This window comes from Mustelus asterias, chromosome 9, assembly GCF_964213995.1.
Source record: "Mustelus asterias chromosome 9, sMusAst1.hap1.1, whole genome shotgun sequence".
NCBI lineage: Eukaryota > Metazoa > Chordata > Chondrichthyes > Carcharhiniformes > Triakidae > Mustelus > Mustelus asterias.
Genome location: NC_135809.1, coordinates 23,444,176 through 23,732,533, shown reverse-complemented (window position 1 = coordinate 23,732,533; position 288,358 = coordinate 23,444,176). Strand labels below are relative to the sequence as shown.

At 43.9% G+C, this 288,358-nt stretch overlaps 3 protein-coding genes and 1 non-coding gene across 6 annotated transcripts in view; 3 read left to right on the top strand and 1 right to left on the bottom strand.

Annotated features, from left to right (window-relative positions):
• Positions 1 to 94,772: 94,772 nt before the first annotated feature.
• On the top strand, positions 94,773 to 238,945 carry grip1 (glutamate receptor interacting protein 1). 2 transcript variants are annotated; one of them, XM_078219824.1, is made up of 25 exons: positions 94,773 to 95,104; positions 108,162 to 108,242; positions 121,485 to 121,620; positions 124,845 to 124,990; positions 131,588 to 131,671; positions 135,593 to 135,668; positions 136,797 to 136,942; positions 137,703 to 137,850; positions 140,950 to 141,119; positions 150,240 to 150,395; positions 160,712 to 160,867; positions 162,425 to 162,611; positions 178,858 to 179,003; positions 180,132 to 180,212; positions 205,911 to 205,980; positions 208,978 to 209,123; positions 214,202 to 214,346; positions 216,551 to 216,690; positions 217,464 to 217,649; positions 232,539 to 232,692; positions 236,569 to 236,680; positions 236,804 to 236,872; positions 237,215 to 237,451; positions 238,303 to 238,449; positions 238,583 to 238,945. In XM_078219824.1, the coding sequence occupies exons 1-25, from the start codon at positions 95,059 to 95,061 to the stop codon at positions 238,820 to 238,822; spliced, it is 3,405 nt and encodes a 1,134-aa protein (XP_078075950.1). In that variant the 5' UTR covers positions 94,773 to 95,058; the 3' UTR covers positions 238,823 to 238,945. The 2 variants fall into 2 exon arrangements, with proteins under 2 accessions (XP_078075950.1, XP_078075951.1); XM_078219825.1 differs by lacking the exon at positions 236,804 to 236,872.
• On the top strand, positions 141,381 to 141,453 carry trnaf-gaa (transfer RNA phenylalanine (anticodon GAA)). The gene has a single exon. It is a non-coding gene; the product is annotated as a tRNA-Phe (tRNA).
• A 3,736-nt stretch (positions 238,946 to 242,681) lies between the features above and the next one.
• Positions 242,682 to 280,952, bottom strand: helb (helicase (DNA) B). 2 transcript variants are annotated; one of them, XM_078219826.1, is made up of 13 exons: positions 280,625 to 280,952; positions 273,009 to 273,368; positions 268,280 to 268,473; positions 266,193 to 266,963; positions 263,561 to 263,741; positions 260,604 to 260,745; positions 259,197 to 259,342; positions 257,805 to 257,889; positions 256,017 to 256,076; positions 253,973 to 254,150; positions 252,369 to 252,515; positions 249,709 to 250,383; positions 242,682 to 243,338 (listed from the first exon to the last, which is right to left on the bottom strand). In XM_078219826.1, the coding sequence occupies exons 1-13, from the start codon at positions 280,818 to 280,820 to the stop codon at positions 243,225 to 243,227; spliced, it is 3,249 nt and encodes a 1,082-aa protein (XP_078075952.1). In that variant the 5' UTR covers positions 280,821 to 280,952; the 3' UTR covers positions 242,682 to 243,224. The 2 variants fall into 2 exon arrangements, with proteins under 2 accessions (XP_078075952.1, XP_078075953.1); XM_078219827.1 differs by having other exon boundaries at positions 252,369 to 252,500; positions 280,625 to 280,881.
• Positions 280,953 to 286,693: 5,741 nt separating this feature from the next.
• Positions 286,694 to 288,358, top strand: part of tmbim4 (transmembrane BAX inhibitor motif containing 4) — a 12,193-nt gene continuing 10,528 nt past the window's right edge. The window contains exon 1 of the mRNA XM_078219823.1: positions 286,694 to 286,857. Coding sequence (XP_078075949.1) covers positions 286,773 to 286,857 — 85 coding nt within the window. The 5' untranslated portion in view covers positions 286,694 to 286,772. The remainder of the gene's footprint in view (positions 286,858 to 288,358) is intronic.

The following is a 288,358-nucleotide window of genomic DNA, read 5'->3' as shown; positions in this document are numbered from 1 at the left end:
GGTTGAGGCCGTCCTCATGTGTGCGGAACTTGGCTATCAGTCTCTGCTCAGCGACTCTGTGTTGTTGTGAGACTTCTTACTGCATTAATTTGAACACCGCAAGGTCCCACAAATTCCAGTGCAAGAGCTGACTATGGTAATTCCTTCAGTGACAAAAAACAAAATATCATGGATGCCGAAATTGTGAAATGAAAGCCAAAAATCCTGGAAATTCTCAGTAGATCTGTCAGCACCCGTGGAGGGAGAAACCATTCATGTTCCTAATCTGTGACTTTACGTTAAGACTTCAAAGTTCTGATACATTAATATTTTCCCAGGGTGCAGAGGTCAACTATGAGAGGGGATAAATTTATGTGGGGAAAGTTTTTCACACAGAGGGTGGTGGGTGCCTGGAACACACTCCCAGTGGAAGGGGTGGAAAGAGGCACGTTAGCAACATTCAAGGCATATCTTGATGGATGCACGAACAGAAGGCAGAAAGAGGGATAGAAACCACGTATCGGCACAGGCTTGGTGGGCCGAAGGGCTGCATTATTCTTTGTTCTTTACTAACTCTGTTTCTCTGTCAGATCTGCCTGAGCATTCCCACCACCAGTTATTAACTGTTTTAATGATGTTGGTTAGGGGGATAATTGTTGACCAGGATATTGGGGAAGAAGTCTGCTACGTTTTAAATAGTGGCGTGAGAAGGCAGACAGGGCCTCAGTTTTCATATCTCATCTGCAAAGCATCTCTGCCCTCTGTGCTCCTTCAGTACCCAATTAATATTGCAAGGCTGACAAGGCTCAAAGGTTTGCCCGGAGTCCTAAAGGGGTTTTGGATCAACGAACCAACCCAGAGCGCTGAGGAGCTTCCGGGTGCTTCTCCTAGGCGTTAGATTATAAGATTCACAGGCTTGGTGGGCCGAAGGGCCTGTTCCTGTATTGTTCTTTGTTCTTGTATGGAAGTTTCACATTTGGGGAGCTTCACAATGAGTCAGCAGCTGTAATTCCTCTACTGTCGCACATGGCTTAATTTAAAAAAAACACTTCCAGTAAAGCAATTATTTAAAGATGTGTGAAATTCTGCTTCATCATGACTGGTTACAATGTAATCCTTCCATTTTATTCAATTTAGTTTGGTCGCGGGGAAACGAGAAATAGAACAATGACTACTAATGCAGCTCTAGAGATTTAGATACATCAGGGGATGTTTAGTCATGACAGCAGTGATATCTCATTGCAGTATCTGTGCGCTTAACAAGTGATTCTTTTTTAATTTCAAGTTTCTTCAGCGGCAGATGTGTCAAGGTGAATTCTATACAAATAAACACTGCATTAGCACTGACAGGGAAACATTTTGGTGTTGCAGAGTAAATCCAGTGTGTATGTTAAGCAGCCCATATGCTGCTAAATGCATTGAGAGTGGGACCAACCATTGATGAATTTCAGGCAGCTCTTGACTTGGGGTTCGCTTGTTGGTTAAATGTCCAATTTGGCAAAGCCACACCCAAATTTCTAAATTCATTCTTGAGACGCAAGGCCAGCTTTTATTGCTCATCCCTAACTTTGAACTGAGTGACCTGTCAGGCCATTTCCAAAGGCAGTTAAGAATGGGCCTAAAGTTTAAAGTTTCTAAATTAGTGTCACATGTAGGCTTACCTGAACACTGCAATGAAGTTACTGTGAAAATCCCCTCGTCGCCACACCCCGGCACTTGTTCGGGTACACTGAGGGAGAATTTAACATGGCCGATCACCGAACCAGCACGTCTTTCCGACTGTGGGAGAATACAAACTCCACACAGACGGTGATCCAAGCCAGGAATTGAACCTGGGTCCCTGGCGCTTTGAGGCAGCAATGCTAATCACTGTGCCACCATGCCACCCATGGAGTCACACACAGGCCAGACCAGTATGGATATTAGCGAACAAAATGAGTTTTTATGATAGAATCATAGAAACCCTACAGTACAGAAAGAGGCCATTTGGCCCATCGAGTCTGCACCGACCACAATCCCACCCAGGCCCTACCCCCATATCCCTACATATTTACCCACTAATCCCTCTAACCTACACATCTAAGAGCAATTTTAGCACGGCCAATCAACCTAACCCGCACATCTTTGGACTGTGGGAGGAAACCGGAGCACCCGGAGGAAACCCACGCAGACACGAGGAGAACGTGCAAACTCCACACAGACAGTGACCCAAGCCGGGAATCGAACCCAGGTCCCTGGAGCTGTGAAGCAGCAGTGCTAACCACTGTGCTACCGTGCCGTTGTTTAAATTATCATTATTAATGACACCAGCAATTTATTCCAGATGTATAAATGAATTGAGTTTAAGTTCCTGCAGAAATGGTGGTGAGGTTTGAACTTGTGTCTCTGAGGCATTGTCTGGTACTAGTTACTCTGTCACTAGTCCACTGACAATACCACTATGCTCCCATCCCCATTCTGATGTCTTCACGGAGTACTCAGTGCAGCATTACATTAAAAAGCCAATGTATGAATTTCACTGTGCTTGGTTCAGTCTTTCAGCAACGTAGCAGAGTTTAGGATTAGCTTGGTCGTACTTAAGTATTGCTGAAAAAATACATTTACGTCAAAACCTTTCATTGTGTACTCATCAGGACAATCGCAAGAATACCAATGTCACGGGAAGCAACAGTTTTATACTGTATGAGAAGAGAGTGCTGATTGGCTGGCAAGTGGACTCTGACTGATAGAGGTATTGTTATGGGGAATGCACCAGTTAATGGTAACTGACAGTTAACTGCCAAGCATTGTTTGAAAATTTATACCAGACAGCTTAACTCTGGTCAAGGCATTACCCTGAGGAATGAACCAGTGAATGGCTGTCACTTATTTTGTTTAGCATAAATAGGCGCAATGTGTGTACATGTTCTTCCTGTCTACAAAGAACAGGGCCCTGTGTATTAATATCTGTACCTTCTAGTACACGCAAATACATCATACGATGAGCCTAAATGGCAATCTTAAATTAGTTGTAACGTAGTTATCAGCGTAATTTTTGGCAAATCAAGGCTTATTCAGCAAATATTGTCCAATCGTGAAATCGCATCTAATGTTGGGCATTGTGTTTTGGATTTTATAAGCATGGGCTGGTTGGGCCTGGTCTGTACTTTGCCTGTTGTGAACGGAGATTGGGACGTGTTGTTTGATACAACCTGCCAGTCTTTGGGACGTATGGCCAACATACCTGGCATCACACTGGCACTGAAATTCATGTACCACATTATACTCATTCGTGTGATGGGAAGATCGTATTTTTGGCTTGATGGCAGCATTCTGTTAGTGGTAAATATCACTCGTGTTGCTTCTGCAATATGTGAAGCTGGCTGTTTCACTCTGCTACTGTGCAGTAGCAACATAAGTGGTATTTGCCACTAACAAGATGTTGCCATCAAGCCAAAAAGATGATCTGGCTAGCACACAAATTAGTAATGTGATTGCTGAATTTCAGTGCCAGTGTGATGCTAGATATATAGGCTGTACATCCCAAAGATGAGCATGTCCCTTCTGCTATTCGCAATGGGCGAGGTAGAGACTACCCAACCAACTTGTGCTTGTAAAACTCAAAACATGGTGTTCAATATTAGATGTGATTCCGAGGTTAGATAACATTTGCTAAATAATCTTCAGTGTACTAAAATTATACTCACAAATCAATTTAAGATCGTCAGTTGGCTGTCAGAGTGGCACATTTGCATGTATTGGAAGTTACATATATTAAAACACAGAGCCCTGTTCTTTGCAGACAGAAAGAAAAGGTGCACACATTGCACCTGTTTCAGCTTAACAAAATAGGCGATAGCCATTTGCTGGTTCATTCTTCAGGGCAATACCTGGAGTCAAATTGCTTGGTTTGACTCTGTTGCAGTTAACAACTGCTGTCTGCCACCAATAACTAGTTGCATTCTCTATGGCAACACCTCCACCAGTCAGAGTCACCTTGTCAACCAATCAGCGCTCTCCTCATACAGTCTGAAGTTGTTACTTCGCCTAACATTCTTGTGACTGTGCTGATGAGTTCAAGACGAAAGGTTTTGACAAAATGTCTTTTTTCAGCGATACTTGTGCTGATGGATTGTAAAAGCCAATTAGAAACTGATGATGTCGCAACATTGGAGATTTTGGCTCTACTACCTTTCTGCCTTAACAAGGCTTTTTTTGAGGAAAGTGAGAATAGTCTTGTTGAATAAATATGTGACGATGTGATTTGACAGAAACAGGCAGCATTCTGAGGCACTGGTAGAGGTGTAGCGATGAAAATCAGTACAGAACAGACCATGCCCAAGCTTATTATGCTTCACTTCAGAAGGGATACAACATGCACAGAGAAAAATCATTTATTCTCAATGAATAGTTTACAGCAAGAACTATTAGGCAAACATTTATTTCTTTGAGCACAGGAATGGCATCTACATTGTACATTTTAAAATACTGGAAAATGTACGAAATAATGTCTAAACTATCCATTTATAGCTGGGATCATGTATTCAAATCATTTATACATGGGATCACATTCAATCTGTTTATACATGGGATCAGATATTCAATCTGTTTATACATGGGATCACATTTAATCTGTTTATACAGGGGATCACATTCAATCCATTTCTACATGGGATCACATATTCAATCCATTTATACATGGGATCACACATTCAATCCATTTGTACATGGGATCACATTCAATCCATTTATACATGGGATCAGATATTCGATCAGTTTATACATGGGATCAGATATTCAAGCCATTTATACATGGGACCACATGTTCAGTCCGTTTATACATGGGATCACATTCAATCATCAGCTTTAAAGGCTTTTTATCCTTCTTCAGGCTCTTTATGTACTTTCCAACTTGGCTTTTGTTTTAACTTGACTATCAAATGCAAGATTTTAATAGCTTTGTATATGCCATTTTAAACATTAAACTGCAAAATCAATATTATTTAAAAATACTGATACGTTTATTAGGAGCTTAATACAAGCTTACTTTCAAGTCCAGAACACACTAATTCTTGCCAACGTCTGAAAAACCAACAGATTTTAGACACACAGCTGGTTCTGTAATGATAGTTGTTCAGTGGAAATATAGGGGCAGGAATGTTCTTAGGAGGTATAATTATTACGCTAATACCATGGTGGTTTTACTTAGTCACAGATCTCTTCAAAGCCATTTTACGTGATACTTAACTGTAATTAAAATGAATTGACCTTTTAGCTGTAAGCCATTTTCATTCTCTACTCAGTAATTAATAGTCAAGGAATGGTGCAGTGTAACCTTTCCAGCACAGTGTTTCCACAATGTATGCTTGCAAACATTAAGATATGCAATGTACTCACTCCTACAGACAAATCTTGTCGGACTCGAGTTGTTTCAAGAAAGGTAAAGTTCTTAGATTTTAAATATTACAGAGTCCAGTACTAATGTTGGATGTATTGTCAAAACAACAACTGACCTAGATTTATGTTGGGATGTGTTACTGTGTTAAAGGTGCAAGGCAGTAGAACCATAGAAAATTACAGCTCAGAAACAGGCCTTTTGGCCCTTCTTGTCTGTGCCGAACCATTTTTTGCCTAGTCCCACTGACCTGCACTTGGACCATATCCCTCCACACCCCTCTCATCCATGAACCCGTCCAAGTTTTTCTTAAATGTTAAAAGTGACCCCGCATTTACCACTTTATCCGGCAGCTCATTCCACACTCCCACCACTCTCTGCGTGAAGAAGCCCCCCCTAATATTCCCTTTAGTGTGCAGTGGCCAAGTAGAAATGCTATTTAAAAGAAAAATGCTATTTAAAAGAAAAATAAGATTGAGCCAAGAGGACAGGTGACCAAAGCTTGGTCAAAGAGGTAGGGTTTAGTGACGGTCTTGAAGGAGGAGAGGTGATAGCCTAGTGGTATTATCGCTAGACTATTAATCCAGAAACTCAGCGACTGTTCTGAGGACCCGGGTTCGAATCCTGCCACGGCAGATGGTGCAATTTAAATTCAATAAAAAATATCTGGAATTAAGAATCTACTGATGACTATGAAACCATTGTCGATTGTTGGAAAAACCCATCCAATTCACTGATGCCCTTTTTTTAGGGAAGGAAATCTGCCGTCCTGACCTGGTCTGGCCTACATGTGGCTCCAAGTCACTGCATTGTGGTTGACTCTCAAATGCCCTCCAAGGGATGAACAATAAATGCTGGCCAGACAGCGATGCCTATGTTCCACCAATGAATTTTGAAAAAGCAGAGAAGTGAAGAGTCTTAGCAGCAGAAGGCATGGCCACCTTTGGAGGAACGATGAAAATCCTGGGTACTGAGGAATCCAGAGGTGGAGGACCACAGATATTTTCAGAGGCTTGGGGGGCTAGTAGAGATTAGAAAGATAAGGAGGAGTAATGTCAAGGAGGGATGTGAATTGTAAAATTAAGGCATGACTCTGAACCAAGGTAAGCAAACAAACACAGGGAGGTGATGGGTGAGCAGGACTTGGTGTACGTTAGGCCATGAGTAGCAGAGATTTGGGGTGATTTAAGATTGTGGAGGATGGAAGGGCATTGAAATATTTGAGTCTAATGTTAAGAAAGGCTTTCAGCAGCAGTTCAGTTGCTGCACGGACAGAAACAGGCATTGTTACCGAGGTGACAGTAAGCAGTCTTGATGGTTGGGTGCATCAGTACCGATTTACTCTCCAGATATCACCAAGGTAGAATGAGGTTTGCTATGTTTATATTGGTGTAGAGAGAATATACTCAAAATACACTGATAAAGGGAATGACATTTAATGGACAGCATTGTCCATATCAGCCATTTAAAACCATGTTTATGCTTTTGATAAAACTTTAATTTTAATCTGAGCACTTGAGCAATCTTCAGAAAAATGGGCTGAAAAGATTGTTACAGAATCTTACAGCACAGATGAAGGCCATTCCAGTGCTGATTCTTTGAAAAAGGTGACCAATTAAGTTTAGCAACACTCACTTCCTCTCACTCTTCTCCCAATTACTTAAAATCCGTTACCTCTGGTTACTGACCCTCTTACCGGAGGAAATGTTTAATTTTCTTTCTTGATTTATCATCAAACCTCCTTTCTGTCAAATCTCCTTTCCATCTCTGCTCTAAGGAGAACAATCCAATTTCTCCACACAACTCTCACCTTGGTAAACGACCCTTTCTGAAGTGTGTTGCCCAGAATAATCCAGTTGAAGTCCAACACTAGACTCGTGTGATTGAATCTGTGTTTGTAATGTTTGTATTTTCTAAGGTAGAGTCAAGTTGAAAAGGGAAACTGGGAAAGGAAACCAAAACTTCTAGGAAGACCAAAATTGCTCAAAACCGTGGCCAAAATCTTCCATCCTTATCCATGGCTGGGATTTTCCAATGCCACTGAAGGTTAATGGAGTTTTGGCCGGAACGTCAATTTTTCCGCTCTCGCTCACAGCCGGTCCCATCACAGACAAGACCGGAGAATCCTGCCCCATATTAAAAAGACACAGAGTCATCCGAGGTCACGTTACTGATTCCAGTGGTGCAGTGGAGAAGATGGAGGGATTTCGTAACATTAATTTAATTTTATCTCCGATTGTGGACTTGGTTTGCCTAACAACTGGCGGTAGAACGAATGCATTTGACAACCTCAAAACCTGCTAAACTGTAACCCACCACAGGCTTTGTTAATTGTGCCATCAGTGTATTCAAATATAAAAATCAGGAAAACTGATCAAACAGATGAAGTAGCGTCATAGAAGTTTACAGCAGAGAAACAAGTCTTTCGGCCAAACTTGTCCGTGCCGCCCTTTTTTAAAATCACTAAGCCACTCCCAATTGCCCGCGTTTGGCCCATATCCCTCTATACCAATCTTACCCATGTAACTGTCTAAATGCTTTTTAAAAGATAAAATTGTACCCGCCTCTACGACTACCTCTGGCAGCTTGTTCCAGACACTCATCACTCTCTGTGTGAAAAAATTGCCCCTCTTGACCCTTTTGTATCTCTCCCCTCTCACCTTAAACCTATGCCCTCTAGTTTTAGACTCCCCTACCTTTGGGAAAAGATGTTGACTATCTAGTTGAACCATGCCCCTCATTATTTTATAGACCTCTATAAGATCACCCCTCAGCTTCCAACACTCCCGGTCTATCCTTATAACTCAAACCATCAAGTCCCGGTAGCAGCCTAGTAAATCTTTTCTGCACTCTATCTAGTTTAATATTATCTTTTCTATAATAGGGTGACCAGAACTGTATACAGTTTACAATAGTAAATTAAGACTCGCTGCACAAAGACATGGTTGATCACACCATGCTCCTCCAATGTCTGTCCACAGTCATCCAGCAGACCCAGGGTGAGACTGCCGGTGCATGGTTCCATTAGGGTCCATTCTCAGCCCCTCATTTTTCCCTTCTACATTCTGCCATTCAGCAGCAGAATCTGGAAATGGCGTCTGTTTTCACGTGTACACAGATGACCCATCTCACCACCTCTCAACTCCTCCACTGCTTCTAAATGACCAGATTGCTTATCTGGCATCCAGTACTGGATGAACAGAAATTTCCACAACTTAAGTATTGGAAAGATTTGAGCCATTGTCTTTGGTCCACGCTCCAAACTCTGTTCCCAAGACCCTAACTCTATCCCTTTCCCTTGTAACTGTGCAAGGCTAAACCAGTCTGTTCACAACCATGGCATCATATTTGACACCAAGATGAGCTTTTCACTGTTGCTCAGCACTGTCCCTAAATCCACCTGTTTTCACCTCCATAATATCACCCAATACCACCCCTGCTTCAGATCATCTGCTGCTGAAACCCTTATCAATTCCTTTGTTACCTCAGGAGTTGATGATTCTAATACGCTGCTAGCGGGCCTCCCACATCTTAGCTCCATGAAGTTGAGGTCATCCTAAACTTTGTTGCCCAGATTGTTATTTGCAACAAGTCCTGATCACCCTTCATCCCTACTTCCGGCCTACACTGGCTCCAGGTTAAGCAAGGCCTCAACTTCAGAATTTGCATCCATGTTTTCCGATCCCTCATGGTCTCACCCCTCCCTGTCTGTGCAATTGCTTCCAGCTGCTCAACCCTCTGAGGTATTGGAGCTCCTCAAATTCTGGCCTCTGGAGCATTCCTGATTTTGATTGCTCCACTATTGGAAGCTATACTTTCAGCTATCAAGGTGCTGAGCTCAGGAATCCTGCCCCCGCCCCCACGGTCAAATCCTGAGCTCAGACATCTCTCTCTCTCTCTCTCTCCCCCCCCCCCCCCCCCCCAACTTATCCACCTCACAAACTCTTTTCAATGATGCTCCTTAAAATTGCATCTCACTTGCCCTCATGCTTCTTATCATATTTTGTTTTATAAGGGAAGAGTTGGACAAGCCTATATGGTCTTTAGGGTCTGCTTTGCCATTCAATATGATCATGGCTGGTCTGCCTCTGTTCCTTAGTGTCAGGGGCATTAGCAAGGTAAATACATGGGGTTATGGGGATAGGGTGGGATTGTTGTCGGTGCAGACTCGATGGGCCGAATGGCCTCCTTCTGCACTGTGGGATTCTATGCCTTGACTCTATTTCCTGCCTGTACCCCATGTCCCTTGATTCCCTGAGACCACAAAAAATCTGTCTATCTCAGCCTTAATTCTATTCAATGATGGTGCATCCACAACCTTCTGAGGCAGCGAGTTCCAAAGGTTCACAATGGAAGGGAATTTCTCTGCATCTCCATCTGAAATGATTGACCCATTCCCCTGAAACTTTGCCTTCTTGTTCTAGAATCTCCAGCCAGGGAAAATAACCCCTCGGCATCTACCTGTCAAGTCTCTTCATAATCTGGAATGTTTAATGAGATGACCCAGAGAATATACCCAATTTACTCTTCCGCGGAGCCTTTTGGGAGATTTGATTATGTTAGGTGCTTTGTAAATCTGAGTAGTAGTTGTTGTTGAAATAATTGGCAAAATTTTCCCTTCCGGCCTGCCATGGGAGGTATAGCGGCCGGGACACGGACCATGCAAAGATCCGTTGACCTTGGGTGGGATTTTCTGCTCTTGGGGTGAGCACGGCTGAAAAATCGCACCCAACGTCAAAACTCAGCTGCCAAAAACTGTCGCAAAGTTAAGATGGCGACCCACAATGCCATTTTTGGATTCATGATATCCACTGTAACGGTTGCCTCCAAGGAATTGGGTTTCTTATTTTGTGTCACAACAAATCTTTTGTAAGAGTGCTGCGTTGTCTTTTAACTGAGATACTAAACTGAGGCCTTGTTCTGTTGGATCAAAAGTATGATACTATTTGATGAGTGGTAGGACCATTTTCAGTGTCCTCTAACATCATTTATAAAACTAAATTACGTGGTCAGTGATTCAAATCTCAGTTTGTAGCACCTAGATGTGCAAAAATTGGTGTCTGCACGTTGCCATTTTAGCAGTGGCAGAACATCAAAGTTCAAGTGCCTTCGCAAGTCATAGAATCCCTACAGTGCAGAAGGAGGCCATTCCGCCCATCGAGTCTGCACCGACCACAACTCCACCCAGGCCCTATCCCCTTAACCCACCTATTTACCCTGCTGGTCCCCCTGACACTAAGGGGCAATTTAGCATGGCCAATCAACCTAACCCACACATCTTTGGAGTGTGGGAGGAGAAAGTGGAGCACCCGGAGGAAACCCACGCAGACACGGGGAGAATGTGCAAACTCCACACAGACAGTGACCCAAGCCGGGAATTGAACCTGGGCCCCTGGCACTGTGAGGCAGCAGTGTGAACCACTGTGCCATCGTACAGCCTCTATAAGTCCTTTATAAGTTAAACTCTCCTTTCTGGTGCAAAGGCCGTGATGTGAGCTCGAGATGTAATCAAAGTTGGAACATGAGTCATGACCCACTTCACATTAATACAGGTCAAATTGAACTCTTGAAAATGATAGACGAAAAGCAACAGCAACTTGCATTTGTATAGCTCTATTTTTAGTGCAGAGAACCATGCCATGGGAACATAATGAGGCAAAGCTTTACACCAATCCAAAGAGAGACATATTGGGACAGTGCGCAAAACAATGGTCAGAGTTAAAATTAAATAGGGTCTTAAAAGAGAAAATAAATTACAGACATTCAAACGTTTAAGGGGGAGGCGGGGTGGCACGGTGGCACGGCGGTTAGCACTGCAGCCTCACAGTGCCAGGAACCTGGGTTCGATTCCCAGCTTGGGTCATTGACTGTGCGGAGTTTGCACGTTCTCCCTGTGTCTGTGTGGGTTTCCTCCGAGTGCTCTGGTTTCCCCCCACACTCCAAAGGTGTGCGGGTTAGGTTGATTGGCAATGCTAAATTGCCCCTTAGTGTCAGGGATTAGCAGGATAAATAAGTATGTTTAAGGGGTAGGGTCTGGGTGGGATTGTGGTCAGTGCAAACACGATGGGCCGAATGGCCTCTTTCTGCACTGTAGGGATTTTATGAATAGATTTGAGGACTTGAGGCCTAAATGACTGAAGACATGGCTTCCAAGAGTGGGGGCGAACGAGTTGAGGAATGGACATGGTTCCAATTGTGAAGTAATGCTCTGTTCTTAATGATCTATCTGTTCCAAAGATACCTGCAAATTCACTGCAAGCTTGAATGGCCTTGAATTAGTCAGCGACGGAGAATAATTGTCTGTCTTATTTTTAAAGTATTTGACTTGCAAATGACTGATATTTTTATTCCGTCGGCAAATATGAATCCAGAGGCGCTGAACTGTATCATATTGTGTTAGTAAATTTGTGTGGGCTGCTGATTGGCAGAAGGAATTGTGAAGAACATCCAATGGTGACTGCACAGTGCTCGGCATAACGAAATCAGCCAGGGTCAGTGACTGCATTGTCACTTCGTCAGGACTCGATATAGATCTCGTCTCACTCAGAATGCTCATCATTCTCATTAGGTGTTTGTACGTAACCGATTTTCCGGTAAATTATAGGAAACAGTTGTCAGTTAGAAATTATTTTTTGTTGGAAGTAGAAAAATTAAAATATGTGCATCTTCATGCCACATTATCAATCAATTGAATTTGAGACTGCCATTTGTACAGAATGCAAATCCGGCCACTTTTTTCTAATGTCAGGGTTACTGAACTTTGTGTTAAAATACTCCTATGAAAATGTTGGTTTGCAATGCCCGTCCAAGTGATTTGTGGTGACAGTTAAGTCCTGATTGCCACTGCGGTCATGGTAGGCAATCCTTCATTGGCATTCACTTCCTGTGCTGCAAGGATTGTGTGCTGCTGGTCGTGGTTATGCACATAGGTTCGGGGAAGTTAACCCACTGAGATGGATGTGAACTGTTAGGAAGAATTACAGTATTTAGGCCGCATTTTGAACTTCACATCTGTGCTGTCAGGAGCTCTCCTGAAATGTTGTCATTATTTCAGCATTAATGTATGTCAAGAAGGGGAGTAATTGCCTCCCAGTGATTGCCAGCACTGCAAAATGATTCAGAGTGCATCTCTCTCTGCAATGTGCTTCAGTTTTAATGCTTGCACAATCTTCCACGCTTGCTGGCTACTGATAGCACATTTTGGAAATCTCACATCCATTTTTATTATTATTCATACTTTCAGTTACAGACTTGAAAATCATTCATTTTTATGTGAGCCATGAATTGTGCATACGTGAGGCACAAACAAATTATTTGGAAATGTACTTTCATTTTCAGACAAGTACCATGTTGCATGTGTATATAATTAATTTTTCTTGCGTGTTGACATGCAAGTGTTTATGAAGCAGCAGAGAGACATAGAGATTTACAGCATTGTAACAGGCCCTTTGGCCCAACTTGTCCATGCCACTTGTCCATGCCGTCCAGTTTTTACCACTAAGCTAGTCCCTATTCCCTATATCCTTCAAGACCCATTTTACCCATGTAACTGTCTAAATGCCTTTTAAAAGACAAAATTGTACCCACCTCTATTACTACCTCTGACAGCTTGTTCCAGACACTCACCACCCGTTGGAGTGAAATAATTGCCCCTCTGGACCCTTTTATATCTCTCCCCTCTCACCTTAAACCTATGCCCTCTAGTTTTAGGCTCCCCTATCTAGTTGATCTATGCCCATTGTTAATTTATAGACCTCCAGAAAATCACCCCAAGCCTCCTATGCTCCAGAGAAAAAAGCCCCAGTCTATCCAGCCTCTCCTTCTAACTCAAACCATCAAGTTCCGGTAGCATCCTAGTAAATCTTTTCTGCACTCTTTCTAGTTTAGTAGTATCCTTTCTATAATAGGGTGACCAGAACTGTACACAGTATTCCAAATGTGGCCCTACCAATGTCATGTACAACTTCAACAAGACGTCTCAACTCCTGTATTCAATGTTCTGACCAGTGAAACCAAGCATGCCAAATGCCTTCTTCACCACCCTGTCCACCTGTGACTCAACCTTCAAGAAACTATGAACCTGTACTCCTAGATCTCTTTGTTCCATAACTCTTCCCAACGCCCGACCATTAACTGAGTAGGTTCTGCCCCGATTCGATCTACCAAAATGCATCACCTCACGTTTATCTAAATTAAACTCCATCTGCCATTCATCAGCCCACTGGCCCAATTGATCAAGATCCCATTGCAATCCTAGATAACCTTCTTCACTGTCCACTATGCCACCAAATTACAATGGACACAATACTGATCCCTGAGGCACACTGCTGGTCACAGGCCTCCAGTTTGAAAACCAATCCTCTACAACCACCCTCTATCTCTGTCGTCAAGCCAGTTTTGTATCAAGTGATCCCGTGAGATTTAACCTTATGCAACAACTTGCCATGTGGTATCTTGTCAAAGACCTTGCTAAAGTCCATGTAGACAACGTCGACTGCATTGCCCTCATCTATCTTCTTGGTTACCCCTTCAAAAAACTCAAATTTGTGAGACATGATTTTCCACTCACAAAGCCATGCTGACTGTCCCTAATCAGTCCTTGCCTCTCTCAATGCCTGTAGATCCGGTCCCTCAGAATATCTTCTAACAACTTACCCACTACAGACGTTAGGTTCACCAGTCTGTAATTCCCAGACTTTTCCCTGCAGCCCTTTTTAAACAAAGGCACAACATGCCTTAAAGATAACGGTGCTTGGAAAATCAGCTTTGGAAAACCTCAACTTAAAGTAAAGTTTATTTATTAGTCACAAGTAAGGCTTACATTAACACTGCAATGAAGTTACTGTGAAATTCCCCCAGTCGCCACATTCTGGCACCTGTTCGGGTCAATGCACCTAACCAGCATGTCTTTCAGACTGTGGGAGGAAACTGGAGCACCCGGAGGAATCCCACGCAGACACGGGGAGAACGTACAAACGCCACACAGACAGCGACCCAAGCCGGGAATTGAACCGGGGTCCCTGGCGCTGAGGCAGCAGCAATAACCACTGTGATATCGTGCCGCTCCAATACTTAGGACAGTATTGACAAGTTCCTAACTTGCAGTCAAGGATGTGAGGTGCAGGCAGCAAAATTGACTGTATGAAAAGAGAAATCTAATGGTGTAGGTGAATTGAGGAGAATGGCAAAGAAATGGATGAGTCATTAAGCAAGATTTTAACACCTAATAGCTGAAACTGCTGTAGTCTCTTCGGGTGACTAGTTATTACTTCATAGAGAGAGATGGAGATTTTTTTGTTTGTCACACAGGCTTGAGTTTTATTGATTTTTTTTTTTCCCCTTCAGTCATGAACAAGGAATAATGTATAGAGTTTCCATTGTCTGTCATTTTGGAACAGTGGTTATGCCTGGCCGTGCTAGACTCTGATAAAGCTCCAGATTTTAGCAAGTACATTCCGCATAATAGCCTGCTGAATATTAGCTGCCTGCCAGACATTTTTTCCCAAGTTACCGGGCATTTAAAATGGCAGTAATCGTATTACTGATGGCGACGATCTATAATTTGACAGCTTAGTCAATAGATTTCCATCTGGCAAAGTTACAAAACTTGAGGGTTTTGGGAAGAATGACCTCCCGTGTACATTCATGAAATTGGCCAGATCAAAAAAAGAAAATGGAAGCCTTTCATCACCGCAAAGTAAAGGGATTTAATGATGTGCGATGCATTTTTACTATAAAAGCACAACGTAATATCCTGTAAATCAACCTCAAATTTTAAAATGCTCTTAAAATGTTTGCTTTGAAATGATGAAGAGATTTTTCTCTCTTTGTAACGTGTCATGTGCTGCGAGGCCTGGATAGAGTGGATGTGGAGAGGATGTTTCCACTAGTAGGAAAAACTAGAACCAGAGGGCACAACCTCAGGCTAAAGGGACGATCCTTTAAAACAGAGATGAGGAGGAATTTCTTCAGCCAGTGAACCTGTGGAACTCTTTGCCGCAGAAGGCTGTGGAGGCCAGGTCACTGAGTGTCTTTAAGACAGAGATAGATAGATTCTTGATTAATAAGGCGATCAGGGGTTATGGGAAAAGGCAGGAAAATGGGGATGAGAAAAAAAAATCAGCCATGATTGAATGGCGGAGCAGACTCGATGGGCCAAGCGGCTTAATTCTGCTCCTATGTCTTATGGTCTTATGTATTTATTTTTGATTCTGCTCTTAATAGCCATCAGAGATGCTTATCCTGAATTATGAATGCATTTCAGAAGCTTCTATTTATGCCAAGTAGGATGTATATGTTGGATAATGACTAGAAGATAGCAATGAATATAGTTTACTGTGGGAAGGCAGTGGCGCAGTGGTATTGTGACTGGACTAGTAATCCAGAGATACAGGCTAATGCGCTGGAGACCCAGGTTCGAATCCCACCACGGCAGATGGTGAAATTTAAATTCAATAATTAAAAAAATAATCTGGCATTAAAAGTCTAACGGTGGCCAGGAAACCATTGTCGATTGTCGTAAAAACCCATCTGGTTCACTAATGCTCTTTAGGGAAGGAAATCTGCCGTCCTTACCTGGTCTGGCCTACATGTGACTCCAGAGCCACAGCAATGTGGTTGACTCTTAAAAATGTCCTCTGAAATGGCCTAGCAAGCCACTCAGTTCAAGGGCAATTAGGGATGGGCAATAAATGCTGGCCCAGCCAGTGACACCCACATCTTGTGAACGAATAAAAAAATACATAGAATTTAACATAAAACATGACTTCTGTTGTGATTTTAAATTTTAATGAAGAACTGTTACTTTTCCACTTGACAGCCATGCAAAGATGTATATTTCTCACCTACAGTTACCTACAAGGGAATGTTGCAAATCTGATAGAAAACTTCAGCCAGGTGGAGGAGGGTATCCTACTTGAGGAAGAACAGGGCGGCACGGTAGCACAGTGGTTAGCACTGCTGCTTCACAGCTCCAGCGACCTGGGTTCGATTCCCGGCTTGGGTCACTGTCTGTGTGGAGTTTGCACATTCTCCTCGTGTCTGCGTGGGTTTCCTCCGGGTGTTCCGGTTTCCTCCCACAGTCCAAAGGTGTGCGGGTTAGGTTGATTGGCCATGCTAAAATTGCCCCTTAGTGTACTGAGATGTGTAGGTTCGAGGGATTAGCGGGTTAATATGTAGGGGTATGGGGGGTAGGGTCTGGGTGGGATTGTGTTCGGTGCAAACTCGATGGGCCAAATGGCCTCTTTCTGCACTGTAGGGTTTCTATTTTTTAAAAAAATTGGAGACAGTGCTGGTGGGTGTGTGGAGAGATTGGACGTCCTTGAAGAATAGAAGACTGCTAGGGCCAGGAAACTGGAAACATAAAGGGATGGAGGGTCACAGTATAGGTGAGAAGAGACAGGAATAGGGAGGGGCAAACACAGTAGAGGCAGGAAACTAATTCAATGGACAAGAAACAGACTGAAACAATGGGTCTGCAAGGGTTACCTTATGTGTATGCTGGCACGTCCATAGCTCCGTCCTCTCCAGACCTCCTCTCCATTATCTATATGTCCCAGTGAATCAACTTGAAAAGTCTTGTCTTCAGAGAGCACAACAATCTTGTCCAACCGCATGCATCCTGCTTTTCAGTGGATTATTCATAGAATCATAGAATCCCTACAGTGCAGAAGGAGGCCATTCGGCCTATCGAGTCTGCACTGACTACAATCCCTCCCAGCCCCTATCCCCGTTGCCCCACATGTTTACCCTGCTAGCCCCCCCTAACACTAAGTGGCAATTTAGCATAGCCAATCAACCTAACCTGCACATTTTTCCAACTCCACCATCCACCAACTAGTTGCAATGTATATCAATGATTTGATTGTGCGGGTCAAATGTAATATTTCCAGGTTTGTGCACGATACAAAACTAGGCGGGAACGTGTGCTGTGAGGAAGGTGTAAAGCAGCTGCAGGAGGACTTGGAGAGTAAGCAAGAACATGGCAGATAGAATATAATGCGAAAAAATGTGAAGTAATCCTCTTTGGTGCAAGGAACATGTGTGCAGAGTATTTCCTAAATGGTAAGAAGTGTAGATGTACAAAGGAACCTGGGTGTCCTTGTCCATAAGCCACTGAAAGCTAGCATGCAGGAGCAGCAAGCTATTAGGAAGGCTAATGGAATGTCAGCCTTTATCACAAGAGGATTTGAGTACAGGAGTAGTGTGGTCTTGCTTCAATTGTATAGAAACTTGGTTAGACAGCACCTGGATTACTGTGTGCAGTTTTGGTCCCCTTACCTCAGAAACTATATTACTGCCACAGAGGGAGTGCAATGAAGGTTCACCAGACTTGTTCTGGGGCTGGTGGATCTGTCTCATGAATACAGATTGGGCCCTGTATTCTCTAGAGTTTTAAAGTATGAGAGGTGATCCCATTGAAACCTACATAATATTTCAAGGGATGGACAGGGCAGATACAGGTAAACAGGGCAGATACAGGTAAGATGTTTCCCTTGGTTGGGGAGTGTAGAACCACGGGCACAATTTCAAAATAAGAGGGAAGCCACTTAGGATCTGGATGATCAGGAATTTCTTTACACGGAGGGTGGTGAATCTTTGAAATTCTCCACCCCAGAGGACTGTGGAAGTTCAATCATTGTGTATGTTCAAAGCAGTGATTGATAGATTTCTGATTAACAGTTATGTAAAGGGTTATGGGGATAGTGTAGATAAGAGCTATTACAGTGTCTGATCAGCCAAAATCGTATTGAATGGTGGAACAGGCTCGATGGGCTGAATGGCCCACTTATGTCCCTTTCAGAGACCAATCTTATGCTCAGCAACTGCTTAACTCCTGGAATTCTCTTCCAAAACCATTTCACCTTTGCTGCTGCTCTCCAGCTTCAAAGGCCACTTCAAAGAAACTAGCTATTCAATCCTGCTGCTGGTCATCTTCCATATTTCACAAATCCTTGTAGTCTCTTCCTCCTTCCCTCTAGCGCGCTCTTAGATGATGCTCTGTGAGGAGTGCTATGTATCCGCAGTGGGTGTTTAATGGTGGTATTATTTCTATTGGTGATTAATGTGTCTGGTAATTCTGCTGTGGTGTTTATGACTTTGGGATACAGTTGGTGCATCATTTTATATATACTGGCACTGGAGTGGGTACAGAGGAGATTCACTAGGTTGATTCCGGAGTTGAGAGAGTTGGCTTATGAGGAGAGACTGAGTAGACTGGGGCTATACTCATTGGAAGTCAAGAATGAGGAGAGTTCTTTAGAAACATATAAGATTATGAAGGGAATAGATAAGATAGAAGCAGGGAAGTTGTTTCCACTGGCGGGCGAAACTAGAACTAGGGGGCATGGCCTCAAAATAAGGGGGAGCAGATTTAGGACTGAGTTGAGGAGGAACTTCTTCACATAAAGGGTTGTGAATCTGTGGAATTCCCTGCCCAATGAAGCAGTTGAGGCTACCTCACTGAATGTTTTTAAGGCAAGGATAGATAAATTTTTGAACAGTAAAGGAATTATTATGGTCAGTGGGTGGGTAAATGGAGCTGAGTCCACGAAAAGATCAGCCATGATCTTATTGAATGGCGGAGCAGGCTCAAGGGGCCAGATGGCCTACTCCTGCTCCTAGTTCTTATGTTCTTGATTTCAAGTCATGCAGCTGTGTACCTGGGGTGAGCAAATGGAGCAGCTGAATGTCTATTATTGCATTGTCTCCCAAAGATATATTTTGAAGTAAAACTTTAAGTTTAATATTTTAGAGGATCCTTTGCCTCCAATTTTCTCCCCTCGTCTTTCTGATGTGCCAGAGACATCTGAGACTTGCTTGTCAATTAGCTGCCTTAGTCATTTTTCATATGCGAGATTTGATAGGAGTGTAGTGTGGAGCAACTGCAAAGATACTGTAGCAGCACCCACATTCTCTCCTCATCTAGTCTTCACGCACATGACACTTTGACAGCAAGAGTTACTTGGTAATAATCAGGGAGAAGAAAGCCTGGCTGACTTTCCCTCAGTTATAAGGTGCTGATAAAAGAGAAACCTTTGGGCATTACAGATATGGAATTGTACAAATGAGCTACTAATATGAATCATCTATAACTCTCTCACAGCAGTGCAATGATTTAAGCAGTTTTAAACAGTCTTGATGTTGTTTTTGTGAAGTATGTTTGTCTTTTGCGGGCATTTGAATGATTTTAATGCCATTTTTATGCTTCTTAACCCTGGGTTCGAACCACCCCAGATTTGGTCTAGCCATTCTTTCTCTGCCAGCTGATTGAATTCCATTGTTTTTCTTCTTCTTTCATGGAACATGGGCATCGCTGGCAGGACATATATTGTAAGAAGTTTAACAACACCAGGTTAAAGTCCAACAGGTTTATTTGGTAGCAAAAGCCACACAAGCTTTCGGAGCTCCTTCAGGTGAGTGGGAATTCTGTTCACAAACAGGGCATATAAAGACACAGACTCAATTTACATGAATAATGGTTGGAATGCGAATACTTACAGCTAATCAAGTCTTTAAGATATAAACAACGTGAGTGGAAAGCTTGTGTGGCTTTTGCTACCAAATAAACCTGTTGGACTTTAATGTGGTGTTGTTAAACTTCTTACTGTGTTTACCCCAGTCCAACGCCGGCATCTCCACATCAGGACATATATTGCTCAGAGGTCATTTAAGAGTCAACCGCATTGCTGTGGGTCTGGAGTCACATGTTTGTTACCTGGTCTGGGAAGGACAACAGATTTCTTTCCCTAAAGGACATCAGTGAGCCAAATGGGTTTTTACAAAAATCAACGATGGTTCCATGGTCACTTTCAATTCCAGATTTTTATTGAATTCAAAGTTCACCATTTGCTGTGGTGGGATTTGAACTCGGGTACCCTGTTTCAGGCTTCTTAGTCCATTGACAATACCACTGCGCCACTGCCTTCCCTGTGCAGTTTTAAATTCCTAACCCCATTAAGAACACAAGCCCAAAATGATCCCTAATTTGACAGTAAATTAGTAGTTTGTAGAAGGATGCATGAAGGAAGCATTTTTCCCGGTTGTATCACAACTTGGTATGGCTCCTGTTCTGCCCAAGACCACAAGGGACTACAAAAGGTAGTGAATGTAGCCAAATCCATCACGCAAACCAGCTTCCCATCCATTGACTCTGTCTACACTTCCCGCTGCCTCGGCAAAGCAGCCAGCATAATTAAGGACCCCACGCACCCCGGACATTCTCTCTTCCACCTTCTTCCTTCGGGAAAAAGATACAAAAGTCTGAGGTCACATACCAACCGACTCAAAAACAGCTTCTTCCCTGCTGCTGTCGGACTTTTGAATGGACTTGCCTTGCATTAAGTTGATCTTTCTCTACACCCTAGCTATGACTTAACACTACATTCTGCACTCTCTCCTTTTCTTCTCTATGAACAGTATGCTTTGTCTGTATAGCGTGCAAGAAACAATACTTTTCACTTTATGCTAATACATGTGACAATAATAAATCAAATCAAATCAAAAGACATCCTGAATGCCTTTTTTCGTGTGAGAAACAATTGCTTAACTGCGGAAAGTGGTCCACCGAGGGCAAGTTAAGACATTCTTATCGTCGAGAAAACACTACTCTGCCTCTGGCAGTGTACTTCCTGACCTGGGAAAGCTTGGTGCCAAGATAGTGTTCAGTAGTAGTTCCCCAGCAATCTCAACTGTTCACCTTTTAATGTGTGCACTTTATAGAGGAATGCAAATTTATTGTTGTCAATTCTTAATTTGATTTATTATTGTCACATGTATTGGGATACAGTGAAAAGTATTGTTTATTACGCTATAGAGATAAAGCATACCATATGTACATAGGGAGAAGGAAAGGAGAAAGTGCAGAATGGAGTGTTGCAGTTACAGGTAGGGTGAAGAGAAAGATCAGCTTAATATATGATAGGATCATTCAAAAAGTCTGTTGGCAGCAGGGAAGAAACTGTTCTTGAGTCGGTTGGTTCGTGTTTTCAGACTTTTGTCTCTTTTTCCAGACGGGAGAAGATGGAAGAGAAGAGAGTATGTCTGGGGTGTGTGAGATCCTTGATTATGCTGGCTGTTTTCCCGCGGCAGCGGGCAGTGTAGACGGAATTCTCAAACTCTTGTTGTATGATATGCGTTTAGATTTCTTGAGATATTGGGATAAGACGCTCTAATCTCAGGGCAGAAGTCACACAGTTAATATCTTTCCCCATTTCTGCAGGCTTGGAATTTGAAAATGTTTTGAACCAGCACTAATCTTGATTGTTATACTTTTGCTCAAGTAAGTGGTTTGAACTTGTCCAAATGTTGTATCCCTTAGATTCAATAGTTTTTATTTTCTGGAATCTTGTTATCCATCAAAAGCAGACTGCAGTGGCTAGTGATGTGGAACAGCAGGGAAAAGTCAACATTTGTCTGTGTTTAGTGCAGTAACAGGTGTTGGCTTCAGTGACCAGACACAGCAACACCATAGTGTCTTACTGCCCTGCTCCTGCAAGGATGTTACCTCCAGAAGGGTTTGGCTTGCCGAGCCCATATTCTGCCTCATACCAACTGAAGTGAAATTTTTGATGTTTGGTTCAGCTGAATGTAATCCTTCCATTTGCAACCTGTCTCTGTTCCAAAGACAGCATGTGTTGTAATCAGCTTTTTATTGCGTCCGTCATAATCCTGATTTGGGAATGAGGCGAAGCATGCCAGAACTTATTGCTAAAACCAAAGCGCAACACTGGGCGGCACGGTGACACAGTGGTTAGCTCTGCTGACTCACAGCGCCAGGGTGCCAGGTTCGAATCCCAGCTTGGGTCCCTGTCTGTGTGGTGATTGCACATTCTCCCCATGTCTGCGTGGGTTTCCTCTGGGTGCCCCGGTTTCCTCCCACAGTCCAAAGATATGCGGGTTAGGTGGATTGGCCATGCTAAATTGCCCCTTGGTGTCAGGGGGACTGGCTAAGATAAATAGCATGGGGTTATAGAGGTAGGGCCTGGGTGCAGACTTTGATGGGCCGAATGGCCTCCTTTCTGCATTGTAGGATTCCATGATTCTATGAACAAGGTATAGAGATCTTTGACAAATAGCCTCCTCATGGATAACAATGTGTTCTTAAACTCACTTTTTAAAAGAAAAACAACTCCCCTGAAAGCGAATGAGTGAAAATTCAAATGGCACTGTTGCGGGAATGGTGTTTATATCGGGAAAGACTTCCACTTGGTTACTCATGTTCTGTTGTTCACTTAACAGCAGTGAGCATTGAGAGAGATCAATAAAATTGAGAAAGGAGTTTTAAAGTATTTTTCTCTTGCAAAACCTCCATTGTGCTAAAATAAAAGCAAAATACTGCGGATGCTGGAATCTGAAATAAAAACAGAAAGTGCTGGAAAGTCTCAGCAGATCCGACAGCGTCTGTGGAGAGAGAATAGAGCCAGCATTGCAAGTCTGGATGACCCTTCGTCAGAGCTAAAGACAAAGAGAATAGGCCAAGATAGGATACTAGTGAGGGTGAGGAGGTTGGGGGGTGCAGTAATTGATAGGAATGTCATAGATAAAAGGACAAAGGGAATTTAAGTGGTGATGATGCAAGCTAGGAATGGTGTTAATAGCGTCCATTAAGAGATCGGAATGCGCAAATGGCAGAACAAAGGTGCAGAGTGCAGCAATGTGACAGATGGCCCGAGTGGGGTGGGTGAAACAAGATCATAGAATCCCGACAGTGCAGAAGGAGTTCATTCAGCCTATCGAGCCTGTTCTGACCACAATCCCACCCAGGCCCTATTCCCGCAACCCCATGCATTTACCCTGCTAATCCCCCTGACATTAGGGTCAATTTAGCATGGCCAATCAACCTAACCCACACATCTTTGCACCGCGGGAGGAAACCGGAGCACCCAGACGAAGCTCACACAGACACGGGTAGAATGTGCACACTCCACACAGACAGAGACCCGAGACTGGAATTGTACCCGGGTCCCTGGTGCTGGTGAGGTAGCAGTGCTAGCCACTGTGCCACCATGCCGATGGAAAGGGAGATATTAGAAGTGGGGGAAAAAAAATTGTTTATGCCCTTCCTACTGGATTCTGAAATAAAAAGAGCAGAAAAGATGAGAAGTACTCAACCAGTCCAAAGATGTGCGGGTTAGGTGGATTGGCCATGCTAAATTGCCCCTTAGTGTCGGGCAGCTCGCTAGGGTCAATGTGTGGGGTTGTGGGGCTAGGGCTGGGTGGGATTGTGGTTAGTGTAGATGGGCCAAATGGCCTCCTTCTGCATTGTAGGGATTCTATGCAGCATTAGTGAAGAGAAAAAAAGTTAACGGTTTGGATCTGCGACTTATCATCAGAACTGATAATTAATTAGGAAGTTAGGAACTCTTTTCCTTTTCTTCTCGCATGAACAGCACCGAATGTTTTGATGGAACATTGAAATCTTCAGACACACCTTTTTTTTAGAAAAACATTTCTAAATTCAGAGCTGGCTTGAGGTAATTCAACAGCAAGCTAATACCTCCTGATTCCTTATTTTTTGGGGGGGGGCGGTGGGTGTGGGGGAGGGGGGGGGGTGAATGCTGAGTATTGACAGCTTTGTACATTGACAGATCATCCTTACACTTGCGTACAGAGTCAGAGCCACAACCATGAAGCTGAGTGAACATTTATCAACCGAGAGAGGCCTCATGTTTAACCTGCTGATTTTTAAAATGCATCTTCGCGTCTAAATGTTTAATTAATATCTAGACGCGGAGACATTAATTACTGTCATCCTCAGGGTCATAATTCTCCCAACGTTCATGAATACCTGGGCTGCAATAAATATACCAAAGCCAAATGCTAAAGATCACGTGCATACTTTCCAATTAAAAGGAACTTGCATTTGTCTAGTGCCTTTCACGACCTCAGATTCCCCAAATGTTTTATAGCCAGTGGTATTACTGTTCAAACAATCCTTCAAAATGTTACCTGAATTGATCTCCATTCACAATATCCTTTAAAAGTGACAGTCAGGATAACTCCAGGGCCGCCTGGAAGAAATTCCCAACTTTTTGTGCTCCAGTTTTCTCCCCTCTTCTGCTCCAAAGGGGACTGATCCCATGCTGAGGTGTCCAGAGTCGTCTAGAATCCACTCCCTATGTTTATTCCACATAAACTCATTCTTCAACACAATAACAGCGGCCACACTTCAGAAATATTTTGTTGTCTGCAGAACATTTTGAAACTTGAGTGGCACAATGGTTAGCACTGCTGCCTCACAGCGTCAGGGACCTGGGTTCAATTCCAGCCTTGGGTGATTGTCTGTGTGGAGTTGTACGTTCTCCCCATGTCTGCTCCCCATGGGGCACCGGATATGCCAGGATATGAGATTACAGATTGTGGTTGCAGCCAGTGAGTAAGCATTTTTAAAATTCATTCATGCGACATGGGCGTCGCTGGCTGGCCAGCATTTATTGCCCATCCCTAGTTGCCCTTGAGAAGGTGGTGGTGAGCTGCCCTTTTTTTGTAAACCCTACAGTGCAGAAAGGAGGCCATTTGGCCCATCAAGTCTGCACCGACAACAATCCCACCCCGCTAATCCCTCTAACATACGCACCCCGGGACACTAAGGGTCAATTTAGCATGGCCAATCAACCTACCCGCACATCTTTGGCCTGTGGGAGGAAGCTGGAGCACCTGGAGGAAACCTACGCAGTCACAGGGAGAACATGTAAACTCCACACAGACAGTGACTCAAGCCGGGAATCGGGCCCAGGTACGTGGAGCTGTGAGGCAGCAGTGCTAACCACTGTGCACCGAGCCTGCTTGAATCACTGCAGTCCATGTACTGTGGGTTGACCCACAATGCCGTTAGGAAGGGAATGCCATGATTTTGATCCAGCGACTGCAAAGGAACAGCGATATATTTCCAAGTCAGGATGGTGAGTGGCTTTGAGGGGAACTTGCAGGTGGTGGTGTTCCCATCTATTTGTTGCCCTTGTCCTCCAGGTGGAAGTGGTCATGGGTTTGGAAGATGCTGTCTAAGGATCTTTGGTGAATTGCTTACAGTGCATCTTGACTGCGTGTCGGTGGTGGAGGAAGTGGATCATAGAATCATAGAAACCCTACAGTGCAGAAGGAGGCCATTCGGCCCATCGAGTCTGCACCGACCACAATCCCACCCAGGCCCTACCCGCTAATCCCTTTTTTTTACCCGCTAATTTACCCGCTAATCCCTCTAACCTACGCATCCCAGGACTCTAAGGGGCAATTTTTAACCTGGCCAATCAACCTAACCCGCACATCTTTGGACTGTGGGAGGAAACCGGAGCACCCGGAGGAAACCCACGCAGACACGAGGAGAATGCGCAAACTCCACACAGACAGTGACCCGAGCCAGGAATTGAACCCGGGACCCTGGAGCTGTGAAGCAGCAGTGCTAACCACTGTGCTACCGTGCCGCCCTATAAATGTTTGTAGATGTGGTGCCAATCAAGCGGGCTGCTTTGTCCTGGATGGGGTCAAGCTTCTTGAGTGTTGTTGGAGCTGCACCCATCCAGGCAAGTGGGGAGTATTCCATCACACTCCTGACTTGTGCCTTGTAGATGGTGGATAGGCTTTGGGAGTCAGGAGGTGAGTTTCTCGCCACAATATTCCGAGCCTCTGACCTGCTCTTGTAGCCATTGTGTTAATGTGGTGAGTCCAGTTGAGTTTCTGGTCAAGCATGCAAACTTTTTCAATACATTACTAAAGGTTTGCTGCTTAAACCTTCTATTCTTACATTGTGGGTGTGCTGATGCATGCATTGTTAACTCTCATCACTTTGAAGAATCTACCAATAGACACAGTGGACAATTATTTTTCTTATTTGAATTTAATGCTGGCAATTGAGTATGTTAATTACTTTTACATTATTGCTTTGAGAGAGGAAGAATATAGTTTTTAATCCAGCAAAAAAAAAATCAGATGTGTATCGGGTCTGCATTAATTTTCCTCCTCCTTGAGATTGTTACATCTGCTTTAGTATGACTCATGCTAAGATTAATTGGTAGAAAATTGCTAGGGTAACGCATCTATTGTGTGATTTAACTTTTTATAGTGATCTATTGGAAGCAGTTTTATATTTTGTGTTTCAGAAGCCACATTAGTGACTGGGGCAATTGACAAGTGTTGTCTGCTTTTGCTGAGGCAGGCTAGAGTTGCTTCAGCTGAGAAATGTTGCAATAATTGCCATATGCTCGGGAACCCATTGTGCTACACACCAGTCCCAGCTTCTACATGGCCAACAAGGCTATCTCTTCAGAAAATGGAACAATACAGAGTTGAAGTGCTGTATGGGCTTTCAGATGAGTTCAATGTGTTTGTACAAAAAAAATAATTGCTTAAATTATTGGGTAAAGATGTTATCTTGCCATTAGTGTCTCTTTCAGATAAGTTAGCCTTAATTGCCATTGTCAGTACTATGATCTGTACAGTTGGAATTTAATCACCAAAGTCTGCCAGACAAATGGAAGAGTGTTGCTGATTTAGGCGTGGGTAGTTAGATTGAAAAGAATACCCCAGGTGTTCTGAACCCTATATTCTAATTTTCAGGCTGTAAGTGGTGGAGCTATTCAACACCAGTCAATTGTATCTGTTATGATATGGGGTTCTTTAATATGGGGTCTCACTGCTGTGATGTCTCATTGAGGTCCCGAGATTTGTGTGTTTAAGCATGCACTCTTTATTGTATAGTCTTTAACTATTTACATTTCAGAGGTATGGTCACGCATGGAGCTGTTCCATGCTGATAGGCTGCTTGCAGATTTCTGTTCAAGACTGTTCACTAAAATCTATTACCACGTGATTCTGTGCATCATAACGCAAGCGGGGCTGTTCTCCAGTCCCACCTTAACCCTTGCTTTGCTGAGTACTTTTACATTACAATGCATGCAGGCACATAGCACAACAGTATCTATGTAGTATTTAATATAATAAAGCATCCCAATCTGCTTGGAGCATTCCAAGCGAATTGGATGGCATCGTGCCACAGTGCTTAGCACTGCTGTCTCACAGCACCAGGCACCCAGGTTCTATTCGGCCTTGGGTGACAGTCTCTGTGGAGTTGCACATTCGCCTTGTCTGCGTGGGTTTCCTCTGGGTGCTCTGGTTTCCTTCCACAGTCCAAAGATGCGCAGGTTAGGTGGATTGGCCATGCTAAATTGTCCTTAGTGTCCCGAGAAGTATAGGTTAGGTGGATTAGCCATGGGAAATGTGAGGGACTATGGGTTTAGGGCAGGGTACAGGGAATAGGCAAGAGTAGGTGCAGACCCGATGGGTCGAATGGCCTCTTCTACACTGTAGGTATTCTATGATTCAAAATTTGCCACTAGACCTCATAGGCCTAAGTTTGGTCAAAGTAGTAGGTTTTAAGGAGCATCTTAAAGGAAATGAGAGTTGGGGCGGCATTGAGGTCTATGGGGGATTTCTAGAGCCTAGGGCCCCGGAGGCTGAAGACATGCCAACCAATGATAGAGCAATTAAAATCAGGAATGTTGAAGAAGCCTGAAGTAGAGGCGTACAGTTATCTTTAAGCTCTAAGCTTGGAAAAGGTTACAGAAGTGGGCAAGGTCATGAAGGGATTTGAAAACAAGGATGACAATTTTAAAATCGAGGCATTGTTTAACAAAGAAACAATTTAGGTTAGTGAGTGCAGGGATGATGAGTGAAGATGGTTGGTGTGAATAGGAGCATGGGCGGCTGAACTTTTGATGACCTCTTACAGAGGGGAGAATGTGGGAGGCCTGCAACCAAGAATTAATTGGAATAGTCAAGTCTCGGGTGTTTCAACAGCAACTGAGCTGAGGCAGGATGTCACAGAGATGGAAATTGGCAGTATTACTGATGGCATCAATTTTTGGTCATGAATTCATCTCTGCCTGAAATAGGGCAACAGGTTTGAGAACCGTCTGGTTCAGATTCCGAGATTTGCCAGGGAGAGGGATGGCATGCGTAGCAAGGAAATGGAGTTGTAGTTTTAATTGGAGGAAATTTCCAACCCTCCAGCATCCATTGGACAAGCAATCTGACAACTAAGTAACAGTAGAGGAGTCGACTGAGGTTGGTGGAGAGATGGAGCAGGATGCCATCAGAATGTGTGTGTAAACCGACGCTATGTTTTTCATCAGGGGGCAGCACTGAAGTAGGAGGAGACCAAAGGTCAGTCCTTCGGAGCCACCAGGTGCTGGGCTGATTCCACCTGAAGGTTGGACCAAGTAGTATGCCATTAAAATAGTGTTGGATTTGTAGAACTGGAGGAGAAATTAGTTCCCGCTACTGTGCTTGCTCTTATTTTGTCAATGGGAATAAACTTTTAAATTAATAAGAGCATAAGAAACAGGAGCAAACCATATGGCCCCTTAAACCTGCTCCACTATTCAATACAATGATAGCCGATCTTCTGTCTCCAACTCCACTTTCTTGCTAGCTCTTCATATCCCTCAATTCCTGAGAGAACAAAAACCTCTTTCATCCTTGAATATACTCTGATAGAACATCCACAACTTCCTGGGCTTGAGTCTTCCAAAGATTCACAACGCTGAGTGAAGAAATTTCTCCTCATCTCAGTTCTAGGTGATCATCCTGAGACTGTGCCCAAGTGTTCTGGACGATGAGGAAACTGATTCATATTTTGTTCCTGGAAGCGTTGTCATGACAGCATTATTGATAGGGCTGAACTACATGACTAACATGTCTCCTATTATAATGGGAATGTTGAAGATCTAATGCATTTAGGGAGAAGTAATGTGAGGAAAATTGATCTGCTGTTGGAGATATTGGCAGGATTGGCTGGTCTCGCCCATCCCGCAACCAGAAATTCCTGCCCAAGGTCGATGAGCTCTTTGCTGCTCCGTCAGGTTATCCATCCCACCTGCAACGTTTGCCATGATGGGTGGGATGGAAGACCTAAGCCATTGTGTGGACACTATGATTGCCAGAACTTGTTTGACAAGTGAGTATAATTTTCCTATCTCTGTTTCTCCACATTATGATGCAGGTTAGATCCGAATTTTAGTGTGCATGAGTGGTCATAAATAGGGGTGGCACGGTGGCACAGTGGTTAGCACTGCTGCCTCACAGCGCCAGGCACCCGGGTTCGATTCCGGCCTCGGGTCACTGTCTGTGTGGAGTTTGCATTTTCTCCCCAAGTCTGCATGAGTTTCCTCCAGGTGCCCCAGTTTCCTCCCACACTCCAAAGATATGCGGGTTAGGTTGATTCGCCATGCTAAATTGCCTCTCAGTGTCAGGGGGTCTAGGAAGGTGAATATGTGGGGTTACGGGGATAGGGCTTGGGTGGGATTGTTGTCGGTGCAGGCTCGATGGGCACAATGGCCTCCTTCTGCGCTGTAGCTTCTATGATTCTATAGTGCGCACAAACTCTTTGTGATGGGATTCCATTATGCTACCACAAACCATCATTGACTTAGACGCTTAAACAATGGAGACATCTATATGGCTAAGAGTTTCCAGGGACGCAGTTAGTAATCTAGACACACATCGGTTTTCAGAAGGGTTTTTCTTGCTCAAATTGCTGCTCAAGTTCATCATAATGTCATCAAATGTAAAATCTTCCATGGGCCCAACGCAATCAGGGGCACTTCTTAAAAAATATATATTAATTATAGAACAACCCTCTATTTAGTTAAGAGGGGTGACCTGGTACAGGTTTACAGCTGAAAATGAATTTATAATATAAAAATACAAGCATTTTTAAATTTGTGTCTGGTCCACCCAGCTGTGCATGATCTGATATCAAACAACTAAAAGTGACTTCAATGAAAGCTTTACAGAAACATTTACTGGTTGTTTCCTGAAATTAAAATAAGTTTTTAATGGTATCTTTTGGAGGCCTTGCACCTTAAAACAACCCAAATAAAACTGGCTCAATTATAAAGGCAACAAGGAGGGAATATTAACACAAATTCATCATGTAATTAATTTTGATCTGGTAAGGAAAGGATCAGCTTTCCACACTTTTGTTGAACTTGGGCAAAAAAGATTACTTTCTCTCTGCTGGACTGGCTCAGATGTTTTGGGAGAAGTGCTTGGGAAATCCCAGTGTAACCTAATGGACATTCCAGGCCCTTGTCTTAGGATGCTCGATCAAAGTTTATAAAGTTTATTTATTAGTCACGAGTAAGGCTTACATTAACATTGCAATGAAGTTACTGTGAAATTCCCCTAGTCGCCACACTCTGGCGCTGTTTGAGTCAATGCACCTAACCAGCACGTCTTTCAGACTGAGTAAACCCACGCAGACATGGGGAGAACATACAGACTCTACACAGACAGTGACCCAAGCCGGGAATCGAACCCGGGTCCCTGGCACTGTGAGGCAACAGTGCTTGCCACTGTGCCACCCTTCAGTCGTTCAAATTGGGAGCACCTCTCAGTCACTTACTAACAATTTAAAATTATCACTTTACTTTTTTAAATAGATCTCAGTCTTGAAGACTTGCACGTGAAGTACAGCCACGTGGACAAGGTGCGAGGGGTCTGTGGCTTATGGTATTTCAAACAGAATGCAGGAAAGCAGTTGATAATCATCAGTGGTCATATTAAATATCAAACCAGATCCCTAAGGTGCACTATCCGTTTATTTGCACCGATGTGTCCAAGCGTACTAACAGTGTTTGACTTTTATTTAGAATTTCATTAATCATGCCATGATAAGATTTGCTTAACAAAATGTAGTGGGGGGAAAAAAATGTTGAATTTAAACCGTGACTGAAGGTAACCATGTACAGAGGATGTAATTTGGAAGATGGAACAGACGATTGAATTGACTGTGCCATAATCAGTCAGATATGGGTCAGGAGCATGTTTATAGCTGATTCAGACTTGTGATTAGGGTTCATTTTTATGCATTATGATGTTTTAATGGCTGTCATGTGCTTGAGTAACTTCAATCTGTGGTAGGTTTCCCCTTTACTGATATTGCAATCTATATCGCTGTACAAGTGCCATATTTTGACTGGAGTGTAAACCTGCATTTCTAGCATATTTCCATAATTGCGTTCGCATGGCGCTTTGTAAGTCATCCAAGACCATATATTATACACCAAGTTTTAACTGTCTATTTCCGATGAATGAACGTTGAGGAGGAGTGGCTGCATTCATATATACAAGACATGTTTTAATTAATGTTTCATCAATTCCGGCAGTCTGGTATTTTTGTTCTTGGAAGTGAAATGCGAACATCTGATCAAGTGCTAGGAAGAAGTTCAGAATGTCTCTTCAATTGGCTGACTTGTCTCATGTATGAACTCATTTTGATAACACCTTATGCGCAGATGTTTGTTTGAACTTTGCCAAGCATGATAATTATTTAAGTTGACAAAAGTGAGGATTCGCAATCATTGGAAAGCTTTGGATGATACATGGTGGGTGGCTCTTGCTATAATTTGCTATGTATGTGCTTATTTAATGGTCTAACACAGGGTAAATCCCAGGACGGTGGTTTCCAGATGCAAATTGTCCACATACTTAAGATAGCACCTTGTGCTAAATGCATAAACATGGTCTATTTCGTAAGCATAGTCTGTCTCTTTTTTAATTAGGTTCATTGCTCTCTGTGACTGTTTGGAGTTGCTGATTATTGTCATGCTCTGAGCTTTGGCACGATCCAAGCTGATCAAAAACCACCAGAAGAGCTAATCTCTCACTGGGTGAGACGGGGATTAAATCTAGACTGAAAGCATCTCGTGCAAAACATCCCAAATCAGATAGATGTCAAATTCTGATATCTTTGTTACTGAGGGACTTGATAAAACCACGCCTGGAGTACTGTGTACAATTTTGGTCTCCTAGCCTAAGGAAGAATGTGCAGGCCTTTGAAGGAGTGCAAGAGGTTCGCTAGACTGATTCCTTGGATACGGGGATAGAATGAGGAGGCAAGGTCTATAATCCCGAGAGTTCAAAAGAATGAGAGGCAATCTCATTGAAACATATACAATTTTTCAAAGGCTTGACGGACTAGATGTTGGGGAGGATGTTTCTCCTAACTGGATTGTCTGGGGTTAGGGGTCACTGGCTCAGAATAAGGGGTTGGCCATTTAGGACTGAGGTGAAGAGAAATCTCTTCATTCAGGTTTGCGAATCTTTATAATTCTCTACCCAGAGAGCTGTGGATACTCAGTCATGGAGCATATTCAGTGCAGTGATTGAGAGGTTTTTGGTTGCTAAGGGAATTAAAGGATATGTGGATAGTGTGAGATGATTGAGTTGAAGTTAAAGGTCTGCTATGAAATTACTGAAGGACCCAACAGTTGTATTTTCTTGGGTATTATCATTCTAATTTTAATGATTTGAAAGACCTTCCTTTCTGCTGTTAACTTGCCCTGTAGTGAAAGGTTAATGAGGACCACACTGCAAATATTTAAGGTTAAATTAAATATATTTTGAAAAGGAGAAAGAGGGGCAGATGTGGAAATGAGAAAATTGCAAATTTGAGGAAGGTGCAGGCAGAGATTATAGTCCTCTACGTGAGACAGTTGTCAAAATTTGGCACAGATGGTAGGCAAGTGTGTTGGCAGACAAAGGCATTATTTCAGCACTGATTTTCGCAATTTGTGAACTGTCTATTAGGCTTCCCTTGTAAGTTCTGTTTGCTTCTGCTGCCCTCTATCTGCCTGGATGTAGTAGTGAGGTTGTGGCAATGTGACCAGTGCATCGTCTCCCAGCTGAAAGAGTGAAAACTCAGGCTGCCCTAGTGGTTCAGTTGTGTAATTGAATCAAAGGATTCCAGGTTTCATCTTCAATCTGTTTAAAGTTTATTTATTGGTGTCACAAGTAGGCTTACCTTAACACTGCAATGAAGTTACTGTGAAAATCCCCTAGTTGCCATAACTTCGGCACCTGTTTGGGTACAACTGAGGGAGAATTTAGCACGGCCAATGCACCTAACCCGCACGTCTTTTGGACTGTGGGAGGAAACTGGAGCACCCGGAGGAAACCCACGCAGGCACAGTGAGAACGTGCAGACTCCGCACAGACAGTGACCCAAGCCGGGAATCAAACCTGGGTCCCTGGCATTGTGAGGCAGCAGTGCTAACCACTGGGCCACCCTTGCTGTTTGCTGACCTCATTAAGGCCAGTTTTTGAGGTGCTTAATTCGAAATGGAATGAGGGCAACAAAAATCATTCCTGATTCCCATTCCTGATTCCTGTCCTTTCCTCATTATTATCTTGAAGGAAAACCAATGTCTAATCCCAATGCATGGCTTAGTTTCCCTGCACTATAAACTTACTGCCCTCAATATTTTTAACTGCTGCACTCGTGAAAAGTAAGTAGACCTTTTTCTCTTTGGGCTTTGCCCACCATTCCCACCCCCCCCATCTTTGTTCCTCGAGGACGTTGACTCCTCGTTTGGGGTACAGTTCAGTCCAGTGTCTTGCTTATCCATGCTAGAGTGTTGAGGGTTAATGCCAGCAAGCTGTGTGGCATTGAGCCATCCTTGTTTTTCTCAGCTCTGGTTAGCACACTCCCTTCCAATTTGCTTCTCTAGTGACTGAGAGCAGGAAAGTTGGGCGATCTTCCCCATCCGTGTGTGTAATCCAGGGAGTAACAAAAGCAGATCTACAGTTTCTCTAGTTAAGGTGCATTAACTTAGCACAGATTGGAGATTGAATGTGTGGAAACCTTCAGTTCTGAAGGGCACAGCTAATCATTGGAGAATCTCACCAAAACATCAAAGTGGCACAAATTGAATACTTCGCCCCGCCTTGTAACTCTCATGGTCAGTGGTGGAGCAACGGCAGTGCCTGCTAAGCTTAAAGAAAGCTTGTGATTTCTGTGGCATGAATTTTCCCCTTTTCTGATGGCAGTTTAAATCAGATGCTAAGTCAACGGGCTGTGTTGGCATGCAGGAGTGATGATGTCAGGGAAGCAGTCAATCCTGTTGAAGTATTTATCCAAAGTAAAGCACCAAGTTACAAACACTGAACATCCTTCACTCTTAATTTAAATATTCAGAGCCAAGTTACAATAAAGATAAACTTTTAAAACTTTTTTAAAAATGTTGTATTTGTTTTTTTGTTAATTCCACAAATATTAAATGAACTTAAAGTAAAGTTAAAGTTTATTTATTAGTCACAAGTAGGCTTACATTAACACTGCAATGAAGTTACTGTGAAAGTCCCCTAGTTGCCACACTCTGGCGCCTGTTTGGATACACTGAGAGAGAATTGAGCATGGCCAATCCACTTAACCAGCACATCTTTCAGCCAGTGAGGATGTTAGCAGTAATAATGAAGTTAGCACACAGTCAACCCCTTGTTCAACGAAGTGGAACTTTAAGGCTTTTAACAGTGAGGCTAACAGTGAAAGTGTAGAGGTTCACATCAATTCAATTGATTGTATTCTGGAGATGCTTCAATCTGTGAAGACACCGACTCCTGATGTTGTTGTCCATTTCAGTGGAGTAAACCAGCAAACACTGATAGTTTTGCCATTGTTACCAACAGAAACAATGAGTGCTAATCTTTTGGTGCCGTTATTTTGCAAAATATAAAGTAGGAAAGTCACACTTCTCCAGATAAATTATTATGGGTCAGTACTGCACAGGTTATAAGTTGTGACTTTGGAGGAACGGTAGTCAGATTGAATGTAGAATTCTTACCTGCCTAAAGTACAGAAATTAGGCTCTACTACCTTTTTATATGGTGTTGGTGGGGTAACCGAGGTGACCAGTACTGCCTAAACTTCAGACAATATAAGACTCACGAAGCCAGTGTCTCTATATTAGAGACATTACATCATTTGACCAGCAGCTGCTAGGAGACCACCAAAGGGTCAGGGCAGCTCCGAGATAGAGCAGCCAGACCCCTCCAATGAAATCTGATGTTTACAATTCGAAACAGATCAATTATAGGTTTTCTTATCAATTATTCCCGCCTTTTGCTTAAAATTCCCTCATTTGCTTAAAATCAGTCATCTTTAATATACACAAATCAACAACAATACCTGTCATAATTCTCAGCCAACTGCATCTTACTCTCTGACATAATGGCATTTTATTAGTTGTAAAATCTGGAAGCTAACTCCTGTCTTGGCTGACCCCAATTCCCATGTTGCCTAGTAATCTCGGATGCTTGCCCAAAGTTCAAATGAATGTTCCCATGGGTTCCCTTAAAGGTCACTGCCAAACCAGATTAACACACAAGTCCACGCCTGGGCATCCATCTTGTCTGGACGGTGAATAAACCCTATTCATGAAATGTGATTGAGTGTCCTCGATGTTTTCTCCGTCCGAAATTTTACTGATAAATTTTGCATATTTCCAAGGAATATGACTTTGCCCTAATGCCTTTTACCATGATCCTTTGCAGCAAACTGCTGTTGGCTAAAATGAACCATGTATCTTAAAAATACATTAATACATTCAAAATATCAGCGTATGTGTTTTAAATTTATAATCACTTGTTTAAATCTCTTACTGCATTCACATGTGTGTGAACTATTCTCTTGTTAGTTTATAAGCTTGTTTTAAAAGTTATTTAACTTAATGCTGGTAGTTCTGTCAGTGCCTTAATGTCTTATGGTTTAAAAATCTTACTGACCTATTAGGGTTCTTCCTCTTACATATGGTGAACCACTTTAAGACATAAACACAATTGAGGAGACAGGTTACAGCTACTGTGTGTTATGTTGTTCTTTGATGTAAACGTACTAATCAAGGTTTGGTGAAACAATAGATTGGCTGTTTATTTGAAGATATGGCTATGTACAGACAATGTTCACAGGGAAGCTGTGAGGCGTATCTGGCCTCAGCAATTGCAGCTTATAAACTATATACAAACCATGAGGCTGATGCACCAGGCCCTGCTGAGGTGGGTAATGATTGACAATAGTTTCCAAAGGTATACGTACATCATATCACAACATCCCCCTTTCTTCCAAATTCAAGGTTTACCTTAAAATATTCAAACTATTTACATAAAACCAAAAGAATGTTGGGCGGGATTTTCCGACCTCGCTCGTCCCAAAACCATAAAATCTCGCCCGAGGTCAACGGACCTTTCCCATCATCAAAATAATCATAGAAACCCTACAGTGCAGAAGGAGGCCATTAGGCCCATTGAGTCTGTACCGACAACAATCCCACCTAGGCCCCATCCCTGCAACCCCACATATTTACCCCACCAATCCCTCTAACCCACACATCCCAGGACACTAAGGGGCAATTTAACATGGCCAATGCACCCAACCTGCACATCTGTGGGAGGAAACCGGAGCATTCGGAGGAAACACACGTAATAGGACTATATGGTGTTTCTGATTGTGGTATTGTTCTGATTTGGTATCTGTGTTGTTGCATTATCATGCCATCCTCTGTTGGTACTTATCCAGTCTTAGTTTTGGGCATGTATTGACGATTTCGGCTCGATGTTGGCCTTGAAATTTATGGGCAATGTTCAGGTTGTGTAACTCATTACCTGCCTATGGATCATGGGCATCTTTCCCCTTTCTAAAAGTAGTGCATCTTGTACTCCTGGGAGTATCGATAAATGATGAATGGTATATTCACTGTTTATTTGACTTGTGTGCTTTTGGGAACCAGTTTGAATGAATTGCCTATTCTCAAGGTGATGTTGGGTAATGCACCTAGTTTAAATCCCCCCCAAAAATCTATTCAGTCCATTAATTTTGAAACGGTTGTTGAATCTTCCCAGTTATATCAGTAAACCATTGCATAAATAACAAATAACTTGGCACAACTTGAAAGCTGCTTTTCAGCAACAAGAAATATACAAAGGTCCAGGTCGGATTATGTGATGTTTATGGAGCTATATGTAGTTTTGCATCTAAATCTTGGAGGAAAGGCAGAGTCAGTGGAAATAAAACATAGACAGGTTATTGTGTCAGTGGCTGTGAAAGTTAATAAAAAGGAATTTTCCAGTTGATAGTATCCCACATCATAGAATCCCTACGGTGCAGAAAGAAGCCATTCGGCCCATTGAGCCTGCACCGAGAACAAACACACCCAGATCCTATCACCGTAACCCCACCTAATCCCCCTGACATAAAGGGGCAATTTAGCATAGCCAATCAACCTAACCCACACATCTTTGGAGTTTGGGAGGAAACCAGGGCACCCGGAGGAAACGGAGAACATGCAGACTCCATACAGACAGTGACCCAAGCCGGGAATCGAACCAGTGTCCTGAGGCACCAGTGCTTGCCACCGTATCACACCACTGAGTACATAGACAAATGTATCTCTTCAAGCCTCATGGGTTATGTTAAAGGTTCAAAGAACGCAGTTTAGATTTTTAAAATGATAAAGTATTAATCTGAAATGTTCTGGCTGCTACTCATGTCCCTGGCTCAGTCAACCTCTCTCTTTTGATTTGATTTGATTTGATTTATTATTGTCACGTGTAATAGTATACAGTGAAAAGTATTGTTTCTTGCGTGCTATACAGACAAAGCATACTGTACATAGAGAAGGAAACGAGAGTGCAGAATGTAGTGTTACTGTCATAGCTAGGGTGTAGAGAAAGATCAACTTAATGTGAGGTAGGTCCATTTGAAAGTCTGACAGCAGCAGGGAAGAAGCTGTTCTTGAGTCAGTTGATATGTGTCCTCAGACTTTTGTATCTTCTTCCCGACGGAAGAAGGTGGAAGAGAGTATGTCCGGGGTGCGTGTGATCTTAATCATGCTGGCTGCTTTTCCAAGGCAGCAGGAAGAGCGGACAGTATCAGTGGGTAGGAGGCTGATTTGCGTGAAAAACTGGGCTTCGTTCACGATCCTTTGTAGTTCCTTGCGGTCTTGGGCAGAGCAGGAGCCATACCAAGCTGTGATACAACCGGAATGAATGCTTTCTATGGTGCATCTGTAAAAGTTGGTGAGAGTCGTAGTGGACATAACAAATTTCCTTACTCTTCTGAGAAAGTAGAGGCATTGGTGGGCTTTCTTAACTATAGTGTCGGCATGGAGGGGGGGGGCGGGGGTGGATGGAGAAGCCAGGACAGGTTGTTGGTGATCTGGACACCTAAAACATTGAAACTCCCAACCATTTCTACATTGTCCCTGTTGATGGAGACAGGGGCATGTCCTCCACTGCGCTTCCTGAAGACGATGACAATCTCCTTCGTTTTGTTGACATTGAGGGAGAGATTATTGTTGTTGCACCAGTTCACCAGATTCTCTATCTCTTTCATGTACTCCGTCTCATCAGTGTTTGAGATCCGACCCACTACGGCCCATTACAGACTGGCTGGAAGTCAGATCTTTGTTAATACACCATAACTGATGAGGTTGATCACAGCAACAATACATGGGGGTTGTCTGCCAAGATTTGGAATCCTTTGATACCATGAAAGGGGATTTATGTTGTGTTGATCAAGGTCATATTTGTCTGCCTTGCCGTAGACACTAACCTTTCACGTGCTGATTTAAAATGAAGACCTTTAGCAGCTTCTCTTCAGATGTGATTGATGATTTTCTCTGATCCGACAGTCCACACTGTAAACAGACAGGCAGGTTCAGACCTGCTCTTGCTTCTCTCTGCGTGTTCATGAACACTGACTACACACCCCAGCAATTTAATCACAATTTGTAAGATGGTTTCCAACTTTATAAATGACTTCCTTTCATCCAGCCTACAGCTCTCTCTAGATGGGGGACTGAGGTGGATGTCTGCATTTTTATACATGGACTGCCTTCAGTAACTCGAAATCAATAAAGTTTGTATTGTTAACATCACACAGTGTAGAAGAGGCCCTTCGGCCCATCGAGTTTGCACTGACATGCGAGAAACACCTGACCTCCCCATTCCACACCCCCCCAACCACCACCACCACCAACTTAATCCCATTTACCAGCACTTGGCCCATAGCCTTGAATGTTATAATGTGCCAAGTGCTCATCCAGGTGCTTTTCAAAGGATGTGAGGCAACCTGCCTCTACCACCCTCCCAAACAGCACATTCCAAACCCTCTGGGTAAAAAAGTTTTTCCTTACATTCCCCCCTGAACCTCCTGCCCCTCACCTTGAACCTATGTCCCCTTGTGACTGACCCTTCAACTAAGGGGAGCAGCTGCTCCTTATCCACTCTGTCCATGCCCCTCATAATCTTGTACACCTTGATCAGGTCGCCCCTCAGTCTTCTCTGCTCCAATGAAAACAACCCAAGCCTATCCAACCTCTCTTTACAACTTAAATGTCCCATCCCAGGCAGCACTGGAGGTGAATCTCCTCTGCACCCCCTCCAGTGTAATCACATCCTTCCTACAGTGACTAGAACTGCACACAATACACTAGCTGTGGCCTCACCAAAGTTCCATACAACTCCAACATGAATTCCCTGCTTTTGTAATCTATGCCTTGATTGATGAAGGCAAGTGTCCCATATGCCTTTTTCACCAGCCTACTAACATGCCTTCAGAGATCTATGGACAAACACGCCACGGTCCCTTTGATCCACAGAAGTTCCTAGTGTCCTGCCGTTCATTGTATACTTCCTTGTTGAATTACTCCTTCCAAAGTGTATCACCTCATACCTTTCAGGGTTAAATTCCATCTGCCGCTTATGTACCCATTTGACCATCCCATCTTGTCACCTCACTGTTAACCACCCGGCCAATCTTAGTGTCATCTGCAAACTTACTAATCCTAACCCCCTACAGAAAATAAATGATGAATAATAGGGGACCCAGCGTAGATCAGAGTACTGTGTTTTATAATTTAAATCATTGAAAATTTTTTTTTTAGTCATTCCTGGCAATTGTATTTTTCTCCCATGGCATTTAGTTTGAGTTTTCTACTTAATGTGCCTGTCCATCTTTCCCTGGTTGGTGAACGCTGCGTAGTTATTTGAAGTACTTGGGAACTATTCCCTAATTCAAGTTCTACTGCAGCTTATTGAAAAAGACGTGAATTGTCAAAAAATATTTCAAATACAACTACATTTATAACACGTCTTTACCTCGCGGCATTTATGCCTAACTGAGCCCTCATTTTAAAAAAATATGTACAAGTGATTGGTTTTATCAATAGTGATGTTCCCACATGCTCAACAGGCAGTATTATTTTACCATCAAACAAGGTCAGCCAGAACTTCTAGAAATGTCATTATCCATTATCTTTCTCTCTCAATTTTCCTGCCTTTATCTGCAGTGCTTGCTGGTGATTTGAATAATAGCTGTGCAAATGATGGAGCAATTAAGTTTCGGGGATTTTGACACCAAAGCATCCAATCTATAGTTCCACGTACTGGCAATACACCATTCCGAACCCAATCATTGGTTCAGTTTGCTCTAGTTTTTTAAAATTTTGATTTGATTTATTATTGTCACATGTATTGGTATACAGAAAGTATTGCTTCTTGTGCGCTACACAGACAAAGCATACTGTTCATCGAGAAGGAAAGGAGACAGTGCAGAATGTAGTGTTACAGTCATAGCTAGGGTGTAGAGAAAGATCAACTTAATGCGAGGTAGGTCCATTCAAAAGTCTGACAGCAACAGGGAAGAAGCTATTCTTGAGTTGGTTGGTACGTGACCTCAGACTTTTGTATCTTTTTCCCGACGGAAGAAGATGGGGTCCTTAATTATGCTGGCTGCTTTGCCGAGGCAGCTGGAAGTTAGACAGAGTCAATGGATGGGAGACTGGTTTGCGTGATGGATTGGGCTACATTCACGACCTTTTGTAGTTTCTTGCAGTCTTGGGCAGAGCAGGAGCCATACCAAGCTGTGATACAATCAGAAAGAATGCTTTCTATGGTGCATCTGTAAAAGTTGGTGAGAGTCACAGCAGACATGCCAAATTTCCTTAGTCTTCTGAGAAAGTAGAGGCATTGGTGGGCTTTCTTAACTATAGTATTGGCATGGGGGGACGGGGGGGGGGGGGGGCAGGACAGGTTGTTGGTGATCTGGACACCTAAAAACTTGAAGCTTTTGATTATTTCTACTATTTTCTACTATATAATATATTTTTTACGATTATAATATTCTATTATTTACTGGTTTGACATCTTTGGGTTTTATTGTACCAGGAGGTTTGACCAGGAATGCTGGTGTGTTTGCCTGCATTTGTGGATAAATCCTAAAGGGGTTCAGTGCAAACGATCTGCGTCAGCAACTTAGGAAATGTCTACAGTCATAATAACATGCATTAAGCCTCATACAGGGTCTCTTAAACTCCAGGCTAGCTGTCTGTGTGTTGCACAAAGAGTAAAAGGTTGCCCACCCTGTACTAATGGCATAAGTCAGAGAACAGGATGAAAATGAACAAAGAAAATTACAGCACAGGAACAGGCCTTTTGGCCCTCCAAGCCTGCACTGACCATGCTTCCCGAGTGAATTAAAACTCCCTACCCTTCCAGGGACCATATCCCTCTATTCCCATCCAATTCATGTATTTGTCAAAACGCCCCTTAAAACTCACTATCGTATCTGCTTCCACAACTCCCCCAGCAGTGAGTTCCAGGCACCCACCACCCTCTGGGTACAAAACTTGCCTCAAACATCTCCTTTAAACTTTGCCCCTCGCACCTTAAACCTATGCCCCCTAGTAATTGACTCTTCAACCCTGGGAAACAGTTTTTGACTATTCATTCTCTTCATGCCCCTCATGACCTTGTAGACTTCTGTCAGGTTGCCCCTCATCCTCTGTCGTTCCAGTGAGAACAAACCAAGTTTCTCCAATCTCTCCTCATAGCTAATGCCCTCCATACCAGGCAACATCCTGGTAAATATTTTCTGTACTCTCTCCAAAGCCTTCACAACCTTCTGGTAGTGTGGCAACCAGAATTGAACGCTATATTCCAAGTGCGGCCTAACTAAGGTTCTATAAAGCTGCAACATGACTTGCCAATTTTTGAACTCAATGCCGCGGCCAATGAAGGCAAGCATGCCGTATGCCTTCTTGACTACCTTCTCCACCTGCGTTGCCACTTTCAGTGACCTGTGTACCTCTACACCCAGATCCCTCTGCCTAAAAATACTCTTAAGGGTTCTGCCATTTGCTCTATATTTCCTATCTGTGTTAGGCCTTTCAAAATGCATTACCTCTCATTTGTCCGGATTAAACTCCATCTGCCATTTCTCCGCCCAAATCTCCAACCGATCTATATCCTGCTATATCCTCTGATGGTCCTCATCGCTATTCGCAAATCCACCAACCTTTGTGTTGTCCGCAAATTTACTAATCAAACTAGTTACATTTTCCTCCAAATCATTTATATATATATATATATTACAAACAGCAAAGGTCCCAGCACTGATCCCTGAGGAACGCCACTTGTGATGTGGAGATGCTGGCGTTGGACTGGGGTGAACACAGTAAGAATTTTAACAACACCAGGTTAAAGTCCAACAGGTTTATTTGGTAGCAAATACCATTAGCTTTCGGAGCGCTGCTCCTTCGTCAGATGGAGTGGAGTGGAACGCCACTTGTCACAGCCCTCCATTCAGAAACGTACCCTTCCATTGCTGCCCTCTGTCTTGTATGACCGAGCCAGTGGAGTTAAATGGAATTGGGTTGGCAAGAAAGTATTTGAGGTGGACGAACTGTCTTGAGAATATATAACCTTTTAGAATGAGTTAGTTATATTGTCACATTTCTTACAATAAGTTACAGCCTTATTGGCGGCACGGTAGCACAGTGGTTAGCACTGCTGCCTCAAGCACCAGGGACCCGGGTTCGATTCCCAGCTTGGGTCACTGTCTGTGTGGAGTTTGCACATTCTCCCCTGCGTTGGTTTCCTTCGGGTGCTCCGGTTTCCTCCCACGGTCCAAAGATATGCAGGTTAGGTGGATTGACCATAGTAAATTACCCCTTTGTGTCCCAAGACACATATCGGTCAGGGGGATAAGCGGGGTAAAATGTATGTAGTTATGGGGATAGAACCTGGGTAAGAGTCGGAGCAGACTCAATGGGCCAAAGACCAACTTCTGCACTATAGGGATTCTATGATCTTACTGGTCTGTGCCATCTTCATGTTGCTTATCTTTTGCTTTCTTGGCCGTAGTTATCTGTACCTAGAATCATAGAAACCCTACAGTGCAGAAAGAGGCCATTTGGCCCATCGAGTCTGCACCAACCACAATCCCACCCAGGCCCTACATATTTACCCACTAATCCCTCTCACCTACGCATCTCAGGACACCAAGGGGCAATTTTAGCATGGCCAATCAACCTAACCCGCACATCTTTGGACTGTGGGAGGAAACCGGAGCACCCGGAGGAAACCCACGCAGACACGAGGAGAATGTGCAAACTCCACACAGACAGTGACCCAAGCCGGGAATCGAACCCAGGTCCCTGGGGCTGTGAAGCAGCAGTGCTAACCACTGTGCTACTGTGTCGCCACCTACTGGCCTTTTCTGCTTTCCTCTTGGCCATCTTCTGTTTCTCTTTTTTATTCCCCCTGCCTCATTCAAGGTCCTGTTTGTTCCTTTTCCCCTGCTTTCCGTCTTTTATTTGGTTTCAATTTTTTTTTAATTTGCCATGCTCTTTCACTGGGAGGTATGGTCATTAGGAGAGGGATCTGCCCAGGCTTGTAGGCAGGTTGAAGAGGTGGCATCTGGGCAGGGGTGCTGCATTGGGGTAATGTGTGGCATGGACCATGGGGGCAGCAGTGAAAGCAGCATTTATAAGGTGGTGCTGCTGGCCCCTTTCCTGACATTTGCTCCACAGAACTACACTCCTCCTTATTATGTATGGTTATCGCAATGCAGCGTGTGAGAAGGACCACAAGGTAGGCCTTGAAATCTTATAAATGGGAGCTCCACAGTCGATCCTAGACTGACTCCCTGAGCTCCACCCTGGTGAAACTAACCCACGGAGTCATAGGGCTTGCACTCTTAAAGGGGCAGCACACTCCTCCTCTCTGAGGGGCGACCTGATTCAGGTGTTCAAGATAATCAGGGGCATGGATAGGGCGGATAGGGAGCAGCTGTTCCCCTTAGTTGAAGGATCAGTCACAAGGAGACACAAGTTAGAAGTGAGGGGTGGGAGGTTTAGGGGGGGATTTGAGGAAAAGCTTTTTTACCCAGAGGGAGGCACTGCCTGGGAGGGTGGTGGAGGCGGGATGCCCCACATCCTTTAAAAAGCACCTGGATGAGTACTTGGCACGCCATAACATTCAAGGCTATGGGCCAAGTGCTGGCAAGTGGGATCAGGTGGGCAGTCAGAGCCTTTCATGCATCGGTGCAGACTCGATGGACCAAAGGGTCTCTCCTGCACTGTAGTATTCTGTGATGTCCTTTTACTAGCACCACCTTTCTCTGATTGTGTCTTCATCCCCTGTACTCTCCACACCCACCCGCTTTGACCCAGTGCATCCTCCCCTGCCTCTTACTATCTTGTCACTTACTGTAGAACTGTAGAGAATGAAGAACCAAAGCGATGGCAGCAGATTAAATAACACAAATTAAAAATGGAATTTGACTGGAGGTTGAAAATAATGTGATAAATATGTCTGCAGGAAATGGAGTCCGCAGAAGTTAAAAATGCAAATAAAAATTAGCGAATGCGTCTCTGTGGCAGAATCTGAAGGAATTGAGGAGGACATAGAGTGTGGAGCAGCAGCGCCACCTGGTGCTGGAAGATGAGTCTCAAGTAAGACTCAACCATGAGGGAGAATTGTGGCAAATTATGACAAGTGTGATGTAGGTGCAAAATGTGAGGCTTTTAGTATATTACAATTGATGTGTATGGGTGAGCTGTCACATCTCTCACCAACTATATTGACAAATTGTCAAGGCACGGTGGTGTAGTCTTTATCAGGTACAATGCCAAAGTGATGAGCCCAGGGCTTGCATGTTACTCAACCATGCGTTACAACGGAATGTGACAAGATGAAGCTTTTTTGTCTACCATGGATTACTTGTCATAGGATTAAAAATGGTTGCTCCTGGCTGTTTTTAAAGGGCTGCTAAGAATATCCATTGTGCTCTCGTATAGAAGGCATTCGTTCATATGTTTGATTTTTATCATTTTGATTAATTATTGTTACATGTAATGGTACACAGTTTCTTGCTCGCTACACAGACAAAACATATGTGTTGGTATCTTGCTTCTATGGGCAAAAATAATTAGTTTAACATCACCAATCCTGCTTGCCCCTGCTGGTTTTCGACAAACCAAAACTAAGGAAGAGGTGAAGTGAGGGAACAGTAAGTATTGCAAATCTTGGTGTTGAAAATTGGACATTGCCTGTAGAACTTTCTCGTGATAACAACTCCCAGACATATCCAAAGCTTAACTTGCACAGAAAAAATACACCAGTTATGTCTTCCTTTAAAATATTTTTGTATGGTCTGTGGGATGATTGATGCAAAAACAACCCATCAGTTCGACCCTTTTTGTACCACTCTCAGCCAGAAGCTTGAAGGTTCAGACCCCATTCTAGACTGACATTTCACTGCAGTATTACTGCTTAACTATTGGTGGAGATGCTGACTCTGTTGGTTGAGGGGTTAACTGAGCCTTCCCCTCATTAATTAGATTTGTGTAAAAGATCCCATGGTGTTACTTGAAAGAGTCTGGTGACGTGACCGACATTCCTCCTGTAACACACAACCCCAAAAAAGAAATAATTGCATAAAAGCAAAATGCTGCAGATGCTGGAATCGGAAACAAAAACAGAAAATGCTGGAAAATCTCAGCAAGTCTGACAGCATCTGTGGAGAGAGAATAGAGCCAACGTTTCGAGTCTGGATGACTTGAAAGAGCTGAAGATAAAGGAAATTGGATGAGATTTATATTGGGGGTGATGTAATTGATGAAGATGTCACAGACAAAAAGACAAAGGGAATGTAAATGGTGGTGATAAAGGTTGAGAATGGTGCTAACAGCGTCCAAGAAATAATTACACTTATGTAACACTTGTCATGATCACCAGACATCCCAAAGCGCTTTACAGCCAATGAGGTACTTTAGAAATACGTCACTGTTCTAACTGAGGAAACAAAGCAGCGAATATGTACACACAAAGCTCCCACAAACGGCATTATAATAATGACCAGGTAATCTGTTTCTGTGTGATATTGATTAAGGAAAATCTTTGGCCAAGATATCCGGGATAACTCCCCTGCTCTTCTTCAAAGTGTAACAGAATCATTTATATCCACCCAAGAAGGCCAATAGTGCCTTGCACAAAGAATGGCTTCTCTGACAGTGCAGCACTCCCCCGGTGTAACTAGAGTTTCAGCCTTGCCTTTTGTGCTCAAACCCTGGACTGGGACTTGAACCCAGAATATTGCGAGTGCTACCAACCGAGCCAGCGCTGATAGTACAGATTAACAAAATGAGAGCAAAATGCTGGAGAACTGAAACGAAAACAGAAAATGCTGGGTAAACTCAGCAGGTCTGGCAGCAGCTGTGGAGGGAGAAACAGAGTTAACGTTTTGAGTCCATATGACTCCTTCAGAGCTGAAGAGATGTAGAAATGTGTTGGGTTTTGTACTGTTGAAGGTATGGGGTGGAGTAAAATAGATTGTGGATAGGTGGGAGCTTGTGAGATTTGACAAAAAGGTGTCATGGACACAAGACAGGGTGAGTGGTAATAACAGTGCTAAAGACTAAGGCAGGTGCATAATAAATGTCAGCAGAATACGTAAATCACAGAACAAGTGTCAGTGCTGTCTGAAATCAAAACATGAGAACACATCACAGACTGTCAGGGGAGGGATTTGGTAAAAAAAAATTAAAATGGAGGACAGGATTTATGGTCTGCTGTTGAACTCAATGTCAAGTCCAGAAGGCTGAAAAGTGCCCAATCGGAAGACAAGGTGCTGTTTCTTGCGTTGAGCTTCACTGAAATGTTGTAGAAAGCCAAGAACAGAAACGAGAGCACAGGCGCAAGATGGTGAATTGAAATAGCAAGCGGCAGGAAGATCAGGGTCTTGTTTGTGGATGGAATGAAGTAGTTCCATAAAACGGTCACCCAATCTGCGCTTCCTCTCTCCAACGTAGAGGGGGCCGCATCGTGAGCAGCGGGTGCAGTGGACTAAATTGAAAGAAGCACAAGCGAATCGCTGCTTCAGTCTGGACAGTGAGGAAGGAGGAGCGGGTGTTCCACTTCCCGTGATCGCATGGGAAGGGGACGAGGTGTTGCGGGTGATAAAGGTGTGGACCAGGCTGTCACTGAGGGAATGATCCCTTTGGAATGCGGCCGGAGGTGGGGGAGGGAGGGAGGCGGGGGGTTTGTGCGGGGAGGATGTGTTTGGTGGTGGCATTATGCTGGAGTTGTGGGAAATGGGAAGATGATCCTTTGAATGCAGAGGTTGGTGGGTGGAAAGTGAAGACAAAGGAAACCCTATCATGGTGCTGGGAGGGAGGGAAAGGGCTGAAGGGTGGGAGGTGGGTTAGACACAGTTGATGATCTTGTCAACCACAGTGGGCGGGGGAGAGAGGGGCAGGCAGCCTCAGCTCAGGAAAAAGGAAGACAGGTCAATACCGTTGTGGAAGGTAGCATCAATGGAACCGATGAGGCGGAGAAGCCAGGAGAATAGGGTGGAATCCTTACAGGAAGTGGGATTTGAGAAGCTGTAGTCAAGGTCTCTCTCCCCGTCTGTCTGCCTCTCTCTCTCTCTCTCTTTCTTCCTCTCTCTCTCTCTCTTTCTGCCTCTCTCTCTCTCCCTGATTATCTGCCTCTCTCTCTCTCTCTCGCTCCCTGTCTCTCTGCCCCCCCCCCCTTTCTCTCCCTGTCTCTCTGCACTCCCCCTCTCTCTCTCTCTCACTCTCCCTGTCTCTCTCTCTCTCTCCAACCACCTAAAATACGACAGAAGCAGACCATCATCCTGTTTTCCTTTGTTTTTTCTTCCCCTCTCCCCACCTACTACTCCTCTTTTGCCACATGGGGATACGCCCACCCCCCCACGCACCACCCCACACAAGAAAAGCTAACACGAATTATAATATATAATTTTTAAGAAGAAAAAGACCCAGGAGACAAGAAGGCAACAAGCCACAAGGTAAGGGCACGGCATCACAGGGAGCAGCAAGAGTTGGACATGAGCCGAAAGAAAAGTGGCAGAGCACGAAGAAAAGGGGACACGTCCTCTCTCTGTCCGACCCCAACAATCTCTCTCTCTCTCTCCCTGTCTGTCTGTTTGCTTCTCTCTCTCTGTCTCTCCCCCTGTCTCTCTGTCTCTCTCTCTCTCTCTCCTGGTCTATCTGCCTCTCTCTCTCTGCCCCTCTCCCTCCTCTCTCTCGCTCTCTGCCCCCCTTCTCTCTCTGTCTGACTCACTCTCTCTCTCTGTCTCTCTGTCTCACTCTCTCTTTCTCTCTCTCTCTGTCCCCTCTCTCTCTGCCCCTTTGTCTCACACTCTCTCTTTCTCTCTCCCTCTTTCTCTCTCCCTCTGTCCGATCCCAAAAATCTCTCTCTCTACCTCTCTCTCTACCTCTCTCTCTCTCTACCTCTCTGTCTCACTCTCTCTGTCTCTCACTCTCTCTGTCTCTCACTCTCTCTGTCTCTCACTCTCTCTGTCTCTCACTCTCTCTGTCTCTCACTCTCTCTGTCTCTCACTCTCTCTGTCTCTCACTCTCTCTGTCTCTCACTCTCTCTGTCTCTCACTCTCTCTGTCTCTTGTTTAGATTAATACATAACTCTGCCTCTGGCAGAGTGTTTTCTGTCAGATGGGACCCTCCACAGTAAATGGTGTTTAGCTTGGTGAAAGCTATGAACTGTAACCCTGAAAACAAACCTATTTCTACAGTTTATCAAATCCACATTATTGTTATTGTTTGCTGTTTAAAGATTCATGGCCCATTTGCAGCTATAATGTTAACGTCAACTGTACTTGGAAATGTACAGCCAGGTATTGAAGAAAGATTTGAAGGAGTATGAAACTAGTTATCATTCCTGCCAACAAATCCATAAAGTAAGATTCATAGTAGGTTAGAGCACAGAAATGTCTCTCCAGCCCTTTAAGTCTGCATTCCTTGTCTTTCTAACTGGTCTGAATCCACTCTGTTGCTCCTTCCAAAGCAATAGCCCACGGTCAAAGATTTATATTCCTGACGTGAACATGAAAAACATTGCAAATTTACAGCCAAGTAATGTAATAAATAGATTTGTATCATCGTAACTTTTCTACCAATGGGGGATTAACGTAAATATGCTGCTTAAATCAAGAGTTGATTCAGATTAATATGTCCGTAATAAATGGACAATTTACTCTGACCACACTGAAGAAGTTTCACAGTACATCATCCCCAGTCTCCTCATGGTTAGCTTGTACCAGTTGAATTTAAATAGATTCCCTGTACCTGACCGTACATACCACATTGAAAAAAAGAGACTAAAGGTCAAAGCGGGTGAAGAATTCTAAAATCTGAAGGTATTTGCAACCCAGTGAAGAATTGAACCATGCTCGCACTAGTTCTGGCGAATGAAGTGCAGTGGGAGAACATCTTTGGACTGAGAGAGGAACCGGAGCACCCAGAGGAAACCCACACAGGCACTGGAAGAACTCCACACTGCTGCCTCACAGCGCTATGTTCCCAGGTTCAATTCCAGCCTCGAGTCACTGTCTGTGTGGATTCTGCATGTTCTCCCTGTGTCTGCATGGGTTTCCTCCCACAGCCCAAAGAAGTGCGGGTTAGGTTGATTGGCTATACTAAATTGACCCTTAGTGTCAGGGGATTAAAAATATATGCGGTACGGGAATAGGGCCTGGGTGGGATTGGGGTCAGTGCGGACTTGATGGGCTGAATAGCCTCCTTCTGCACTGTAGGGATTCTATGATTCACACAGACAGTCACCCGAGACTAGAATTGAACCCAGGTCCCACATAGTGACAGAGTTGTTAATACCGCTATCAAGTGATACTCATTCGCCAATAATCTGTTTACCGGTGCTCATCTGGACCACTTGGCTCCAGTCCCCATTGCAGTTTTGGTCCAAACATAGACTGGGGGCTGAATTGCTGCAGTGAGAGTGACTACCCTTGACCGTACGACAACATCTGACCAGGTATGGCAGCAGCAAACTCGGGTAAACCTGAAGTCAATGCAGATCAGATGGAAAACGCTCCACTGGCACTAAGAAAGAAGGTTGTGGTTGGGAGAGGCCTATCATCAGGTCAGATGTGATTGCACATTATTTGGATGCACTCATAATTATTTAAATAATGAAGCAATTCATATCAACATGCAGCCAGACCTGGGTTGGCAAGTGGCAAATAACATTTACATTGCGTAAGTGTTGGGCAGTGACCACCTTCTCCTCCTCCTTTAAGTACCATGCTCCAAGTAGGCATTGGCAACCTTGGATCTCCATTGGATTGGTCCATGATTATGCTTGGCAAAGTACTGCAGTGATTTGGCATTGCCTTTTGCAGTATGGCTGATCAGGAAACTCTCCCAATCTTGCTGCCTGCCATCGAGCGTATTGGAAGGTTGCAGGCTGGCAATCAACCTGTTTGGCCATGTTATGGATGCATCTTCCATCAAGTCCTGAAGTGGGACTTGAACCCAAAGCTTCTGGCCCAGACAGACACTACCCCTGTGCAACAAGGCCTCCGAGCAATCACCACTATGAATAAAATGATGACATAACCATCCCGCCTGCCCCACCTCCTGTATTCAATGGTAACTCCACTGCTGAGACCTCACCATCAACATCTTGGTGTGTCACCATTGACTAGAACCTCAACTGGACCAGCCACTTAGTGGAAGTCAAAGGTTGGGTACTCTCCCTGTCCACCACTTACAGTTCAGAAGTGTGATGGAATGCTGTATGGGGGCAGCCACAACAACATTTAAGCTCTACAGCATCTAGATTGATTGCCACTTCATCCACCCACCTGAACAAAGAAAATTACAGCACAGGAACAGGCCCTTCGGCCCTCCAAGCCTGCACCGACCATGTTGCCCGACTGAACTAAAACCGTCGACCCTTCCGGGCACCATATCCTCTATTTTCATTCTATTCATGTATTTGTCCAGACGTCCCTTAAAAGTCACTATCGTATCCACTTCCACTATCTCCCCCGGCAGCGAGTTCCAGGCACCCACCACCTTCTGTGTAAAAAAAAACTAGTCTCGTACATCTCCTTTAAACCTTGCCCCTCACAACTTAAATTTATGCCCCCTAGTAATTGGCTCTTCCACCCTGGGAAAAAGCTTGAATCTATCCACTAAATACTTGTCCCTTCAGCGTCAGTGTGCCATGCCTGCAGCAACTTGCCAAAGCTTCTTTGGTATCAATTCACAAACCGACAACCTCCATCGAGAGGTTCCAGGACAGCAAATTATTGAGAATGACTTTGCTTCCATGTCTCCCAACAACCTGACCTGGACTCTCAGTTCCTCCGTCAGTGCCGGATCAAAATCCTGAAATGCCCTGGCTACCAGCATTATGGGAACATCTTCACCACACAGGAAAATCCACATGAGTTTTGAAATAAATCGATCACCATCTGGGGATCGGCAATCAATGATGTCCTTGCTGGCGATGCCCACGTCCCAAAAATGAATTCCAAATGGGTGTGTCTGAATCTCTCAGTCATAAATCCTTGTATTATAGAAGCAAAATATATCAAAACTTCAAGGGGATTTCCAAAAGTTAGCAGGCCCAAAATTCTTCATGCATTGCTTTTGGAAGAGGGCTCCCCAAAAATATGTAAAAGTTTAAATAACATTTTGTGCAGCCGTTTTCATTTTACGCACTTTCATTCTTTGCAATTAATAGATTTTTTAAAAATACAGAAGTGGCATTTATATTTTCAGCTTACTAGCCAGATCATCACCAATCTAAAGGTTACCTCAACGCACTCAACCTCGTACAAAGACACTTGATTCCTCTGGACATAGTTGATGGTGACTATGTTGTGGTTATAGTAGCATCGTGGACTATGCATTACGCTGTGTCCTGGAGCATTGTGTTGTTGGACTAGGAACCCAGAAGCCTAAACTAATGATCTTGAGTTCAAATCCCGCCATGGCAGTGGGGAATTTAAATTCAATTAATTAAATAAGTTTAGAGTGAAAAGCTAGTGTCACTAAGAAACTATCGCATTGTCATAAAAAAAACCCATCTTGTTCACTAATATCCCACAGGAAGGAAATCCAAATCCCATTTCCCTTTATGGAAAAATTTATGTGGTTCGTACCCAATCTGGCCCACGTGCGACTCCAGATTGCAATGTGGTTGGCTTGATCTGCCTTGAAATGGCTATTCAAGAGAGTGACTGGTCACCACATTCTCAAGAGCAGCTCTAAAGGCTATCCCACATCTCGTGATGCAGGAGACAGATAACGCAAGTACTTGTGTTAGTTTCCATAGGTCACCAGCCTGTCACCAGAGGCTAGAGCTTGAGGTATGTCACTCCACATCAAGCTTGGCTGGCCAGGAGATTCTCCCGTTCTTACTGCCTGCCATTGGCGGAATGGCAGGATTTGCAGACTGATAATCAACCTGTTTAGCTGTGTTAAGAACGTCCCTGCTGGGACCTTCAAGTCCTGGAGTGGGACTCGAATCTGGAGTTTCTGGCTCGGAGACAGGGATGCCACCCACTGCCCGACAAGACCTCCCCCTCAAAGGAGGCAGTTAGGAACGAGCAATAAATGCTGGTCTTACCAGCGATGCTCACACCCCAAATATGAATAAAGAAAATGCCATTCGTCCAACTTTCCTTTCCCTTTCACAGAGACATTCTCTGTGAAACTATCTCTTGACAACACTGTGAGTATAACTCCAGCACATGGACTGCTCACCGGCATCTTCTCAAGGGCAATTGGGGAGGACAATAGATAATGTCCACATCCCATGAATGAAAGCAGTGACCTTGATTCAGCTTGGCATTCTTTCCCCCCCAAACCACCACCCCCCAATCAGATAAGCTTGTATTTTGAATTCCCATATTTCTGCACAGTCCATAATACTCTGCCTGCCAATCAAAGCCTCAGATGGAGATTTCAAATATACTATTTTCTGTTGTGGGCCCCTTCATTCTCTCATTCATTGCTGTCCATGCTCACCTTTTCATTGCTATGTCTTTCCCATTTTGCCTCTTCTCAATACCATCCATTTCCTCTTCACCTACTCGTACCTTAGTGTGGTGGCTAAGGCACCGGAATTGGCCCTTTCTCCCCTCCTAGCATAACAGGGTTTGCATTCTCCAGATATGGCAGTTGAAAAGATCATCCTTCTCTAGCACCTACAGGACTCACTTTATGCAGAAAGTAGCATTGAGAGGGTGAAGAAACCTATTTCAGTTCATTGGCCATCAGTTGCGAGGGAACCGGAGGTGGGGGGAATGTGGTGGGGTCCCTGGCGATGGGTCTAATTAACAAATCCTCCTTCCCTGTCTGTCAGTGTGAAACACTGATGTGGAGGGAAGCTGCATCTTGAAGGTGGTCACACTCAAGAAGACCCACCATTACTTTAAGGGAACTTTAATGATGAGCAATAAATGTGGTCTTCCCAGGGGAAGTGATGGCCTCGTGATATTATCACTGGACTAATAATCCAGAAATTCAGCTAATGTTCTGGGGACCTGGGTTCGAATCCCACCACGGCAGATGGTGGAATTTGAATTCAGTAAAAAAAAATCTGCAATTAATAATTTACTGATGACCATGAAATTATTGTCGATTGTTGGAAAAACCCATCTGGTTCACTAATGTCCTTTAGGGAAGGAAATCTGCCATCCTTACCTGGTCTGGCTGACATGTGACTCCAGAGCCACAGCAATGTGGTTGACTATCAACTGTCCTAGGGCAATTAGAGATGGGCAATAAATGCTGGCCAGCCAGCGATGCCCATGTCCCATTAATGAATAAAAAAAAGGTCACAGACGAACAATCGAAAAAAAAACCCTCTTGGTCGTAGTGACTTGCGTGATGTCCTGATGGATATAGGACACAGCTCAAATGAGCTGTGGGTGCAGCCGCCGAATAAGATTACAAATCTTTGAGCTGAATTTTACAGGCCATCCACAGACCCGCAAATTAGGGTGCCATGCCATTGGAGGATGCCCGTCACTGGTCTCACCCCTGCCCCCTCCACGGGTCATGATGTGGAGATGCCAGCGTTGGACTGGGGTAAACACAGTAAGAAGTTTAACAACACCAGGTTAAAGTCCAAGCCCTCCACGGGTTTACAGATAGGAAGGTGTCAGGTGGGTCACCCACCTGTGGCCCAGTAGAGGCCCTTAAGGGGGCAGTTAAAACTCTAGGAAGGGCTCCAACCTGCTGCCATTCCTATGTAACGGAGCAGGAAAGGACTGGCCCCAACATGTAGCCCAGCAGATTTAATCCTGTGGGCGGCTGGTCAGTGCAGGCCCACCTCCCCCCCCCCACCTCCTGTCCAACATGGACCCCCCCATCCCCCGCCTGACTTCCCCTTGATGGGGCTTTTCAGTGGATCTCGGACCAGGTCCACCACTGAACATCTCTTTAGTACCATGCAGGTACCGGCAATGCCCAGCTCTCCTGCTGGCAGTCAATTCTATGAAGTGGGCATCCTCCTGGAGATGAACGGAAGTCCATAGAATCCCTTCAATGCAGAAGACGGCTATTCGGCCCATCATGTCTTCACCAACTCTCCGAAAGAGCATCTTTACCCAAGCCCGCCCTGCCCTCTTAACACTGTGCATTTACCGTGGCTGATCCACCCAACCTGGTTGGGGCAAGCCGGCAAGGAAAAGGTGGGTTTGCACCCAAATCTACAAGGAGTCCATCCACGGCGTAAAATCCAACCCATTGCGTTGGGCTGTAAGCTTTGTAGAATTTGTTTTTAGTAGAAATGACAGTACGGAAGGAATCTATTCAGTCCAGAATACCTTAGGTGAGAGTGCTTGATGCTGGTTTCCATGGAAACACATTCTACTTTGTACAAAAGTATGCTGAAAAACCAATAAAACAATAATCTATAGACTACAGATGATTTCCATGTTTGACTTTGAGGGCTTGAAGTTCCCTCAGTCACACCAGTCGTGGAAGACAATAAGCCCTTGTTTAATGAAATAAGAATAAGCCTGCAACAGAGGAAGAAAGAGAAGGCAATTGGATTATCGATCACTGGAAGTTTGCTGTGAAAGTAAAGCTGTGATCATTAAGGCTGATGAAATTCTCAGTTATATCTCCAGAGCGTTTAAGTTGTAGGAAGTTTTTCTACTCTTACAGGGAGCACTGCTGAGGCCATGTTTGGAGTGTTCCTTTCTGGTTAACTGATACTGTAAACTTTTCTCTCCCCTGTAGTTTTACTTTCCCCTCCTCTCAAATCTGCTGTTAACTAGGTAGCAACCGACCAACATCCAACCTTCCTTTCTTCTTGAAAGACCTTGAGCAGGTTGTTGCCTGAATCCATGTCCACCTTTTCCACAATCTCCATGTTTGAACTTCTCTAATTGGATTTCTACCCCTGCCTACAGCACTGATATGGTGCCAATTGAAATTGCACATTGGATCCATTAGCTGTGACCACGCTGCATCAACCCTCCTCATCTTCTGGACCCATTGAACTGTGATTCCCTCCACCCTCCTCCGGTACATTTCCTGCATTGTTCAGTCGAATAGGATTGGTCTCACTGGGGAAAAGCCATCTCCTATAACGGTTTCCCCTTCCATGTGTGTACTGGTGCCTCTGCTATCCCCCAGGAATCTATCCCTGGTCCCCTTCTGTACCGATATATATATTCTGCCCTCAGTGATATCATCTGAAACATAGTGTTAATGATGACATCCCACTCTACTTCCCTCCTCTTTCTCAGGTGACTAAGGAAATTTGGCATGTCTGCTACAACTCTCACCAACTTGTACAGATGCACCATAGAAAGCATTCCTTTCAATATCACAGTTCAGTATGGCTCCTGTTCTGTCCAAGACCGCAAGAAACTACAAAAGGGTCGTGAATGAAGCCCAGTAAATCACTCAAACCAGCCTCCCATCCATTGACTCTGTCTACACTTCCCGCTGCCTCAGAAAAGCAGCCAGCATAATCAAGAACCCTACACACCCTTGTCATACTCTCTTTCACCTTCTTCCATTGGTAAAAAGATACAGAAGTTTGAGATCACATACCAAATGACTCAAGTACATAGAAAAGAGAGAGTGGAGAATGTAGTGTTACAGTCACAGGGTGTAGAGAAAGATCAACTTAATGCGAGGTAGGTCCTTCAAAAGTCTGATGGCAGGCTTCTTCCCTGCTGCCATCAGACTTTTGAATGGACCTACCTCGCATTAAGTTGATCTTTCTCTACACCCTGTGACTGTAACACTACATTCTCCACTCTCTCTTCTCTATGTACGGTATGCTTTGCATAGCGTGCAGGAAACAATACTTTTCACTGTATCCCAATACATGTGACAACAATAAATCAAATCCAATCCATCACTCCTCTCAACCGCTCTAGAAACAATTTGCTTGCTGTGATAGTGAGATTTCACAGTTTGGTTGTTCCTATTTTGGGCCTCCAAGGTTCCAGGATGTGCTGGGACCATACATCACGTCATTAATTCATGCACTTAAGGGTAATGTTAATCAGCTAGAAATGGTGGTATTGAAGTAAGCGTGAGCAGTTTCATGATGTTTACAGTAAGATGGTTATCTTTTTGCTGGTTTTGGCAAGATTAAGGGCAATTTGTGGTGGATGGCATATCTATCCACATAAAATTGCAGTGGCATTTTGTGCACTATTTATTATAGTTATTTTATCTTTGATTTCTGGGCCTGTATATCTTTTGCCTTTGTGTCAATTTCTAGTTATCTCTATCTGTGAAATACCTTTGGGACATCTTACTACAGGTTTAAAATGAATAAACCTTCCATGAGATTGCTTATCGCTGAGTCCCTCAGGCCACTTATAAACAATTACAATACAAAACACTAAATCCAAGGAACATCCTTTACTTTGTCAGGTACAAGAATAAAAAGGTAAACTGCTGGCAGTGAAACAAACAATCCAGAAGGAATTTTGATCTCATCTTTCTGGTGGAAATGTGACTGTGTTGGATGGGTTACCTATCTTCATCCCAGTCAATATGGGTCAAATGGAAATTAAATCAGGTGGCCTGGGAAACAGGTGGCCAAACCGTTTCTGTCAGGCTTCCCCGCTAAGATTCAAATTCTACAAAAAGCAAAATGCTGCGGATGCTGGGAATCTGCAACAAAAACAGAAAATGCCAGAAATACTCAGCATATCAGGTAGCTCCTGTGGAGAGAAACAGAGTTAATGTTTTGGGGTCTCTAACAGCAACAGCTCCTCGCGAGCCCCTTGCCTTATTTCTTTATCGCCACCCTATGTTTTCTTCATAGTGTTGCAATTTAAATAGTTCCTTGTCTCCCTTCTCAGCCATCAAGAATTACTAGTGTAAAAGTAACAGGTGCATCTAGGGCTGCCCGGTGGCACAGTGCTTAGCACTGCTGCCTCACGGTGCCAGGGACCCGAGTTCAATTCTGGCTTTGGGTAACTGTATGGAGTTTGCACGTCCTCCCCATGTTTGTGTGGGTCTCCTCCGGGTGCTCCGGTTTCCTCCCACAGTCCAAAGATGTGTGGGTTAGGATGATTGGCCGTACTAAATTGCATCTTAGTGTCAGGGGGATTAGCAGGGTAAATACGTGCAGTTACAGGGATAGGGCCTGGGTGGGATTGTTGTGGGTGCAAACTCGATGGGCTGAATGGCCTCCTTCTGCACAGTAGGGATTCTGTGATTCCATCATCTCTTCTAGCTCCTAACCATGACTGCTAATTCAATTAATAAGGGATAAGCAGCACATGGAATTACTTGCATTTTGTAGAAAGGGCTATTTAAATTCTCCAAAATCTTACAATATCAGGGAGGCACTTCATGTCTATTGTGGCTTTTGGCAAGAGCTATAATTCTCTTCCCCCATAGCTATGCACACTTCTCCTTTATTTCCATACATCAGTGTAATGTAAACATGCTCACCGAAGTGCATTTGTGTTTGTTAATGTGTTCGGGTAGAGTGAACATGATACCTGATGTATGGTTTGTTATAATTTGAGTTTCCAACTGTTTTTGATGCAAACCTTTTTGCATAACTTCAGCCAGGAATCTCTGCATAAAGTCATCTGTCCTTTTGAAAAAAAAATAGGATTATTAAGAGTCTGAGAGTTTACACAGTGCTGTTTTTTTAAATACATCCTTTTATTCCCACATTTTCACAGAATAAGCTGTTAACATGTTCTGATATCCCCCCCCCCCCCCCCCCCCCCCCGTACGGCTGGGTTATTAGTGGCTAATTAATGAGTCAGGTAGCAGGACAAAGGAATGCAAAGTCACCTTACATCATAAGGGTTGCATTGCATCCAAAAGAGAAATCTGGCTCTTGAGCAAGATCGTTAGATGCAGGATATGGGCTGTGGAACCAAAAATGAGGGAAACAAGTCAGCAAGTGGATGGAACATTTCTTCTCGGACCTGCTCCCCCATTGATCCATCCTGAAATTGTTCTAAATGATAGTTGGCCCTCAGCCACATATCTGCCCCGGCTAAATTACTGCATTCCTTTGAAGCTGGGTTCATTCTCATTCAGCCGCCACGTAACATATCTGGCTTTATTTTGATATGTTTACCAGGTGTGAAATGAGCTAAGAATGCGTCTATCCCGTAGCTGGCCTGGAGTTGCAAATGCTGGAGATCCCCCTCCCCTGTTATGTTGCTGGATAACTCCTGGCTTGGCTACATGTGACAGATATGATAGCAGCTCAGGGTGTAATGAGCGGGCTGAGGAGCGGAAGCAGCTCAGTAAATATTGACTGGATTGTAGGCTGATGAGCTGTGCAGATTTTCCTTGCAGGCATTGAGGCTACCTTGGGAAAGAGGCTGTTCTCGGCAGTGGGAAGGAGTGAAGATAACTAGCAAAATGAGAGGGGAGATTCACAACTGATTTGTTTCTGATATATACATATATATATTTGTATATGATATATAAATAATTTATATGTATTATATATACATCATTTGTATATGATAAATGGTGCATATATAATTATGTGATATATACATAATTTGTGTATATATAATTATATATGATATATACATAATTGTGTATATAATTATATATATGATATAGATAATTTGTGTGTATATATATATTTAAAACCAAGGATCAGTTATTGATTTTTGGCCAATTAACTATTCTTTGGTCATTCGGACAGTTTATTTTTGGCAATTTTTAAGTCCTACATTTTCTTTCACATGTGGCATTAAATCAATGATGTTTTTGCACATGTGATGTTTATGAAGTGTAGCAATTTTGAAAGACATCACCCTCTTTCCTTTGCCCTACTATATATATATATTTGGGATGTACCAGCTCACCGTCGATTGCATCCGAAGTGAAGTGTTAACAGCTGAGTGATGGAGTGGGTGCACACTGACAGGGAGGAGAAACAGGCGACAGCTTGACATCAGAGAGCAAACTCCGTCCTGTAAAGGTACTCACTCACACGCACACACACACACACTGTTTCAGTTCGCCTCTCGGGAGGGCTCCTCTCCGCTGGTGTTGTTCAAGGACCACCCCCCTCCCTCCCTCCCTCACTTTGCCGGCATTGATCCGCTCTTTCATCAAGCAGGTAGCAGTGTGAATGAGAAGGAACTGCCAGATGACAGGGGGAGCTTGATCTGTGCATCAGCCAAGTAGAATTAAGCCGTCACTCCCCGTTGGGAGTGAGCTTCGCCCGTTGTGTGCAAGGAATAAAGAGGCTGCCGCTCGCTGCTTGCTGCTGCAATCTTCAGGAGCAGAGCTTTGAACAACAACTCGGCTGGTGTCAAAATAACAAAAAAAAAGCTAAGGAAGAATGATAGCTGTCTCGTTCAAATGTCGTTGTCAGATTCTGCGGAGAGCTGCAAAAGGTAATGTGCTTTGTCGTTCCTTCAAAGGTCTTGCAATTGTTTCCTCTCATGAAGAAGCCTATGATGGTTCAACACTTAGGTATTCATTTATGCTCGGGGTGTTTGCATTAAAATTTGATGCTGCACTAGCTGTGAAGCAGCAGCAGAGCGGCCTATATGTCTTAAGCAGCAGAAGCTTTCCTCCCAACACTTCAACTAATCTAGTTATAATAAGAGAATGATTTTCCCTCTCTGTGTGATGTGTAATATCTATGCCCTTGGAAGGAGTTGATTTGAAGTAATGCCTTAAATCTATGGTTGTCTTTTGATATGTGCTTGTAATATATGCTGGAGGGTATATATTGCCTTCTGCAGGTCGACCTGAGTTTTACTAACTAGTCTCTGGAACCCTGCTTCCTTACCGTTTACTAAATATGTATATTTTTTTACGGTGAGTTTGAAAGGTGTGATGTGATCACAGCTGTGCCCTGGGATCTGCTTCATTCAGAGTCTCAGGAAGCTGTATCTTTTTTTTTGGCTAACTTAAAAAGGCGTTACACAGCAGGGACCGTAGTGATTCACCGATTCGTTGCATACTTAGCATTGTCGTGCACGAAAAAGAAAAGTACTGCAGTTTAGTCGACATTGTGGGACATATTCATCCCTCCCAATGTAAGTGCAGCCAGTGGAATCTATAAATACTTTAATGGAAGCTATTTGTATCAACTCGGCTTTGTAGGTCAGGTTTCTCTGATTAACCACTAATACAACTGATAATGCAATGAATACCTCATTTTCTAAAATCCTAAGACCCTTTCCTCACCTGGTGTGATCGACGAGAGGACAATCTATTGAACACTCGGGGGAAATATTGAGACTGCTGTATTAAAGTCGTTGTGCAGGATTGTACTAATCAAATGCATTTTCAGTATTTAGGTGAAAATTATCACTGAAAACCTATCCGTGTGTTACATTTCTCAAGTGTCTGGATATTATTTTTAAATTGCTGTTAAATTAGTATCTGACTTTCTTGTTTTGCATAACAATTGTCATTAATAACTTGGGTCCTCCTCTCTCCTGAGTGCTCTCTCTTTTTGGCTGGAAATATCCAATACTTTCCCCCCAAGTGACGGTTATTCATGTGAGTCCAGAGAGGGAACCATTTGAACATCTTCAGCCCAATTCAATCTCTGCCAGCAGAAAGCAATCAGGAGTGGAAACCTTAGCTGATTTTCCTCCAGCCTCGACACAACCCAGAGACACTGTAAGCATAGTTGCTGAAGATCCTGAAAGAAAACCTTCTTCAAGCAGTTAAGTCATTGCTGCTGAAGAAAGCTATATAAGGATGTATGTGCAATTTTAGGAATAGTAAGGTAGGCCCCTTGCCATTCAGCCCCTTGCCTTCATTTTCCCACCTTTCCTCCAAAGGTCCAAACCTTTTACCTAACAAAACTCTACCTATCTCGGTTTTGAGAGCTGTAATTCCTAGAATCCCTACAGTGCAGAAGGAGGTCGTTCGGCCCATCGAGTCTGCACTGACCACAATCCCACACAGCCTCTATCCCTGTAGCCCCACGTATTTACCCTGTTAGCCTCTTTGACACTAGGTGGCAATTTAGCATGGCCAATCAACCTAACTCGCACATCTTTGGACTGTGGGAGGAAGCCGGAGCACCTGGAGGAAACCCATGCAGACATGGGGAGAATGTGCAAACTCCACACAGTGATCCAAGCCACGAATCGAACCCAGGTCACTGGCGCTGTGAGGCAGCAGTGCTAACCGCTGTGCCGCCCATTGCCCTAACATTCACAATTTTTTGGCAATGTTCCACAATTTTCAGTTTCTTTTGTGTTGGGAAAGTACTTTCTGCTTCCACTCCTGAAGGACTTGGCTCTAATTATGACTTGTATTGAATAACAATGTCAATTGTTATATCTGTTCTTACCAAATGGAAATAAAGAACATTCATAAAAACAACATTTTTGGCATGGGCTGAACAGAAAACAACTTGAAAGTTGGCTAAAGTAGATTCTGGGGATTCTCCCAGCGTGTGTTTGCATTAATATATTAGCTGAGGGCAGCTACGACACAGTCAATGGTAAAACCAATCACTAACAGAACCTGTTCTTCTATGGGATTTTACACGTATTCATGTTAATGCAGTTAACCTCTCAGCTAGTGACAGACTCATTTTGAAACCACTTTAAAAAACTGAACGTAATCCTAAAACTCAGTTTAGAAACAAATCATATTCATGTTTTTTCTAAGTCCTGGGTCTAGAGCAGTTTGTAAAACGGTGTTGCAATCACCCTTCAGTTCCTGCCTCATGTGAAGATCTGGTGCAACCTATTTTGCATGAATGTCTACTTTCTGGATTAATTGCTTCTATTTTTAGAAATGTTCATATCAGAGAACTTCTCGTGAGTTTGCCATAAATTGGAAATATACGTCAGATCAGTCAGCATCTTTGGAGAAAACAGATAAGTTAACATTTTAGAGAATTTTATAAAGGAAAAGTCATCATAGACCCAGATGACCATAGACTGACTGGTGGTGATTTAACCTGAGGGTCACCACACCTCAGGTGAGGGGCAAGGTTGAGAAGGCGGAGCCTTCATGAATAACCTCAGCCGGTACAGGAATTGAACCCATGTTGGGGGCATCGCTCTGCATCACAAACCAGCCGTCCAGCCAACTAGCTAACCGACCCTCCAATATAAGAGAATTTTATATCTATATGCTGATTGTTGCTGATCTGAATACTATACAATTCAAAGGTTTTCTATTTTTAGATTTGTATTTTTTAAATATGTTTTGTACGTGGGCGACACAGTGGTTAGCACTGCTGCTTCGCAGCGCCCAGGGACCCGGGTTCGATTCCAGCCTCAGGTCAATGGAATTTGCATGTCCTCCACGTGCTCTGCTTTCCTCCCACACTCCAAAAAAGATGTGCAGGTTAGGTTGATTAGCCATGCAAAATTGCCCCTTAGCATCAGGGGGACTAGCATACATGGGATAACGGGAATAGGATCTGGGTGTGACTGTTGATGGTGCAGGCTCAATGGGCCAAATGGCCTCCTTCTGCGCTATAGGGATTCCATGATTTTATAATACTTGTAGAACATTGGACTTCAAATAAGAAAGTTGCAAGTCACTTACCTGTGTTGGCAGAGTTTAATCATTTCTTGACTGAACTTCAATACCAAGCAAAATATGATAGCAAAATGTTTTTCCTTGGTAAGAACAGGATTGACATTGGGTTCATTGTGCTTAAGTTGCACTTCCTTTGGCCTGATCACAGAGCATCATTGCTGCTTGCAGGGCAGAGCAGGTTTGAAGCCATTCTGCTTGGATAATGCACAATCAGAAGTAGCCACAGGCAGATGGAAAATTGAGACTTTTATTTTTCTCTCATCAGCAGATACAAGCTTAATTAATACATATTAATATTGCTTTCCCTGATCCCCTATTACAATTCGACACAATGAAACTATTGTATATTAATGACAGATTCAGCCATTAATCCTTTCAATTTGTGCTAATTTCAGTGCCTGCTTCTTTCTCATATTGCAGTTTTGACTCTGGGGAATTTGGTTAGTTAAGCTGCTGATTCATTAATACATTGTGCCAGTTTTCCTTTTTTAAGAAGTACAGCTGTAAATCCTTTCCTGTTTCGCAACCAATTTTCACTTTCTCAGCTCCAGATGGCAATGCCACCCGCTGGGAACCTGAGGGCACCTGCCAAATTCTGATACCTTGTCTAATTCTTCAAAGTCTATGCTTAGTGTCTAATTCTTTGATTTGATTTATCATTGTCACATATATTAGTATACAGTGAAAAGTATTGTTTCTTGCACGCTATACAGACAAAGCACACTGTACATAGAGAAGGAAAGGGGAGAGTGCAGAATGTAGTGTTACAGTCATAGTTAGGGGTGTAGAGAAAGATCAACTTAATGCGTTGGCCCATTCAAAAGTCTGATGGCAGCAGGGAAGAAGCTGTTCTTGAGTCAGTTGGTACGTGACCTCAGGCTTTTGTATCTTTTTCCCAACAGAAGAAGGTGGAAGAGAGAATGTCCGGGGTGCATGGGGTCCTTGATTATGCTGGCTGCTTTTCTGAAGCAGTGGGAAGTGTAGACAGAGTCAATGAATGGGAGGCTGGTTTGCATGATAGATTGGGCTACATTCACAACCCTTTGTAGTTTCTTGTGGTCTTGGGCAGAGCAGGAGTCGTGATGCAACCAGAAAGAATGCTTTCTGTGGTGCATCAGTAACAGTTGGTGAGGGTTGTAGCTGACATGCCAAATTTCCTTAGTCTTCTGAGAAAGTAGAGGCATTGGTGACCGGGAAATAGTCTGCTTAGGTTACATTGAGTCTACAATTCAGAAACAGACTGTTTGGACAATCCAGTCATTTATATCCTACATGGGCTTCATCCCAGCCCCCTTCATCTAATTCTATCAGCGTATCCTTGTACTCTTTTCTCTCTCATGTGCTTATCTAGATTCCCTTTAAATGCATGCATGCTATTTGACTCAACTACTCCTTAAGGTATTGTGATCCACATTCTTACTATTTGGATGAAGACATTTTTCCTGGATTTCCTATTGGATTTATTAGCGACTTCTAATATTGACTCCCTGACAAGTGGGAACGCCTCTCTTGTCTTGACCCTGTCAAAGCCTCTTCCATGCTTTAAAGGCGCTCAGCAAGTTGTCACTCAGTATTCTCATCTCTGAGAGAAAGACCTGTTTAGTCTTTCCTGATGCTTTAATTTCTCAGTTCTAGTTGTGATTGTTGCTCACTTATTTAATGATGGCAAGCATTTCAACAGAGCTCTGTCTTGGCAGAGCAAATATGGTTACCAGTGAACTTCCAACAGGGGGAACAAAGTAGAACAAAGAACAGTGCAGCACAGGAACAGGCCCTTCAGCCCACCAAACCTGCGCCGACACATGATACCTTTCTAAATTAAAGACCTTTTGCCTCTCCGAAGTCCGTATCCCTCTATTTCCCACCTATTCATGTATCTGTCAAGAAGCCTCTTAAACGTTGCTATTGTATAAAATAGTAGCATAGAATTCTAGGTATTCCTTCATTAACCAAGAGGCACTGAAAGTAATAGAAGTACCTTTTCCTCTTCTCCAGCTGAGACTAGCTAACCCAGTGCAGACCAGAGGAACAAACCTTGGATTTTTTTTGATCTGTCTGACCGAATTCCAAATTCAGTGCAGAATTTCCATCAGGGGAAAGAGTTGAATGTGTCAAGTTGCAACATAAATTGTACTCTGTGTTCGGCAGACTCTCAAGCCAACATATTGTTTGTGACCTGCTGTTGGTCATTTATGCAAAATCCTGATGGCATGTAGGTTTTGATGATTTATGATGCACGTTTCAGGACCTCAGAATGCAGAAGAATTAATGTCATGTGGGCAACACTCATTACAGAAAAAAAAATTGAAACAACAATTACAAACCCAACCTACCCGCTTTATTATTCTGAAAGCATTCAATCCAAATGATAGTTAGACATCCCTTTAGTGTAGCACTACAAGACTGTTTGCAGTCGGGGCTTCTTGCATTTTGGGATACCCAAATTGACCAAAGCAAAATATACATATTTTGTTTATTCATTTATGGGATGTCGGCATCGCCCACTAGGCCAGCATTTATTGCCCACCCCTTGAGAGGTTGACGCTGAGCTGCCATCCTAAAGCGCTGCAGTCTCTGAGGTGTAGGTACACCCACAGTGCTGTTAGTGAGGAAATTCCAGGATTTTTACCCAATGACAGTAAAAGCCCGGCAATATATTTCCAAGTCAGGATGCTGAGTGACTTGGAGGGGGACGTCCAGGTGGTGCTGTTCCCAGGTATCTACTGCCTTGTCCTTCTAGATGTTGGTGGTCATGGGTTTGGAAGGTGGTGTCTAAGAAGCCTTGGTGAGTTCCTGCAGTGCCCCTTGTAGATGGTACGCATGGTCATGACTGTTCATCCATGGCAGAGGGAACGAATGTTTATGGAAGGGGTACCAATCAAGCAGTTGTTTTGTCCTGGATAGTGTCAAATTTCATCAATGTTGTTGGGTCTGCACTCATCCAGGCAAGTGGAAATTATTCCATCAAACTTCTAGCTTGGACCTTGCAGGTGGTGAACAGGATTTGGGGGAGTCAGGAGGTGAGTTACTTGCTGTAGAATTCCTAGCCTCTGACCCGCTCTTGTAGCCACAGAATTTATATGGCTAGTCCAGTTCAGCTTCTGGTCAGTGGTAACTCCCAGGATGTTGATACTAAATGATTCAGCAATGGTAATTCCATTGAATGTCAAGAGGTGATAGTTAGGTTCCCTCTTATTGGAGATGGTTAGTGCCTGGCACTTGTGTGACATGAATGTCATTTGCCACTTTTTAGCCATTTAGACATGGACTGCTTCAGTATCTGAGGAGTCACGAATGGTGCTGAACATTGTGCAATCAGCAGTGAATATTCCCATTTCTGACCTTATGATGGAAGAAAGGCCATTGATGAAGCAGCTGAAGATGGTTGGGACTAGGACACTACCCTGAGGAACTCCTACAGTGAAGTCCTGGAGCTGAGATGATTGACTTTCAACAACCACAACCATCTTCCTTTGTGCCAAGTATGGCTCCAACCAACAGAGGGTTTTACCTCTGATCCCTATTGATTCCGCTTTTGCCAGGGAACTTGGTGCCATACTCGGTTGAATGCTGATTTGGTATCAATGTTTTCACTCTTCCTTCCTTCCTTCCTTTCCCCCCCCCCCCCCCCCCCCCCGTACGTTTTAATAAGATTCCCCCCCTCATCCTTCTGAACTCCAACGAGTACAGACCCAGAATTCTCAACCGTTCCTCATACAACAAGCTCTTGGTTCCAGGGATCATTCTTGTGAACCTCCTCTGGACCCTTTCCAAGGCCAGCACAACCTTCCTCAGATATGGGGCCCAAAACCGCTCGCAATACTCCAAATGATGTCTGACCAGAGCCTTATACAGCCTCAGAAGTACATCCCTGCTGTTGTATTCTAGCCCTCTTGACATGAATGCTAACATTGCATTTGCCTTTCTAACTGCCAACTGAACCTGCACATTAACCTTAAGACAATCTTGAACAATGACTCCCAAGTCCCTTTGTGTTTTTGATTTCCTAAGCATGTTCTCATTTAGAAAATAGTCTATGCTTCCATTCCTCCTTCCAAAGTGCATAACCTCACGCTTTTCCACGATGTATTCCATCTGCCACTTCTTTGCCCACTCTCCTAACCTGTCCAAGTCCTTCTGCAGCCCCCCGCTTCCTCAATACTACTACCCCTCTACATATCTTTGTATCATCTGCAAACTTAGCAACAGTGCCTTCAGTTCCTTCCTCCAAATCTAGCAGAGATTGCCAAATAGGGGTGGGGGATAGAAACAAATCCTCATTTTTCTCTTCACCCATCCATTGACGCCGAGACCAATTTACTTGACCAACCCACTATTTGGAAACCCTTGCTCAAAAAAAACCACAAGAAGTGTCATAGGAAGATTATGAAACAGTATTTAGTCTGGAGCCACAAAAGGAGATATTGGGAAAGTGGCCAACAGTTTGGCCAAAGAGGTAGATTTTAAGCAGCATCTTAAGGATGAGGAAGAAATGGCAGAGCGCAGGAGACTCCGGTCCAGTACATTTTGGTATTTCTTGTGATAATCTGACACAGAAGAGGTTGGAGAATGCTGTTTCTTTAAGGTACAGATGATTGGTCAATAAAATGCTGAAGGAGTCAAGTTTTCCTGTTTCACCATCGGCTGCAAATAAGATGCAAAGCACTCTGATTGATAAACACCTCACTCACAATCATGTTGGGAAGCCCTTGATCCCTTTTGGCAATGAACATAAGGAGATGTAGGCAGTCAGTCCAATTAAAAAAAAACCCCAGAATACTGCAAAGTCGTCAGGTCAACCAAAACTACAATAAAGTTTGAGTGCAAAGGATTAGCTAGAAGACACTTTGTTCCAGTGAAGCAAAATGATCCATCGGTGTGGGGAAGCAGAGTGTGTTCAATACTTTCTAACTATTGCATAAAGTAAGTCAGACTGAATGAACAAAATATACCCAAACTTGACAGTTTATTTGTTGGTTCACCTGCTGTGAGAGGGTGACAGTTCATATCTGGCCTTATCTTGGTGCTTCCTTAGTCTCTGTATGGAGAGACCGAAGGAACACGCATGCACAAAATACATGCATCCAGTTCAGATCACAAGCGGATACTCTAATATTCTTGTATGACAAAAGAGCTGAAGTCCAGAGGTGAGGTGAGAGTGAGAGCCTTGACACCAAGGCAGCATTTGACCGAGTATGGTATCAAGGTCCCTCGCAAAACTGGAGTCAATGGGAATCAGAGATAAAACCCTCCATTGATTGAAATCTTGGCTGGTGCTTCTTGCACAAAGGAAGATGGTTGTGGTGGTTGGAGGTCAATCATCTCAACTCCAGGACATCACTGCAGGAGGTCCTCAGGGTTGTGTCCCTCTGGGTATTGTCCTCGAACCAAACATCGCCAGCTACTTCCTCAACAATCTTTCTTCCATCATAAGGTCAGAAGTGGCAATGTACGCTGATGATTGCGCAATGGTCAGCACTATTCACATCTCCTCGGATACTGAAGTTCATGTCCAGAAAAACAAGACCTGGAATATATCCAGGCCTGGGTTGATAAGTGACAAGTAACGTTTGCGCCACTTAAGTGCCGGGCAATGACTATCTCCAACAAGAGAGAATCTAACTAGCACCCCTTGACATTCAATGACATTACTGTCACTGAATTCCCCACTATCAACATCATGGGGTTGCGATTGGACTGAACTGGACTAGCCCCATAAATACTGTGGCTACAAGAGCAGGATGGAGGCTCGGAATCCTGCAGCAAATAACTCATCTTCTGACTCCCCCAAAGCCTGTCCATCATCTTCAAGGCGTAAGTCAGGAGTGTGATGGAAAACCCCCCTCTTGCCTGGATGAATGCAGTTCTACCAACATCCAAGAAGCTTGACACCATTGAGGTCCACTTGATTGACACCACATCCGCAAACATTCATCCCATCCACCACCAACGAACAGTGGTAGCCGTGTAGACCATTTACAAGGTGCACTGAAGGAACTCATCAAGGTTCCTTAGACAGCACCTTCCAAACCCAGAGCCTCAATCGTCTAGAAGGACAAGGGCAACAGATACTCGGGTATACCCCCACCTGGAGATTCTCATCCAAATCTCTCACCATCCTGACTTGGATCCTTAAGAGATTGAAAAGAGTTTACTATTGCATCTTTTATCTTTTTTGCATGGAGAAGATTTGTCTCCTTTGACATGAAAATGGTTAAAAAATAATGAAGAAAATGGGTTTGATCACTGAACAGAAAAAGTATGCAAATGGGCAACACTGCAAGCACCATATTGCAATTCTGGCATCAGCATCAAAGGTGCTGTATGTACAAAGACAGCATAAAGAAAATGCCTCTATGTCCAAGTGGTATTTTGTCCCAGAATTATGATACTAAAAGAATAAATTGAATGAAAACGAAATGAACTATAGGGAAGGTAAGGGAAAAAGGATAGTTTGCTGTCCTCTCATGCATTTTTCCAATGGTCCTCATGCAATATATCTGTCATATTTCTGCAGTGATCAGTATGAAACCTCTACGCTTCCCCACGCTGCCAAGCTGAGCCTATCATTCCTATTTAGTTTCTATTTGTTTTAGTCACATTAACTTTTGGGAAGACTTTTTTCGAGCAGTACAGAACAAAGTTGAGCTGAGGAAATGATTTATCAGTCAATTTCTATATAGAGGGGGAGGAGAGTTGACAGATAATGCAGTGAATTCTAACAAAGAAATTCTCCGAAGCTTGCTGGTAACTATCTGTCACACTCTGCTGCCTTTCAGTACAAATCAGATTCTCCCCCCCACCCCCCCGACTCATTCTGATGGCTGACACCGAGGAGCAATGTTAAGGGGAAGATTAACCAACATCCGTCATGTCAGACTGCAGCACTTTGACCACTATCCCAATACTATATACCATGAAGGACAATTCCATTGATGGAACATTGTTGGGAATAGGTAACAGGGAGATGATTCACTGAGCAGGTATGCAGAAGAGTTTGAGCGCCAGTTCACGAACAGTGACCGCTTGCAGTAGAACTATGCATTATGGTCATAGCATATTTAAAGTTAAAGTTTATTTATTAGTCACAAGTAGGCTTGCATTAACACTGCAATGAAGTTACTGTGAAATTCCCCTAGTCGCCACAGTGACCCCTGCCGGGAATCGAACCTGGGTTCCTAGCACTGTGAGGCAGCAGTGCTAACCACTGTGCCACCGTGCCGCCCTTTAATCTGTATGATCATATGTCTAAATTCAATTCCTGGACTGTGCTTAACTTACTCATCTCAGCTAGGTGAGGATAATAGGGCTAGAACTGACTGTTAAAATCTTATTAAAAATTCATTCACGGGCTGCAGGTGTCACTGGCAACGTCCGCATTTGTTTCCCATCCCTAATTGGCCTTGAAGCTGAGAGGCTTGCTAGGGCAGCTAAGAGTCAACTACAGCACTGTGAGTCTGAAGTCACGTGTCAGCCAGACCGGATAAGGACAGATTCCTTCCCGAAAGACCATTCGTGAATCTGGTAGGTTTTTACAACCATTTATGATATCTGTCACCTTTACTGAGATTAGCTTTCAATTCCCAGATTTATGAATTGAATTTAAATTCCACCATCTGCCATGGTGGGATTTGAACCCATGTCCCCAGAGCGTTATCCTGGGTCTCTGGATTACCAATCCAGTAGTGATATCACTACGACTATGCCACTACATTGCCATCTCACTGCTAGTCTGCGGGCTATGAGGGAGACAGAGAGTTGGTGGTGGGGAAGGGAATTTTTATAATGGGGACCAGTTAAATGAGCGGACATCCTGAGGCCTTCAGGAAACAGGCTCCAAAATGCCATTTTCCAGGTTTCCCTGCGGTGGGACAAAACGCGGGAAGCAAACTCTTCTCCAGAAGGTGGGTTAGCATTATAGAGCAAGTGCCTTCGCACCTCTGCTAGCCAGCCATCAGCAGCAGCAGTGCTCCCTCCAGCCTCGCATGCTTTCCCCAACATCAGACATCATCAGTTAAAGCTCCAAAGCATGTGTGGATACCCGAGACTCCCAAGTTTAATTCCCATTCCCAGGCCACTCCTTAGGCCTGCTCCCAGTTTGTAGGTAAAAATCCCCACTGAGCAAAGGCCACTGGTTTGAGGTACCAGGGCTCTTAAGGGTGAGCCATGGAACTTTCTGAAAAGGTGGGGCAAAAAACTGAGGAAACAGTGGGCGAAATTCTCTTGCCTCCCCTCAGTGTTTTTCTTGGTGGCAGGAGGCTGTTTGCTGCCAATGGAAATTCCCATTGAAGCCATTCCACACCATCGGGAAACCTGCGGCAGGGAGTGCACTGCTCGCGGGACTGGAGAATCCCGCCGGCATGAACGGCCAGAGAATTTTGCTCTTAGTTTAGAATAGGTTTTAACTAATTGGATGTACATGCATGTTTGTTAGATATGTAGCAAATATAAAACAGGCAAAAATGATCATCCCTTTCCATTGGAAGTTTGAAAATAAAGTTGGCCGAGTTTACTAAAAATTTGTAATGATGAAAATCAGCACCTGTCAGAGTGTTATTTCTGCTCCAATGTAATCGAACCACTCAGTCTTAATATTGCCTCGAGGTGATGAAAACCAGTACTTTGATTCAGAATGGTGAAAAATCATACTTTTGAAAGACTGTATTTGATTAGTTGAAAACTTGCCAATCAGAAGTCGGAAACAGGAACTCCATGTTTGTGATCAATTAGGTTTTCACTCCCCCCACCCCAATATTGTGAAAAATATTAACAGAATTTGAAGTATTAGTATTACATCAGTCAGAATTGTTAGGAACAGGAGTTTCTTATCTTCCTTCACCCTTTGTAAATATTGCTTTCCTCTCTGCTCCCTTAGCTTGTTTCTTTCTCCCCGCCTCCCTGCCACCTTGGCTCACAGCACTTGCTCATCCCCTAAGAGTTTCGGCCCTGTTTGGATGAAGCCCATCAGGCCTGTCTCGATCAGTTCTATCTGAGAACTGGATCCAAAGCTCCTGTGATCTGAATCCTATGTGCAACATGTCTACAGTCATATAATCACTTCGCTTATCTTGCTTTTTCTATACCAAATAGCACATGGCATCAGGAGTATTCTTGAAATTGCAACCCTCAAGGTCCTATTTTTTCAACTCTCTCCTGATCCCTGAAACTCCCTTTGACCCAGCAGGGCAGTCAGAGCCCCGATTTAGAGCATAAGCTTGGGTGATTCCCACAGTTTGCTTTGATTTCCCCCAAGAGGGGAGGTGATGGCACAGTGGTATTGTCCATGGCCTAGTAATCCAGAGATTTAGGGGAATGTTCTGGGATCCAGGTTTCAAATCCCACCATGGCAGATGGTGAAATTTGGAATGGTGACCTTGAAATTATCTGAAACATCTGGTTCATTAATGTCCTTACCTGGTCTGGCCTACATGCCTCCAGATCCAGAGCAATGTGGTTGACTCTTTAAAAAAAATGTCAGTCAGTTCAAGGGCAGTTGTGGGTCTGGGCATGCCAATGATGCTCACATCACATGAATGAATAAAATGGGTGTATGTCGACCACACTGATTGCAGTGAAGAGGAATGGAACCCAAACTGAGCATCAGTGAACCATTTTCTCCAGAGCAATTAGGGATGGCCAATAAATGCTCACTTTTCCAGTGATGCCCACATCCCATGTATCACTTCTTAAAACCAATGTCTTCTCACCAGCAATGATCCATAAGTTAGTGTCATATTTTATATATGCTCATGTAATCCAGCCTTTATATTCAGACTATAGGAGAATCATAGAATCATAGAAACCCTACAGCACAGAAAGAGGCCATTCGACCCATCGAGTCTGCACCGACCACAATCCCACCCAGGCCCTACCCCCATACCCCTACATATTTTACCCACTAATCCCTCTAACCTACGCATCTCAGGACACTAAGGGCAATTTTAGCATGGCCAATCAACCTAACCCACACATCTTTGGACTGTGGGAGGAAACCGGAGCACCTGGAGGAAACCCACGCAGGCACAAGGAGAATGTGCAAACTCCACACAGACAGTGACCCAAGCCGGGAATCGAACCCAGGTGCCTGGAGCTGTGAAGCAGCAGTGCTAACCACTGTGCCGCCTTGGAATCCTCCTTGGAACTTTGGAAGTTTCCAATTCCTTATTGCAAATATTACATGTAGAGAATCATTATGTGAAAGTTGCTAAAAGCTGTTCAGTACTCCGATGAGAACCGTACTGGTTGTTAACCAGTTGCAATGGACATGATGTGAACATTTGGGAGGGCAGCACGGTGGCACAGTGATTAGCACTGCTGCATCACAACACCAGGGAACCGGGTTCGATTCCCGGCTTGGGCCATTGCCTGTGCGGAGACTGCACATTCTTGCCGTGTCTGCGTGGGTTTCCTCCGGGTGCTCCGGTTTCCTCCCACAGTCCGAAAGACATGCTGGTTAGGTGCATTGGCCATGCTAAATTCTCCTCCCGCGTACCAAATAGGCGCTGGAGTATGGTGACTAGGGGATTTTCACAGTAACTTCTTAGCAGTGTTAATGTAGCCTATTTGTGATACTAATAGATAAAAAAAAGCATGCTGACCTTTGTAGATGTCAAAAGGGTCCACTGTGGCCTACAGTAAAACTACTAAAAGTTGTGCTTTTGGCGTCATAGCTTTAAATGCTGTTTGATCCCAGAGTTAATTCCACAAACCTAGTTTAAAGCTCAATTTATTGGATAATGAGAAAGTTGAATCTAATATTTTGACAGGAAAAGATTTTTGTAAATCTGATTAACTTTTTGTGAATTATGAATGTATGCCCATCACTATGAATAATTAAATTTGGCTGAATTGGATGAACATTGAGGTATTTTACTAGTGTTTTCATTATCTTCCACTGTACAGCTTCCAGCCACCTCCTGCCAGCTGCCTTATTGATGTACTGAATAACAGTTAACGGTTATGACTCACTGAAGCAGTGGTTTTGCAATGCCAATACGATCTGGGTGAAGTGGGATTTAGGGGCTTTATGTGCAACCTGACACAATCATGAAAACACATTGTCAAGCACAGTGCTAGCAACTTGACAGCAACTCTTGCAACCTTGCCTTAACTGACCTTCTGCTGTATAACTTATAGCAAGAATTTTAAGTATATTAACTGATTAGAATTGCTAAGCAGAATCATGATTTTTAAACAGCTGATTGATTATCAGAAAATAGAACAGAGCACTAACAATTCGTCAATTAAAATGCTTCAAGCGCCATACAGCTCACATCCCTTTCAGTGGTTGAAACGGAAAAGTATTGTCATGCCCAGTACAGGCAAGAAGATGGCCCAGATTTCATGTTTGTTAAAAGTGGATGCCAAAATCTGTTTAAGATGGCCGTCGCATATCATGTGACTTGGCGGCAGGCAGCTCCAATCCCGAAACTCAAGCAAATACTTCATCAAAATATGGACAATCACCTACATTTGTGAAATTCACACATCCCTTTTGTTAAAAATCATAGAATCCGTGCAGCGCAAAGGGAGACCATTTGGCCCATCAAGTCTACACCAACCACAAACCCACCCAGGCCCTATCCTCATAATCCCTATTTACCCTTGCTAGTCCCCCTGACACTCGGGGTCAATTTAGCATGGCCAATCAACCTAACCTGCACATCTTTGGACTGTGGGAGGAAACCGGAGCACCCGGAGGAAACCCACGCAGACGAGGAGAATGTACAAACTCCACACAGACAGTCACCCAAGGCCGGAATTGAACCCAGGAATTGCTAACCACTGTGCCATCCCAGATGGATTGTCAACAAAAAGGACCATAACATACCAACCAACCCATCTTTCTGCTACCCCATTGACAATGGAAGCATTGAAACTCAATGGGTTTCAGATGAATATGAAACAGATCGTGCCAAAGTTTCATTGTATTGTAATGGTTCCTCATCCCAAACACAGGTGTTGGCTGTCTGGAACTCTTGGGTCAGAATTTTCCAGCTATCCCCACCAGCAGGACCTTCCGGTCTCGCCAACCTCTGCTGTGGGTTTCCTGGCGTCAGTGGGTGCACATTAAAGGAAACCCTGTTGACAGTGGTGGGACCAGAGGATCACGCTGCTCACCTCTGCCTCGAAACACACCATGGGGGTGTGGAAAAGGCCACCCATGTTGTGTGAAAAGCCACAGCACAGGTTGTTCACTAATCAAACACACCAGCTTATTTGCAAAAGGATGTTGGACGTGTGAAAGGTCACATGAGCAAAGCAGCCATGTTAGTTCCCTGCTTTTTAAAAATAACAGCAGAAGCTGTTCTGGGACAGACACCGTCGAACCAGCTTGTAAGACAGCTATGCGGCCAAGGGAATGTACAGCTATAACTTTGAAAGTGGAAGAAGGACTCCTCTCCTGTTCCCCCATCGCAACCTGTTCAAGCATCAAGTTCACCTGAGAGCAAACCTCGTGGCAATTTAACTTTTTCAAAATTCATTCAAGGGATGCAGGCTTCGCTGTCTCGGCCAGTATTCATTGCCCATCCCTGAGTGCCCTTGTGAAGGTGGTGGACAGCTTCTTGAACCAGTGCAGTTCCTGAGGTGTAGCTACACCTGTTAGGAAAGGAGTTTCAGGACTTTGACCCAGCGACAGTGAAGGAACGGTGATATATTGCCAATCAGGATGGTATGTCGCTTTGAGGGGAACTTCCAGGTGATGCTGTGATCATGGATAGTCATGCGTTTGGCCTTTGTTCATCTAACAAACTATGGAAGAGACTGAATGAAATAATTCCATCTATATCTAATCTTGTGTGCGCGATAGTGTGTACAACATAGTGTTCAAAGCTTTGGTGCAAGTGTGTGCCAATAAATAATTATCTTTATTTTTTAAATTCACAAGTATCATGCTGCTGGAATTGGTTAAATTGGGACAAATCACTCTTGAGGGTAAAAAAAAACATACAAACTCACACATGGAACTACTTTGAGCATGGAGAACAATAAATGGGCGGCATGGTGGCACAGTGGGTGGCACTGCTGCCTCACAATGCCAGGGACCCGGGTTCAATTCCTGGCTTGGGTCACTGATTGTGCTGAGTCTGTGTGGGTTTCCTCCGAGTGCTCTGATTTCCTCCCACAGTCCGAAAGATGCGCTGGTTAGGTGCATTGGCCGTGCTAAATTCTCCCTCAGTGTACCCAAACAGGCGCTGGAGTATAGCAACTGGGTGATTTTCACTGTAACTTCATTGCAGTGTTAATGTAAGACTACTTGTGACAGATAAATAAACTTTAACTTTAAAACACACAAATCTATCCATGACAGTATCTTGTTTTTCCTCCATATATTTGACCTATTGTGTTCCAACGCCTCCTCTACATTTAATAAAAATGGAAACCCATATGGATTTCATTTGATTTATTATTGTCACATCTATTGGCATACAGTGAAAAGTATTGTTTCTTGCACGCTATACAGACGAAGCATACTGTTCATAGAGTTCATAAGGGAGAAGGAAATGAGAGAGTGCAGAATATAGTGTTATAGTTATAGCGAGGGTGTAGAGAAAGTTCAACTTAATATAAGGTAGATCCATTTAAAGGTCTGATGGCAGCAGGGAAGAAGTCGGCTTGACTTCTTGAGTCGGTTTGTATGTGATCTCAGACTTCTGTTATCTTTTTCCCAACAGAAGGAGGTGGAAGAGAGTATGTCCCAGCTGGCGTGGGGTTCTTGATTATGCTGGCTGCTTTTAGGAGGCAGCGGGAAGTGTAGACGGAGTGAATGGATGGGAGGCTAGTTTGTGCGATGGACTAGGCTACGTTCACAATCCTTTGTGGCGTTGTTAGAGAGTTTAGAAGTGTTAGAGTACAGTTTTAAAAGCATAGAATGAGAGTAAAAGATAGGATTAAAGGGCATGTTTGGGACAGCTCGCAAGAAGTCGCCTTGCTGGAGTCCACACTGCAAAATTCCTCCTTAATATTTACGTATGCCTGTTGTACATTATCCTTAATAGTGTTTGTGACATTTGTGAATATATAGAAGGTATGATGCACTATAGTTTCATTAAGGCTTAATTACTTAATCAACCTAATTTAATGAATGACTTGAATTAAATTCCTTGACGGATTATATAGCATTGGCCTGGAGCCTCTAATTGCCAGATTTAAATGCAGCAAGCAGATGGAATCATTTCTCATGGCTACCAAGGGCATTGAGGGAATGCCCTCACTTTGTTTTGCAGCTAAGGTGAGTCTGTTGCTACCTTCAGTGCATCACTAATCAGGTAATATCAGTTTTTTCCCCTAAAGGATAGATATTGTGGGGAATTATAGACTGTTGCAAATAGGGGAGGTTTCACTGAAGCTGACTTTGTCAGTACTGCCAAAGTGAAGCTCTGGGCAGTAGAAGGGTGAAAAATCTGCACGAGAGTTCACAAGCCTTAAATTAAAATGAATGCTGATCTATGATCAAAGAGAAAGCAGTAATTTTTTTTTAAGAATGAAAGATGGTTTGCCAGTTGGGATAATTGACCTTGAAAGACTGAGGCAGATATAGCAATTATTATATATTTCAGACCCTTTTTCAAAATAGTTGTTCAACAGAACTAAACCTGACTTTCTTGTAGCTGCTGATGAGTGTTTTATTCTGGTTTGATAAAGGATGACCTCAGTAGATTGCCCAAAATCGGAGAGTTTCATGTCAGTGGAATAAGGAATAGGTGCAGAGTGTTCTACAGCCAGACCACCCACCTTAGCCCAGCATTGGAAATTCCTCGGCTTGCCACTGCTGTCCCACAAGGTAAGGACTTCAACCACCTTCCCTTTGACTGCTGCAACACAAATAAATCACTTTGATGAAACCATGGCTGGGGAACTTCCAATATTTACTGCACGGTGGCACAATGGTTAGCACTGCTGCCTCACAGCGCCAGGCACCCGGGTTCGATTCCCAGCTTGGGAAGCTGTCCGTGTGGAGTTTGCACATTCTCCCCGTGTCTGCGTGAGTTTCCTCCGGCTGCTCCGGTTTCCTCCCACAATCCGAAAGATGTGCGGGTTAGGTTGATTGACCATGCTAAATTGCTCCTTAGTGTGTGAGGGTATTAGGAGGGTTCCAGCGATAGGACCTGGGTGGGACTGTTGTCGATGCAGGCTCGATGGGCCAAATGGCCTCCTTCTGCACTGTAGATTCTATGAATGTTAGATTCTTTGCATTCGGCACGCCATTCTTCTGGAAACTGAAAATTGTTTCCCTTGGTGGCAAATTGTAGAATCTGGGAACATCGATTCAAGATAAGTGGCAGTAGTTGTAGAGGGGACATGAGGAAGAACTTTTTTGCGCAAAGGATCATCATCCATAAATGAGTGACTTTGGGTGGATGTCTGGAATTCGATGCCGGAGTTGGTGGTGGAGGCAGAGACCCTAAGCTCTTTGTAAAAGGTATCTGGGTCTGCACCTTAAGTGCTGTAAGCTACAGGGCTATGGGCCAAGTGAATTAGAAAGGGTGCCCGGGTGTCCTTGGGCCAGCATGGATAAGATGGGCCGAAAGGCCTCCTTCTGTGCTGTAACGTTTCTATGATTCTGTGGATGTTCATTACTTACAGAAGACCATGCTGATCATTTCCATGTCTTCTCATTGACGAGGTGAATTTATATTTATGCATATTTGAATGCTGTAGGATTCAGTGCAAACTGCTCTGAAGACTTAGCTTGGATTTCCAAGGAAGTGCTGTATCGTCAGAGGTGCAAAAAGATCCTACGGCACAAATTATAGAAGACCAGAAAAGAAATGGGGCGGCATGGTGGCATAGTCATTAGCACTGCTGCCATACAGTGCCAGGGAACCAGGTTCGATTCCCGGCTTGGGTCACTGTGTGGAGTCTGCACGTTCTCCCCGTGTCTGCGTGGGTTTCCTCCGGGTGCTCCAGTTTCCTGCCACAACCCAAAGATGTGCAGGTTAGGTTGATTGGCCATGCTAAATTGACCCTAGTTTTGGGGGGATTAGCAGGGTAAATACGTGGGGTCACAGGGACAGGGTGGATTATTGTCAGTGCAGGCTCGATGGGCCGAATGGCCTTCTTCTGTACTGTAGGGATGTTTCTGCTTTTCCAAAATCAGCATTTCTTTGCTCAACATCACCAAAATACAAATTAATTGGTTGTTCATTTCTTTGTGATATCTTGACTTGCATGAATAGAACATAGAACAGTACAGCACAGAACAGGCCCTTCGGCCCACGATGTTGTGCCGAGCTTTATCTGAAACCAAGATCAAGCTATCCCACTCCCTATCATGTCTGCCCTGTTTCCCCTAGTTAAGATGTAGAAATTAAATTAGCTGTAGAGCACTCTGGGATATCCTGAGGGCTTGAGAAGGCACTATCTAAATGCAGCCTTTCTTTCTCTCTCCGCTTTTTGGTTTGTCTGCCTGAGCTTCTACAGAGGCAGAGGGCACTCGTGCTGAGTTCTGAGTGTGTGCCCTGGAGACTTGAGCTCAGAATCTTCGTCACCACAACATGCAGCGTGATGAGTCATACTACTGGCTCAGAAGATGCTACTAAAGTCATCCGAATGACTTCCCTGCATCCCAGCCCAATTCCCAGCTCACACTGGGCACAGTCGGATTTTCAAAGGATGAACAAGGATATTGTTATACTGCTGCGTGAACGAATGACTTGAATTAAATTCCTTGACGGATTATATAATCCTGAGTCTAATCTGCCTTTGAGGTTCTGTGCTCACTTCCTGCTGGCACTGCTGCCCACGTTTGGATGGAGGTGATGATTTTGTAATAGATGTTATTCCTCCTCATGCTGGGAGAAGGAAGACTTGAAGAAGGCTCGAGTTCCCAATCAAAATACGATTTATAGTGGTGTTGGTATTAGAGTCAGTCATTTCTGGATGACAACCTTTGAAATTTTCTGAAAAGGCAATTATTTGTTCAACAGCTAATACATGTTCTGAAACATTGTGCTTATGAAGGATTTGTGCATTGCATCTATCTGGATTTGTACCTATCCTGGGAGTATCTAATAGACACTTATCCTTACTTGGTTGAATACATTTCTCTATATCTTTTCTAAATGTTTGTATCAATTTAATTTGCCTTGTTTTCAAGCTCAAATTATACAAAGATGTAGCACAGGAGACTATTTGGCCCATTTGTGTTTGTGCCAACTCTTCAGTAGGGCTATCCAATTAAACCCGCTCATTTCTTTTCCCATTGCCCCATTAGTTTTTTTTTCTTTTCAGTGTTTATCTCATTCTTAATTATCAAGTTCTGCTTTATATCTGCTTCCACCAAACTTTCAGGCAGCGGATTCCAGATTGCAACAACTTGAAAGAAGGTTTTTTATCATGCCACCTTTGATTCTTTTGCCAATCACCTTAAATGGGGCCCTCTGGTTACCAAGCTACAGGAAACTCGATCAAAACTCTTCATACTTTTGAGCGTGTCTCATCAAATCCCCTCATAACTGTCTCTGCCTTAAGGAGAACAGTGACACAGTGGTTCGCATTGCTGCCTCAAAGCTCCAGGGACCTGGGTTCAGTTCCGGCCTCGGGTATGCAGTTTGCATCTTCTCTGTGTCTGTGTAGGTTTCCTCCGGGCGCTCCAGTTTCCTCCCACAGTCCAAAGATGTGCGGATTAGGTGCATTGGCCATGCTAAATTGCCCCTTAGTGTCAGGGTAAATGCGGGGGTGGGCTTTAACGGGGATAGGGCCTGGGTGGGAATGTGGTCAGTGCAGACTCAATGGGCCAAATGGCCTCCTTCTGCACTGTAGGGAATTCCATGACTCTATGACATCAACCCAGCTTCTTCAGTCTTTCCACTTAACTGAAGTCCCTCATCCCTGGTACATCCCTGTAAATCTCTTCCGAACCCTCGCTAATACCTTAAAAAATCTGGAATTCAGAATCTACTGATAACCATGAAGCCATTGTCAATTGTCAGGAAAAACCCATCTGGTTCACTAATGTCCTTTAGGGAAGTAAATCTGCTGTCCTTACCTGATATGGCTTACATGTGACTCCAGTGCCACAGCAATGTGGTTGACTCTTAACTGCCCTCTGAAATGGCCGTACAAACCGCTCAGTTCAAGGGCAACTAGTGATGGGCAAGCCAGCAACACCCATGTCCCATGAATGAATAAAGAAAAAATCCTTTCTAACGTATGGTAGCAAATTGAATATATACTGCAGTTAACGCATAATCAGCGTTTCACACATAACTCCCTTTTACTCTATGGCTGGAACTTAATGCCCTCTCCTGAGTTGGATTTGGAGGTGGAGGGCATTTAATCAGGGGTGAGGGTGCTGCCTTCTCAACTCAACCCTGAGTCCAGGGTGGAAATTCATGAATGGTCTTCCTGTCTTGCTTTCAGCTGAGGCCCAATAAGTATTTGTATTCAACTTAGTGCCTGATCAAGAGATTGGGCTTTGGGAAGGGAGCACCTGCTGAAAGCCAACTCCCGCACTAGCTATTGACTCCCCGCTTGGCTGAGTCTAGCTGGTGGGTGAGACCTCCATTGCCTGGGTTAAATACCTATCCCTTTTTCTCCAGTCTATGTCTTCCTGAGATGTTTTTCTATCCTTCCCGTTGTGTACCACCTTTCTGATTTTGGGTCCTCTGCAAGTGTTTAAATTCAAACCCTTGATAACCAAGACCAGGTCAATAATGTAGATGTTAACAAGCGAAAGAGTCGTCCTTATACTGACCCTTGTGGAATACATCTGTGTGCCTGAGAAACAATCATTTGGCACTACAGCAGCGTATTTTCTGGCCTTCGGCTAATTCTGTATTGATGTAGCCGCTACCTTTATAATCCCAAAGGTTTCAATTTTGCAAACTAAACCTTGATGAACTTTGCAACAGGCAGACAAAAAACCACGTTCAGACTAGCCTAATACCAACAGTAGCTATAACAAATATACTTTACATTTGTATAAAGACAAACCACATTTTTATTGTACAATTTTGTCTGCTTTTCTATACACTAAAGGACATTTATAGCTCGAAAGGGCCATTTAAAATACAACCATTTTGGTTTTGCTATTTCCTTAAGCTATTATGTCTGTTGATTATTCATTAATGAAGATTTCACTTGATCAGTCTGCTGAATCCCTCAGAGAGTAGTAATCTTCGCTGTGATGTTCCAGGCAAAAAGACATTTCTTACTTTCAAGTCAATGGGGTTTTAATCCATAAATGTAAAGAAAAAATTAAGTGCCAGAAATCCACCCTTCATAGCCCATCAAAAGCTCCATCCTGTCCCACACTATATCTGTTCACTCATTATCATGTCTTCGCTGACTTCTTGGGCTTGGAGTTCAGAAGAATGAGGGGGGACCTGATTGAGGTATATAAAATGCTAGAAGGGATTGATAAGGTGGACGTTGAACAGATGTCCCCCATTGTGGGACAGTCTAGAAGAGGTCATAGATATATAGAGTGAAAGGGAGTAGCTTCAACACGGAGAGAAGGAGAAACTACTTCTCTCAGAGGGTTGTGAATCTGTGGAACTCATAGCCCCAGTGTGCAGTGGAGGCAGATTCAATCAACAGATTCAAGAAAGAGTTCGATATGTTTCTGATGAAAAGCAGGATAAAGGGCGATGGGCAGCAGGCAGGAAAGTGGAGTTGAGACCAGGATAAGATCAGCCATGATCATGTTAAGTAGCGGAGCGGGTTTGAAGGGCTAAATTGCCCACTCCCGCTCCTCATTCCTGTTTTCCAATGTGCACTGAATTTCAAATTGTAGCCATTGTTTACAGTTTGATACATTGGCAGCGATTGTTAGAGTGTGTACAGCTTTTCCAGTCTTTATGTTCTTCGATTCTGGTCACTGGAGCGACTCCCCTCCTTGTGGCCTTTTGCCGCAATAGAATGTTTCCGAGTTCTATTTCCGAGTAGCTGAAATCTCTTTGTTCTGCTGGTTTCGCCACCAATCTCTTCACAATCTCCCGGTACAAAATGTCTTGGATGTTTATCACGTTAAAGACGTTGTAACACAATAAGTTACTGACGCCAGCAGCCCATGAGATGACTGAGCTGCCTGTGCAGATAGTCATGATGTGGAGATGCCGGCGTTGGACTGGGGTGAACACAGTAAGAAGTCTCACAACACCAGGTTAAAGTCCAACAGGTTTATTTGGTAGCAAATACCATAAGCTTTCGGAGCGAAAACAGCGAAAAACCGCACCGACCTCCTCAGAAGACGGGCATGGTGGACAGAGTACCCTTCGTCGTCCAGTACTTCCCCGGAGCGGAGAAGCTACGGCATCTCCTCCGGAGCCTTCAACATGTTATTGATGAAGACGAACATCTCGCCAAGGCCATCCCCACACCCCCACTTCTTGCCTTCAAACAACCACGCAACCTCAAACAGACCATTGTCCGCAGCAAACTACCCAGCCTTCAGGAGAACAGTGACCACGACACCACACAACCCTGCCACAGCAACCTCTGCAAGACGTGCCGGATCATCGACACGGATGCCATCATCTCACGTGAGAACACCATCTACCAGGTACACGGTACCTACTCTTGCAACTCGGCCAACATTGTCTACCTGATACGCTGCAGGAAAGGATGTCCCGAGGCATGGTACATTGGGGAAACCATGCAGACGCTACGACAACGGATGAATGAACACCGCTCGACAATCACCAGGCAAGACTGTTCTCTTCCTGTGGGGGAGCACTTCAGCAGTCACGGGCATTCAGCCTTGGATCTTCAGGTAAGCGTTCTCCAAGGCGGCCTTCACGACACACGACAGCGCAGAGTCGCTGAGCAGAAACTGATAGCCAAGTTCTGCACACATGAGGACGGCCTAAACCGGGATGTTGGATTTATGTCACATTATCAGTAACCCCCACAGCTTGCCTCCTGGGCTTGCAGAATCTCACTAGCTGTTCTGTCTGGAGACAATACACATCTCTTTAACCTGTGTTTAATGCTCCCTCCACCCACATTGTCTGTACCTTTAAGACCTGGCTAGCTGTAGGGATTCGCATTCTAATCAGTATTCTGCAACTTGATTTTGTGTCTGTTTGCACTGTTTGAGAGCACATTTCCACTCCATCTGACGAAGGAGCAGTGCTCCGAAAGCTTATGGTATTTGCTACCAAATAAACCTGTTGGACTTTAACCTGGTGTTGTGAGACTTCTTACTGTGTGCAGATAGTGGCAGACCCAATCACCAAGTGAAAGATTGATTTACATCCCATAGTTTTATAGTAATTTTGTAACACCTTTGTGGAATCAAATGCTCCACAGTTGCATTGATTACCACAAACTATACAAATTTAACACCTATTAAACCACAAAAATATTAGTAGACCAGAATATAAACTGACTGAAACAGCAGATGAAACAGTATTGAAATGATGAAAGATGCATTTAATTTAAGAGTGGATAAAAGTTTTAAAGTTTATTTATTAGTGTCACAAGTTGGCTGACATTAACACTGGAATGAAGTTGCTGTGAAAATCCCCTAGTCGCCACACTCTGGCGCCTGTTCGGGTACACTGAGGGAGAATTTAGCATGACCAATGCACCTAACAAGCAAGTCTTTCAGACTGTGGGAGGAATCCAGAGCACCCGGAGGAAACCGCCCCCCAATGTTTTTGTCTCATTTAATAAAACAGTTCATGCCATCAGTTGCTCAGAATAAATCTGGGCTCTGGTGGAAATTGCCAACTACTACTGGAAGCATCACTTAACATGCTAAGATTTTACCATACTTATAAATATTACTTATTATACACTCGCCCATTTCATAAATTAAAATGTAAATTTCCTATGCAACATATTGAATACATTCGGAAATAAATGTGCTAAATGAGACTACATTGAAGAGCAAATGACATATAATCCTGTTAGGGACCATTAAGGTTTAAAGAAGAAATCCAATCACATAGCAATTAACCGACAAATGTATGCACAAGATTTCACATGTACTAACAACAAACTTTACTGTATTTATGAGAAATTAAACAAAGTTCGCTTAACACTACAGCTCATGAAGACTTCCACTATAAACTCCATTCTACTTTTTGCTTCAACCACCGACCCCAAAGAGTTCCCTATTGTACGAAATCTTGAAGGTTCATTCTCTTGTCCTCTGGGACGAAACCAAAGGAATGTTGTAGCTCTCTGGAATTCACTCTGATTTCTCTTCAGTATTCCAGCTATTCGCCAAGATTTCATGGGCATCCTTCCATTAGCTTTTGGCTAAGTGACCCTCCAACTTTCCTTTAAAACCACATGACTCGGGGTTCCACAGCTCAAGCTGGTTTCCAATCGTCGGCTGCTAGGGTTTCAAGTTGTAACCAAACTGGATAATTCCAGAGCTCCAGCTGCAACAAGGTTAACTGCCTTTCACCAAGTGAATTACTATGGATTTCTTCATTTTAGGTTCCAACTAAACAGATCTTCCTGCCAGTTTTCTCCTTACCAACTTTGACTTATACTGAATAGCAGCTCCCAATTGCAGGCTGCATCATAGATGATAGAGATAGCATTTACTCTATATGATGACTGGATCATCGACACGGATGCCATCATCTCACATGAGAACACCATCCACCAGGTACATGGTACCTACTCTTGCAACTCGGCCAACGTTGTCTACCTGATACGCTGCAGGAAAGGATGTCCCGAGGCATGGTACATTGGGGAAACCATGCAGACGATACGACAACGGATGAATGAACACCGCTCGACAATCACCAGGCAAGACTGTTCTCTTCCTCTCGGGGAATACTTCAGCAGTCACGGGCATTCAGCCTTGGATCTTCAGGTAAGCGTTCTCCAAGGTGACCTTCACGACACACGACAGCGCAGAGTTGCTGGGCAGAAACTGATAGCCAAGTTCCGCACACATGAGGAAGGCCTAAACCGGGATGTTGGATTTATGTCACATTATCAGTAACCCCCACAGCTTGCCTCCTGGACTTGCAGGCTGTCCTGTCTGGAGACAATACACATCTCTTTAACCTGTGTTTAATGCTCCCTCCACCCACATTGTCTGTATCTTTAAGACCTGGCTGGTTGTAGGGATTCGCATTCTAATCAGTATTCTGTAACTTGATTTTGTGTCTCTGTGCACTGTTTGAGAGCACATTTCCACTCCATCTGACGAAGGAGCAGTGCTCCGAAAGCTTATGGTATTTGCTACCAAATAAACCTGTTGGACTTTAACCTGGTGTTGTTAAAACTCTTACTAGATGCATTGACCCAGAGTGTGGCGACTAGGGAAATTTCACAATAATTTGATTGCAATGTTAATGTAAGCCTTACTTGTGACTAATAAATCAACTTTAAAATTACTTTTAATGTACTAATATTGAAACCTTGCTAATAAAAGCTACTTCACAAAATTAATGATTCAAGTATATATGAAAAAAAAGTGCTTGCATGGTACCTCCATAATAAAAGCGCCAATTACAAAGAAGAAGATGTACTTGCTGTAGTATCCATGAGGCTCTTTTAAGTCAAACCTCGAGGTGTAACAGTGAATTAAACATGATGATTAAGGACAACCATGACCATTTCCAGCTGTCAATCAGTGTTTTAGTTTGCCTCAGGAATTCAGTAACAGAACGAGAAAGATAAAAAGGCATTATCCTAATTTTGGATTTTAATGCTTGATACAAATACTGAAGGCCTGAAAGACTAATTGAAAGCTTCCTTCAGTAATCTTGCTTCTGTAATGGTGGAGAAAAGAAAATGTAGAAATCTTTGTACTTTTAAAAGCCTTAAGCTATCATTCTCTGTATAGTGTACTTAGAAGCCTATTAAAATCAATTTTGACCAATTATCTTGCCAACTATTAATCATCATCTTTTTCTCCTTGGTGAATCAGTAAAAAGCAAATTTTTCCCTCCCAAAGTTTGAAGGAAAGGAAATAAAAATTTCTCTCTATTTTGTTATGATGTGGAGATGCCAACGTTGGACTGGGGTGGGCACAGTAAGACATCTCACAACACCAGGTTAAAGTCCAGCAGGTTTACATGGTATCACGAGCTTTCGGAGTGCTGCTCCTTCATCACGTGAATCACCTGATGAAGGAGCAGCACTCCGAAAGCTCGTGATACCAAATCAACTTGTCGGACTTTAACCTGGTGTTGTGAGACTTCTTACTGTCTCTATTTTGTTACCATTTGACTTAAAAGAGCCTCATGGATACTACAGCAATGTACAGTGCGTGGGGAGAATTTAAAGTGGGAATGAGTGCAATATTGTAGATATGGGACTTGAAAGCAAGATAACCTAAAGAATGGAAGTTTATCAACATCTGATCGGATTTACTGAGGTATCCTTAATCGTATCAGCAAGTTTAACTTTGACAAATTGCTTATCATGTTCCTGGAAACTACAAAGAAGGGGATATGGGATCAATCTCAGAAGATGGAAAGTGAACAGACAGAACAGCGATAAATACTTCAGCAAAAGCATGTTTGAAATGAACTTCCTTGTGAGCTGACCAAGACTGATAGCACCAATTATAAGTGGCAATCTGATCAGCATTTGAGAAAATCAATTAAGAGAAATGAACAGCCTGTTTTTAACTTTGGGACTAGTTGGGAGTTTCCAAAAAATCTTCTATCTGGTCCAGTGCATTCCAATGCCGCGTAACATACAGTATAATCATCATGTCTTTCAAATGATGTCCAACATTATCAGTCAAGCATATGAATGTGTGTATTTAGATGTTTTTATACCTTATGCCGAGTGTTGTAAAGAGAATTTGTTTTAGTTGCTCTTGGATGTGTTTAATATTGCAGCATTATTTCAACTATTGTAGAACTTGATGTCAGTTATTGGGCAGAATTTTCCAGCCGTTCACGCCAGCGGGATTCTCCAGTCCCGCTGCAGTGAACAGAGATTTGACTGAGCGCCAAATTCCCCGTCCTTGTTTGCTGCGGCAGTGGGGCGTGAACAGCCGGAAGATTCCCCAGCATTTATCTTTATGAGGGTCTATTTTCTAATTGAATTTAAAACAGAGTAATGTAGCCACCATGTGTGGCAGGTGGATCCTGTTGTAGGAGATAATAGACAGAAAAAATGGTGGTAAAATCTCAGCCTAAAATATGCATAAATGACAATATTAGGAATAACGCTAATCTAATATTGGCAATAAATCTCCATTCAATATCCCAGGAAAACATCTGTTTTAAAGTGCCTCACATCGAAGCAATTTAAAATATATCAAATAACTAAACATAGATAATAGGAACAGGAGGAGGCCATTCGAGCCTGCTCCGCCATTCATTATGATCATGTCTGATCATCCAACTTAATAGCTTGATCCCATCTTTCCCCCCTCCCCCCCCAATATTCTTTGATCGTCTTCGCCCCAAGAGCTATATCCAACTCCTTGAAAACATACAATGTTTTGACCTCAACTGCCTTCTGTGGCAGCAAAATCCACAGGCTTACCACTCTCAGGGTAAAGAAATGTATCCTCGTCTCAGTCCTAAAAGATTTACACTTTTCCTTAGACTATGACCCCTGTTCTGGACACCCCCACTATTGGGAACATTCTTCCTGCTTTCTACCCTGTCTACTACTGTTAGAATTTGATAGTTTTTTATGAGATCCCCCCCTCATTCTTCTAAACTCCAGCAAATATAATTCTAATCGACTCAATCTCTCCTCAGACGTCAGTCCCGCTATCTCAGGAATCAGTTTGGTAAACCTTCTCTGCTCTCCCCCTATAGCAAGAACATCCTTCTTGCTACAGGAGATTAGGAGACCAAAACTGCACACAATATTCCAGGTCTGGCCTTATCCAGGCCCTGTATAATTGCAGCAAAACTTCCCTGCTTCTGAGTTTTAGGTGCTCCATTATAGAAAGGACATCATAGGTCTTGAGGACATGCAGCCTGGATTCATCAAGCTAATGTCTGGCATGGCAAACCCTATTAAAACTCTTGGGCCTAGTTACCAAAGTTACTCAGATGCTTTACACTGTTGCTGGAGACTGAATTACAAATTTCACTCCCTATTACCTGCAGACAGTTCTCATGGCAGCTACCAGCTCTGGAATTCAAAACAACGAACTAAATTAAGATGTAAAATGGCGAGAGTTCAGAGTAGCCCAGTGCCAAATCTCATCCACACAATTAATAGCTGTTAACCTTTGAACGCACAATGTAAAGATCCTAATCTCATAGAATCCCTACAGTGCAGAAGGAGGCCATTTGGCCCATCGAATCTGCACCAACCACAATCCCACCCAGGCCCTATTCCCATAACCCCACATATTTACCTTGCTAATCCCCCGACACCAGAGCTAATTTAGTATGGCCAATCTACCTAAGTCGCACATCTTAGGGCCGGGGGAGGAAACCGGGGCACCCGGAGGAAACCCACGCAGACACTGGGAGAATGTGCAAACTCCACACAGTCATACTTGGCCGGAATTCGTGAGGCAGCAGTGCTAACCACTGTGCCACCGTGCTGCCCATTAATCTGATGATCAGTACATTATTCCATCATTTTTTTGCATTTTTATATTTTATTTCAAATGTTAAATTGTAAAACTGGCCTCACTTTAGCCTTTGGCCTTGACAGAAGTTGATTTTTGACATCTAAAACTTTGATATAATAAAAAAAATTGGTTGCAGGAATCGAATGACGATTTCTTGCAGCAAAAATGCTGAAAACCCCAAGGGCAATTGTGACAGCTCTGAAGGTCACCTCCATTGGGTGGATGTCTTCTCCACATTACGCTACGCACTCTTCTTCCATACCCTCCAAACCAGCCTTCTCCCCTTTTTATTGCTCAGTCTTCCTGCTTAGCCCCCTGCTTAGATGTTTTGTACTTTCATAGAAGATTCATAGAATCCCTACAGTGCAGAAGGAGGCTACAATCCCACCCAGGCCCTATCCCCATAACCCCACGCGTTCATCCTAGCTAGTCCCCCTCGGGGGCAATTTAGCATGGCCAATCCACCTAACCCGCACATCTTTGGACTGTGGGAGCACCCGGAGGAAACGCATGCAGGCGCAGGGAGAATATGCAAACTCCACACAGTCGTGCTTGGCCGGAATTGAACCCGGGTCCCTGGCGCTGTGAGGCAGCAGTGCTAACCACTGTGCCATTGTGCTGCCCTACTTGGTGCCCTAATGCTTATATTCTAGATTGGAAACCTAACTGTGAAGTAAAATCACTGAGGCTGCAAATGATTCTGCATATGGTAATTGAAGAAATTGGTAGAATGTGGCTCTAAAACCAATCACTTGCACTAATGATAATAAACAGGGACTACATATTCACAGAATGTTCATTTTATGAGAATGGAGGACCGAATAAAAATTAAGGTATTAGGTCCACAGATACCTTGCTTCTCCACCTAATTTTCTCCTTCCTGGAAAATCTCCGGAATTGAGGATGGCTTGCTTCCAATCTAATTGGCTGGTGCATCCAGTGTGCGATCTGCAGACTTTGTCGCAGGTGATGCTTAAGGGATTGGGTAGACGGGGCGTTTACAGGTTTGTGTTTGGTGCCATCAGGAACCTTGGTTGGGAATCTGTTGAGATTAAGTCAGGGTGCAAAACCCCCAAATGACCCATCAAGCACTGCTCAACAGGCATGTGGCAGGGTCTGCACATCATGCATTGAACTTGTGCACGAGATACCATTGACGTTTCAGTATAGGGAAACATAATTTTCTTTAAAATGTGGTATATAGAAATTGATTACTATTTAACCATAATAAGTGGACCATGTAAATTGTCTGCTATGTTTTGCAGTGAAGCTGTACTGAATGGAATGACTCTCATGAGGCTTTTGATTTCAATGCTGCCTACCCTATTTCCTGTTAGTCCATTGATTTAACTCGTAAGTCATGGAATTTCAGTCAACTGCAAAATGTTGGAAGATGCACCAGAAGAATTTGAGAGAGGGTTTTCTTTTGGCTAGTTGCGCATCTGACGTGAATGGAAACCAATCACCATGTTTAATGCTCTCCAAACGAACCACTAAGAAGTCTGCAACTATAGAATTTCACATTGCAAGATACACACAAAACCAGTCCATTGAGTCAATCCTATACACACCCACTGCAACAAAGCAGTCATGATCCCCAGTGACCCCAAACACAAGCAACCTGTAACCGACTGAGGCGCTAAAAGAACCTAGGCTAATTCAGGGGAAAGTAGCTCAGGGAAATTCCCTATCCACCATCAAAACCAACTCTAAGAGTTTGCCTTGAGGTGGACATGAGGTACATCACCCAACAGCCGATGTGCCTTTTTAATACAGCAATACCTGCCTGATGCAGGAACCCGTCAGCTCCCTTTTGAAAACTTGTGCTGTGCAATAGTTAATCCACATTTCCTGCAAAGGTTAATAAGCCTCTGAGGAAAGCATTCTGACATATAGCCTATATAATAAAAGCAAAATACAACAGATGCTGGAAACCTGGGCTGGGATACTCCAGCTGCAAGTACACCAAGACTGGAAATTCCCACCTGACCTCACTGGACCTTTAAACAGTCCACCAAATTCTCTGTCTTTCCTGCTATGATTCCTGCAGAAGATGGGAGCATTTTGGCCCTGAAAATACAGGAAAGACTCACAGGTCTGGCAGAATCTGTGGAGAGAGAGAAACAGAGTTAACGTTTCTAGTCTGTATGACTCTTTACAGCTGGCATATAGTGCTGTGCCACGCTAATGAAACTTGCGTGCATGTCCCCCTCTTTCCACCTGACTGGCCTCAGCCACTAGCCTATTCACATTAACGCTTGTCTAACTGTTTAAAATGATGAGGTCCCCTGGAAGAATATATATTCCTAGAGGAGTAAAAAGACCCAGTTCTCTGAACATATTGGGCCTTTAGACAAAGTGCCAAATAACGTGCATCTGAACCTTTCAACTGCTTGTGTATCAGCTGCCAGGTAATAGGGTCAAAACTGGAAAGCACCTTTTAGATTAGGGCAAACCGAGGTCTTGTACAAGGATACGATGGTGCTTTTTGTTTCAAGTGGATTGTCTCAGCAATGCATCCTAAATTTCTACCGAAAGATCTCACACCTGAAATGCTGTTTTGCTCTCCAAAGGCATTAACTAACATGCTGAGCATTTTGTTTCAAATTTCTAACATGGCGCACTATTTTGCCTTTTATCATCTCACTTTGTTTTATTTGCAGCAAGTATGTCTTAAAGACCCATATGCTATAATATCTAGGCCTCTTTCCCGTTTTACCGACTTCAGTTCAGAACCTTGCCTGGCATATTACATGGTTTGCATTAGCCTCACATTAAACGTCATCTGCCAATCTCAGCCTCATACTTTCCATTGTATCTGGTTAGGGTTGCCAACCTTCCAGGGTTGGACTGGAGTCTCCAGCAATTGAAGATCAATTGCCTGGACATTGCTGTGTGCAATCCTGGAGAAAAATCATTGGGACATTATAAACGATTATTTTCCTCTAACCTTTCTCTTTATCTGATATAAAAATGCAAAAGGCTAGTTTGCCTGATGGTCAAACATCATCCAATTGGGTAATGACTCACTTTGCTTTCCAATTGGTGTAGGGGGATAGATGTGTTGGCCAGTGAATGGCTGGAGCGTGGGAGCAAGTCATGTGATGGAGTACATTTAATCATAGTTGGCAACCCTAATTCTGATGGTTATCTTTTTTTCTCACCTAAGGTTCTAACAAGGGTGCAAATCTTTTGAGTCTGTGTCTCTATGAACGCTTCCTCCAAATAATGAATGTGGATAATGAATGCTGTCCTAATATCAATACCCATAAGACATCACAAGCAGTCCATCTTCATGGAGAACCACTGCTATGAGTAACAAGCCTCTGCAGTCAATTCTTCATTCAATCTATTCTCCAATCCCACTGGACTAGGAAAGTAGCCTCAGTAAACTTAGTAAATTTGAATTTTCAATAAGTTTTTTGACAATGTCTCCTGCACTCCCTTTATCCACTAACTCCCCTCAAAATGTTCAGCCCCCAGGAGAAACTTTTTTCCAGAAGCCATGGTGAGAAGCTCCAATAGCCCTTCTGGGTTCAGGTGGCCACACAGAATATCTATATCTTCTAGCACCTCGTCTATGACTAAAGCCAAGCCAGTGAGTCTGTCGGGAGAGTTTGGTGAAGAGTAAGACAGCCTATAAAATTTTCAGGGGAAGGTTGGTGGGTTGTGGAAAGGACAGATAGATGCTAGATACAATTTGATGGGAACAAGTCTGAAATTATGGCTGGAATCTTATCGCCGTTCGTGCTGGTTAGATCTTCCCATCCCGCTGCAGTGAAAGGAGATTTGGCTGGCCACCAGGTAAGATCACGCTCTCTGTTTTTGGAAGGGAAAACAGTGAATGGGTGTATACACCTGTATGGATGTATACATAGGGTGGCACGGTGGTTAGCACTGCTACCTCACAGCGCCAGGGGCCCGGGTTCAATTCCCGGCTTGCGTCATTGTGTGGAGTTTGCACATTCTTCCTGTATCTGGGTGGGTTTCCTCTGGGTGCTCCCGTTACCTCCCGCAGTCTGAAAGACGTGCTGGTTAGGCGCATTGACCCGAACAGGCATAGAAGTGTGGCGACTAGGAGAATTTCACAGTAACTTCATTGCAGTGTTAATGTAAGCCTTACTTGTGACTAATAAATAAACTTCACTTTACACTGAGTGGAAAGATTGTTTAATTGAACGAAGAAGCCTGTGTGGTCTTTGAAAGTGCAATTGAAGCTAGATAAAACTATAAAAAAAGGGAAGTAGCAGCTTGGGTTTTATAAATAGTGGAATAGAGTACAAGAACAAAGAGTTAATTATAAATATGTATGAGGCAATAATTAGACAACAGTTTAATTTTGTTTAACGGCAAAGAGAGGATGCAAGGTGGATTCATTAGAATAGCTCTATGGAGAGCAGATTTAATTGAGGCTTTTTAAAAATTTGATGGGGTGAATAGGTAAGAGATTATTTCCTTCTGGATGATGAGTCAGTGATTAGAGTATCAACAATTCAGAATGATCAGTAAGTAAATGAGAAGAGAGGTCAGGTATGATTCCTTTACACTTTTGGAGCACAATTTCCTTTGTCACAGACTAGTTGAAGCTGAAAACATTGAACCTTTTAGTGGAGACGTGTGCACATATGTAATGCACGGCTAAGGTGGGAGGGCAGGGCAAGTTGGATTGGTTTTGTATTACGCCAGTAGAGAGCTAGCAGACAGAATGGATCAAATGTATCACCCCCTATGCTGTAAATTTATTTTTCTGTATCATTGTGGAATAGACTTGTCTAGCTTCACTGTGCAGTTTCCTCCTAAGTAGACTGATTTAGTATCATATTCTGAATGCCTGCAATGCCATGTGTTGACTTGTGCGATTCAGTACTGTACTTGCTGGCAGTCTATAAATCTAGACGTGAGTAACCTTTGACATTGCAGACAGAGGAGATATGTGGATAAATTCAGCCTCTGAAATCTTGCCGTGCCAAATAACTGGCTGTTGAGTGTTGGAGCTAAATTAAACTACTCTACGCTTATCAAGTCTGAACGTAGGGCTAGCTCATTCAGCTCAGACTGTGGAATTGCCTCGCTTCTGGTTCCTGAGAGAGTTTCCCGTCTTTTGCTCGTGTCCTCTGACAATGGAATGATGATTATACGTGCTCACTGCTGAGTTTGAATTTGATTGCTTCCAACAAATGAATTGGCACAAGCAGTGCATTGCTGAGGATCTATGTATGTAACGAGGAGTAGTGTTTGCTGCGGTGACTGGCTTTAATGTTGGGACGCTGCTAGACTAGCCAGACATCTTATTCAAGTTTTTTTACAATGCCATGGATTTGTTATGTGGACTTAACCATGAAATTAGCGGCGACTTTGGTAAGTAAGGTGTGGGAAAATGTATGGTTCCAATTTTCCTCTTCCCATTTCCCCAGATTCTCTGCAGAGCTGTTGTCACTTTGTTAGGATGTATCTTTAGGGGCAGAAAGCTCAGTGAAAACGTGATCTGTCTTAAAGTAACTGCTGCCAAAAGCTGTCTTCAAAACCAGACAGGGAATATTGGTCATTTTATTCAAAGATTTGAGTTTTTTTAAAAACATGCCAAAGTTATTCTGTGACTCTTGATGATAAGTTTCAGGTAATTGAAGCAATCATCTCAATACAATCTTTATGGGGAAGAATGGTGGCACAGTGGTTGGCACTGCTGCCTCACAGCGCCAGGGACCCTGGTTCGATTCCGGGCTTGGGCCACTGTTTGTGCGGAGTTTGCACACTCACCCCATGTCTGCGTGGGCTTCCTCCCACAGTCCAAAGATGCGCAGGTTAGGTGGATTGGTCATGCTAAATTGCCCCTTGGTGTCGGGGGGAGGGTTAGCAGGGTTAAGGGGATAGGGCCTGGGTGGGATTGTTGTCAGTGCAGGCTCGATGGGCTGAATGGCCTCCTTCTGCGCTATCGGGGTTCTATGATTCTATGAACATAAAATTATTATAGACAGTAATCAGTCACTTTCTCCAAAAACTGTTGGTGAGTTGTTTTTGGGGTGGTGGGGGAGTAGCAGAGGTTGATGGTGGTTTCTGAATTCACATTGAGGTTTGTAGTTTATTTGACTGAATCTGTTCTGCAATATAAGGGCATGTTTCTCATTTGTATGGCTTAGCCTGCAGGGTTGTACTGTGTATTTCAGGTCAACTTAACCAATGGCCAAACCATTGCAAAAGATTGTGGAATATTAAATGCAAATTGCACTCTGCACAACTTGGCATTTCTACAATCTGTTGCCGTGGTTTTAAAGCACGTTATGCCCGAAGCAGGTCTTGTTCACCAAACTGGCAATGCCCCGGATCAAATTGTGAGATTCTATTAATTCCTCTTGTTTGGGTGTTTAAGAAGACTTTTAAAAATGGTGTTATATGTTTGACAAGCTATTGAATTTTTACAATCTTATTGAGAAACTGACTCCAGTACATCAATATAATGGTGCTGCAAAGCTTCTTAAAGTCACATTTAATTAATGACAATAGGCTAGTCAATTGGTAGAGTAGGCAGTCTGATTAAAAACTTATTCTTAGTGATAAACTCATTTTCAGCTCTTTAATAATTTACACCAAGTTAGCACTCAGAATATATTTTAAGCCAACCTTTTTTTTTAAGTATTCTAAGATTTTTCCCTATTGATGGAAGATTTTGACTGGAATTTGGGGTGGGCGAGGCTCACAGAACGGCATTCTCCGTTGGCCTTGGGTGGGATCTTACAAGCCTTAGGTGGGCGAGGCAGTAAACTTCCAGCGTTTGTGTTTGCTGACGTGGGTTTGAGTAGAAACTTGAGGGGGAGAAACTGCTTTAATGTTTAAAGTTTATTTATTAGTATCACAAGTAGGCTTACATTAACACTGCAATGAAGTTACTGTGAAAATCCCCCAATTGCCACACTCCGGCGCCTGTTCTGAGGGAGAATTTAGCATGGCCAATGCACCCAACCAGCACGTCTTTCAGACTGCGGGAAGAAACCGGAGCACCCGGAGGAAACCCATGCAGACACAGGGAGAATGTGCAGACTCCTCACAGACAGTGACCCAAGCCGGGAATCGAACCCGTGTCCCTAGCACTGTGAGGCAGCAGTGCTAAACACTGTGCCACCGTGCCGCCCTATGATTTGTGCCTGGATTGCTGATTATGCCCAAAGTGGAAGCCCGCTCCGCATGTCCTTTAGTATTGGATGGGTATTAATAAAGTGCAGTAGAAGAATCCTGCCTTTATTTTTAGTCAGATGAACATTGTGTGTTGTTTGTACTTGTCTGAGCAGGAATTTATTGGTGCAGTTAATTAATGCAATTCTTGTGCAATGCCAGCCGGTTTATACTTCGAAATGTAAATCATCTGAAAATTATTACATATGGTTGTGTGAAAATTGATCTAGCACGGGATCAAGTTAAATATAGAAGCTTGACCAAATCAATTTCTGCTGTGTCTTCGTGCCTTTCCAGATATCTGGGACAGTATGTGTACAGCAGTCTGACCAAATTAGAAGGGTCAGTCAACTTTGCCGAGGAATTCAAGCTGCCCAGTTTACAGTTGGCTTTTCATCAGGAACTGGTCCTCAAGAGATACTTGTTTTTTTAATTTCTTAATGGCATCCAAGGAGCAGTGCGTGTTTGTGTGCGTGTGAGTATGCGTGAGTGTGTGTGTACCCGCGCATCATGTGTGGGCAATGTTGAATATCTCAGCACAGATCTCCCAGTGTAACCTCCATTGTAAGATGCTGGACAATGTGCAATGTCTAAGCAAGAGGAGAAAAGGTGACCAGATCACCATTGGGGAACCTTGCATTGCTGGCAGTGGCCCCCGAGTTAGTTGAGGGTGGGGATTGGGAGTGGGGGCGAGGCTTGAAGTTGACTATGCTGGGGCTGTAGGTGTGGGGTAGCCATTGCAATTTCTCTGGAGTTAAAGAAGCATCCCCACTCATCCTGACTCCATAGGACCATTTGACCTTTTAGAACATGCTTTGTGGTTGATGGATTCTGGGGCTGCTGGAGAATCTTAATGCCTGCCCTGCTTGTTGGTGACCCATTTCAGCAAGAAGCCTTTTCAGTAGATTGTAGACCCTGAATTTACTGATCATAATGAAAGCTAATTTTAGGTGTCAGCCTCGGGCACCTTTTCAATAAAAAATGGGCATCTTAATTTGAGCATGGAGAGTTAGTGCTCGTGCATTTTGTTCACAGGCAGCTCCACTGATGCATTGGAATGTTTTGTGCCCATTTTTCAGGTGTCAGATGGGAAGAGTATAGAATATAGAATCCTTACATTGCAGAAGGAGACCATTTGGCCCATTAAGTCTGCACTGATCACAATCCCACCAGTCCCTATCCCTGTAGCCCCAAGTATTTACCCTGCTGGTCCCCCTGAAACTAAGGGGCAATTTACCATGGCCAATCAACCTAACTCGCACATCTTTTTGAAATGTGGGAGGAAACCAGAGCACCCGGAGTAAATCAACGCAGACACTGTGAGAATGTGCAGACTCCGCACAGACAGTGACTCAAGTCGGGGATCGAACCCGGGTCCCTGGCACTGTGAGGCAGCAGTGCTAACCACTGTGCTACCGTGCCGCACAATTCAATTTCTATCTCTGTCATTGTTAGCCCTGCTTCCACTGCTAAATTGGAATGATTGGTGCTTGTTATTTGATTCAAGTCAAATGTTTTAGAAAGCAGAATTGTTACCTTTCATTGCACTATTGTAACTTTGAACCAAGTTCACTTTTCTGAATGTCTCACAGCAATATGGGTGAGATATTCGAATCATTCAATTAGACGCAAGAATAGCTCTAATAGGAATCTCATAGCAGTGAGCTCCATATTAATATTAACAGTGAATCAGACTAATTTGTATTATTTTTGTTCTTTATATTTTAAAGAACATAAGAACTAGGAGCAGGAGTTAGTCATCTGGCCCCTCGAGCCTGCTCCGCCATTCAATAAGATCATGGCTGATCTTTTCGTGGACTCAGCTCCACTTACCTGCCCGCTCACCATAGCCCGTTTTGCTACAGACAATACAACATTTTCAAGCAGATTAGATAAATACTTTTTTTATGAGCTGTACTTAACAAACATTCGAAAGAATACCTGCTGCAGGGCCCCCCTGACCTTAACTGAGTTCTTGGCAAGACAAGTGATTTTAGTGCAACGAGTTGCCAGAATATATTAAGCAAATGATTGAAGCAGTAGTTGGAGCAGCCCAGCTGCTTTCACTCCTTGCTCCATAACGCTGTCTGGTCATCTCTTCAATGTCTTCGTTTCTCTGGCTTCTTCTCCTGTGATGATGTGTGCCGCAACTCACCTACTTGTATACCCATCCCCATCCCCAGAGGTTGCCTACATGCAGTTCTGCACATCACCCCTTGCCGACATGCGACTGGCTATCTGAACTCCCTTACCTACATGTGGCCTGGCCATCTAACCTCAAGAGTCGCTGGTGCCATTTTCACGCCATTTGCCAAACACATGACACTGAGATCCACTTTTGGCACCAAACTGGCAGTGGAGGCTCTGTGGAAAAGGCATACTTTTTCCACCGTTAACCCTTTAGCTCCCTTATAGCTGCAAAGAGTACAAACACCAATATAATTTGGAACTTTATACTTTATTAATCAGAACATCTTCACCAATGATTTAAATAAGGTACTTGCAATGTATTATACTCTACACGAAATGAATGCCTTCCTCTTATATATTTCTCTTGGTTGTACTCGCTCTTCAATGTACTGTTCAATGTTATCATTGATCCACTGGAGCAAGCTGAGAGGGGTGATTGAAAAGCAGCAGTGCTGGTAAGAGATTAATTGGATTAATTGAATTGTTTATTTATTTAATTAGTCAGCTAGTGTGTGTATTTTTTTGGCCTTTACTTTAACAGCAGTTTTTCAAGTTTAAAGTGAAAACTAGAAGTGGGCAGCAAAGGAGTCTGGGAAGGGTTTTTATTTTAACTTTAAAAGTCAGTTACCTGGGTGGTTCCCCCTCAGTAGTAGTTTTTTTTTCTCTCGGGCCCCTAGCCCTATAAATTGGTGCAGAGGAGATACCCGATCCTCTACACTGGTAGAGGATCCCACCCTTCCATCCTCCTCTAACCTAATTATAAGTGTGGGGAAGTTTTTTGTTTTCTTTTTTTCTTGCTGGTAATGGCTTCAGGGATGGCAGTTCAGGCAGTATGCTGCATCTCCTGTGGGATGTATGTGGTGAGGAAATCCAGTAGTGTTTCAGGAGATTTTAGTTGTAAGAAGTGCATTAGATTGCAGCTTCTGGAGGAGCGTGTAAAGGAGCTGGAGGGGGAGGTAGAGGAACTCCGCATAATTCGGGAGGCGGAGGTGGAAGTTGATAGGAGTTATAGAGAAATAGTAACTCCTAGAAATGAGGCTTGGGTCAATGCCAGGAGGAGGGGTAAGAAGCAATCAGGAAGACAATCCCCTGGGGCGGTTCCCCTCCATAATAGGTTTTCGGTGCTGGAGGCTACAGTTGAGGAGGAATCAACTGAGCATAGAGAGCAGATCTCTGGGGGTGAGCCGAGTGAGAAAGCTCAGGTGGTTAGGGGCTGTAAAAGACTGGGCCTTGTGATTGGGGACTCCACAATTAAGGGGACAGATAGGAGGGTCGGAACTAAAGGTAGGGACTCAGGGTTGGTGTGTTGCCTACCAGGGGCTGGGGTCCGGGATGTGTCTGACAGGGTATTCAGGACTCTTAGGGGGGAGGGAGATAAACCACAAGTTATTGTACATGTGGGGACACACGACATAGGGAGGATAGGGGAAGGGGATATTAGGCAGGGATTTATGGAGTTGGGGTGGAAACTAAAGGCCAAGACTGACAGAGTGGTTATCTCTGGACTCTTGCCTGTACCACGGGATAGTTTAGAGAGGAATAGGGAGAGGGAAGGTTTGAATTCATGGCTGAGGGGATGGTGCAGGAGGGAGGGGTTCAGGTACTTAAGCAATTGGGGCTCGTACTGGGGAAGGTGTGACCTCTATGAGAAGGATGGTCTACACCTTAATCAGAAGGGGACCAATATCCTGGGGGGTAAATTTGCTAAGGCCATGCAGGGAGGTTTAAACTGATTCGGGGGGGGGGAGGGATCCTGAGTAGTGGGGCTGAAAGTGAGGGATGCATGGATGGGGACTGCAATGCACGGCATTGCAGAGGTGGGGTGGAGCAGGGTTTGAAATGTGTATACTTCAATGCCAGGAGTATTCGCAATAAAGTGGGTGAACTTGCAGCGTGGATCAGTACCTGGGACTTCGATGTTGTGGCTATTTCAGAGACATGGATAGAGCAGGGGCAGGAATGGATGCTGCAGGTCCCGGGGTTCAAATGTTTTAGTCGAAGTAGGGAAGGAGGTAGAAGAGGGGGAGGGGTAGCATTATTGGTCAGAGATTGTATCACAGTGTCAGAGAGGAGGTTTGATGAGGACTTATCTGTTGAGGTAGTATGGGCGGAGATTAGAAATAGGAGAGGAGAGGTCACCCTGTTGGGAGTCTTTTATAGACCTCCTAAAAGTTCTAGAGAGGTTGAGGAAAGGATTGCGGAGTCAATCCTGCTTAGGAGTGAAAGTAATAGGGCAATTGTTATGGGGGATTTTAACTTGACTAATATTGACTGGAATTGTTATAGCTCTAGCTCGTTAGAGGGGTCAGTTTTTGTTCAAAGCGTGCAGGAAGGTTTTTTGACTCAGTATGTAGACAGGCCAACTAGAGGTGAGGCTATATTGGATCTGGTGCTGGGAAATGAGCCAGACCAGGTGCTAGACTTGGAAGTTGGTGTGCATTTTGGTGATAGTGACCACAATTCGGTTACGTTCACCTTAGTGATGGAAAGGGATAGGCATGAACCTCGGGCCAGTGGTTTTAGCTGGGGGAAGGGTAATTATGAGGCTATTAGGAGAGAATTAGGAAACATAGGTTGGACTAGGAGATTACAGGGACTGGGAACGTCCGACATGTGGAGTTTTTTCAAGGAGCAGCTACTGCGAGTCTGTGATAGGTATGTCCCTGTCAGGCAAGGAGGAATTGGTAGGGCTAGGGAACCGTGGTGCACCAAAAAAGTTTCTTTGTTGGTTAAAAAGAAAAAGGAGGCTTATGTTCGGATGAGACGTGAGCACTCGGGTAGTGCACTAGAAAGCTTTAGATTGGCTAAGAGGGAGTTGAAGAGCGAGCTTAGAAGGGCTAAAAGGGGACATGAGAAGACTTTGGCGGATAGGGTTAAAGAGAATCCTAAGGCGTTCTATAGGTATGTCAAGAACAGAAGGTTGGTTAGGGCAAGTTTAGGGCCAGTTATAGATGGCAGAGGGAAGTTATGTGTGGAACCGGAGGAGATTGGTGAAGCATTGAACCAATATTTCTCTTCGGTGTTCACGCAAGGGGACATGAATATAGCTGAGGAGGACACTGGGTTGCAAGGGAGTAGAATAGACAGTATTACAGTTGATAAGGAGGATGTGCAGGATATTCTGGAGGGTCTGAAAATAGATAAATCCCCTGGTCCGGATGGGATTTATCCAAGGATTCTCTGGGAGGCAAGAGAAGTGATTGCAGAGCCTCTGGCTCTGATCTTCAGGTCGTCGTTGGCCTCTGGTATAGTACCAGAAGATTGGAGGTTAGCGAATGTTGTCCCATTGTTTAAGAAGGGGAACAGAGACTTCCCCGGGAATTATAGACCGGTGAGTCTCACTTCTGTTGTCGGCAAGATGTTGGAAAAAATTATAAGGGATAGGATTTATAGTTATTTGGAGAGTAATGAATTGATAGGTGATAGTCAGCATGGTTTTGTGGCAGGTAGGTCGTGCCTTACTAACCTTATTGAGTTTTTTGAGAAAGTGACCAAGGAGGTGGATGGGGGCAAGGCAGTGGACGTGGTATATATGGATTTTAGTAAGGCGTTTGATAAGGTTCACCATGGTAGGCTTCTGCAGAAAATGCAGATGTATGGGATTGGGGGTGATCTAGGAAATTGGATCAGGAATTGGCTAGCGGATAGGAAACAGAGGGTGGTGGTTGATAGTAAATATTCATCATGGAGTGCGGTTACAAGTGGTGTACCTCAGGGATCTGTTTTGGGGCCACTGCTGTTTGTAATATTTATTAATGATCTGGATGAGGGTATAGTTGGGTGGATTAGCAAATTTGCTGATGACACCAAAGTCGGTGGTGTGGTAGACAGTGAGGAAGGGTGTCGTAGTTTGCAGGAAGACTTAGACAGGTTGCAAAGTTGGGCCGAGAGGTGGCGGATGGAGTTTAATGCGGAGAAGTGTGAGGTAATTCACTTTGGTAGGAATAACAGATGTGTTGAGTATAGGGCTAACGGGAGGACTTTGAATAGTGTGGAGGAGCAGAGGGATCTAGGTGTATGTGTGCATAGATCCCTGAAAGTTGGGAATCAAGTAGATAAGGTTGTTAAGAAGGCATATGGTGTCTTGGCGTTTATTGGTAGGGGGATTGAATTTAGGAGTCGTAGCGTTATGTTGCAACTGTACACAACTCTGGTGCGGCCGCACTTGGAGTACTGTGTGCAGTTCTGGTCCCCACATTACAGGAAGGATGTGGAGGCTTTGGAGAGGGTGCAGAGGAGGTTTACCAGGATGTTGCCTGGTATGGAGGGGAGATCCTATGAGGAGAGGCTGAGGGATTTGGGATTGTTTTCGCTGGAAAGGCGGCGGCTAAGAGGGGATCTTATTGAAACATATAAGATGATTAGAGGTTTAGATAGGGTGGATAGTGATAGCCTTTTTCCTCTGATGGAGAAATCCAGCACGAGGGGGCATGGCTTTAAATTGAGGGGGGGTAGTTATAGAACCGATGTCAGGGGTAGGTTCTTTACCCAGAGGGTGGTGAGGGATTGGAATGCCCTGCCAGCATCAGTTGTAAATGCGCCTAGTTTGGGGGCGTTTAAGAGATCCGTAGATAGGTTCATGGACGAAAAGAAATTGGTTTAGGTTGGAGGGTCACAGTTTTTTTTTTTAACTGGTCGGTGCAACATCGTGGGCCGAAGGGCCTGTTCTGCGCTGTAATGTTCTATGTTCTATGTTTTAATCCTCTGCCAAATAAGCTGATCCAAGGTGGGAAGGGGCACAGTGGTTAGCACTGCTGCCTCACAGCGCCAGGGTCCCGGGTTCAATTCCTGATTTGGGTCACTGACTGTGCGGAGTCTGCACGTTCTACCTGTGTCCGTGTGGGTTTCTCCGGGTGCTCCGGTTTCCTCCTACAGGTTAGGTGCATTGGCCAGGTTAAATTCTCCCTCAGTGTACCCAACCAGGCGCCAGAGTGTGGCGACTAGGGGATTTTCACAGTAACTTCATTGCAGTGTTAATGTAAGCCTACTTGTGACACTAATAAATAAAATTTAAACTTTAAAAAAATTACCAAAAGGATCATGCAATTATTGGCTTTAATATCTATCAATGAACAAGGGAGAAAACTGACCAAGTTTTAGTCCGCCCTTAATTACTCTCATAAATCCTTCATGGAAATGGCCTCTATTTAAATATTGGGCTCAAACAGGATGATATTTGTGTTATCCATCTGGTTTTATTGCAAGTTTGAACCCAAACGCTGTTTTGATCCTGGGTATAAAGATGGAAAAGTAAAAGAAAGGAAATGCTGTCGAATGATGGTCATTTAAATGGTCAGTTTTTCAGAGAGTCAATGCTGGCTTTCGTGGGCAGCAGAAATAATGAACCATTTTTCACATGGTGGAAACCTGAACTCGTAAGGTGGACATACTCCATTTAGGCAACCTCTCCTCGTCAGAAACGTGAAGTACCTAATTATCCCAAATTAGAAGGAACATGAAGGATTGAAATTCCCTCTTGCTTTCTACCAGGAGGTTTCCATTTGGCTAAAGGGTTGAAGTGTTCACCTGTATCTGTAAGACTGGATCTGCTTTATGGCAATAAAAGCAGTTGATGCAAAATTGACACAACCAATTCTCCAAACTAAATCTGTTTTCGGAGAATCCAATCTTCAATGTTGACTCTACCATAAAAGGAAAATACTGCAGATGCTGCAATCGGAAACAAAAACAGAAAATTCTAGAAAATCTCAGCAGGTCTGTCAGCATTTGTGGGGAGAGAATAGAGCCAACGTTTTGCGTCTGGATGACGCTGAAATGGCCATTCGTCAGATGGCTCTGACAAAGGGTCATCCAGACTCGGAACTCTGTTGACCATATCGTACTTGGTTAGCTGATGCACATGCAGACGTGAGCTTGAGACATCTAACCATTTCTGGCCATAACCACCACGTGTCACGCAAAAGCAGGAGCATGTATTCTGCCCACCTTCTACTGAAATTTTATCTGTGCTTTGGTTACTTCCAGGCTCGACCAATTCCAATTCTCAGTTTGTCTCCCACCTCCCCCCCCCTCCCCCCTGCCCTTCTAAATTTTAAACTTATCTAAAACCCCACTGCCCATATCCTACCTTGCACTCAATCCCATTTACCCCTGTGCCCCGCTGTCTCATATTAATTCACTCTCCTCCAATTTAAAACTCCCATCCTTGTGTTTAAATCACTTCGTGTCTTCAACAGACACCTTTTTTTTCACAAAAACAGAAAATGCTGGAAAATCTCGGCAGGTCTGACAGCATCTGTGGAGAGAAAATAGAGCTAATGTTTGGTATCTGGATGTCCAGACTCAAAACATCAGCTCTATTCTCTCTCCACAGTTGCTGTCAGACCTGCTGAGATTTTCCAGCATTTTCTGTTTTTGTTTCAGATTCCAGCATCTGCAGTATCTCTCTCTCCCTTCCCTGGAATACTCGGAATGCTGTCCCCTTATACATTCTCATTCCCTCTCTTCTTCATTGAAGCCATCCTTAATAATTACTCCTCTACCAAGCTTTTAGTAATCTGTCTTAAGGTCTTGTTCTTTGGTTCGATATCAGTATGAGTCCAGTTGCACCTCTGTAAGGTGCTGAGTGATGTGTAGCTATGTTAAAGGGGCCATATAAATGCAAGTTACATACTGTATTTCATGTCTTCTCAGTGTTACAAAGCACTTCCAATCAGATGTTGCCAGACCTACTGAGATTTTCCAGCATTTTCTGTTTTTAACAAGGCGTTACTTAGGAATCCTATTCTGAAGAATCTAATTATTTGCTGAGGTAAATACAGCTTCAAATTTCAAACAGAAAAATCCCACAGCAAGCACTGAGATGAATGAGCAATGAATTTGTTTCTGTCATGTTAATTGTTGGATGAATGTTGGCTCAGATACCAGGGAACTCATTGATTTTCTTTGAGAAAGTGGCATAGTATCTGTCCGTTCAGTTGAAAAGGTGCATTGGGTCTCGCAGTTAGCTTCTCATTCAAAAGGTCAACCTTCTCATCCAAACTTCCTGTTGGCAATGTCTTTAACAATGTAGCACTTCCTCAGTATTTCACTGAAGTGTCAGCTCTAGGTTATGTCCTATTCATCGCGCAAACCAGCCTCCCGCCCATTGACTCTGTCTACACTTCCCGCTGCCTCGGAAAAGCAACCAGCATAATCAAGGACCCCACGCAGCCCGGACATACTTTCTTTCACCACCTTCCGTCAGGAAAAAGATACAAAAATCTGAGATCACGTACCAACCAACTCAAGAACAGGTTCTTCCCTGCTGCCATCTGACTTTTGAAGGGTCCAATCACATATTAAGCTGATCTTTCTCTACACCCTATCGGTAACTACAACACTATATTCTGCACCCTCTCCTTTCCATCTCCCCTATCTACTCCACGAACGGGATGTTCGTAGAGAACAGTTTTGTCTGCATAGTTCGTAAGAAACAATACTTTTCACTGTATCCCGATACATGTGTCAATAACAAAGCAAATCAAATCAATGTGCAGAAATCCCTAGAATGGTGTTTCAGCCCACAACCCTTCAACTCAGAGATGAGGATGACCACTGAGCCAAGCTGACCATAAAAATGTTGTGTGTGTACATGGGCAGGAGGTAAATTGAATCACCAATCTCTGTTTCAAAGAACAGTACAGCACAGGAACAGGCCCTTTGATCCACCAAGCCTGCGCCGATCACCTTGTCCTATTTAAACCAACCGCTTGTATCCCTCTATTCCCCGTCTGTTCATGTGCCTATCCAGACAAGTCTTAAATGTCGCTAACGTGTTTGCCTCAACCACCTCACTTGGCAGTGCATTCCAGGCCCCCCACTCTCTGTGTAAAAAACGTCCCTGCACATCTCTACTAAACCTTCCCCCCACCTTACCTTGAACTTGTTTCGATCAGTCATAAATCTCAGTTCCAGAATGGAGTGAAGCTTTGGGATATCTGACATACCGTCACACATACTACAGCTGGAAGTTTCTCAGACAGGCATTTCATCACTTGCCACAGACTCCATTTGCTTTGTAAAGATCTGAAATTCAGCTGGTCGAACTAAAGATCTCAATGAAGTGCAGACAGCTCGTCATAAACCTAAACTTCATTCTAAACTTGCGCAGCTGTGTTTGTAGCTCCAGTTCGCACAGGGCTGCATGTTTTTAGGTGTCAAGCTTATCAGCTGGTTTTCAACACATCTAATAATGCAGAATCGAAATGCATGCTTGGCTTAGTTATGGTCAGGTCGGCCCTCATTGTGTTACTGTTGTTGTGGAGATTCAGCTGTGAATTTCCCATAATAGTGGCTTGTTACACTCAAGCTCCAGGACGTAATAACTGTAGGGTGTCCCAAAGATGTGCTGCCTCACAGTGCCAGGGATCTGGGTTCAATTCCGGCCTCGGGTGACTGTCTGTGTGGAGTTTTCACATTCTCCGCGTGTCTGCATGGGTTTTGATGCTCCAGTTTCCTCCCACAGCCCAAAGATGTGCAGGTTAGGTGGACTGGCTGTATTAAACTTCCCCCTGGTGTAAGGGGCATGGTGGGGTAAATGTGTGGGGCTGTGGGCATAGGCAAGATGCTCTATTGGAGAGTTGGTGCAGACTCGATGGGCCGAATGCCCGCCTTCAGCACTGTAGGGATTCTATGTGCGAGGGAGCCCCATTACCCAGAAAAAGAAGAATTGAAAGCACTTATAATTCGGGTATCTAGAGCACTGACCCCCGACTACCATTGCCTGACACCTCATGGGACACCTCCTGACTGTCCCCCTCTCCCCCCACCCCAGTCCTACCCACTTACCTTACAAACATACCTACCATTTGTTTTGTCACCTTGCTGATCTTTTAAATATGAAACTAGTCATGTTTTGACTTTGCTAGGATGATAACAAGACCACACGCTGGCTTTTGCAGATCTCTTGGTGATTTGGGAATCCCATGGTAATGTGGAGGCTTCGCTGACTGATCACAGCAGTTCGCTGCCTTGTAGTTCACGGAACGAGTTTGTCTCCAGCGAAGAAATTGTTTTCATAATTCTTTCCGACAGATCCACAATTTTTATTTTACAGATGAGGGACCATACGCCAAATCTACAAACCCGGCAAAAGCTTCCGACGGCACTTTGGCAGTTAGAAGACAAAGTATCCCCGGTAAGTCTAACCTGCACTTTGGTGACCTGTGGCTCTGTATCATGTTCAAGAATGCCCCTTTGGGAGGCTTTATTTACACATCATCCGCAAACAGATTTGAAATGTGGCATTCTTCGCTAATGACCACATCTACCCTTCAAAGAATCTCAGTTTGTGCTCCCAGGTTGACTTTGACAAACATCTTGAAGATGGGATCAGTAGCAACTCATCAGAAATAGTGATTTATTTTTGTTGTTGCATCGTTTTGTTTTATTTCCACTGTGAGCTCTGCACAAATAATCTTCTACTGGCGCCTGCTGAGTATTTCCAGCATTTTCTGTTTTTAATCTTTTATTGATTTTGTTTACAAGCTAGATTTTGAGAGAAGAACAGAATCGCGGAACATTGATTTATTCCTAGATGCTGGGGATAATAAATAAAGAATCCTTACTTTTATCATTTCACTTTTGATGCCGGGTCCTCCAGCAGACATACTCGCAATACCACATTATGTTCTATTTAGCCTGTTGTATTTTTTTCAGAAACCATTTTCCTTAGAAAGAGCACCGGGAAAATTTGAAGCATTGACTTGGGTCTGTGGAGTGTCAATAGCCAAATAAAATGGCTGGGGATACTTTTGAGGCATGTAATTTACAATGGTGTCCTTTAATTCTTGGATTGCATCTAGTTTCCTTATCTCCTTGGTCTCAGAATATTAACCCTAGAGGGATGGTGGGGCGGGGAGTGTGGTGGAGAAGTCACCTCTCCTCCCATTTCCATGCAAACAGCCAGAGATTCCTCCTGGAAAATAAGAGAAAACATCTTCGCACTCTTGCAGAAATGCTGCTACAGAGGGTGGTACAGTGGTTAGCACCGCTGCCTCACAGCATCAGGGACCCGGCTTCAATTCCGGCCTTGGGTGACTGTGTGGAATTTGCACGTCCTCCTCCTGTCTGCGTAGGTTTTCTCCGGGTGCTCCTGTTTCCTCTCACAGGTCAGGTGGATTGGCCATGTTAAAATTGCCCTCGGTGTCAGGGGGATTAGCAGGGTAAATATGTAGGGTCTGGGTGGGATTGTTGTCGGTACAGGCTTGATGGGCCGAATGGCCTCCTTCTTCACTGTAGGGATTCTATGATTCTGTTCTATGAAAAATCACTATGGTACCTACTATGAGGCAAATAATGCAGTGGGAACCACTAGTTTCAGACAAACCTGCAAAAGGAAAAGCATATATTACTGAACAAGCTAAAAGCTCTGATGTTTTCATCCAACCAAACCAAAATCTGAACAGGCAGAAGCGATTAGCCTATTCAGCAGAGATACTTGAATGCAATAGAGCAAAGGTTCACTCGATTGGGCCCTGGGATGGAAGGATTGCCCTCTGATGAGAGATGGAGTAAATTGGATCGACATTCTCTGGAGTTTAGAACAATGAAAGGGTGACCTCATTGAAACATTCAAGATTATGGATGGGCTTTGACAGGGTGGATACTGGGAGGTTGATTCCCCCTGGCTGGGGAATCTAGAACGAGGGGCTACAGTTTCATCACAAGGGGATGATTGCTTAGGCGTGAGATGAAAAGAAATTACTTCACTCTAAGGATTGCGAATCTTTTGAATGATCTAACCCAGAGGGTTGAGGATGCACCCTCCGTGAACATATTTAAGGCTGAAATAAACAGATTTTTGATGTCTCGGGGAAATCAGGAATATAAGGAATGGTGGGAAAATGGTGTGCCAAAGGTGCGCTGTGATTATATTGAACAATAGAGCAAGCTCGATGGGCTGTATGGTCTTTTCCTCCTATTTCTTATGTTCTCGGAGCAAACAGATACATTCTTCTTGTAGTTGAGCCACTTTAAATTCTAATCATGTTTAGTCAACCAAATATTTCTGGCACGCCAATAAAAAAGGATCACTATACAACTGTGTTTTGGATTTGCTGGTGGTTTTAGCAATACACTTTTTAGCAGCCTGTTGTGCAGTAAACGAAAAGGTTTCTCCGCAATAAATGAGTGGTAATCTGCCGTGATGCAATTGACTGGTCTAAAGCAGTCTGTTTATTCGTAACCGTTCAAGAGGGAAGTTTAGTAACTACAATTTATTTGCATCATTGGGAAGTTGGTGAAGAGGGCACGTATTCAGCTGCTTAGGAATTCTAAATGTTCCCTGAAATAACTCCTCAGAGGCCGGTATCCCTTCACCAGATTCCCGTTATTTACAAACTCAGTTCCGCTCCTAGTGTGCTCCAGGTGCACAGTCAGAATCCAGCCCTGACATTCCCATTTTTTATATACAGGTGAGGCTCCCTGACTGAGTCATAATTGCTTTCCCAATCAGGGAGCTCATACTCCAAGAGGCCAACCTCATGGGTCTCGTTGAAGTCATTACACACTCTAATTCCCACCCTCAACCACTCCACCTCTACCTTCCTTTCAATCCCACCTCAGAATGTACCTCGTTGAACTAAGCTTCGGTTGTCTCTTCCATTGCCTTGACCTGATGTGGAAATGCCAGCGTTGGACTGGAGTGGGCACAGTAAGAAGTCTCACAACACTAGGTTATTTGGAATCACGAGCTTTCGGAGTGAGTGAGCCACTTACCTGATGAAGGAGCAGTGCTCCGAAAGCTCGTAATTCCAAATAAATCTGTTGGACTTTAATCTCACATCTGGTTTTGTGAGACTTCTTATTGTCTTGATCTCACCTATTGTCTGATTATGTCTTGGGAAACACCTTGGAATGATTTACTGTGTTAAAGGTATTAACGAGGAAATTGTGCTATTTTTTAAAAGTGTAATGTTTTAACCTGTTTATTATTATAATATCTAATGGACCCAGATGATAAAATCCTGACAATTTCCTATGGTTGACTGATAATTCCAGATGGTAATGGTGAATATTTCTGTTTGAATGCATGCTAATGGGTCACATTGTACATCCCATAGATTGTGGCATATAAGACAACTCGATATATAAGTTGACCCTCATCCCACCCCTTCTTCAACTGCAACATAACTATACTTGCATTAGTAGTCAGCCTCAGTTTTTCCCCGACAAATGTATGTGGTTCCTGGGTGCAGGGGATCAAGCAGGCAGTGTGGGCTGTATTGAGAAGATACACAGGGGTTTAGAGCAGACCCACACAGAGCAGACCTTGTCTGGTGAATGACAAAGATGGCAAACACCCACACCAGAGGTTCATTTTTACACACGGCGTGTATAAGTCGGCCCCCATTTTAGGAGGGATTTTTCGTGGCTTTATAGGCCAACCTATGTGCAGACATCGATCGTATCAATGGCTATATGATGGGAAAAAAAAGTTGCATTAATGCACTTCATAGCAGGTCACTATTAATAGTATACTGGCTGAAACCAGCTGCCCTTTATATGTACATTCTCAGGTTGTGGGCCTCGTGTTATAGTGGAGTGCCAACACTCCATAATTATTAATAGAAAGGTAATAAAAGTAGACTTTGAAATGAGGCCTGCAGTAGTAGGAGCTCAGTTTTGGTTACCAGGAACAACAGTGTTGGAAGCTTACGTTTTAATACAGTGTGTCACTTTGCTACTGAAAATGATTTTGTGCTTGCGATGGAGATGCTGAATGTTTCAGTTGGTTGTCCAAGGTTGGTGATGGGCAGTACTTGCAGAATGCAAATATTCATGGATTGTGCAAGTTAAGAGTTCCATACACTTATGCTCCATGGTTATTAAGTACTAGTTCCTGGGGTTACACATATCAACTTGGTATAAACTCAAATAATTGCACACAGCTGAGTGGTTTCAGCTTTCAGTTATAGACCCAGCATTGGAAATGTCAGGGATGATTTTCCGTGTCTGATGCGTGGCACAGCATAATCTCATCTGTTGTAAATGCTTTTAGAATTCCAATAGGTGACTTTGCGAAAGCAGGATAATTGCATCCTGCCACGGACGTGCTTCCAGCTGTAATGTGCATATGCATTTTTCAGATTTATTTACTTCAGAGGTTTATTTTCAGAGAACATGAAGCAATGGTTCTCAGCCACTGTTTTCTGTCTCCCCGTGTCATGCTGTTTACAATGACTCCCAGCTATCCGTCAGCAGTCGCTGTGCCTCCTTCTGTAAGTGCCACACCGTGGTTTAATATCAGTGATGGAGGAGAAACGACTCTCACGTCCACAAAGAAACACTGCAGAACCCCCAATGAAGCTGTCCTTTGATTGCGTTGCTGCACTGCGTTAATTGTAACATTTTGATGGTTGACTTCGCAGTTAGTGACTTGCGCGTGTTCCTTGTTTACTTGTGTGGTTGATCTGAGTCACCGTCTCTCTCCCTTTTCATCTTGGGTTCTGAGCCAACCTCATCAAGAACAGCACTGATTTGGTAGCACGCTCATTCAAACGCAGCGGCAGTCACCGTGGGTTGTTTGCTATCGTGCACAGTTTACTTCAACCAAGGTTGTTGAAAATGTGGCCTTGTCTGAACCACCCTAACCAGTGTTTGCGACCTTACACCTGTGACCAGCTGATTATAAATATAACTTGGACAAATGTGATGATAGAATGGTTACAGCACAATCCTGCCTGTGCTGGCTCTCTGAAAGAGCAACTCCGCTAATCCCACTCCCTGTCAACCTTTTCCCTGTAGCCCTACAAATCCCTTCGCTTCAGATAATTATCCAATTAGCTGTTGAAAGCCATGATTGAATCTGCCTCCTCCAATTTCTCAGGCAGTACATTCCAGATGCTAATCACTGAGTAAATAGGTTTTCCTGATAACTCTTCTGATTCTTTGCCAATCACTTTAAATTGGTGTCATCAGGTTCTTGACTCTTTTGTCAATAGGAACAGTTTCCCTCGATATATCCAGACCCCTCATGATTTTGAACACCTCTCTCAAAGCTTCTCAAACCCTTCTTTTTAAGGAGAACAATTCCAACTTCTCCATTCAACTCAAGTTCCTCTCCCCAGAACTATTTAGAATAGAACAGAACAGAATCCCTACAGAATAGAAGGAGGCCATTTGGCCCATCGAGTCTGTACTGACCACAACCCCACCAGGCCATATTCCCGTAACCCCGCATATTTACCCTGCTAATCCCCCTGACAATAGAGTCAATTCAGCATGGCCAATCAACCCGCACACCTTTGTACTGTGGGAGGAAACCGGAGCATCCAGAGGAAACCAACACAGACATGGGGAGAATGTACAAACTCCACACAGACAATGATCCGAGGCCGGAATCGAACCCGGGTCCTTGGCGCTGTGGGGCAGCAGTGCTTGCCATCGTGCCGCCCTTGTAAGTCTTTTCTGTGCCCTCTCTAATGCTTTCACATCTTAAGTGCAGTGCCCAGGTTGGACACCAAAAGGGAAAATGCTGGAAAATCTCAGCAGGTCTGGCAGCATCTGTAAGGAGAGAAAAGAGCTGACGTTTCGAGTCCAGAAGACCCTTTGTCAACCCTTTGAGCTCTAGTTGAGGTCGAGCCAGTGTTTCATAAATGTTCACCATAACATTCTCACTTTTGTACACAATGCATCTATTTCTAAAACCTTCAATCCCATATGCCTTATTAAGCGTAGATCAGTTAGATTCCCATGCCTTCTAGTTATACAACATTTACACTCCTGTACTTCATCACACTTTATGATCTATGTTGAAGGCTGATATAACAAGATAAACTTGCATCAGTCAGATTAGCTCACAGAATAATGGTTGCACTTGTCTTAAAATCTCCATACCGCCTGTTGATTTGAAGTATATTGCACCCCTGGGAGGGAGTAATGCAATTGATTGATGACTATTACAACAATTACCAATACAAAGAATGCTTCCCAATTGTAAAAGCTACCATTAAAAAACATTCCTATTTTTGATCATGTGCAGTTAAATAATGTTATGCATTGCTGTGGTATTTTTGGTTAAAATCATTGAAAGTATTTTATTATATGAAGATAGAAAGCAATTACTTTGGTTTGGTAGTCTAATGGTTATTGTATGAGATAAACAGCTGAAGTTAATGAGCTCAAATTTGTAGCCCTGCTGCATTGGGTTGAGAGCCATAGAATCCCGACAGTGCAGAAAGAGGCCATTGGGTCCGTCAAGCCTGCACCGACAGCAGTACCACCCAGGCCCCATCCCTGTAACCCCACGCATTTACTCTGCTAATCCCCCTGACACTAAGGGCCAATTTGGCATTTAACACTCAACCTAACCCACACACGATTGGACTGTGGGAGGAAACCGGAGCACCCGGAGGAAACCCACGCAGACACGGGGAGAACATGCAAACTCCACACAGACAGTGACCCAAGGCCGGAATTGAACCCGGGTACCTGGCAATGTGAGGCAGCAGTGCCAACCACTGTGCCACCGTGCCACCCTGATGGTTGATCACTTTTAAGTGGAAGGAGATTTCATAAGCATCCCCATCCATAGCGATGATAGAGATAACCAGGTGAGGTGATGAGGCTGAAGTGTTTGCAAGTGATCTGAAGCCAGAAATGTCAAGTGCATGATCTGAATTGGTTTTGACCGTTGTAGAGGTCCCTGTCCAACCAACTTGGTTCAGGTGGCGAGAAATTCAACAGTGGTTGAATGCACTGGTCAGAGCCAAGGCTATGGAGTCTAAAGTTAAAGTTTATTTATTGGTGTCACAAGTAGGCTTACATTAACACTGCAAAGAAGTTACTGTGAAAATCCCCTAGTCACCACATTCCGGTGCCTGTTCAGGTACACTGAGGGAGAATTTAGCATGGCCAATTCACCTAAGCAGCACATCTTTGGACTGTGGGAGGAAACCGGAGCACCCGGAGGAAACCCATGCAGACACGAGGAGAATATGCACACTTCATGCAGACAGTGACCCAAGTCGGGAATCAAACCCGGTCCCTGGTGCTTTGAGGCAGCAGTGCTAACCACTGTGCCACCATGCCACCCCGAGGGCAGACATGAGCATCCATAGTCAAGTTGTTCCAGTCCATCAATGCACTTGCATCCACCTGCCAATATAGAAGATTGTACTGCTCTCTCCTGTCCACAAAGTACAAGATAAATCTAACCTGGCCATCGACTGTCCTGCCAATGAGAGCATTCATTGCCGACTGAATAATGACCTGCTTACCAATGCTCAGTTCAGCTTCGGGCACAACCTTTTAGCTTTTGACCTCCTCACGGCCTTTATCCAAAAATGGACCCAATCTGAATGCCAGAGGTGACATAATAAAAGGCTGTATTCCACTTAGCGTGGTACTAATAATTCTGGTACTCCCATTTGCTATAATCAAATAAAACATCATGACATTAAAAAAAGAATCTCTCCAGCCACCTTCCAAGAAAGAGACATTCTTCTTTCCCTTCATCCACTCTTCCAACTCTAGTGTTCTGAGAATGGTTCAATTGAGCTTTAAATCTATTTGTGACGAAGCTACAGCAAAAATTGTCAGATCCTCCATCCATGAGCAGAAACAGATTCTCATAGACCCCCTCATAAGGAGGCCATTCAGCAAGTTGAGTTGCACCGGCTCTCCGAAAAGCATGTTACCTAGGCCCATCCAGGTCCCTCCCACTGCCCTATCCCCTGTATTTATCATAGTAATCCACATAACCTACACATCCTTGGACACTGAGGGGCAATCTAGCATGGCCAATCCACCTAACCTGCACATCTTTGGATGGAAGGAAACCGGAGCACCCGGAGGAAACCCACGCAGACACGGGGAGAATGTGCAAACTCCACACAGTCACCCAAGGCTGGAATCGAACCCAGGTCCCTGGCATTGTGAGGCAGCAGTGCTAACCACTGTGCCACCCTTTGTCATCCAACATGTGTCACCTATGATGCTGCAGATGTAATGATAACCAAGCAGAATGTTGGTCTTAAGGCATCAATACCTCTAATATAACACGCACGTTCTGGGAAATTCCTTGGAGTTGTTCCCTCTCTGTGGACACTCATTCCCTGGAAATGTGGAACAAACTCTCTTTATGTATGTGAGTGAAATTTTCACTGCACTGATGCAGCTGGAATGTGAGTAGTTCCCAGCCATAGTTTGCGGATCCTTCGTTAACCGGAATTTAAATTATAAAGTGCACTGTCGCTGACAAATGCTCCATAGCACACTATCTGTAAATTACCTCAAGGTACTATTCTAATGTGGTACCATTACAAGGCTTTCTGTTTTTGTCAGTTTTCACATAATGTCACTCTACACGTTGCAGTGTCCTGTTTTATCAGTACTGACATTTCCAGAAGGGCATTGCAGTTGCTTTATTGGCTTTTCTTATTGACAGACTAAAGATCTCCTCAGACATCATTGTGATCGATGTATTTATAACACTTCTTTTTGCCATCAGTATGCCGTGGATTACTTCAGATGTAGCCTGTGGATGCTCTTATCTGTGTTTTACATGGCTGCCTTAATGCTATCTGTTTTGGGAGATAGGAATAAACAGTGTCAATTGTCATGAGAAGCAGTTCTGTCAACACTGGACAAATCGTGCGTTGCAGCTGGGAATTTGTAGGATCAGCTCACACCAAAAGAAAAATACAGGTTATTAAATGTGACAGAGTGAACCCATCATGTATCATTAGGCACACCCAGTCTAGTTTTTAACTTATTTATTAGTGTCATAAGTAGGCTTACATTGACACTGCAATGAAGTTACTGTGAAAATCCCCTAGTCACCACACTCCAGTTGAGCATGTTCCAGTACAATGAGGGAAAATTTAGCATGGCCAGTGCACCTAACCAGCACGTCTTTCGGACGGTGGAAGGAAACTGGAGCACATGGAAGAAACCCACGCAGACACGGGGAGAATGTGCATACACCGCACAGAGAGTGACCCAAGCCGGGAATGGAACCCGGGTCTCTGGCGCTGTGAGGCAGCGATGCTAACCATTGTGCCACCAGGCCGCCCACTCTGTGCTTTAATTGGAGTGTGCTCTCCTATTGCTGCTGTTATTCCACAATTGTCGCAAAGCAAGTGAGCTGCACCTCCAAGGAGCATCAACTTTCACATCATAGAAGGCGGGAATTCAACACATTGGTGTTTTTCTCCACATGAGACAGTTTATCTAACCCTATAGTTTAATATTCTTTTTCACCAACTTTCTAATTCCTCCCCAAAAGGATTATCAAGAAAGGATTTCACATTTTATCTGTTTGAAAAAAGCCCCCTTAATTCATTTTGTGATTGTTCTAAGATTTATACCCTCACTACTAGGGCAGCACGGTGACACAGTGGTTAGCACTGCTGCCTCACAGCGCGAGGGACCCGGGTTCGATTCTGGCCTCAGGTCACTGTCTGTGTGATGTTTGTACATTCTCCCCGTGTCTGCGTGGGTTTCCTCCGGGTGCTCCAGTTTCCTCCCACAGTCCAAAAATGTGCGGGTTAGGTTGATTGGCCATGATAAATTGACCATAGTGTCAGGGGGATTAGCAGGATAAATATGTGGGGTTACGGGAATAGGTCGTGGGTGGGATTGTGGTTGGTGCAGGCTTGATGGGCTGAATGGCCTCCTTCTGCACTGTAGGATTCTGTGATTTCTATGATTCTTCTACCAGTGGAAAGAATTTATCGCCAGTTATCTTTTCAGAATCCTCTATAGTTTTACTGATGGTAGATCTAAACATCAAAGAAAGGCTTGCATTCATATAGCACTTTCCACAACCACCGGATGTCTCAAAGCACTTTAAAGTCAATGAAGCACTTTTGAAATATGGTCACTATTGCGAGGTAGGAATCATGGCAGTTAATTTGCACGCTGTAAATCCCCACAAATAACAATGACATAATGACCGGATAATTTGTTTCTTTTGTGATGTTAATTGAACGTTTGATATTGACCAGGAATAACTTCTTATCTTGGAATCCCTACAGAACAGAAGGGGGCCATTCGGCCCATCGCGTCTGTACTGACCACAATTCCACCCACGACCTATTCCCGTAACCCCACATATTTAGCATTGAGTTATGTGCTGAAGTCCTGGAGTGGGTCTTGAACCTGGAACCGTGTGGCTCAGAAACAACGGTGCTGCCAACTGAGCCATGGCCAACACTTCTGAAGTCAGGCACACAATGCAGATAGATGTAGGCAGCATATTCATTTCGTTAAATGAAACTCCGACCACGCCTTGTTTAAAAATTCTCACGGACGCAAAGCTTTTTACATTGATCAAGGTTGCATCGATAACATTACATAGGATTTCTGGATTGTTTACATTTTGAATAGAGGGAATTGTTTGAGATATTCAAATTACAGCAAGGTTTCATTTTGACGGTTGATTAAATAACCTATTAATGGATATTTTACTGGTGCACAGTGAATTTTTAAATTCTAGAATCATGTCTGCTTCAGCAATAAATCAATTATTAATTACTGGTCACATTGTTATTTTGATAATCATCTCAGGATGTCAATACAGAATCTGTTGCTGGTTTGCTGAATTTAACTGGTGAATAGCCTAAACTGCACGGATTCAGAATGTGCCAGGTTTGATACCTGTTCTGAGCTGGCCTGGTACAGTTGGCAGCAACAGTTGGGTTTAGTGTCACAGGCTTATGTGGTAAAAATTGTTCCGGATTCCCATTTCTGTTGTTCAGTAATCCCAAATGGAAGTTCCAGTGTGAATTCACGTGAGGACAGAGTTGGATTTCCACCTTCCCAATTGCCATATTGGAAGCTACTGCCTATGTTTACAAGGTGGGCAACGTGGCCTGTAGTACAGTTCCCTCATGAGTGATCGCGAGTGATACCTAGTTATCGCCTAGTGATGACAAAAAGACAAAATTTAAAGGTTCTGTGTCTGAACACGTATAGCATTCATATCAAAGTAAACAAATTGATAGTGCAAATAAAAACAAAATATAGCAGATGCTGGAAATCTGAAATAAAAACAAAGTACAGAATGTACGGTAGCGCAGTGGTTAGCACTGCTGCTTCACAGCTCCAGGGTCCCGGGTTCGATTCCCGGCTCGGGTCACTGTCTGTGTGGAGTTTGCACATTCTCCTCGTGTCTGCGTGGGTTTCCTCCGGGTGCCTCCGTTTCCTCCCACAGTCCAAAGATGTGCGGGTTAGGTTGATTGGCCAGGTTAAAAATTGCCCCTTAGAATCCTAAAAAAAATGCGTAGGTTAGAGGGATTAGCGGGTAAATATGTGGGGTAGGGCCTGGGTGGGATTGTGGTCGGTGCAGACTCGATGGGCCGAATGGCCTCCTTCTGCACTGTAGGGTTTCTATGATTTCTATGTACTCAGCAGATCTGGCAGTGTCTATGGGGAGAGGGACAGAGATAATGGCCGGAATTTTACCGTCCCGCCCACCATGGGAATCGGAGCAGGTGAGGTGCGGACCATGGAAAGGTCCGTTGACCTCGGGCAGGATTTTACAATTTCGGGACCAGCGAGGCCGTAAAATCCTGCCCAATATTTTGAGTCCATATAAGGGTCTCCACACAGATGCTGCCAGACCTGCTGTGTTTATGCGGCATTTTCTGGTTTTATTTTAAAGTGATAGTGTACATTGAAATAAATAAATATAATCTGATCGATCTAGGTGTTCCAGTACATGAATCACAAAAGGTTTGTAAGCAGGTACAGCAAGTAATTAAGGCCACTGGAATGCTATCCTTCATTATGAGAGGAATTAAACACAAAAGAAAGGATGTTATGCTTCAGTTTTACAAGGCATTGGTGAGGCCACATCTTGAGTATTATGCCGTTTTTGTCTCCTTATTTAAGAGAGTGTAGGGTCTGTTTTCTTAGAAAGAAACTCTACAGCACAGAAAGAGGCCATTCGGCCCATCGAGTCTGCACCAACCACAATCCCACCCAGGCCCTACCCCCATATCCCTACATATTTACCCACTAATCCCTCTAACCTACGCATCTCAGGACACTAAGGGCAATTTTAGCATGGCCAATCAACCTAACCCGCATTCTTCTTAGAATAGACGCAGGCACAAATGGTCTGAGGTATAACTTCTTTTATTGATCATCATTAACATAACAGAAATGCAAGAGACTGATTTACTGGAGAGAGAGAAAGAAGAGAGTGAGAAGCGAGAGAGGGGGCCCAGAAAGCTGATTCCGATACCGACTTGATCTTGAACAGGATTCAACTCAACTGAATACATATAGCTGTTACCACAATATATGAGTTCTTATCTGTGTTATGAAATTACCATGTACAAGTAGTGTCTCTAACTTTCAAAAACAATTCGCAACTGTGTGACCGTGAAAAACTTGTTTATGAAAAGAACCATTTCTGCTAACATCGCATCTTCAAAAGCAGTCAATTCTAAGCTCATTCCAGAATTCCCAGCTGAGTTTTAAAATGTGGTCAAGTTGGCTTGAAAGCTTAGCATAATTAGTTACATGGGCAGAAATACCTTAAAATGGAGTCTTTTAACTAAAGCAATCCGCACAAAGGATCCTACAACAAGGATGCAAATATGTTGGAACCAGTTCAGTGAAGGTTCACGAATTTGATACCTGGAATGAGCTGGTTATGAGGAAAGGTTGGACAGACTGGCCTTGTTTCCACTAGAGTTTTGAAGAAAGAGGGCTAACTTAGTTGAAGTATGTAAGATCCTGAATGGTCTTGACAAGGTGCACGTAGAAAAGATGTTTCCCTTTGTGGGTGAGTCCAGAGCTCAGGAGCACTGTTTTAAAATTAGATGTCATCTTTTTCAGACTGATGAGAAGAAATGGTTTACCAGAACTCTCTGCTTCAGAAGGCGGTGGAAGCAGGGTCACTGAATATTTTTAAGGCAGAGGTTGATGGATTCTTATTAGGCAAGGGACTCAAAAGTTATCTGGAGTGGATGGGAATGTGGAATTTAAAGCACAAACAGACCAGTCACGATCTTATTAAATCAAGCTTGAGGGGCCAAATGGCCTACTTGTGTTCCTAATTTGTACGTGCATATGATCAAAATCTTCAGGAGAGGAGAAAGTTGATGAGGAGAAAAAGGAAATTTCTTCATCCAGAGTGTGGTGAATGTGTGGAATTCACTATGACAGAAAATAGTTGAGGCTCAACTGTTGTGTGATTTTAAGAAGTAATTAGACATAGCTCTTGGGGCTAAAGGAATCAAGGGGTATGGGGGGATCGGGATATTGACTTCAATGATCAGCCATGATCAAAAGGAATGGCAGAGCAGGCTCGAAGGGGCGAATGGCCACCTCCTGCTCCTATTTTCTATCTTTCTCTGAAACAATGTGAAATAGGTATTAATAAACTTCTTCCTATTTCTTATTCGATGTGTTCTATCCGCAGAGGAATTCAAAGGTCAAACTGTAGTCGAGTTGATGAAGAAGGAAGGCAGCACCCTGGGGCTCACAGTCTCAGGTGGAATAGACAAGGAAGGGAAACCAAGAGTATCCAATCTTCGGCCTGGAGGAATTGCTGCAAGGTAACTGAAGCTACTGTGACATGTTACTGGAGGCTAATGAGGGGTTACAGATGAGAAGTGTTTCACAGGGCTTATGAATCTTTGTGCAGAGTATTTATTTTTAAATTGGTGCTGTGTGCTTGTTAAATGGGGCGGCACGGTGGCACTGCTGCTTCACAGCACCAGGGACCCGGGTTCGATTCCCAGTTTGGGTCATTGTCTGTGTGGAGTCTGCATGTTCTCCCCGTGTCTGCGTTGGTTTCCTCCGGGTGCTCCGGTTTCCTCCCACATTGTGAAAGACGTGCTGGTTAGGTGCATTGGCCATGCTAAATTCCCCCTCAGTGTACCCGAGCAGGCGCCGGACTGTGGGCGACGAGGGGAATTTCACAGTAACTTCATTGCAGTGTTAATATACGCCTTACTTGTGACTAATAAATAAACTTTACTTTTTACTTTAAATGTTTCATCCTCAGAAATTTCTCCTTCAGTGCCAGGCTAGGACTGAGAAAATACATCTGCCATTTTTTTGTAGGTCGATGGGAGAACTCATGGGTGGCACAGTGGTTAGCAGTGCTGCCTCACAGCGCCAGGGACCTGGGATCGATTCCCGGCTTGGGTCACTGTCTGCGCGGAGTCTGCACGTTCTCCCCTTGCTTGCGTGGGTTTTCTCCGGGTGCTCCGGTTTCCTCCCACAGTTCGAAAGACGTGCTGGTTAGGTGCATTGGCCATGCTAAATTCTCTCTCAGTGTACCCGAACAGGCACCGGAGTTTGGCGACCAGGGGATTTTCACAGTAACTTCATTGCAGTGCTAATGTAAGCCTACTTGTGACACTAATAAATAATAAATAAACTTCACAGCACCAGGGACCAGGGTTGGATTTCTGCCGTGGGTGCACGTTCTCCCCATGTCTGCGTGGGTTTTCTCCCACAGTCATAAAGATGTGTGGATTAGGTTGATTGGCCATGCTAAATTGCCCCTTAGTGTCAGGGTTACGGATATAGGACTGAGGTGGGATTGTTGCCAGTGCAGGGTCGATGGGCCAAATGGTCCCCTTCTGCACTGTAGGGATTCTGCAATGAACACCAGTCATTTTTAGTTGCAAATAATTTTGCTGATTGGAGAAATAATTTAAAGTACATGAAATCACAGTTTGTGATCATTTCAAAACTTTATTAATATGTTCTGCACCAATAAATTCAAAATTATTCATGCGCTGATATAATTTTGTGTCATTCAATAGTTTTAGGTGTAGAAAATACCAAAGCATGTTGTGAAAATTGTGATTTTAATTTTTACATGTGCTGTTTTGTTTCTCCCAATCGAGAATTAATATAAAGGCAATGAATTTCTATTTGGGACAGTTGTATTTGGGACAGTTTTTTCGAACAGTGGCCAAAATCTCCCATCCTCGTTTGCGGCTGGGATTTTCCGGTGTCGCTGAGAATAAACAAAGTTTTGGCTGGAACACCAGTTTTCCATTCTCGCTCACAATGGGTCCAGCTGTGAACGAGACTGGAAAATCCTGCCCTATGTTTTTGAACTAGCAAGGAAAAATGATCCGGAGTGATGTGGAGCAGAATTAGTTAGCAATGTGATGTTATAGGAATATCTTAAAATAGTGACCATGTGGGCGGCACGGTCACACAGTGGATAGCGCTGCTGCCTCACAGCGCCAGGGACCGAGATTCGATTCCAGCCTTGGGTCACTGTCTGTGTGGAGTTTGCACATTCTCCCCGTGTCTACGTGGGCATCCTCTGGGTGCTCCGGTTTCCTCCCACACAAGAAAGGTATGCGGATTAGGTTGATTGGCCATGCTAAATTGTCCCTTAGTGTCAAGGGGAATCAGCAGGGTAAATAGGTGGGGTTATGGGGATAGGCCTGGGTGGGATCATTGTCAGTGCAGGCAGGGAGTTTCCTCCCACAGCCTGAAAGACGTGCTGGTTAGGTGCTTGGCCATGCTAAATTCTCCCTCAGTGTACCCGAACAGGCGCCAGAGTGTGGCGGGATTTTCACAGTAACTTCATTGCAGTGTTAATGTAAGCCTACTTGTGACACTAATAAATAAACTTAAACTTAGACATAACATATTTGAATTTGACATTAGGCTTGAGTGGGAGGGTCATTAACTAGAGTTTTGCATTAATGTGCAGCAGGCTAGGAAGTGGTAAAAAGAAATTGTAAGTTGTAAACACAGCTGGGCTGTTAGTGCATTCAACCACAAAAAGTGGGAAGCATTCAAAGATGTATTTAGTATGGTACCAAACAGTGGACATGCATTTCAATCCATTCTGCCAGGTGTTAGATCAGCCTGAAAAGCCTCTTGATTTATCTGGTTTTATTTAAAAAAAACAAGTATCGTTGTCAAGACTCTGGGCCGCCGAACCCCATCCTCTCCCACTCACAGCCTGTTTTTCAGTAGCAGAGGCAGTTTGCCATTGGCCGCCGGCAGAATCATAGAATCCCTATAGTGCTGAAGAAAACCATTCGGCCCATCAAGCCTGCACCGGCAACAATCCCACCCAAACCCTATCCCCATAACCTCACATATTTACCCTGCTAGTCCTCCTGACACGAAGGGGCAATTTACCATTGCCAATCAATCTAACCCGCACATCTTTTGGACTGTGGGAGGAATCCGGAGCACCCGGAGGAAACCCACGCGGACACGGGGAGAACCTGCAAACTCCACACAGGCCCGAGGCCGGAATTGAATTGAACCCGGGTCCCTGGCACTGTGAGGCAGCAGTGCTAACCACCATGCAACCGTGCCACCCCACGGTGCTGGATCTTCCAGTTCCCGCTGACATCTGTGGCATTTTGCATGGTTTACCCGTCCCGCCAACGGGGGAACCCATCATGCGGTGGTGGGGGTCACCTTCAGCGGGGCTGGAAGATTCCGTCGGCAGGAAGGGCCGGAAAATCCCACCCTCTTCTTTGACCATGACATTATAAAGAAGCTACCAGTTTGGTGACAATGGACCAAAAAACACAAAAATTGTAGCAGTAGAGATTGACTAATTATCGAAGAACTATTTTAATACTTGAAGTGAACTGGCTATCCTGAGCAGTTTAATTGAGTTATAATTTACCATGGCTCCTTTTAAGAGTTTTAGGAATGTAATAGTATTTTCAGTTAAAATGTGCAAGGCATTTTAGCAATTATTTTTTAATGAAGAGGTCAAAGTCACAGTTCTGTCTGGGCTAAATACTTTACGGCAATGTGCTCTGCTATTCCCTTCCAGAAGTGATCAGTTAAATATCGGAGACTATATCAAATCAGTCAATGGAATCAACCTCACAAAATTCAGGCATGATGAGATCATCAGTCTTCTGAAGAATGTTGGTGAGAGAGTGGTTCTTGAGGTGGAATATGAGCTCCCTCCTGTTTGTAAGTATCTTCTCAATTAAAATTAGTTTCATTTGATTTATTATTGTCACATGTATTAGTATACAGTGAAAAGTATTGTTTCTTGCATGGCTATACAGACAAAGCATACCGTATGGACACATGGGATTGAGGGTGATTCAGTGCTTTGGATCAGGAATTGGCTAGCTGTAAGAAAACAGAGGGTGGTGGTTGATGGGAAATGTTCATCCTGGAGTTCAGTTACGAGTGGTGTACCGCAAGGATCTGTTTTGGGGCCACTGCTGTTTGTCATTTTTATTAATGACCTGGATGAGGGCGTAGAAGGATGGATTAGTAAATTTGTGATTGACACTAAAGTCGGTGGAGTTGTAGACAGTGCGGAGGGAAGTGGCAGGTTACAGAGGGACATAGATAAGCTGCAGAGCTGGGCTGAGAGGTGGCAAATGGAGTTTAATGCGGAAAAGTGTGAGGTGATTCACTTTGGAAGGAGTAACAGGAATACAGAGTACTGGGCTAATGGTAAGATACTTGGTAGTGTGGATGAACAGAGGGATCTGGGTGTCCATGTGCATAGATCCCTGAAAGTTGGCACCCAGGTTGAAAGGGTTGTTAAGAAGGCATACGGTGTGTTAGCTTTTATTGGTAGAGGGACTGAGTTTCGGAGCCATGCGGTCATGCTGCAACTGTACAAAACTCTGGTGCGGCCGTACTTGGAGTATTGCGTACAGTTCTGGTCGCTGCAATATAGGAAAGATGTGGAAGCGTTGGAAATGGTGCAGAGGAGATTTACCAGGATGTTGCCTGGTATGGTGGGAAGATCGTATGAGGAAAGGCTGAGGGACTTGAGGTTGTTTTCGTTAGAGAGAAGAAGGTTAAGAGGTGACTTAATAGAGGCATACAAGATGATCAGAGGATTAGTTAGGGTGGATAGTGAGAGCCTTTTTCCTCAGTTGGTGATGGTTAACACAAGGGGACATAGCTTTAAATTGAGGGGTGAGAGATATAGGACAGATGTCAGAGGTAGGTTCTTTACTCAGAGAGTAGTAAGGGCGTGGAATGCCCTGCCTGCAGCAGTAGTGGACTCGTCAACATTAAGAGCATTCAAATGGTTATTGGATAAACATATGGATGATATTGGAATAGTGTAGATTAGAGGGGCTTTAGATTGGTTTCACTGGTCGGCGCAACATCAAGGGCCGAAGGGCCTGTACTGCGCTGTAATGTTCTATGTACATAGAGAAGGAAAGGAGAGAGTGCAGAATTTAGTGTTACAGTCATAACTGGGGTGCAGAGAAAGATCAACTTAGTGCGCGGTAGGTCCGTTCAAAAGTCTGGTGGCAGCAGGAAAGAAGCTGTTCTTGAGTCGGTTGGTACATGACCTCAGACTTTTGTATCGCTTTTCCCAACGGAAGAAGGTGGAAGAGAGCTGGGGTCCTTAATTATGCTGGCTGCTTTGCCAAGGCAGCGGGAAGTGGACAGAGTCAGTGGGTGGGTGGCTGGTTTGCGTGATGAACTGGGCTTCACATTAGTGTGGTATTTTGCAATTGAAAGGCTCGAATTGAAATCTAAATGTGACTGTGGAAAAGACGGATGTTTATTTTAATTAATCTCTTATGCATTCAGTAGAGAATCTGTGCGGTTATTTTAAAACCTTTCTCTAATCACATATCAGTATTTAAAACACTGAATTTTGCACGCTAATCTCAATATTTTGAGAACACTGTTTAGTGACAGGTAAAGCATTAACCGTTGCACAAAATACAAACACCAAATGTGCAAATTGATTTGCTGCCAGTGTGAACTTCATCATTGGGAATGAGCTCTCAACCACGTTCGAAAATTAAATCCATCCAAACTGAAATTGGCTTCGAGTTTGCAATTTTGTTACGGGGTCTGGGGGGACTGTGTGTGTGAGGGAGGGTGTGTGTGTGTGGAGGAGGGTGTGTGTGTGTGGTGTGTGGATTGTGGGTGTGTGTGTTGGGATGTATATGGGGGGGAGAGTGTGTGTGTAGTGGGGTTGGAAGGGGTGAGGCGCTATGTGGGTGTGTTGGTGGGGGGGTGTTGGGGGTGGGGGACATGTGTGGGGCTGTGTGTGGGGGGTGGGGGGACATGTGTGGGTTAGAGTGTGTGTGTTGGGGGTGAGTATTTGTGGGGAGGGGTAGTGTGGGGCATGGGGCTGTGGATGCTGGAGGTGGGTGTGTGTGTGGGGGGTGGGGCTGTGTGTGTGTGGGCGGAGGGGTAGGGTTGTGTGTGTTTTAAGGAGTGTGTGTGTGCTGGGGGATGGAAGTGGTGTGTGTTGGGGTTGTATGTGCGTTTGAGCATGTGCGGGTGTGTGTGTGGGGTGTGTGTGTGCGGGGTGTGTGTGTGCATATGCGTGCATGCATGAATGTGTGGGGGGGTGCGTGTGCCTGTATGTGTGGGTGGGTGTGCGTGTATGTGTGGGGTGTATGTGCATGAGTGCATGTATGTGTGGGATTCTGTGCGGGGCGTGGGTGTGTTTGGGATGTGTGTGTGTGTGTGTATGGTGGGGGGGTGTGTGTGTGTGTGGGGGGGGGTGTGTGTCTGTGTATGTGTGTGTGGGATGTGCATGCATTCATGTATGTGCGTGTTGGAGTGTGGGTGCCTGTGTACAGCAATGAACACAACTCAGAAGTGACTCACTGATTGTCGGGAGTGCAGCACATTCCAAGTTAAGATCGTCGCAACACCCATGAGAAAGTAGATAAAGTCTAATCGGACTACATTGGGGATTTGAATGCTCATTTATTCACTCCTACTCAAAAGCCTTCTGGAGCCGGTTAAATTACTCAAACTGTATTAGCTCGGATTAGTTGCTGTGTGCTGTCTCTGCCTGTGGCTGCAACTGAGTTTTCATTCGAAACTCTTAGTTCTTAAATACTGAGCAACTCAGGAAACATTCCAGTTTTATATATATTCCAAATGCATGCTGGTGTCCACATAAAAAGAGAGAATTCTGTAATATATAGGCAGAATTTTATATATAAGGTTCAGGCGTTTGCCTGGCCCAGAAACATATAGAGTTACACAAGAAAATGTCGGGACCTGTGTCAAAGGCATCACATGATATTTTACTTGATGGGCACCATTTGGAGTTGGAAGCACACCCACCAACAATTAAGAAGCATATTTAAGATAATTAAACAGCAATTGACCAGGATTTACATTGCCCGTCTGTCTTTACGGTTAGTGGGCACACTGATTGGCAAGACAGCCTTTACAATCAAACTGCAACCTCGAAACAGGGTGAGATAGAACTCAGGGTCAAACTAAATTTACCAATGTGTCCGGGGCTGAGGTTTGTGTATGATACGATTGTGCTGCCCAGATATTCATGGTATCATTTTCCCACTGCTATTTATTTTTTTTACAAGTCTGCAGGTCCCTCAGACAGTCTCACAGTGGCTGTTTCCCTGAGGGAGTACATTGACAGCACCAGCCCACACACTCCTTTTCCTCAGCTCCCACCCTCCCCAGCTGCCTCTCATCTTTTCACAGAGGACATTTTACATTGGATAGCTGTTAATTGGTCAGCCCGTAATAGAAACATAGAAAATAGGAGCCGGAGGAGGCCATTCAGCCTTTCGAGCCTGCTCCGCCATTCATTATGATCATGGCTGATCATCCAACTTAATAGCCTGATCCTGCCTTCCCCCCTATATCTTTTGATCTCCTTTGCCTCAAGTGCTACCATCACACTAACAATGCGATCTCGGCAGGGAGTGGGTTTCACGTCCGGGCGCACCCCAAATGTAAAATTTAGGCCAATGTTTAGATGAGATATTGCCATAATTACATCAATGGTTAGCACTGCTGCCTCACAACGCTAGGGACCTGGGTTCAATTCCAGCCTCGGGTGACTGTGCAGAGTCTGCACATTCTCCCTGGTGGGTTTCCTCCGGGTGCTCCGGTTTCGATTTGATTTGATTTGGTTTATTATTATCACATGTATTAGTATACAGTGAAAAGCATTGTTTCTTGCGCACTATGTAAAGCATGCCGTTCATAGAGAAGGAAAGGAGAGAGTGCAAAATGTAGTATTACAATCATAGCAAGGGTGCAGAGAAAGATCAACTTAGTGCGAGGTAGGTCCAGTCAAAAGTCTGAAGGCAGCAGGGAAGAAGCTGTCCAAAACACGTGCTGGTTGGGTGCATTGGCCGTGCTAAATTCTTTCTCAGTGTACCCTAACAGGCGCCGGAGTGTGGCGACTAGGGGATTCTCACAGTAACTTCATTGCAGTGTTAATGTAAGCCTACTTGTGACGCTAAGAAATAAACGTACAAAACTTAAACTTAAAACATTCAAATTCAGACATTTAAACTGCTCTTGGTGTCTTTATAATAACTTGCTAAGTGCTGAGCATACTGTACTGAGATTTCTTCTCAGTTTCCTTATTTTAAAAAGCAGCATTCTAGGTCAATAAAATCCACTTGCAACATTTAGGGGAAGGAAATTCCCTTCCCTTGCTTAAAGACCATGTGGTTATAACTATTATAAATACAATTAATGCTGTCTACAATGTCATACTTTCCCTTCCATTATTCCCCTCCCCATGCCTTTGTGGTGGCATTTTATGTTGATGCCCAGGTTTGAGAAAGTGGTGCTGAGCAGAGACCTGAAACTTCAGTGTTGCCGTCCCTGGCTTCTTTTTACACCGGCGTGTTGCCACTTTCCCAGTATGAAACTTGTGTCTTTCCGAATTTGAAATGCACCAGTTGGACTCTTAGCGTTCTCTAGAGCTGTGGTGGAGATTGTTCTGATATGGCAGGTGGTAATTGCTGGGCTGCCCAAATCCCAGTGGGAAACTTGAACAAGCTATCACAACAATTTGTCATTTAATTCAAGGAAATATGTGTTCTGAAGTCGGGAACAAGAATTGCTAACCACTTTTGGAGATTTTAAATATTGGAATAAAACATTTATTAACAAAAAGAAAGGAAAACTTAAACACACAAGATTATATTTACACAATTAAAAGTAGTTCTACAAGACTTCTGAAAAGATTTTTGCTTCGTTAAACTCAGAGCTAAACATGCCTTTTAAGGGAACAATCCTGGTAGATCGCTAATCTATAAAGAAATCCCAGTAAGATTACCACAAGACATCCACTGTTGTTATAAGGGGAAGCATTTCACTTGATAATGGAAATCCAAGACTTGTATCAAAATCTTGCAGAAAAAAAACACCTTTCTCTGTGAGGGTGACGAAGACCCTGCTTCTTGCATAACTTTCTCTAAGCACAGCACATTCTTCAGGATGTTATGCCTACTCCTCTCATACAGTTTGCAAGTTCCTCTTTAAGTATGTGCTTCTCTTGCATATTTAAACCTGTTATTCGTAAACTTCTTTGAATATTCCCTTCCCAGAATATAAAAATCTTTCATGTTTTTATGGCTATTACTTTTGGGTAGAAAGAAAGTTAATACTTTGCTTTACTCACTTGTGATCTCTGCCAGTGGTAAGTTTTCCTTTTGAAATACAACAGCTAAACTTTAATCCACCCTCCCTATCTTCTAATGCAAACTTCTGTTTTTGCTGCTCGCTGGTATCCCATCTTAGATTTGATCACCTCCACTTTAACATGCATGCTTTCACACCTTCCCCCTTTAGATGTTTTTAACCTTGCAGTCTAATTGGCTTCAGTTTAATTAAATTCACACACATGCATTCACAATATACCACAGAGATATTAGGAGAATATGACATTTCTTTGCAAGGCACTCTCCTGTGGCTGATTCCTGATTCTCTTCTAGTTTACTTATGATATGTGGCAAATCGTATGTTTTATTCAAAAATATAAAATGCTTTCATCCACCCAACGCCACTTTCCAGTTATGGAATACTCATAGAACAGAATCCCTATAGTGCAGAAGGAGGCCATTCGGCCCATTGAGCCCACCCAGGCCCTATCCCCACAACCCCACATATTTACACGATTAGTCCCCCATGACACCAAGGGCAATTTAGCATGGCCAATCAACCTAACCCACACATCTTTGCACTGTGGGAGGAAATCGGAGCGCTCAGAGGAAACCCACGCAGACACGGGGAGAATGTGCAAACTCTACACAGTCAGTGACCCGAGGCCGGAATTGAACCGGGCCCCTGGCGCAGTAAGGCAGCCGTGCTAACCACTGTGCCACCTATACTTCAATTATTTTGATGGCACAACAATGCATTGTGGGTGCTCATACTTACAGCAATGCAGCTATAGACATTGTGGGTGCTCCCATGTCCAGCAATGCAGCTGGAAGCATTGTGGGTGCTCCCACTTGACTCCCTATATGTCTACAAAGGATATGGCAAGGAGACCCATTTATGCCTGTAAGTTATTAGGAGACCCGAAACCACTTCTCAATCAATGAATCACTTTTGAATTGCATCCATTGTTATGAAATGACAGGCAATTTCCGCACAGCAAGGGGACACATACATCCCTAAAAATCGAAGAAAATGAATGAATAGATCAAAAAAATGAATGAGTAGATCACAACTAAGTGCTGTCTTCCAAATAATCAGCTTTGATTTTAGTCTGCATATTAGTATGGAAGCCACTTCCTAGTGATTCTGAGTGACAAGTCCTTTTATTCTCCTTTCTAGCTGTTCAAAGCTCGGGTATTATTCTCAAAACTGTGGAAGTGACTTTGCACAAAGAAGGCAATACCTTTGGCTTTGTGATTAGAGGTAAGGATGTCTGTCTATTTAATAGCACATTGCAATTCATATTGCAGCTTTCAATTGATATTTCTCTCTGCGGCAGTAAGCACTTAGCTCCACAATGTAAGCTTTTTTTTTCCTTCCCATTTTGATTAACTATTAAATGGACATTCCATTCTTGATGCAGAATGTAGAGTTGGAATAGATGGGTTTTCATTAACGTAGCAACTTTCACAACCGCAGGACATGCTAAAGCACCTATCAGCCAATGAGTTACTTTTGAAGTGTCGTCACTGTTGTAATTTATGAAATGTGGCAGCCAATTGGCACAAAGCAAGCTCTCACAAACGACAATGTTTGATTGTCACAGGTATTAGTATCCAGTGAAAAGTATTGTTTCTTGCGTGCTATACAGCCAAAACATACCGTTCATAGAGAAGGAAAGGAGAGGGTGCAGAATGTAGTGTTACAGTCATAGCTAGGGTGTAGAGAAAGAACAACTTAATACGAGGTAGGTCCATTCAAGAGTCTGATGGCAGCAGTGAAGAAGCTGTTTTTGAGTCGGTTGGTACGCGTCCTCAGACTTTTGTATCTTTTTCCTGACAGAAGAAGGTGGAAGACAGAATGTCTGGGGTGCCTGGTGTCTTGATTATGCTGGCTGCTTTTCCAAGGCAGTGGGAAGTGTAGACAGAGTCAATGGCTGGTTTGCGTGATGGACTGGGCTTTGTTCACGACCCTTGTAGTTTCTTGCGGTCTTGGGCAGAGCAGGAGCCATACCAAGCTGTGATACAATCAGAAAGAATGTTTTCTGTGGTGCACCTGTAAAAGTTGTTGAGAGTCCTAGTGGACATGCCAAATTTCATCAGCTTCCTGAGAAAGTGGAGGCATTGGTGGGCTTTCTTAACTATAGCGTCAGTGAGGAGGGACCAGGACAGGTTGTTGGTGATCTGGACACCTTGAAGCTCTCGATCATTTCCACTTTGTCCCCATTGCTGTAGACAGGGGCATGTTCTCGACTATGCTTCCTGAAGTCGATGACTATCTCCTTCATTTATTGACATTGAGGGAGAGGTTATTGTCATCGCACCAGTTCACCAGATTCTCTATCTCTTTCCAGTACTCTGTCTTATCATTGTGACAATTAATAAATAACCTGCTGTTGTGATGTTGGCTGAGGGACAAATATTGACCAGGCTGCCAGAGATAACCAACTTGTTCTACTTGGAAATAGAGACATGGGATCAATTATGGACAGATGGGACCTTGGTTTTAATGTCTCATCTAAAAGACAAAATGATCGCTTCATACAAAAAAAATCCCTCAGTAATGCAACAGAGCATCAATCAAGATTTTTGTGCTCAAGTCCCAGAGTGGGAAATGAACCCATCGGGCGGGATTTTCCAACCACACTTGCCCCAAGACTGGAAAAACCAGCCCAATGTCAATGGACCTTTGCATGGTCCGTGTCCCGCCCACTACGATTCCCGTGGCGGGTGGGACAGGAAAATTCCACCCATCGCCTTTTGAATTGGATCCACAGCTGACATTTTACGTGCACAGTAGGGAAGGGGGAGGGATGTTTTAAAAGGATATGTGGTGCAAATTTTCTTTTAGTTATAGGTTGCATATTTTAAACTTCCTTGGCTCAAAAATACATTGGATTGCTTGCCCTCTTCCCAGCACTCCTCACTGTAGTGGAAGCATGTTGTAGCTAACATGACACTTCCCTCTGATTATATCACTAAAGAGGGGAGGCGATGGCATTATCACTAGACTATTGATCCAACCCGGGTTCGAATCCCACAACGGCAGATGGTGGTATTTGAATTTAATAAAAAATATCTGGAATTAAGAATCTACTGATGACTGTGAAACCATTGTCGATTGTTGGAAAATCCCATCTGGTTCACGAATGTCCTTTAGGGAAGGAAATCTGCCGTCTTTACCTGGTCTGGCCTATATGTGATTCCAGGCCCAGAGCAATGTGGTTGACTCTCAACTGCCCTCGGGCAACTTAGGATGGCAGCAAATGCTGGCCAGCCAGCAACGCCCATGTCCCATGAATGAGTTTTAAAGAAAAAGATTGGTTACTATGAAAATGGGGGGCCAAGTGTTGCTTAACTACTCTTTTTGTGGTAGGAATTGCTACTGCACCAGATTTCCTCCAGTGCTTGGCATGACTTGTGACGTTTGCACCCTACTCAGTGATAAATGAGGCTATTGCCTTGACAACACGTTTAAAAAAAAAAGTCAGTATTTTGAGTTCTGGCGCCAAAAAAAACAGATGGAACTGACGCAATCAATTTAATTTGATAAAAATAACATCGTGTGGTGAGGCTGGGGTGATGGGATTGGAGCAAACGTCAGCATAGTACTAGAAAATAAGAATATCCGCGCTAGCTACAGCTTCTGGCAGACCTAAAATATCGCTGTAATCATTTTTTTCCCATCTTATTGAGTCTTGTACATGGCAGCGTAGTTCTTGTACATTCATTTGGCCCATTTTAGTGCAGTAAGATTGTTTGAAGTGTAGGTGAAAAATTCTCTGTTACATAGAGATTATTCCTGTAAGGCATTAGCAATATCTACATAATTCAGCAGTGATCATTGGATAAAGGTCAGAAATGAGAACCCTGGCTGTGTTTCCTCTCTCAAACCTGGAACTGTGAAGCCAATTATAATGCCCGCACTTGTAGCTTTGAATGAGATTCATTATCTCAATACAGGCAAGGCAATGAACTGGGACCATGGTCAAGTAGCGTACAGCCTACACCACACAATAGATTTACGAATGATCCTTGAGGGGAACTCTCGCAGTGTTTATGAAACAGAATTATGCTTACAGTGAGCAGCTAAAACTTGTCTATCACTTAGCAGCCAACTCCTCTTAAGTCTACGACAAAGCAGTTGGGTGCCAGTGTGTTTTTTTTTCCAAATGTCTTTGAAGAGATTTGTGTGCTCTTTCCTCCCATCACTAGCAAAGGGAAGATGTCAGCATTATTTTATTCAGCAAAGAGTCTTTGTTGTCTGAGGAGCCTAGCAAATGATATCTGGTCTGTTTAATCACAGCAAAACAGCCCTTCTCCCTTCAATGTCTGAACAAATGCATTCGTGGCCACTGTAAACTTTGTGCCATGCTCATTAATCTATGAAATGTCGTCCTTAGGCCTGTGAATTGACATGTTCCTTTCTGCTAATCCAAGCATTTATAGAATTCCTACAGTGCAGAAGGAGGCCATTCAGCCCATCGAGCCTGCACTGACAACAATCCCACCCTATCCCTGTAACCCCATATATTTACCCTGCTAATCCCCTGACACTAAGGGGCAATTTAGCATGGCCAATCCACATAATTCGCACATCTTTGGACTGTGGGAGGAAACCCGAGCACCCAGAGGAAACCAAGGCAGACATGGGAAGACCATGCAAGACTCCACACAGTCACTCAAGGCCAGAATTGAACCTAGGACCCTGGCGCTATGAGGCAACAGTGCTAACCACTGTGCCACCCTGTTGTTTGAGTCATTTAGGTGGCGAGAAAATCCTAACTGGAATGGGGTGTGTTTCCCTCTCAAGTTTCCCTTCTGAAGGCTTTGACTGATTGCTGAGGTGCAGTTCAACTATAAAAATGGGATTAGCGCACCTTTAATGGTAGCTTTGTTGATGCAGACTCGATGAGCCTTTTCTGCACTGTATGATTCTATAAGACAGGCACACGCTCTTTCGAGTAGGAGTCACATAAAGTCATAATAACAATCAGAAGTGGGGTTGTAATAATTTTCCCTCCTCCTGAAATGTTGAGGATAATGGTTGACTGCTTTCCCATCACCCTTCACTCAGATCAGCTCGCTCTGTACAGACTAGGATATTATACTTAAGGCAGTCTGGATCAATCCCACTCTCGCTGTACATATATTGTCTAATATGTTGTATATTTACTTTTCTCAGGAGGAGCTCACGAAGACAGAAATAGATCTCGCCCGATTGTAATTACCTACGTGAGGGCTGGGGGGCCAGCTGACAGGTACAGTTATACAAGTGGTCACAGTTACTAAACCTCAAAATCAGGTACAGTCTTTACATAGCCCATAAGCCAACTGTAAGCCTTGTGGGCCATCGCTACAGCCTTTGATGCAGTCCAACCTTTCTCATCCCACCTGCTGTTTTGCTGCTGCCAATCGTTGTCCCATTCTTAAATCTACCTCTGATTCCCCTCCTAATTCTGGTGCTGCTGCTCCCGGTTGTAATTCTTTTCCTAAGATGACTGCCGCTCTTTGGAGGAGTGTAAGATGATACCAGAAACTGTAAGAAGGAAACTTGAACACCGCAGGGCTGTCTTTTGTCCCTTTCCCGAAACCTGTCCCCCCAACCTCAATATGAGGCTGCATTTCTAAGCAACTTCCAGTATGTGGACTTTCTAACAATTAAAATATTTATGAAGATCCTGTTGATTTTGTTCCAGTTTCTTGTGGCTATTAATGACCAGTGTCCATAGTGCCATTGACAACGATGGCATCCACATTGAAAGAGTAACGATTTAACATGATCACATTTATCAAGTTATAATCTAAAGCCAATGAATGAGAACTGAACTTGTTGACTTATATAATTTTTGTGTTGGCATGCTATAGTCTTCTTGCCAATGACCCACCCAACCAAAGCAATTTAGTTATGCAGAGTCCTTGTATGAATATCATTTTTTGGGGAGTGCAGAGTGCAATGCAAAGAAACTCCATGAGACTTTCATTAACTACATAGCCCATGATGTTACTGGTTGCACAGTGCCGCCATTAGAATGGAGATGCCACACATGAGTTGATGAGCCAATTCGATTGCTTGTAACATTTTCATCACAAGCTTTCATCATCACAAAGATGTGCGGATTAGGTTGATTGGCCATGCTAAATTGACCCCCAGGGGGGTTAGCAGGGTAAATGTGTGGGGTTGCGGGAATAGGGCCTGGATGTGATTGTGGTTGGTATAGACTTGATGGGCTGAAAGGCTGCCTTCTGTACTGTAGGGATTCTATGATTATTGAATCAGATGTTTGAATAGCTAATTGAAAGATATTTTATTGTTCAGACCGTGGCACTGTTATTAGCTGTTGTGGCTGAAGATTTTGACTTTTGATATGATTCATTTTGTCCAATAGGGAAGGCACAATAAAGGTTGGCGACAGGCTGTTGAGTGTTGATGGAATTCGGTTACATGGAACAACGCATACAGAAGCTATGAGCATTCTCAAACAATGCGGCCAGGAGGCAACGTTAATCATCGAATATGATGTGTCTGTTATGGGTACGTTGAGTTGAGTTGAAGAAGCACTTGAACTGTTTACCACTTTGCCTTTTCTTTGCAAAGAGTCATTTCATCTCCACTGTACCCAACTGTGTTCCAATAGGAAGCTGCCAAGTGTAACAGTATCATCTGCAGGTTCATTCTGAGGTGAACTATTTTTGGTTGCCTCTTATGAAATTGGAGGTAAATCAATCTGTTCTCTCTAACACGCTTAAGTTTTATTTAAATCATTGTCCGAGAGGAGAATGTAATACTGCTGGCATTTGTAATTTCCAATAAATGCTGGCCAGCCAGTGACGCCCATGTTCACGAATGAATAAAAAAAGCAAAGATATTATATGACAACCATCATTCTTTATCTGACAGTTGCACCTGTAAGTTGCCAACATAAATTTGAATTGGTTTGGTTAATGTTAAATGAAATATAATTGCATATTTCTACATAAATAATTCACATTTAAATCCTTCATATATTCCACAACTTTGGCCTTTCCATTTACCCAGTGACTTGATCAATATTTGAAATACACTAAGGTTTATTTATTCCTTCTTTCTCTGTTTCACACATTTGGATTTGGATGGTTTTGTTTACTGTATTCTTGTTTGAAGGTTCATCATGACTCTCTGTGCATGCACTGTAGTTTGTTTCTGCCATCAAAACTGTCACTGGAGGCCTGGCTTCTAGTAAGTATATTCATGAACAGTTGCTGTGGGATAACACAAGAGCATCTCACTGTGAATTTGCTTTTTTTTTGGTTAGATTCAGTAGCGAATGCTTCTGGCCCACTGATGGTGGAGGTGGCCAAGACCCCTGGTTCAAGCTTGGGCATTGCTTTAACTACCTCACTGTACTGTAACAAGCAAGTCATAGTCATAGACAAAATAAAGGCTGCCAGCATTGCAGATAGGTATGTACATGAACTTAATTGACACATTATTACTAACTTCATTATTTGATACAGTCCCAAATAGGATTTGTAATGATATAATGTAACATAAACATATTATGATTATAAATGCAAGCACTTGCTGTCATTCAGGTATATCCTTTAACCACGGCTTTATCCCATTATGTTTAAGAAGTCTATATTATTTCATCTCTATGAGACAAACGCTTGGCTGGTGGAACAGTATTGCAAATTGTTTTATAGGCGTGTGCGTGTGTGCGCGTGTGTGTGCGCGTGTGTGGTGTAGGCTGTATGCAAGACTATTAGATAATTATTAGTCAACCTTCCATGATGCTGCATATGAGGTTGAGACCAAGGGTGGAATTTTCCTGTCCCAGTTGTCACGGGAATCGTAGCGGGCGGGGCATGGACCATTGGTGTCCGTTGACTTCCGGCAGGATTTTCTGACCTTGGGACAAGCGCTGCCGGAAAATCTCATCCCAAGTGTAGTCCTTAATGTGAAGCAAGATGAGAGAATGGAGGATTATTGGACAAAGGTGTGCAGGTGCAATTTTTTATTATTACATATAGATAGATACATTATATAAATGCATATATTCAGTCTCCTTTTAAAGTCCTGCATTCTGTTATGTTTATGCAATTATTTATATTAAAGTAGGTAAATTTGGAAAAAGAAGTATGTCCTTGCTCTCTGGAATCTGAGTTCAGGATCTGCAAAACTGAGCTGTTGACTGCTGCCACTGGTAGGAGGTTATAATTGCAGCCTGCCGAGTTTACAGAGGCAAGTTTCCATTGTCCAAGTAGTCTTTAGGAATTTAGACTGGAAGAAGTTGACACAAGAAAGAGCAATTTGGTAGACAGCAAGTGTGTGAGATTTTTTAATAAGATATGGCTATATTTTTTATTTTACATTCAAATACTCAGCTGAAACAGGTCTCAATCAAAATAGGTCCCTAGTATCTAACTGTTATCTTTTCCTTAAAACCCAAGTCTTCCACCAAGCTGAGCTGACCCTTTCTGATATCTTTTCCTTTGTCTCAGCATTCTTTTTTAATTAGTTATAGCTCTTATTTATTACTCTTGGGGTGTTGGACATCCAGGGTGGTTTATTTCTGTGTTAAAAATGTTATATGAATGCAAGTTGCTGATGTTGACTTAATCTAACTCCTGACCTCTGAAGGGGAGGCGATGGCCTCGTGGTATTATCGTTAGACTATTAATCCAGAAACTCAGCTAATGTTCTGGGGACCCGCGTTTGAATCCCGCCACTGCAGATGGTGGGATTAGAAATTAATGAAAAATATCTGGAATTAAGAATAAACTGATGACCATGAAACCATTGTTGATTGTCAGAAGAACCCATCTGATTCACTAATGTCCTTTAGGGAAGGAAATCTGCCGTCCTTACCCAGTCTAGCCTACATGTGACTCCAGAGCCACAGCAATGTGGTTGGCTCTGAACTGCCCTCAGGCAACTAGGGATGGGCAATAAATGCTGGCCAGCCAGTGATGCACATGTCCCATGAATGAATGAACAAAAATCTTGCTTTTTTTAAAAAAGAAAATTACATAAACATGCTTTGGAACTATATCCAAGGATTGATAAGTAATTCATACATTTACAGGTTATGAATTGTAGAGACTCGTATTTGCTTGTTGGAGCAATGGGAATATTAATGACTAAAGGTGATTTGATCTGAGGCACTAAGGTGGCATATACCCTTTGTGTGAGCTCACATAGGGGTCACTAGGCATACACATGAGAGGCTGATGTGACCATGTTTGGCACAAGCACATTCAGAGATTTTCATCATTTGGGTTGCTCGTGTGTGTCTCATCAGAGTTAGAGTTTCTTTTGCTGATGTAAACTGTCCATCTTCCAAAATTATTCCTAGTGTTGTTCACATTAGGTCATCAGTAGTTGATCCATATTATATAACATCTGTCAAAAAGATTCTTTCAGAATAATTGACAAACTAACATTGCAAAATATGTTTAACCCCTCTAAGAATTACTTCGGTATCTGCAATCATTTGTTCAGCTACGGTTTGGTGTACATGTGAGGAAATTATTTTGCTTTATACAAGGATATTTTTAACAAAATGCTGCCTGAAATAATATATTTCGGTCTGATTTGCAAATTATTTCATATACGCTCAATGCTGAAATCTCCTAATTTTTACATGGATTATATTTGGAAGGTGTTAATTTCTCAATGTTATGCTATTGCAAATAGCATCGAGGTTTAATTTACTATTGTGCTAGACAGTCAACATCTTTTCCCAAAGGTAGGGGAGTCTAAAACTAGAGGACATAGGTTTAAGGCAAGAGGGGAGAGATACGAAAGGGTCCAGAGGGCAAATTTTTCACTCAGTGGGTGGTGAGTGTCTGGAGCTAGCTGCCAGAGGTAGTAGTAGTAGAGGAGGGTACAATTTTGTCTTTTAAAAAGCATTTAGACAGTTATATGGGTAAGATGGGTATAGAGGGATATGGGCCAAATGTGGACAATTGGGACTAGCTTAGGGGTTTAAAAAAGGGGCGGCAGGGACAGGTTGGGCCGAAGGGCCTGTTTACTTGCTGTAAACCTCTATCACTCTATGTATGAATTACTTATCAATACTTGGATATAGGTCCAAAACATGTGTATGCAATTTTCTTCAAAAAAAGCAAGATTTTGTTTGTGTTATGTGTTGAGGACCATGCAATATCTAGTAATAATCTAGCAGGCCGCATGTTGCAGCGATGTGGCTGAAGTTCTGTACACAGTGAACTTCCAGATACAGTCATAGTGCTGAGTGAATCGTTCTTCCTACAGGAATGAGGGGCAGGGGAAATGGAGAATAAAGTATCGGTGTCTATTAATCATATGAATTGGAATTTTGATAAGAGTTCTGAATTTAAAACTGGTTTTTGTGTCACAGATAGCAAGCAACTGATAAGCAGAATCCGTATGCAAATTTGACTCCCTAAGCAATATAAAGCAAGTTACATTTACATTTGAAAATGTGGATCTTTCTTTACGATTGAAGAATTATTGCAATGTATTCGTTGCTTTTTCTGGCTGTATCCCCGGGATCTAAAATGTTTGTTTGTGCACAGATGCGGAGCTTTGCATGTTGGAGATCACATACTTTCGATCGATGGTACCAGCATGGAGTATTGTACATTAGCCGAGGCGACTCAACTTTTAGCCAGTACCTCCGAGCACGTCAAACTCGAACTGCTTCCTTACCACCAAACACGGCTTGCTTTGAAGGGAACAGAACACGGTACGTGTCCAAACCCTCTGCCTGATAAGATTGGGGGTGGAAGTTGACAGCTAAAGAAGTAGCTGTAATAACAATTGAGAGTTGGAATACAATGTTCAGCCCACGTGCTTGTCACTATCTGACTTGAGCTGGTTATCGGATAGCTGCAGTGTCTGGTTATTCTAATCTAATGCCCGGTTATATGCTGTTCAGCTTACAGCATTGCCGTAGATCACTTCTCTGAAGGCAGCGCTGAAAGGTGAATTGGAATCACTGGTGCAAGCTAAAATAGCTCAGTTGGGAGAGTGTTAGACTGAAGATCTAAAGGTCCCTGGTTCAATCCTGGGTTTCGGCATGAGCCCATTTGCTGGCTTTCTTTGCTATCTGCTAATTGGCATTACATTTGGGCGACAGGGTGGCACAGTGGTTAGCACTGCTGCCCCTTGGGTCACTGTCTGTGTGGAGTTTGCACATTCTCCTCGTGTCTGCGTGCCTTTCTTCCGGTTTCGTCCCACAGTCCAAAGATGGGCGGGTTAGGTGGATTGGCCATGGTAAATTGCCCCTTGGTGTCAGGGGGACTAGCATGGGTAAATGCATAGGGTTATGGGGATAGACTCTACGTGGAACTGTGGTTGGTGCAAACTAGATGGGCCGAATGGCCTCCTACTATACTGTATGGATTCTATGGTGCCTCCAGAGGTACCAATACCCTTTTAAAGAGGTGAGCTTCCTCAGCACCTTTGGAAATGATACAATCCATGCTGCACTTATTTTAGTTGGTGCAGTAGAACAACACCCCACACAAGTCAATGTTAGGTCAAACTTTCTTGAGTCTTTGGGAAAGGCAGACAAAAATGATCTTCCAAGCTGTAACAAGATAGAATGAAAGTAACTCTATCTAAATGATGGACATGTTTCCCCAACCCCTTGTCCCCATCTCACTACAATTCACAGTAGTCCAGTGTGTAATCTTGGGGAGTTATTGATTGCACCCCCTTTATTACGTCTTATCACTAGTAGTATTATCGCTAGACAATGAATACAGAAACCCAGTTAATGTTCTGGGGACCCAGGTTCAAATTTGAATTCAGTAAAAAAAAATATCTGGAATTAAGAATCGACTGATAACCATGAAACCATTGTCGATTGTCGGAAAACCCATCTGGTTCACTAATGTCCTTTCGGGAAGGAAATCTGCCGTCCTTATCTAGTCTGGCCCACATGTAACTCCAGACCCACAGCAATGTGCTTGACTCTCAACTGCCCTCTGAAATGGCCTAACAAGCCACTCTGTTCAAGGGCAACTAGGGATGGGCAATAAATGCTGGCCAGCCAGCGATGCCCATGTCCCACGAATGAATGAAAGAAAATCTAGTTGCTGAACAAAATCAAAACTGGCCCGTGCAGTGCCACACAGGAACATATGCAAGGTGGCATTAAAATAAATTACATGGTATAAATTTCAAGGATTCTCGACATTTTTATGCATTGTTAAATTCCTCCCTGTTCTCATTTTAATTTGGTTTGTATTTGAATGCCGAATACCGCCACATTGGCTCATTAATAACTTTCAAAACAGGAACATTGTTTTTGCTTTATTGATGCTGGGCCTGACATTAAGGGGCAATTTAGCATGGCCAATACTCCTTGTCTGTTCAGATTTTTCCCAATTAACAGGGAATGCCCAGCAGCCTAACATTGCAGGTTGTGGCTATAAAACAGCTTGGTATGTGCAAGATTCCATATGCCAGATTTCCCTCTATCATCTCTGGTGCTTTGGAATGCAGTGGGAAGATTCCAGAGCCAAGAGCGTTTGCAGTCTGTCACGAGGGGAAGCAGTTCTGTGAGATATTACCCCAGGCCTAGCACTGAACAGATGTGAAGTACTATTATTAACAGGAGATGAGAACTAACAGAAGTCCCACTAATTAATGTTTTATGTCTCTCTAAAGAACTAGGTCCGTTATTAACAAAGAAAACCCAAAATATTATCGCTGACCGTTTGAAATCAATTTCATCAGCAGTTTCATTGTAGAAAAAGCAGATATTCTCTTTCTGTTAAAGAAGATTTCCAACCCAATAGAACAGTGCATTTTAAAAATTGCATATTAAAAATATACGCAACATGTTTGGGTGGCACAGTGGTTAGCACTGCTGCCTTACAGCACCAAGGACCCGGGCTCGATTCCAGCCTTGGGCAACTATTTGTGTGGAGTTTGCACATTCTCCTTTTGTTTGCATGAATTTCCTCCGGGTGCTCCAGTTCCCTCCCACACTCCATGAATGCACATGTGAGGTGGATTGGCCATGCTAAATTGCCCCTTAGTATCCCAAGATATGTAGGTTAGGGGGATAAATGTGTGGGGTTATGGGGGTAGGGCAGAGGGTGATGAACAAAGAACAAAGAAAAGTACAGCACAGGAACAGGCCCTTTGGCCCTCCAAGCATGTGTCGATCATAATGCCCCAACTGAACTAAAGAAAAAAGCTTCTGCCCTTACTCAGTCCGTGTCCCTCTATTCCCTCCCTATTCATATACCCATCTGGATGCCTCTTAAGTGTTGCTAATGTGTCTGCTTCCACTACTTCCTCTGGCAGCGCGTTCCAGACACCACTGCGAGAAAAACTTCCCCTTGACATCTCTCTTAAACTTTCCCCCTCTAACCCTGGACCTGTGCCTCCTTGTAATTGACACTTCTACCCATGGAAAAAGCTCCTGATTATCCACCTGTCCATAACTCTCATAATTTTGTAGACTCTATCAGGTCTCCCCTCAGCCTCTGTCTTTCCAATGAAAACAATCCCAGTCTATTCAACCTCTCCTCATAGCCAACACCCTCGAGACCAGGCAACATCCTGGTGAACCTTTTTTGCACTCTCTCCAAAGCTTACACTCCTTCTGGTAGTGTGGTGACCAGAACTGCACGCAATACCCCAAATGGGGTCTAACCAAAATTTTATATAGCTGGAACATGATTTCCCAACTTTTGTTCTCAATGCTCTGATGGCGAGTCAGTGCAGATCCATGGGCCAAATGGCCACCTTCTGCACTGCAGGGATTCTATATCAAGATGCTCCACCTTTTTAAACAGATGCTTTATCAGAAATTGTATTTTTGATATGAACAATTAATTCTTGAACAAGTAATTCCTACATGTTTTGACGATTCCATTTTCTTTATCCTGGTGGAAATGCATTGCCTCCCAAAACAGAAAGATGAGATCATGATTTTTTTTGACAATTGAGCACCTTGTTGTGCTTTTGAATGCGTCAACTGACAGCTAATCTGGTGTACATTTTGTACCCTACTTCAAACTGAAATGATGTGCAACTTGGGAGTGCGTCAGTTGGCAACCTGGGGGGTTTGATTTATCTTTGGCTGATTGACGACCTGGAATAAACGTTTGGGTGAAGTTTTGCCAAGTTTGTTTAAAACACAATAATGAATAATTCAGATAAATTCACTGATTCCGCACATCCCAGTGTGGAGTGATACTCAAAGAGATTGTCCAAGAGTTGCTGCTGTATTGTGGTTGCTCCCATCTCTGGCCCATCTCATTCAGAGTGTGGTCCCCAGCTAGGAGTATAGAAACAATAAATTATCTCTGTTGTACTCACCAAGTTATAATGTATGTAGAGTTTTTTTCTGCTAAATGTAACTTTAACTGAGAGAGATATGGCAAACGGGGTATATTTTCCTCTATAAAATGGAACAGAAAAGTTGATGTGATAAATCAGTGAACAAGATCAACAATAAAGAGCAAAACAGACAAAAAAATTATTATTTTCATATCTACCATGTGTCTCACTCCATGACAATAGGGGTAAAGGAAAAGCTTGTTAACAACTGATGTATGAGGAAGGATTGACTAGGTTAGGATTGTTTTCACTGGAGTTCAGATGAATCAGGGGGGGGTCTCGTAGATACTTATAAAATTCTAACAGGTCTAGATCGATAGATGCAGGGAGGATGTTCCCGATGGTGGGGAGTCCAGAACTAGGGGTCACAGTCTGAGGATTCAGGGTAGACCATTTAGGACGGAGATGAGGAGACATTTCTCCACCCAAAGAGTGGTGAACCTGTGGAATTCATTACCACAGGAAGTAGTTAATGCCAAAACATTGAATGCATTCAAGAGGCGGCTGGATATAGCACTTGGGGCAAATGGGATCAAAGGTTATGGGGGGAAAAGCAGGATTAGGCTATTGAGTTGGATGATCAGCCATGACCTTAATGAATGGCGCAGCAGGCTCGAAGGGCCAAATGGCCTCCTCCTGATCCTATCTTCTATATTTCTACGTTAACTCTAAAAGGGAAATACAGTAAAATCATGCAGCCTTTCCAATGAGAGAACTGAGGGGAGGGGAATACATTTTGAGCATTCCCATTGGACATGGAATGCAATCAGATGAAAAAAAGTTAAGTCTTTAATGCATGAAGGTAGCCATCACTTACTGTAGAAAAGTAATTAATGATAGATAAGACCATAAGACATAGGAGCGGAAGTAAGGCCATTCGGCCCATCGAGTCCACTCCACCATTCAATCATGGTTGATTTCAACTCCATTTACCCGCTCTCTCCCCATAGCCCTTAATTCCTCGAGAAATCAAGAATTTATCAATTTCTGTCTTGAAGACGCTCAACGTCTCGGCCTCCACAGCCCTCTGTGGCAATGAATTCCACAGACCCACCACTCTCTGGCTGAAGAAATTTCTCCTCATCTCTGTTCTAAAGTGACTCCCTTTTATTCTAAGGCTGTGCCCCCGCGTCCTAGTCTCCCCTGTTAATGGAAACAACTTCCCTACGTCCATCCTATCTAAGCCGTTCATTATCTTGTAAGTTTCTATCAGATCTCCCCTCAACCTCCTAAACTCCAATGAATATAATCCCACGATCTTCAGACGTTCATCGTATGTCAGGCCTACCATTCCTGGGATCATCCGTGTGAATCTCCGCTGGACCCGCTCCAGTGCCAGTATGTCCTTCCTGAGGTGTGGGGCCCAAAATTGCTCACAGTACTCCAAATGGGGCCTAACCAGTGCTTTATAAAGCCTCAGAAGTACATCCCTGCTTTTGTATTCCAAGCCTCTTGAGATAAATGACAACATTACATTTGCTTTCTTAATTACGGACTCAACCTGCAAGTTTACCTTTAGAGAATCCTGGACTAGGACTCCCAAGTCCCTTTGCACTTTAGCATTATGAATTTTGTCACCGTTTAGAAAATAGTCCATGCCTCTATTCTTTTTTCCAAAGTGTACGACCTCGCACTTGCCCACGTTGAATTTCATCAGCCACTTCTTGGACCACTCTCCTAAACTGTCTAAATCTTTCTGCAGCCTCCCCACCTCCTCAATACTACCTGCCCCTCCACCTATCTTTGTATCATCGGCAAACTTGGCCAGAGGGATACTGTTGCGTTCTGCTTATTAACCTGATTTCCAATAGCAGCCCCAACATTACTTGACCCTTTCTGGTGGGGTTGAGAGCTCACCTACTCGAATGAATTAATTTACAATTGGCAACCATCAATTTGAATGAATGAACTGCTCACACCTACAATGTCAGCCACTCTGGGTAGGTGAATGGACATACTGTAGGGGAGGTGAAGCTTTAAATGTCAATCTAAAGGATATGAATGAAATGAATAAGGTATTGATGCACTCGAATGAACAACTGCAAGTCAATAACTTAATATTGAGAGGGTGGAAGTTTGAACACATTTGGATGATAAGACAACTAGAGTTTTTTTTCTAAAGTTGTGAATGAAATATGTAAAATATTTGAAGGAAAGGCATGCATTTCATCTCATGAGATCCCAAAACACTTGACAATTTTTGTCAAAAATCCATTAATTTGAATGAATGAGCTGCTCACAACAAGGTGACATGGTGGCACAGTGGTTAGCACTGCTGCCTCACAGTGCCAGGGACCCAGGTTCAATTCCGGCCTCTTCTCCCCGTGTCTGCATGGGTTTCCTCCAGGTGCTCCAGTTTCCTCCCCCAGTCCAAAGATGTGTGGGTTCGGTGGATTGGCCATGCTAAATTGCCCCTTAGTGTCAGGGGGACTAGCGAGGGTAAATATGTGGTGTTACGGGAATAGGGCCTGGATGGGATTGTAGTCGGTGTGGACTCAATGGGCCGAGTGGCCTCCTTCTGCACTGTAGGGATTCTATGATTCTACTTTAACGACCAATCCTGCATGAAAGTTACACACGAACGATTAAATTAACTAATGACGGATTTGTCAGCTATTAAGTTTATTCATTTCAGTGGGTGAGTATTTAATTTGTGTTGTAACATATCTAATTGTCGGGACTACCAGCTGATGTTAGATGGTAGATGATACTGTGCGTGGGAGCTAATGTTGGAACAGACACGCTCCATCAATCAGTCCAACAAGACTCTATGCTCTTATCTGTAAACCAGGTTTTTGAGCTTATTTCTTAGGCCACAGCTGGGTGAACAGAAAATTTTGCTGTAATAAAAGCATGATACTGGGAATGCTGGAAATCTGAAATAGGAACATAGAAACATAGAAATTAGGAGCAGAAGTAGGCAAATTCAGCCCTTTAAGTCTCCTCCACCATTCATTCAGATCATGGCTGACCTCTCCCTGGTCTCAAATCCACTTCCCCACTTGCCCCCATATCCCTTTAACCCGTCTTTTACAGAAATATATCTGTCTCCTCCTTGATACCATTTAATGATTCAGACTCCACCGTGCTATCGGGGCAGTGAGTTCCACAAATTCACCACCCTCTGTGAGAAGTGGCTCCTCCTCATCTCAGTTTTAAATGTACAGCCTCTCAACCTACACCTGTGACTTTTTGTCCCATAGATTGCCCCATAAGAGGAAACATTTGGTCTACATTTACCCTATCAATCCCTTTTAAAGTTTTATGTACCTCAACCAGATCCTCTCATCCTTCTAAACTCCAACGAGTATAAGCCCAAACTGTTTAATCTCTCCTCAGACAGCAACCCTTTCATCCCTGGAATCAATCTGATGAACCTCCTCTAAACTGCCTCCAATGCCACTGCATCCTTCCTCAAATGAGGAGACCAAAACTGGACAGAACACTCCAAATGTGTTCTCACCAACACCCTATACAATTGCAAACAACACTCCTCTACCTTTAGATAAATAAAAAGAGGAAAGTGGTAGAAATACTCACTGATTTTGATGCATTGGGAAGGATGCAGAAGAGATTTAGCAGGATGTTGCCTGGTTTGGAGGATATGGACTATGAAGAAAGGTTGAACAAACTTGGATTGTTTTCATTGGAGCATTGGAGGATGAGGGGGGGACCTAATGAGGTTTACAAGATTATGACAGGCTTGGATAGAGTGGATAGTCAGAGTCTTTTTCCCAGGGTTGAAGGGTCAATTACTCGGGGGCATTGGTTGAAAGTGAGAGGAGTAAAGTTTAAAAGAGATGCAACGGGCAAACTTTTCACACCGAGGACGGTGAATGCCTGGAACGCGCTGCCGGAGGAGGTGGTGGAAGCAGATTCTATAACAACGTTCAAGAGGCATCTGGATAGATACATGAATAGGCAGGAAATAGAGGGATATGGACCACGTAGAGGCAAGAAAATATTAGATTAGAGAGGCATCCGTGTCGGCACAGACTTGGTGGGCCGAAGGGCCTGTTCAAGTGCTGTCCGGGTCTTTGTTTGTTCTTTGAATCTGGCACTATCTGTCAAGAGAGAAGAAATTGACATTGCGAGTCCAATATGTCTCCTCTGAATATTTAATATTGACTGTCTGTCCTGGTCATATCCAGGCACAGGCTGGCCAGAGGAGATTTTGGAAATTTTCCAGAGTATTCCCGTGAATGATTTCCTAGCCCTCTTTGTGTGACAATCCCAAGCAATTCATGGAATCACAGAATCCCTACAGTCCAGAAATGGCCTTTCGGCCCATGGCACCTGTAACGATTGTCCATCCCACCCATGCCCTATCCCCCTAGCCCCATGTATTTACCTCACTAATGCCCACCCTAGTCTACACATCTTGGGACACCAAGGAACAATTCAACATGGCCCCATCTACCTAACCGGCGCATCTTTGAACTATGGGAGGGAACCAGAGCACCACAAGGAGAATGTGCAAACTCCACACAGACAGTCACCCTTGGCTGGAATTGAACCCGGGTCCTTGGCGCTGTGAGGCGGCTGTGCTAACCATTGTGCCACGGTGTCCTTTTGTGGCAGCCAGTCTGTCTCTAGTTAGGTTCCATACAGTCAAGAAGGTTACATTAAAGCAGCTACATGTATTTGTGTTGTTTCCTGTCATTCCTGTTGTCAAATTCATGTTTGGACAAAAGCAGCTAAAGTCAACTCCCAGTTTTGTTTGGCAGCTATTAAACATAAAAATAAATTCATTCCATATTTTTCAACCAAAAAAAAGAGGAAAATATACCCCATACACTTTAGATGGGAACATTTCAAAATATAGTTTTATTAGTCACTTTGTCTTGCAAAGTATTTGGTTGTTGCGTGTAACTTTTTATATGTATGGGAAAATAGAAGTTAAAGCTTTCACACAGTGCAGCCTCGTACTGTTATTTTGCACGTGGTTGTTTGAAGATTGATTTAAACCTCTCAAGTGTAATACATTGAATATGGAGCAGCACACTTGAGGTTCCATAGGGCTTCTCCCAATTTCCCATCGCAACTCTGAAAGGCCGAACAGAAGCTCAGAGAAATGGTGTAAGCATCCACTTTCAGCCATTTCTTTGGAAGTTTCAGCAGTCTGCCACTATAGTTACGTTGGGAGGCCTGGAGAATTCCTGTGACATTTTGGAGATGGCGGCTGGAATTTTACCGGCACGCCCGCCCCGATTCCGGGGGCGGGCGAGGCTCGGAGAATGGCATTCTGCTTTGGCCTCGGGCGTGATCGTGCGAACCTCGGGTGGACGTGTCGGTAAAATTCCGCCCCTTTGTGTGCATATATGTCAATTTTTAAAAGGGAGCTGTTTCAGCAGCTGATGAAAAAGGTCATCATTCTTTCTACTCTAAACTGCTTTCTCCTCTGTTAGATGTTGCGATCTGTATAATTCTGTTGTCTTTCCCTCTTTTCTGCTCCGTTCTGTCTTTTTTTGTGTGCGATTCCCATCATCCTTCATGTGGACAGTCAGGGTTCAAAGGAGCAGCAGACAACTTGCCTGGGACACTTGTGGAAGCAACAGCAGCAACTTCCTCACCTACCAACCCTATAACACCTACCACCCTGACCATTGTAGGATGACGACCTTGAAATGCCAGAAACCTTCTCCTCAAAACAATCTTCGTAATGTTCCACACTTTGTTTTTTCCTCCTGTCCTTTTATTCACCAGTTTTCTGTCCCATGTTCTGTTTGCATGGGTTGAAACCACTAATGAAATGATCAAGTCATTCGATGGATAAATGTGTTTGACGATTAACTTATAACCTTACAGCTTAAGTTCACAACTATGGTAGTACTGTTAACTTTCACATCACCTGGGCTAGTATATCTAAGGCTAGATCAATATGTCTGAATAAAAATATTAATTTTTTGATCAGTAGCAATTTACCTGTACACGGACAAAGAAGATAGATATTGTAAATAATAATTCCAGCATTGGGGAAGATTTCTTCTGCGTGCTTCATGGAGTCAAGCCCTTAAAGCATATCTTTGAAAAGAGCTCTGCATAGAACTCTGGGGTAAAATTCTTTGGGGAGGCACTGAAGATTGAGCAACAGACCAAATGCAACAGTGCTGAGGTAGGACAATGAAGGCTCGATTTAACCCATGCTGTTGGATAGCTGATTTAGGGCAGCACAGTGGCACAGTGGTTAGCACTGCTGCCTCACAGCGCCAGGGACCCGGGTTCAATTCCGTGCCTGGGTCACTGTCTGTGCGGAGTCTGCACGTTCTCCCGTGTCTGCGTGGGTTTCCTCTGGGTGCTCCGGTTTCCTCCCACAGTCTGAATGACGTGCTGGTTAGGGTGCATTGGCCATGCTAAATTCTCCCTCAGTGTACCCGAACAGACGCCGGAGTGTGGCGACTAGGGGATTTTCATTGCAATGTTAATGTAAGCCTACTTGTGAAAGTATTGCTGTGGGTTGGTGTTGAGTGGAGACCAGACACTCCCTACATGATTAAGAGAAAATGGGCAGGAGGAGGAGTGGAAGAGGTACGGGGTTATTCTGGGTTGATTGTACTCATCTCCAAGCAGTGGTGAGGCTAGGAAGTCTTTAGCACTCTTAGGACGGAAAGCCATTAGTAGACCTATCTGCTTTATTATGGTATGTTCTTTCTTCAGGAAACCTGGACAATCAATGTTAACCATAGAACCATAGAAAATTACAGCTCAGAAACAGGCCTTTTGGCCCTTCTTGTCTGTGCCGAACCATTTTATGCCTAGTCCCACTGACCTGCACTTGGACCATATCCCTCCACACCCCTCTCATCCATGAACCCGTCCAAGTTTTTCTTAAATGTTAAAAGTGACCCCGCATTGACCACTTTATCTGGCAGCTCATTCCACACTCCCACCACTCTCTGCATGAAGAAGCCCCCCCTAATATTCCCTTTAAACTTTTCTCCTTTCACCCTTAACCCATGCCCCCTGGTTTTTTTCTCCCCTAGCCTCAGCGGAAAAAGCCTGCTTGCATTCACTCTATCTATACCCATCAAAATCTTATACACCTCTATCAAATCTCCCCTCAATCTTCTACGCTCCAGGGAATAAAGTCCCAACCTATTCAATCTCTCTCTGTAACTCAGCTTCTCAAGTCCCGGCAACATCCTTGTGAACCTTCTCTGCACTCTTTCAATCTTATTTACATCCTTCCTGTAACTAGGTGACCAAAACTGTACACAGTACTCCAAATTCGGCCTCACCAATGCCTTATATAACCTTACCATAACACTCCAACTTTTATACTCGATACTCCGATTTATAAAGGCCAATGTACCAAAGGCACTCTATACGACCCTATCCACCTGTGACGTCACTTTTAGGGAATTCTGTACCTGTATTCCCAGATCCCTCTGTTCAACTGCACTCTTCAGAGTCCTACCATTTACCCTGTACGTTCTTCTTTGGTTTGTCCCTCCAAAGTGCAATATCTCACACTTGTCCGCGTTAAACTCCATTTGCCATTTTTCAGCCCATTTTTCTAGTATGTCCAAATCCCTCTGCAAGCTTTGAAAACCTTCCTCACTGTCCACTACACCTCCAATCTTTGTATCATCAGCAAACTTGCTGATCCAATTGACCACATTATCATCCAGATCATTGATATAGATGACAAACAACAATGGACCCAACACCGATCCCTGCGGCACACCACTAGTCACAGGCCTCCACTCAGAGAAGCAATCCTCCACAACCACTCTCTGGCTTCTTCCATTGAGCCAGTGTCTTATCCAATTTACTACCTCCCCATGTATACCTAGCGACTGAACCTTCCTAACTAACCTCCCATGAGGGACCTTGTCAAAGGCCTTGCTTAAAACTTAAGATTTTTTTTTCACTCAGCATTATATTTATTGTGGCAATATTCGTAAGTGATGCATTTGCTAAAGTGCATTGTGTAAAGAATGAGCCAAAACACGTGAACCTTGTGGGTGTCACAACCTCTGACCTATAATCCTCCTGCGAGCAGCACCCCCTTCTCTCAGCCCCGCCCTAGCAGCTTTCTTCCAAGAGAAATTCCCTTGCTCAACAACAAATCAGAGCACGTTACTGTGACCTGATATTCTAATTGCTGCGTGTTATGCAAGAGCCCGTGATGTATTTTTCATAAATGCGTAGAATCACACAGTGCAGAAGCGGCCTTTTGGCCTATCGAGTCTGCACCGACATGCAAGAAACACCTAAACTCCCACCTGATCCCATTTATCTGTACTTGGCCCATAGCCCTGAATGTTATGATGTGCCAAGTGCCCATCGAGTCATAGAAGTTTACAGCATGGAAACAGGCCCTTCAGCCCATGTCGCCCTTATTTTTTTAACCACTAAGCTAGTCCCAATTGCCCACATTTGGCCCATGTTCCTCTATGCCAATCTACCCATGTAACTGTCTAAATGCTTTTTAAAAGACAAAAATGTACCCGCTTCTACTACGACCTCTGGCAGCTTGTTCCAGACACTCACCACCCTGTGTGTGAAAAAATTACCCCTCTGGACCCTTTTGTGTCTCTCCCCTCTCACCTTAAACCTATGCCCGCTAGTTTTAGACTCCCCTACCATTGGGAAAAGATGTTGATATAGATCTAGCTGATCTGTGCCCCTCATTATTTCATAGAACTCTATAAGATCACCCCTAAGCCTTCTATACTCCAGGGAAAAAAGTCCCAATCTATTCAGCCTCTCCTTACAGCTCAAACTATTAAGTCCCGGAGCATCCTAGTAAATCTTTTCTGCATTCTTTCTAGTTTAATAATATCCTTTCTATAATAGGGTGACCAGAACTGTACACAGTATTCCAAATGTGGCCTTACTTTTAAAGGATGTGAGGCCACATCCTTTAAACCCACCTCTACCCTCCTCCCAGGCAGCGCATTCCAGACCATCACCACCCTCTGGATAAAAAAGGTTTTTCCCTCACATCCCCCCTAAACCTCCTGCCCCACACCGTGAACCCTATGTCGCCTTGTGACTGACCCTTCAACTAAGGGAAACAGCTGCTCCCTATCCACTCTGCCCATGTCCCTCGTAATCTTTTAAACCACTACCAAAGTGATACAGAGAATCATGGAATCATAGGATGGTACAGTGCAGAAGGAGGCCATTCAGCCCATCGAGCTTGCACCGACCACAATCCCACCCAGGCACTATCCCCATAATCCCATGCATTTACCCTAACAAGTCCCCCTGACACTAAGGGACAATTCAGCATGGTCAATCCACCTAATCGGCACATCTTTGCGTCTGTGTGGCAGTCAGGCTGGGAGGGGCCAAATAGAAGAGGATGATGACTGGGGGTGGCCTGCAGATTCACCTTCCTCTACTCCTTTTCCTGTCTTATGCTACTTGAGGGAATTACTGGCTTTGGAGTCTGGGAATAAATGGTTTCAGAGAAAGTGGAGAAAATTGGTGCGGGAAATGAAAGCGAAAATACACACTTTAAAACATAATTTGGGAAGCTTTCTAAAAGCAGACAATTAAATAAGCTCGAATAGTTTGAGAAGCACCCTCGGCTCAATGGCACATCATGTGAGAGACTGAACTGTATTATCATAGAAATCATAGAAACCCTACAGTGCAGAAGGAGGCCATTCGGCCCATCGAGTCTGCACCGACCACAATCCCACCCAGGCCCTACCCCCACATATTTACCCGCTAATCCCTCTAACCTACGCATTTTAGGATTCTCAGGGGCAATTTTTAACCTGGCCAATCAACCTAACCCACACATCTTTGGACTGTGGGAGGAAACCGGAGCACCCGGAGGAAACCCACGCAGACACGGGGAGGACGTGCAGACTCCACACAGACAGTGACCCAAGCCGGGAATCGAACCTGTGAGGCAGCAGTGCTAACCACTGTGCCACTGTGCTGCCCTTCTTAACAAAAAAAAAACAACTAAATAAAGCTGCTCTAAGTACCAATACCTAACCTGCTATAGAAATTTTAGTCATTTTATTTGTTTCTTTGCCATCGTATTCATGGAGAATGAGTCACAGATAAATATAATAATATAAATGAGCATATAAAACAGGAAGCTGACTAAAAATAACCATTGTGAATTTGCTTCCCTCTGATATAGGTTAATAGTTTATTCTTGCTCATCATTCTGGTGGACTGAAACCACTGAAATTAAACAGCACCATGCAGTAGCAAGCCAAGTTTTGTCGAAACCCAATTTTAACCAGTGTAATACAAATGAGCTGGTTAGAAAACCTAACACAGTAAGAAGTTTAACAACACCAGGTTAAAGTCCAACAGGTTTATTTGGTAGCAAAAGCCACACAAGCTTTCGGAGCTCCAAGCCCCTTCTTCAGGTGAGTGGGAATTCTGTTCACAAACAGGGCATATAAAGACACAGACTCAATTTACATGAAATTGTAAATTGATGAAATTCATGTAAATTGAGTCTGTGTCTTTATATGCCCTGTTTGTGAACAGAATTCCCACTCACCTGAAGAAGGGGCTTGGAGCTCCAAAAGCTTGTGTGGCTTTTGCTACCAAATAAACCTGTTGGACTTTAACCTGGTGTTGTTAAACTTCTTACTGTGTTTACCCCAGTCCAACGCCGGCATCTCCACATCTAGAAAACCTAACACCAGGGCTATTCTAAATCAACACTCGTATCTGAAGTAGAAACTGATCTCGAAAAGGATTAATTAACAAGTGCTGACAATTTTAAATTTTTTAAATGAATAATTTCTCAAATCAGACATAGTTAGCATTGCTGCCTCACAGCACTAGGGACCCAGGTTCGATTCCCGGCTTGGGTCGCTGTCTGTGTGAAGTCTGCACGTTCTCCCAGTGTCTGCGTGGGTTTCCTCCAGATGCTCCAGTTTCCTCCCACAGTCCAAAAGACGTGCGGGTTAGGTGTATTGGCCATGCTAAATTCTCCCTCAGTGTACCCAAACAGGCGCCAGAGTGTGGTGACGAGGGGATTTTTACAGTAACTTCATTGTTGTGTTAATGTAAGCCGACTTGTGACACTAATAATAAACTTAAACTTAACAGAAGCTGTTCACCAAAATGGTCAGAAGTGATTCTGGAGGAACCATAAAGCAGAATTCCATACTCTGATTGGCTGACACTGCGCTGGCTCAAATGTGAAATACTGCATGAATGTCTATCCTTAACCAAAAACCTTTTCTTAAAACCAGCCAGCAACTGCTAGCATCAATAAAGGAGCAGAGTATTAAAACTATAGCAAACCAGTTGCGTGCTTTCATTGAAGGAGTCTTACTATTTGCAAACCTTTTAAAAGTCAAATAGTTCACAAGAACATGATAACTTTTCCCATCATTTTGTTTTGCCTGCTTCTATATCTCTATTCCTTCCTGCTTTCTCCCTTTCTTCATCCTCTGATTCTGGCTCTATTAGTGCCAGCAACCTTCTAGTAACTCACCAAATTGGCTATTCTGCACGTAAACTTACTGAATGTTAACTTGTTTAGGGGACGGTACAATAGCTGCCAACCCCCATACTGTCTGCACCCAAAATCCACTTTCTTAACAAGAGTTGTTTGTAATGATGGGGAGCAGAAACTATTGGTGATTTCATCCTATCCTCTTACCTAATCCAGCAACACCAACCATAAATACTTTTGGCTTAAACATTAAGCTATACTTGATGACTAGGCATGCAAAACTCATTCGTCTAACTCTGAAGGAATGGAGTTTTCGGCACTAATCCAGAATGCATCTACACTTCTTGGCATTTTGATTCCTGCAGCTGATTGAATTTTAAAAGGGTCACTGATGGTGGGAATCTGGCTCAATCAGTATAAAAATTGTAGAGGCCAAGTCGTGAAATGGAGAATTGCATAGTAAAGGTTTACTGTTGATTTCAATCCCTCTGCTTAAATTCTGAATGTTTTACCTGTACATTGTTTTGGTCTTTTTTGCCACCAAGGTGGCACTAACATCGAGATTATCATGCTTTTTTAAAAAAATCCTGACAGACCAAAATGTAGGCAGCTTCAGTAAAATAGACTTGTCTCACCTGGTTTTTTATCATTCCTACAATGGCTTGTCCAGTGAAAGGACTTTCACATGAAAGGTTTCAAAAATCTTTCATTTCTTTGCATGTGAAGTGGCCGATTAGCATACATTCAGAATCCCATGTACCTTTCTATTTGTAGATCCTAAAAGCATAGATTAGTGCTTTTTAAAACTGAATGCGGACTATCGATGGTCTTTATCCTTTCTATAATTACTCCAATTACCTGATGAAACAAAGAAACGATTGTCTTGGGCGTATTAAAGAGAGTGGGATCGTCATGCCTTAAAACAAACCAGAATTTCAAAAGAATTAATCTGATGCTTGGTGTGCATGCATTTGGATCAACTTAACATATTCTGTACCAAGTAACTTTTGTGTTTGCGTACATACACAGCTGTTATTTTACATAATATATGTATTATTGGTTATGTTATTCTTGGACGTGGCCACAGTGCCGTGAAATCTCATTGGTATGGAATCCAGAAATATCTGTCATGACATTCTTCTAAAGATAGATGTAATGTCATATGAAAGGAGGGGCATTTTGATAGCAATTGCACTAGCGGGGCAAATGATACAGGAACCAGTTTAGTGTAAGAACTTTTAAGGATAATCACAACATATTATATTGGGATTTAATGTTGTTTGAATTAGATTTACTTAGAAAAATTCACATTATTGTAAATAATGGGTCATAACAATTCAAGAATGAAAGAAATTGAAGCGATGCACTAAGTGCAGAAACAAATGTGTTTCCCTTTATATAGTTATAGTAATTTAGTTACTTCTCCACAAAGATCTCGCCTCCTGCCCTGAAGGGAGTGATGGTCACAGGATAAAAGATACAGAAGGCACTGCTGCCTCACAGCGCCAGGGGTCCGGGTTCAATTCCAGCCTTGGGTCACTATCTGCGTCTGCGTGCATTTCCTCCGGGTGCTCCAGTTTCCTCCCACACTCCAAAGATGTGCGGGTTAAGTTGATTGTCCATGCTAAATTGCCCTTTGGTGTTCGGGGGACTAGCAGGGTAAATGTGTGGGGTTACGGGGATAGGGCCTGGGTGGGATTGTGGTCGGTGCAGGCTTAATGGGCTGAATGGCCTCATTCTGGGATTCCATGATTGATTCTATGATGAAACCATTCAGTCCACCATGTCTGCTTTGAGCAATCCAGTCAGTCCCACTCTTTGACTCTTTTCCCTTTTATGCCTGTAAAGTTTTCTGCTTTGAGTATTTATCCAGTTCCTTTTCGAAAGTTACTGCTGGATCTGTTTCCACCACCCACTAGGCTGTGCATTCCAATTCATAACCACCCATTGCGCAAAAACAGTTTTCCGCATGTTGCTTCTATCTTTTGCCAATCGTCTCAAATGTTAATGACCCTTCCACCATTGGAAATGGTTTCACTTCCTTTATTCCATCCAAGCCATTCATGATTTTAACAAATTTCCTCTCAAACTTTTCAATCCATCCAGAGAACTAACCCCTCATCTCAATCAGCCTTTCTAATCAATCAATCTGTACCTTCTCCAAAACTCCAGCTTACCGTACATCATCGATGCAGCAACATCTCCTGGCTTTTGCTCTGTATGCCTCCATTTATAAAGCCAAGGATCCCATATGCCTTATTAACTGCTTTGTTAATCTGTCTTACCGTCTTCAAGCATTTGTACAGCAACACCGCTCAGTGTCTCTGTTCGTTCATCCATACTATTCCACTTGGTATTGTATTCATGTTTCTTCATTCTTTCTCCAAGCATCATACTTTCCTGCATTGAATTTTATCTGCTCCGTGTCTGCCTATTTTGCCAGAATGTTTGTGTTCTCTTAATAGCTTCCTCACTGTTCACAACTGACAGTTTTTGAGTCATTTGCAGGGTTTTGAAATTGTGCCCTGTACCAATAGGCCAAAGGTATCCATTCTTATGAAAAGCAGATATGATCTTAGAACCGAGGCTTGGGGAAACACTACTAAATGCCTCATGCTTGTATACCATGACATTTCGCCATAACTCTTCTTTTCTCTCGGTCTTCGCCAACTTGTATCCATGTTGCCAATGTCCCTTTCATCCCATATGCTTCAGTTTTTCAAACAAGCCTATTGTGCTACAATTTATCAAACACCATTTAAAACTCCATTTATACAATATCAACTGCGCCTCCCTCATCAACCCTCTCTTATCAAAAACAGTTTTCAAACCTACTTTGTTCATTACAACACCATGCTGGCTCTTCTTTATTTTGTCCATCTTTGTACAAATGGATGCTGGTTTTCTCCCAGTCTTTTGTCTGTAAAAACTTCCCCAGCACCAGCAGCCTAGCCTGTAACTGCCAGCTTTATACGTCTCCCCTTGTCAATCAAGGAGATAATATAAAGGACACTACCTCACAAACTGCAGTTCTCCAATCCTCAGGCAGCCTCTTTTCATCTATAGATGGGTTGGAAGGTTGGGGTGAGCACCTCTGCAGTCGCCAGCCTTCCTGGCCTCATCAACTTTGTTGGCTTGACTCCCAGCTGGCTGTGCCATTGCACTGTGCACCCTCCAGCAATACTCGCGTGGCCATTATTCATGTGCAGACATTGACGATGTGTCTCAACATGTTGTCCAGTGGCAGAAGGTATACCTGTGAAGACAATACTGTCGTCACTTGGCATCGACTAATGTGCTACCAGCAGGGCTAACTGGACTGTGATTGGGAAACCTGGCCAATTTTCCCCCTCCCTAAACAAAAGATAGAGAAATACAGTTATTACATTAATTTGCCTTTCCAGAGTAGACCAACTCAATACTGTTTGGTGAGCAAGCCCAGGACCTTCCTGTCCTATTCCATTCTACTGTTCATCAGTTGACTGCATCCATATTCTTTCTTGCTGCCAAATTGAAGAGGTGTGTGAAGGGAATATGAATCATAGAATCCCTATAGTGCGGAATTTGGCCCATTTGGCCCATCGAGTCTCCAACAGAGCAACCCACCCAGATTCTATCCCCGTAGCCCCACATATTTATCTCCCCCTAACCTAAGGGGCAATTTAGCATGGCCAATCCATCTAAACTGCACACCTTTGGACTGCGGGAGGAAACTGGAGCAACCGGAGGATACCCATGCCGACACGGGGAGAAGGTGCAAACTCCACACCCAAGGCTGGAATTGAACCCAGGTCTCTGGCGCTGTAAGGCAGCAGTGCTAACCACTGTGCCACAGGCTGCTGACTAAAGGCAGATCAAACAGTCTTCATAAAAGTAAAAGAACATGTCGAACAAGAAATTTGCATTCTGTGATCACATTGGATACTTTGATTAATTGTTGCCATACTGAAATATAAGCAATGGAAAGAGGAGTAGATTTGCCAACACCAGTCGATAAGCTCGTTGCAGATCTTTTACTGCAATGCCACTCTTGCACCCTAGCCCTCTAATCTACGCTGCAGAAACGAAGCACTTCAGGCGGGTTTTATAACTGGTTCGCAGGTAAACTTAGAATCATAGAAGCCCTACCGTACAGAAAGAGGCCATTCGGCCCATCGAGTCTGCACCGACCACAATCCCACTCAGGCCCTACCCCCATATCCCTACATATTTACCCACTAATCCCTCTAACCTACACATCTCAGGACACTAAGGGCAATTTTTAGCATGGCCAATCAACCTAACCCGCACATCTTTGGACTATGGGATAAAACCGGAGCACCCGGAGGAAACCCACGCAGACACGAGGAGAATGTGCAAACTCCACACAGACAGTGACCCAAGCCAGGAATCGAACCCAGGTCCCTGGAGCTGTGAAGCAGCAGTGCTAACCACTGTGCTACCGTGCCGCCCTTTGGGAGATGATAAGAGTTGGCGGTCAAAGAATGTTTTTCAAAAAAAAAATAACAGCTGTGTTTGTGTGGCAGTGGACTTGTGTTGTCTGCTGTGGAGGGAATGCTCAATTTTTCTCTTTGTTTCTCCAGCTGCTTTGGTGTCCACATCATTCTCTCCTACCTCCATGAGCGCATATAGCCTGAGTTCCCTGAATATGGGGACCCTACCTCGCAATCTGTATCCCACAAGCCCTCGAGGAACGCTGATGAGAAGAAAAATGAAAAAAAAGGACTACAAGAGCTCTTGTACGTGGCCCGTTCCACTGTAAAGATTGCTGATAATCATAGGTGAAAATACTGTGCAGAGAAAACTATCTCGCTGTGCGGCCAAAGGAAGTTTCAACTTTTTATTAATTAGCCGAGTGTGATTGAATTTATTTCTTACGGGTTGGTGTTGATTATTCGACCGGCTACCGGGAATAATTTAACGTGAAACCTACACAGGGTAAGAAATAAGTTGGTCCAAAAATGTTTGCTCTATCTTCAAAGCAACATGATTGATTTACTGTGTTGCTACCTGTGTATCTGGGAGACGTATCAGTAAGACAGATTTTTATTTTTCATTTTATAGCTGTTTTGGGCTGTACTTGGGAAAAGATTTACAGCCAATTGATTGAAAGCTTCACTGGCTGAGAACAGAACATCCATAATGCCCACGGCTGCATTGGGCTGGCTAGCTTCAGTCGAGTAACAGTGTGTTTTCTGACACATCAGAAACAGGGAAAAAGGAGGACTGTAGAACAGTTTGTAGGATGATGGAAAGGGGGATAAAGGGATTTGGCAAGTAAATGTGATTTGAGCTGTTTACTCACTTGGAAGGTAGACCCTGACACACAGATAAAAGCAAAATACTGTGGATGCTGGAATCTGAAACAAAAACAGAAAATGCTGGAAAAATTCAGACGTTCTATAGAATCCCTACAGTGCAGAAGGAGGCCGTTCGGCCCATTGAGTCTGCACCGACAGCAATCCCACCCAGGCCCTATCCCCGTAACCCCAGGTCTTTACCCTGCTATAACCTCCTGACACTTAGGGACAATTTAACATGGCCAATCAACTTAACCCGCACATCTTTGAAGTGCAGGAAGAAACCCACGTAGACATGGGGAGAATGTGCCAAACTCTACATAGACATGATGTGGAGATGTCGGCGTTGGACTGGGGTCGGCACAGTAAGAAGTCTCACAACACCAAGCTAAAGTCCAACAGATTTATTTGGAATCACGAGCTTTTGGAATGCTGCTCCTTCCTCAAGCTCGTGATTCCAAATAAACCTATTGGACTTTAACCTGGTGTTGTGAGACTTCTTACTGTGTCCACATAGACAGTCGCCCAAGGCTGGAATTGAACCCGGGTCCGTGGCGCTGCAAGGCAGCACTGCTAACCACTGTGCCACCTACAAGTGTCTTCTGACAGCATCTGTGGAGAGAGAATAGAGTCAATGTAGCCCTGACTCAAAATGTTGGCTCTATTCTCTCTCCACAGATGCTGTCAGACCTGCTGAGATTTTCCAGCATTTTTCTATTTTTGTTTCAGGTACTAACACAGACTGGTCGGGATGAATGAATGGCCTGTTTGTGTGTTGTAACTTATACGCAGAAGTTCACACTTTGAATGCAGTAGATAATATTCCAGTAATTAACATGCTACATTTCAGTCGGTCACGTTAGTGGATGCAGCACAGAATCAGCCGAGCTTGTGAATACGGCCCCTACCTTCCTGGCACTGAGTACGAGTTACATCAGTGGGATTCTGTTTTGCTTGGTGACCCGAAAGTGATGCCTCCTACTGTCCTTTTTTCAGTGTCTTTAGCCTCCAGTACGGTGGGTCCCGCAGGCCAGATTGTCCACACCGAGACAGCAGAAATAGTTCTAACCAGTGACCCGATCATAGGGTTTGGAATTCAGCTCCAGGGTGGTGTCTTCGCCACCGAGACCTTGTCTTCTCCACCACTGATTGCATATATTGAACCTGACAGCCCAGCAGAAAGGTAAGAGCCTTCCACGTTCTGTGCTGCCACGTTTTGTGCAAGCACTCTTCTCTGCTTGAAAGGGTGTTCGATTTTGACTGTTGCAATTAATTATGGCCCATTACTGAGCAAAATTATTCAATTAAGAAATGTTCTGTGCTTTGCACCTAAATGTTCTTAATTGATGGTAAGTAAAAAGCAGGATGTGCCGCTTCTACTTATTAGTATCGATTTCAGAACTGGAAGTAATATTAACCAAAATGAACAGAAACAAACCAACAATAATATTCACATGTTGACATTTTAAATCCTTTGTTCTTTACTCTTCAAAGAAAAACTGACATTCTTTCATTTGACTTTCTGTCTGAACTTCTCTCCACAATTCTTCTACATTCTTAAAAAAATTCATTTGATGCATAACATCTCAGATATCCCATCTCTAGCAGGTCTCGTGGAGTCAAGTAAAAATAAGATTTTTTAAAAAAATTTATTAGCTATGAGAAACTTGGTTTGTTCTCACTGGAACGACGGAGGTTGAGGGGCGACCTGATAGAAGTCTACAAGATTACGAGGGGTATGGACAGAATGGATAGTCAGAAGCTTTTTCCTAGGGTGGAAGAGTCAATTACTAGGGGGCATAGGTTTAAAGTGCAAGGGGCAAGGTTTAAAGGAGATGTACGAGGCAAGTTTTTTACACAGAGGGTGGTGGGTGCCTGGAACTAGGCAGTGGAAGCGGATATGGCCGTGACTTTTAAGGGGTGTCCTGACAAGTACATGAATAGGATGGGAATAGAGGGATATGGTTCCCGGAAGAGTAGGGGTTTTTAGTTCAGTCGGGCAGCATGGTCAGTGCAGGCTTGGAGGGCTGAAAGGCCTGTTCCTGTGATGTAATTTTCTTTGTTCTTTAGTGTCACAAGTAGGCTTACATTAACACTGCAATGAAGTTACTGTGAAAATCCCCAAGTCGCCACACTCCGGCGCCTGTTCGGATACACTGAGGGAGAATTTAGCATGGCCAATGCACCTAACCAGCACATCTTTCGGACTATGGGAGGCAACCGGAGCACTCGGAGGGAACCCACGCAGACACGGGGAGAACATGCAGACACGGGGAGAACGTGCAGACTCCACACAGGCAGTGACCCAAGACGGGAATCAAACCCAGGTCCCTGGCACTGTGAGGCAGCAGTGCTAACCACTGTGCCATCGTGAAGTAGTCCTGAAATAAGAAAAAAGCAGTGATTTTCTTTTGAAAATAAATGCACTTGTCATCCTTTTATGTTGTCTCTGCTTTCAGCTTTACATCTGGGCTGGAGGCATGGCAAAGGAATGGCTTGCTCTTTAAAAAAATATTTATCTTGCTAAGAAAGTGAGCTGTAGTAAAATTCAGTGGGTTAGTTAAAAATAATGGCCAAGATAAACTCTGCCTTCGTCCATCCGGCCCCTCCAGACTAGCCCTGCTCCACAATTTAGTAAGATGGTGGCTGACCCTTGACTTCACCTCCATTTTCCTACCTGATTCTATGTGTGTCCAAAAACCCATTGAGCTCAGTTTTAAATATGGTAAATGAGTGAGCCTCCATGGACCTCTGGGGTAGAGAATTCCAAAATATTCGCAACCATGGCTCTTTAGAATTTATACTTTCCTGCAGCTGGAAGGACAACTGGGGGCTTAGTTTTCTCCAGGAATGTTGCCTATGCCACTTGGAGGGACAACACAATGGCTCAGTGGTTAGCACTGCTGCCTCACAGCGCCAGGGATCTGGGTTCAATTCCCACCTTGGGTGACTGTGTGGAGTTTGCACATTCTCTCTGTATCTGCGTGGGTTTCCTCCCGGTGCTTCAGCTTCCTCCCACAGTCCAAAGATTTGTGGGTTAGGTTGATTGACCATGCTAAATTGCCTCAGAGGGATTAGCAGGTTAAATACGTAGGGTTACGGGGATAGAGTTATTGTCGGTGCAGGCTCAATGGGCCAAATGGCCTCCGCCTGTACTGTAGGAATTCTATGATTCAATCATTCAAACAGATTAGTCATGGTTGTTCTTTTTTTCCCTCCCAAAATGCCTTACCTGGGTTTTCCAGTATTTAAAAAACACCATTTGGGAGATGTGGACATCATTGGCTGGGCCAATTCTATTGCCCTTGAACTGAGTGTCTAGATAGGCCATTTCAGAGGGCATTCATGAGTCAACCACATTGCTGTGAATCTGGAGTCACGCGTGGGCCAACCAAGGTAACGACAGCAGATTTCTATCCCCAAAGGGCATTAGTGACCCAGATGGATTTTTATGGCAATTGTTTCATGGTCATCACTAGACTTCTAATTACAGACTTTTATTGAATTAAAATTTCACCATGGTGGGATTCAAACCCGGTTCCCCAGAGCATTACTCTGGGTCTCTGGATTACCGCTACACCACCACCTCCCCTGGCTGAACTGAGGAAACCTGCTTTAATGAAGTTGACAGATTTTGCATGTTGTGTATTGCACCGAACAAGACTAACTCATGTTTAACTGCAGGTAACAATTGCAGAACTAACTTTACTTGCTCCTCCTCAACGGAACAAAGAGGCAACTTTTTGAATTGTTTTGATTTGATTTATTATTGTCACACATATTAGTATACAGTGAAAAGTATTGTTTCTTGAGCGCTGTACAGACAAACCATACCATTCATAGAGAAGGAAAGGAGAGGGTGCAGAATGTAGTGTTTCAGTCATAGCTAGGGTGTAGAGAAAGATCAACTTAATACGAGGTAGGTCCATTCAAGAGTCTGATGGCAGCAGGGAAGAAGCTGTTCTTGAGTCGGTTGGGGCAGGGAAGAAGCTGTTCTTGAGTCGGTTGGTACGTGACCTCAGACTTTTGCACCTTTTTCCTGACGGAAGAAGGTGGAAGAGAGAATGTCTGGGGTGCGTGGGGTCCTTGATTATGCTGGCTGCTTTTCCGAGACAACGGGAAGTGTAGACGGAGTCCATGGATGGGAGGCTGGTTTGCGTGATGGATTGGGCTTCGCTCACAACCCTTTGTAGTTTCTTATGGTCTTGGTCAGAGCAGGAGCCATACCAAGTTGTGATACATCCAGAAAGAATGCTTTCTATGGTACATCTGTAAAAGTTGGACTATTTACTCCAGTAACTGTGGTGCCCTGTAGCTTTCAAATGATCAGATTGTCCCAACAGGAACTCAGTTCATCAGTTAATTTTCTGTAAATGCTCATGTATAAGTCAAATTTTGAGACCAATTTTTTGAGGCCAAACATCATGGGGTTGATTTTTACATAGGTGATGTTTTCAAGGAGTTGGGAACTGTACTTTTTATTTATTCATGGAATGTGGGCGTCGCTGGCTGGCCAGCATTTATTGCCCATTCCCGAGTTGCCCTTGGAGAGCAGTTGAGAGTCAACCACATTGCTGTGGTTCTGGAGTCATATGTAGGCCAGATCGAGTATGGACGGCAGATTTCCTTCCCTAAAGGACATTAGTGAACCAAGTGGGTTTTTTCGACAATTGGCAATGGTTTCATGGTCGTCAGTTGATTCTTAATTCCAGATTTTTTTTATTGAATTCAAATTTCACCATCTGTCCTGGCAGGATTCTAACCCAGGTCCCCAGAACATTAGCTGAGTTTCTGGATTAGTAGTCTAGTGATAATACCACTAGGCCATCGTTTTAATTTGAGCCCAATTGAAATCCAAAAAAAGCCTGACACAATGGCACAAAGTAAAAGCCAACAGCTCCAAAGAATTGCACGGGAGGGGATGCAGAGGTGATTCACCAGGATGCTGCCTGAACATTTAAATTATGAAGAAAGGTTGGGTAGGCTTGGGTTGTTTTCCTTGAAGCAGAGAAGACTGAGGGGTGACCTGAACTAGAAAGAGTGCAGAAAAGATGCTCCCAGGACTTGATGGTTTGAGTTATAAGGAGAGGATGGATAGACTGGGACTTTTTTCCCTGGAGCGTAGGAGGCTTCGGGGTGATCTTATAGAGGTCTATAAAATAATGAGGGGCATAGATCAGCTAGATAGTGATAACCTTTTCCTAAAGGTAGGGGAGACTAAAACTAGCGGGCATAGGTTTAAGGTGAGAGGGGAGATAAAAAAGGATCCAGAGGGGCAATTCTTTCACACAGAAGGTGATGAGTGTCTTTGATTTGATTTGATTTATTATTGTCACATGTATTAACATACAGTGAAAAGTATTGTTTCTTGTGCCCTATACAGACAAAACATACCGTTCATAGAGAAGGAAACAAGATTGTGGAACCAGAGGTAGTAATTGAGGCGGATATAATTTTGTCTTTTAAAAAGCATTTAGACAATTACATGCGTAAGATTGGTATAGAGGGATATGGGCCAAACGTGGACAATTGGGACTAGCTTAGTGGTTAAAAAAAAGGGCAGCATGGACAAGTTGGGCCAAAGGGCCTGTTTCCATGCTGTAAATCTCTATGACTATGATTGAGGTGTACAAGATTATGAGGGACATGGACAGAGTGGATAAGGAGCAGCTGTTCCCCTTAGTTGAAGGGTCAGTCACAAGGGGACACAAGTTCATGTTGAGGGGCAGGAGGTTTAAGTGGGATGTGAGGAAAAACCTTCTTACCCAGAGGGTGGTGACGGTCTGGAATTCACTGCCTGGGAGGGTGGTTGTGACGAGTTGTCGCACATCCTTTAAAAAGTATCTGAATGAGCACTTGGCACGTCAGAGCATTCAAGGCCATGGGCCAAGTGCTGGTAAATGGGATTAGGTGGGAGGTCAAATATTTCTCATGAGCCTATGTAGACTTGATGGGCCGAAGGGCCTCTCCTGCACTGTGTGATTCTGTGAATTCATATCAATTATTATCATAATTTGATTATTTTAATAATTTAAATAAATAAAACATTATTTAAACGTGTAACTATCTTAAGCATTTATTTACTGGCCCTCACTTTCATTAGTATTAATATCTTTACAAGGAAATTGAATCATTAGCATCTCCAAGATTATAGTTTGGTTTGAAATATTTGAACTTCGATCCCAAAAAATCTGGGATTGACTTTTACATGGGGATATTTGAAAAATTAACAGTGAGATTCTCCAGCCTCCCATTTGCGTGTTTCCTGCCAACGGAAGGTGGCGCGTTGTTTGCTAGTGGCGGGATTCTCTGGTCCCGCCGCTGTCGATGGGAATTCCCATTGACATCACCCTATGCCGGCAGGAAACCCGCAGCGGGGATGCGCTGCTGGCGGGACTGGAGAATCCTGCCGGTGTGAATGGCTGGAGAATTCCGGCCTACATCTTTGAAGGCCAACAATCATGATATTGAATTTTACACAAGCGTATACAGCATGTTTTAAACTGTATTAACGAATTAACTATTAACTAATTATGATCATATTGCCAAGACGTGCTTTCAACATTATTCAGCACTTGTTTTCTTTTTAAACCTGCCCATGTACAGCTTTGCAGACAGCTGGGTGCCAGCCAGATAATACATTACAATTGGAGATTGTAATCAGAGATCCATTTGGACTCAAACATTTGTACCGAAAGCTATTTAAATTGATAGCGTTTGCAGACATTTTTAAGGTCGCTTATTTTGGTGTCATTTCTTATCCTCAACACTTACCCGCAGCAGGGAATTTATTTCAAACCCTTATTACCTTTTAATCATTCTCCATCTTTCACAATCCTCAGAGTCTTCACCTTGAGGCCAAACCAATACATCAAAGAATTAGAAACTACAATCGGGTTACATCAGTGTCTGTCACATCTTCCCCAAATGGGAGGAGAACATTTTGTGACTGTGTGTGCTGCTGATGCTTTGCATGCACAGTTTTATACTGATGAAAGGCTCGGGTTAATGGTGACCATATTTATAGGGGACAGTGTGCAGTAGGGAGCGCAGTCATCAATGTTCCTTTCAATGGCGGCACAGTGATTAGCACTGCTGCCTCACAGCGCCAGGGACACGGGTTCAGTTCTGGGCATGGGTGACTGTGCAGAGTCTGCATGTTCTCTCCGTGGTGTCTGCTTGGATCACTGTCTGTGTGGAGCCTGCATGTTCTCCCCGTGTCTGCGTGTGTTTCCTCCGGGTGCTCCGGTTTCCTCCCACAACCCGAAAGACTTGCTGGTTAGGTACATTGGCCATGCTAAATTCTCCCTCAGTGTACCCGAATGGGCGCTGGAGTGTGGCAACTAGGTGATTTTCACAGTAACTTCATTGCAGTGTTAATGTAAGCCTACTTGTGATGCTAATAAATAAACTTTAAGCTTTTTGTCTGCTGGGTTCTCTTTGGGTGCTCCGGTGTCCTCCCATTCTCCTGTGATGTGCAAGTTAGGCTGATTGGTTAAGCTAAATTGCCCTTTGGTGTCAGGGGGATTAGCAGGGCAAATACGTGGATTTATGGAGATAGGGCCTGGGTGGGATTGTTGTTGGTTCAGGCTTGATGGGCCGAATGGCCTCTTTCTGCACTGAAGGGATTCTATAATTCCTGTCAGCGGGAACAGAAAATAATGTGGATTTCTACCCTGGACTGACAGTGATAGATTTTGGAAACTCCTTTTACAGGGTTTAGAAGGGAAGGATTTGGCAGTTGAAATCTTTTCCTTGTGGGATATTTTACCAAAGTCGTTGGTGAATGTTTCAAACTGTGACATTAGTGTGCCTTTAGGAGCCGTTTTTTAAAATTGTGTTCTCTGTAACCCACAGCCTTAGCTGCCGACCTGTCTACAAGGAGTCCATTTGTTGCTCCTTCGGTGCTTTAAATGGGGGTTGTTTATTTTTACTTTGGGAATTAGTTTTATGACCCTGCATTGTCAGGAGAAAGAATGTGTGTAGGTCAGGTGACAGAAGCGCTTTCATTTTCAGTTCTGAGCTGCAGGTTTTAGTTTTAGAAGGGACATCAAGCTGGAAAGAAGTCGCTCTCTTTCTCTCTCCCCCTGGTTTTGGGAAATTCTGTTAGTTAGCTGAAAGCTTTCCTGGAGTAGAGAATCTGCTGTTGGTGTCTTGATCAGAGTCTCTCCCTGCTGTTCTGGGAAGTTATTCTGACTACAGACTGTTCTGAGTGTATCAGGAGAACTGCAGCGTTCATCCAAAGGACTCAGTTTCAGTATCACGTGAGCATTAGTCTTTGATTTGATTTATTGTCACTTGTATTGGGATACAGTGAAAAGTATTGTTCCTTGCATGCTAAACAGACAAAGCATACCATTCATAGAGAAGGAAAGGAGAGAGTACAGTATATTAGAAGCATAGAACAAGAGTAAAAGATAGAACTGGGCACAGCTTGCAAGAAGTCACCTCGCTCTGGCGCCATCTTGGAGAAAGGTGATGTGGTTGTTGTGTTAAACCAGTGAAACGGATTTTTTTTGCCTAAAGGAAGTTTTTGTTTGATTGGAACACCTAGTATATATTTGTTAAGGGTTATACATTATTGTGGTTGTTTTATTTTTGTTTGTAATTGATAAAGGTTATTGCTAATTTTCTTTCCATACATGACTATGTTCTTAATTAAACTTTGTTTGATAAAAGCTCCCCAGTGGGTCATTTGAATCATACCTGAGGTGAAACATATCATGTGTATCCTAGCCAAATTTAAGGTGCAAAACTTATGATCCAGGTGGGCTCCATAGAACACTTTGGAGTTTCTGACCTGAACCATAACAGAACCTCTGTCTCGCTATCTCAGTCATGTAAGTAGATTGTATGTTGCTGTGAGCATTAGACTATATTTCACCCTCCAGCACACAGCAACCAACAATCCACTTATGTTACTCGGATAGTGAGACAGAGTTTAGAAACACTCAGAAATGTGCCTGCAGTGAAATATTCAGCAAGGAAAAGATTGTAGTTTCCCATTTGCAAACCAGCCCGTCAATCGATACAATCACGGCTGATCCATGTCGGCCTCAATTCCTTTTCTGTACCATTTCCCCATAGGCCTCTGTTCCTTGATCTATCAAATTTTTATTCACCTCTACTTTAAATACTTCTAATGATCCAGCTTCCACCATCCTATGGGGCAGAGAATTCCACTGTGAGAGGAAGGTTCTGCGCTCCTCAGTGTTAAATGACCGGTACAGTGAGTAGAGCCGGGGGAGCTCAGTCACCTTGCATGTGAAAGTTGGCCTGTAGAGGGGTGGGAAGAGAAGCCATTGTGGGAGAGGTCCTGGCTGTGATCAAGTAAGTAAAACTGGGATTGAGTGAGGGAAACCTCACTGGAATGGGTGACAGTGAAAACAAATTAGAGAAATGATGTATGGGTAGGACCACGTCAAAAGCTACAGGAAATTCAAGGCCAGATGTGCACCGAAGGCACAGTCAGAGAGCAAAGAAAATTACAGCACAGGAACAGGCCGTTCAGCCCTCCAAGCCTGCACCGAACATGCTGCCCATGTGAACTAAAACCCTCAACCCTTCCGGGGACCATATCCCTCTATTCCCATCCTATTCATGTATTTGTCCATACGCCCCTTAAAAATTACTGTTGTATCTGCTTCCAATACCTGCCCCAGCAGCGAGTTCCAGGCACCCACCCTGTGTAAAAAAGACTTGCCTCATACATCTCCTTTACACCTTTGCCCCCTAGTAATTGACTCTTCCACCCTAGGAAAAAGCTTCTGATTATCCACTCTGTCCATGCCGCTCATAATTTAGTAGACTTCTATCAGGTCACTGAGGGTGTCATTGCAACTTGGCCTAGGAGCTGTTTTAGTGCAGTCATAGTGGCGGCATCCGGGATGGAGAGATTCAGAATCAGTCTTGCAGGAAAGATGGACACTAGAGGCAACACCATTTTCAGAGGGAAAGGACAATGGAGAAACAGTGGTAATTTGCAAAGACTGAGGGATTGAGAGTTGTGTGAGGAAGGGGTTGAAAATGTGGAAGGGACAGTGCCCAAGGATAGCAAACTTTTTAAACCACTTCAGGCAGCGTGGGGACCAGGAAAGGAAGTTGGGTGGGCAGCAGTTCAGTGGGAGTGGGTGAATGGAGTGCAAAGTTCATGAAGGTAATCTCAATCACTTCACCCCACCTGGAGTATTGTGTTCCATTCTAGGTATCACACTTCAAGAAGGATGTGGAGAGGCCGGTGGAATTTATATTCAGTAGATTTTTTTTGAAAATTGGGAATTGAAAGCTAGCCTCAGTAATGGTGACCACGAAACTTCCAGGGATTGTCATAAAAGTCCATCTGGTTCACAAGTGCCCTTTATGGAAGGAAATCTGCCATCCTGATCTGGTCTGGCCTACATGTGACTCCAGGTCCACAGGAGTGTGATTGACTCTTTACGTGCCCTCTGAAGTGGCCTGGCTAGCCGCTATGCTCAAGGACAATTAGGGATGGGCAACAAATGCTGGCCTGGCCAGTGACACCTACATCTCATGGAAGAAGAGAGAAAAATAATTGGGTGATGGATACAGATGTAACAGTAGCCTTCAGGAGGGATAATGAGATGAAAACACCAGTCGGTATTTTCAAGGTAACTGAAGGATTTTCACATCAGTCATAAGACATGGATGATGACATCTTAGTGTTTGTAACCACTCGAAATATATAAAGTGCTGCCCTTAAGCCCATGATTGAAAGCTATAATATTTTGTTTTGTCAGGAACTGTGGAATAATTGTTTTTTTTTGCACCCTCTGGAACACCAGATTGATGTGAAATAATATTCATATTTCTTTTGATTTCAGTGAAACTCCTCTCAGTTTAGCCCATTAGAACAATATCTACAGACAACCTGCAGGGAACACTGCTCTGCTTGCTACAAGCAGGAACACTGAGAATGTGCTCACACAGATTTCCTCTGGTTGATACTTGTAATGAATTGTTAACAAGTTTTATTTTAAATCTATCCTTTGGTAGAAATATTATTGGAAAAAATCTTCTTGAATGCCAGAGCAATTCCCCTCTATTTCTCATTTAGTTCACTGTCTTGTGTCAGCATTGCTACTCAGTATATGGAGTCTAGACCTTGAATATATGAGTGAATATATACTGTGATGTATGAGTATCAAATTTATGAGTGTCAAATATGTGACTCGGGCAGCACGGTGGCACAGCGGTTGGCACTGCTGCTTCACAGCGCCAGGGACCCAGGTTTGATTCCTGGCTTGGGTCACTGTCTCTGCGGAGTCTGCATGTTCTCCCCGTGTCTGCGTGGGTTTCCTCCGGGTGCTCTGGTTTCCTTTCACAGTCCAAAGATGTGTGGGTCAGGTTGGTTGGCCATGTTAAATTGCCCATTAGTGTCACAGGGATTAACAGGGTAAATAAAGTGGTTTACAGGGATAGGGCCTAGGTGGGATTGTTGTCGGTGCAGGCTCGATGGGCCAAATGGCCTCCTTCTGCCCTGTCGGGATTCCAACTTATTTTGCGAGATGTTTTCCTGTCTAATTTCAAGTCAAGTTGTGCCTGTTATGAAAAGAAATAGTTTTATAATTACGATCAAAGAAAAAAATATTAGGGGATAGGAATTTGTTTGCCTCTCTGAGCTGGTACAAACTGGACCCAAGGCACAATCCCTACGTTGGAATACGTAGGCCCAAGGCCTGATTAATATTGTGCCTTGGGCCTTTTATCTTAGTAATTCTGGCGAGCTGCATTGTCAGGCAGCTTCCTGTCAAATTAAATATGGAGTTGGGGGCCACTGCTAAACTGGCGATGGCCCTTCAGTAGATCATGAGAACAAGAACATAAGAATTAGGAGCAGTAGGCCATCTGGCCCCTCGAGCCGGCTCCGCCATTCAATAAGATCATGGCTGATCTTTTTGTGGACTCAGCTCCACTTACCCGCCCGCTCACCATAACCCCTAATTCCTTTACTGTTCAAAAATGTATCTATCGTGGGAGATGAGGTCAGGGGGCAGTGAAGCAGGGGTCTGTGGAGGCAGGCCACTGCACCCCCTGGCTCCACGTGAGACTATGTTTTAAAAGGTTTGGCTGCTGGTTTGGCTACTGTAGACCTGGAAAGCTACTTTGAATGTGTGAATCCTCATTGATCCACTGGAGCAAGCTGAGAGGGGTGATTGAAAGCAGCAGTGCTGGTAAGAGATTAATTGGATTAATTGAATTGTTTATTTATTTAATTAGTCAGCTAGTGTGTGTATTTTTTTGGCCTTTACTTTAACAGCAGTTTTTCAAGTTTAAAGTGAAAACTAGAAGTGGGCAGCAAAGGAGTCTGGGAAGGGTTTTTATTTTAACTTTAAAAGTCAGTTACCTGGGAGGTTCCCCCTCATTGATCCACTGGAGCAAGCTGAGAGGGGTGATTGAAAGCAGCAGTGCTGGTAAGAGATTAATTGGATTAATTGAATTGTTTATTTATTTAATTAGTCAGCTAGTGTGTGTATTTTTTTGGCCTTTACTTTAACAGCAGTTTTTCAAGTTTAAAGTGAAAACTAGAAGTGGGCAGCAAAGGAGTCTGGGAAGGGTTTTTATTTTAACTTTAAAAGTCAGTTACCTGGGAGGTTCCCCCTCATTGATCCACTGGAGCAAGCTGAGAGGGGTGATTGAAAGCAGCAGTGCTGGTAAGAGATTATTGGATTAATTGAATTGTTTATTTATTTAATTAGTCAGCTAGTGTGTGTATTTTTTTGGCCTTTACTTTAACAGCAGTTTTTCAAGTTTAAAGTGAAAACTAGAAGTGGACAGCAAAGGAGTCTGGGAAGGGTTTTTTAAGCGCGTGAAGTATAAAAGGTAGGCTGCAGTATACAGCGGGCAGCGTCGGGAGTGGGCAGGGGAGTGTGTGGGAAGCAGAGTGTGAGCTATAAGACTTTGGCTCACAGGGCTTAGGCTGAAAGGGCAAGCAGGGGTGAGTTGAATTCATTTTTGCACTTTCTACCTGGTACTGGCAAGGTATCTAGAGGGGATGGGTGTGCAGGCAGTGCAATGTTCCTCTTGCACTATGTTTGAGGTGAGGGACGACGACAGTGTCCCTACTGATTACACCTGTGGGAAGTGCACCCATCTGCAGCTCCTCCAAAACCGTGTTAGGGAACTGGAGCTGGAGTTGGATGAACTTAGGATCATCAGGGACGCAGAGATGGCCATAGACACAAGCTTTAGGAATACAGTTACTCCGAGGATTGAAAACAGATGGGTGACGGTGAGAGGGGCTGGGAGGAAGCAGTCCGTGCAGGGATCCCCGGTGGTCGTTCCCCTTAGCAACAAGTATTCCGCTTTGGATACGGTTGAGGGGGATGACATACCAGTGGGGAGCCGCAGTGAGAGGATCTCCAGCACTGTGTCCGTCTCTGTGGCTCGGGAGGGAAAGGGGGAGAGCGGGAGGGCGATAGTTATTGGGGACTCGTTAGTTAGAGGGATAGATAGGAGGTTCTGTGGCAGCAAAAGAGACTCACGGATGGTATGTTGCCTACCGGATGCCAAGGTCCGTGATGTCTCAGACCGTGTTTTCCAGATTCTGAAGGGGGAGGGGAAACAGTCACAAGTCGTGGTGCACATTGGTACCAATGACATAGGTAAGAGAAGGGACGGGGATTTAAAGCAGGAATTTCTGGAGCTGGGCTGGAAGCTGAGAGCCAAGACGAAACATGTGGTCATCTCTGGTACGTTGCCGGTACCACGTGATAGCGAGTTGAGGAACAGGGAGAGAGTGCAGTTAAATATGTGGTTGCAGGGATGGTGTAGGAGGGAGGGTTTCAGATACGTGGATAATTGGAACACGTTCTGGGGAAGGTGGGACCTGTACAAACAGGACGGGGTGCACCTGAACCAGAGGGGCACCAATATCCTCGGAGGGAAATTTGTTACGGCTCTTCAGGGGGGTTTAAACTAATTTGTCAGGGGAGTGGGAAAGGGAGTTGTAGTCCAGAAGTCAGTGAGGGTGGTGAGGTATTGGGGAAGGTATCAGGGTCAAGGGTGGGTACTGGTAGACAGGAAGGTGGGTTGAAGTGTGTCTACTTCAATGCAAGGAGCATCCGGAACAAGGTAGATGAACTTGGGGCGTGGATTGGTACTTGGGACTAAGATGTTGTGGCCATTACGGAGACGTGGGTAGAACAAGGACAGGAATGGTTGTTGGACGTTCCGGGGTATAGATGTTTCACTAAGTGTAGGGAAGCTGGTAAAAGAGGTGGAGGAGTGGCATTGTTAATCAAGGATAGTTTAACGGCTGCGGAAAGGCACTTCGTGGGGGATCTGCACACTGAGGTAATATGGGCTGAAGTTAGAAATAGGAAAGGAGCGGTCACGTTGCTAGGAGTTTACTATAGGCCCCCAAATAGTAATAGAGATGTGGAGGAAGAAATTGCTAAGCAGATTATGGATATGTGTGGGGGTCACAGGGTAGTTGTCATGGGGGACTTTAACTTTCCAAATATTGATTGGAACCTTTGTAGGTCAAATAGTTTGGATGGGGCACTTTTTGTGCAGTGTGTGCGGGAGGGTTTCCTGACACAATATGTGGATGGGCCGACTAGAGGTGAGGCCACATTGGATTTGGTACTGGGAAATGAACCGGGCCAAGTGTTAGATTTGGTTGTGGGAGAGCAATTTGGAGATAGTGACCACAATTCAGTGTCTTTTGTTATTGCAATGGAGAGGGATAGGGCCGTACGGCAGGGCAAGGTTTACAATTGGGGGAGGGGTAATTATGATGCGATTAGGCAAGAATTAGGGGGCATAAGTTGGGAACAGAAACTGTCAGAGAAAGGAACTAATGAAAAGTGGAATTTTTTCAAGGAACAAATACTGGATGTCCTTGATAGGTATGTTCCTGTCAGGCAGGGAGGAAATGGCCGAGTGAGGGAACCATGGTTCACAAAAGAGGTGGAATGTCTTGTGAAAAGGAAGAGGGAAGCTTATGTAGGGATGAGGAAACAAGGTTCAGATGGCTCGATTGAGGGTTACAAGTTAGCAAGGAATGAGCTGAAAAAGGGGCTGAGGAGAGCTAGGAGGGGACATGAGAAGTCCTTGGCGGGTCGGATCAAGGAAAACCCCAAGGCTTTTTACTCTTATGTGAGGAATAAAAGAATGACCAGGGTGAGGTTAGGGCCGGTCAAGGACAGTAGTGGGAACTTGTGTATGGAGTCAGTAGAGATAGGCGAGGTGATGAATGAATACTTTTCTTCAGTGTTCACCAAGGAGAGGGGCCATGTTTTTGAGGAAGAGAAGGTGTTACAGGCTAATAGGCTGGAGGAAATAGATGTTCGGAGGGAGGATGTCTTGGCAGTTTTGAATAAACTGAAGGTCGATAAGTCCCCTGGGCCTGATGAAATGTATCCTAGGATTCTTTGGGAGGCAAGGGATGAGATTGCAGAGCCTTTGGCTTTGATCTTTGGGTCCTCGCTGTCCACGGGGATGGTGCCAGAGGACTGGAGAATGGCGAATGTTGTTCCTCTGTTTAAGAAAGGGAATAGAAATGACCCTGGTAATTATAGACCGGTTAGTCTTACTTCGGTGGTTGGTAAATTGATGGAAAAGGTCCTTAGGGATGGGATTTACGACCATTTAGAAAGATGCGGATTAATCCGAGATAGTCAGCACGGATTCGTGAAGGGCAAGTCGTGCCTCACAAATTTGATAGAATTTTTTGAGGAGGTAACTAAGTGTGTTGATGAAAGTAGGGCAGTTGATGTCATATACATGGATTTTAGTAAGGCGTTTGATAAGGTCCCCCATGGTCGGCTTATGATGAAAGTGAGGAGGTGTGGGATAGAGGGAAAGTTGGCCGATTGGATAGGCAACTGGCTGTCTGACCGAAGACAGAGGGTGGTGGTCGATGGAAAATTTTCGGATTGGAGGCAGGTTGCTAGCGGTGTGCCGCAGGGATCAGTGCTTGGTCCTCTGCTCTTTGTGATTTTTATTAATGACTTAGAGGAGGGGGCTGACGGGTGGATCAGTAAATTTGCTGATGACACCAAGATTGGTGGAGTAGTGGATGAGGTGGAGGGCTGTTGTAGGCTGCAAAGAGACATAGATAGGATGCAAAGCTGGGCTGAAAAATGGCAAATGGAGTTTAACCCTGATAAATGTGAGGTGATTCATTTTGGTAGGACAAATTTAAATGTGGATTACAGGGTCAAAGGTAGGGTTCTGAAGACTGTGGAGGAACAGAGAGATCTTGGGGTCCATATCCACAGATCTCTAAAGGTTGCCAGTCAAGTGGATAGAGCTGTGAAGAAGGCCTATAGTGTGTTAGCTTTTATTAACAGGGGGTTGGAGTTTAAGAGCCGTGGGGTTATGCTGCAACTGTACAGGACCTTGGTGAGACCACATTTGGAATATTGTGTGCAGTTCTGGTCACCTCACTATAAGAAGGATGTGGAAGCGCTGGAAGGAGTGCAGAGGAGATTTACCAGGATGCTGCCTGGTTTGGAGGGTAGGTCATATGAGGAAAGGTTGAGGGAGCTAGGGCTGTTCTCTCTGGAGCGGAGGAGGCTGAGGGGAGACTTAATAGAGGTGTATAAAATGATGAAGGGGATAGATAGAGTGAACGTTCAAAGACTATTTCCTCGGGTGGATGGAGCTATTACAAGGGGGCATAACTATAGGGTTCGTGGTGGGAGATACAGGACGGATATCAGAGGTAGGTTCTTTACGCAGAGAGTGGTTGGGGTGTGGAATGGACTGCCTGCAGTGATAGTGGAGTCAGACACTTTAGAAACATTTAAGCGGTTATTGGATAGGCACATGGAGCACACCAGGATGATAGGGAGTGGGATAGCTTGATCTTGGTTTCAGATAAAGCTCGGCACAACATCGTGGGCCGAAGGGCCTGTTCTGTGCTGTACTGTTCTATGTCTATGTTCTATGTGTGTAGCGTGAACTCCACTTTTGTTTTGTCCAGTTAGGGTCCCTAAAGCAGATAATTGTCCCTCTATCCCTTTAGCATACTCAAAGGGCCCAGTGCCTGTTTTATGCTGATGCCAAAGATACCGTCAGAGCACCCAAACCAATATGGCACAAACAGGTTTAAACCCCATTTTGAGCAGAGATGATTAACCTGAAGAAAGATGCACCAGTTTCATTCCCGCAAACACCCCCCGCCCCAGCTGACAGAATGAATTTCTAAGTCTAACTCTGTCATGGTTTCAGCTGCTTTGCTGGATTTCTTTTGCTCAAGATAGCAGCTTGAAAGCTCGTGTGTTACTGCTGTTCGACAGATTTATGCCTCGTACAAAGTATTGGGCGCAAGTTCATTTATAGAAAGTAACAGGTGGCAAGGATCCTTACCCGCGTCCAAACGTCACACACTTTTAAGCTCTGTCTCTCTCGCTTCCCGCAGTGCGTGTGACAGATGGTGTTTTTGTCCCTGTGTCTGGCAGGTGTGGAATGCTGCAGGTTGGAGACCGAATTCTGACAATCAATGGAATTCTGACTGAAGAAAGCACCCTGGAAGAAACCAACCAGCTCCTCCGCGATTGTGCGGTCACCAGCAAAGTCACCCTGGAGGTGGAGTTTGATGTTGCAGGTACACTTGGGGAAGTGGGCAGTGTTTGCGTTTAGGCATTATTGAGGAGGATATGCTGTCCCCTTCCTGTTTTGAAGGGGATAGTTTTCATTATGCAGAAATAAACTGTTACAAAGAAATACTTTTGTCTTAAAATAATTTTGATTTTAACCTGGTTGACTCCACACCGATGTTATTGATGCTGTGCACTTGCGCTGTTTCGTGACAAGAAATCAGCTTCACACGGAAGTCCTTGGGCAGAATTCTCTGGTCGTTCACGCCAGCGGGATTTTCTGGTCCCGCTGCAGTGAACGGAGACTTGGCTGAGCGCCAAATTCTCCGTCCTCGCTTGTAGCTGCAGCCGGTCGCAAATGGCTGGAAAATTCCGGCCCTTATTTATAGATAAGAAATTCACGCTCGGAATTATGATTATATTGAATAAAGTTTGTTTATTGGTTTCACAAGTAGGCTTACATTAACACTGCAATGTGAAAAGCCCCCAGTCGCCACACTCCGCTGCCTGTGCGGGTACACTGAGGGAGAATTTAGCACCTAACCAGCGCGTCTTTCAGACTGTGGGAGGAAACCGGAGCACCCGGAGGAAACCCACGCAGACACAGGGAGAACGTGCAGACACCGCACAGACTGTGACCCAAGCCGGGAATCAAACCCAAGTCCCTGCCGCTGTGAGACAGCAGTGCTAATCACTGTGCCACCATAATAATACAATTTGCTGTGCTCTCATCCAATAGCAAAGTTTAAATAAAAATGTGACTTTGTCTGCTTTTGGTTTGCCCAATCTGTGTCTCAGAATAGTGGAATACTGCAGCATAGAAACAAGTCATACAATCCATTCTATACCATTTCTTTTCTCCATAAAATGACTTGACTGCATCAAAATACCCCTTGGGAAATGATAATTTTGGATTTTATAGAAGAAATTTCAAGCCGGTAATCTTAACAATTTATACCTAATATAGGGCAAAAATGGATCAAACAATGTTTGAAATAAAATCAATACTGGACATCAATAATATAATGAATTCTGTTAAACAAATAAAAGAGTTGTAGTGTACAGTGGGAATGCATGACAAATTCACTTCACAGGTCAGATTCTTTTAAAACACTTGCTATATTTCCCTTGTGCAGAATCAGTTGTACCGAGCAGCGGCACATTTCACGTGAAGCTACCAAAGAGGAGTGGTGTGGAGCTCGGCATCACTATCAGCTGTGAGTACTTGTGTGAACCATGCTATTGCAATGTAACTTTGTGCAGATTCAATGTAATTTACACTGTACGATTAATATACTAGAATTGCTCATAAATCATGATGAGGCGTGCAATCCTGATGGTTGTACAAAATGATATTTGCAGCAACAAACATGTGACCGATCATGCGGTTAGATGAAAGCTGATCTCGTGCAAGCTTGGCATCTGACCTCAATGATCCTGGGGCTAGGACTCCTGTGTCTGATCACTGTGATGTGACCCTGCAGGAAAGCATGTGGGTGTCCCGACATTGGTTGAAATGGTGCCAGCTGAGTTATGATGGCACCTGGCATTAAACAGCTTGCCCACATTTACTGGGCAAAGACTTCCTCTGCGCACATGCAGCAGAATTGGACATGGACTTTTGACAAAGCATTTTATGATTTTTGACTAGTATAGCACACCAAGAAAATCATCCCCCCCTGTCTTAGGTTAGGACCCCACACACCCCAGACATCATCTCTTTCATTTGATTTGATTTATTATTGTCACATGTATTAGCACACAATGAAAAGTATTGTTTCTTGCGCGCTATACAGACAAAACATACCATTCATAGAGAAGGAAAGGTAAAAGTGCAGAATGTAGTGTTACAGTCATAGCTAGGGTGTAGAGACAGATCAACTTAATGCAAGGTAAGTCCATTCAAAAGTCTGACAGCAGCAGGAAAGAAGCTGTTCTTGAGTCGATTGGTACGTGACCTCAGACTTTTTTATCTTTTTCCCGAAGGAAGAAGGTGGAAGAGAGAATGTCCGGGGTGCGTGGGATCCTTAATTATGCTGGCTGCTTTGCCGAGGCAGTGGGAAGTGTAGACAGAATCAATGGATGGGAGGCTGGTTGGTGTGATGGATTGGGCTACATTCACAACCTTTTGTAGTTCCTTGTGATCTTGGGCATCTTCCACTTTCTCCTGTTGAAAAAAAGATACAAATGTCTGAGATCACGTACCAACCGACTCAACCGTGGGCAGCACAGTGGTTAGCGCTGCTGCCTCACAGCTCCAGGGTTCAATTCTGGCCTTAGGCCCCTGTCGGTGTGGAGTTTGCACTTTCTCCCCGTGTCTGCGTGGGTTTCCTCCCACACTCTAAAAATGTGCGGGTTGGGTCATGTTAAATTGTCCCTTAGTGTCGGGGAGACTAGCAGGGTAAATATGTGGGGTTGCGGGGATGGGGCCTGGGTGGGATTGTTATCAGTGCAGGCTTGATGGGCTGAATGGCCTCTTTCTGCACTGTAGGATTCGAGGAACAGCTTCTTCCCTGCTTCCATCAGGCTTTTGAATGGATCTACCTTATATTAAGTTGATCTTTCTCTACACCCTAGTTGTGACTGTAACATTACATTCTGCACCCTCTCCTTTCCTTCTCCCCTGTGTATTCTATGAACAGTATGTTTTGTCTGTATAGCATGGAAGAAACAATACTTTTCACTGTATCCCAATGCATGTGATAATAAATCAAATCAGATTCACATAGTGACACTGTGATCTCCCAGATTATTTGTGTGTGTCTTGGGCAAAAGATAAACCATCTTAGGGAAGCTAAGATAAGGAATGGGTGTTTGAAGAAGACATTCAGTCTCTAAGCCGTAATGTGCAGCTTCTTCCTTTCTGTCTGCTTTTTGGGGTTGGTTGTATTGCATTCTCTGCTGATTGTTTCCACTGATTTTCATTTCTTTGATGGTTGACTGAGTCAAGAGTTCAATTATCACTGCGACACAACACAGAGTAATTGAAATGATCATTGTTTGCTGGAGGATGCTCTGCTAACTTTGAATCAGCTTTCGCTACAGTAAAGAAAACTAATAAAAACATGAACCACAGAGCTGGTGAATGAATATACATAGAAAACATATTTACATAAAATATTTGTATTTATGACAATTTTGCTTCAATGAATCCAATGAAGTGTAATTTTTCAAGTACTCTACTTCATAAACGGGCATGTTTCTGTAAAATCACACGAAGATCCATTCTATAACTGTTTGGGATGGCATTTCTGTTTATTGCCAGCAGGAATGAGAGGCGATTCAGTTCCTTATGGTGGATTAGATTTTGCTGCCATACCACTCGATTTAAACGACTTTCATAGATGTCACTTCTGTAATTGGGGCATCAGAAAAGCAGCATTTATGCTGCTGAATCCACATTTACATTGCTTCCAGTGAATCATTGTAGAATCATAGAATGGTTACAGCACAGAAGGAGGCCATTCAGCCCATTGTGTCTGAGCCTGCTTTCTGCAAGGGCAATCCACTCAGAGACATTCCCCGCCTTTTCCCTGTTGCCCTGCAAGTCTTTCCTGTTCAGATAATCATCCAATTCTCTTTTGAAATCTATGTTTGAGCCTGCCTCTGCCACCCTTTTAGGCAGTGCATTCGAAATCCCCATTGTGTGAAAAAAGATTCCCTCATGTTGCCTTTGCTTAGAGTCATGGAGTTATAGAGATTTACAGCATGGAAACAGGCCCTTCAGCCCAACTTGTCCATGCCGCCCTTTTTTTTAAAACCACCAATCGTGGTGTCATCTGCTTGCTTCTTTTGGCAATCACCTTAAAGCTGTATCCTCCAGTCCTCGATCCTCCTGCCAGTGGGAATGGTTTCTCCTGGTCTACTCTTGGAATACTGTGCACAGTTCTGGTCACCCTATTAGAGAAAGGATATTATTAAACTAGAAAGAGTGCAGAAAAGACTTACTAGGACTTGATGGATTGAGTTATAAGGAGAGGCTGGATAGACTGGGAGGTTTTTCCCTGGAGCGTATGAGGCTTAGGGGTGATCTTATAGAGATCTATAAAATAATGAGGGGCATAGATCGGTTAGATAGTCAATATCTTTTCCCAAAGGTAGGGGAGTCTAAAACTAGAGGGCATAGGTTTAAGGTGGGAGGGGAGAGATACAAAAGTGTCCAGAGGGGCAATTTTTTCAGACAGAGGATGGTGAGTGTCTGAAACAAGCTGCCAGCGGTAGTAGTAGAGACGAGTACAATTTTGTCTTTTAAAAAGCATTTAAACAGTTACATGGGTAAGGTGGGTATAGAGGGATATGGGCCAAACGCGGGCAATTGGGCCTAGCTTAGTAGTTTTTTAAAAATGGCGGCATGGACAAGTTGGATTGACGGGCCTGTTTCCATGCTGTAAACCTCTATGACTGTTCAGGCACCTCTATCAAATCTCTCCTCAGGAAAACAGCCCCAGCTTCTCGAAGCTGTTTACATGGTTGAAGTTCCTCAGTTCTGGAACTATTCTAGTGAACATTAGTTGTAATACTTTTTCATCCTTCCTAAACCATGGTACCCCAATCTGGATGCAGTACAGGAAGTCCTCACTGAAAGTCGTGGTTGTATTCTGGAAAACTGCAACTTGTAAGAGAAACATAGGAACCTATGTTTCAGTGCAGCTAGGTTCTTTAGGACCTTCCTCATCAGAAAAAAACAAATATTAAAATATTATATCCTCTAAATTGAAATAGTTTACTTGCTGAATACCTACATTGGTGAATGGAATAACTTTTAAAAGGAAATAAGTTTAAAAATATACAAGAAAAATGTAACTTTTCACTTATGATTGAAGCAGCAAGATCCCAAAAGTTGTCAGCTTATTTTGAATGGGGACTAACATAACTGAATAAATATTAATCTAAGAATTTTATCTTAACTCTCTATATCCAGTGAGTCTAACTTTAGCAATAAGGAAACTATTGAAAAAAGTTCTGGCGGACAGAATTAATCACCACTTGGGGAGGCAAGGGTTAATTAAGGAAAGTCAGCATGACTTCATCAAAGGCAGATTATGTCTTACAAATTTGGCTGAATTTTTCGAGGTGGTGACGAGGTGTGTAGATGAGGCTAGTGCAGTTGATGTAGTCCACATGGACTTCTGTAAGGCTTTTGACAAGGTCCCATATCGCGCGGCGCAGTGGGAATGGTTTCTCCTGGTCTCTTCCTCTTGCCAAAAGAGAACTGCTGCCTCACAGCAGCAGGGACCCGGGTTCAATTCCCGGCTTGGGTGACTGTCTATGTGGAGTTTGAACGTTCTCCCCATGTCTGCGTGGGTTTCCTCCGGCTGCTCTGGTTTGCCCCCACAGTCCAAAGATGTGCTGGTTAGGTGAATTGGTCATGATAAATACTCCCTCAGTGTACCCGAACAGGCGCCAGAGTGTGGCGACTAGGGAATTTTCACAGTAACTTCATTGCAGTGTGAATGTAAGCCTACTTGTGACTAATGAATAAACTTTAACTTTTAACTTTAACATCAGAGGCTGATGAAGAAGGTAAGAGGCCGTGGGATCCAGGGCAATTTGGCAAACTGGTTCCAAAATTATCTTAGTGGCAGGAGGCAGAGGGTGATGTGCAGTTCTAGTCGCCATACTATATGAAGGAAGTGATTGCACTGGGTGGGGATGGATGCTGAGGAGATTCACCAGGCTGTTACCTGGGCTGGAGTGTTTCAACTATCAAAAGAAACTTGATAGGTCGGGGTTATTTTCCTTGGAGCAGAGAAGGCTGAGGGGGGACCTGATTGAGGTGCATAAAACTATGAGGGGCATAGATAGGGTGGATAGGAAGGAACTTCTCCCCTTAGCAGAAGGGTCACAAACCAGGGGCATAGATTTAAGTTAAGGGGCAGGAGGTTTATAGGAGAAGTGGGGGAAAACCTTTTCATCCAGAGGATGGTGGGAATCTGGAACTCTCTGCCTGAAAGGGTGGTAGAGACGGGAACCCTCACAACTTAAAAAGTTTTTAGATGACAATTTGAAATGCCACAACATACAAGGCCAAGTGCTGAAAATGGGATTAGAATAGAGAGGTCCTTGATGGCCAGCAAGGACATGATGGGCCAAAGGGCCTCTTTTTTAGTGCTGTAAAGCGCCATGGGGGGGGGGAAACATCCCATCCTGTCCACCACAGGTGGGACATGGACCAAGCGATGGTCCGTTGACCTCGGGCGGGATTTTCCAGCCTTGGGGCAAGCGCAGCCAGAAAATCCCGTCGTATGAGTCTATTACACCAATGAGTCCACATGAATCAACAAAGCTTTTCACTTAGGACAGCGTCTGATTAAATATCCTGAAATAATGACGTTAATTAATAGAATCTGACAAATTATTCAAATTGAATTGGATTTGAACAGGATAACATGCTCATATGTGCCACTTTAAAGAATATTAATCTGCTGCAGCCATAGAAGTTGTATGAAATACCAAACTAGTATGAATTGTGAAGTGGGCACAAATATATCTCAGTCAGTAACAGATGGACCTTGATCAAGCTGTTTTAGTTTGATAGAGACAGGAGAAAATTAAATTCTCCTAAAGGCACTGGAATGTATAAAACAGTTGTTAAAACATGTAAAATTGCACACTGCTACATTGAACTCATCAACTATTCCCCAGTGATTAATCGTGAACATACGCTATTTTATTGGTACAAAGTATAAATCATCTCGTTCCTCAGTCTTGTTCCACTTGTCTTTGTGGAATATCTGTTCACGAAAACCATGGTCCTGAGCTTGCTGTGGCAACAACACGTAATTGTGAATGTTCAATGTCATTACTCCACTGAAACTGACAGCAACTTTGGGAGTTTGGGCATGCACAGAATAACACAGAAATAAGACTATAAGACATAGGAGCAGAAATAGGCCACTCGGCCCATCGAGTCTGCTCCGCCATTCAATCATGGCTGATACTTTTCGCATCCCCATTCTCCTGCCTTTTCCCCATAACCCCTGACCCCCTTATTAATCAAGAACCTATCTATCTCTGTCTTAAAGTCACTCAATGACCTGGCTTCCATTGTCTTCTGCGGCAGAGTTCCACAGATTCATCACTCTCTAGCTGTAGAAATTCCTCCTCATCTCTGTTTTAAAGGATCGTCCCTTTAGCCTGAGGTTGTGCCCCCTGGCTCTAGTTTTTCCTATTAGTGGAAATATCCTCTCCATGTCCACTCTATCCAGGCCCCGCAGTATCCTGTAAGTTTCAATAAGGTCCCCCCTCATCCTTCTAAACTCCAACGAGTACAGACTCAGCTCTTCATTCCAGGGATCATTCTTGTGAGCCTCCTCTACTCCTCCCTTTTAAGACCAGCACAACCTTCCTTAGATACGGGGTCCAACACTGCTTACAGTACTCCAAATGGGGTCTGACCAGAGCCTTATACAGCCTCAAAAATACATTCCTGCTCTTGTATTTTAGCCCTCTCGACATGAATGGTGACATTGCTTTTGCCTTCCTAACTGCCGACTGAACCTGCACATTAACCTTAAGACAATCTTGAACAAGGACTGCCAAGTCCCTTTGTGTTTCTGATTTCCTAAGCATTTCCCCATTTAGAAAATAGTCTGTGCCTCCATTCCTCCTTCCAAAGTGCATAACCTCACACTTTTCCACATTGTATTCCATCTGCCACTTCTTTGCCCACTCTCCCAGCCTGTCCAAGTCCTTCTGCAGCCCCCCGCTTCCTCAATACTACCTGTATGACATTGCAGATGTTGTTGTCAGTGGGTATCCCCTCCTGCATAGGATGCACTCTGAGCTCTCACAAAGAAGCAAAATGAAAGATTTTATATTCGGCCGATCGGGTCTGTACCGACCACAATCCCACCCGGGCCCTATTCCTGTAACCCCACATATTTACCCTGCTAATCCCCCTGACGCTGGGGTCAATTAATCAAGAACCTATCTATCTCTGTCTTAAAGACACTCAATGACCTGGCTTCCATTGCCTTCTGCGGCAGAGTTCCACAGATTCATCACTCTCTCGCTGTAGAAATTCCTCCTCATCTCTGTTTTAAAGGATCGTCCTTTTAGCCTGAGGTTGTGCCCTCTGGTTCTAGTTTTTCCTATTAGTGGAAACATCCTCTCCATGTCCACTCTATCCAGAACGCACATCTTTGGACTGTGGGAGGAAACCAGAGCACCCGGAGGAAATCCATGCAGACACGGGGAGAATGTGCAGACTCCACACAGACAGTGAGCCAGTCGGAATTGAACCCAGGTCCCTGGCGCCGTGAGGCAGCAGTGCTAACCATTGTGCCACCAAGCCGCCCTAACTTTCTTTGAGGTCAACAGCAAGTGTGCCTGCTTCACCACCGCCAAAGTCCAGGCTCCTTTTTTTCTCTAACTGGCATTGGAGAATAAGCAGGTTGAAGTAACATCGTGGACCTGGGATGCTTGTCTCGTTTCCTTAATTCCTTTTTCAAGTGGCCTTAGTACTGATTATCATAATGTAGCTCAGCAAAACTCATTCAGTAGTGCAGTTCATGGCTCATTAATTAAGCAGTTTGATTTTTTTTAATGACTCACCGAGTTAATAACTTGCCAAGAACAAATTAATGTAGCTTGTGGTGAGCACCTGCTCTTCACCAGCCAATATATGTCAAACATCTTGCTCGAGAGTGAATCTGAAAAGGCATCAACTTCAAGCTGCACAGGCAAGATTTCTTCAGGTCAGCACTCATAATTATATCATGAATGAGCTCTCCATCCACATTTAAGATGTTGCCTTAAAGAGGGAAAAGCAGAGGACCCCCTCTGTCATTGACAGTGGAGCGTTTTTAAATCTGGGGATGGTTAATTATGAATACGGTCTTAGATCTTGCTTGCGTGTTAGTTGAACATTTTCAAGTTGAGTTGAGCCTTGGAGAAGTTCGTATTTTGTACCAAGTTCGAATCCCGCCACAGCTGATGGTGAAATTCGAATTCAATAAAAAATCTGGAATTAAAAGTCTACTGATGACCATGAAACCATTGTCGACTGTTGTAAAAACCCATCTGGTTCATTAATGTCCTTTAGTGAAGGAAGTCTGCCATCCTTACCTGGTCTGATCTGCATGTGAGTCCAGAGCCACAGCAATGTGGTTGTCTCTTAAATGCCCTTTCAAGGTTAAATGCTGGCTCTGCCAGCGACACCCATACCCCATGAATGGATATAAAAAAAGAATTCTGCTCTAAAATGTAAAGTACAGACTAAATGATGGATAGGTGAGAGTAATGAGTCTTACTTACTCACTCTCACCTATTCATCATTTAGTCTGTACTTTACATTTTGGAGTAGAATTTTTTTAAATTCTTATTTAGACAACATAAGTGGTGAGCAAAGTTAATTTATGAATGTCATCTGTAATGGGAGTTAACAGTAACTGTTGCCTAAAAACACACTGAAGAGTTTCTTGGCCTCTGCTAATGGGTAAGAATATGTTCATTTTTGGTGGGGAGTAGTGGCAAAACTATTCCCTTCCCAATCGCCACCACCTTTCCCTCTGCTTTCTCCCCCACTTACCCCTCCTATTTGCCCCTTTGTCCATTTTTGTTAATGTTTTAAATGAATGGCGAGGTGATCGAAAACATGGCCCAAAAGATACATCTTCAGAATGATCTTAAATGGAGGAGAGGCACATGGGTTTTGGCCAGGATTCAGAGGGGGCAATTCCGTAGCATAGAGCCTAATTCACCGGTGATACAACTGCCAGTGGTGGAGGGAAGACAAGCACAGCAATGCGCAGGAGACAAGCAAAAGAAGTGTTCTGAAGGAGGGATTTTATGGCACTGAATTAGGTTACTGCAAAGGAGGAGAATGTGCTTCAGGGAAAATGGAGAAGAAATGGAGAGTGATAATTTCAAATGCTAGGCTTTGTGAGGAGCATGAGCTACTGGGTGTCACCAATGACAGGGGTGCCGAAGGAGGGGAACTTGGTGTGGGAAAGGATAGAAGCAACAGTGTTGAAGGAACTGAAATTTACCGAGTGGAGGCCAGCCAGGGTTAAAGTATCTGACAGTAACAAAGAATCTCTTTGAAATCCAGTTCAAGCAGATTTGTTTCTATTTTCTGTACCCGGGTTTGTACAGACTATCCTGTACAAAAGGATAGAGCTTTTAGCCAGAATTGAATGTCCTTTGGATGACAAGTTTGTGTCTAATGGAATTTTTTGCAGAGGTGACTGAAGTAGTAGACATGGGTAGCACGGTGGTACAGTGGTCAGCGCTGCTGCCTCACTGCGCCAGGGGCCCGGGTTCAATTCCTGGCTCGGGTGACTGTCTGTGTGGAGTTTGCACATTTTCTCCGTGTCTGCATGGGTTTCCTCCAGGTGCTCTGGTTTCCTCACACATTCTAAAGATGTGCGGGTTAGGTTGATTGGCCATGCTAAATTGCTCCTTAGTGTCAGGGAGACTGGCTAGGGTAAATGCATGGGGTAATGGGAATAGGGCCTGGGTGGGATTGTGATCGGTGTAGACTCGATGGGCCAGATGGCCTTTTTCTGCACTGTAGGGATTCTATGAAAGTGGGTGTGACTGTTACTCATGTGGATTTCCAGAAGACATTTGATAAAGCCCCTCGGAAGAGAAGCTCATGAAAATGTCATCTATATGGACTTTAGTAAAGCGTTTGACAAAGTCCCTCATGGTAGGTTGGTGCAAAAGGTTGGATCTCATGGGATAAAGGGGGAGGTGGCTAGATGGGTGGAGAACTGGCTTGGCCACAGAAGACAGAGGGTGGTAGTGGAAGGGTCTTTTTCCGGCTGGATGCCTGTGACTAGTGGTGTTCCGCACCACTAGAAGTATTTCGCACACGTAGATTCAAAATAACAACAACTAGGTTTATTGCAGGAGCTGTTGCCTGTACAGGGTAGAAACTGAAACTTAAAAAGGAGCCTGTGAAACAGCCCAATGACATCACCATCAAATCATGGACTGACTCTTAAAGTAATCATGCAACCACTTAAATATATAACAAGGTCCAAAACAGCGTGGAAGTGCTGGATCATAGACCATTTAAATGTCATGAACAGTTACAAAAACATCATAAAAGTTAATGGAATGCTGACATTTTTATCTAGATGATGAAAATGTAAGGGGGATAGAAATCACGTATTAGCTTGTTGGATCACACCTGTAAGCAGTTTGGGCACCACACCTTAAGAAGGATACATTAGCCTTGGAGGCACTGCGGCATAGGTTGACTAGAATTAAACCTGGACAATTTAAGGTTAGGTTACAATGAAAGATGAAACAAATTTCATATAATTTAAAAGGTTAAGGGATGATTTGATCAAAGCTTTCACAATATTAAGGGAAACACTTAAGGTAGATTGAGGCATACAAAGTATTTTCACTGGTTGGAAAGTCTAAGATAGAGTCTAGTCTAAATATTTGATTCAGACCTTTCAAGAGTGAGATTAGGAAATGCACAAAATGAGATAGAAGTTTGAAATTTTCTTTGACAAATGGCAATTAATACTAGATCAGTTGTTTTAACTCTGAGATGGATAGTTTTTTTTGTTAGATAAATCTGTTGAGTGATATGAACATAAGAACTAGGAGCAGGAGAAGGCCATTCAATAAGATCATGGCTGATCTTTTCGTGGATTCAGCTCCACTTACCCGCCTGTTCAACATAACCCTTAATTCCTTTACTGTTCAAACATTTATCTCTCTTTGCCTTAAAAACATCCAACGAGGTAGCCTCAACTGCTTCACTGGGCAGGGAATTCCACAGATTCACAACCCTTTGGGTGAAGAAGTTCCTCCTCAACTCAGTCCTAAATCTGCTCCCCCTTAATTGAGGCTATGCCCCTAGTTTTAGTTTCACCCGCCAGTGGAAACAACCTGTTTCTATCTAATCTATTCCCTTCATAATTTTATATGTTTCTGTAAGGTTCCCCCCTCATTCTTCTAAATTCCAATGAGTATAGTCCAAGTCTACTCCATCTCTCCTCATAAGTCAACCCTCTCCCCTCTGGAATCAACCTAGTGAAACTCCTCTGCACCCCCTCCAGCATATCCTTTCTCAAATAAGGAGGTCAAAACTGTACACAGTACTCCAGGTGTGGCCACACCGGCACCTTATACGGCTGCAACATAACCTCCTTGTTTTTGAACCCCATCCTTCCAGCAATGAAGGACAAAATTCCATTTGCCTTCTTAATTATCTGCTGCACCCGCAAAACAACCTTTTGTGATTCATGCACAAGGACACCCAAGTCCCTCTGCACAGCAGCATACTGCAATTTTTTATCATTTAAATAATAGTCCATTTTGCTGTTATTCCTACCAAAATGGATGACTTCACATTTACCAACATTGTACTCCATCTGCTAGACCCTTGCCCACTCACTTAAACTATCTGTATCCCTTTGCAGACTTCCAGTGTCCTCGGCACACTTTGCTCTACCACACATCTTAGTGTCATCTGGGAACTTTGACACACTACACTTGGTTCCCAACTCCAAATCATCTGTGTAAATTGTAAACAATTGCAGTCCCAACACTGATCCCTGAGGCACACCACTAGTCACTGATCGCCAACCAGAAAAACACCCATTTACCCCCACTCTTTGCTTTCTGTTTGTTAACGAATTCTCTATCCATGCTAATACATTACCTGTAACACCATGCCCCTTTATCTTATGTAGCAGCCTTTTGTGTGGCACTTTGTTGAATGCCTTCTGGAAATCCCGATTCACCACATCCACTGGTCCACTGCAATTGTAATGTCCTCAAAGAATTCCAGTAAATTTGTTAAAATGACTTGCCTTTCATGAACCCATGCTGCGTCTTCCCAATGAGACAATTTCTATCCAGATGTCTCACTATTTCTTCCTTGATTGATTCAAGCAGTTTCCCCACTAAAGAAGTTAAGCTAACAGTTACCCGCCTTTTGTCTACCTCCTTTTTTAAACAGCAGCGTCACATTTGTTGTTTTCCAATCTGCCGGAACTGCCCCAGAGTCCAGCAAATTTTGGTAAATTACCACGAGTGCATTTGCTATTTCCCCGCACCATCTCTTTTAGTACCCTGGGATGCATTCCATCAGGGCCAGGAGACTTGTCTACCTTTAGCCCCATTAGCTTGCCCAACATGACCTCTTTAGTGATAATGATCGTTTCAAGGTTCTCACCTGCCATAGCCGTCTTGTCATCAATATTTGGCATGTTGTTTGTGTCTTCCACTGTGAAGACCAACACAAAATATCTGTTCAATGCCTCGGCCATTTCCTTGTTTCCCATTATTAAATCACCTTTCTCATCCTCTAAAGGACCAATGTTTACTTTAGCCACTTTTTCATTTTATATATTTGTAGAAATGTTTGCTATCTGTTTTTATGTTCTGGGCTATTTTACTCTCGTAATCCATCTTACTTTTCTTTATAGCTTTTTTTGTGGCTTTCTGTCGACCTTTAAAGATTTCCCAATCCTCTCGTTTCCCACTAATCTTTGCCACTTTGTATGCATTTTCTTTCAATTTATTTCCTTAGATATCCATGGCTGATTATTCCTTTTTCTATAGTCCCTCCTTATCACTGGTATATACTTTTGCTGAGCACTGTGAAAAATCGCTTTGGAAATCCTCCACTGTTCCTCAATTGTCCCATCATAAAGCTTTTGCTCCCAGTCTATCTTAGCCAACTCCTTCCTCATCCCATTGTAGTCTCCTTTGTTTAAGCACAAGACACTGGTATTGGATTTTACCTTTTCACCCTCCCTCTGTATTTTAAGTTCAACCATACTGTGATCGCTCCTTCTGAGAGGATCCCCAACTGTGAGATCATTAATTATCCCTGTCTCATTATAAAGGACCAGATCTAGGTTGCTCCCTCATAGGTTCCATTACATACTGTTCAAGGAAACTATTGCGGATACATTCTATGAACTCCTCCTCAAGGCTGTCTTAACTGACCTGGTTTGACCAATCAACATGTAGATTAAAATCCCCCATGACAATTGCCGTAATTTTTACATGTATTAGTTATTTCTTTGTTTATTACTCGCTCCACCATGATGTTATTATTTGGTGGCCTATAGACTATGACTTTTTCTCCTTAATATTTCTAATTTCCACCCAAATGGATTCAACCTTTTTCTCCATAGAACCTATATCATCTCTCACTACCGCCCTGATGTCATCCTTAAATATCAGAGCTACACCAACTCCCTTACCTTCCTGTCTGTCCTTTCGAATAGTCTGACACCCCTGGATATTTAACTCCCAGTCGTGACAACCCTGCAACCCTGTCTCTGTAATGGCCACTAAATCATACTCATTCGTGATGATTTGCGCCGTCAACACATTTACCTTGTTTCGAGTGAAGCAGTTGAGGCTACCTTGTTGACTGTTTTTAAGGCAAAGATAGATAGATTTTTGAACAGTAAAGGAATTAATAGTTATGGTGAGTGGGCGGGTAAGTGGAGCTGAGTCCATGAAAAGATCAGCCATGATCTTATTGAATGGCAGAGCAGGCTTGGGGGACCAGATGGCCTACTCCTGCTCCTAGTTCTTGTGATTGCTACGAGATTTAGGCAAAGTGCCCTTATGCTAGTTTTTATACCTTTTTGAATCCTAACACTTCCATTAATAATGTCTCCTGAGTTCTCCTTCCTTTTAACTTCTTTTGTAATGTTACATGTAGTTGAAACCTCCTCCCCATGTGCTAACCTGCTGCTTTGAAACATAGAAACCCTACAGTGCAGAAAGAGGCCATTCGGCCCATCGAGTCTGCACCGACCACAATCCCACCCAGGCCCTACCCCCATATCCCTACATATATACCCACTAATCCTTCTAACCTACGCATCTCAGGACACCAAGGGCAATTTTTAGCATGACCAATCAACCTAACCCGCACATCTTTGGACTGTGGGAGGAAACCGGAGCACCAAGAGGAAACCCACGCAGACACGAGGAGAATGTGCAAACTCCACACAGACAGTGACCCAAGCCGGGAATCAAACCCAGGTCCCTGGAGCTGTGAAGCAGCAGTGCTAACCACTGTGCTACCGTGCCACCCTTTGCTTCCCATTAACCATTATACATCCTGTAGTTTTACCCTTCCTTTCCCCCTTACTTGCTGGTTTAAAGTCTTTGTGACCATCCTATTTATCCTTTCTGCTCGAACACTGGTCTCAGAACGGTTCAGGTGAAGACCGCCCCAACGGTACAGATCCCTCCTGTTCCAATATTGATGCCAATGCCCCATAAAATGGAACCCCTCTTTCCCACACCATTCCTTTAGCCGTGTGTTTATTTCCCTAATTTTCTCATCTATGGATCAAAGGCAGGTATATAGGGTTGGGCCATGGTATCTGGAAACAGGATTGGATGATTGGCCTGTTTCTGTTCCTATGTCTTTTGTCTCATTTAATGGTAAGCTGTCTTGTGCTTAGGGGTTTGAGTCATAATAATCCAACACAATTCACCTGACTGTCTAAAGCAAGGTCTATTCTGCTGCATCAAAGTCCAACAACATTCTCAAATTGAAGCAAGTTTTCCAATACAGATTTAATCCAAACTTGTACATACAAGCCTCCTTTGATTTAACAATAGCCTCCATTTGTATTCTCCCATAAGTACAGATTGTCAGCTTTGTGGGCACACTTGTATCTTTGTTGTGTAACTGGAAGAGTTTAAAGATTTAAGAAGTTTATTTATTAGTGTTACAAGTAGGCTTATATGAACACTGCAATGAAGTTACAGTGAAAATCCCCTAGTTGCCACACTCCGACGCCTGTTCGGGTACACTGAGGGAGAATTTAGCATGGCCAATGCACTTAACCAGCACGTCTTTCGGACTGTGGGAGGAAAACGGGGCACCGGGAAGAAACCCACACAGACACGGGGAGAACGTGCAAACTCCACACTGACAGTGCCCCCAAGCCGGGAATCAAACCCAGCTCCGTGGCGCTGTAAGGCAGCAGTGCTAACCATTGTGCCACTGTGCAGCCCTAAGAGTGAACCAGAGAGCTGAGTCCAAATCCCACCATGTCAGCTGGGGAATTTATGTTGAATGAATTAAATAAATCTAGAGGGGGGGGGGGGGGACCTGCCAGATTGTATAAATGCCCATCTCATTCATTAATACCCTTTTGGGATGGAAATCTGCCATCCTTGCCCAGTTCGGGCTTTAAATGACTCCATACTCGTCATACGGTGGTTGACTTTTAACTACCCTCTATGTTGGCGCAGTAGGGCACTCACTTGTATTCAAGAAGGTGACTCGCCATCACCTTCTCGAGGGCAATTAGGAATGGGCAATAAAAGTTGGCCTTGGCAAGAGCACGCTTGTGTTGTGAGTGAATTAAACAGTATGGTCGAATTTGTTTCTGTGTATGCCGGTACTGCACTGGCAACACCCGGGTCCCATAAACTAACCGAGTATAAGACTTAGCATATTTACAGAGATGATACTGCTAGGACTCGCTGTACATCCCACTTTCCCGCCTACGGATTTGTATTGAAATAGCATATTCAAAAATCCTCTGTGCTTTAAAATATTCAGGGTCACAGTTTGCTCTTTGTTATGTAAATTCTGTTCCTAGACGGGCACACACAATTGCAGCAAGTGAATTTCCACCGCTCGGTAGATAGGGGTATGGAAAATTACGAGAGACCTTCACCTTACTGATTCAAATTCATTTTTCAAAAAGGAAGTGTAATGTTGATGGATAGCACGTCACCAAGCACAATGACATGATTTATTCAGACTGATTAACGTATTTCTAAAATATCCAGTGTCCTCCATAAATATTCCAGTGCATATTAAACACACATGCTGTTACAGTTCATGCATTAATGATAATAAGTCTCAGATGAAAGCTAATGTAGCATGTACGAAACTTGGCTTGGAATGACCTCTGACAGAAACCAGTAAGACATAAATAATAAATAAGTATGTTGGTCCTACATAGATTAACAGATTTTGGTAAAATTAGATCTAAAACGCATACTATGATGAATTCCAAAGCTGTTAAATAATCTAATTTTGATTACTTGAGACACTGAAATCTGAACAGTCTAGAAATGTCACTTTAAATGCTGAGACTACAGCGTCGAGATTTATTCTGGTATGAAACAAGATAAGAAGTTTAACAACACCAGGTTAAAGTCCAACAGGTTTATTTGGTAGCAAAAGCCACACAAGCTTTCGAGGCTCTGAGCCCCTTGTGCAGGGGCTCAGAGCCTCGAAAGCTTGTGTGGCTTTTGCTACCAAATAAACCTGTTGGACTTTAACCTGGTGTTGTTAAACTTCTTACTGTGTTTACCCCAGTCCAACGCCGGCATCTCCACATCATGAAACAAGATGTCAGAAACAATTAACTGAATAAGTGGGCGGCACAGTGGTTAGCACTGCTGTTTCACAGCACCAAGGATCTCGGTTCGATTCCGACTTCGGGTGACTGTGTGGAGTTTGCACATTCTCCCTGTGTATATGTGGGTTTCCGCCAGTTTCCTCCCACGCTCCAAAGATGTGTGGGTTAGGTTGATTGGCCATGATAAATTGTCCCTTAGTGTCAGGGAGATTAGCAGGGTAAATACATGGGGTTACGAGAATAGGACCTGGGTGGGATTGTTGTCAGTGTTGGCTTGATGGGCCGAAGGGCCTCCTTCTGCATTGTAGAGATTCAGTGATGACTCTATGAAGTCCAGAGAGCATGCTGATACCTGTGTAGACTTTGAGTGCTCTGCGTGGTTGAATCTGAGCTGTTCTTGGGTTAATTGTGCTTGTGATTCATGAATAATTGGTATTTAAATTGTTAGCACACCAGAGCACCAATTTCTACCCAACCCATGCGGTGTGACTTGGTGCATGGGTAGTGAATTTGCACCATGTTACCTCCACACATCATTTTAGCTGCCTTGAGTTGGACATTGTGCAGGCTGCCTCAGGCAGACTGAGGCCGAATTAAACTGGGTAAGTTGTGGTTTGTGATGCCATTGGTGCCACATCACAGTTATAACTCCTAGGATTGGGAGGCCTGCATAGTGCCAAACCTACCATCAAAAACTGACAGCAATCACTAGTGGGCCAGAAGAAACCCAGGAGACATTTTTTTAAAAACACAATCTAATCTCCAGTTTATTGTTTATGCGTGAATCTCCTGTTGAAGTGTAAGCATCCTGATTGGCTGCAGGGTTTCTGTGGCGACCAAGTGGAATCAGGTGGTCTTGTCTGCTGCTGCTGTGTTTCCATCATGCATGCTAAACATGGCAGCACTAAGCAGGATAAGCCATGAATCTTTGGGATGATTCAGTGCAAAAGCATGGACCATGACAGAACAGGACATCCAAAGATTAGAAAGTTGTGAAATGTGGTTCTGGAGAAGGATGGAGAGAACATGAACCATGAAAAAGAAGGATGGTGGAGGAGGATAAATCGTTGATGAATATCACCAAGATAAGGCCACAAGACCAGACTTGCCATATTCTAAGGCATGAGAACTTGCTGAATCAGGTGATTGAAGGGAGATTAGAGGCCTGTAGTCCCAAGAGAGGGAAAGAGAATGATGATGATGGTATCATAGAATCCCTACAGTGCAGAAGGTCGCCATTCGGCCCATCGAGTCTGCCCCGACTCAAAGAACATCTTACCCAGGCCTGCCCACCCTAGCTCCATAACCCAGCACATTTACCATGGCTGCGCCACCTAATCTATACACGTAAAGGGCAATTTAGCATGGCCAATCCACCTAACCTGCACATCTTTGGACTGTGGGAGGAAACCGGAGCAACCGGAGGAAACCTACACAGGCACGGGGAGAATGTGCAAACTCCACACAGACAGTCACCCGAGGCCGGAATCCCGGGTCTCTGGCGCTGTGAGACAGCAGTGCTAACCACTTTAGACAATTTGAAATGATGAGTATCTGAAGGGAAGCAAGCTAGACAGTGAAACAGGGAGAAATGAGCAGAGAGTCTGCCTTCTGGCCGATCACCAAATAACCTCTATCTGGTGCAGAATGATTTTTAATAATAAAACACCTTTTCCCTATTCAAAGCTGTAAAACCTCGTCTTAGTTTTCTTCACATTGATCATCTTCCTGCTGATCCGTCCCCAAATTTGTTGCATTATGTCGACAGCATCTGCGTCTCTGCAGCTTGCTCTCAAGACTATTTGACAGACTGATATTTGGTGAAAGATCGGGGTGGCAGTAGAGATGTCCTTCTGTCCAATATTGTGACACCCTGTCACTTGCTGAAGGAACACACTACGTGTTCAGTCATCCAACAGGTTGTGTGGTAACTTCTCACTTGCGTTGCCCTGGGGTCTTGCTGTGTAAATTTCTTACTGTTCTCCCCCAGGCATTTAAATGTCCCCTTAAACTATTTAACTGCTGTTCCGTAAATCAATTCCAGGTCAACCTGTTGGCAGGATTCACTTTGCGCTGCCCAAAGAGAACCTCGAGGGTTAACAGGCAGAAGAAAATTCTCCCAATTGACAGTTAATCCTTAAATAGTGTGTAGCTGATCATTCCTGGGCTACAACCTGGAGTTCATTTGTCTGTCTTTGTACAACACGTTCTAGCCAATTTGTTTTATGGAATTCTTCCCAGTTTTTTGCTGAGTGATCACATTTGTGATTTGCTAGGTAATGGACAGTAATTCTGTGTGGTATGCACAAAGGAGCATCGAGCTTATTGGTGGCATCGTTAAAAAGTTGTATTTAATTTCCAGGAAAATTCTGTTTGGTAAGCAGCGTCCACGTAAATTTGGTGGAGGTGAACCTATCCTCTCACATATATATGTGTATATATCTGTGTGTATATATATGTATATATGTGTATGTGCATATATATATGAATACATTTTTGTCAGATGCATCATAGAACTTTTTATGTAACATTTCTGAAGTTCAGGAAAATTGAAACTGTGGAACACTAACTGCAAATAAATGCGTTTTGCTACAAACTGTCATATCGTGCCGTACAGGAGAGAAATGTTTGAAGAGAAATGTCACCAAATGAATAACTCATCATCCCACTACATTTTGGATTCACGAAGGGCGGCACAGTGGTTAGCACTGCTGCCTCACAGCGCCAGGGACCCGGATTCAATTCTGACCTTGGGTCACTGTCTGTGTGCAATTTGCACATTCTCCCCGTGTCTGCATGGGTTTCCTCCGCGTGCTCCGGTTTCCTCCCACACTCCAAAAGATGTGTGGGATAGGTGGATTGACCAGTAAATTCTTCCTTAGTGCAAGCAGGGTTTAACAGGGTAAATACGTGAGGTTACGGGGACAGAACCTGGTGGGATTGTTGTCGGTGCCGACTCGATGGGCCGAATGGCCTCCTTCTGCACTGCAAGGATTCTATGATCATTTAATGATGTACTTCTTTTGCTAGGATTAACTGATTTTGAAAAAAATAACAATAGCCACTTATGTACCACATTTAGTGTAATGAAACATTCCAAGGCACGTTATTAGGAGCATTATAAAACAAAATTTGTTTATTCCACCCTTACATTACCCCCTCACCTCTCCTTTCCTGAAGGCACTAACCTATGCTGAGATATAATTTTCCATTTCTTGACCATTTTACAGTACCTCAACCAGCCGACCCATTCTTCATATGTTAGCTTAGCCGATGAGTGCTGAGATGCTATTCACCCATTGTGGTGAACCATCGTTGGTTCACCACTGGGGTTGTTATTGTATTACTGTTGGGCTAGGGTGTTGTTGTTATGGGGGTTGTACTATGTTGTTGGGATAGGGTGTTTACCTGTCCTGGGTGTTATCATGGCACACTCCAGTGGGGTCCCGCCTCCGGTGGCAGGGTATAAGACCCCTTGCTCCGGCAGGACCCCTTCAGTCTGAACGGGTGAATTTGTGTTAGTAGTTTCATTGTTAATGTATTAAAGCCTTCAGTTCTAAAGCCTTGTTTCCGGGTGCTCATTGAGGTGCATCAATTTAATACATTAACTGAGAATATGGAACAGATCCTAAAACCGGATCGTCTGACACTGGACCCACGTGCGGTCGGTGCAGCTAACACGTTCGAACATTGGTGGAAGTGCTTCGAGGACTACCTGGCAGCCTCGGTAGCTATCACTACAGACACTGATAGACTCCAGGTCCTCCACGCAAGGGTAAGCGACACGATTTACCTAGCCATTCGTGCAGCTTCCACTTACCAGGGTGCCGTCGAGCTCCTAAAGAATAGGTACATTACGCCACCCAACGAGATTCACGCTCGTTATCTCCTCGCTACACGACGTCGGCAGTCGGGCGAGACCATAGAAGACTACGCCAATGAACTCCTGCAGCTTGCCAGGGGTTGTGACTGTAAGGATGTCTCCGCCGAGCAGTACATGCAAGACCTCGCCCGAGACGCGTTCGTAGCAGGGGTAGGGTCCTCGTACATCAGACTTAAATTATTAGAAAAGGGGAAACTCAACTTGACCCAGGCAATGGGGATGGCCGTGAGGTTGGAGGCGGCGTCGAAGAGCTTGGCGCTGTACCCCGAGGACCACATGCAGTCAACGTGGTTGGAGCAAGCTCTGCTCCCTCCTCGCCCCGCGAACCTGCGCTCCCAGATCGATTCGACGACGGCGGCAGCTCCAGGTGGCCAGCGATGCTATTTTTGCGGTGGGGCCAAGCATCCACGGCAACAGTGTCCGGCAAGAACGGCAATCTGCAGCCAGTGCGGTAAAAAAGGCCACTACGGCAAAGTCTGCAGGTCCAAACCTAAAAACGGCAGTGCAGCTTGTAACCCTCCAGAACGGAGACCATCTCTTTCGGCGCTGCAGTACCCACGAGGTCCGACCACGTGCGATCTCAGGACGGCGCCATCGTGGCAGACAGAGGAGGAGGAAGACCACCAGGAGTCGCTGCGCTTGGAGCCCTCGGCCACATGCGATTCATGGGGGCGGCCATCATGGTCCACGACGACTAGGAGCGACCAGCAGGGGTCCTCAGCATCCACATCGGCAGCATGCAGCAGCGACCAGCAGGGGTCCTCAGCATCCACATCGGCAGCATGCAGTGACACCCAGGGGCCAACGGTGGCGTCGATCTCTCTGGATCAGACCAGGCATTACAGACTGGAACATTCCATGATGGAGGTAAAGGTTAGTGGCAGAACTGTGAATTGTCTGTTTGACAGTGGGAGCACCGAAAGTTTCATACACCCTGAAACTGCTAAAAGGTGTGGACTCCGGGTTCTCCCTGCCAAACAGACAATTTCCATGGCATCACAGTCCCGGTCTGTACCGATCCAAGGACGATGTATGGTAACTCTTGAGGTACAGGGCACAGTTTACGAGCAATACAGGCTCCTTGTGCTACCTCACCTTTGCGCGCCAATTCTCCTCGGACTAAACTTTATGGCCCACATGAGGAGTGTGATCCTACAGTACGGTGGGCCACTCCCTTCACTGGCAGTAGGGAACCAGCCGCAGCCTCCAAATTGCCCAAAGCACCCCGCGTGCAATCTATCCACCCTGAAGATCACGACACCATCCCTTTTTAAAAATCTGGTACCTGGCTGCAAGCCCATCGCTACTAAAAGTAGGCGTTACAGCGCTGAGGACCGGATCTTTATTAGATCTGAGGTTCAGCGGCTCCTCAAGGAAGGGATCATACAGGCCAGTGCTAGTCCGTGGAGAGCGCAGGTCGTGGTAGTCAAAAGCGGGAACAAACCTCGGATGGTCATCGACTATAGTCAGACCATTAATAGATACACGCAGCTGGATGCGTATCCTCTCCCGCGCATTTCTGATATGGTCAATCAGATTGCGCAGTACCGAGTGTTTTCTACCATAGACCTTAAGTCCGCCTACCATCAACTCCCCATCCGCCCAGAGGACCGACAATATACGGCTTTTGAGGCGGATGGTCGTCTATACCAATTCCTCAGGGTTCCATTTGGTGTCACCAATGGGGTCTCGGTCTTCCAGCGTGCTATGGACCGAATGGTGGACCAGAACGGGTTGCGGGCTACCTTCCCGTACCTGGATAACGTCACCATCTGCGGCCATGACCAGCAGGACCACGACACGAATCTCCAACACTTTCTACGCACTGCATCTCGCCTGAATCTGACCTATAACAGGGAGAAGTGCGTATTCCGTACGCATAGGTTAGCCATCCTCGGATACGTGGTGGAAAACGGGGTCATTGGCCCTGATCCAGACCGTATGCGCCCACTCACTGAACTTCCCTTGCCCGCTAGCACGAAAGCACTGAGGAGATGCCTCGGGTTCTTTTCGTATTATGCACAGTGGGTCCCCAACTACGCGGACAAAGCTCGTCCGCTCATTAAGTCCACGACCTTCCCACTTACGCCGGAGGCCCAATTGGCCTTCAAGGTTTTGAAAAGCGACATCTCGAAAGCCACGATGCACGCGGTGGATGAATCCATCCCTTTCCAGGTGGAGAGTGATGCATCGGACTTCGCCCTAGCCGCCACACTAAACCAGGCAGGCAGGCCCGTCGCGTTTTTTTCCCGCACCCTTCAAGGCCCAGAGATTCGGCACTCAGCGGTGGAAAAGGAGGCTCAGACCATTGTGGAGGCAGTCAGACACTGGCGCCATTACCTGGCAGGTAAGCGGTTCACCCTGATCACGGATCAACGATCCGTGGCGTTTATGTTCAGTAACACGCAGAGGGGCAAGATCAAGAACGATAAGATCTTGCGGTGGAGAATTGAGCTCTCCACCTATAATTACGATATTATGTATCGTCCAGGGAAGCTCAATGAGCCCTCGGATGCCCTCTCGCGCGGAACATGCGCCATCATGCAGGAGGACCGCTTGAAGGCTCTCCACAATGATCTGTGTCATCCTGGAGTCACCAGACTCTACCACTTCATAAAAGCCCGCAACCTACCCTACTCGGTGGAGGAGGTCAGGTCAGTTACTAGAAGTTGTCGGATTTGCGCAGAATGCAAACCACACTTTTATCGACCAGACCGGGCACATTTGGTCAAGGCCACTCGCCCTTTTGAGAGGCTGAGTGTAGATTTTAAGGGCCCCCTTCCCTCAACGGATCGGAATGTCTATTTTCTTAACATAATAGACGAATTTTCCCGGTTTCCGTTTGTTTTCCCCTGTGCGGACACGTCGACTGCCACCGTCATCAAGGCATTCAGTGAGCTTTTTACCCTGTTCGGGTACCCCTGCTATATTCATAGCGACAGGGGCTCGTCGTTCATGAGCAACGACTTGAGGCAATTCCTGCTCTCATTCGGGATTGCCTCTAGTAGAACCACGAGCTACAACCCTAGGGGTAACGGACAGGTGGAAAGGGAGAATGCTACAGTCTGGAAGGCTGTCCTACTGGCACTGAAATCCAAGGGCCTTCCAGTCTCCCGGTGGCAGGAGGTCCTTCCAACTGCGCTCCCTTCTATCCGCTCCCTCCTGTGTACGGCAACCAATGCTACTCCCCACGAGAGGATGTTCTCATTCCCTCGGAAGTCGTCCTCGGGGACCTCATTGCCAGCCTGGTTGACGTACCCAGGACCCGTCCTTCTGCGGCGCCATGTGAGGGCTCGCAAGTCCGACCCCTTGGTCGAACCGGTCCAACTCCTCCACGCCAACCCTCAGTATGCCTATGTGGCATATCCTGACGGGCGAGAGGACACTGTCTCCATTAGAGACCTGGCGCCCGCAGGGGACGTAGCAACTCCTGTCGCTCCTATTCCCCCAGTCACAGATCCACTACTCCTCATTACTTCCCCAGACGTGGCGCGGTCAGCACCGGGACCAGTGCATAACACTTTTACTCCCATGTACAGCTTGCCTGAGACTCGGAGATCGGTGCCACCATCATCACCACCACCACCACCACCAAACGTTCCAGGATCCCCTACACCATCGCCTCATCAGGGCCGGCCGGCCCGGGAGTCTTTGAGGGGACAGCCAGATGTTGTTTTGAGAGAGCCACCGCAAGCACCTGCTCCGGTTTCGCAACCGGTGTTGAGAAGATCGCAGCGTCGGTGTGGTCCTCCAGACCGTCTGGACTTGTGAATCCTGTTATTTTTTTTGTCATTGTCTGTTTTCATCCACCCCGCCACCTTTGGTTCCTAAAGGAGGGGTGAATGTGGTGAACCATCGTTGGTTCACCACTGGGGTTGTTATTGTATTACTGTTGGGCTAGGGTGTTGTTGTTATGGGGGTTGTACTATGTTGTTGGGATAGGGTGTTTACCTGTCCTGGGTGTTATCATGGCACACTCCAGTGGGGTCCCGCCTCCGGTGGCAGGGTATAAGACCCCCTGCTCCGGCAGGACCCCTTCAGTCTGAACGGGTGAATTTGTGTTAGTAGTTTCATTGTTAATGTATTAAAGCCTTCAGTTCTAAAGCCTTGTTTCCGGGTGCTCATTGAGGTGCATCACCCATAGCGTCAGCGCAGCCAAACCCTATGCTTCCTTGCCTACCTTGTGTGTATGTGTATTTTTTCAAGAATATCACTGGAAGCTGTCTAATCTCCTTCCACTTCTCCTCCGCCCAAGTATCCAAGGGATGCCCTGGCTGAAATTACCTAATAAAACACAGATTGGGATCAGACTTGGGATCAGTGCAAAGATGTGCGGGTTAGGTTGATTGGCCATGCTAAATTGACATTAGTGTCGGGGGATTAGCAGGGTAAATATGTAGGGTTACGGGAATAGGGCCTGGGTGGGATTGTGTGGTCAGTGCAGACTTGATGGGCCGAATGGCCTCCTTCTGCTTCATAAGGATTCTATGATTCTATCTCTATGGCTCACATCAATACTATCCGGAGCCGCAAACAACTGACCAGCAATGAGTTAATAAAGCGACAACGGTGTTGGGAGCTACTTCACTATGGTGGAAAATTATCAACAATGCAGCAGTTTATGATTTTCCATTCTAGTTCTTAAACCATTACCATAACATTGTTTGTATCTCTGTGTAATGATTTCCATTGGTGAAAATAAAATTAAATGGTTTATATCAAGGTTAATTTTGAGAATACTTAAAGATTTCAGTCCTCTTCTGGGCAAGACTTTGGCAAATTATCAAAAATACTTTGAGACAGTTTGACATTCCTTTCAGTACCCCCCCCCCTCAATCCTGTCTCTGTCACTCTCTGTGAAAGCACAGCACACTCTCGTGTTGGAGTTACAAATATGCATCTATCTCTGAATCACTTTTTTTGATTTGATTTATTATTTTGATTTGATTTATTATTGTCACATGTATTAACATACAGTGAAAAGTATTGTTTCTTGCGTGCTATACAGACAAAGCATACCGTTCATAGAGAAGGAAACGAGAGAGTGCAGAATGTAGTGTTACAGTCATAGCTAGGGTGTAGAGAAAGATCAACTTAATGCAAGGTAAGTCCATTCAAAAGTCTGACAGCAGCAGGGAAGAAGCTGTTCTTGAGTCAGTTGGAACGTGACCTAAGACTTTTGTATCTTTTTCCCGACGGCAGAAGGTGGAAGAGGGAATGTCCGGGGTGTGTGGGGTCCTTAATTATGCCGGCTGCTTTGCCGAGGCTGCAGGAAGTGTAGACAGAGTCAATGGATGGGAGGCTGGTTTGCGTGATGGATTGGGCTACCTTCACGACCTTTTGTAGATCCTTGCGGTCTTGGGCAGATCAGAAGCCATGCCAAGCTGTGATACAACCAGAAAGAATGCTTTCTATGGTGCATCTTAAAAGTTGGTGAGAATCGTAGTGGATATACCAAATTTCCTTAGTCTTCTGAGAAAGTAGAGGCGTTGGTGGGCTTTCTTAACTATAGTGTCGGCATGGGGGGACCAGGACAGGTTGTTGGTGATCTGGACACCTAAAAACATGAAGCTCTTGACACTTTCTACTTCGTCCCCTTTTAAAAGTAAACAGTGGCCAACGAAGTGCAGAAGAAAATGGATTTGTTTTCCTTTTTGAGAACTGTTTTATAATATGAAAACTAATTTCTCTCACCACAGCACCTGCCAGCAGAAAACCAGGAGACCCACTCATTATTTCCGATATTAAAAAAGGAAGTGTCGCACACAGGTGAGGTATTTTGTTTTGCAAGTTTTAAAAACTGGTCATCGTATACATCCAGCTGCATATTTGTAAAAGACCCATGTGCAGTTCACTGCAAAATAAGACATACATATGTACGGCACATGTTAAGTCCCAGGGGATTTTCACAGTAACTTCATTGCAGTGTTAATTTAAGCCTGCCTGTGACACTAATAAATAAACTTTAACTTAAACAGTTTTTACCAAAGCTCGAATGTGGAGCAGTCGCTTGTAATTTAATCAAACGTAGGAACAACAAATCCCATTACAACTAAAGGGGTTTTAGAATCATAGAATCATACAGTGCAGAAGGAGGCCATTTGGCCCATCGAGTCTACACCGACCACAATCCCACTCAGACCCTATCCCCATAACCCCATGCATTTACCCAAGCTAATCCCCCTGACACTAAGCGGCAATTTAGCGTGGCCAATCCACCTAAGCCGCTCATCTTCAGACTGTGGGAGGAACCCGGAGCACCCGGAGGAAACCCACGCAGACAAGGAGAGAATGTGCAAACTCCACACAGTCAGTGACCCAAGCCAGGAATCGAACCTGGGTCCCTGGCGCTGTGAGGCGGTAGTGCTAACCACTGTGCCACCACACCACCCATTTAGTTTCCTCACAGTGTGTTAATATCTTAAAGTTACCTTGGTTTCAATAATATAATATATTACGAGCTCTTTATCATCTGTCAGTTCTTATAACAAGCCTCCTGTCCTCTGTCCCTTGCATATCCAACAAGTCGCAATGACTTGTCTTTCCATTTTGTCATTTGACCTCAGCGATATATCATTCTAGACTCTTCAAATAAAAAATCAACCTTCATAATGGGCACTAACTCCCCTTTCAGGATCAGTGGTGACTTAGTTTAATTCCATATTTATGATATAGGATTCAGGTGTTTTACTGGCAATTTGTAAGTAATATCCTGCCGTCTCATCCATGAAAAACACAAATCAACTAATTTTATTCCTTTACATTACATGTAATATTGATCCTTTACTAATGTCACTATTCAACAATGTCTTCCCATCATCCTCTCACTCCAACTCCCCTCAACCTCAGTATTGATGCCCCCATCATAATCACCCTGGGCGGGGGGGTTCACCAACAACCTGACAATTAACTGTATCATCCAGCTAAACAGTATGTTTACAAAAACAGGTCCGAAGCCATGTATTGTCCAGTGAATAAGTCACCTCCTAATCCTACAAAACCTCTCCTCCATCTGCAAGACAGGAGTGTGTGCTGGAATGCTCTCCACTTCCTGGATGAGTGCAGCTGCAGCAACATTCGAGCTCAGTACCTTCCAGCAAAAAGAATTAGCTTGATTGGCATCCCATCCAAAACCTTAAACATTCACTCCCTCCACCACAGCGGCAGCAGTGTGTGTTATCTACAGGAATGCACTGTAGCAACTCGCCACAGCGGTAGCTTTAACACTGAGATGAGGAGGAGCTACTTCTCGCAAACGGTGGTGAATTTGTGGAACTCGCTGCTCCATAGCACAGTGGTGTCTGAATCGTTGAATGGTTTCAAGAAGGAAATAGACATACTTCTAATATAAAAAAAAGGATAAGGGGAACAGGTGGGGAGGTGGATTTGAGGCCAGGAAGAGATCAGCCATGATCTGATTGAATGGCGGAGCACGCTAGAAGGGCTAAATTTGCCTACTTCTGCTCTTAATTCCTATGTTCCTACATTAGCATGTTTGAAATCAGTGGGGGGCCCTACAATAGATGCAAACCCACATGTCATTGGTCCATGTTCCAATATTTGGCCCTCAGTGCCTCAAATTAACGTGCAATTTTTAAAAAGATAATTTCTGTCATCTTCTGCTAATCCTCTTGTTCATCGATTTTTGATCAGATATAGTACTATAAACCATAGCAGTCTTGAAGCTGCCCTTTTCTGTGAGAGATTTGACAGCAAGTATCATCAGATGATTTGACAATCCTGATCCCATCTGATGTCGTAAGAAGTCTCACAACACCAGGTTAAAGTCCAACAGGTTTATTTGGTAGCAAAAGCCACTAGCTTTCGGAGCGCTGCCCCTTCGTCAGGTGAGTGGGAGTTCTGTTCACAAACAGGGCATATAAAGACACTAAACTCAATTTACAAAATAATGGTTGGAATGCGAGTCTTAAAGGTACAGACAATGTGAGTGGAGAGAGGGTTAAGCACAGGTTAAAGAGATGTGTATTGTCTCCAGCCAGGACAGTTAGTGGGATTTTGCAAGTCCAGGCAAGTCGTGGGGGTTACAGATAGTGTGACATGAACCCAAGATCCCGGTTGAGGCCGTCCTCATATGCGGAACTTGGCTATCAGTCTCTGCTCAGCGACTCTGCGCTGTCGTGTGTCGTGAAGGCCGCCTTGGAGAACGCTTGGAGAATCCATCTGATGTCCACATGGGCATTTTTAAGCAGAAGTCACTGAATAGCAAAAGGACCTGGATTCTTAGTTGATGTTTCACCTCTCTACTTACAGGACTTTGCACACTGCCCCTGCACAGATCAGCTAGCTTAGTATAGACTGGGAGTGGACAGTGAGTCTCTCTAACCTGTATGTCTTGGTGGTACACTCGGCAGTGCATTTATCCGTTAGGTTATTAAACCTGTTCTCAAATCCAGCTCATCATAGGAACGTAGGAATTAGAAGTAGAAGTCGGCAAATTCAGCCCTTCGAGCCTGCTCCACCATTCAATCAGATCAAGGCTGATCTCTCCCTGGTCTCAAATCCAGGTCATCAAAAGACTTTCTAGTCTTAGTTGTCGATACATATCTCCATATAAACTAGAATTACTTGACAATCTCCAAAAATTACAGAGCTGTTTGGCTAACCCTCCATCAACTGGAGCTGCAAGGAACTAAAGAATGTGCAATAGATGTAGAAACCACAAATTTCCGCTTTTAATGGGAAATTAGATTAAGAGCTCGAGTGATGGTTAAAAGGTTCTCTTATAAACTTTGTGTCTTCAAACAGAACTGGAACATTGGAGTTGGGAGATAAGCTACTTGCCATAGACAGCATCCGTTTGGATAACTGCTCCATGGAAGATGCAGTTCAGATCCTTCACCAGTGCGAGGAACTTGTGAAACTAAAGATACGCAAAGATGAAGACAACTCAGGTAGAAAAAACAAGCAGCGATCTTTTATTTGGCATCCATTGCAATGGGAGGATCATTCCTTAGATTGGGTTAAAAAGATTGGGGTCCTCCCGTTTGTCCACTGCTAAAGTTCATCAGGAGAGCTGCAAGAAATGTGGAAAATCAGTATGAACGCTATTTTCATTAAATTTCGGGGCTTTGGCTAAAGTTGCAACAAAGAGGATGAACATTCATCCCTATCAATTCCGCTGGACATGCATGTTTTGTTTTATCTATGCATGAGAGGTAGGTATCGCTGGCTCGGCCAGCATTTATTGCCCATCCATAATTCCATCGAGAAGGTGGTGGTAAGCTGCCTTCTTGAAGTGCCATAGTCCATGTGGTGTAGGGACACCCACAGTGCTGTTAGGGATGAAGTTAGAGGACTTTGACCCAGCAACAGTGAAGGAATGATGATATATTCCCAAGTCGGGATGGTGAGTGACTTGGAGAGGAACCTCCATGTGGTGGTGTTCCCTATGTATCTGCTGCTAGATGATAGCGGTCGTGGGTTTGTAAGGTGCTGTCCTTGGAGCCTTAGTGAGTTCCTGCAGTGCATCTTGTATTTTCTTCCATGATTTTAAATGTTAATAATATGCTGCTGATCTTGTATCTACATAAGTGATTCTCACATGAATATTGAATGAAAATCTAAGTTTCAGATTTTAGTAATGATTAATTTATGGAGGGGGTTAGATTGAAATATTAGTATGTGACTTCAAGCAGTTGTAAATGATGAGGGTTCAAAAGCTGTGGATGAATTAATGCAAAAGGCAGAAGCCGAGTATTTTAATTACAAAGGATGCTGATTAGTCACTAAAGCCATTTTCATGTTGAATTTGCTGACAGTTTGTTTTTCTTCTGTTCTCTTAACTTTTGAATGAACCTACCTCGCATTAAGTTGATCTTTCTCTACGCCCTAGCTATGACTATAACAGTACATTCTGCACTCTCCTTCTCTATGAACTGCATGTTTTGTCTGTATAGCGTGCAAGAAACAATACTTTTCACTGTATACCAATACATGCGACAATAATAAACCAAATCAAATCTTTAATTGCGACGACCATTACAAGTGCGAGGTTTATAAGATTAGTGTGTTTTAGAGCTAAAGCTTTTGGTTTTAGGATTATTATAGCAACTGCGCCATTTACTTTTCCATTGTTTCCATAGTGCTTCCGCTGATGCCACTGTGGGCAAACAGGAAAAATCATGCCCTAAATGTTTCAAAGATTTCAAACTGCAACCAATTATAGGACAGGAACTTGAACACAAACAACTGAAATCAGAAGCCCCTCTTTAATGCAAAGAAGAACAAAAAAAAGTACAGCACAGGCCCTTCGGTCCTCTAAGCCCATGCCAATCATGATGCCCTAACTGATCTAAAAAAAACCTTCTGCCCTTACTCAGTCCGTATCCCTCTATTCCCTCCCTATTCATGTTCCCATTCAGATGCCTCTTAAATGTTGCTAAGGTGCCTGCTTCCACCACCTCCTCTGGTAGCGCATTCCAGGCACCCACCAATCTCTGCATGAAAAACTTCCCCTGCACATCTTCCTTAAACTTTCTCCCTCTCACCTTGTAGCTCTAACAACAATAATCGTTTGTTTTTAATTTTTAAATTGATTTAATCATTCACCAAGGCTTCAGGGTTAAATTTGTTTTATGATTAATATATCTATCTCTAGACACTCCAATGCGTGTGTCAGGAATGATATGGGCTGAAGCTTGCAGCCTCTTATAGTTAATTGATCCAATGCTTTGGGACAACATGTGAAATGGAAGCCAGATCTTTCTTCGAAAGTAACAATGCTAGATTTAATGAACATTAGCGTAATGCATTTAGATGACGGGGGTACAATTAAAGGTTGAAGATGAATTTACCGTATCAGCTCCCTTGTAGGCTATATTGCGTGGCAAGGGAAAGTTTTGCTATATAAGGTAATCCTTTGTTTTTCATTTAGAAGCTAGATTTGGCTTCGACTTTGCTTCTTTACTCAAACATTTCTCAGGATGGAGACTTGTACCTGTGAAGGCTGAGGAACAGTTTAAAAAACAGGACCAGTGCAACCACTGGGCGATGAGGCAGTTACCCAGAGTGGCAAAGTTTATGGGCAGTAAAAAACTGAATTGAAACTACATAGAGCTTAAGAATGATATGAGTAACTTTCCTCGGGTGCCCACAGATGAACCTGACACTCTGGAAGTTTCTAAAGCAGCTCTTTCCCAACCCTGATCACCCCATGCATACTCTTTAAACTTCCAATGACATCCTCTCCTTCCCCTCCATCCATGTTCATCCACTAATCAAAATCTCCCTTATTCTTTTGGACTTGCTGATCCAAACAAAACCTCTCTTTCCCTTCCAGTCATGTTCGTCCACCAATCAAAATCTCCCTTATTATTTTGGGCTTGCTGATCCAATCAAAACCTTCCCTTCCTGCCATGCTTGCTCATCCACCAATCAAAATCTCCCCACCCACTTTGTGGTCACTGATCCACCAATGACCATTTTGCCTTTCCCCACTCTGTACCCATCACAGATGCTCACTGATCCTCCACCAGTCACAGCCTCTGCTTTTCCTCTGTGTGTTCATCGGCCATCTAATCATGTCAGGCTCACGCAGCATTTTATGGCGGCGTGATGGCACAGTGGTTAGCACTGCTGCCCAACAGCGCCAGGGACCTGGGTTTAATTCCCGGCTTGGGTCACTGTCTATACGGAGTCTGCACATTCTCCCCTTGTCTGCGTGGGTTTCCTCCGGGTGGTCCAGTTCCCTTCTACAGTCTGAACTACGTGCTGGTTAGGTGCATTCGCCATGCTAAATTCCCCCTCCGGAGTGTGGCGACTAGGGGATTTTCACAGTAACTTCATTGCAGTGTTAATGTAAGCCTACACGTGACACTAATAAATAAACTTAAACTTAAAATAACTTAATCGTAGCTTTCCCTTCCCCGCCCCTTACCACACTTGCTCACTGATCCTCCAATCACAATTTCCCCCTCTTTTTCTGCTCTCTGCCACTTCTCTTACTGGTTAACTACGAATTCTGTGTTTTCAACCAATCAGAAAGTTCCTTGGTAGTGATGTGGGAGCCTTGGGGCAGGTAAGGGAGTAAATGGGAACCTCGTGAGTGACCCCTGAGGGAATACGGTGCTGCAGGACATTGGGAATCTGAGACCGGAGTGAGGGCAGGCTGTGCATAACAACTACCCACGAGTTTGACAATATTTAGCAGTGTTGTGAGAGTGGGACTGACCGAGAACCAGTGTCAGTGCCATTTTGCTGTATTTAATTTTTTAAAGTTAATTGTGGAGGGCAGGGGGCTGAAGGTTCACCTCACGCACCTAATACTGCCCCTGGTTTAAACAGTTTTCGAATCTTAAAAAGAATCAAAAATATGGAAAAAATAACAAATGTGAAATTAAATTAAATAAATCAAACATAGACTGAAATGGGCGGAAAAGTGGTTCTCCAAATGTTGAGGAGATTGGAATGGTCATCTTCCTCTGAAACTTCGAACTGATCAAATGAGCATCTTCAGAAATGATGGGAATCGTGTGGGAATTTTGCTTAACTCAGGCAAATTGTTCACTGTGGTGAACATTGGGAATACCTGGGAATGTAAATTAAAAGAAAGAAAATTAGCATAGAATTCCGACAGTACAGAAGGAGGCCGTCGGCCCATCGAGCTTACACCAGCTACAATTCCACCCAGGCACTTTTCCCGTAACTCCACATATCTACCCTGCTAATTAATTGCCCTGACATTAAGGGGCAATTTTAGCATGATCAATCCACCTAACCTGCGCATCTTTGGAATGTGGGAGGAAGCGAGAGGAAACCCACGCAGACACGGGGAGAATGTGCAAACTCCACACAGACAGTCACCCGAGGCTGGAATTGAACCCGGGTCCCTGGTGCTGTACGGCAGGAGTGCTAACCACTGTGCCACGTGCTGCCCACAACAGTAAGCAAAGAAGTGGATCAGACCCCTACCACCCAGAGGGTAAACCAGAAAGGCCTTCAAGGTGGATAATCTCTTCAGTTAGATCTTTTTCTGGAGAGTGAGACGAATGGGCACATGTGGTGAAAAGCATAAGAAGATAGACTTGTTGTGCCTCAATTTATTTATTATGAGAGACTTTATAAAATCTAAATTCATTTCACTTTGAAGAAATTTTAGTACGATCTTGCTAAATATGTCGCTTTGCCACACATAATTAAACAAAATTACTCAAGTCACCTGAGGAAGTTCCCTGCATTAACTAAGTTGTTCAAAAACAATAGCTAGAACATAATTGTAAATCTCATTTAGCAGAACGTAATCTAGAGGATTTGCTGTGTTGTTTCTTTTGACATTTGAATTCTGCAAAAGAGCACCACAGCAGATCCCTTCTGAATCATATTCATCGAGTAGACACACAAATACACTTTGACGCTTATTCATTCATCAAAGTGTCTTTGAAAAAGAAACCTATAATTTGTTGTCAATGCTGCATAATTAAGTGTCACACTCATTTTAGAGGTATGTTATTCAATAATGTAAAAATAATTGAAGAATATGATTAATCCTTTAGTGTGGGCCAGGAATATATATTATAATGAGCTAAGGCGATGTTCGCGCATTTTACCATTATAAATGCTACCGGATGGGGTTTTTAGTATATTGGCAGTCTGGTGTCTGGATATTTTTCATTCACTCACTTCATAAACCAATTTTATTTTGATGGATTTAAGAAGGATGGAGAGATATTGAACACATTTCCATGTCTAAATCTCAGAGGAAGCAAACCATTGTTTGGTTCCTGGTTGGGCTTTATGTAAGATGACATTAGCTACATTGAGAAAGACGAGTGTCGGTGCTAGGCCTTTTTTTATTAGTGATGCAAAAGAGTTTCCAGATTAAGTGAAGGAATTTAGCCCATGCCAGTTGGATTAATAGTGTTAATGTTCTCGTATTCCTGGTTTGGTTTGCAACCTGGTAAATTCCTTCCTTTCAACAGTTGAGTTGCTACCTTTGTGCAAAAGCTATGACACCTTCTTATTTAAATTCTAGATGAACAAGAAAGCTCTGGCGCAATCATTTACACTGTGGAATTAAAACGTTACGGCGGTCCGTTAGGAATCACCATATCCGGCACTGAAGAGCCCTTTGATCCAATCGTCATCTCAAGCCTAACGAAAGGAGGTTTGGCTGAAAGGTAAGGTGCAAAATCAAGACTGAGGATAAGGAGTAAACCTTTTAGGACTGAGGTGAGGAGAAGTTTCTTCACCCAGAGTGTGGTGAATCTGTGGAATTCACTATCACAGAAAGTATTTGAGGCCAAAACGTTGTGTGATTTCAAGAAGAAATTAGATATTAGCTCTTGGGGCTAAAGGGATCAGTGGATCTGTGTGTGTATGGATGTGTGTGGTGCGGGGGGGTCAGGATATTATATTTGGTGATCAGCCATGACCAAAATGATTGATGGAGCAGGCTTGAAGGGCCGAATGGCCTACTCCTGCTTCTATTTTCTATGGGTTCTTGTCCCAAATAATGCACGATTCCCCCAATCCATTTCCTCAGCCAGGTCTGAGGAGCCTTGGTTCAAAGTTGGCCACTTGCCAAGAGGTAGAGGAGAACGTGAGGGAATGTCAGCTCTGGCTACTCTTAAGCAGCTAATTACTGATTGACTTTGGAAGGAGTCGTAAAGCAAGTCTGAGCTGAACAGTAGCATGTGAAGTTACATAGCTAGAGCTCTATAACTTAGCAACTTATCTGTTTAAAGACCTCCATTAATTTGGGAGTAGCTTGCAACCCTGTATAACCCATGACTCATTTGGAAATTTAAAATCTATATATACGCTTGGCTTCTACCCGTATGTGCAGCATGACTCACCAGATACGTAGTGTACAAATATGTGAATGCTGTGTCCCCCAACGTAACACCTTGATATTGCAGCAAATACAATTTTTTAAATATAGTTTGACAGGTTGGAGAAACTAGCTTAATTAATAATAGATGAGCGATTTGTTAGATTTTTGCACGGTCTGAAAATAACTCAAATTAAAATATTCCGAGGAAGTGATGAGCGTTCCTAATGTGCTGAGAAAATTATTTACAGGCTTGGTTTTATTAAAAGCAAAATACTGCGGATGCTGGAATCTGAAACAAAAAGAGAAAATGCTGGAAAATCTCAGCCAGTCTGACAGCATCTGTGGGGAGAGAGTAGAGCCAACGTTTCAAGTCTGGATGACCCTTCTTCAGAACTGCGTCAGTTCTGACAAAGGGTCATCTAGACTCGAAACATTGGCTCTATTCTCTCCCCACAGATGCTATCAGACCTTCTGAGATTTTCCAGCATTTTCTGATTTTATTAAGTTGATCTTTCTCTATACCCTTGCTATGATTGTAACACTATATTCTGCACCCTCTCCTTTCCTTTCCCCCTATGCACTCTATGAACGGTATGCTTTGATTTGATTTTGGTTTGATTTATTATTGTCACATGTATTAACATACAGTGAAAAGTATTGTTTCTTGCGCGCTATACAGACAAAGCATACCATTCATAGAGAAGGAAATGAGAGTGTGCAGAATGTAGTGTTACAGTTGTAGCTAGGGTGTAGAGAAAGATCAGCTTAATGCGAGGTAAGTCCATTCAAAAGTCCGACAGCAGCAGGGAAGAAGCTGTCCTTGAGTCGGTTGGTACGTGACCTCAGACTTTTGTATCTTTTTCCCGAAGGAAGAAGGTGGAAGAGAGAATGTCCGGGGTGCGTGGGGTCCTTTATTATGCTGGCTGCTTTGCCAAGGCAGCGGGAAGTGTAGACAGGGTCAATGGATGGGGGGCTGGTTTGCGTGATGGATTGGGCTACATTCATGATCTTTTGTGGTTCCTTGTGGTCTTGGGCAGAGCAGGAGCTATACCAAGCTGCGATACAGCCAGAAAGAATGCTTTCTATGGTGCTTCTGTAAAAGCCTGTATGGCGCGCAAGAAACAATACTTTTCACTGTATACCAATACGTGTGACAATAATTAATCGAATCAAAATCAAAAGAGGATGCTGGAAAAACTCAGAAGGTCTGCCAGCATCTATCAGGAGAGAAACAGAGTTTATTAAAGACCCATGGGATTCCCTCACCCTTCCAAGAAACCCCTCATTTGAAATAATGATTTACATTTATTATCAGGAATGTGATTCATGTGGAAGTTATTTCTTGTCACCAAATTTGATTGCCATTCTGGCATTGTTAATTTTATGCGCAATAAAGCTGTGATAAATCAGACTCAAATGCATAAAGCTAAAACAGTGCATGCACATAAAATTATACAAAGCTCAAAACATTGTTCGTGCCATCTGTTCCAGCAGCACTGTACTTTTTTAAAAAAACTTAAACCTTAAGCCTTTTGTCTTGTGTTGCAGGACTGGGGCCATCCATATTGGAGACAGAATCTTGGCTATAAACAGCAGCAGCCTAAAGGGTAAACCGTTAAGTGAGGCCATTCATCTCTTGCAGATGGCAGGAGAAACGGTCACACTAAAGATTAAAAAACAACTCGATAGTAAGCATTTAATTTGCTGCATTCAACTTTGCTTCTTGAATTATTTGATGCTGAAACAACTATTTTAGTTTCAGGAATATGGAAATATATTACTTTAGTCAATGACTAATGTTACATGAATATATGTAATGCTACCAAGTTAACTGATTTATGTCAATTATTATGGGTGGCATAGTGGCTAGCACTACTGCTTCACAGCACCACGTACCTGGGTTCGATTCCAACCTGACTGCGTGGAGTTTGCACATTCCCCCCGTGTCTGCATGGGTTTCCTCCGGGTGCTCCGGTTTCCTCCCACAGTCCAAAGATGCACAAGTTAGGTGGATTGGCCATGATAAATTGCCCCTTAGTGTCCAAAGATGTGTAGGTTAAGGGGATTAGTGGGGTAAATGCATGGGGGTATGGGGATATGCATGGACCAGGGTAACATGCCCTGTCAGACAGTCGGTGCAAACTCAATGGGCCAAATGGCCTCCTTCTGTACTATAGGGATTCTATAATTAGTCTTTTCTGCAGACCTGGGGCCTGTCTTGTATGAAACTCCCAGATAGTCACAAACGAGGGGAGAGTTTGGTGTTTAACTGTAATTCCAAGTAAAGGGGGGAGGCTTCATTTCATATGTGGCTGGATTTAAACCTAAATCCTTGAGATTATAAAACACAACATCAGATATAATTGTTTTGACAAGGTACTGAATTCAGTGTTGATTTTTTAAAAATATAATCTTTGATTTTCCTCTAAAATGTTTGGTGGTCATTGTTTTTTTTTTACAGTGTCCAGTCCTAAAAAGTCATCTGTCTCTGGCCAGCTGAGTGAATTGAGTGACGCGGAAGATGACATTCCCACTGTGCAAAAGCCAGTCAAGTTTTGTGAGATGTTCTCTGCGACCATTCCCAGTGTGGATAGCGCAGTGGAATCCTGGGATGGATCAGGCATTGACACAGGTTATGGAAGTCAAGGTAACAGATGAATTGAAACTATATTTTTATTTGTTCATTGGGTGTTGACATCCCTGGCAAGGCCAGCATTAATTGCCCATCCTTAAGTGTCTTTGACACACTAAATTGAGAGATCTTGGCCAGATGTACTGATAGAGTTGCAAATCTGATACAGCAGTTTCATGATGACAGAATCATCCTTTCCATGTTTTGCCTTGCTCAGGAGATGACCTATCTGCTGGTTAGTGGGAGAATTGAGAGTCACAATGCTTAATTACAAATAACTTATAGGGAGAAGCTCAATTTACCAGCCGATCTTTTTATGCACCTCATTTTGGTATGTTCATTTTGAGACTGACAGTGAGAGCATTCAGCAGGATTTTAGTGTCAGGAGAGATGGGATAACGGTAAGGGTAAAGTAGATGGTCTTGTCACTGAATAAGATATTAGGTCAGAAAAATGCTGAGATTGCAGACTGCTTAGTTCACCTTGTGTGAGCAGGTGGGATGGAAGGAACCAGGACAAGGATATGAAACTTCTGGCTGGAAATGAATAGGGTGGTTTTAGTTATGCTAGTATTGAATTGGTTATCATCCATGATTTGATAATACGAACTAGGAGCAGGAGTAGGCCATCGGGCCTCTCGAATCTGCTCCACCATTGAATAAGATCATGGCTGATCTTTTCGTGGATTCAGCTCCACTTACCCACCCGCTCACCGTAACCCTTAATTCCTTTACTGTTCAAAAATCTATCTATCTTTGCCTTAAAAACATTCAATGAGGTAGCCTCAACTGCTTTGCTGGGCAGGGCATTCCACAGACTGATGTTGGACAATCTGAAAGCACAGTGATGGCCATGGAAGCAAGAGTGATGGCAGAATGATGGCGCTGGCTATTGTCAGCATATATGTAAAAGCGGATTTAATGTTTATTTACCGTATTGCTTTGGGTCAAAATGTAAATGGGACGACGGCAAAGGATCAAAATGCGATTGAGGTGCACAAGCAGGCGATCGTATATCTTGACCATCAAATATCTCTCACTTCTATTCAGAAAAAATGCTCCCCTTTTTTAATTTGTTTCCCTCATGGATAGATTTATAGAATATAGCATCCTACAGTGCAGGTGGAGGCCATTCGGCCCATCGAGTCTGCACTGAACAATAATCCCACTCAGGCCCTTTCCCCATACATTTACCCTAGATAGTCTCCCTGACACTAAGGGGCAATTTAGCATGGCCCAATCCACCTAACCCGCACATCTTTGGACTGAGAGGAAACCGGAGCACCCAGAGGAAACCCACGCAGACGCGGGGAGAAAGTGCAGACTCCACACAGACAGTGACCCAAGCCGAGAATCGAACTCGGGTCCCTGGCAAAGTGAGGCAGCAGTGCTAACCACTGCGCCACCGTGTGGCATTATTGAACACAAGTTTTAGTTGTATCCTAACTTGTATCCAGTGCATGGACACCACAAAAATCAGGCTACGTACCGATGCAAAATAATAGAAAATAAAGACCATCATCAGCACAAAGTTTGAAACTTGCTCAGATTTAGGGCTGCCCTATTATTGACTCAGATTCTGATCAGTAACCTATTTAAAACAGTGGCTTTAAAATGGGTTAATATATTGTCCTTCCAACTCCGAAAGTAAATTTAAAATAAGTCCATCCATTTGGAATGAAGCTATTTTCTCTATGACGCATTTGGGTGGCCTCAGTACAAATTGTGCATAATTTGCAGATGTTTGGATGCATACGCTGGGAAATGGGACTGGGAGAAAATCACAGTCAGAAATGCTCTTTTGAGGATAGAGTTGAAACAATTTTTTGAGGCAAGATGTCAAGGGGGTTTGTCTTTAACTTTGGTTCTTCCTATAACAGACATGTGGGTGTTTAAGTAAAAAGTGAAGTGTTCCATTTCACAGCAGAAATGTCCCTCAAGTTGTACAATGACATCAAATAATCTCTCACTTGAGATTGAAGTCTTGTTGAGGGCGGTGTGCTATCTTTGCTGCTTTGCTTAACTTTTCTGTTTAAGGCCCAAATGAACAGTGAAAGGATTGGTATGTCGAGCGTAAAGGACTGGAAGTTGAAGATAGTTGCGTTTGTACCTTTTACCGCTACAATGAAGTTTGAATAATGAATTTTCACAATTTGTGTTTTCTCAAATTAACACTTCTTGAAAGTTTATTTTTGCACTTGCTTTTACATTTTCCTTTCATATTTTCCCCTGCTTTTCCTTTTTGTACTCCTTCCTTTTACTTGTTGAGGGATGGCATTTATGCCTCACAAAACTCTATCCAACCATAGCAACATTGACCATTCAAAAGGTCAACTGTCCCAATTATAGCTTCCCTGCTCACAAGACATCCCATTCACTGTCTAATAATGCTTTTCATGTCTTTTCAGCCAATTTATAACAGCCTTTGTTTGTAACTTTTGGTCTTTGTGGTTTTTTTAAAAGGCTTCATTTTATTGTCCTTCTTGCTAGTACGATGGTGCAATTTATTGTTGAACCTCAGTGCCATTTTCTGTTCTCTTGCCTACCCACAAAACAATTATGGTGTAACTTCCAGTTTTATGCATTTTTTATATCTTCTAAATACTGGAATACTCATTCAATTCACAAAGTTTCACCATAACGTCAACATTGTAGTCTGATTTGTTGGAACATTTATTTATTTATTATTTTTATTCGTGTCACAAGTAGGCTTACATTAACACTGCAATTAAGTTACTGTGAAAATCCCCTAGTCACCACACTCTGGCACCTTTTCCAGTATACTGAGGGAGAATTTAGCATGGCCAATGCACCTAACCTGCACATCGTTTGGACTGTGGGAGAAAACCGGAGCACCCGGAGGAAACCCATGCAGACACGGGGAGAACATGCAGACTCCGCATGGACAGTGACCCAAGCGGGAATCGAACCCGGGTCCCTGGCACTGTGAGGCAGCAGTGCTAACCACTGTGCCACCATGCCCCCCCATTTTTTAGTATATATTAGAGTAGGTTGTACAATATCATAGACAGGATATATATATATAAATAAAATAATGAAAATATGCATATCTACTTGTATATTTATTTTTTAAATGTAGAGCCAATGTAAACTACAATAGAATAGTACTATTGCAGCCTGATCAGATTGTGCAATCTTCAGACCAATTCTAAATTATGTCTTTAATCACTTGTGGGGCATGGGCATCGCTGGCTAGCCAGCTTATATTGCCTGGTTGCCCAGTTGCCCGAGAACAGTTGAGTATCAACCACATTGCTGTGGATCTGGAGTCACATGTAGGCCAGAATGGGTAAGGACGGAAGATTTCCTTCCCTAAAGGACATTAGTGAACCAGATGGGTTTTTCTGACAATCGACAACGGTTTCATAAATTCTTAATTCCAGGTATTTTTTATTATGGATTCTGTGGCGGCACTGAATTTAGATACTGCCTTTCTCATCCCCAAACCCGGCACATACAATAATCAATCCTTTCTAGGGCATTCCACGATCCATGTCAAAAAGGGTTAATGATTATTTTCACACCGCCCCACACACAACTGTTAGAATACCCATGTTATTTGGGCTTCACTCCAAGCCAAACAGTTTTATATTGAAATCCCCAGACAAATCAGATCTGTGATAGCATTTGTGTTGTCAGATGGTGGTGTTCTCTCAGATGCTTCCTGGAACATGATATCCTGGCAATACTTCATCTGTCTTGCTATTCACTCCAGAACTGCGAATATTCACAAAAATAGTAATTTGTACTCAATTTTATCGGAGGCGATTTGCAATTCATACCAGTGACTTGGATGAGTAAACCTAGTGTAATATATGCAAGTCTGTTGATGCTTAATTGTTGATGCTCAAAAATACAGAGGGACCCAAGTGTCCTTGTGCACAAATCACAAAGTTAAGATGTAGGGACATCAAGTCAGTAGGAAAGCAAGTGGTATGTTAACGTTTGTTACAAACAATTGAAATATAGGGGTAAAGAATTCTTACTACAATTATTGTCTTGCTGAGACCACACCTGCAGTACGGTGTCCAGTTTTGGTCTTATTACCTGAGGAAAGCTATACGTGCCGAGGATGGAGTGTGAGAAAGGTTCACTAGAATTATTCCTGGGATGAGGGGATTGTTCTGTAAGGATCTATTAAGTAGATTATACCTCGAATCCCCAGAATTTAAAAGAATGAGGGTTGTAACATATGAAATTCTTCAAGGGCTTGATGGTGTAAATGGTGAGAGGATGTTTCCCCCGGCTGGGAAGTCTAGGAATGGAGGTCACCGTCTCAGAATAAGGGGTTGACCAATTTAGACTGAGATGAGGAGAAATTTCATCACTCAATGGATTGTGAATCTTGTGGAATTCCCTGCTCTCGAGAGTTGTAGATGTTTAATTATTGAGTATATTCAAATCACATATCAGTGACATTTTGAAAATTGAGTGATATGAGAATAACCAAAGGTAACTTTGAGGTAGAATATCAGTCATAGAGTCATGGTGGCACAGTGGTTAGCACTGCTGCCTCACAGCGCAAGGGACCCGGGTTCAATTTCAGCCTTGGGTCACGGTCTGTGTGGAGTTTGCGCATTCTCCCCATGTTCAGTTTCCTCAAAGATGAGTGGGTTAGATGGATTGGCCATGCTAAATTGCCCCTTAGTGTCAGGGGGACTAGCTAGGATAAATGCGTTGGGTTACAGGGATAGGGCTTCGGCCCATCGAGTCTGCACCAACACATTAGAAACACCTGAACTCCCACCTAATCCCATTTATCAGCGCTTGGCCCATAGCCCTGAATGTTATGACATGCCAAGTACTTAAAGGATGTGAAGCAACCCGCCTCCACCACCCTCCCAGGCAGCGCATTCCAGACCGTCACCACCCTCTGTGTAAAACTGTTTTTCCTCACATCCCCCACTCAACCTCTTGCCCCACACCGTGAACCTATGTGCCCTTGTGAATGATCCTTCAACTAAGGGGAACAGCTGCTCCCTATCCACTCTGTCCATGCCCCTCATAATCTTGTATACCTCAATCAGGTCGCCCCTCAGTTTTCTCTGCTGCAAAGAAAACAACCCAAACCTACCCAACCTCTCTTCATAACTTAAATGTTCCATCCCAGGCAGCAGCCTGGTGAATCTCCTCTACACCCCCTCCAGTGCAATCACATCCTTCCTATAATGTGGTGACCAGAACTGCGCACAGTACTCTAGCTGTGGCCTCACCAAAGTGCTATACAACTCCAACATGGCTTCCCTGCTTTTGTGATCTTACTAAATGATGGAGCAACCATTTCTTGACTCCAAGTGCCTTTGGCTTGGTGATAGCATTTGTTTCTGAGTCAGCAGATTGAGGGTTCAGACCCTGCTTCAGACATTCCTGGCAAGCTCTGCCTCTTAATAGTAGGTTGACATTCCTCTAGAATACTTGTGTCTGTTGACCCATCCCATTTGCTTTGGGGACCCCTGCCTTAAAGGCCCAGCAATCCCATCAGACGTTTTAAAGATGGTACGGCTATAGAATGTGTTAATGTCGCTCTCTGTCAGACGATTAATTAGCTTGTGAATCATTCTACTTGTGCATGCTATTCTCTAAGGGGAAAATGTAAAGTTATAAAAACAATGTGACAAGCATCCACTCAGTGTAAGATATTTTGACACCAGATGCTCAAATTAGCACTTTAAATCAAAGTATGTTTTGCTTATCAAAAGGGATTCAAATGTACATCTATTTTGTGCTTGACCCTTGCCAGCAACGTACACTGATTAGTCTGTGATGTGCCTGGTAATTGGCAATAGGCTATTCAGCATCCAGCCCCTTCTGTATATTTGTGGTACTTACACTGGTGATTGAAAAGAGATGGAATTACCTGAGATGTTTAATATATATCACCACAGAAATGGATGCAGAGATTTGCTCGTCACTCAACAAATGCTAATTTGGTTCCAAACCCATGATATTAAACTGGGAATTTAGCTTCCCAGTGTAATCAAAGTTACCAAGAGAGGCATCGTGTAAAAGACATGAACAGAATTACCACTACTCCCAAAGCAGTGTGGCATTAATTGTCTTAGATAATTTTACAGTGCAGAAAATTCCTTCTTCATCTCAACTTCTCAATGAGTTGGTAAAAACAAAATATACCATTTACTTTTGAAGCCTAATAAAATATACCGTTAGCAACAGTTTACAGCCAGGTTCAGCTAGAGCTTATTGGGGGTATTTACTGCTGTGTGTTACCAAGTCAGTCAAGGAAAGCCCCTGCACTAGTATGCATTAGCAAATCTCAACAAGGGTAGCTCAAGAAGCTGCTAAATGTGCCTGCACAGTAACTTCATTACTTGTGACACTAATAAATAAACTTGAAACTGTGTTTCAAGAATAGAGAAAGGAAGAATCAGTCTGGACTCCTGTTCCTGGTTGTTTACAGTGTTCTCTTATGAAATGTATCCATGGGAGTATCAGAATCAGCTGTCTTTCATCTGGAGTTCCCAACATTCCTAGAATCGGGGAACCCCCCCCATCCCTACCCTCAGAAAGCCCTGCCTCCAGGAGCTTGGGAAATCAGCCGTTTAAACGTCCCGCTGCCTCCGTGACACCACTCGCTGTTATTAGAGAAGTTTCCGTTGGGGAATGGAGATACCAAGAGAGATGGCAACAGGGAAACTTGGAATGTACCAGCATTTTATGTAGTGCTAGGACTTCTGTATCCTTTTCTGCGGGAGAAGAGTGTTGAATTTACAGAGGTAACCATCGATGTATACTGGTTAAAAAGACTTCCTTTTAGGCGTGCTTTTGTAACAGAGATGTAAGGAAACTAAGCATGAACTAAAGATTGAGACTGGATAACATGCGTGTCAAAAACACTGTCTTGTATATCCTTAATTTTCAAAAAAAAAATTTCACTTTTATTCACCAAGCTGAATGAAGCTCAGCCCAGTCTGTGTCAATCATTTGCTGTTGAACCCCTGTGGACTTCCAAAAGACCCCCATCCCACCTTAGCAAGCTGTCTCCGGGCTGGTGGTCTTGATAGCGTAGCTTCTATGAATGATGAAGAATGTTCTGTTTGTATAAACCTTCCAAATTTAATTAATGTTAATTCTTTACTTTTCATGCATTCATTCTGATTACTGATTTCATTCTGAGAAATTTAAGATTAAGCTTATACTTCAAGCATTTCTTCCACACCATCCTGCCAATCTTAAGCAAGACAAGTCAACTAGAAGATAAATCAACAGGATAGATTAAAGCTGCAACGATGCACGCACACAGACCTTGTCAGTAACACAAAGGACATTTATTAACAAGAATAATCTGTACAGAGGCTGACAGCTCCCAGACCCGGCTGCCCAAGTCCCTACATGTCTTCTTCATGTCTCCTGCCCAAGTGAGGGCTCCATCCCTCAGGGTGATTACCCACTCTCATCCCATTTGGTACCTCAAGCCAGGCGATCTTCGTCTGCTTTATTGCCCTTAAAGGGACAATCATCCCATCCCTCCCCCCTTTAACTCCTTTATACAAACTTCAATAACCAAGTTACTCCATCCTAAATGCTAACAAAACAAATTGGACAATTATAAATCAAGTCTTTGAACGGATTCTCTGTTTCTCCTGGAGAGGTATAATTCTGTCGTCTGAGATGCTTCCACAGGATCGACATTAACAGGAACTGCAATAATGGGGACCTCTTCTGGCACAGGCAGTTAATTACTGCTTGCTTCCATGTAGACGTATAACAGGTCAATCTGGTACTCCGTATTTGTTCAAAAACATTTCTCGGTGACAAGACTGAGTGCTGGAGCTTCTCTTTACTCCTTAAATGATCCACATGTTTATGAATGATCCGTCCCTCCATGTCTACTGAGCATGACAGGAATCCGGCCTAGCGACAATGATTCCAGGGATGTAACTTGATCCACTACTAAAGTTTCATATCATGGCACTATGTCATATTATGTACTTAATATGGATTTTTTTATTGTTGTAATGGTGATGACTCATTGATGACATCTTGAGGGTTTGTGTGTTTAAACATAAACACTTTTATTGGTAGGCTTTAACTATGTACAGTCCCAAATATGGTCTTGCATGGAGCTGTTTCTTGCAGACTTGCGGCTTTTCCATTCGCGTGACCATTTCAGCTGTTGTTTTGGCACATAGAGCGGGATTTTACGACCTCCCTTGGGTGAGGCTCGTAATATCCCGCCCAAGTCCACCGGAGAATTCCATTCTGCGATAAAATTCCAGCCATAATGTCAGTTTCTTTCTCAGTTTGAATTGCTGATTCTGCTGTCAATTTCAATGTTTTTACCAGTTCAGTTGATTTCACATTATCAAACTTTCTTTCTTCAAGCAGTGGGTTGGGAGACCCAGGCAGAGGCCATTTAGTGGGTTCCCCGCTGGGTGCCATGGCTCAGCGAGTTTCCGGCAGCCAGATTTCCGGTGCGGTTAGCTCCATGCTGATTTCAGGTGCAGGGCCATATAAATTATTCAAAGGAGTATTTCTATACAATTACCATATAATTAGCCACTCCCCCACCCCAATCCTGCCAGGAGTGTTTCACTCCAGTGGTGTTTACAATAGCTCCCCACTAGCAGAAAGCTGGCGGCCTGACCCCACTGGGGTCTTAAAGTCTCTTCACGCTTCTGGAGAACAGAGTATAGTTCTATAGGGCATTTTTCTTAAATCACTTACAAACACTGTTCTCAGTACTCTTTTCTCTTTTTTTCTTCAAAAAAGCTCTGTTTTTAACTTTAGTCTCATTATTCCTTAAACACAAAATCACAGCTCTTGTTTCTAAGGGTCATTTTCTCTTCCTTTTTTTCTATATATTTCTAAACACTTGAGTGTATTGGCCAATCAAGGCTCATTCGCATCTGCCCCTCAGGTTCTGGCAGAATCACAACATCTCACTGGGTCTATTCACCCAAAGACAGGCATTTGGGTATATTTTTCCTTCAGTCTCCAATCAAAACAGGATACTCACAGATGTCGGGCCACAGGCAATGTTCTCATAATCCATCCTATCCTCGTTGCCAGTGTAATGATGCACACACACAGAATTTGTCAGGTAGACAAAAGGTATTTGTTAACAAGAAAAACTGTACAGAAGCTAGTAGGTCCTCCTTCTCCACCCCCCCCCACCCCGGCCCCAACAGCTGTCCCTGTCCCTGCATGTCTTCAACATCCCTGGGGTGATTGCCCACTCTTGCCCCAATTGGTCCCTCAAGCCAGGTGACCCTCGTCTGCTTATGTATAAAAACATAATAACAAATGCCCTAAAGAGAGGTAGATTTTGCTACTTAAGATTGAAAGTGGATACTGGAAGTTGCACAAAAGATGTGTTTGAAGAATCTCCTCAAAACTCTGGTGAGGAAGTAGCCATGGTCCTAAACCTCTATACGAGACAGGGGTCTCCAGAAGAAAGCAAGATTTTTTTTAAAATCTCCAAAACTAATTAAACATCGACAAGTTTCCACACCTTACGAGGGAGCTTTGAATTACGTCTGTCAGATACGATGTGACTTCCTGTTAGCCCACTGCTTACTCTTTTTGAAATTAAGTATATTCAGAGCCTACAAGGGTATCAATAGACCAGGACCTGGTAAAATTCTAGCTCAATAACTCAAAGCAATAAGAAATACTAATCTGGCGATGATCAATTTATGGAGAAATAGTAGTGGCTGGCTGAATAATGGATTTGATTTGATTTGATTTGATTTATTATTGTCACATGTATTAGTATTCAGTGAAAAGTATTGTTTCTTATATTCCATACAGACAAAGTTTATAGAGTAGGAAAGGAGAGGGTGCAGAATGTGGTGTTACAGTCATAGCTAGGGTGCAGAGAAAGATCAACTTAGTGCAAGGTAGGTCCAATCAAAAGTCTGACAGCAGCAGGGAAGAAGCTGCTCTTGAGTCTGTTGGTACGTGACCTCAGACTTTTGTACCTTTTTCCTCACGGAAGAAGGTCGAAGAGAATATACCCAGGGTGCGTGGGATCCTTAATTATGCTGGCTGCTTTTCTGAGGCGGTGGGAAGTGTAGACAAAGTCGATGGATGGGAGGTTTGTTTGCGTGATGGACTGGGCTTCATTCATGACCCTTTGTAGTTTCTTGCGGTCTTGGGCAGAGCAGGAGCCATACCAAGCTGTGATACAACCAGAAAGAATGCTTTCTGTGGTGCACCTGTAAAAGTTGGTGAGAGGCGTAGCTGGCGTGCCAAATTTCCTTAGTCTTCTGAGAAAGTAGAGGCATTGGTGGGTTTTCTTAACTATAGTGTCAGCATTGGGGGACCAGGACAGGTTGGATAAGTAGATGGAGACAAGTTCTCCTCAGAATTATGGTGGTTACTTTCCGAATTGAGTTCAAACCGATTTAAGTAGCTCGATAATATAAATATTCGCTGGTTATCAAAAGAGAAAAACTGACACATGAAATGGAAGCACTAGTTTTTTATTTGTGGTGGTTGTGTTCCAAATTGTCACTTGATTACATGACTGATCATAATGCCAGAGCAGCAGAACTCCCGTAAATGTATCAGGGACAGATGGGACATCAGTTAAACTGATCCCATGGGAAATAGAAAGTTCCCTAATAAACTATTCTGGTTAGACATCTCTAATGTGCAAAGAAAAAGCATGAAGGTCACCTCAGAGACGCAACACAGACTATTAGACAAAAATACATAAATACAAGTTGTTTAAACAGAAAACAGCTGGAGCAGATTTTTTGCCCAAACTTTGGGTTAAGATGCAGGAAAGCAGTTACAAACAAATTTGGAGCAGGAGTAGGCCATTTGGCCCCCTTGAGCCTGCTCCACCAGTCAATAAGACCATGGCTGATCCGATTGTGGCCTCAACCCACATTCCACCTAACCTTTGACTCCCTTGTTAGTCAAACATCTGTCTACCTCTGCCTTAAAGATATTCAACGACCCTGCCTCCACCACTCTGCAGGGAAAGCGAGTTAAGACCATAAGATATAGGAGCAGAATTAGGCCATTTGGCCCGTTGAGTCTGCTCCACCATTCAATCATGACTGATAAGTTTCTCAACTCCATTCTCCTGATTTTTCCTGTAACCCTTGATCCCTTTACCAAACAAGAACCTATCTATTTCTCTCTTAAATACACTTTCAAAGACTCGTGACATTCTGAGAGAAATAAATTCTTTTCAACTCTGACTTAAATGGAAGCCCCCTAGTTCTAGTCACCTTTAAGCATTTGTGGTTCAAAGTTATTGTTTTGAAAGATGGTCCATTACAGTGGAAAGTATGGCAAAATTATTATCCTGCATTACTGTTCGAAGGCAAACTGTATTGATTTGAATTCCAACCCTATCTATTGATGTGTTTGTTTACTGTTGCCAGAAATATAAACCAGTTTAATGTTTAATTCTGGCCTAATCTCATTGAACATAAAAGGGCTGCCTACTTAAAGACTGAAGAAATATGATCCCATGTATGAAACATGAAGGAAACATTAGAAAAATAAAATGTATTTTATACTCATATAAATATACCGGTATCTATACAATTTTACATAAATTAAGGATACAATTTTACAGGGAGTACAAGAATAAAGACACCAGATGTTCGTAAGCACAAATCTTGGAAAGTGCCAGGTTCTGTTGATGAAACCTTTTTAAAAAAAACATATGGCATCTGTGACTTTATGAATAAAAGCAGAGTACAAAAGCAGGGAAATTATGGTAAACATTTATAAATCACTGGTTCTTTTGGACATTGCATTTTAGGAAGAAAGTCAAGGCCTGAGAGTGGGTATGAATGAGATTTCCCCAAATGGGCGGCACAGTGGTTAGCACTGCTGCCTCACAGCACTAGGGACCCAGGGTTCAATTCCCAGCTTGGGTCACTGTCTGTGTGGAGTTTGCACGTTCTCCCCGTGTCTGTGTGGGTTTCCTCTGGATGCTCTGGTTTTCTCCCACAGGTGCCGGAGCATGGTAACTACGGGATTTTCACAGTAACTTCATTGCAGTGTTAATGTAAGCCTACTTGTGACACTAATAAATAAAAAGAATTCTGGTACTGGGCATGAGGGGCTTCAGTTACGTGATGAACCAGAGAAAAGAACCATAGTAACGTTACAGCATAGAAAGTGGCCATTCAGCCCATCATGTCTGTGCCAATCAAAAGGCAGAAAAATATCTAGAAACTATCTCTCATTTTAATCCCTTTTCCCAGCACCTGGTCTATAGCCTTGCGAGTTACAGCATATCAGGTGCAGACCCAATACCTTTTAAATGAGTTGAGTGTTTCAGCCTCACTCACCAATCTGAGCAGTGAATTCGAGTCGCCCACCACCCTCTGGGTGAAAGTTTTCTATTATGTCCCCTCTAATCCTTTTACCAACCTCCTCTAATCTATATCCCCTGGTAATTGACCACTCAGCTATCTGGGCCCCAAATGAAGTTGGAACTGTTCTCCTCAGAGCAAACTCATCTGATGAAGGAGCAGCGCTTCGAAAGCTCGTGATTTGATTTTATTTGATTTGATTCATCATTGTCACATGTATTAGTATACAGCGAAAAGTATTGTTTCATGTGCGTTATACAGACAAAGCATACTGTACTTAGAGCAGGAAACGAGAGGGTGCAGAATGTAGTGTTTGTCATAGCTCGGGTGTAGAGAAAGATCAACTTAATGCAAGGTAGGCCCATTCAAAAGTTTGATGGCAGCAGGGAAGAAGCTGTTCTTGAGTCGGTTGGTATGTGACCTCAGACTTTTGTATCTTCTTCTCGACGGAAGAAAGTGGAAAAACGAATGTCCGGGGTGCGTGGGGTCTTTAATTATGCTGGCTGCTTTTCCGAGGCAGCGGGAAGTGTAGACAGAGTCAATGGATGGGAGGCTGGTTTGCGTGATGGGTTGGGCTTTGTTCATGACCTTTTGTAGTTTCTCATAATACCAACCAAACCTGTTGGACTTTAACCTGGTGTTGTGAGACTTCTTGCTGTGCCCACTCCAGTCCAATGCCGGCATCTCCATATCATGGCTACTTCAGAGCAAGGAGGAGAGATTTGATAGAGATGTTCAAAATTATATTCGGGCTAAACATTTCTCACAGCAGGAGACTCGGTCACAAGGGGATACAGATGTAAGAAAATTGGCAAAAATAAAGCCAGAAGAAAGGTGATTTTTTTTTAAAGCAGTGGATTCTGATCAGGAACATATTGCTTGGAATAGCAGATTCAATAAATTAAAAGGGAATTGGATTTATACCTAGAAAATTTTTAAAAAGCAGGGTTTGGGGGCAAGAGTGGGAATGGAACTAATAGCATAGGCTATTAGATACAGTGGGCTGAATGGCCTCCTCCTGCACTGTAGATTCTATGAAAAAAATCTGTATGATACTTTGTACTGAATGTAATAGCTTTCTATTTATTAGAGATAACAGACTTTAATTCCTGCTCCAGAATTATAGAAAGCTTGGCTGGATGAAAGAATGAACTTTACTCTGTTTAAATAATTTATTAGTATTAATAATATTCAATTGAGTATCTTCACATTGCACCCCCCCCCCCCCTGCTTCCACACGCACACATTATGATAGTTGGCAAGCTCATCTAACTATCAAACATTCAGTGCATGATATATTCATCAAAACATATGACCTCACTTAAGAGTAAACCTCTCAGATTTCCTGGAAGCTGTCATGATTAATATAGACTAGAGTAACTTATCTAAAATTATATCTGCTTGAAACATGTAATGTGTTTTGATTGATTAAGCATCCCACCCAGGAACTTAAAGCATTTCCTCCAGTGCATTCTTGTTGCACAGTTCAAAATTTCTTGCCTTCTGGACAAGTCTTGAGTGCAAAATGTGTTCACTGCATAATGAACTGCTCATAATGTTGATTGCATCAATTCAATCCTAGAAATTGCCCTTAAATTAACAAATTAGGATGTTAGATTGCAGACTTCTGCACAGCACATACAAATGATCTATTACGACTCCATATGATTTGCACAACTTGACCAAGAGATGACATAAGGTATTACATCTCACTATAAAATATTTTTATAAAAATAACTTGACTAAATTGCATATGTTGTACCATGGGTGGCATGGTGACATGGTGATTAGCACCGCTGCCTCACAGCGCCAGGGACCCGGGATCAATACCGGCCTTGGGTCAGTCTGTGAGGAGTTTGCACATTCACCCCGTGTCTGCGTGGGTGTCCTCCGGGTGCTCCAGTTTCCTCCCACAGTCCAAAGATGTGCAGGTTAGATTGATTGGCCATGCTAAATTGCCCCTTAGCGTCTCAAGATATATTTAGATTAGGGGGATTAGCGGGGTAAATACGTGGGATAAGTCTGGGTAAGAGTCGGTGCAGACCCGATGGTCCAAATGGCCTCCTTCTGCTGTAGGGATTCTATGATTTATGATCAAGATTGTATTTCACAGCAAGACATTAAGTGACTTGCTATTATTTGTGGTTTTAATTTTATAAAGGGATGGGTTCATACTGCAAATTCTGATTTTAATGTAGCAACTGTCAAATTGGATCACATTTCTACAATTGGCAGAGTGTGACTGTGATTAAATGAAGTTTTTAGGCAGGGTTCAAGTGCAGACCACAGTATTTTTCTGGAGTGGAAGTAGTTTACTATCCTGGAGAATATTAACAATCAGCTCAAATAAGGAACTTGTGTACTTCTTTTGGTTAATTACACTTTTTTGTTCAGAAAACACGAAGAAGAATGGCCCCTCAGAATTATTTAGATTCTCCTTCTTCCCTTCTCAAGTTCCTTCATTTTGTGCATCACCGAAATTCTGCCCAGTGTTTCAACTAGTTTTGAACCTTTTATCAAACATTCCTATCTTGTTTCGGAAATCCTAGGCTTGAATCTCCTATTATTTCCTTTCTTAGGTCCTTCTGGATATCAGGCCTCTGGCTACAGCCTTCATGCACACGAGTGGAGAAATGCCAAATTAAGTTTTTCACCTGCCAGCAGACATGATAATAACCCGTATCATGAAGTAACGCTGAGTGACGATGAATGGGATAGACCCACCACCAGTGGGTGAGTTGTACAGTTCATTTTTCAGATGAAACAGCTGCTGAAATAAGTTATTATTCCCTCCACTATGACTTGGCGTATATTTCCTCGAAATATTTGATCTGAGAGATGATCAACTTCAATGATGAATCGGTACAGCTGTTAACACAACCAGAAAATGCTGGAAAATCTCAGCAGGTCTGACAGCATCTGTGGAGAGAGAACAGAACCAACGTTTCAAGTCTGGATGATTCTTCATCGGAGCTAAAGACAAAGAAAATAGGACGAGATTTATACTGTAAGAGTGAGGGTTGCGTAAGTGACCAGTGTGTCATAGACAAATGGAATATAAATGGTGGTGATAAAGGCTAAAAATGTGAAAGGTCTGCCTACTTAAAGATTGAAGAAATGTGATCCCATGTATGAAACATGTGGGAACAATGAAAAAAACAAAATGTATTTTATACTCATATAAATATACCGGTACCTATACAATTTAACATAAATTAAGGGTACAATTTTACAGGGAGTACAAGAATAAAGACATCCAAAGTTCGTAAGCACAAATCTCGGAAAGTGCCAGGTTCTGTTGATGAAACCATTTTAAAAAAACATATGGCATCTGTGACTTTATAAATAAAAGCAGAGAACAAAAGCAGAGAAATTATGCTAAACATTTATAAATCACTGGTTCTTTTAGACATTGCATTTTAGGAAGAAAGTCAAGGCCTGAGAGTGGATATGAATAAGATTTCCCCAAATGGGTGGCACAGTGGTTAGTACTGCTGCCTCACAGCGCCAGGGACCTGGGTTCGATTCCCGGCTTGAGTCACTGTCTGTGCCAGTCTGCACGTTCTCCTTGTGTCTGTGTGGGTTTTCTCCGGCTGCTCCGGTTTCTTCCTACAGTCCGAAAGACATGCTGGTTAGGTGCATTGGCTATGCTAAATTCTCCCTCAGTGTACCCGAATAGGTGCCGGAGTGTGGTGGCTAGGGGTTTTTCACAGTAACTTCATTGCAGTGTTAACGTAAGCCTACCTGTGACACTAATAAATAAAAAGAATTCTGGTACTGGGGATGAGGGCCTTCAGTGATGTGAAGAACCAGAGAAAAGAATCATAGTAAAGTTACAGCATAGACAGTGGCCATTCAGCCCATCGTGCCTGTGTCAGCCAAAACGAAGGGTGCTAAAAGCATCCAGCTGTTAAGTTTCCTCACATTCCAATATATCAGAGAATGCTGTTGCGAATCAATAGATGAGCTTGGTATTTAAAAATGATTCTGATCTTTCCAAGATGCAGATGGCAGGGATATGAAGTGTAACTCTCACCCTGGGTCAGCATTTCCATCCTCATAGAGGTAGAAACCTGGTAGTTCTGGGTTCTACTTCAAAATGTGGCTACTTTACTCCAACTGCAATATTCCACTCACTTTCCCCATGGGCCAGAAGTGCAACCCTCTGCTTTTGACTCCAAGCCACATGTTTCATCAGTAAATAATACTTTAAAAGTAATAATAGTGAAGAATCTGAATAATTACACACCGTATTAGCTTCCTAATTTTACTGCTGAAAAAAGAACATGATGTTGAAGCTTTTTGTCTTGCACTCATCGGGATAGACACAAGAATACCAAATTTCAAAGGGAGCAACAATACACTGTTGATCATACTGCTAGGTGTTGATTAGTTCGCAAGTTAGCTCTGATTTTATTTTCATGGATGTGGGTGTCTATGGCAGGCCCATTCCTAATTGCCTTTGAGAAGATGGTAGTGAGCTGCTGCCTTGCAGTTCTGAAGGAACACCCACAGTAAAGAGAGTTCCAGGAATTTGACCCAGTCACGGTGAAGGCAGTACAGTTCCAAATCAGGATGGTGTTTCACCTGTAGGAGAACTTGCAGATGGTGGTGTTCCCATGAATCTGCTGCCTTTGACCTTCTAGGCAGTAGAGGTCATGGCTTTGGAAGAAACCTTGGTGAGTTTCTGCAGTGTATCTTGCAGATGGTACACACTGCTGCCGCTATGTACCAGTGGTGGAGGGGGTGGATGGGGTGCATTTTCCTGGATGGTGCCGAGTTTCTTGAATATTATTCGAACTGTACTCATCCAGGCAAGTTGAGAGTATTTAATCACATGCCTGACTTGTCACATTGCCTTGGAATACACCAAAGAGCTACTGACCCTATGCTTTAGTTTATTTTAATAAAGGTTCAATGTCTGGACATATTCCTTCTTCCCACAAAGGGCAGGTCCCTGCATATAAATACATGTAGCTGGCTAGAAGCTACATTTGCAAGCCTGATTGATAATCTTAAATTGGTTGTTAATGTGATTCTTAACAGACTCAGAATTGTTCAGCGAGTGCTGTCCGATTTCAGTGTCACATCCAACAGTATCACATCCATTAGACATTGAGCATTGCAAGCATGGGTTGGTGAGTATGGTCAGTCCTCTGCCATTATGGAGATCAGTCCTCTGCAAAAGGAATCTGTCCACGCATTGCGCCACCTTTTTAGATAAATGAAAGCAAGGAGGACAGAAACCCCCTGGTGCATTCGCCTTGGTAATGCCTCAACCAATTAGTGGCAACTTGCTAAACCACAGCAGAAACTTTTATTTCCTTTTAAAATTGAAATTTTTAGTGTATGTCCTGATGCAATTTGGAAAGCTTCTCAACAAGAGGCGGCACAGTGGCAAGCATTGCTGCCTCACAGCGCCAGGAACCCGGGTTCGATTCCCGGCTTGGGTCACTGTCTGTGTGGAGTTTGCACATTCTCCCCTTGTCTGCGTGGGTTTCCTCCGGGTGCTCCGATTTCCTCCCACAGTCCAAAGATGTGCGGGTTTGGTGGATTGGTCATGCTAAATTGCCCCTTAGTGTCAGGGGGACTAGCTAGGTTAGATGTATGGGATTATGGGGATAGGGCCTGGGTGGGATTATGGTTGATGCAGACTCGATGGGCCGAATGGCCTCCTTCTGTACTGTAGGATTCTATGAATGTTCAAGTTTTGATTTATTGTCACGTGTATTATCATACAGCGAAAAATATGGTTTCTTGTGCGCTATACAGACAAAACATACCATTCATAGAGAAGGAAACGAGAGAGTGCAGAATGTAGTGTTACAGTCATAGCTAGAGTGTAGAGAAAGGTCAACTTAATGCAAGGCAAGTACATTCAAATGTCTGACAGCAGCAGGGAAGAAGCTGTTCTTGATTCGGTTTGTATGTAACCTCAGACTTTTGTATCTTTTTCCTGAAGGAAGAAGGTGGAAGAGGGAATGTCCGGGGTGCATGGGGTCCTTGATTATGCTGGCTGCTTTGCTGAGACAGCGGGAAGTGTAGACAGAATCAATGGATGAGAGGCTGGTTTGCGTGATGGATTGGGCTACATTCATGACTTTTTGCAGATCCTTGCGGTCTTGTGCAGAGCAGGAGCCATACCAAGCTGTGATACAACCAGAAAGAATGCTTTCTATGGTGCATCAGTAAAAGTTGGTGAGAGTTGTAGCTGACATGCCAAATTTCCTTAGTCTTCTGAGAAAGTAGAGGCGTTGGTGAACTTTCTTAACTATAGCATCGGCATGGGGGGACAGGACAGGTAGTTCCAAATTACCAAGTGACTAATTCCCAATTTTAGTAGATGCAAGGAAGCCCACGCAGACACGGGAGAAGGTACAGACTCCGCACAGTGACCCAAACCGGGAATCGAACCTGGGTCCCTGACACTGAGGCAGCAGTGCTCACCACTGTGCCACTCACCTTAAACCTGTGCCCTCTCATCATAGCAGATGGTACAGCAAAACTGAATGTTCTTAACATTTAAAAGTAAGGTTTTTGGACTGATAGACCATACCCTACATTTTTAAATAATATACATTTATTTTATTTCCTTTGAATATATTTCAGTTACGTAGGTGGTCATGATGGATTAGAAGCTGATCAGGAAGAAAGTTTTTGGTCCCAGGCTCTAGAAGATTTGGAAACCTGCGGTCAATCAGGAATTCTGAGAGAATTGGAGGTATGAAGTCTTGTCTCTTGCCTTCACATGCTGTCACCATTTCAGAATAGTAAATACTAAATGAGTAAATATTTTGCATCCAGCTTTTGTTCTTTAGCCTACATATGGTCTTAATAATTACAGGAACCTAGCTCCTCCTTAAGGAAGGCTGGCAACCAAAACCAACTGAATTTGAGAAACTTGGCTATATTGGTACTTTTTCTTTGAATGTTCAGTGTTGGTGTGAGGCTGTAATTTTTAAGATTGTACAGTTTCTAATATATGCAAGCCATACAGCTCAGTATTTAACCGTCGATACATGTTGCTTTTTAATCTGTACTAACATAAACTTATGCATATACTGGTAAAATAATGTTTAATACTAACATTATTCTGCCTAACTATGATTCTGAATTGACTTAATTTTTTTTTAAAGTGTGAACCTGACACTATACATTACAATTTTCCTAACTCTTACCCCACCGTCACTAACAAGAGTAGTCTTTTCACTTAATTTTTCCAGGACCCTTAACCTGACAGTGTTTCATTCAACAGGCAACAATCATGTCTGGGAGCGCAATGAGTCTGAACCATGAAAACAGCCTGGGACATAAGCCACTGGGAAGACAGTCAAGCTTCCAAGAGAGAAATCCCGTCAGAGCACATTACACCCAAACCTCCCGCAGCAACACTTTACCATCGGACGGTGGGAGATCAAAGTTGTTTGCTATTAGAAAAATCAAGCAAGAAATGAAAGAAATCATGTCACCAACACCAGTGGAGTTACACAAGGTCTCAGACTTCATAAAGCATATTTATTCTAGTCATGCTTCTGCGTTTTTCGATTCAGATCTGTTCCATTTAATTCCGATTTGTTCCATCATAGAAACTGAAATGTTGAAAATGGAATTATAAATTTGACTAATTCCGTAAAGTGATTGGACGAGCAAAACCCATTTTCCCGACTTGTAAAATCTAAACATGAAAGTTCATCTGCGTTGTAATTTAATTTCAGACAGAAAAGCCTGATCATTCAAGTGATTTGTCTGAAGGCTGCACAATGCTCCGTTGGATATCTTATAATCATAGAATCCCTACAGTGAAGAAGGTCATTCAGCCCATCGACTCTCTGGCAGAGCGTCTTACCCAGGCCTATACCCCACCCTAGTCCCGTAACCCCACATATTTACTCTAATCCCCCGAATCTACACCTCTTGGGACAATTTAGCATGGCCACTCCACCCAACCTGCATATCTTTGGAGTGTGGGAGGAATCCCATGCAGACACGAGGAGAATGTGCAAACTCCACACAGTCACCCAAGGCCGGAATTGAACCCAGGTCCTTGGCGCTGTGAGGCAACAGTGCTAACCACTGTGCCGCCCCGTACAAACTGTTTTAATGGACCATGGGAAAAACCCAGCCTACTACTCAAACAATACATATGCTGGACACTGATTCTGTACCATAGAGTCACAGAGGTTTACAGCATGGAAACAGGCCCTTCGGCTCAACCTGTCCATGCTGCCCTTTTTTTTAAACCCCGAAGCTAGTCCCAATTGCCTGCATTTGGCCCATATCCCTCTATACCCATCTTACCCATACCAAGTTGGAAATGTAATGCCTCCTTGAAATCTTCCACAGGTAACACTATACAAAGACTCAGATATTGAAGATTTTGGATTCAGTGTTTCAGATGGCCTACTGGAAAAAGGTGTGTATGTCAACAACACTCGCCCAAATGGACCAGCTGCCCTGGGTGGTGTCAAGCCCTATGACAGGTTGCTACAGGTATGTCAGATCCAACATTTAAAATCTATTCTTGGTCCACTCAAAGCATTGGAAATAAAACTTATGGCTGTTGGTACTTCTTGAAAGCGGAGACTGAAAAGATTGTGGTCGACTTTATTTCCTTCCCCAACAGGTGAATCACATCCGGACCCGAGACTTTGACTGCTGTCTGGTGGTGCCCCTGATTGCAGACTCTGGCAATAAACTTGAACTGGTCATCAGCAGAAACCCACTGGCCTTTCAAGGGGTGCTGTCCGCTGATCAGACGTCACAAGCGGGGGAATGGAGTGAGCAAGACGACGCTCATGTTTTCAGGCATCAGAAAGGACGACTCGGTAGTGCAGACATACAGGAAAACACAAACACATTGTAGTGCAAGCTGCCCAGTCCCACAGACTGAGGTATTGTGGATTTTCAATGGTGCTAACTCACTTTAATGTTCATATGTGCAACGCTCACCTTTTCAGGCAGTCGTTTGTCTCTCATAGGTTCCAAGCATATGCTTTCATAAGTCGGCAGAAAACAATTTTTTTGATAAGCGCCTCCCCCTCCCCTCCCCACAAATGATTTTTTAAAAAAGCTTGTTAACAGGTTTGATGAAACTGTGAAATGTAACTCAGCCAGTCTATACAGGGCACAGCTATGAAACAAAACTTGTGCATTATTATGCCAAGAGTATTTTTTTCCCCTGGTGATTACTGTCCAAATTCTTCAAAAAAAACAATCTTTTTATAATGCCAGCTGGTTACTGGAGAAAAGAAATTACATATGTGCTGCTTAAAAAATGTAAAATGAACCTTTTTTTAAAAAATAAATTGAGAATCTTAATTAAATAAATCTGTTGATGCAGCACACAGTCTTTACCCCTAGTTAAATGTATATGTTTTATTGAAAACTTTATAACTGCAGTCTGCTATGAATTGGTTTTGGCTTTGTTCCTATTACTAATAGCCTTTAACTGGGTTCTCATTGGGAAGCAATGAAAACCTCGTGAATCATAGAAAGGTTACGACACAAAGTGGCCACTTGGCACGTCTGAATTGTGCCACCCAGCCCAATCCCACTTTCCAGCGTTTGCTCTGAGCCCCTGCTGCTTACAGCACTTGGAAGTGCCTATCCCGACATCTTTTAAATGGGTGGCGGGTTTCTGCTTCCACTATCCTTTTGGGCAGTGATTCCCGACCCCCCACAGCCCTGTGGGTGAAAATTGTTTTCCTCATCTCCCCTCTAAATCACTTTAAATCTATGCCCCTTGACCTCTCTTGCTCGGGTAATTCGACCCTTCCCATCCACTCGATCCAAACCGCCTCACGATGTTGTACATCTCAATCAAATCTCCTCACGGCCTCCTCGGTTCCAAAGAGAACAACCCCAGCTTATCTAATCTTCCCTCATAGCTGCAATTTTCCAGTCCTGGCAACATTGTAAATCTCTCCTATACCCCCTCTCATGCAATTACATCCTTTTCTGCAATGAGGTGACCAGAACTGCACACAGCACTCAAGTTGTGGCCTAACTTGTATAGTTCCAGCATAACTTCTCTCCTCTTATATTCTATGCCTCAATTATTAAATTAAAGGATTCTATATGCCGCCTTAACCACCTTATCAGCCTGTCCTGCAAACTACAGGGATCTGTGGACTTTCATTGCAAGGTCAATCAATTCCTCTACACTGTTTACTCCCATTTATTGTGAACCCTTTGTCTTATTTGACCTTTCCAAATGCATCACCTCACTCTTTCTGTACTGAATTTCTTGCCATTTTTCTGCCCACCTGACCATTCCATTGATATCTTCCTGCAGTCTACAGCAACCCTACTTGCTATTGACCACACGGCCAATTGTTGTATTATCTGCAAACTTCTTTTAACATTCTATATCACAAAAGCAGGGGACCTAGGACTGATCCCTGTGGAACCCCCACTGAGGTTCACACATCCATCAACAATTGCCCCCTTGTTTCCTGCCACTGAGCCACTTTCATATCCAGCTTACTACATTCCCCTGGATCCCATGGGTTTTTATCTTTTAACCAGTCTGCCTTGTGGGGCCTTGTCAAAAAGCCTTGTAGATCACATCAACTGCACTACCCTCATTAGTCCTCCTTTTATTGCCTCAAAAAATTCAACTAAATTAGTCAAACACGACCTTCCCTTAACAAATCCATGCTGACAGTTCATCCTGTCCCACAGAACTGATTCCAGTAATTATTCAGTCTATCCCTCGCTCTCTTTTTAAACAGAGGTGCAAAGTTAGCAGACCTCCAATCTTCCTGCACCACAGCTGTATCCAGTGAGGTTTGGAAATTGATGGTCAGACCCTCTGCAATTTCCACCCTAGTACATTTCCTCCAGCCCTGGTGATTTATCCACTTACAAGGATGCTAATCCCCTTAGTACTTCCTCTCTCCTTATGTTTATTTTATCCAAACACCATTGTAGTGCAAGGTATCCAGTCCAATGCTTCACACTCCACTGCCTTAATTACATCTGCATTGACTCTCTGGTGAAGACAAGAACAGCGTGTTCATTAAGAAGCATTCCCACGCCCATTGGTTACCTCCTTTGATTTTTTTATGGACCCTACTCTTTCCTTAGTTCGCCTCTTACTCAATGTATTGATAAAACATTTTTGGGTTCTCCTTGATATTCTCTCATGACCTCTCTTTGCTTTCCTAATTTCCTTTTTGATTTCATCCCTCCTCTTTCTGTATTCTTCTCGGCTTTCTATAGTATTGAATTCTTGGTGTCTGACATGAGCTTTACATTTCTGCCCTATGGAGCTCTAGATTTGGTCATCCCACTGTTTTTTCTACACGAGAACATTTTTACTCTGAACCCCTTGAATGTCTCCCAATGATTTACCTTCAGATAGTTGTTTCCAGTCCACTTTGCTCCTCAGCTTAGTTAAGTTGACGTTGCCCCAATTTAGAACTTTAAACTCTTGATTTATCTTTGTCATTTTCCATAATTCTGTTAAAACTGAGTTATGATTGCTACCACCAAAATCTCCCACTGTCTTTTCATTGCCTTAAATTAAGTCCAGAATCACACCCTCTCTTGTTGGACTTGCTACATGCTGGCCAAAAAAGTTATGAACGCACATTAAAAATTTTGTTCCCTTTCACACCAAAACTACCCCAGTTAATACGTCCTACTGTTGCTGCCCTATTATTTTTGCACTCCTCAGAGATTTGCCTACATACTTGTTATTTTATCTCCCTCTGGCTGTTTGGTGGTCAATAACCACAGTCCCAGAAGCGTGACTGCCTATTTTTCTGTTCCTAAACTCAATCCACATGGCCTCAGTTGTTCTAATATTGCATTCCTCCTCACAGCTGTAAATGCTTCTCTAACCAAAACTGCCCACCCCACCCCAAATCTTGGCTCGGATTTCCAGTAATATTTTGAAACCATAATAACCCGACTTGAACATTGAGGATCTGGTCCTTTTACAAACTGAAAAGTGTTAAGAACTATAGTTAAGATTTAGTAAGCACTGACTTGCAAACGGAGAACCCTAATTGCGAAGAATTACCACAGGTGCCCTTCTGTGTGCCAGGATTTCATAGCCTCATCTCTCACCATGGTATTGCCACCAGGACCGTAACTCTTGATAAGTACCTGCCATTCGGATTACTTAGTCTTAATATTAAGTCATTAATCAATCCATTTTTAAATATAAGCCTAAACCTGATCATTTGTGTCTTCTACATGTTAAAAGTCCAGCATTGGGGCTGGTAAATAGTTAAGGAACACATTTGTATTTGTAAAAGATTGACTTTGTAAATCAGTATAACTGAAATATGAATTCTACTTTGATGTATATGAATTTAAAGGCTGGTTAAATATGTTCGTATTATTGTTGGTTGTGCCTCACTCCAGTGAATCAAAACGTATGGGGGTAGATGTTAACTTTTCCCATTGTACAGAATCAGGTAGGCATGAGAAGGAGTATTGGGCAGAATACGATGGTCAATGGAAAAATCAACCCTCTACTGCCAATTTTCCACCCAGTGGTGAAAGTTAAATCTACACCTAGTATTTCAGAATAATTAAGGGAGCATCTGTACCCTACTGTGACTCATTTAAATGACATCCACGGAAGAACACGCCCATTTTGTTAAGTTTTCCAGCCTAATGATGTGATTCATACTTTAAAACTAAAAGCACTGCCAACAACACAAAATATAGACAGCTAGAATCTAGGTAAACTTGAATCAAATCTGTCATACCTTATGTCCTTTGGACAATGTATTTTTATTTGTAACAAACAAGTATTATAAACTGTAAAGTATTTTTGTACAAATTTCCTACTTTGGTAGCATGATATTTATCATCCTCTTAAGGTTTCGGGAATCTTCACTGCTGATTTGTATGGGATATGCAAGATGAAATAAAATCAGATAAAAACGTGCATCCTGACTGCCGTGTGGATTAGTTTTAAGGCGGCACCCACGATTTGAAATGCAAATACACTAAAACAGGTCAGAGCTGCCCCGACGCGAATGTAAAATTTAAACACTGCTTCCTGCAAAACAATCACTTTCTTAGTGAAATGGAATAATGATTGTTCGATCTTTTTTGAAGAGAGTAACAGGTCATTTACCGCAATTAAAAATAAAAAGAATATCCGACCAGACCTGTATTGACTAAAACGATTTTACACAACATTCTCTATGGGATACAACGTCCTCTGGGAAAGCTTGCTGCTCCTTTCACTGGGTGCATATTATTTCAGCGTTTTTTTTGTGTGTAAAGTCGGTGTGTCACATTCACTTTTCTTCTTCAAACAGCTGCTTTACAATCCGGTTTCCTTCTGGGGCTGGGCAGTCAATTGCCAGCTGCTTAAACTTATTGCAGCCAAGAGGTGATTCCAGCAAGGATAACTGCAAAACAAAATAAAATCTTACACACTAATCTAGTGGATCATGCTGGGCAATTTTACGTACCTATCCATAAAATAAATCTAGTCATGGTTCTCGGCATTCGGTGGACACCAGCCAGCGCAATAAAAAAAAACTCCACTTCTCTTCTCGGAGTAGTAAGGTTTATTTAGTAGGAGCAAGGTTTATTATCTGGAGGAATGGCAAGGCTGCTCTGACCGCTGTAGTGCACATCCTGTGCTAGAGAATTCCTACAGTGCAGAAGGAGGCCATTCAGTCTACACCAACCAAAATCCCACCCAGGCCCTATGCCTGTAACCCCACATATTTACCCTGCTAATCCCCCAGACACAAGGGTCAATTTATCATGGCCAACCGACCTAACCCGCACATCTTTGGAAGGAAACTGGAGCACCCGGAGGAAATCTAAGCAGTCACGGGGAGAATGTGCAAATTCCACAGAGACAATGACCCGAGGCCGGAATTGAACCCGGGTCCCCTGGCACTGTGAGGCAGCAGCGCTGACCACTGTGCCACCGTGCCGCCCTGGGAACATCAGGATGCTTTGGGAACTGTATTGGGGAAGGTAGGATCTGCATAAGCCAGATGGTCTACATCCAAATGGGACCAGGATGAATGCCCTTGCAGGGAGATTTGCCAGCGTTGTTGGGGATTAAACGAGATTGGAAGGGGGATGGGAACCGGAGGGCAAATTCAGAGCAAGGAGCGGAAGACAGAAAATTGAGTGATTCTGAAAAAGCAATGGTTAAAAGGTTTACGCCACAGGAATATGGCAGTTTTGAAAGGTATTTATTTAAATGCAAGGAGTATAGCAAACAATGAGCTGAGGGCACAGATAGATACAAGGCAACATATCATTGTTATAAAGGCAACATGGTTTAAAGATGGGCAAATATGGCAGCTCAACATGTCCATGTAGGGTTTTCAGGCAGGATTGGCGGGGGGGGGGGGGGGGGGGGTGGGGTGGGGCGAGGGGGAGGAGTGCGGGGGAGCATTATTCCTTAAAGAATCAATTATGGCAGCGAGGAAGGATGCTGTACTAAACACCAAATGAGGCATACGAGTTGAGCTCAGAAATAGAAATGGGGTAGCCACATTAGGATTGTACTATAGAACCCACGCTGTTGACATCTACTCTACATGACGAACTCGCCGTCCAGCCAACTGAGCTAACCAACTCGCCTGACATAAAGTTGCCATTGTCCCGGATGACCATAGGCTGACTGGTGATGATTTTAACCTCAGGATCACCGCACCTCAGGTGAGGGGCAAGGTTGAGAAGGTGGGGCCTTCATGAATAATCTCAGCCAGTACAGGAATTGAACCCGCGCTGTCACTTTGCATCACGAACCAGCCGTCCAGCCAGTTGAGTTAACCGACCTATACGGAGGTCATTCTTGAGGGCCCCACCTTTTCAACCTTGCCCCTCGCCTGAGGTGTGATGACCCTCAGATTAAATCACCTCCAGTCAGCTCTCCCCCTCAAAATGGAGAGCGGCCTATGGTCAGCTGGGACTATGGTGACATTTTACCTTTACCATAGAATTCGGAACAGTGAGGGGGATAGAAGAGCAAATATATATGCGAATCTCTGAGTGCAAAAAGAGTAATAGTTCAGGACAACAACTACTTAATATTAACTGGGATACAAACAGTTAATAGGCACAGAGGGCACAAAATTCTTGAACTGCATTCAAGAGAATTTTTTTAGCCAGCACATAAAAAGCCCAACGAGAGAGGAGTGTAATTCTAAATTTACTCTTAGGAAATGAACCTTGGCAAGTGGATCACCAGTTCTCACTGGAGCGATGGAGGTTGAGGGGCGACCTGATAGAAGTCTACAAGATTATGAGAGGCATGGACAGAGTGGATAGTCAGAAGCTTTTTCCCAGGGTAGAAGAGTCAATTACTAGGGGGCATAGGTTTAAGGTGCGGGGGGCAGGGTTTAAAGGAGATGTATGAGCAAGATTTTTTTTTTTTTTACACATAGTGGGTGCCTGGAACTCGTTGCCGGGGGGAGATAGTGAAAGCGGATACGGTAGTGACTTTTAAGGGGCGTCTTAACAAGTACATGAATAGGATGGGAATAGAGGGATATGGTCCCCAGAAGGGTAGGGGGTTTTAGTCAAGTCGGGCAGCATGGTCGGTGCAGGCTTGGAGGGCCGAAGGGCCTGTTCCTGTGCTGTAATTTTCTTTGTTCTTTGATACGAAAAAATATTTGCAGGTAAAATCAAGGAAAACCCTAGGATGTTTGCCAATACATTAAAACAAGAGGAAGATATTAAGGATAGGGTCTATCAAAGATGTACATGGCAACTTGTGCGCTGATGCTAAAGATGTGAGCAGAGTTCACACTGAGTAATTTGTCTCTGTCTTCATGAAGGAGAGGGATGATGCAGATATTCCAGTTAAAGATAAGGATTGTGAAACATTAGATACAAGCATAGTGAAAGAGGAAGTACTGGAGGGACCGACATCCTTGAAGATGGATAAATAACCAGAACCGAATGGATTATATCCCAGGCTGTTAAAGGAAGCCAGGGAGGAAATAGTGGATGTCCTGAGGATCATTTTCCAATCCTCACTAGATCCAAGCAAGGTATCAGAGAATTGTACCATTATTTAAAGAGTGTTCATAGGATAGGCTGGTAAGTTGACTTCGGTGTTGGACAAATTATTAGGGTCAGTTCTGAGAGACAGGATAAACTGCCACTCAGAAACGAACAGATTAATCAAGGATAGTCAGCATGGTTTTGTATGGGGAAAGTCGTGTCTTACTAATTTGATTGAATTTTTTGAGGCAGTAACAAGGAGTATTGATGAAGGTAGTGCAATGGATGAGTTTTAATACGGCATTTGACAAGGTCCCACACAGCAGATTGATCAAAAAGGTAAAAGCTCATGGGGCACAGGGGAATGTGGCGAGTTGGACCCAAAATTGGCTCAGTAACAGGAAACAATATTTGATGGATGTTTTAGAGCTTGGAAAACAGTTTCTAGTGGTGTTCCAAAGGGTTCAATGTTGGGGCCTGTGCTGTTTGTTGTATATATTAAAGATTTGGTCTTAAATGTGGGTGGCACTATTGGTAGATTTGCAGATAACACAAAAACTGGCCGTGTAGTTGATAGTGAAGGGGATAGCTGTCAACTCTGGAATGGTATCAAATGGTTTGGATGAGTAGGTGGAAAAGTAGTACATGGAAGTTCAATCCAGAGGAGTGAGAGGGGGAGGGCAAAGAAAGCAAGAGAATAGACAGTAAATGGAAGGATACTGAGAGGGTACAGGAAGTGAGACACCTTGGAGTGCATGTCCACACATCCCTGAAGGTGGCAGCTCAGGTGGATAAGGTGATAAAGAAAGTATGTGGAATGCTTTCCTTTATTGGGTAAGGTATAGAATATAAAAGCAGGGTCGTAATGCTGGAACTATATAAAATGCTGCTTAGGCGACAGCTGGGATTTTGCAAAGGTTTAGTCGTCACATTATTGGATGGACAAAACTGCTCTGGAGAGAGTGCAGAGGATATTTACAAGAATGGTGGCAGGGTTTGAAACTTGCAGTTAAGAGGAAAGATTGGATAGGCTAGGATTGTTTCCCTAGGAACTGGTGAGGCAGAGGGGTGACCTAATTGAGATGTACAAGGTTATGAAGGGCCTAGATAGAGTAGACAGGGATGCCCTGTTTCCCTAGCAGAAAGGCCATGGGGTACATATTTAAGGTGATTGGCAGAAAGATTAGAGGGGACATGAGGAAAAATCTCTTCATCCAGAGGGTGAGGCAGCACGGTGGCACAGTGGTTAGCACTGCTGCCTCACAACGCCAGGGACCCAGGTTCAATTCCTGGCTTGGGTCACTGTGTGGAGTTTGCACATTCTAAACATATCTATGTAGGTTTCCTCCGGGTACTCCAGTTTCCTCCCACAGTCTGAAAGATGTGCTGGTTAGGTGCATTGACCTGAACGGGCGCCAAGAGTGTGGCGACTAGGGGAATTTCACAGTAACTTAATTGCAGTGTTAATGTAAGCCTTATTTGTGACAAATAAATAAGCTTTACTTTAGAGTAGTGGGTACTTGGAATTTTGTGAGGATACTGTGCTATTTTGCTATATTTTATGTTTAATGTGGGGCTGCTTTAAGACAGAGTGTTTTGTTACAAGGGTCAATTTGTCTGGGAAAACATGTAGCTCAAATGCTGAAAATGCAGAACAATAACTGAGTTTAGCCCTGAATGTATTACTTTGTAGAGTTAATGGACCTTTTATTTACTTATTTCTCCTGGAATTTTAGACAAGGTATACAGAGTCATGTGAACTTTGATCAGGTTGTTTGACAGGGACAGTGTCATGTGGTTAATGGAAGGAGCTAAGTTTGAAGGACAGAACAGTTTCATTTTCATTTTAAAGTGAAGAGCAGTGCTGTCTGGAGCTGATAGAAGAAAGAAATGTTTGTCTCTCTCTCCAGAGGCTTTCTGAAAGTTCCAAGACTGGTTAGTTAAGTCGCAAGTAAGTATGCCTGTGTTTTGCTAACTAATTCCAAAGAGGGAGTGTAAGTCCATAAGATAGGAACTAATAGTGATAGGTTGGCAGTGAAGAATTAAAATTTGTCATATTTTTGTATTGTTCAGTTGTTAAAAGTTAAGCTAATTCATTTTTATAATTAAACTGGGTTGTTAAATAAAGTTTGTTTTGATAAAACTCCCTCGTTTGTCAGTAGTATCACACCTGAAATGAATCTTCCTATCCTCACATTAATGCCAAAATAGAAAATTGTTGGGGTCCAGTCTGGGTCCATAATATACCTTGCGGTTTCTGATCTGGTTCCCTAACAATTTGCTGTCTGCTTTGGTGATGTAGGCGGGATCTCATCTCAAGGTACCTGGATCTGCATCTAAAGTGCTTTTGGAAGGTGGCAACAGAATGGGCAGCTAATTTATATTTTTTATTTTTCAGCTGAATGGCTTCTTTCTATGGTTCTACTCTCCCCTCCCCATAACTACCCCCTCAACCACTTACCTGACACACATAGCTTCTGTCTGCAGCTTACCCAAGTGGCATTTAAACAAAGGGATGTTTAAACTTACTGGCATAAGAAAGCTGGTATCATAAAAAGGGGCCGTGGCTTGGCCCCCACAGATGCTCCTCCGAATGAAGGACTCAGGGAGCAACTGGACTCCAAATTTCTCAAGCACCCCAGTTTCTAAGTCTGGATGAGAGATGTGGAGCTCCAGGGCAAGGTGAGCAGAATCATGGAATCCCTACAGTGCAGAAGGAGCTATTTGGCCCATCGAGTCTGCACCGACCACAATCCCACCCAGGCCCTATTCCCATTATCCCTCATATTTATCCTGCTAATACCCCTGACACTAAGGGACAATTTAGCATGGCCAATCAACCTAACCTGCACATTTTTGGACTGTGGGAGGAAACCGGAGCACCCGGAGGAAACCCACACAGACACGGGAGGAATGTGCAGACTCCACACAGACAGTGACTCAAGTCCAGAATGGAACCCGGGTCCCTGGCGCTGTGAGGCAGCAATGCGAGTAAAAAGGAGCAGTGTGGCAATCTGATGGCTATTGCCACTGCTCAGAAGATTGGACCCTTTATATTGGGGCAGGCAGCAGCACCAATTGAATCATACCCCAACAGAGACTCGGGAGAAAAGAAAATTGGGGGAGGTCAAAGGAAGGAATGGAAAGTGGAGCGATGCTTCACTAATTAGAGACAGATCACCATTCAGCTCAAGGAGGGATGCAGGTAGGAAAGAAAAACTAATTAAATTCCTTAAGAGAGATTTTCTAATAGTTAACACAATCACAACCTCCCAACACATGCTATAATTGTCTATCCATTAAAGCGAATGGGTGGAATATCACATGGATGTGAGCTTCTGGCTTTGTGTGCAATTACCTTCTGACCTTTTGATAGCTTTGTCAGCAAGTGAACTTCAAATATGAAATCTCTAGCCAAGATTCTGGCTTTTTTTGGGCCTGGAAATATTTCATCACACAGCAAGAAAAATGGGATTTTCTCCTGGATGTGGATAACACGAACTGGTCAGCCCTGGATTCACTAAATGATTGCTCTCACCAGTCCGGAAGTAAAGACTGGAAGTTTAGCAATGTGGAGAATGCCTTACGGTTCCTCGGGTGTGAGGTACAAGGTTGGGATGTTACTGGTGCAATGAGCTGATGTTCTCTCCAATACTTTTGCAATGAACAGTGCTGTACTGAGGGCATCTCACTCGGCTGCTAAAGTTGTGTGCTCCTTTCCACCTTTCACATTGCCAAAAATTCCACATTGATCAATATTAATCCCCTTTACGCCACCCCACAGATAACATTTTAATTTACCTTAAAGTATTTGAGAATCGATTTCTCGACATCCGAAGTATTACCATTTCTCTTACTGCTGGGTGGTTCAATTGTAACGAAACCTGTGGCCTCTTCACCAGCCGCACCTACTGAAGCATCCCTCATGGTTTCATCACTAGTTTGAAGGGAAGAGGTGCACGCTGCTGTCGGGCTTTTCCGAGCCTCGTCACATTCTCCGGGGTCAAACCCCAGACTCTGAGGGGACCAGCTATAGTTTTGTGCAAACGCCAGATCTTCTGAAAAGGAGTCTTCCTTCTGAGAATCCGTTTTGCTGCCATCCTTTTTTATTGCACCGGCTTGATGCAACACAAGGCCGCCCACGACCTGTGTAGGGGGCACAACTGAATCGAACTGGGTCGAGTTGGTTGCTGCAAGTGTGGAAGGCAATACTAAAGGCATCTGACTTGGCTGCAGCTGGGACAGTGCTCCCTCGATGCACGAAGTGGGTCCCACTTTTAATAATTTTTCTTGCAGCAATTCACGCAGCCGCGTGTTTCTGTGAGGGCTTTTGGCCGTCACTGCCCGAATAAAATGGTCCTCAGAAGTAACAACGTAGACGCGCTGGCGCCCTCGTGAGACTGCAGTATAGATGTGCTGCCAATTCTGTCTTCCTGCCGTCCCTACCACATACACAACGGTGTCAGCTTCGGAGCCCTACAATACAAAGTGGAGTTACATTAAAGTTTATTAGTGTCACAAGTCGGCTTACATTAACACTGCAATGAAGTTACTGTGAAAATCCCCTAGTCGCCACATTCCAGCGCCTGTTCAGGTACATCGAGGGAGAATTTAGCACGGCCAATGCACCCTAACCAGTACGTCTTTCGGACTGTGGGAGGAAACCGGAACATCCAGAGGAAACCCACTCACAGACACGAGAAGAATGTGCAGACTCCGCACAGTGACCCAAGCTGGGAATTGAACCCGGGCACTGTGCCACCACACCACCAAAAGGTGTTTCCAAAAATGCAGGTTCACCAGACCTTAGTACAGACTAGAATGTCCCAGGGCGGAGCTGGATAAGCTGATTTCATCCGGGACAGTAGCTGGGTGGCTAAAGCATCACTAAATTTGGGATTGGCGTTTCAATTCCTGATCGTTATTCAAGTATCTCCTGTTGGAAAATTAAGGAGTCTAATCAGCTACAGGGTCTTACACAGTCAAATCATTGATAGATAACGGTCATCTACTTGAAATGTCAACCCTGTTCCTGTCTCCAGAGATACTGCCAGAGCTGCTGAGTGTTTTCTGTTTTTATTGCAGATTTCCAGCATCTGCCATATTTTGCTTTAGTATTAGTCAACTCGCTGCCTAGACTTGCCTATTGTCACTTTTTCAAGTACTGGAAGGAACTGACAGCTATGAAACTAGAGGAGGGGAGAAAGAAAGGAATCAAAAGAATTTGGTATTCTTGGTCTGATCTACCAAGCACTGTGGGCAGAATTGTCCCATCCCACCTGCCATGGGAATCATAGCAGGCAGGACATGGACCATGCAACGGTCCATTGACCTCAGGTGGAATTTTCCTTGGAGCAAGCGCAGTGGAAAATCCCACCCAACGCTGGTAAAATTCCGGCCAACGTCTCCTGCTCACGCAGGATGGTCTGCGTGTGCGCAGAAATCTACTGGCATCACTCCACTGCACAAAGCCCGCAGTATCAGTCTGCACACGCGCCAAGGACTCCGGGGTGAATGTCAGTGTACACTCCATGGGGAATGTTGGGCAGCATTTACAGGGGGTCCCCATCCGCTCCTCCTCACCCACATCAAGAGACACGGTGCAAAGAGGAAGAGCAAAAAGTTCATCTGTCGACAAGGACTAAGAAGCTGAGAAATAAATTATACTCAGGGATGGGATCGCTGGGGAATATATCTGGAATTCCACTGTTTCTCCCAGGCAGTGGTTCGAGACAAAAATAAACAGAGACACAGTGAAATACATAACTTATTTTCATCTCATTACGTTTAAACATTTTCTCTGTGTATTGATTTTAAAACTGCTGCATTACATAAACCTCGGCACAATTCTGCTCCTCGTGTTATGTTAAACGGAAGGCGATGGCCTCGAGGGTATTATCGCTGGATAATTAATCCAGAAACTCAGCTAATGTTCTGGGGACCCGGGTTCAGATCCCACCACGGCAGATGGTGAAAGTTGAATTCAATAAAAAAAATCTGGAATTAAGAATCTATTGATGACCATGAAACCATTGTCGATTGTTGGGAAAACCTGTCTGATTCACTAATGTCCTTTAGGGAAGGAAATCTGCCGGCCTTACCTGGTCTGGCCTACATGTGACTTCAGAGCAATGTGGTTGACTCTCAACTGCCCTCGGGCAATAAATGCTGGCCAGCCAGTGACCCCTATGTCCCACAAATGAATGAAAAAAAGATGCCACTGCGCAGCAGGGATGCCACCTTTGCTCCTGACTAGTGCCTACCCCATTGCTCTTAATGAAGTAACTTGAAGACAGTCGAATTTATGCCTGGGTTGGCAGCAAACGCCATCTTTATCTAAACCACAAGTACTTCACCGGCATAGCTCAAGCTCCACGTAACCTCAGTGGCTAAAGTGCAGCTCACTGGTGTACAAAGAGATGACACTGCCCCAGAGATGTGTTGACAGTCACTCTTCTTACCTGAAATGTATGGATTGTTCTGGCCCACGCATGTTGCAATCTGCACTCTCTCATTACATCTTTATAGTTCACTAAAATTTGCCGATTTTCGTTATCATCCAGTAGCAAGTACTCTGAGCTTTTGTTCTTGATCTGTTCAATTTTATGCTGCGAACCAGACAGAAACCAACACTTAAAAAAAAATCTTATAGCTATCCAAGAATCCAATACAAGCAACTTTGAGGTTTACCTTAAAAGTTAAATTTTAACTTTAATTACTGAGTGTTAGCAAATCAACTACTTGCTTAACACCCTGCCTGATATTCCTTTCTTTCGGAGTTGGGTGTAACAAAATGTGGTCAATTTGCTCGTTATTCCTTGGGATGAAAATAAAATTACTATTTAGAAAATTACCAATTGAATTCACACATTTCTCTTTCGACAGCTAAGATTACTCTGGTGAGTTACTATGTTTTCTACTGCCCACCCACCATAGAAGAGTTACAGCACAGAAAGAGACCATTCAGCCCATCATGTCCAAGCAACAAATTCTCTCTCTGCTTTCTTGAAGATGTTGACTATTGCTGGAAATTCTCAGCAGGTCTGATGGTATCTGTGGAAAGAGAATAGAGCCAACGTTTCGAGTCAGGATGACCCTTCGAAGGGTCTATTGCTCACATGTGCTCAGACATATGTCCACAATCTTCATGCTGAGTCCAACAATAAGTGTCAGCAAACATTCAACCTTGAAAAGTATCGCAGTCAATTCTTCTCAATTACACACACACGTGCGCCCACACGGGCTCACACACGTGCTTTCACCATATAACGCACACATTTCCCCGCACAGGCTCACTTTCTGAGTTTGGTAAATATTAATCAGGTGCAAGGACCCCTAGCAAATTATTTTGTTTCCTCTTTTCCTTAGCCCAAACTCAAGTTTAGCAGCTTAATTGAATCATAGAATCCTACAGTGCAGAAGGAGGCCATTCAGCCCATCAAGCCTGCACCGACAACAGTCCCACCCAGGCCCTATCCCCGTAACCCCACATATTTACCCTGCTAATCCTCCTGATACTAAGGAGCAATTTAGCTTGGCTAATCCACCTAACCCGCACATTTTTAAACCGTGGGAGGAAACCAGAGCACCCGGAGGAAACCCACGCAGACACAGGAAGAGCGTGCAAACTCCACACAGTCACCCAAGGCTGGAATTGCTTCACTGAACTGGTTAATTAAGATGTTCATGGGGTTTAAGAAAGAAGGAACTGGCATTTCTATTAATCTCCTTCATGACCTTGAGATGTCCCAGAACAGTTAAACTCAGAGCTAAGAGTGCCAAAATATTTTTAAAATCCACAAGTAATGCAAGAAAGTGGAAAATAATATATTTTAGCAAGGAGAACGAGAGACAAGATAAACTAAGTGAACTAAATGGTACAACAATAAAGGGGATACAGGAACAGAGATCTGGAGGGATATATGTACATAAATCTTTGAAGGTGATGGGGCAAGTTGAGAAGGCCATTCAAAGAGCATGTGGGGTCCTTGAGTTAATTAATGAAGATACATTTATTTGGCAAGATCCTCTCTATTAACAATAAATTAGTAAACGCATGGTTCACCTCGCGGATAAAAAAGATTTCTCCGTTACACAGCCGGATTCGCTTCTCTTTGTCTAGTGTTAACTTTCTCTTTGGCTTCACATTTGGCTCCAATTCTTCTGCGAAATCTCTGATGTAGCCATTCTTTGTACAGCACACTTTGTCCCCAACTTGGAACACAATCTTATTTTTCTCATTCCTGAAACAAATCACATTTGTGCAACTTTAACGCGCAAAGCATTTTTGAACTCTGATAAATCCAATCACACTGCAAGAACACAGTTTTCATCAGAGATACTGTTATTGTACCACAATCACCACTGTATAAAAGAAATAATGGAGAACCTTGAATTCAGGCAGAATGCAGACAAGAGGCGGGATTCCCCCAAAAAAATTTCGAGGTGTCAAATTCACGTAAAAACTAGGGGAAATCCCGCAGGTTTTTTTCCAGCGAAAGTTTCAAAATGAATCTCCCACACTGTGCACTGCAGAGCGCACTAGTGTGAAACTTGCAAAAACTCTGTGGGCAGGGCTTATTGCTGCTGAAGAGGCTGGTGGCATTACTCTGAGTGGGCTGTTCGCATGCATCGATCTGTCAACGTCGAGATCGGCACATCCAGAGTTAGTGAGCCACGACTACCACACGGTACTGAAGTGCATCTTGGAGGGTACATCTGGTCTCCGAGGATCCAGAAACTGGAAGATCTGGGACTATATTTTCTAATTGAAAGGGATTAAACCAAAGTTACTCCCTGTTAGAGAACTGAACAAGTTCAATGTTGCTTCAAAGGGGAAAAGAATCTGGAGAAACTGCACAATGTGTTAAATAAAACACCGAGATTCTGCAGTATTCCCTACTTCAGAATACCACCGGAACTATTTTAAAACTTTCACTCACGACTGAATTGAGATGGAAACTGTTTCCTCTTGATGGGGTTGTCTAGAACAAAGTGACATAGCCTTACAAAGAGCTCATCTGATCAAGGGTGATGTTAGAACATACTTCTTCCTACTGAGGGTAGTGGAAATCTGAAACTCCCAAACGTGAGACGGCACGGTAGCAGTGGTTAGCACTGCTGCCTCACAGCGCCAGACGCCCAGGTTTGAATCCCGGCTTGGGTCACTGTCTGTGTGGAGTCTGCACATTCTCCCCATGTCCGTGTGGGTTTGCTCCAGGTGCTCCGGTTTTCTCCCACAGTCCGAAAGACGTGCTGGTTAGGTGCATTCTCAGTGTACCTGAACAGGCGCCGAAATGTGGCGACCAGGGGATTTTCACAGTAACTTCATTGCAGTGTTAATGCAAGCCTACTTCTGACTAATAAATAAAGTTTACAAGACGATAAAAGGTCTGGATAAAGTAGACGTGGAGCGGGTGCTTCCCCTGGTGGGGCATTCTAGGACGAGAGGTCATAATCTCAGGATAAAGGGTAGTAAATTTAAAACAGAGTTGAGGAGAAACTACTTCTCCCAAAGGGTTGTGAATCTGTGGAATTCGCTGCCCCAAAGTGCGGTGGATGCTGGGACAGTGAGTAAATTTGAGGAGTTAGATTTTTAATTGGTAATGGGTTGAAAGCAGGAAAATGGGGATGAGGAGCATATCAGCCATGATCGAATGGCGAAGCAGACTTGATGAGCCGAATGACCTAATTCAGTTCCTATATCTTATGAACTTAAACTTTGGTTGTTCACACCAGCTCAACTGAAAATTTCAAAACTGAGATTGATAAGATTCTTATTCGCTTACAGAATAAGAGTGCGTATTTGGAATTAAGACCAGCCATGCTCAAATGGAATGGCAGAACAGATACAGTGAGCTGAATTGTCTGCATCTATGTTCCTAACTAGACAGCAGCTTAGCAGCTGCACTAACAGATGCTGTTTGTGACCCTTACGATGTTTCTTTTAAAGACTATAATTGTATTTCACTCATATACTGTCACAATTTCAATTAGCACTAAGCTTGCTATTCAGTGGGAAATCCCTACCTTTGCTATCTTTCTACCAGCTGAGCACTTTAGACATACAAGAGAAAGTACAAACAACACAGCCCATAGCAGCGCCTCACCTAGTCAGATGGGCTGCATATTCCTTGCAGCAGAGCTCATTAATTAAGGCACAATCCCTCCTGCATAAAAAGAGGAAACCAGAAATTGTAATGCAGATTTATGCATTGGTTGAACAATCATTCAATATTACAACTACCCAGTTCAAAGATAAAGGCACATTGAGCAGGCTTTAGATCAATGCAGCCTGGGATTACACGTCAAAGCATTAAAATTACAGATGCTCAGGTGCGGCTTTGCACAAACAGCACCTAAACGTATCCAGAGCAGGTCATGTAAACTCACACTTTATGATTACACTTCAATATTTATAATGAAATATAACAAGTTGAAAAGAATGAGAATTACAACTGATGTCACACAAAATAAATCTTGAGCATTCGCCCCCTCCACTATTGGTGTATAGAAGCAGCAGTGTGTACCGTCAACAAGATGCACTGCGCAACTCGCCAAGGTTCCTTCGACAGCACCTTCCAAGCCCACTATTTTCTGCCGTCCAGAAAATGCAGGGCAAAGAACACAACCGCCTGAAAACTCCCCTCCAATGAGAGGCCACACTGACTTGGAACTATATCATTATTCCTTCACTGTCACTGGGTCACATCCTAGAATTCCTTTCCTAACAGCACAGAGTGTATATACTCTACGCGCAAGCAGCAGTTCAAGGTGACAACTCACCAGCACCTCCTCAAGGGCAGTTAGGAATGGGCAGTAAATGCTGCCTTGTTAGTGATGCCCATGCCCCATAAACAAGTAACAAATGAGAACAGCTTTCTATAACGAGATGATATACGTAAAAGTGTCAGTTGCTTAAAGGTACAAAGAAATATAGCGAAAGTAATTCTCTTTTCATAACCATGAACTTAGAAACCAAATTAGGTTCATAAAGGACCTTACAATAAATCTTAGTTTTAAGCGTTGACCTCCATACGACTCATTTTGTGATGAATAATATATTCAGTGAGTCTCCATTTACTACACATTCATATGGCTGGAATGAGGAGTGACCTTATTTGAGTTGTATAAAATCACGAGGAGCATAGATAGGATGAACGCACATAGCCTTTTTCCCCCAGAGTAGGAGAATTAAAAACTAGAGGGCATATGTTTAAGGTGAGAGGGGAAAAATTTAAAAGGGACCTGAGGGGCAACTTCTTCACGCAGAGGGCAGTGCGTCTATAGAATGAGCTGCCAGAGAAAATGGTTGAGGCAAGTTCAATAGCAACATTTAAAAAGCATGTGGCGGCAAGGTGGCACAGTGGTTAGCACTGCTGCCTCACAGCGTCAGGGACCCAAGTTCAATTCCAGCCTCGGGTCACTGTCTGTGTGAAGTTTGCACATTCTCCTCATGTCTGCGTGGGTTTCCTCCGGGTGCTCCGGTTTTCTCCCACAGTCCAAAGATCTGCGGGTTAGGTTGATTGGCCATGCTAAATTGACCCCGAGTGTCAGGGGGACTAGCAGGGTAAATACGGGGTAGGGCCGGGGTGGCATTGTTGTCGGTGCAGGCTTGATGGGCCAAATGGCCTTCTTCTGCACTGTAGGCATTCTATGATTTGTACATGGCAGGGAAATGATTAGAGGGATATAGGCCAAACGTGGACAATTGGAATTAGCTGGGAGGGCACCATGGACCAGCTGAGCCAAAGGGCCTGCTTCCGTGCTGCATTGCTCTATGACTCTAATGCTCACTTCTTTTGTTTCCCTTCTCCTTCCCATTTCTTTTTGGCAGTGGGACCTTAGGGGTAAATACTATTGACTCCATTACCAAATTTCTTAAAAAGTATGGTTACCGTCTAAACGCAATGAACTGCGACGTTACATCATCTTTCAGCCCTGGGGCTTCTTTCAGTAAATGACCAATAGCCTCTTGAAGAACTGTCGTACACAAAAAACATTTAAAACATTGTCAAAATCCTTTAAAGACGCCACAAACATAAGTAACAAAGAAGCTCCCATGCCAGTTTTAAAATCTTTAATGTGAGGCTGCCATTTAATCAGCTCAGCGTAGTCCTTCATTCCTGTTACTGGTGTTCCTTTGCACAAAACTGCATTCAACAGCATTCACCGGAATTTTACCGCCCCGCCTGTCACGGGAATCGGAACGGGCGAGAGGTGGACAATGGAAAGGTCCGTTGACCTCGTGTGGGATTTTATGGTTTCGGGACGAGCAAGGCCCATTATGTTTATGGACGTTTGGTCTGTATAGCAATCTCAGTTAAAAGGATTGATTTATAATCAACCATCATAAACAATCAAATGTATACGGTCAATCTTAATATCCTATGGAAACTGTGCATTCAGGTGCATAAATACTGGCATTGACATGAGGGGTAAAGATCAATTGGATTGTCGAGAGGAAGCAGGGTTTGGGGCTGGCCACAATGGGACCAGCGCACACAGATATAATTCAGTCTCAATGTGGGAGAGAGAGTGGAATTACAGCATGAGAAATTTCTAAAGGAAGCTTCCATTAGAAATGCGGGCACAGGAATTTATAATGGGAATAGTGCACGGACACTTTGATTTGTATCTATTGCAAGTCACTTTCCCACAGCGTTGCACGGTGAGCTGATGTCAAGATTTTGCAGCAGCCATTACAAGGTGGGCAGACGAGGCTTAGGGATATCCGCCAGTCTGCCACAATTGAGGCCTCTTTAATAGCCAATTCCCACCCTGGCCCACAGGAGGGGCACAGGCACGAGAGGAAACCCAGCAAGTCGCCCTGCTTGGTACTTGGGTAGCTGGGAGAGATAGCGGGGACATTTCTCCATTACTGGTATCCTTTCAAGATTTCCAAGGTCTAAGCACCTCCACAAATCATGACCCTCTCACTGACCCCCTCCGTGAGACCCAAGCCTTAGCTGGTCCTGGACTCTTGCCGTTTTAGCTCCGGTTACTGATTGTAGTCCAGCAGAATTCACCACTCCCACTGGGCCGAATGGCCTCCTTCTGCATTGTCGGGATTCCATGGACTATGGAGCTGTTGGCAAATCTGATAGGGGTAGCTCTGATTGGAGAGAATGCATTCCCCCATCCCACCCCCCTCCCGACCTTTCCGGTGGGACAGCGAGAAATCCCACCATTGGAAAAATTCTGCCCCAAGTGTTAGGTTTAATATAAAACAGCTCTTTCTAATAGCAAGTCCAAAGTAGTAAATGAACACGAGGAGTTTTCACACTCACCAGTGGGGCTCGAATCACAGGGAAGGGAGACAAGAATGAATTTTTTATCATCTGTAGGAATCGTGATATTTGTATCCTTTGATATGTGCATCACTGCGTCATATTGCAATTCTTTGTACGTTGACTTCAATCCTATCTCGGCAACCCTGAGAAATAAGAATTCACGAGAAATTAAATGGTTACATCAAAAGAATGCTTTCCGAGAAAGTCTTTTGAAGACTATTTGAATAATGACTTCCCCCCTCTCGCCCACCTGGTCCCTCCCACTGTTTTTCACTTGAAGTCAGTGACCTTGTGGGTAGCAGCTGTAATTAGTATCTAGGCCTGGAGGACTTGCATAAAGCTGAGTGAGCAGATTGAGCTGAACACGCTCCATCAGACAGACTGACTGATTCATAAAAGGGAGAAAAAAATGACCAACAATGCGACAGACATTCAAAGAAGCCAGCAATGCAGCAGCCTGAGTGCTTTAAACAAATCACAAAATAAGATCAGAAGATCCAACTGCAAACGGCAAAAAACCTTTCAAAGCAAAAGTAGGCTCATCAGGATTCCCAGAGCAAACTAGCCAGGGTTGGCATTTCCGGAGCAAACTAACCAGGGTCGGGATTCCGGGAGCGGGCCGGTCGGCATTCCCGGAGCAAACTAACCAGGGTCGGCATTCTCGGAGCAAATTAACCAGGGTCGGGATTCCAGGAGCGGGCCAGTCGGCATTCCTGGAGCAAACTAACCAGGGTCGGCATTCCTGGAGCAAACTAACCAGGGTAGGCATTCCCGGAGCGGGCCGGCCAGGAACAGGGATCTCAGAGTGGGCTAGTTAGGATTCTAGAGGAAAGCGATGTTCTAATAGTATTATCGCTAGATTATTAATCTAGAAACTCAGCTAATGTTCTGGGAGCCCAGGTTCGAATCCCGCCATGGCAGATAGTGGAATCTGAATTCAATAAAAAATACCTGGAAGTAAGAATCTATTGATGACTGTGAAACCATTGTTGATTGTCGGAAAAACCCATCTGGTTCGCTCGTTTCCTTTAGGGAAGGAAATCTACCGTCCTTACCTGGTCCGGCTTACATGTGACTCCAGAGCCACAGATAGACTATTTCAGAGTCAAACGAGTCACTCAGTTGTATCAACGATTCAAGAAGGCAGCTCACCGCCACCTACTCAAGGGCAACTCGGAATGGGCAGCCAGCGGTGCCCAGATCCCACGAATGAATTTTTTTAAAAAAGGATTTTCGGAGCAAGCTAGTCAGGATTCTCGGGCCTGTGTTTTACGAACATTCAAAATTCATCAAACACTACGAAATGGAGAGAGAAGTTGCTGTGTGATTTAGAGTTTGCTGCGATTAAGAAAACATTACAATTTGACTGCATGCACGTGAGTGAAAAAAGAAAGGAAGCCTTACGTAGCAGCATTATCTATGATCAGCTGACTCTCTGCACGATGATTGGTTTCAAGCTCAATGCTCCACCTAATTCGTTTTAAGCTGGTGTACACGTCACTTAACATATTGCCAGGCTCGATACTTGGCAACTGATTAACATCACCTAGAAAAAATAAAATAAATACATTTATACCTCATTAAATTAGGAACAGTGCATGTAAAAAGGCAGATTTCTTGTGCTAGGATGAAGAATAATGGTGCATTGGCACAGCATGTCAAAACTCACATCATCAAAATACTTCAGTTGCTGGAAATCTGAAGCCAAAACAGAAAATGTTCAGCAGATCTGACAAGTGAACCAAAGACCAGAATTAACGTCAACTGGTTCTGATAAAAAGTCATCTACCTATAACCTTTAACTCAGTTTCTCTCTCCACAGATGTTGCCTGACCTGCTGAGTATTTCCAGCATTTTGTGTTTTGATGTCAAAACATACTCTCAACACATGCCAGCTCCCACATTAGCAATGCACTAATTTGTCATCCATTATTTTTATTTTTAATTCCCTGTGGGAGAAGAGAAGGAAAAGTCAGGTGGACACTGTTTTAGGATGCTCTCCTACTGCAACATACTGGAGGTGGGATGCAGGGCTTTGTAAACAGGGTCAAGTTGGGGGTGGGTGTTCTGATTGGGGTTAAATAGTCAGGAGATTGGAGCCCAGATTTCTGGGGGCGGAGGGGGGAATGGTGTATGGGAATTGAGACAGGGAAAAAGAGGGAGAGTCTATCAGGGTATTGAGGATCAGGACTCACCGGAGGGGTCATTAGAGGGTTTGGGTGAGGAGGAAGAGGGGGCTGGGGAATTTTCAGTAGAGGCAGCAGCACAGCATGGTAGTGGGAGATGCTCAGAGTGAAGAGCAGTGAGTAAAGGATGGGTGAATCCTGGAGACCTTATTGTGGCCACATTGCAGACTCCAACCGCCACTACTTACCTCGGGGTGAGGGAGGAGGGAAACAGCGCACAGCACCTGCGACATCCCTCAGCTCCTCCTGTGGTAACAAACCCCAGAGACAAACCCAGGCCTGACACTTAGCCTCAAACGTCAACTCTTCATTCGCCTTGGGGAGAATTTGCAAATGGGGCTGCATCCAGGTAAGCAGTCTCTTTTTAATAGCGGAGGTGGGCTACTGGCACCTGTTCCATCGCCAAGGCAGCCTGGCCATGGTTTGGGCCTGCTCTGTGACTGGTAAATCCTGGGAGAATAGCACAGGCTTACAGGAGCTCACTGTGGAATTGGGTGAGGCACTTTTTCAGTGCCACTTCTTTGTCAGCCTTTAGCAATAAGGGTCACTGTTCAGGCTCCTGTAGACCTTCAAAGAAGCATGCTCCACCTAGCTTATCCACACATTTTTCAGAATGGTCCAAAACAGGCACAGAAATCTCCTTTGCATAATTAAATTAATCGAACACTGAATTCATGCAGCTTAAAAACAGTGAGAACCCAGTATGACAATAGCCATGCCACCTGAGTATATTAGACACAGGACCCGGCACCCAGAAACTGGTTCATACTGCCTCCCCAAACCCTTTTATGTTAATAAATGGCGAAAGGCTTACTAATTTCTACCACAGTGTGCCCAACTAATTTTTGCAGATGCTCATCATGTAAAACATGCCCAACACCCCTGCTCCAAACCCTCCGCCCCTTTGAGCTGCATTTCTGCTGCTTCTTTCTACCCATAATGACTGAGGCAAGCAAGAGAGACAAATACTGAAGAATACAAAGAGCAGAAGGGCCACAAACAAAAGGGAGAGGACAGAAGGAGACAGATGGAATGAAAGAGCTAGTCAAGGATTCTAAAAAATGCAAAATAGATTGGGAATGGGGCATGGCGTTTGATTATGATTCTGCCCCACCCAAAGGCAGTTTAATCAGACACTGTGGGGGCAATCTTACCAAAACATTCAAAGTGCCGAATGAGCGTGAAAACAGGAGAGAATCACACCCATTTTTTGGGATGAGCTCTCACGACACTTAGTCTAAAAGAAGAGGCAAAGTGTGTTTCACGCCAGTAGGGAGATTGGATGGAGTCTTTTCTCACCGGGAAGCCGGCTGCTGACTGTGAGGGGCACTACTGCGCTTGCGCCTTGATCTCTCCGTGTTCTGTGTACAACTGTAGACAGAACACAGACATCTGTCATTTCCCCTCTGATATCGATTCCGTCTGGGTCTTTCTAACTACATTTTTAAAAATTTGAATATTAAAATCAGCCTCATGCCCACTAATCACGCTGGCAATCCAGGGCCAGCAAGATTGCAAGAGGTGAGAGACTGGACACGAACCCGGTTTTTCGCCTCTCGTGATCTTACCGGCTCGCCACACTGATCAACTAGTGTGACAAGCCGGTAAGATCGCCCCCATGTCTCGGTGTCAGAATGCTCCAAGTTGGATTTGTCTGATAAAGGCAGCACAGCTTCCACACCAATCACATTGGAAACCGATATTCAAGTTACAGTTGTTGTCTTACTGCGCAGGCACATAAAAAAAAGTATGAAGTACATTTACTCTCAACAATTATGATTTATCTTTAAACAGAGAGTCATTTACAGAAATGTTTATCAATTCAGATTTACCAAATTATTGATTTAAATGATAATTAATGATAGCACAATACTTGAGACCATATGAACTTTATGCTCTGATGAAGGGTCATCGAGACTCGAAACGTTGGCTCAATTCTATCTCTGTAGATGCTGTCAGACCTGCTGAGGTTTTACAGCGTTTTCTGTTTTTGTTTCAGATTCCAGCATCCGCAGTATTTTGCTTTTAAACTTTATGCTTATTTGATGCCGCTCCATTGTACCTCATAGCCTGGCAGTACAAAGGGAAAACCAAAGGAAATAGTATTTTGCATTGCATGTTAATAATAGGAATACAAGCCAAAGATGAGCAAAACTCTCATTAACAGACACTTACCAAGGATTACAAGCTTTCTGAGACTGGCGTGTTTCATAAGTAAATTTAAAATTGTACTTAGGACCTGCACAGAGACCAAACTCCCCTCATCAATAATCAGAACCTGAACATCAGAAAACATCCAATCAAGGGGTGTACTTGGCGACTTAGCTTTCTTGGTAGTCCAGAAGTTCCATATCACCTGTTTTTAAAAAAAACATGTTAATTCGTATGTTCTTTATTCACTGTAAGGTAGGATTTAAAATATAAATTTAAATTCATCTCCCTAATCAATTTTCAAATATCTGCAAAATACTTGATGCAATATTTACTAATCAAACTCAAATGAAGAGAAACTTTTGACAAGGTCCCACACAGGTGACCAATCGTGAAGGTAAGAGCCTATTGGATCCAGGGCAATTTGGCAAATTGGATCCAAAATTAGCTTAGTGGCAGGAGGCAGAGGGCGATGGTTGGTTTTGTGAGCTGAAGCCTGTGTCCAGTGGTGTACCACAGGGATCGGTGCTGGGTCCCTTGCTGTTTGTGGTATACATTAATGATCTAGACATGAATATGGGGAGTATAATTGGTATGTTCTGAGAATCTTAGAATCATAGAATCCCCACAGTACAGAAGAAGGCCATTCAGTCCATCGAGTATGTACCGACCACAATCCTACCCAGGCCCTACTCCCGTAATCCCACATATTTACCCTCCTAATCCCCCTGACACTAGGGTCAATTTAGCATGGCCAATCAACCTAACCCGCACATTTTTGGAGTATGGGAGGGAACCGGAGCATCCGGAGGAAACCCACGCAGACACAGGGAGAACGTGCAAACTCCACAAAGGCAGTGACCTGAGGCTGGAATTGAACCTGGGTTCCTGGCGCTGTGAGGCAGTAGTGTTAAGCACGGTACCACCGTGCCACCCTTTGTCTGAGACAACATGTTCTGAGATGCCAGGAAAATTGGTGGTGTGGTAAATAGCGGAGGAGGAAAGCCTTAGATTACAGGACGATGTAGGCGGCTTGGTCAGATGAGCGGAATGGAATTTAAGCCTGAAAAGTGTGAGGTGGTGCATTTTGGGAGGACAGACAAGGCAAGGGAATGCACTTTGAATGGTAGGTCTCTAGGAAGTACAGAGGACCAGAGGGACATTGGGATGAATGTCCGTGGAGCCCTAAAGGCAGCAGGGACAGGTGGATAAGATGATTAAAAATGCATACGGGATACTTGTGTTTATTAACCAAGGCATAGAACATAAGAGCAGGGAGATGATGTATAAAATCATTAGGCCACAGCTAGAGTACTGTGTGCAGTTCTGGTCACCACACGATAGTAAGGATGTATTTGCACTAGAAAGATTTACACCAGGCAGCCTTGGCTGAAGCATTTCAGTTATGAAGAGTGGCTGGTTAGGCTGGTGTTGTTTTCCTTAGAGCAGAGAGGGGGGACCTGACTGAGGTGTATAAAATTATGTGGGATATAGATAGGAAGAAACTTTTCCCCTTAGTAGAGGGGGTCAATAACCAGGAGGCATTGATTTAAGGCAAGGGGCAAGATATTTAGAGAAGATTTGAGAAGAAACTTTTTCACCCAGAGGGTGAATAGCTAAGTGCTTGATGGCCAGTACAAACAAGATGGGCTAAAGGGCCTCTTGCTGTCTGTAGAACTCTATGATACCCCCCAGCCTGCATCAACCAGAAAAAAAAACATGTTAATTTGTATGTTCTTTATTCACTGTAAGGTAGGATTCAAAATATAAATTTTAATTCATCTCCCTAATCAATGTTCAAATACCTGCAAAATACTTGATGCAATATTTACTAATCAAACTCACTCCGGTCAAAGTTAAAAATACACTAAAAAAGTTTGTTATGTAACCACTGTTTGTTATCTAACCACTGTGCCACCATGGATGGTTGGCAGAGTGGTTAGCACCGCTGCCTCACAGCTCCCAGGACCCAGGTTCAATTACAGCCTTCCGTGACTGTGTGGAGTTTGCATGTTCTTCCCATGTCTGCTTGGGTTTCCTCCGGGTGCTCCAGTTTCTTTCCACAGGTTAGGTGGATTGGCTGTGTACCTTGGTGTCCCAAGATGTCTTGGTTAGATGGATTAGCCATGGGAAATGTGTGGGGTTACAGGGATAGGGTGGAGGAAGAGGGCCTGGGTAAGATACTGTGTCAGAGAGTTGGTGCAGACTCGATTGGCCTCTTCTGCACTGTTGGAATTTTATGAACCACAATCAAGATCTTTATTCCCACATGCACAAAGGTTCCAGCTCCCCTTGTTGGCAACCATAAAGGCTATTTACAAATAAAATCCTGACCCTACCATACATATTAAGTGAATCCTGTAAAATCAGCCAGAGTAGCCAAAGTTAGTCACTCTTAATAATATACTGCCTAATGTCAGGAAAATCTTCATTGTACTTTAAATTATTTTTGAAAAGTTCTGGAGAAATTGATCAACAATTCATTCAAAGTTACATGCAGCCTGGAGTAATGTACTCCGTAAAAACAGAAGCCCTTATTTCCACCTCCAATACAGTAGTGAGAGTGCTTTAGGAATTCTCTTAAAAGTAATCTGTTTACTTCATGCTAAAACACATTGAAAATAAGAGTGCAAGAGTATCATCAAATAGTGATTACCTGGTGTAAGGTATACGCAGCAAATTGAGTTTTCTTCTTTAAGAGAGAGGCTGCCTTCCCAGTTGGTGCAGTGAACAGCACAGTTGGCTTTCTGACGTCAGAGTCAAGTTTGCTTGCTGGGATATTCCAAATTTCAGGAGCGCATTCATCCCTCTCGAGATCTTGACAAGCTTGCAACACTTCCTCATTATCTGCGCTCTCCATCTTCTCAACTACTGCCTGGAAGACGTGGCTGACGAGGGTAGTCTTTCCACAGCCGCCTTTACCACTGATGACTGTCACAGGATTGGCACACATCATAGCAACAGCTCTCAACTGACCTGGATCCCAATCAATGACCTTCCTGTACTCTGCATTTTCAGCTAGTCTTTCCCTCTGCACCAAAGTGAAGGCTTCTCTCTGAACTTCTGCCACAGGAATGCACAATGAAGGTTTGCCTTCGAGTTCCTTTATGCGAAACGCAATATCCTTCTCATAGTTGTAGAAATTTGTGAGGTATACTCGTCTTTTTTCCATTACAATTATCTCTTGGTCCTTTAAAAATTTTAGTGATTCCCAAGCGCTTTCAATACGGAATTCAGATGAGCGTAAGTTAGTCAGCTCATCAACAATAACGTAAGTGTGTCCCTTACTCCAGCACGTTTGCTTCAGTTGATCATAAATGACCAAAGCATGCCTCTGTAACTCTGGAATCTTCGAGAGTAGATCAGCCTCCTCAAAGGCTAACAAGGTTGCCTCACAACCAACGAGTCCTAGTTCCCTTGAGAGAATCTATCAAAAAGAAAGAAATGTCTGAGAAATCATTCTTAAACTGAACATTTAATTTGAGAACAGTTACAGCCGAATAGATTCTTCAATTGAACTATAATTATCACATTGGGTTAGTCTCTGATAAATGGCTCAATAAGGTGAAAGAGGAACATAAGCTGATTTCCCATGGCATTGTTTCCTATAATTGTTCATTTTGTTTGCCGATCCTTCATTCTTGTTTTGTTTCTCTCTCTGCCACACTTCTTTCCTCTCCCCACATTGGTTCTCATAGATCTTTTCACAGTCAATATTTTTGTTGCCAACTGATTTATTGGGCCCTATTTTATCATTTTAATTCTAAGTGCTGGGCGGACTTGAAACTGGGAGTGTTTCAGATCCGACTTTTAGATCCGTACTGAGGCACTCCTATATGCACTCTGCCTGCAAAAAATATCAGCGATTCCGAATCGCGCTGCACAAGCCTGTGGGCGGGGCTTAATGCGCCTGAAATCCTGCAGCTCCATTCGGCGCCTCCAACTGCGCATGCGCAAAGAAAATGATAGAATGCGGCTCCCCTGCCACATCGCTCTCAGGCCAACTAATGCTTCCCCCTGGCCCCCGCAGACATTGCCCCACCCCCAACCAATATTACTGACCCCCCCCCCCATCTCAAGCAGGGAGCCATCAGACGCTAGGCACTTGTCTCCTCATTAACTGGAGCGCCTGAATCGGGCTTCTATGGAGCATGTCTGTTTTGCGCTGATTCTGGATGGGCGAACGCGGTGGTAACGGGGAAAGTGCCGGTACGGTTGGGCGGGCAGCCCATTAAGTCAATTTAATTGCATGCAAATTGCATTTAAATGGCCGTCGTACCCATTTTGGACGCAGTCCTCATCGTGGCCATTTTCGGGCCTTGGTAAAGGGGGAGCCGGCATGGAGATGGGCACAGGTCGCGCTACTCGCCTCACGCCCGACTTTACCAAGTTTTCACGCCCCCAAAAATGGACGCAACTTGATGGTAAAATCGGGCCCATTGTTGTCACTATTTACTTTCTGCAAGTCCCATTGAAATATTCAATGATACCACGCAGGTTCAAGTAATAACATTAACATCGAGTTATCTAGGTTATTTATCGGCGATGAATAACAAGCATAAATTAAATGAAGAGAGAGTGCCGTGAGGTCACAGCCTCCCAGCCTTGAAGCTAAATAATGTGGCACTTTAGTCAGTTACAGCCCAGACGTCAAATGCAGGTTACAAAAAACAATTGCATGCACTACAATGTCTAAACAGGCACAGACATTGCACTGACAATTGTGCACAGAGAATAACTTACCAGCCTAAATCCTAGCTTCCACACTTCTGTCTGAATCATCTCATCCAACTCCGCCAGTGTATCGTGGGCGATCGGCTTCCTTCCATTTTCCTCCTTTGGCATCAAAATATGCAAAAAGTTCCGTGGCAGAAGTACTGACAGATACTTCATCAGGTCTGGGAACTTTAAAGCATGCTGCATATATTGCCCTTCATCTAAATTAATGGTAAATTAATCATTTAATCTCAAATGGTACCTTACATGCACATTCTCACATGCATCAATTAACAATCAGATTAACAGTAACAAGCCAATTTCTTTATATACCACCCTAGCCCAGCTATAAAATAATATTTTTCTGATTACACTTCTGAAGCATCCTGGAATGATTTCCAGGCTGGGATTTTGCCATCACGTTGCGCCCGTTTTACAGCGATCGTAAAGTGGGGCATAAAACAATTAACGCTATTGGCGCCGGTTTTCGCCACTGGTGCCATTTTACGCCTAAAAACAGGCCCAAAAGACAGAGCTGAAACTTTCCCAGTTTCAAGTCCGCCCAGCACTTAGACAGAAAATGGTAAAATACCGCCCCCAATGTTAAAAGCATCATATAAATTTAAGTTGCGGTTATCTTCTGCAGAAGCAGTAATCCTAATCTCAGACAACCACTCACTTCCCATATTCTTTCATTAATTGCTATTTTTTCAACACACATCAAACCTTTTTTTTTATGGTTATGGTCTTTGATAGTGTATCCCACAGCCTCACAATCCTCTGGGAGCATAGAAATAGCAGTAGACCATTTACTCCCCGTTTTACTATTTTATCTTTTAAAAATAAGCCCAGTGACTACAGGCCAGTCAGTTTAACCAGTGGTTAAACTTCTAGAAACAAAATATCCTGACAAAATTAATAGTTAATTGGACAAATGCAGGTTATTTAAGGAAAGCTAGCACTGATTTGTTAATGGAAAATTGTCTTTAACTAACTTGGTGGAGTTTTTGAAGATGGAACATTGTGTGATTTCAAGAGGAATTAGATTTGGCTCTTGGGGCTAAAAGGCTCATGGGATATTGGTGGGGGGAGAAGGCACGATCAAGGTATTGAATTTGATGATCATAATGAATGGCAGAGTAGGTTCGAAGGGCCGAATGGCCTACTCCTGTTTCTATTTTCTATGTATGTTTCTATGTAACAGAGAGGGTTGATGAGGGCAATGCTGTTGATGTGATGTACATGGACTTCCAAAAGGCAAAGTGCTGCATGGGAGACTTGTGAGCAAAGTTAAACCTCATGGGATAAAAGGGACAGTCACATCATGGATACTAAATTGGCTGAGTGTTAGGAACCCAAGTGATTAACAGGTGTGTTTTGAACTTGGAGGAGGATTTGTAATGAAGTTCCCTAGGGGTCAGTGTGGGGACACTTGTTCTTCCTGATATATATTGATAACCTGAACCATCCAATGGGATGAAGCAGCAGTATAATATGAAGGGTACCATTCTTAGCAGTGTAGAGGATCAGAAGGACCTTGGGGTCCGGGTCCATAGGACTCTTAAATCGGCCTCGCAGGTGGAGGATGCGGTCAAGAAGGCGTACGGCGTACTAGCCTTCATTAATCGAGGGATTGAGTTTAGGAGTCGGGAGATAATGCTGCAGCTTTATAGGACTCTGGTTAGACCCCACTTGGAGTACTGCGCGCAGTTCTGGTCACCTCATTACAGGAAAGATGTTGAAGCCATTGAAAGGGTGCAGAGGAGATTTACAAGGATGTTGCCTGGATTGGGGGGCATGCCTTATGAGGATAGGTTGAGGGAGCTTGGTCTCTTCTCCCTGGAGAGACGAAGGATGAGAGGTGACCTGATAGAGGTTTACAAGATGTTGAGAGGTCTGGATAGGGTAGACTCTCAGAGGCTATTTCCAAGGGCTGAAATGGTTGCTACGAGAGGACACAGGTTTAAGGTGCTGGGGGGTAGGTACAGAGGAGATGTCAGGGGTAAGTTTTTCACTCAGAGGGTGGTGGGTGAGTGGAATCGGCTGACGTCGGTGGTGGTGGAGGCAAACTCGTTGGGGTCTTTTAAGAGACTTCTGGATGAGTACATGGGATTTAATGGGATTGAGGGCTATAGATAGGCCTAGAGGTAGGGATATGATCGGCGCAACTTGTGGGCCGAAGGGCCTGTTTGTGCTGTGGCTTTCTATGTTCTATGTTCATGAGCCAGAGGGCACAATTTCAACATATGCGGATGAAGCAATACTTGGAAGCATTGTGTACTGTGAGAAGAATAGTGCAGAACTCAAAAAGGATGCAGACAGGTTAGTGGGATAGGGAGAAAAGTGGCAGATGAAACATGGAAATAGAAGTAGGAATAGGCCATTCAGCCCTTTGAACCTGCTCCACCATTCATTTTGATCATAGCTGATCATCAAATTCAATATCCTGATGCCCCCCCCTTCTCCCCCATATCCCTCGATTCCTTTAGCCCCAAGAACTATATCCAATTTATTCTTGAAATCAGACATTTTGGCCTCAACTGCTTTCTGTGGTAGTGAATTTCACACATTCCCCTCCGGGTGAAGAAATTTCACCTCACCTCAGTTCTAAAAGGTTTACCCCTTATCCTCAAACTGTGACCCCTAGTTCTGGACTCCCTTATTTTTGGGAACACTCTTTCTGAATCTACCCTGTCTAACCCTGTTACAATTTTATAAGTTTCTACGAGATCCCCTCTCACTCTTCTGAACTCCAGTGAATGTAATCCTAACCAACTTAGTCTCTCCTCATGTGACAGACCTGCCATCCCAGGAATCAGCCTGGTAACCTCCGCTGTACTCCCTCTATAGCAAGGACATCCTTCCTCCAGCCAAATAAAGCCCCTTATTGAGTCTTCAGGTGGTGACCCTGTGAACACTGCCTGGCTTATGTGTTTTACAGAGGTGGACTCATTGACAGCAGTTGTGACTTTGTACAAAACAGAAGGAGATTCTATAGTCGGACTAAAATTATAGCATTCTTCATTGAATAGAGAGAGGTACATCAATACCACCTGTCAACTACAAATAGCCCACACTGTGGAAAGCATAAGTATCACTTGAAACAGAAGCTTCAGGGTTCTCCACGTCTTTAAAGTATTCTGTATTTCTAAATGCCTGTGTAATAAGAATAATTTAGTTCTATTGTGTTTCTAATTTTTTGTTTGGCTATAATTTGAACAATTAATGCCATACAAAAAGTCAACAATAGCGGTTAGCACTGCTGCCTCACAGCACCAGGGACCCGGGTTCAATTCCGGCACAGTCTGTGTGGAGTTTGCACATTCTCCCCGTGTCTGTGTGGGTTTCCTCCGGGTGCTCCGGTTTCCTCCCACAGTCCAAAGATGTGCTGGTTAGGTTGATTGGCCATGGTAAATTGCGCCTTAGGGTCAGGGGGACTAGCTAGGGTAAATGCACAGGGTTATGGGGATAGGGCCTGGGTGGGATTGTGGTCGGTGCAGACTCAATGGACCGAATGGCCTCCTTCTGCACTGTAGGATTCTATAAAAATCTATGAATAAAAACCTAACCTAAAACTAAATATTTACTCCCTTTGAACTTACATAGCTTTTTAGCCAACAGTACAAAGGTACATTCAGTTCTGAACCAGTTGCTGTCAATGCCAGGGAGTGATTTTTTTTTAAATTTCTAATAATAATTCTTATTAGTAGATAGTCATGAACTGATCAGTTAGGACGGCACAGATTGAATTTTGAACATTGCAGGCAGATGTTGTATACTCTACGTCACTCACACAAACTCCAATTTGTGGATCAATTGTTACACTGAAAGTTCCTCAAACCACACAAAACAGGGGGACTGATTTGTTGTTTGAGTACTGTAATGTCGTATTTACTTTGGTAAAAATAGAAGGTCTAAAGGAGATTATAATTGCTGCCACTGGAACTGATTTATTGGACAATCAGTGTACTTCTGAAAATCTGCATTAACTAGTCCTAATTTAAGAAACCGTTTTATGAATTTGTAAAATTGGCTTTCAAAATGCTTCCTTTTCCAAGCATCCATTTTGCCTTCACAATATTTCACAAGGTCCTGTGATTGACAAAATCATCGTAACCACACAAACGGTCATCGTTCTTCAACTTGGGGAGGCAGTAGCATAGTGGTATTATCACTGGACTAGTAATCCAGAGACGCAAGGCAGTGCGCTGGGGACCCAGCTTTGAATCCCACCACAGCAGATGGTGAAATTGAATTGAATAAAAATCTAAACTTAAAAGTCTGATGATGACCATGAAATCAACTGTCATGAAAGAAAACCCATCTGGTTCACTAATGTCCTGGAGGGAAGGAAATCTGCCGTCCTTACCTGGTCTGGCCTACATGCGAGTCCAGATCCACGGCAATGTGGTTGACTTGTAACTGCCCCTTCAGGGCAGTTCAATGCTGGGCAATCAATGCTGGCCCAGCCAGCGACACCCACATTCCATGAATGAATTAAAAAAAACTTCTTGCATTATGTTCCCATACAACCCAAAAGCCCAAAGATCAATATTGTTATCAAAATTTACATCGGATGGAGTGAAAGCTTTTCTCCTGTTGCAACTTAATGGGATAACTTAAGGCATCTTTCATTTCTTTTTATTCTAGTATTTCAGCATATGATCAAAGATACTGCTGCTGAACTTTGATGATGGTATTCAATTTTCAATAAACGAGTAAAAGTTATAATCCATAAAGAGTCACCCATGCTTACCTGAACTATTGATGGCTGCAATAATATCTTTTGCAAAACAACCTGCTGCATCCCCTTTGTCTATAATCCGCTGTAAAGTCGGCAATAAGTTTGAAAACTCAAGGATACTATTCTCAGGCAAATAATCAATAAAGGATTTCGTATGTTGGGGGTGGATGTCACATCGTGTCAGGAACAGGCTGATAATTTGCTTGCTTTGATCGCCCAGACAGCTCCTCAGACTGTAGGATGGATAATGCTGTAAATACCATTTCCCCTTGACGCACTTGATCTTTGCAGTCACTGTCCACCACGGAGCAGTAAAATGAAACCTTCCACACACCTTGTAATTTCCACTGGAATCAAGGTCTTCGATTATAACTAGAAAAAGATACATAAATACGGAGATCAGAAATCTGACTGCTAACATTCAACAGCTTTACAATAAAACGTAAGAATACGTCTATGAAGATCGTTTATAGCTTCCAATTAAAAAAGATCTATAAAACTACAAAAGATCGTGAATGTAGCCCAATCCATCACGCAAACCAGCCTCCCATCCATTGACTCTGTCTACACTTCCCGCTGTCTCGGCAAAGCAGCCAGCATAATTAAGGACCCCACGCACCCCGGACATTCTCCCTTCCACCTTCTTCCGTCGGGAAATTAGAAAGAGACAATCAGGAAGAAAGAGACGCACAGAGAGAGCTTGAAATGCTCCCCGACGTCGCGTCATGGTAAAAGCATTACCTGAAAAACCAGGGTTTGCGCTAAAATGGAATGGCCCATAGGAGGTCATAATCAGTGGAGATACCTGTGCCTGTCTGGACATAAGGGGGAAAGGTGTATGGAAACATTGGATCCAGCTGAAATTATACAAAGAAACGAATGAGTGATATTGACAAGTAAGCCATAAAGTAACCAGAGTGCTTTCCCCAAAACAGGTGATAGCTACAAGCAAGATTAACTGAAACATTCGGGTTGGCAATACAGCCTTTGGGAAGTTGTTAATATAGAGTAATAAGATTAATACTTGCCTGTTGCGAACATGCCTAAGATAGCATATATAATTGCGTCACTCTATGTTGTCACGGTTGTAAGATTGACAGGACTAAAAGATAACTTATTCTACAAGGCTCATGTACATTTACACGGTAATCGAGCTGTGTGTTACCCGCTAGCCCAATCTGTAGAGGCCCTATTCGTGGCCACCCCTGGGTGGACCCCCCATGACTTATATAGAGCAGATACCTCGGACGCACCCTGTAAAGGACATACAGGCAAATATAAGAGGGGTATACAGAGAAGATGTGCGGAACTAATAAACTCCACAGATCCTGTGTGCAGAGGGTTCCAGGGAGTGGGAGGGAGAGTATGCTCAGATGATACAAGCTATCCACTTTGCTTCTCGGGGCAAGGATGGGGGTGTGCCTATGCCTTGGTCCCCAAGAATGTTTCCTGTATACAGACGCAGTGCACCCGTCAGCACTGTCAAGTGAACAGAGGCCAGTTTACTTGTACCTGTAACGAGCAAAGATGCCTGAACGTGACCGCAGGGAGGCAACTCATTTGTGGTCAGTGTAATGGAACTCATGTCAGCTCAGCCACATGGACATACCCGTTTGATACTTACCAATAGGTAGGATCGGGTGGAAAGTCAAGTGAACCGACCAATCGGCGGTACATACAGTTCGTAGAGACCAAAAACCAGGATGTTAAATGTTACCGAGCCAAGAAGGGATTTGTGTTCCTCCTCAATGGCACCTTCACGACGGCAACACCAACCCTCCCGGTCCTCTTTGCAGTAGGAACAATAGGACCACTCACTGTTCCATGCCCTCAAAAAGGGCATACCCGGAGAAAGATAGTGACCCGGGCCATCAGCAGGGAATTCTGTGCCAATTGGGATGTCCCGGTCACACTGGGATCGCCACTCGGCTAGGGTTCATTGGGGCCCTGTCTCTGGGGGGAGCAGGAGTAATTAGTGCCAAAAATAGAAACCATCTTATCTGTGGATTAACCATCCTGGGAAACAGCACAAAGGGACTGGAGGCCGTCAACCAAGAACTGGCTGAATTAAGATTGTACGCGCAGCAGACCCGCTGTGCCGTAGATGATCATTTAGCCCAGCAGGGAGGAGTATGCACAATAATAGGAGACAAATGTATAACGCATGTTACAGATGAATCTTACAACATCACCCAAGCCATTAATGACATAAGAAAGCAGCTCGATGACTTTAGACAAGGCCCCAAGAAGGGGAATAGCTGGCTCGAATGGTTATTGGGGGGATCCTGGGGGTCTTATTTAATGCATGGACTAATTATTCTCATTGTAATAATAATTGTCTGTTGCCTGATTATCATAGAAACATAGAAACCCTACAGTGCAGAAGGAGGCCATTCGGCCCATCGAGTCTGCACCGACCACAACCCCACCCAGGCACTACCCCCACATATTTACCCGCTAACTACACATCTCAGGGACAATTTTTAACCTGGCCAATCAACCTAACCCGCACATCTTTGGACTGTGGGAGGAAACCGGAGCACCCGGAGGAAACCCACGCAGACACGAGGAGAATGTGCAAACTCCACACAGACAGTGACCCGAGCTGGGAATCGAACCCAGGACCCTGGAGCTGTGAAGCAGCAGTGCTAACCACTGTGCTACCGTGCCGCCCTTATCGGATGTTTTAGTGTCTGTTGTAAAGTCATGATGGCTCGGATCGTGCCTGGGGCCAGTGTGGTCACCGAAGAAGAACATCTAATGGGAACACCCAAAGACACCGAGGAAGACGACGACAATGAAGGAACGGGCGAGAAGGTGGAAGTTTACCTGTGAACGCGTGACCTGTTAGTTACGGGTCAGGCATATCAATTGCCGGACCCACGATGCTGCTATTGTTGGCCCATCGGATTATTAGAGCAGAATCCTGACCAAAAGGGGGAATTGTTGGAGTAAAAGTGAGACGCTGCCAGCGGGAATCCCGAAAATTAGAAAATACAAGATGGTTACCTGGTACAAAATGGACTCTGTGGAAAGACATTAAAATGTGCTGACTTAGGCATAGACATTGCACAACGAACTAACCTTTGAGCTAAATCCTATTATTGTCTAATTACTACGGAAAAGACAAAAAAACCAGACCTTGAGGTCCAGATGATCAACTTAGCTTAAGATAAAGCAGAACCGAAACAATAAGTTTTGTTAACGAGGTCAGTTGTTGCGAGGGGGGCATAATTGGCTAATGATGTGATAACTGCTAATGTCTTTACTTGTTGACTCTTTGAAATGTATAAAAGCTCAGTGTGGTGAACCATCGTTGGTTCACCACTGGGGGTTGTTATTATGTTACTGTTGGGCTAGGGTGTTGTTACTGTGGGGGTTGTACAATGTTGTTGGGTTAGGGTGTTTACCTGTTATAAGTGTTATCATGGCACATTCCAGTGGGGTCCCGCCTCCGGTGGCGAGGTATAAGACCCTCTGCTCCGGCAGGACCCCTTCAGTCTGAACTGGTGTATTCGTGTTAGTAGTTCCATTGTTACACAATAAAAGCCTTCAATATCGAAGCCTTGGTTCCACGTGCTTAATTGTCACGCATCACTCAGCTGCCATTTTTAAAATTGAGAAGGTGGACTGCGAGCACTGCGGAGTGCCAAGCGCTTCTCCCAAGGCTTTGTCCAATAAACTGCATGTTGGATCTTTAAATCTGACTCCGAGTGGTGATTTCCCACTAAAATGTTTACTTCGTTTATTGAGAGTTTCTAACTGAGACTGGCATTCTATTCTCAAATTTCTTTTAATCCATTTTATAGTACACCTATGAGTCACACGCAAAATTGCAGATTGTTAAGCATACTGTCTAATATGCATGAATGATGCTTAAATGGGTCGAAAAACTTTTCATCGTGATATTTATGGTGCGAGTTTGGAGCTTTCCTTGGACCCTGATTGTTTATGCTGATTTCTGTCTATTTCACATTTGGGCTTATTCTTAGGAGATTCACAGGAAATGTGAATTTGGAAGGAGTAATTTGACAAGCAAGTATACTATGAAAGGTCTGACATTGAGAAGTTCCGAAGAACAAAGGGACCTTGGCGTGTTTGTCCATTGATCTCTGAAGGCAGAAAGGCAGGTTAATAGGGTAGTGAAAAAGGCATATGGCACACTCGCTTTTATCAATCGGATTATAGATTACAAAAGCAGAGAGGTCATGATGGAGCTGTGTCGAACTTTGGTGAGGCCACAGCTGGAGTACTGTGTGCAGTTTTGGTCGTCACATTATAGGAAGGATGTGATTGCATTGGAGTGGGTGCAGAAGAGATTTACCAGGATGCTGCCTGGGATGGAACATTTAAGTTATGATGAGAGGTTAGATAGGCTTGGGTTGTTTTCGTTGGAGCAGAGAAGACTGAGGGGCGACCGGATTGAGATGTTCAAGATTATGAGGGGCATGGATAGGGAGCAGCTATTCCCCTTAGTTGAAGAGTTACAAGGGTACACAAGCTAAAAGTGAGGGGTGGGAGGTTTAGGGGGGATTTGAGGAAAAACATTTTTTACTCAGAGGGTGGTGGCGGTCTGGAATGCGCTGCCTGGGAGGTTGGTGGAGGCGGGATGCCTCACATCCTTTAAAAAGTACCTGGGCGTGTACTTGGCACTCCATAACATTCAAGGCTATAGGCCAAGTGCTGGCAAGTGGCAATAGGTGGGCAGGTCAGGGCATTTCACGCGTCGGTGCAGACTCGATAGGCCGAAGGGCCTCTTCTGCACTGTAGTATTCTGTGATTATAACTTGATGTCTGCAGAATGGGCACAGGAAAGAATGGATTTTCAAGCCTAACTTCCTGGTTGTTCACATGGAGAAAATTCCAACCCTATAGACACCGGCAGCTGTCTTACATTTTGCAAAAATATCCCTTCACATGATACCCTAGCAGAGTTAGTGGACTGTCGACAATGAAGGGCATCTGTTTCCGCCATTATCCAATGTCTAAAATTGCAAATTCTAAACAATATCCACTATAGGTTTCTTAATGTCCTTAAATGTTGATGTGATTAAGAAAACTATACACTGTCTGGAGAGGTAAATTAAGGAGACCAAGAAATCGATTACAAGCCAGCATTAATTTACGCTGGGATCTACCGCTGGTACCTGTCTTGGCTGGTCAAAAAAACCTACCAGAGGCCAATGTGAGCCTCATCTGCATCCCGTCAATAGGATGTCGATGAAAGCTTGACCCAACCCACCAGATTCCCCATAGTGCAGGACAACACACCAGCGTGAAACACGTTTGGAACAATGTGACCTGCAGATGTCGGGACTCATCTGAACAATACCTGGGGCTGCCTCCGCAGTTCAGAATGGAGGCCGCCCGCAACACTGGAACACCATAGCAGTGGGTCAGGAGTGCACCTGCAGTAAAACTTTCCTACTCTTGTAACTCAAACCCCATGCAATAAATACCAACATTCCATTTCCCTTTCTAATCACTTGCTGTACCTGCATACTCACTTTTTATGATTCATGTACCTGGACACGCAGATCCTCCTGTACCACTGAGTTCTTCAATTTCTCTCCATTTAAATAATACACTGCTTTTCTATTCTTCCTGCCAAAGTGCACAAGTTCATATTGCCACACATTATATTCCAACTGTGAAATTGCCACGCCAAGGAAGAGGCTTTGATGGAACTTGCACCGTCAGAGACATTCATCATGTCTCTGAGATCCAGGAACTGAGGTTCTTCCTCCTCCTCTGTATCCGACCTTGTACTTTATCCTTTAGCGGTAAAATGGATCTTTTCACCACCCTGGGCTTCCCCCGGGCCGCAGGCCGCCTGGACATGGTAGGGATCCCCAGGATAGTGAGATCGTGCAGCACAGCTCAGCTCAACTTAATACAGCCCAGCACAGGCTCAGCTCAACATCTCTGACAGCACCAGCACATTCCCACTAATACCAATCTGAATCACTCAGTCCTCAGTTACTCTCAACTCCCCATCCACATTTACAGCATTTCACAATGCTATCACATTTGCTGCTTTGCCTGAACACCCCTGGATTATATTGAAAAGCTTATTGTCTTTAATCGACCGTACCCTAACCATGCAAATGCTTTTAGGACACTTTTAAGATTCAATAACTATAAAGATAGGGCTGCCAATTCTGGTTTGAAATTCTGAGGGAAGAGAGGAGTAGAGAAGAGGAGGAAGTTTTTATCATGTGGCATTATGAACAGGTTTGCAAATGTAACTGATACAACAACTCATATTTATTCAGCTCCTTCTGACATAACAAAATATCCCAACTTCAGAGGAGCATTATAAAACAAAATATGACATTGAGTGATAAAAGGAGACATTACGGGTCAGATGACCGATGTCTTGGTCCAAGGGGTCGGTCTTAAAGGGGGAAGGCGAGGTGGAGAGGTAAGGAGGGATTCCAGAGTTTAGAGCAGTGGTTCCCAAAGGGTGCGGCGTGCCACACTGGTGCGGCAAGAGAGGATGGCAAGTGTGGCGGGAAAATTCAAGGACAATCAAAGAAACATTTAAACATGGATTAGATATTTTTCCAAAGTGATTGTTTTATACTTTCTGGATGTCCCATGATCATATTATAAAGTAGTTGTGTTCTATGTTATGAATCAAGCACTGCTAGAAGTTGGGTTTTTTTTGTTTTTGAATGTATTTCTTATCAATAAAAAATTTGGTGTGGCCCGAGCAAATTTTTATTCCAAAATTGCAGCCCAGTGAAAAAAGTTTGGGAACCACTGAGCCTAGGCAACTGAAGGTACAGCCGTTGATGATGGAGCAATTGATGTCAGAATTAAAGGATCACAAATATCTCGAAGAGTTGTGGGGCTGGAGGAGATTACACAGATAGCGAGGACGAGATGCGGGGGGGGGGGGGGGGGGTGGGGGGGGATTTGAAAACAAGGTTGAGAATTTTAAAATCAAAATGTTGCTTGACCCGAGAAAGGTTGGGCAGCCTGTAGCTGACCATGTTTACTCCTTGTTTTGTATCAGCCAGTACCTGATGTGGGCTGAATTCCAGGAGGCCACAAATGAGCAAGCGAGGAAGAGAAACTGGAGGTGGGACAGTGATTTGCAGAGAGAAGCAAGAGGCGTGAACTATTTTAATTCCACCAGTAACTAATAGCAACATTGCAATCTGAGTGTTACCAATCATAAACCAGCAGTAACTCACTGATGCAACCAATAGTAACAAGTGTAAAGTGATGATTTATCTGTAAAATAGTATAATCTACTGAGATTCACACTAAAACTAACCCAGTCTCCTCCTGCACTACAGAAATTGAGACAGGTTCCCCAGTAACCGACATTGTCTCCTGTAACCCTCCTGATCCTTTAAAAATAGTCTGGATCTCAATAGTTAATTGTTTTGAAGCATTCTCAAGGTCACTTAGGAGCGGGCAATGAAAACGCTGGCCTAGCCAGCGACATAAATGAATAACAAAACATGGGACACACAGAAGGCCCACTCCACTGCAATTGTGGATCCCTGAGTAAAATAGGCAACTTCGAAAAAGGTTTACCAGCAATTCTCGAGCTGGACACCACGGTAAACGGCACTGAACAGATTGCAAACCGAAATATTATTTTTTAAATTTACCGAACTTTCGCGCCACGGAAGAGGCTTTGATGGAACTTGCGCCGTCAGAGACACTCATCATGTCTCTGAGATCCAGAAACTGCGGTTCTTCCTCCTCCTCCTCTGTATCCGAACCATGTTGCACTTTATCCTTCAGCGGTAAAATGTATCCTTTCACCACCATGGGTTTCCCCCGGGCCGCGCGCTGCCTGGACATGGTGGGAATCCCCGGGACAGTGAGAGCAGGCAGTACAGCCTCTGCTTCACTCAATACAGCCCGGCTCAAGTTAACTCGGTACAGCCCCAGCTCAGACTCAGATCAACACCTTCGGCAGCATCATCTCATTACAACCCGCCTATTCCCGCCAGCACCAATATGAATCATCCAGTCCTCAGCTGCTCACTCTCAACTCCCCTCCCACTTATACAGCATTTCACATTTACTGCTTTGACTGCACATCTCGTTTTCTTTAATCGACCGTGCTCTAACCCTAGAAACGTTTTTAGGATACTTTTTTTTTAAAGATTCGATAACTATAAAGATAGGACTGCTAAAGGCAAAACACTGCGGATGCTGGAATCTGAAACAAAAACATAAAATGCTGGAGAATCTCAGCAGGTCTGACAGCATCTGTGGAGAGGGAATAGAGTAAGAAGTCTTACAACACCAGGTTAAAGTCCAACAGGTTTATTTGGTTGCAAAATCCAAAAAGGGTGGATTTTGCTACCAAATAAACCTGTTGGATTTTAACCTGGTGTTGTAAGACTTCTTACTGTGTTTACCCCAGTCCAACGCCGGCGTTTCCACATCGAGAGAGAATAGAGCCAACCTTTCGAGTCCAGATGACCCTTTATCGGAACTGGGTTGCTACCTGGTTTGAAATTGAGGGAGGGGAGGAAATAGAAGGATTTTTCTTATCATGAACAGGTTGGCAAATGAAACTGACACATACAACAACTGGTATTTATACAACTCCATTTGAAATAAGAAAATATCCCAACTTCACAGGAGCGTTATAAAACAAAATATGACATTGAGTCATAAAAGGAGACATTTTGGGTCAGGTGGCTGATATCTTGGTCCAAGGGGCTGGTCTTAAAGGGGGAAGGCGAGGTGGAGAGGTAAGGAGGGACTTCCAGAGTTTCGAGCCGAGGCAACTGAAGACACAGCCACCAATGATGGACACAGTAAGAAGTCTCAGGTTGAAGTCTAACAGGTTTATTTGGAATCACGAGCTTTCGGAATGCTGCTCCTTCCTCAAGTGAGTCCGATATGCGCAATCTTCTTGGAGATCCTCTCCACTTTAAGCCAGCGGCGTCGGTGGTAACCATGATGTGGAGATGCCAGCGTTGGACTGGAGTGGGCACAATAAGAAGTCTCACAACACCACCTGAGGAAGGAGCAGCACTCCGAAAGCTTGTGATTCCAAATAAACCTGTTGAACTTAACCTGGTGTTGTGAGACTTCATACTGTGCCCATTCCAGACTAACACCAACATCTCCGCATCATGGCTACCAATGATGAAGCAATTGATGCCAGAGTTAAAGGATCATAGATATCTCAGAGGGTTGTGGGGCTGGAGGAGATTACACAAATAGGGAGGAGGACATGGAAGGATTTGAAAACAAGGATGAGAATTTTAAAATCAAAATGTTGCTTGACTTGAGAAAGGTTGGGCAGCTTGTAGATGACCATGTTCACTCCTGGTTTTGTACCAGCCAGTAGCTGATGTGGACAGAATTCCACCCAGGAGGCCGCAAATGAGCAAGCGAGGAAGAGAAGCGAGGTGGGACAGTGGTTTGCAGAGGGAAGCAAGAGGTGGGAAGTATTTTAATTCCACTAGTAACTAATAGTAACATTGGTAACATTCAGATTGCAATCATAACCAGCAGTAATACAATAACTCACTGGCATAGGCTAAGTGTAAACAGTAGAAATAAGTGTAAAGTAATGATTTACCCTGTAACATAACATAACCCACTGAAACTAACCCAGACTCCTCCTGCACTACACAAGTTGAGACAGGTTCCCCAGCAGCTGCACTGTCTCCTGTAACCCCCTTAATCCATCTCACCTTCCTGATCCTTTTAAAATAGTCCCAATCTCAATCGTTACTTGTTTTGAAGCATCCTGGGTTGAATAGAACTTAGTTCAACGATTTCCTCCTCCTTTCCCAATAATTCTCCCATTGAGAATCAGTGATCTGAGCTCTTGTTCCCCATTAACTCACCACCAAGATAGTTCACATCCCCATTCTGTTCGAGAGAGTAAAGATGCAGACTTTAAAAACACTTCCAATGCAGCAGCAATTGCCGAATGCATTGCACTGTCTGTGAGGAACATGTGGAGGAGCTCACTACGAAGCTTGCCATTGAGTCAACCATTGTGTGTGAACTGCAGCTGAGTTCACTAAACATCTCTGGTATCAGTACTGAACTCTCGCAGGGATACTGATACTGGGGCCGTGGAGGCTCTGTATGCATTATCTCCTTTAACTTGGGCAAGTTGTGACTGAAAGAATAGCAGCTTCAACTGCAGGCCAATCCGTAAACATGGAATATCTGGTCACCTGCCATTTTAATTCTCCACCCCATTCCTTTCATAGCTCCTTGTAAGTGGCGTCACAGGTAGACAGGATGGTGAAGAAGACACTTGACACACTTGCTTTCATTGGTCAGAGCATTGAGTACAGGAGTTGGGACGTTATGTTACAATGTGAACGTAGCCCAGACCATCATGCAATCCAGCCTCCCATCCATTGACTCTGTCTACACTTCCCGCTGCCTCGTTAAAGCAGCCAACATAATCAAGGCCCCCACACATCCCGGACATACTCTCTCCCATCATCTTCCAACAGGAAAAAGATACAAAAGTCTGAGGTCACGTACCAACCGACTCAAAAACAGCTTCTTCCCTGCTGCCATCAGACCTTTGAATGGACTACCTTATATTAAGTTGATCTTTCTCCACACCCTAGCTTGACTGTAACACTACATTCTGCACTTTCTCCTTTCCTTCTCTATAAACGGTATGCTTTGTCTGTATAACGCACAAGAAACAATTATTTTCACTGTATGCTAATACATGTGACAATAATAAATCAAATCAAATTATTGGTAAGGTCACATTTGGAGTATTGTATACAATTCTGGTTGCACTGCCATAGGAAGGATGTTATTAAACTGGAAAAGATGCAAAAAAGATTTACAAGGATATTACCGGGACTGGAGGTTTGAATTATAAGGAGAGGCTGGATAAGCTGGGACTTCTTTCCCTTCTTTCCACTGCCCTCTGAGAGAATAAATTCCTCCTCATCTCTGTTTTAAATGGGTGATCCCTTATTCTCAGATTATGCCTTCTGGTCCAAGACTCTCCCACAAGGGGAAACAACCTCTCAGCATCTACCCTGTCAAACCCCCTGCAAATCCTACACATCTCAATAAGGTTGCCTCTGATTCTTCTAAACTCCAATGAGAACAGGGCCAACCTACTCAATTTCTCCTCATAAAAAATGGGTCAACCTTCTCTGGACTGCCTCCAATGCCAGTATATCTTTCAGTGCAGAGTGAGGGGAGGGGAAACTGCAGAGTGAGGGGAGGAGGGGGGAAACTGCAGAGAGACGGGAGAGGGGGGAGGGAGGGGGAAACTGCAGAGTGGGAGGGGGGAAACTGCAGAGAGGGAGGGGGGAAACTGCAGAGAGGGAGGGGGGAAACTGCAGAGAGGGAGGGAGGGACTGCAGAGCGGAAGGGAGGGGAGAAGGGGGAACACTGCAGAGCGGGAGGGAGGGGGGAACTGCAGAGCGGGAGGGAGGGGGGAACTGCAGAGCGGGAGGGAGGGGGGAACTGCAGAGCGGGAGGGAGGGGGGAACTGCAGAGCGGGGGGGCGCGAATTGCAGAGTGGAAGCAGGGGAGGGAAGGGAGGGAGCGGGGGGACGGAGGGGGGTCTGCAGAGCGGGAGGGAGGGGGACGACTGCAGAGCGGGGGGGGGGGCAACTGAAGAGTGGGAGGGAGGGAGGTGACTGCAGAGCGGGCGAGAGGGAGGGGAGCGGCTGCAGAGTGGGAGGGAGAGGGGGACTGCAGAGTGGGTGGGCAGGAGGGAGGGGGGACTTCAGAGCGGGAGGGATGGGGGAACGGAGAAATGGGAGCGAGGGGGCACTGCAGAGCGGGAGGGGAGAATGTTGATGCATACACGCGCAGTTGAATTAGGGAAGTAAACTGAAGAAAGATTGAAATGTTAAAGGTAAAAGCAAAATACTGCGGATGATGGAATCTGAAACCAAAACAGAAAATGTTGGAAAATCGCAGCAGGTCTGGCAGCATCTTTGGACTGTTCACTCTCCAGGCATGCTGTCAGGTCTGCTGGGATTTTTTACTTTGATTTGATTTATTATTGTCACGTGTATTGGGATACAGTGAAAAGTATTGTTTCTTGCACGCTGTGCAGACAAAACATACTGTCATAGAGTATGTAGGGGAGAAGGAAAGGAGAGGGTGCAGAATATAGTGTTACAGTCACAGATAAGGTGTAGAGAAAGGTCAGCTTAATATAGCATTTTCTGTTTTTGTGTGTTAAATGTTGAAGGTTTCGACCTGTTTTGGGGGGGAGGGGAGAATAAAAGGAAAGGCCTGTGATAGAGTAAAAAGTCTCAACAGCAGGTTAAAATCCAACAGGTTTATTTGGAATCACGAGCTTTTGGAGTGCTGCTCCTTCATCAGGTGAGACAATAGATTTCAGAGGGAGTGCTAATGACTGTAATAAAGAAACAGAAGATGTGAGTAGCTTATTCAGAAAAACACATTTGATCACAAGGTAAACAAGCAATGGTCCGCATGTAATGTCCTAGAGGCCCTGAGGGAAAAGGAGATGGTGGATCCTGTCGGATGGTTCCCTGAGTAGACAGTCAGAGTCATTTGGCAGAATGTCTCACCACCAGAAGTTTCAAACAAGCACTAAGACCAGCTCTGACGAAGGGTCATCTATACTCGAAATGTTAGCTCTATTCTCTCCCCACAGATACTGTCAGACCAGCTGAGATTTTCCAGCATTTTCTGTTTTTATTTCAGATTCCAGCATCCGCAGTATTTTGCTTTTATTTAATCAAGACCTTGCTTGGCTGGTGATGAGAAGGGCATTCCCCGTCAGATCCTTTATGCACACCTGAAGTCTCAGTGCCACCGCACGTTGCCCTCAAAGTGACTGTGGGGAGAGGGGGATGAGACAGCCTCATGCCTCCTTGTGGAATGTGCCTCTGCAAAGAAGATGTGGAGAGAGATGCAGTGGTATTTGTTGAGGTTCATCCCGAGCAGCTCTGTGATGCAGGACTCTGTGCTCTACAGGCTGTTCCCAGGAACACACACTGAGACAAATATCAACTGCTGCTGGAGGGTCATCAACTCGGTGAAAAACGCCCTTTGGTCTGCCTAAAACCTGTTGATCTTCCAGTGCAAAGAATTGTCCTCCACCAAGTGTTGTAGACTGGCATATTCCAAGGTCCAGAAATACATGCTGAGGGATAATGGGGAAAGGCCATCATGTAAGGCTTTTCAGCCAATGTAGGCCGATGGGCTAGTAACTGGAAAAAGCCCTTGGAATGTCTATAATCTCCAACTGTGTGTGACTCTATTAAAGCACCACAAAGTGCAATTTGACAAATGTACATCGTTTCGTAAAGAACTTTAGACTTGTATTAAAATATATATATGTAATGTTCTTAGACTGGACACGGAATTCTACCACCTCTCCCACCATGGATTCGGAGTGGGCGAGAGGCGGACAACAGAAATGTCCGTTGACCTCAGGTGGGAATTTCCAGTCTCGCTCGAGCAAAGCCATAAAATCCCGCCCAGTGTAAATATTGACCTCAGGGGAAAATGTAAATATGATAGCTTTTTACTGTTGCAATGACCAGAAACTGTTCTGTAATGTGTTTTTTCAGATTAATATGAATAAAGTATATTTTGGAAAATAACAGAAGGTGTGAGGAGCTGAGACTGAGCTGTTGACAGAGAGCAAGGTGAGGGAATTTGGGAAGTAGCAGGAGCTCCAGGGGAACCACACTGCTGCTGTGGGATCGGACTGTGCCCAGAGCCAAAGGTCACCGGAAGACCTCGGAAGTGCTCGGTGGCAGTCTCGCGCGATCGGCTCGGAAGGATCGGCTGTCGGGGGAGATGGATCCTTATCCCAGATCCTCCATCGAGGATGACTTCAACTATGGCACCAGCGTGGCCTCGGCCAGTGTGGACATCCGCATGGGTAAAGAGGGGCCGAGTGGGCGGGAGAGGGGAGGCTCACAGCCCGGGAGAGGGAGAGGCCCGGCCGCCCCATATCCGGCCCGACATGGCGCAGCAACTGCTGGGGCAGCGAGAGAGGCCGGGACAGGGGGAGCGATGGGGGGAGGGGGGAGCGATGGGGGGAGGGGGGAGGCGATGGGGGGGAGGGGGGGAGCGATGGGGGGAGGGGGGAGCGATGGGGGGGGGGGAGCGATGGGGGGAGGGGGGAGCGGATGGGGGGAGGGGGGAGCGATGGGGGGAGGGGGAGCGATGGGGGGGAGGGGGGGAGCGATGGGGGGGGAGGGGGGGAGCGATGGGGGGAGAGCGATGGGGGGAGGGGGGAGCGATGGGGGGAGGGGGGTGGGGGGAGGGGGGTGGGGGGAGGGGGGGAGAGGGGAGCGATGGGAGAGGGGGGAGCGATGGGGAGAGGGGGGAGCGATGGGGAGAGGGGGGAGGGGGGAGCGATGGGGGGAGGGGGGAGCGATGGGGGGAGCGATGGGGGGAGGGGGGAGCGATGGGGGGAGGGGGGAGGGGGGGAGGGGGGAGCGATGGGGGGAGGGGGGAGGGGGGAGCGATGGGGAGGGGGGGGGAGCGATGGGGGGAGGGGGGAGGGGGGGAGCGATGGGGGGAGGGGGGAGCGATGGGGGGAGGGGGGAGGGGGGGAGCGATGGGGGGAGGGGGGAGGGGGGGAGCGATGGGGGGAGGGGGGAGGGGGGGAGCGATGGGGGGAGGGGGGGAGCGATGGGGGGAGGGGGGAGGGGGGGAGCGATGGGGGGAGGGGGGAGGGGGGGAGCGATGGGGGGAGGGGGGAGGGGGGGAGCGATGGGGGGGAGGGGGGAGGGGGGGAGCGATGGGGGGAGGGGGGAGGGGGGGAGCGATGGGGGGAGGGGGGAGGGGGGGAGCGATGGGGGGAGGGGGGAGGGGGGGAGCGATGGGGGGAGGGGGGAGGGGGGGAGCGATGGGGGGAGGGGGGAGGGGGGGAGCGATGGGGGGAGCGATGGGGGGAGGGGGGGAGGAGGGGGGAGCGATGGGGGGAGGGGGGAGGGGGGGAGCGATGGGGGGAGGGGGTAGCGTGGGGGAGGGGGGAGCGATGGGGGGAGGGGGGAGGGGGGGAGCGATGGGGGGAGGGGGGAGGGGGGAGCGATGGGGGGAGGGGGGGAGGGGGGGAGCGATGGGGGGAGGGGGGAGGGGGGAGCGATGGGGGGAGGGGGGAGGGGGGGAGCGATGGGGGGAGGGGGGAGGGGGGGAGCGATGGGGGGAGGGGGGAGGGGGGGAGCGATGGGGGGAGGGGGGAGGGGGGGAGCGATGGGGGGAGGGGGGAGGGGGGAGCGATGGGGGGAGGGGGGAGGGGGGAGCGATGGGGGGAGGGGGGAGGGGGGGAGCGATGGGGGAGGGGGGAGGGGGGGAGCGATGGGGGGAGGGGGGAGGGGGGAGCGATGGGGGGAGGGGGGAGGGGGGGAGCGATGGGGGGAGGGGGGAGGGGG

Excerpts from the sequence above, each read along its gene's own strand:
- grip1 (XM_078219824.1), top strand. The coding sequence starts at position 95,059 with ATGGATTTGTTATGTGGACTTAACCATGAAATTAGCGGCGACTTTG. Across the intron at positions 216,691-217,463 it reads GATTAAAAAACAACTCGATA|TGTCCAGTCCTAAAAAGTCA; the intron begins GTAAGCATTTAA and ends TTTTTTTTACAG. Across the intron at positions 236,873-237,214 it reads TGAGAAACTTGGCTATATTG|GCAACAATCATGTCTGGGAG; the intron begins GTACTTTTTCTT and ends TTCATTCAACAG.
- helb (XM_078219826.1), bottom strand. The coding sequence starts at position 280,820 with ATGTCCAGGCAGCGCGCGGCCCGGGGGAAACCCATGGTGGTGAAAGGA. Across the intron at positions 259,343-260,603 it reads ATCATAGATAATGCTGCTAC|GGTTGCCGAGATAGGATTGA; the intron begins GTAAGGCTTCCT and ends CTTATTTCTCAG. Across the intron at positions 256,077-257,804 it reads CAGTTCATTGCGTTTAGACG|GAGGGATTGTGCCTTAATTA; the intron begins GTAACCATACTT and ends CTTTTTATGCAG.